General features: G+C 41.8%; 7 protein-coding genes and 1 long non-coding RNA gene across 12 annotated transcripts; 6 read left to right on the top strand and 2 right to left on the bottom strand.

The window, feature by feature from the left end:
* The first annotated feature begins 35,907 nt into the window (after positions 1 to 35,907).
* On the top strand, positions 35,908 to 45,768 carry TSEN2 (tRNA splicing endonuclease subunit 2). The gene is made up of 12 exons (XM_084269680.1): positions 35,908 to 35,960; positions 36,837 to 37,032; positions 37,718 to 37,799; positions 38,504 to 38,540; positions 40,207 to 40,729; positions 40,849 to 40,926; positions 41,471 to 41,521; positions 41,951 to 42,089; positions 43,479 to 43,515; positions 44,164 to 44,275; positions 44,866 to 44,955; positions 45,416 to 45,768. The coding sequence occupies exons 2-12, from the start codon at positions 36,859 to 36,861 to the stop codon at positions 45,473 to 45,475; spliced, it is 1,383 nt and encodes a 460-aa protein (XP_084125806.1). The 5' UTR covers positions 35,908 to 35,960; positions 36,837 to 36,858; the 3' UTR covers positions 45,476 to 45,768.
* A 2,448-nt stretch (positions 45,769 to 48,216) lies between these two features.
* MKRN2OS (MKRN2 opposite strand) lies at positions 48,217 to 53,126 on the bottom strand. The gene is made up of 4 exons (XM_084269786.1): positions 52,844 to 53,126; positions 52,554 to 52,603; positions 51,608 to 51,770; positions 48,217 to 48,561 (listed from the first exon to the last, which is right to left on the bottom strand). The coding sequence occupies exons 1-4, from the start codon at positions 53,047 to 53,049 to the stop codon at positions 48,342 to 48,344; spliced, it is 639 nt and encodes a 212-aa protein (XP_084125912.1). The 5' UTR covers positions 53,050 to 53,126; the 3' UTR covers positions 48,217 to 48,341.
* Positions 53,127 to 53,815: 689 nt separating this feature from the next.
* On the top strand, positions 53,816 to 64,044 carry MKRN2 (makorin ring finger protein 2; the record flags this gene model as incomplete). Its single annotated transcript, XM_084269663.1, has 7 exons — positions 53,816 to 53,937; positions 57,436 to 57,617; positions 58,100 to 58,404; positions 59,838 to 60,052; positions 61,464 to 61,574; positions 63,143 to 63,287; positions 63,885 to 64,044. 7 exons carry the CDS (start codon positions 53,816 to 53,818, stop codon positions 64,026 to 64,028), a joined length of 1,224 nt encoding a protein of 407 aa, XP_084125789.1. The 3' UTR covers positions 64,029 to 64,044.
* A 3,280-nt stretch (positions 64,045 to 67,324) lies between these two features.
* RAF1 (Raf-1 proto-oncogene, serine/threonine kinase) lies at positions 67,325 to 110,174 on the bottom strand. 2 transcript variants are annotated; one of them, XM_084269508.1, is made up of 18 exons: positions 110,063 to 110,174; positions 91,709 to 91,924; positions 90,768 to 90,880; positions 89,614 to 89,716; positions 87,929 to 88,086; positions 87,477 to 87,575; positions 85,936 to 86,089; positions 84,720 to 84,779; positions 82,912 to 82,939; positions 82,697 to 82,824; positions 81,493 to 81,610; positions 77,197 to 77,281; positions 76,065 to 76,241; positions 75,116 to 75,162; positions 73,606 to 73,724; positions 71,219 to 71,350; positions 69,434 to 69,568; positions 67,325 to 68,476 (listed from the first exon to the last, which is right to left on the bottom strand). In XM_084269508.1, the coding sequence occupies exons 2-18, from the start codon at positions 91,913 to 91,915 to the stop codon at positions 68,336 to 68,338; spliced, it is 2,004 nt and encodes a 667-aa protein (XP_084125634.1). In that variant the 5' UTR covers positions 91,916 to 91,924; positions 110,063 to 110,174; the 3' UTR covers positions 67,325 to 68,335. The 2 variants fall into 2 exon arrangements, with proteins under 2 accessions (XP_084125634.1, XP_084125635.1); XM_084269509.1 differs by lacking the exon at positions 87,477 to 87,575.
* A 4,009-nt stretch (positions 110,175 to 114,183) lies between these two features.
* LOC311196319 lies at positions 114,184 to 147,013 on the top strand. Its single transcript, XR_014617571.1, has 3 exons — positions 114,184 to 114,279; positions 117,517 to 117,600; positions 146,991 to 147,013. It is a non-coding gene; the product is annotated as an uncharacterized lncRNA (long non-coding RNA).
* Positions 147,014 to 177,900: 30,887 nt separating this feature from the next.
* CNBP (CCHC-type zinc finger nucleic acid binding protein) lies at positions 177,901 to 187,083 on the top strand. Of its 4 annotated transcripts, none has more exons than XM_084269634.1 (5): positions 177,901 to 178,030; positions 184,328 to 184,443; positions 184,711 to 184,803; positions 184,992 to 185,190; positions 186,095 to 187,083. In XM_084269634.1, the coding sequence occupies exons 2-5, from the start codon at positions 184,341 to 184,343 to the stop codon at positions 186,210 to 186,212; spliced, it is 513 nt and encodes a 170-aa protein (XP_084125760.1). In that variant the 5' UTR covers positions 177,901 to 178,030; positions 184,328 to 184,340; the 3' UTR covers positions 186,213 to 187,083. The 4 variants fall into 4 exon arrangements, with proteins under 4 accessions (XP_084125760.1, XP_084125758.1, XP_084125759.1 ...); XM_084269632.1 differs by having other exon boundaries at positions 184,989 to 185,190; XM_084269633.1 differs by having other exon boundaries at positions 184,708 to 184,803.
* A 2,304-nt stretch (positions 187,084 to 189,387) lies between these two features.
* On the top strand, positions 189,388 to 200,401 carry ISY1 (ISY1 splicing factor homolog). Its single transcript, XM_084269659.1, has 11 exons — positions 189,388 to 189,433; positions 189,660 to 189,682; positions 191,399 to 191,450; positions 192,038 to 192,103; positions 192,680 to 192,722; positions 192,890 to 193,002; positions 193,696 to 193,813; positions 195,175 to 195,297; positions 197,466 to 197,575; positions 198,130 to 198,216; positions 199,620 to 200,401. Exons 1-11 carry the CDS (start codon positions 189,431 to 189,433, stop codon positions 199,725 to 199,727), a joined length of 846 nt encoding a protein of 281 aa, XP_084125785.1. The 5' UTR covers positions 189,388 to 189,430; the 3' UTR covers positions 199,728 to 200,401.
* Positions 200,402 to 203,447: 3,046 nt separating this feature from the next.
* On the top strand, positions 203,448 to 214,635 carry LOC311196073 (haloacid dehalogenase-like hydrolase domain-containing 5; the record flags this gene model as incomplete). Its single annotated transcript, XM_084269568.1, has 8 exons — positions 203,448 to 203,576; positions 205,732 to 205,941; positions 207,019 to 207,131; positions 208,729 to 208,822; positions 210,045 to 210,078; positions 210,969 to 211,143; positions 213,265 to 213,453; positions 214,239 to 214,635. 8 exons carry the CDS (start codon positions 203,448 to 203,450, stop codon positions 214,633 to 214,635), a joined length of 1,341 nt encoding a protein of 446 aa, XP_084125694.1.
* Positions 214,636 to 226,240: the final 11,605 nt, after the last annotated feature.

The raw sequence follows: 226,240 nt of genomic DNA, 5'->3' as shown, positions 1-226,240 counted from the left end.
TGTGACTCAAAGGCAGGTGGAGCAGCAGCCTGTCCCGTGGGGCTGCCCTGGCAAGGCATGTGCCGTGGCGCCGAGTCCTCACGCAGCTCTCAGTCACTGTTGCATCTGTAGTTGGAATAGGTGTGTACAAAGCACTTGCCCCAAGACCTTCCCAAATATTTGACGAACTATCACTGAACAACAGAAATGTCACAGACAATTGGAATAGCACGACTCCTCCTGAATAAAAGCAAGGTTTGAATTAAAACAGAAGCCAGCAATGGAAAGCCTACTGCGTTACTTTGGCTTGGGCTATCACTGTTAATCACTGGAAACAAGAACGCTTTGAGGTATTTGCTGCTGTTAAGGTTGTTAATTTCCTTATATTTGTTGCCCTATAATGTCACCGAAGATTTTCATTGGAAGCTAGGCACAGGAGACTGAACAGGTTCACCAGAAGGTAGATTTAGATACACTAGCTCCCTTTGGTATTCTCACTACAGATGTGATTCCCTTTGACTCACATTTAGCCCGCCTGCATTGGCTGTGAAGGTGACCCTGGTGTGATCCACATGGGTGGACCAGGAGAGGGAATGTTGGGGAAGGAAACACTAATTGTAACATATGGAGAGAAGTAAGGAGCAGGCCTCAATTGAATATCCTGAGTTTCCTCATTGTGTCCACATTTTATTTATGTCACAAAAAGTGTTCCTTAAACTTAGTGAGCCAAGTTCAGCAGAGATACGTGAGTGGACAGTCTAAGTGTGTATATGAGTAGGATAGATTTTGAGGGAGTGTAACTTGGCCTCACTCCCAACACAGACCTTGAAAATCTAAGCTGGTGCAAATTGTGCAATAAAGAGGCTGAGGCAAATATTAAAATAAATCCTTATGCTCATTCATGCCTTTCACACCTGAAAATGTTTCCTACTACTAATTCCAGATAACTTCTGGGCCTGTGGTCAGTAGAAAGCATTATGCCCAGCAGGAAGTTGGGGAACTGGATCATTCAGCCTCAAGGTTGAAAACCCACAGATGAAGTAGCACTGAGATGGAGTCAGTACGAGGCTAACGTGAACTGCTTTGATCTCGCTAAGTTTGCAATGAGATCATTTCAGGTAACTTAGAAGTGATTGCCCTAAAGCAAACAGAGTATTGCATGTTAATGCTCAAGATTGCATGTTTCCTGCACGTGTCAAGATAGGCACATTGTGCGAGTTGAGCATCAGATCCCGACACGCTATTTCTGGTTGTTACAATTCAAGAGAAAATATTCTCTCTCTCCCTGCTTTGTTTTCCACTGGCCACTGGCCACTTGAAACTCTGCCATCTATCACTTAGTGGGAGAACCTCTATTTAATTGCACAGTTCATCCCCCCCCACAGGAGGACATATCAAAGATTAACTGGCACCGAGAGCGACCACAGCTCCAACACTCAATTCCTATAATAGTAACACACAGCACCAGCTATCATTCTGAGCCTGCATTTCTTACACAATCAGTTTTACATTGGCTCCACTAGAAACAAGAGATCAAAATTAGCTTTCTATAAAGGAGGATTCTAGGGCATCGTCTTGTGTAAGTAGTATTAAAATAATTTGAAAAGGACAGTGGAAGAGATGGACTGGCAATGAAATGAAGTTCATGACTTCGTTACAGGGAAGAACTTCTGGGTAACCAAGAAGGACATTAACTCAAAAAGTTTAATTCTATTTCATTGCACATGGTGATATTTTTGAAAGCAGCAGTTCAGCAGTGAGGGTGTTTAAGCCATTCAGTCCCATACAGACATATGCAATCCATACATTTTGAGAGTGGTGGTGCAAGGGTAGTCACAATGGTCTAAGGATAAAAGAGAAGACAGTTTTGCAGGAACAGGTGTTATCCTTTATTAGGATGAAGGAACTGACTGCCCCAAAACTGATACTTTTCTTTCAACTGCATAGGCTGCTCTAATAAAATATAGTTTGCCCTACATCCTGTCTTCTCTTACATTTTGATAGCTAGTCATCATGTTTTCCTCAAGCCTCAGAAAATGTTAATATTTATGTGAATTACTAATCACAGAAATGTTCTGATTCTAAGTGGTTACATCATGGTTAGGAAGTTTTGCCTAAAATACTTTTCTACAGGAATAGGTCTTAAGGGAAAAATGTTCACTTAATGGACAATTGCTATGTACTAATTTAGAACAAATGACTGTTATGAGGATATGAAAACATTTTTTCAAAAAATAGTATTTTCTCTTGTGAATTATATTCAGAATTTTGATCTAATTGTAAATGCTTTCTGTTTCTATGGGACTTTATTTATTAAAAACAAAAAAAACTTGCTAATGGGAGTTTGTAATTAGGTTGTAATATTTTCAGACTCTCTGGAGTTTTGGTTAGAAGGGACTATGCCATAAATGAACAATTTGGGTTTTGATCTTCAGTGTTACTAAAAACATTTAACAACTCAAAAATAGAAACAGTCAGATGGTATGTGCCTTCCTTTGAAGAACTTCATTTTGTTTGTGTTTTACTGCCCTTCCTTAGCCATCTGCTTACTGTATCGATTCATATTCAGAGGTGATGTGCTGAGTGGGATACTGCAATGTTCCCACAGGTTTTAAATCCTCGGGGTTGTTGTTCTGTCTTGTATTTTACACTTACCAGCTTTTTCAGTAGAAAAATGCTGGAGATGAGCTAGACCAGGTCCACAGAAAGTCAGCTGGTCTACCTATGCCTTTCCAGCACCTATCTGCCTATTTCCCTCACCATATCAAGCATCAATTAGACAACAAAATGTTTCTTCCAGAAGCTCAGAGGCCTCTATTTAACAGGGGAAAACGGCCTTCTCCAGACATAGTCCATTGGTGGCCATTTCTATAGTAAAAATTGCTGTGAGTGGCCTCAAATGAAAATTTAGGTGAGAAGCAAACATTTCCAGCATCACCATGACTATAGCAAAGGCAGCTGAGACCATTTAAATCACTGTTTCTGTAGCAGCGATGAAAAGGTGTTTATCCTACTAATGTGGGTAACTAACTACCTTTAAGTGCTGGATGAAAGGTGGCAGCCACACTGTGCGTTCCTGACATAAACTTCTCCTAACAGAGACAGCCCTTCAGCAGCCTCCAATCCCGAAGCCTGGGAATTGGACTTCCTGATGATTGTTGTCACGACTTGCATTACAAAGCTGTAGAAGTGCCACAGGCCTGCCCTGCCCTGCCCTTTTTACCTCAGCGTACATGCTCTGGGTTTCTATTCACCACTGGTACAGTTAAGCCCTGGGGGGATCAGGATTTAATGTTTGATTTGCAATTGCAAACTCTGTCTTGAAGTTGAGTATATTTTAATGGGAGTTTTTCCTTTTAAATAAGAGGTAATGGTTCTCCCTCAAACACACATAACATCACCTTTGTAAACATGAGCAATACTAAACTGCAGTTGAAGATTTATAGAAGGAGGAAAACAGAAATTGGGGGAGGGAACTGTCCCAAACAAACTAGCCTCCTGGGTCAGCAACTCAGCCACACACCTGTCAAATGCTTCAGGTTTTCATTCAAGCATTGGGAAAAATAAAATAATTGTGTGCCTCATCTTAAATCCCTTTCCAACTCCTTTGCCTACGGTGGTTAAAATCAGCTGCCTGGGTGTGTCTCCAACAACACGAATACAGCAATATCCGTACACACTTACCAGCACTGCCTAGCCCTGAAAACATTGATACTTGTAGGAAAAACAATTTCTGATTTTTCTTTTGATATGCAGGACATAAATATGAAATTAGAGTGGGGAAGCTACACATCTTAACTACTGCTTCCTGGCTTTAATCTGGAGCCCATGCCTGACCCAAAACCAAAAGGAAGTAAAAGAAAGATTCCAGGACTTCAGGTGCAATATAATGTTATTATAGGTGTGTGCATAAGCACATAAACAAGAACATGCATGACAACCATTTAGAGCACAGTTCCTAACCAGAAACCATTACTAGTAATCTGTGGATGGAAGAAATCCAGGCAGTAAAAAAATAACTGCTACTTGTTACCTTTCTGTTCATACATTCTGGGAGTTACCTCAAAATAAATACCACTCATTTTCCAGTATAAAAAAAAATATTTAGATGAAAGTGTTTTTGCTTCTGATTAAGCTACATTCCCATCTGGCCTTCTGCTTCATCAGTCCTCTTCTGCAGGAACCTTACTTTCCAGACTTATCTTCAGCTGGATTTCCCCTCAGCTGGCAAGCTGCTTGATAGTGTTGGTCTGGAGACAGATATGAGCAAATATAACTCAGGAGCTAGTGTAGTTTCTCCATGTCTGCTCTTCCTGAGACCTGGCAAACACATACTCTGTTTCAAGGATTATACAGGGTATCCCTGTTCGTGGCTCCCTTGTCTCTGGACCTTTGTGTTCTGTGTAAAAGCTGCACACTTGCAAAGACACCTACTCTTCCCAACGTGCACAGGATGTAATTGTGGAAATGTATCCTAATCATCCTTATTTGTATACAAGGCACCTACAGTTCCTAAATGAGATTAGAGAGTGCTGCTACACTTGGTTTTACAGGCACCAGGGCTATTCCAAGTCACGTACACACCAAGACAAGGCAGTCAAAGGGAAGGAGCAAGTGGAGTTTATGCTGTCCTAGTCAGGACTCTCAGCTCTGTACCCAGCCTGACTGCTTAGGCAGCCCCTCAGAGTATTTACATCCACGCTTCACTACAGCCAATTCCCTTACAGGACTTTGTGTTTACAAGAAGTTTTAGTGCCACAGAGCCAGTAAACAGCGTCGACACACTCCAAAAATATGAATGGCTACTTCTATTCACAGGCTCTTTCATGACACAGGTCTTTATTATTTGATCTATTAAATCCTCTGCTAAATTCCTGCAAGAACACAGTGTTTACACGGTGGCGTATCTAGAATGTATAGTAGGAATTCTCACAGCAAGCCTTACTCTGGGCCTGTTAGATCTTCCCTTAGTCAAGAGGCTAAGTTTTAGATCTTCTGGGTTCATTTCTTCAAGACTTCTTTTAAATGTAAAAGTGATTTACTTCAGTAGGTTTTTGTAAATGGCTAAAATCAGTTCTCAGCTCTCCAATGGGACAAGTTTCTAATTACAATCTTGCTAAGGGAGTAGAACTTTCAGCTCTGCATTAGAAAAGTTCATACAGGGCAAAGCAGAAGAAGCTTTTGCTGCACATGAGAATAGGCCTTCTTTTGAGACATATTTTTAAGGACTTTCTTTTTAATTATTAAGCTTCCTTATTGTGTTGGAAATGGGCAGCATTTTCATAACAGCATTGGCCAAGAGGACTATCCATTGCTCATTATATTATATGCTGTTACCCAACAAGGCTTTTTTAGTTCAGTGGAAACAACAAGGGAAAACTGTACTCTCTAGAGGCAGGGGAGGGAAGGAGAAATACGCAGCACCATTGGTTCTCACACTGGGAAGAGCTGGCAGTGCAGGAGAAGATCTTGTCTTGCTTGCTGCAATGATGATTAAAGCATTCTGTTGTGTCAGCATATCCTCAGTTTGTTAGTGCTAACTCTCAGCTGGCCATATCCTGCCAGATTTGCAAGCAAAGCCTGCCAAGCCATCTCAACAAAAATGTAGCTTTAAATATTATAAATGATGCTGCATTTTGCTGTGGAAATGTTTCCTGAAAAGGCTGTTCCAAAACATCCTTTATTGTTGGGGGAGGGGAGCAAAAGGGGCCTGGGAGAGGGAGGAGGGAGGAAAAAGAGCTACTTTTAATAGACTTTTTTTTTTTTCTTTTGAGGCCAGAGATTCATTTCACATCATTCTGCAAGACCAAATGGGTATTTTTTTTCCCAGTGACTATAAAACATTACAGTAATAATTTTGTATGTAAGTTTTGGCAACTAAGCTTGGGGTGGGAGGAAGGACAGAGGGCATCTTATTTTATAAAAGATTGCAGTGAGGGATTTTGCAATTGATCAGTTAGTAAAATCTTTTTGGTGGATGTCTGCTTGCTGGCAAAGGAGATATCTCTTCTTCCTGTTGTTACATTAAATAAAAAACATCCAACAGAGCAAAGAAGGTGGTTGTCATAGCAAGGACAAGGTTTGGGTTCTAGACCAAGGATTTGATTCTGTTAGCAGGATAGTACCACAGCCAGTTCAATGACATTTCTACAAATCTGCTGTTCTTACGAAACTTTGGCTGCTAGTTTCCTTCTTTTTATGTGTATGACCCAGAACCAAAGCCACGGGAGCTTATCTACATGTAGAGTTCCATACATTTGTCCAGACAAAGGCTGTTCAAATTCAGAATTCCCATTTTAACCTATTTGTATGGGGAGGTCCTTTCAGAAAGAGCATTCTCACAAAATTCCTTTGTAGTTCAGCCTCAAACCAGAACAAATCAAAACAAAATCTGCCTGAACCCAGGTTACACTTGCTCTTCGCCAAACTTCAATCAAAAGGTCTGGTAGCTATTTAGCTGTACATTTTTAGACATCTCTTACACCTTCTCTTCCTTTAGTTTTCACATTTTTCTGCATTTTACAAGAGCATTTTCTTGTCTCTTAAATTCTGTAGCTGCTAAGCAGTCAAACCTGGGCTCTTACAGGCAAGAAACCATGTCACACAGGCTCTTTTGCATCATGACTCTGCCCATACAGTTTGAGGTACAAATATTTGGTATTCGTAATCGATGCATTTTTACAATAAAATGTAAACAAGGGTAATAAAACCAGCTTCAAGGAAAATTTTACTTTGCTTTCCTTTGCCTTTGCAAGCTCAATTTATGGAATAAAATTCCTGGAGTGTTATTATTAAGCTCACACTTACAGTCCAGTGGAAAACGATACTGTAAATGACTATCAGAAACAGAGGGGGTTTAATTATTAAAATTAAAATATATTAAGTGCTTTGTAAATTAATATCTCCTTTATTTTTCAGATGTTATTGAGAAAAGTTAAAATGCACAAAGACAAGGGGAAATTAAATCACTGGGAGTTTTTTAACCTTTATTTCTGGGTGAAATCTACAAGAAGTGATTGCTGTATTTACCATTGTAATGCAGAGCTCCAGAGTCTGCTTGCAACTATAACTGAAATCTGGTATAACACTGTTAAAGGCAATGGCATTACACCACAATTAAATCATATTAAAAAGTGGATTTTAAAACATGACAGAGTTGTGAAGGTAGTTATATATGAGTTTAAATAGTCTAAGTCCTGATAGGGTATTTTGGCACCCAGCAGTAAAAACCCTGTACTCATAACGTGGGTATTTTCTGTTGTAAACTATTTTTGGATCCCCATAACCATTACCTTAATTTGCCCTTTGTAGAAGATTGTGAGACACTTACTGCAAGATACAAGTGCTACCGTAATATATTGTCATTATTGGACATTATACAACTTAATACATATGAGGAAGGAAACAATGGGCTGTAAAGCATCCACTTATGATGTTTATAGGTAATCATTCGTTGATGTTTGCTCTGCACTGCACTTCCGTTTGTACACAGTAAAGCTGTATACATTAACTAATCCCAGGCCTGGAATGTCATTAACCAACTTACGTGGAGTTTGACTGAAGGCCTTCTGAATCTGAGGGAAATCTCCAAATCTGGGGTCAAGCCTATAATGTGGTAGCAGTTTATGTTTAGAGAAAAAACACATTTCTGTTAGACACAGCATGACCTAAGTGCTCATGGTTTGGATTCTGGCAGCTCTGACCAGGCAAGATTTAGAGTTTAGTGGAATGGACATGGGCTGTTCTATGCCAGTTGGCTTCAAGGCTCGAGAGTTGGGCACGTTCAGTTTACTAGCACAAACACAGCTTCACTCTCGGTTGGATGGTTCCTTATCTCACATGCCATTTTGCATTTCCATCCAGATCAACTCTCCTGAGTGTTGGAAAAGACCTTCTAGCAAAGGAGAAGTGACAATACATAGGAACTCCAGGTATAACCCTCTTTAAAATACTCCTGTACTCAGTTCTCCTGCTTCTGTTCACAAAAGTGCTTCTGCCAGTGCACAGTCTCAATGCAAATCACCTTCAAACCAGGACTACTCTTAGAACTGGCCACCAGAGGATGAAATGTAATAATGAGTTTCAGCCCCTTGAACATTACCACTCACTCTTCTGTCATGTATAAGGAGGAAATATTTCCTGTGCAAGCAGGACATAGAACATTTGGTTTGGACTGGAAACCTCCATTTGATTTGTGTCAGAAGCATTCTTTAATGTGCATGTTGGTTTTGGGAATGTGCAATGCCTCCCAGACTGCACCACAGCCCACTGCAGACAGACAGATTGCTCACAAGTGGTACACCCCACTACATGGTTAGAGTGGGGAGTTTGGGTTTGATCACAAATGGAACACTGGGGATACCTGAGCCAAATATGCAGAAAAGACAGTAAATGCAAAGTATTTTTTTAAAGAAATTACACATAAAAAAGAATGCAAACAGATTGTCAAGTGCCATTGCCGCCCACTTAGAAGCGATACTCCATGCTCAATGTCAAGCAACAGTGTGAATCTCTGGTCAGCACTCTGCTGTCTCTGGACTAGGCTGAAGCCTGACTGATATTCAGTGGCTTCTGTACCAGCAAGAATCCCCTAACTTCCACTTGGAGGAACATTAATATTTGGTTGTGGGCATTTTTCAAACAAGAGGGAGAGAGAAGACTGTTGTAGAAAGGAGTGTGTCTGCCTAGTTTTACTAGTTTGTATCTTTCATAAAGAAGTCAGGAGCTGAGTCTCAGTGCTAACTAGAGGATAGTTTGTGGCTGCTGCTGCACCCCAGATTCTTCCCATTGTCCCCAGTTCCTGTTCCCTGCATCCGGCCGGTGCCCTTGCTGGATGTGAGTATCTGTCTTGCTCAGAGTTATGATAGTTTGGTTAGAAGCCAAGGGGCTGAGGATACAAATTATAATAGCATTTCCTTCCCCAGAAACCATTGTGCCAGGGGATGGGAGCTATGCAGACCCAGCTGTTCCTGCCTTCTGCAGCTATCCTGAGGTCAATCAATGGCAACCTTAAGGAGCATCTTGCCAATTCCAGCAGGCAGCAAAACTCCTCACCAACAGCTCTAGTTGTGGGATTACTGAGACCTTCCAGGCAGCTTTCCTGCTCAGCACGACTCCATGATCAAGATTTTTTAAAACCATTGCAGTGGGGCTTGGAACAAGAGGAATGCACTTCTGCAGAAGCAAATACAACTGTAATCCACAAAATGAGTTTCTAGTGTGCACTGGGACAACATGAGACAGTTCAAGACTTCCATGACCGTATGAAGAAAAGCCCTTATGAAAACCTAGGATCAGATTCTTCTTCTTGAGCCATAGTACTGGAATCTAGTTTTCCTCAGGTCTAGCAGGTACCTCAGCCATTGCAGTTGGTTTATCTTCCAGGTTTTTTCTTCTATTTTGCCTAAATAAGTAGGCACTGAAAGTTGCAGTACTCATCTGGAGAGCAGCACAGGGACTTGAAACCTCTGTCCCTCACATTACAGGGGAGTGCTTTTACTCGTTGGCCTTTCCTTGTCCCTTGATTGAGCTTTCTCTGATCTGATTCATTTAGTCAAGTGAATACAAGGTCTGGTATTCAGAAGTGCTGAGCAACAAGCAGCTGGACTCAGAATAATTAAATATAGATTTAAGAGCCTAACTTTAGGCACCGGTTTTGAAACTCTTGTGCAATTCACATTGTAAGATAGTGTAGGGACAGTAGGGTGTCTAGGAGACACTTACAACAAACATTCTCCTTTACATTATAAACAAGGCTTAAATAAATAGTGGATGGAGTTGTTACCAAATCTGTTGTGGTGTTCAGTGTGGTGTTTTTTTTAAAAGACATTCCAAAGTACCCTACAGATTTTTGGAAAGATGTCTTGTGCACATTTTATTTCTTTTCAGTAAAATGACAACAACAACAAAATGAATGGGTCCCATGTTACAGATCAGACAATGTTTCTTAACAGGGTTTTAAAGCTTGTTGTTACAGAAATGCAATTCCTGCTGCCAAGAGTAAGCTAATATATTCTTGGCATGCCTGGTAAGTCTTAAATCACAGGCAGTGGGTACATTCTGCCTGACATCCAGAGGAACAAAATTTCATTTTGATAGTGGCATGGTAAAGAACCTCTTATTCAAAATAAAGCCTATTCTACTATACTTAGCCACACAAGACCTCCTCAAGCATATGTTAGGACTGCAGGGCACAAGAATGTTGTCATACAATTATATCTCCTGATTTTCTTAGAAATTACCCCAGCTGCGTTTCAATGCTGCTGATATCATTTGAAATGGGCTCAATGGATTAAGAATCCAACATGTTTTATTGGGCATTTTAACACATCTTTCAAATGTGGTTTCAAAGATACAATCTCAGGCTCCCAATTGCACCTTTACCAAAGAAAACATGCTGCTCAACTCAGACCATTCTCAACTCTGGTTTTACACCACCACACATACCCAACCCAATGGAGATGGTTAGTTCAGGAGTGATTTTTCAGCAAATAGCTCAAAATGCTTTATAATAATCAGTACCAGCTAGATTCATTTCACTGATGGGGGAAGCTGGAGCATTGGGGTTGCAGGTGATTAACCTGAGATCATCCAGAAAGCCAGCTGCATACTAAGCCTCATTCTTAATCCCTCTGTCACAGTTATCTTCTGCAGTATTCCTACAAATGTTTGTTTTTCCAAAGAAAAATCCACTGGTTGTTGTATAAAACAGCACCAGAAAGATTTTAATTTACAAAAAAGAAAGCTAATCTGGGACTGTTACTTTAAAATTTCATTTCCCTAATTGTGTGTTTGCTTACAAGTGAGCAACTCCCTCTCCACACCCAATGGTTTTATGTGCTACTTTCTCAGGTCTCCTAGAAGAGCAGGGGTGTCTGGATAACACGTGGAGAAGCACTACTAAGGTCAGTGTAGCTATGTAATGAACAGTAAACCAAAATGAAACTATCTAATGATATATTCTCTAAATGGCACTGCATCAAGTTACTGGGCTAGAGTGTAGCACTGGAGCTGACTTTGATAGAACAGCTTTTTTCTACCATACACTGACTCTAAAATTGTTTCTTTTCTGTTGGTGCAGACTTCTTGAAACCACCCACAATGGGAAATAGCCACTGGTGTTATAATATTAAAGTAGGAAACTACAGTTTGCAAGAGGCATTAAAGGAGATGAGAAAAGATTTGGTACATTAAAATAAAAATAACAGAGAGACAGAAATCTCAGGGGTCCAGGACTATCAAGGGAAGATGAAGAAATAATAGAAGACAAAGTAAAGATTAATTGTTCAATGTCTTCTTTGCTTAAGTCTTCACAGTAAAAGGTCAATTCCTACCAGATGCTTAGAATAATTAAAATTAGCAACAAACTGGAGTATAGAGTAGGAAAAGAATAGGTTAAATATGTTCAGCTGGGCTAGATATATTCAAATTAGCAAGCTGTAAGGAAATTTACCCTGGAGTATTTAAGGAAATAGCTGAAACAATCTGAACCATTACATGATTATCTTTAAGAACTCATGGATCATGGAGAAGTGAGGTCTCAAAGGACTCAAGAAGGACAATTTTTTTTTCTTCTCCCCTTCCTAAGGGAAAAAGAAAGAACCAGGAGAATTACAGGTTAGTCTAGCTTCAAATATCCATTTGGTTACTGATTTGTCATGTAACTATCCATCTGAGAATATCCAGCCAATAGCAAGACAATAAGCAGTCCACATATTTTTGTCAAGAGTAAAATCATGCCACGTTAATTTAATTTCCTTTTTTTGACAGAATAATTGGTCTTGTGAGTAAGGAGGAAGTAGCAGATACGCTATGACGTGACTTTGCACAACTGAATGCAACATGCATATAAACACACTAGTGAGGCATTGAAAGGTGAAGCTGTTACGGGTGCAAAAATGGATGAAAAAGTATTTCTTAGTAGTTGGGTGAGGAATCATCCCAGCAGGGATGCACAGGAATGTTTCTGGGTACACTTGGCTTTGAACTTTTGCTTACTGACTCAGATAACAAAATATACAGTGTACTTAAAACATTTCTAAATCACATTACAGAGACATTCTGGAGCATAAGATTTTAATTCAACCCAGTCTTGAGATTTTGGAAGTGTCTGGAACCAATACAATAAGGTTCAGCAAACATAAATCTGAGGCTTTACCTGCACAAGAAAAAAAAATGATCTAGTAATCATTACAAACCCTAGAATAATTGGCAATGTAACACTGCTGCATGACATGAGTATCTGGGTAAAGCAAATCATGATCCCAATACACAACAGTATTATGTTGCTGTTGCTAAAAAAGGCAGGAACTACTTGGTAGCCAAAACATCTGTTTGGCTGACAACTGACTCTTGCCATCACTATTCCAAGATTGTTCTGTCCTTGCCTTGAGTTTGATGGCACAGTCCTAAGATGCCTGAAAGGGAGACAGGGAAGGAGAACTGGAGGGGGGGGGGGGGAAGAAAAAAAAAAATGGCACCTTTATTTCATTTCTCATGTAGGATGTGGGTTTCTTTGCCCAGGAAGATCCTGTTTCTTGGTGAGAGAGCCATCCCCCCAAGCCAGTAGTAAACCTGCCCTTAATATATTCACTATAAACTGTTCTTGATGGCCTTTCAAATATGTCAATGTCAACACTGGCTGACAATGCAAGCATCAAATCCAGGGTATCCTTCAGAGACAGCAGCACTCTTTCAAAGACATTTTGAAAACAGACGAGTGTATTAATCTGTCTCTCCCGGTCTAACAGCCTTACACTAACCAGTCTCTCATGCATAGCCTACTGTTCCCACGAATTGCTGGAGAGTGAGGACTTGATGTTCTCCAGTTCAAGAAAAAGCCTCAGGAAATTGCAAAAAGTCCTAAAAAGCCGCAGTTTGTTTTCATAACATTCTTTTCCTTTTAGAGAAGTAATAGATTTTTTTTTTTTAACATTCTCTCTGATATTTCAGGAGTTAATGTACAATAATGATCTTCAAATTGCAGAAAAATCCCTATGGCACAAAACATGGGAAAGGGAGCTTGGTTAATTATCAGGGCTTCATTTATGTAGGAAAAAAGGGGTGTTACGTTACACCCAAGAGTTTCAGATTTTAATTTTTATTTTTGTCAGCATCTGTAGCTGAATAGATTTCTAGGTTCCATCTAGATCCTCTCATCTAGCTGTTTTACTACAGACAAGGCAAAAATGTGCATGTATGCTATGGCTTGATTTGTCTGTCTAAAAGCCACACATCTAAATCTCATTCTACAAGGGGAAGAGGAGTTCAGTGTGGCATTAATCTCCTGCAAGATCGATGTTTCAGGCTGTGATATGGCTTGCACTCTGGAGGTGCTGCTCCTTCTACAGGCTATGGATGTGAATGTTAGATGACTAAAAAAATGAGTCAAAGCATAGAATATAATACACCCCACAATAATGTGACACCCTATATCTTCTTTCCAGTCATATACAGAAGGTTTCTCTCACATAATCTATGAAATTTTATAGAAGTCTGCTACTGTAGCTGAATAATATCCTATATCCACGGAACCCAGCAAGCTAATGTCAGTAGTTTACTCCTTCTCTTCCTCTTCTTGCTCAGGTCTCCTCTTTTCCTTCTCACCTTTACTTTAATGAGATTTGAAAAATAGCCAGAGCACAATTATTTCATGTCAAGCAAAGGCAACCTGAGGCATGAGAAATTTTGAGCCCATTTCAAATTGCACCATGCATGTTACTGGACCTCACAAAATGTTGGGTGCTCAGAACTGGCTGTTCAGGGTGACTGTTCTCCTCTTTGTTTTCAGCTGTGCCATGTACTATTAGAGGACAAGCAACAATACGTTAAAAGCTTTCTTAATATTTGTTTCTATTAGGCAATTGCATTTGCCATGGGGATAAGATGCAATCAGGGCTGGAAGCAGCAGCAACATTTGCAAACTGGGTGGGTGAAAATTTTTAGTGTGTGCATCCAAGAGCAGAAGGAGAAGGGTCTATAAGACAGATTTTTCATTTTGTGTGGTCCAAGTATTCAAATGTGGGGAACTGCTCCTTCAGCAGAAAGTATAAAACGCTTTTAGCAGGTTGAATTGAGCAACAGATATCACCATATGATCAGCTGCTGCAGTGCTACTATGCTTATCCCAAGAAATGAGCTAGTTAGTTATTACTTTTGAAAGACAGAAATGCTTATTCCATACATATGTCCATACTGTTCTCATTAGCAAAGTTTTATCCACTGAAGGAAACAGCTTGCTGTGTAAATGTCCTCACCAATGCCCTATGATAAAAGGAGCTGCAGGTTAATTGTGTTTCATCAAAGTGTTTCCTTTATTTCACTTGAACATGTTGGGTTTTTTCCATTTCACCGGTAAGAGCATTTTCAGATCTGGAGCTGCCCACAAAAACCCCACCTTTGAGACAACAAACAGTCTAACTGTATGTTTAACTACCTGTGTGAATGTGCAATTCACAGATTTGCTCATAAAAGCAAGAGATTTTGAAGGAGCACAGGATACACCTGCTATTGTACAACAGCATCTGGTTACACAAAGTTTTGTACATTTGGCCTCAAACAAACCTAATTCAGAAAAAGGGAAACTATACATGAATACAGCAGTTCTGTTTCAGATACATCTACCACCAGCTTCTAGTTTTTCCCCTTCACTCTATCAGGAATAGTTCAAGACTCTCAGCTCCTTTCTTGGAACAGGAGAATGTTTTAGAAGATCTTGTGGCCCTTTCTAGAGCTACTCTTCTATTTCTCTGTTTCAAACTCATATTCAGGTCTTTCTCCAAGCCCTTCACTTCATTTTCCTTAAATGGCAACATCTCACCTGAAGATCCCAAGTGTTCTTTAGTGCTTCTTTGAATTCCCCCTTTTCCCAGCTGAGAACAACTTCATTTTTCATTTAATCTGGAGTAAAAGTGGATACTGTAAAATACATACTTGCCCCACTGGACTAGTTTAGCAGAAGCTGAAGGTTTCAGCCTACTAATCACCACAGATGTTCTTTTATTTAGATGATAGATTTAAACACGTAAGAGAAGAAAGAACATACAGCTAGAAGAAAAAAAAAAATCATTATTCTGACTAGATGTTCTTGGAAACCTGTTCCTGAAGCAAATCAAAGGAATCAGTGTTTATCTGTTTTTCAGCATAGCTATTTTCCCTGTTATCAGCTGGCTGAAATATGTGTGCAATAATCTACAGCTAAAGTGAGCCTCCCAATTTACCAGCAGCTTTTGCAGTTGCTCACAGAAAATACAATGCTGTTTCATTATTGCTCCCACATTGCCCTGAGGTCTGTGCTGGAATGTACTAAGACTGTACACCGTTGGCCAAGGTATAATAGAAAGAAGCAGGTGGAAAAATAAAATATGATTTTAATTTCCTGCCATATACTAACTTTTTACTATACCCAAAGCAAAGGAGGATTATAAATAAGATCTTACTTTTTGTTTGTCACTTGATTGATGAGCTGTTTAAGTAATTCTCACTAAATGTATTTAAAACATATTTTTCCCTGCCACAACGTGCTCTTGGATTTCTTCTCTGGGAACTTGTGTTTACAGAGCTTTGCAAAGCATAAGTGCTGTAGCTGAGTTAGCAGAATTCCTTGGCTTGCTTTTGTAGGATTGGGCATATAGACAAAATACTGGAGTGACAATCTGTAAGCAGAATACCAGTGTTTTGATTTCTGCCAAATTGATAGCAGTGGTTCACTGCCAGATGATAAAGAAATGACGAAATTATCAGCAAGAGAACTTTGTGACTTACAGACTGTACTCTGATGTCTGGTTATTACTCCAGTAGGGGAATACAGAACTGGGTAAATGTGTAACTACAGCAGAATCAAACCAAACCACTTGGCGCTAGCTAGGAGAAGCTGGCCATCTCGAAGGAGTCAGTGACTAATTAACTGAAGAGCAAATGCTGTGCTACAGCAGAGACACGGAGAGAATGGAGTGACCTCTTTCTATGTTTTTGACTGCACTGTGCAGCTCTGTATTTAACAAAGGTCAGCCACAGTCCCTATTCTGAAATAAGCAGTGCACAAATGGACATTAAAAAAAAATTAGAAACAGCAACAAAAACTAAACAAATTAAAAACACACACACACAAACACAATCTGATGGCCATTTCCAATGGTTGATCCACTGTTGATCCACTGTGTGCACACACTTGTTACCTACATGGCAACATACCTTCCTTTTCTACAGAAAACAAGGTGAACACTCAGAGCAAAATCCTGCTTGGACCTTGTATCCACACACGAGCATTTCATCTCTGGTTAACCGACTGACAGTTAACGCAGAGTAGATAATCCCCTTATAAAATCTGGTTTGGATACTCCCCAAACATTTGTTCCAGACTACAAAGACATAGATTTTTCTCCTCATTTAGGCCCTGCTTGGCAGTGTAATATCAGCCCAGTACATATCTACTGTAAAGAATCTCAATCTGATGGTTTGCTTTGCTTTGTTTGGAAGTGCAAGGTGCAGGCTGCTTTTTGCAGGCACGACCAACCTTCTCACGTCATGTTCATTCAGAACATGTGTTGTTTCACAGACTGCTTCCCTAAGCTAAACACACGACAGAGAATTGCTCTCCATCAAAACACGAGGGTCAGTAGCCACTAGTGAAACAGAAGCACTATTAATAAAAACAAATGCTGCTTTTATTCCCTGTTAGAAAATGTTCTGCTCCTTAAAGGATGGAGTATTGTGTGACAAATGTTCTCATTCCTCTCTTATTTTTAATCCAAATTCCCAGCTGTAATTGGCCTCGGGTCACATGCTATTTGTTCTGCCTGACCATCCTCAGATGATAGCAGAAGTCATTGTGAGTCATTTTCTCAGAAAGAGAGGCTACGCTGCACATTCTCTCTGAAAGCCAGACAGAGGGGGGAAAAATGCTCTCAAATGCAGAAATACGAGATAATTCCTTTTATGCCCTATGTGTAGAGAGAGGTAATTTGTGCACCTCTTCCCCACACATTAGGCAGCACAGATTAATGGGGCAATGGCCTTGCCTGGTTGTTCGTGGTGGGAGAAAAGTCTGTTCTGACATCAGAGGAAGATATAGAAGAACCTGAGCTTGCATACAGGAGAGGCCAGATGCCAGCTGTCAGTGAGAAAGAGTATACAACCAAAGGGGTATGTGATAGATCTATAAGCAGGATCACAGGGTGTAGAATTATTGCCACCCCTCTGAAATCTCAGCAATATTCAGATAAAGTGATCGGATAAGTGTTTCGACTCACACTTCTGACCAGCTCTCTGCAGCTAACTGTTCTGACTTTTGACTGTTCTTTCAGTTGTTTCAACGAGCAGCTAGATGACACTAAACATCTCAAGTGGGCTAAGTTGCTGTCTTCCCTGGACTTGTACTCCTGCCTCCGTGTCTAGGAGGCCTATGAATGTTTGGTGGCTGCTCATTTAGGTCTCACTTTGTTTTATGGCTGCCTCCAAACACACAAAGTCTCTCCAGATATTGAAGAGTACCATTGCATTTATGGCTATATGCCACTGTTCTGTTCATGAGAATGAGAACACTATCATTTATTTCACAAAATATTTGCTATTTTTCCTAATTTGACAAAAATATGACTCGTTTGAAACTTCTTGTCATCCATACTGCCTCTGAGCCAGCACCCTTTCCCGCATTCGGCGCTCCAGGGTAGGGGAATACAAGGTTCTTCATGCTAAAGAACGTGTCTTTCAGCCCTTAGTCTGAGCCAGCATTGATAAGCACGCTGTCTGAAATGATAGGCGAGGCATGGAGGATATTTTCAACCTAGTCCTGGAAACAGCTGTACATACACCACAGCATATATGCAGAGTTCTCGTGTTTTTCTTTTGTGACTGGCAGCCACATCTTTGATGGGGAGATTCTAGCTAGCTAATATACTGGATTTAATGCCCTGATTCTACCACAGAGTTGCCCAGTAGCTTGGGATATTTGACCGAAAGAATTTCTATTTTATTTTCACTAGTAGTTGCATGAAATGTAATAGGTGGAATAGGCAGCCTGCATCACGTGCTGCTACTGTCACATTCTTCCAAGGTTTCAAAAAGAATGGCTGGATTTATGGAATTCTGCTAGGGTTTTGTTTTACCCATTTATTTCCTATTCTGTTTATACATACAAGATAAATCAAACTTCTAGAGAATGAAGTGTTTACCTACAAAACAGTACGATTCTGTCAGTAAGATTATAAACAAGTAGCTGTTTGTGAAGTCACTCATGGCTACAGACACTAGTGTGGAAAAGCCATCTCTAGGGGGGTGTTGATTTAGCATTTGTAGTTATTCATTCCTTATCTTTGCTGAGATACTGGACAACAGGGCTTACTAGCTAACTGGGTCCTCTTCTAAATGAACAGGACTAAACCCAATTGGCTTTCTGTACAGTGCTATGCAATGCATACAGCTTCAGTCCATGTTTCATTACCTTGGCGCTAGTCAATAGTTTTGCTGATGTACAGGGAAGTTATTTTGGTTTCTGTTCAATACAGAATATTTTTCAAGGAATGTAACTTTTCTATAAAGCAAAAACAACGCCTGCTTCACGATGCTTGCAAGGTTCAACAGTGGTAGCATTACCATATTTTCTAACATTGGGATTAAGTTCTGGAATTACTGTAATTTAACACAGTACTATGTCTTTTTGTAAATGAACACAGCCAGTATTGCATTTACCAGCTTACCAGACTCTCAGGGGAGCCATAGACATTTGCACTAGCACCAAATTTGGATCCTGAAATTTTGTATACTAGAAGCTGTAGATAATACCATAGCTGAGCTGCTGCTGATTATAGATAATCATATATTGGCCAGATAATTTCTATAGCAATTTTAAAGCTTTCACAGGAGAAGAAATGGAATAATTTCTTGTCTAAGCAAATGATATCTATTTGTATGCAACTGTGTTAATGGTAGCTTTGCATCCAAATTAGTAACTTGAATACAGCCTGAACTATGAGGCAATGTGTGGGGATGGCAGGATGGCAGGGAATGAAAAGACAAATCTCTTTCCTTTACATTTTCCCAGCAGCTTAAATACAGAGAATATAAATCATTCTTCTGAACAATACAGGCAAAGAAACTGCTGTATTCTGACTAGCCATACAAGGGGATTATGTTCTGCACCTGTCCATGTCGAGTAGCCTACCTAGAACTTAAAATTAATCTTTTACAAGCACTTATGGAAGTCAAACCTGTTTACTAACAATATGCTGTGTCTTGTCACCACATGGGCGACTTGGGATGGAGTCACCCCATTGCGTCAGTATGTGAAAAGAGGAAGTGACAGGGGGCAAAAAGTAGAGATGTCAGATGACATCCTACTGTAAAGACATTTGCTTTTGATCACACAAAATGTGTGGGTTGGCATGTGCATAAACATTCATGGCAAAAGAATGCTTCTGGTATGCTAATTTTTTCAGTGACATAATTTACTCCAAAATATGATACAGACTCTGTATGAATGTAGTATCGTCCTGGATGAGCTGAAGATTTTGCACAGGAAAATTTTACAATATCCAGTACTGTTTTGAAAGATGACTCAGCTTCAAAAGAGATTGTGCATGAAATAATGCCCAGGTTGTATCTTATCTGCTTATGCCAAAGTGGAAAAAAACTCATGGCAGAATGCTTTTAGCCTTCCTTCTGTGCTCCCTCAGGAGAATGGGGCAAAACCGGACAGCAGGCTATGCTGGGAATGACAGAGGTGAGCAGGGGATCATGAGCTCCTGCTACATCTAGTGTTAGAAGATCCAGAAGCCCCAGTGTGTGTCATTTAGAAAGGTCTGACTTTTGCTGAAGCCTTTAATTCAAATTCTTGGTGAATCCTGATCTCAGTAGCCAAAAAACTCTAGGGACACTCTTGGAATACTCAGGCTGTAGAAAACTAAAGGATAATTCTTGGCAGTGTGCTACTGTATTTTTAGAGAGCCTTTCCAATATGTGTGGTTTATTAAAGACAGTGAAACTGCTATATATTCCTCTTCCTCCAAATAATATACCTCCACATCTCTCTATAACAACTCCTTTATTCCCGCAATGATGAGGATGTCACATAAATCACACACGTACAACAAGCAGGATTAATTATAGCTTCAGAAATATGCTTGCCCACATTCCCACCCCTCCACAGCCCACAAAACCCTGTGGCAATTAAAATATGTGGATTATGGGTTGTTTCCTTAGGGTCACTGAAAAGCTAAGGACAGATGCTTGGAATCCTCTTGCTGTCAGTAATGCTGCTGCTCTCTTAGTACCAAATAAATAAATAATCTAGGGCCAAGTCAGTTTTACTATATTTTGAAACCTCATGTTGATGCAACAGGACCTTGCAGTGCTGCAATAAGCCTGAGTTTGAAAAAGGCAACAGAAGTTTCACATCTCAGTACCAGACAAAGGCACACGAAGTTCATAAAGAGCAGGCATTTGGTGCGGCTCCAAAATGGGAGACATGCTTGTGGTAGACTTGCCCTAGGTGCCCTTCAGAGGCTTTCAAAGTTATAGGAGTGAAGTACAGTGACCAAATGTTCTATGTTAAGATGTTAGAGAGCATTCGTATGGGGAGAGATACAAGGCAGTGTGTCTGCAAGTGCACCTGAAAATCATGGAACACAAGAAGTACAACTTTGGTTAAAAAATTAAGGAATACTGAAAAAGCATAAATGACGATTATTTCCCCTATCCTGGGATCTTAAAAGCAAATTTACCCTAGTATTTAGGGTCAACATTAGCACCTTTGTCTTCTTGAGTTGTGTCTCACTCTCACTTCTCAAAACTCAGGAAGCCCCCAGTGGCAGAGTAAGAACTGTATCCTGTACTTATGTGGTAAATTGCAGGGTACCTGTGATGTTTGTCTTTCCTCTTTCCCCCATTTTTCTCTACCCATTTCTCTTTCCTTTCTGGCAGCCGTGTGAAGAGTGAATCTACATCTCTGAGCCAGGAAGGGTAAAGGAAACCAAAGGCTGTGAGCTTAGACAATAGCTGTGACTCTGCCTGGGTCACATTGTCACAGGAAACAAGGGAACAAATTCTAAAATTCTTGAGAAACACCAAATTGTTGAGTTATTTTACAGGTTATCGTTCTTGCTTCATGGGAAGTTCAGTAATTCAGATCAAGGAAATACGCAGTTGCAGACTTTCTAGTCATGAAGGAAGTATTAAAACATTGCCTGAAGGCAGATGGGGAGATGGTTTGTTTAGGGTTTGCTATCAAACCCAAAGTTCTCTGTGATTCTCTCAATGTTAACAGAACAGAGGAACTTACTTAAGGATGATCAGAATGTTTAGGTTGAGGACTTGCTTAATATTATGATCAGTACTGACCTAAAGACAGAGTTAATAAAATGCTAGCAGTTTTACTGCAGAAAATAATTCTGTGTGGGCTAACAGCCATTTTACCCCTTTCGTCTCTTTTTATGGTTGTAAATAGACACTGTAGCCCTGGTTTCATAAAAAGAAGGTTCAGACCATCTGTGTGAAAAGACACTCCTAGAATTAATGACATTAACATTGTTTTCAGCCAGTTTTAGAATAATCATTCTACTGCATCTGCCTTAATTTTCCACTGCAGTGAACCTTCATCAACTTTGTTTTGTTTTATTGCCAATATGAACTGACTGACACTGGAAAATTGGCTGCAATCAGGTAGTAAATTATGAACCCCCCTGGGATTCCATAGAGTTACATGTCCTGATAATGTCACCAAAATATTGTACAGCACAGTCAGACCCAAGTGGCATTGGATCCTTCTGTTCAATGACGCTAGACAGATAGTGGAGTATCTCTGAAGAAAGCTAGTACTTTGGCAACTCCTTTTTGTTTTGGCTATACAGTGATAAGATACAGCAGACTCCTGGATTTCTTATGAAGTAAGTTGATATCTGCTACCTCCTTTCTTCACTGATAGTTAGAATCTGCTAATTCTGAATGCATACTGCCTCACAGACATCTAATACATCAGACCCCTAATTCTTATTTTCAAATAGCAGTTAGCAGCCTGAATTGAGGTATCCTGTGGTGCAAATAGACGTGACTATACTGCAGGTAGTAACGTACCTATATTTGAGTTATTTATGTACATTGACGTTATTTGCCTTTGCAGCAACGTGACAGAGACTAAACAGTTGAGTTTGCCTTGAAATTCTGATACATGAAGAAATGCTGGTGAGATTATCTACATGGATATTCTATGCAGACATCTAAATTACAATGATGAGCTCCAGAGCCTTCTCCTAATCCTCACCCTCTTATTTAAAAAACAAGAGATAGAAATAACCTGAATAACACTGAGCCTTTCAGCAGCTGTCATGCCTGTGGTTATTTTGCACACATCTGAAAAGTTTGCCTGTGTGTAAGTAGCAGAGAAGCAGGGCTGGCACTGGGGCTCTGGGACCGCAGTTCCCAAGCCTCTCTGTGTGTATGACACAGTCAGAAATGGGGACCCCCGTGCTGCTGTACCCACAGCTTCAGAGCTTCCGTCAAGGGGAGGATATAATTCCTCTGAAACCTAATGTCACCTATTTCAGCTGCGCATTGAGAAAGGGATTACCTCTTGAGCATGAGCTCAAAACCAATTAAGTTTAGGTCTTTACTCTGTGTACCACACATATTTTTTCCATGATCGTGGTTATCATTTCAGCAAAGACAGTAGCTTTTGCAGAAATGCAATGTTTCACATTCTTTTTTCTCACCTTCCTATGAAGGAGGAGGAAAGGTCATGCTGAAATACATGCTACCAGATTAGAAAGACCAGGAGTCTGATACAGTTAGGAATTCCTAACTGTTTTTCTGGCTTATTAGAGGATACTAGTACATAAATTTGTTGTCCCTAAAAATATGTGCTCTTACATTGAAATATTTTGATTACCACAGCATAGTTTCATTTCATCTCTCTGTTCTGATCCAATGCCACTTGTAAAGCAGAAACTACAGAAGTCATAAGTGAGGAATTAACTTTGTGTGAACAGCTGTCCTGTTTGCTCAGACCCTCTAGAATTGATGTTACATGGACAAATACAAGACTCTCATTTATCAGATCTCATGCAGCAAGGTTTTCTACAGTTCAGAATCTGAACTTCTGCCATTAGTGCTGGTTTGGAGCTGCAGAGGTGAATGAACAGTTAAATTCTGTCCTCAAGAGCAGTGTTACTTTAATCCACATTTTCTGGGTCTTTCCAAGTTGCTGCAGCCTGCACACAGACTATGAGCATGCATTAGAAAGCCTTTATGAATTCCTGCTGCTTACCTGTAAGACCAGAATATTCCTTATGGAGTGAGGAGGTTTATGGAGATTTTAAATATGCATTATAGATTCTTAATAGGATGAAGGAATAAATTTGCATTTAGATAGATGCAACTGTTCCTATGAATATGTAATAATTTTAAAATTATTTTTTGTAAAATAATGACTTTTAAAGGATTTTTAAAGGAATTATAAAAATAATAAGTCTTAAATAACAGTACCATTCTCTATTAACATCAAAGTGGTATGTAAGTGGCTTCATTCTGTTTTGCAAATAAGGATACTGAGTAAGTGAGGTATTATTTGCCAAGTACATGTCAGGATGGGGAACGGGACCCAGTGTTCATACTTTTAGTCTAGCATCCTGTCTGCCTGGGCCATGGTGCCTCTAAATAGCTGCTGGAAAGGTGTCAGAAATGTGGCATTTTTGTGAAAGTCTATGGGGAAAGTATATAGACCTTGCATAATAGTCAGTTGCTGTGTTACTTATTCCAAGTATTCAAATCCAACCACGAGTCATTTTTAATCAGACAGTGTTGACTCAAGGGATTCATACACCCATTGCAAGAATTGATGCAATCATGCTATGTCTTGCAACGAGTTGTGTTAATAGGTTGTGGTTCCAAGACTGTCCATTAATATACCTTACTGACATAAGGCTGCCACTGGATCACCGTGCCATGAATACACCCAGCACTCTCAAATCCTAAGATTTCTGCAAGGATCTATGGGTATTTATTTTGTACAATTTCTGTGGCAGGGACTGATAGGTGGATATGACTTTTCCATGTGTTTGAGGACAAAAAGCATATAGATTTATGTGTTTAAGAAGTTTTACTGACTATAGCTGTTTCAGAAACTTTATTTCTCTGCCAACCAACCTGGCAAATAAGAGTCTCTCAGGTTCCTTGCATGTGTCCAAATGTATAAAGTTTTAGAGGTCAGATTTGGCCCTTCAAATCATCCTTGCTATACCTGGTATCAGCAAAGCATGTCCTCAGTGACCCACCTGTTGCTTACAATGACTTTGTATAGGTGTAATTGATTGAAACTCAGTAAACAACACTGTTTGAAGTTTCAGGAGATGAACTGTATTCAGCAGTTCACTCACTTGGAGTTTGTGTTAACTCTACAGTATGAGGAAAACCACAGGTTTTAACTGGTCGGCTGATAGGAGCAAAGTACAACTTTACTGAAGAAGCAGTAAAGTACCTGAGATTATGTATGGATATCAGAGAACTTCTCAAGAATTAACCAATTTAGTCTTTTCAACAGTCTGAAAGACAGATGACATGACAGAGAATGTACTGTTCCCTAATAAGGTAATGAACACTTTTTGCTGACTATATCAGAACTACTTTCTCTACTCACATGTTGATTCAACAAGATGAAAACAGGAGGGAAAAGTAGCTCAGCATAAACTATAATTTGGTAAACTACACTGGTGGACACAAATCGCTCTAAAAGCAAAAGAAAATTGTTTTTTTAAACGCTGGGTCTCTCAATCTAGAATAAGGTGATAACCTGCTCAGAAAAACTGCACAAACAGCCCAGCAGGCTTCTTTTACCAGCTGGTTTCCAGGTTATCATCTGGTGGTGGTAAACATTTGGTGAGAGACTTGTTTTGAACAATGTGTGAACCTATCACACATCAAAACTGATATTGTTTTCAAAGGGCAGCCACCCTTTGAAAAGGGTGCCACCCTTTCACTGCCCACCACTCGTCAGACTTCCAAAGGGAGTAATACTACTTGCCAAGCAGTTCTGCTGGGACTTTGACAGACAAGTTCATAGACAAGAAGATGACATTTCAGCTCCACTGTGAGTCTCAAAGTACTGTGAAATTCAACCCTACTAAAATCAAAGGCATGAAGCTTAAAATCTGAAAGATGCTTTCAGAAAAATAAGAAAAGGGACTCCGGTAAAGCAGCTTTACAGCCTTGGCAGGTGGCTCCTGAAAGTTGTTTCTAACAGAAAGTCAAGCTGAACCACAGTGAGATGAATGACTTGACACCAAGAGTTCAAGTGTATGGCAGTTTATTTAGCATGCAGACGCCTTGATTTTCAAACTGCTGTCTTAATCTATACTGTTCTTGTGACTAAAAATAAACCTCCACCCACAGTAAAGAAAGTAATTTACTGGCAGTTGGGCCTGATTTAAGAATTAAAAAAGAAGGAAACATTAGTTGCGCTTCTGTAGAAAGTACTTAATCAGCAAACCAGAGTTCCTTTAAAACCTCAACATGTTGAATTCTCCTATAATTTGTTTCCCAACAATTTGTTGGGAAATAAATAATTTGTTTCCCAACAAAAGACAGAAATAGTTTTAGAACAGCTTTTACTAATGTTTACTGTGGCGTATCATGCTTATAAAAATCTTTTTAATATGTAACCATTTAACTTCTCTTGGCAAGATAAATTCACGGTGATACAGATATTTTGTGCATACCATAGTAACAGCATCTGAGTCAGAACAGATTGTAAAAGAAAATGGCATTTGAAACAGACTCGGGTTTGCAATGTAGAGAGGTATACTGGGCAAAAATTTTAGGATGAACTACAGTTGAGGGTTCAGTATGTTCTTTATGGTACAGATGGCAACGATGTACCCAGAACTTCTGTGAGGGTATTTCTGAGGTCATCTGCTGTCCCATGGGGGAAATGAGTCAGCAACAGCGTAAGTGATTTCAACACCTTTGTTATAAATTCCATAGATTAATAATAGGAACTTTACAAAGGTTTTGCTAATTTGGGACCTGTGAGACTTTCCACTGAGTAACTTTAGCTTTAAAAATCATATGTACTGCCACAAGATTTGCATTAAAGCAATGCTAAGGACTCAAGCAGGAGCAAGCTTTTACTTTGCTGCTCTAAGACTGCATTTGAAAACAGTACGTGCCCTAGAAAAGGTTAAGGCAAGGCACAAGTATCTATTATAAACTAAGTGAATGAAGAACATTAAGAATGAGAACCCTTACATTACTGAGACAGACATACATAGGTATTTATACAACAATTCAAAAGTTACAGAAAAACATTTATTACAAAGTCAGCTATATCTAAAATGCTTGTATCAGTACCAATTGGAAAACTTATACCTTAGGTGAAAAGAAAGTTAAGAAGCAGTTTTCAGGAAAACGATATTGCAGACTTCTAGGATCTGGTACAAGAGTAAGGAAAACATGCATGGTTTAAACTGAGGCATTAGAAATTCATATCTGAAGGCTAAAGATTGTTTTCTGCCATCAGTAATACAGGAAGTGAACTTCAGATGCCACTATCTGATTGCTGTCTGTTAAATGTAAGGAATGTCTCTCTGTGTGACTGCAGAATTAGGATCCAAAATTGCAGCTACCCCCTGACAGCAACTTGCATCTAATGTGCAAAATGCAAATATGAACTACATGTGTCTTGGAAACTGTCTGCTCACAATATTATTCTATTATCCTTCTCCAGATGATTAAGTTCTATGTATTAGCACACAATGATTCTCTGTTCACCCTGGGTGGACAATGATGTGATAAACCAGGAAGTTTTATCCCATTGTTCTAGGCACCCTATATATTCAACTCACACAATTCTATCTAGAACAAATTGAGTATGTGTAAGTTGTTCCAGACCTTAAACACTTTAAAAACCATACATGTGAACCTGCTTAGAGGTGTATTCATCAGAGTGCTCTCTGGTTACAAGCAATTTTCCCAATCCAAGATCCAAATACATGATCCAGTGCCCTAAAGGCATTTAGTGGAGTTGTGGTTCTCCTACGGGACTTGGTGGGTGTAATACAATGAATGGAACATATTTAGCTATAGATGGAATTTTCCATCTGTGACAGGTTGAAGGTGTTAAACAATTCAAATATCCCACATTTTTCTTTAATGTTTCAGGACAGAACAGAATGGAAATCACTTATATGAAATATGTTGAAAGCCAATACAACTTAGATCAGTAAAATGTGTGTGTAATTTTTATCTGCTATGGTCCAGGAAAGGATATGAGAAATGGGGTGTTTATGTATAATTTCACTGGGACATTCATGTATATGTGTATGATTTGCATGTTTGCATGTATTGTTTTACAAATCTGAATACCAAAATCTAGTCATCATGTGAGGGTTAATCAGCTTCTTCCTGTGCGATACGAAACCCAATAATGTCATAAATTGCCCAGTAGGTTTCATAGCACACTACAGTGCGATGACAAGATTGTTCATATTCAAATGCAGCCACCCATATTGCTGGGCCACATGCCTCTCTTCTGGACTTCTACAAGGAGCAAAAGAATTGTAGCTTGTTGTAAGTTTTATCATGTGTGAAAATAACCTCACAGAAACACACAGAATGGCCTCAACTTGGCTGCTAAAAAAGCTATGGTTTTTACTTTGCGGCAACTAACGTGCAGAACTGATGCTGAGGTAAAAGCATAGCAAATACCAAGCACTCCGGTTTAGCCTTGAGTTAAACACATCAAGGTCAGCTCCAAGTGTGGGCTTGGATAATAGCACAGTTACATCATGATAAAAACAACGTGCTTAGTCTTCTCTTTCTACTTCAGAATAGGTCCGACAGTTATTTATCCCTAGGAGTAAAAGCCTGCATTTTGAGCAATGAAAACAAAGCCGCCTGTAACGTGGTAGCATCTGTATTAGTTCATCCATTTCCAATGCAAGTGCCACATAAAATCCCACACTTCCAAGAGGTTAACAGAGGGCATTTTCAAACTACAATGCATCCTGAGATTGGAAACACCATTGACTGATTGTGCTCCTCTGAAAAGTTCTGACCAACCAGTTCTGTCTTGTGCCAACCTCTTTAGTTTGCTCATGTTGTTAATATCTCATTAATAGGTTCATACTAACACAGTGATTTCTTTCAGTTCCCTTGCTTATGATCAGGATTACTATGCTTATGTTTTTCAATTCTTAGCATAATGTAGAAAATCTTCCTGGGCCACCTCCTCTTTTTGCTTCCAAATTTCTAAATCATATCTTGCTTACAGAGTCCTCACTACTAAATAATGTTTACATTCCACTTGATAGACTTCACATAAAGACCACTTTTCAGCACACCTGTATTAGCGTGCAGTTTTAAAAGGCCATGCTTGACATACCCATTTTAGTGATAACTGGTCAGACTCATCTGCGTTACGAAAGGTGTTCCTAAGTAAACTAACTATCTCAGAACAGCAGCATTGGGCTTTTGCTCAATGGATAGGAGTCCAGTAATTTCTAAAGGGGTGGTAATGATCCTAGTTTTCTGCTGAACGTCATTTTAATGACAATAATCGGGGCATAGATATGATTAATGAAGCTTGGGTCTCTGAGCCCAATGTTTACCTCTGAAACATTGGTGTCTGTGACAGAGATCTGTTGTGTAGCTAAGTCAGTGACGGTGCAGAACAACAAGGCAAAGATCATACATCCTCCCACAATTAGTTCAATTCTATTAGAAATTCAAGCACCAGTAGCCTCCAAAAATCTAACCATTCTTTCCAGTATGACTGTCCTTTACACAGTCTGACAGATGAAAAAAAGGTTCCCTCCTGTTTGCATTTCCTTTATGAGGTATTTTCTTTTTTTCCCCTCTTTTTTTTTTTTTTTTTTTTTTTTTAGCCTGGATTTCAACCACTGCTGTGCCCACAGTTATAATCCTAGGGAATCCAGTTGCTAGCTGTTTGTACCTTACTCACTGTTTAAACAAGCCCACGTCACGTTAGAACTATGTGAAGAGAACTAGCCTACTTGATAGAGTTTGGTCTGACAGTGGCGGAACTATCCTACTTTTTTATCATGCTGAAGCGAAAATTTGCTGTAGTTACTGCAGTTGTCACAATAAAACGAGCAAAGCCAAAATAGGTTAAAGTACTTGTGTAAGAAGTCTAATGATCTTTGAAAGCTATTTGTTATTCATTCTTTCAGAGTCTAGTCTAAGGGCCATGTACTTAAAAAGCAGCCCTTCAGGTTTAGGATTCATTTCTTCATGCTAGTGACAATCCCTGTTGTCCTGTGGACCCCGTAACAGATGTATGATAAACTTTTAGCCCGATGTTTGTTACAGCTGAGACACCAAAAGAAGCAGTGCCCAGCAGGTAATGGGGAAATGAAAAAAAGAATTTAATCTACAGTGGAGTTCAAAAGGTACAGCAAGAGGTAATGAACAGAACACAGGAAGGGCAGGGACAAATGAGCCAAGGAACTATATAAAGAAGTACAGATGAGACACCAAGCCATTTTAAGTTGCTCCCTTGGTTTATGATAGGTAATTGTTTGCCTTTGTGTGCTCATAAATGCATTTAAAATAAACAGAACATTTCCTAGTATAGGCCATGGCACTGTTTTTTTTCCTGGTAGAAGTTTTAAGAATACCATAGGAATATTAAGATGCTGACATGTAAAACTCAACAAAAGAGCTACAAACCTTTTCCTGTTATTAAACAAACGGAAAGTAAATATTCAAGATTGGGATATATTCCATAAGAGGATGTTCTGGGGTTTTGTTGTATTTAAAAGCATATATACTTTTGGCAACAAATAGATTTGTTTGGTTTATTTCAGTTCTTAGAATGTGATGATTTAGGGATTTATCTTGATTTGCTTGTTATTTTGTCCTTTTGTCAGTTATGACACATGAACCTAGGCAGCATTTAGGATGAGCTCTGAGACACATTTCAGAAAACATCTGGATCCAGTAGGATTGTTTATGTGCTTAAAAGCAGAAAGCCATGTGAAGGTACATTCCTGGATCAGGCATGGTCAGGATTAAACAGTGACACCAAAATTTCATTTTTTTATATAATAAAAATAACCTATTCGGTTTCCTTAATATTTTACATGAGGTAAAAAGTACTGGAGACAAATTCAGTTATAGATGTTATACTCGCATCTATGAGAATTATAAACCACTAGTGCCTAGTTTGCATCTGGTCCTGGAAGCTGCCTTAAAACGGTCTGGTACATAGCATTCTCTAAAATCTGTTCCATCCTTACATTCAGCAAAACTGAAAATGCCTGGGAAACCAGAAGATAAACAGTGAAAGGAGTCTCCTTTCTGGGTTATTCCTAGAATGGTATTCAGTAATCTTAAATAAGACCTTCGTTTCATCTCCTTGGAATTCCCTGGTATTTGAGTTAAATCGCTGGTGTCTGGCCTATTATTAATGGCTGGGTATGCAAATCACAAAACCATCAGAGGACACACTGCTACCTCTGCCATGACAGGTAATCAAGGAAGTCAGTAAGGATGTCACCATTTGGCAAGACAAAGATGACTCTAGATTTGCTGTGGCAAATGAGCAGTGTGATGACAGAGATGCTCTTCTGCCAGCGCAGACAAATGGATGTTTGGAAATGTAGCCTGGCACTCTCCGTGCCGCGACACTCACCACTTCAGCAGAAGGTGAGCAGACACTTAAAACAGAGTGCAAACCTTGCTTTCACAGTTGCCATAAGGAGCAAAGCAGTGAAAAGCATCTTTAGTACATGAATACCAAGGCCAGCAGGCTGCCTACATACAGTTTGTTTAAAACTGTGAGCATAAGAAAGAACATGTGCTGAGTTCCCATACTTACGTGCACACGAGCATAACTGTACTTTCCAACACCCATTAGATACCCAGAAAAAGTAGGTAAATATTAGACATCAATATTTGAAGAGAAATGTAATAAGGAAAACAATTGGTTTACAATTAGTCAGTGTATCAAAAAACCTGAGCTGATGGTTTTGGAATGTGCATGTCTGAATGAAATGAAGAACTGTGCATAGGAAAACTAGAAGCCAAAATGAAAAAAACCCACCAAAACCCCACTAAAAATCTTGAAAGTTTTCCCAAATATTTATTGCTGTAAGTTACTAGAATGCAAATAAAAATTTGAAAAATACTAAGAAAGGCAAGGTTGTAAATAACCAGAGAGGTAACAGCCAGTATCTGAAAAGTCTGACAGCCTTAAAGCCTTTTTGTGAGAGTATAAAATGTACCCAAGTGAAAGGTGTTTTCTGCGTAGGTTCAGTGCCTTTTAGACAAAAAGCCAGGTGCACAACTTCACTGAGATGAAAATCTGTCTTGTACTTACATCCTTCAATGGAGCATAGCAGCTTTATGCATTTTGCACAGGGCAGCTACAGTCTACATTTCGAATTGAAAATTGCTGAAATATGGACATCTAGTGGACACAGCTAATTATTACAGCTTGCTTTCCGACAGAAAAACAAAAAGATGAAGCGGATTTTTACTGATTGTCTTGCTGGAGCCCAGAGTTCTGTCCCTGCTTTTCCTTGCCTGGCCCATTGCATGAGGTGAAGGTGACAGAGTCAGAATTCGGCAAAACAGAAGCTGTGCGTCATTTACCAACTTACCTAGGTGATTGATGAAGCAGAAAAACTAATGACCCATGAAGGAACAAATGTTTCTTCAACAAAAGGTAAATACATCTGATATGGGAGCTCAAGGGATGGGCAAAAATCAGGGACTGCAAGTGGGCCGAACTTCCCCTGAAACTGCAAGCTCAGACCTTTTTAATTCGTTTCCATGAGGACAAAGAAAGCGATGATTTGGGGGTTTTTGAAGGCTTTGATGCAGTGAAAGTTAATGTGTAGATTTTCAAATGCATGTAGTTTGTACTACAAATTGAGAGCTGGCTCAAAAAGGGACAGTGTGCCCTGCAGTATCTGCAGAGACACTGATGTGATGGGATGTCAGCTGGATCAAGCCGTTCTATATGAAGTCCTCATCACAGTGGGATTAATCTCTGAGAACGCAAAACCATTTTCCATGTCTGAAGTAAATATGCTAACTGCATACTCATTTTCAATGTGCTTTTTTCTCATGGTATTCCTTTATTGCCATCCACCTCGGGATTTCTGCTATTATGGGATTTCTTACTGGGTTGATGTTTGGCCAATATTTGTCTGACTTCTCTTTTTCTGTCTCCTGTGAAAACCATCTGAAACTAAGCAGAAACTAACCTTGATTTATTTCTTTAATAAACAAAATGAAGATACTGCATATTAATAAAAATGAAAACTATTCCCTAGTTGTGTTTTTTTAAAGTTTCCAAAAACAGTCCCGTATCTCTGTCAAAGTTAATGTAACCAGAATTTCCATGGGAATTTCTGTCAGTCTGGGGAAACTGGAACTGGATAATGTAAATAACTACAGCCCATCCTCCAACTACTGTTCAGATCACCTTGTGAGAAAGGAATGAGCTTTACTGAAAAGAAAGTGCCATCATATTTCTTTTGCGGAGTACAAGTAGTAGGGCACAAGAAAACTTCATAGGAACATTCTGTGGAAACCAGAGACAGAAATGAACCTCATGACAAATCGTGACTTGAATTAAATGGGGTTCTATGCAAAGCCTTTTTCTTTTTTCTGGTATGCAATCCAAAATGACCTACAGAATATTTACCACAAGAACAGGTCATTCTTTTACAATTTCATGACTAACTTCCTTGAGAGCACTACACAGGCAAATAGTTTTACAGGCAGACATTTCTGGTTTTTTTCATAAGCTTAAGGATGTAAAATATGTACTTAAACAGTACCTGGGCTGTATATTTCGGCTGAGATAGGACTGGGAATTAACATCCCAAGTCCCTATAAAAGTGGCCAAATATCCAGAAAACAACTACCTTGGATAACAAAACTCCCTAGTGCTTTCCTGCTTATGGCAACTTAATTTTACTGTAGTAGAATCTTCATAGCATGAAAATCAGTTAATATTAGCTGTTAAATATTAATTAATATAATATTCAGTGAGCTCTTACTGTATAGAACATTTCATCTAAATTATTCCAGTGGACCTTTGTGATACCGCTATTATTGCAGGACACAATTACCCACAGGAAGACTAGGAGTACCTGATTGCAAACACTTATGCTTAGATTTTAAAGGATATTACATTGTACGTGCTGTTAGAAAGAGTTTAAAAAGCCTGATGGTGAGAGCATGTCTTCCTGTTGTAACTGTACTTCAGTTCTACTCTACCACTGACTGAGAAATCCTGTGACAACTCAGAGAAGAAGCTACCAACTTCCCCCTGGAAAGACATATTGCTAGTTCAGAGGGACTACTGTGTGCACACCAGTGCTCCCAAATGGGACAGTGCCACAGGAGATTCTGGGTACAGCAATGTAAATATTAGGACATCGAGAATTAGGGACCATATAACTGAAAAGTATTCAGCAAAGGCAACTGTGTCAAAGTTTAAGGCAATGTAGAACCGAAGGGTTACAACCAAGTTCTCATCATGATTTGAAAAAGAGGGTCGTATTAGTCTTTTCAGAAAGCTGACATTGGTTTGGAGCTTAGTCTAACAAAGAGCAACAAAACAATTCACCTGAGTATCAAGAAATAGTAAGCAATTTAGTACTCTGCATTAGAAGCAATGAATCAGTCAGAGACAACATGAAATGGTCTGTTCTCATAACAACATTCCCAAACCGAAAGTCTGCAAAGCAGAAATGGAAATCTGAACGATGATTTAACAAAAGCTGCAGGCTTTCAGCCTCTGCAGGGCAGTATAGAGCATTGCGTTTTCTGCCGCACTGCAGAGATCAGAAAGCTGCTGGAAGGATAAACCTGAAAAGTCCCCTGAAAGGGACCTTCAGCAGTTTTAGTGCAGCACCTTGTCTCAAGGCAGGGTCAGCTGTATTGGAACTGTTCCTGGAAGGCATTTGTCTAACCTGCTCTTAACATTTCCAGTGATGGATATAATGCAACCCTCCTAGTAATGACAGTGTTGTCCTTACCTCAAGGTACATTGTTTTGCAATATTATCTCCTCGCTCCTTCTATTGTTTTGCAGTAGTCGTGCAGAGCAACGTATGTCCCCTTCATTGCAATGGCCTGTTTTGTTCATTTTACTTTTTCTAGACTGATTTACTTCAGTCTCTACTCATAGGTCACCCTTGTCAGTCTCTTCTTGACTCTTGACTGCAGCATGACACTTCTGACTCATCCCTGACTTGTGATTCACTCTAATCTTGAGGGTTCTCTTTTTGGAGCTATGGCCTAGTCATTTAGCTGCCGCCTTGTCATTTGCTGTCGCATCACGAAAAGGGAGATCCAGATATTTATGAAAGCGTCTGTAATATTATTGATAATAATTTTAAAAATTGACATGAGTCATCATACAGCAAACTTGTCCTTCTGATAGCAAAGTTTTTGGCTGAAGTGCAGTCTGGGCTCACAGTCCGAAATGGTTGAAGGAATGTGCGTGTGATTCAGTTAATCAACTGAATGGCGTATGCTGCGGTTTCCCTCTCAAGGCTGTATGAAGATAATGAGTTGCAAAACAACTGACCTAGAGCTTTTTTGTATTTTGTCTGCTTCTTGCTGCAATGTCCATCTCATAGTAATGTGTCTGCACAATGAGAAAATAAAGATGTACCTCGCATAGATAAACTAGGAGGACTTTTGAAACAGAGTGACATCTCTGATACTGAGTGCCCTGCTTTCATGTTGTTACCTAGAACAATTTAGCTCCCTGGTATTTTAATCATAGAGCTTTAAGAACGAACCAGAAGCTTTCGGAGCACTGCTGGGTACTTTGGTGACAGGAACACAGCATCACCCTCTGATGGTTAGCTTCGCCACTTTGTGTGCTATTTGATATTCAACATACATAGCACTCATGTGCTTGTATATAAAGCAGAGCTCTGTTGGAATTAACTGTTAATACTACTGGATTGGCATTCCCATGTTTTGTTCTACATTTCCTCCTAAGAATGATGTATTTTTACAACTTTTCATCAGTGACTTCACTGATCTCTGCTGAAAATCAGACGTAATTCTCTGCTGAGGAAGCCAAAACACCTCAATCGTCTCTTTGACAATGGTCCTTCACAATACAACCTCAAAATAAGGAAAGACGGTAGCATGCCTGATGAATTTGATGAGCAGGGCTCAAAACAGTAACAAGTTCACTGTGAATCACAACAGAATAGGGATGTTTGCTCCTCACTAGCTGGTGAAAATGCTTTGCATTTTATTCAGGTGCTTTTTTCTTTTTAAATTGCACTACCATGTCCTCCTGAATTCAGCTCCAGCAACAAGCTGCACAATCACAACCACTTCTGTTAGCAGGTTGTGTAAGCAGCATCACATTAGCACACCGCATGACAAGTCCTGACCACGTCAAAGGTTTGTTACAAAGCCAGAAACGATTGTTCCAAGCTGAAAAGGGTCTCTCTGCCTCACCTCCCACAGTTACAGTATTTCATCCACCCATGTATCTCAAATGCCCCTCGTTATGAAGCTTGTCGTTCATTTCAGGATGAGTGTTCCACATAAGATGAAATTTTTCTGTCACTTTATCACTTTTAAACCGACAGTCGGTTTGCAGGCAGGGGACATTACCGCAGCATGACGGCCGGCAGCAACTAGAAACGCAGCTCTGCGGTGTAGAGGCCCCCTGGGAGCCCAGTCTTCCCCTTTCTCGCACGGAAGCATTCTCCGCGTCTTTCCCCGGAGGCTCGGCTCATCTCCCCACACACTATCGGGCCGCCTCCGCCTGTATCTCGGGGCGAGGCGCCACGTCCCCCCAACACCAAAACCCCTCACCCGACCCTATCTGCCTCACGAGCCCCTCACGGCGCTGAGGAAACGCCGGAAAGAGGGCGGGGCCTGCCGCGCGCTGGCCCCGTGCGCACGCGCGGTCGCCCGCTCAGAGCGCGGGGCGGGATTTTTTGGCGCTCTCTGTTGGCGCGCGGCCTCCTCGTGCGGCGGTGAGGGGTGCGTGAGGCGCGCGGTCGTGACGGCGATGGGCGAGAGGCCCTGCCCGCCCTGTGGCCGCCCGGTAGCCGCGGCGGGCCGCTTCCCGCAGGGCTGCTCCGATCCTCGCCCCAGGCGGGGGCTGCGGGCGCCGGGGCAGGGCCTTGCGTGGGTGGCCGCCCAGGCCTGCGGCGCTGCTCGGCCGACCCCGGCCCTAGCCCTGTCCCCGGAGGCGGTCATCGTCCTCCTTCCGCGGCCGCAGCGTTGCGCAGGGGTCCGGGCGGGCGGAGCTGCGCGTTGCGATTTTCCTGGCGGGAAGAGGCCCGGCCCTGTGTAGAGGCGGCCCCTGCGCCGGGGCGCCGGCAGGACTTGTCCCCCCTCTGCCGGTCGGCGGGGCTGTAGCGGCTGCGCGGAGCCCCCTCCGCGTCGGCTCTGCCTGGCGGGTAACCTTCCCGGTTACCTATCGCTGGCGTCTCCAAAGAGCCTCGGGAGGAAGCGCTTCCCGGTTGCAGCTGCTGCTTCTACCGTGTATTCCGTGATGCGTTAAAACAGCTTATATGTAGGCACCGGTGTGCCGTGGTTTGTGTGACTCCGCTCATCCCTCTGCTCTGCTCTTGAAACGTTTTCAGCACTTGCCTTTCATCTGAAGTTTACGCTATAAACTCTTGGCTGGGAACTACCCCTACCCTGGTCTGCAGGGGGTACTGCAATGCCCAGGAGAAGAAGATTAACAGATCACAGTAGCAAATTACACCTGTCTGGCATCATAGTTAAGAGTTAAACTTGGGTTATGCTGTAGGATTTATTGCAGATTTGCTTTTGGGAATGTAGCCGAAGTGTGTAAAAACGGGTGAACTTTAACTCGTTATCAGTGTATGTTTTGTTTCCACTATTTAGGCAGGAACATTAATACTAGGAAATGGCAGAAGCAGTTTTTCATCCCCCAAGAAGGAAAAGAAGAGTTTTTGAGTCGTATGAGTCTCCCTTTCCTGTGGACGTGGGTGGGAAGGATTTCAGAATATGTCAGGCTGAAATCATTAACAACAATGTTATTGTGAGGAACCCTGAAGACATTGAGCAGCTTTATAACAAGGTGGTGTACCCTGTTTGCACAGTATTTTTAGTGTTTCAAACATAGGTGAAGCATAATACTTTTTAAAATCTGCCTGCATTTATGCATTCTTTCTGCTTTTGCCTCTGGTAGTTCTCCACATCTCCCTCATCTCCTGAAATCGGTATGAAACATGTATTCTGTATCAAATATGAGAGGTATTTCATTCTTATCCCAGCAAATGAATTTTGGAATGAAGTGAAATTGTGAACTAAGAAACAGCTGTAAACACCTTATACTTTTTATTTCTCCTTTGAATATTTTATGCAACCTTGCAAAAGCATTTTCTTGTTTTTATAGCTCAGGAGATTGTAATATTAATGTTTTACAAATGTTTGTAGAATTCTTGTAGCTTCAGTGCGATTTCTTCCTGAGTAAAACAAGCTACATTGAGCCTCTTATGCTCGAGTACCATTTCCTCCCCATTCCTACCCATCTCTTTTTTTTCTCTGTTATGTGTTGTCACAGCATTAATATGCAGGTGTTTTCTTCTGCATCTGCTTGGAGATGCTGACTGATAAATATTTAGAATTGAGGAAAAAGACCCAACACCTTCCACCAGTTAAATCTTTTGAGTGCAGGTGGTCAAAACATTGAACTAGTTTTATTAGAAAAGAAGTTTGGTTTTGTCTGATGACATAATAAGGATTTTTCCTTTTCTTCAAAGGGCTATTTTGGAAAAGGTATCCTTTCAAGAAGTCGACCAGAGTACAGCATTTCAGACCCTTCACTGGTTACTAAGTGGCAAGGTAAATTGTGTCAGTTTGTACTTCCATAGCTGTCCTAATAGTGCTCTTCACAGCAGTCATTGAAATTACATGTTTATCAGTTACACGCAGAAGAATAATATCTCTATTTTATCAGATCAGGGATCTCACTCCCCCATGCCTTGTCTCTGATGATGGCCAGTACCAGATGCCTAAGAAAAATACAAGAACAGGAAACATGTTGATACCTCCTCAGTCCCTTTTAGCCTTTACTGGATTGTTGCTTAGGAAGCGAAGGTGTCATTTTGGACTTTTCTTCCTGCAACTGTCAATTTTTTCTTGGGTTTAATCTGTAGATTTTAGTGTCCATTAAGGAAGGATATGTAAAATTTTTCATTTGGTTATGGCCTGTTACATCTGGTCTGGTCATGATTATGGTTCTTTACAGAAAGACTGTCATTCTTTATTCATCCTTTCCATGACAATTAAGTCTCAATAGACATCACTAGATTTTATCATATCTTTTTTATGGGCTGGGAAAAATTGAGGATTTAGTTGCTGCTCTTGTGCAGGCTGTTACCTCTGCACCTCTTTAATTCTGCTGCGTCTCTGAGTGCAGATGGGACCAAAATGGCATAGTGTAATGAAAACAGGGCTAATTGCTAGGCTGCAGATTACCTCAATGATCAAAATTACATTAAAACATTTTTATATTGATGAAGAAATGTATATTTTTCTTTATACAGGTGGTAACATAAACATGCCTATAATTACATCCAGAAAGTAAGTTAATTTACATGAACTTATTCTTGGGGTTTTTATGAAACATTATTTTGTATTTTTTTTTACTGTTTTTCAATGCTGATGACTTGCTTCTATTTCTTCTGTTTAGTTCATAAATCACACTAGAAAAACTAGAAATTGAGTAGGTGATGTTATATTCAGCGTGTTTTTCATGTAAGCTTGCAGGTGTTAATCGCTGAATAAAAGCCAAGATGGAGTGCATGCTTAGGGGTGTGGGTAATTAATTCATAATAATATCAAGCATAATAAACTTGTTTCTCAGCTGAGCAGGAGAAAGAAAAGTTTCTGGGGCAGACAGTTTAAAATAACTCTCCCATTTCAATAGTATAATGTGGGCTGAGGCAGCTCTTGAAATTACATATGTATGTATTACATAAAGGGTTTATATTTTTCCCTATAATCATAGAATCTCACAAATTGGAAGAGACCCATAAGGGTCATCAAGTCTCAACTTCTGCCATAGTCTCCATTAATGTTTCTAGCTAGTACATTTAGCAAAACAGAATGTTGGATCACATTTATTTTGTTCCACTGAAATAGTGTGTGAACTAACTGTAAGAGTGTGCAAGGTAGTTGTTGTGATTTAATCCTATAGCTCTAAAAATGTATTTAAATTTAAAAGCTACACTCCTCCAGTCCTCAACTTTAGATGACCCAAACAGCTTGTCTTACAAACTACTACTACAGTTCCTACATCTAGCAGAAACACCTGCAGCACTGAATTATATAGTTTTACCTTGAGACTTCAAGGGGACTTAGATTTTGTGTTGACAGATAACATTGGCATTTGATTGTCTCTTTAGTTCTTCATCACTTGGTCAGTAGTTGCTGTGTGAGGATTTTATTTTGGGAAATAAAGAATATGAGAGTTGCTCAAGTTTGAGTAAGGATAGCAGCAATCAGCCTTAACTTTCACAGAATTAATATCTCCAACTGCGTATTGATGATATCTCCTGAGGAGAAATAATTGAAGGATCACCGAAACTCTGTTGTAATTAAAAAAATATTTACAGCTTTCAGCTACTAACCAGATCATTGTTATTTCTCAGGGATGTGTGGGTTTTGGTTAAGAGTGAAGGTTGCTTCTGCTTAAGACTCTTTCGCTGGTGTTTTTGCTATGCCATTGCTGTTCCAAAGATAGAAGAGAGTTTTTAAAGCTGCTGTTCTCAGTAGTTAGCTGTGTGATAGATGAAGTGTGTGAGAGCTCTATATGCAAAATCTTCTTGTATATTTGAATCATGCAAGCTCTGACAGAGAGATGTTTTGGCAGGGAATTCAGGCTTAAGGCATCACTGGGAGAAGGAAGCTTTTACCTGGTGAAGTCCTTGCTTCTTGAAACTGTATAGCAGTACTCCTTGCACAACATTCAGTAATGGTGTTTGTTTCCAGAGAAATTTAAAGGGCAGAACAAGGCCAAAAAATGTAGAAGAATCTTGATGTTCAGTGATGTTTTCAGCAGCTTCCTGCAGACTGGGCTCCCATGACATCATGTGTGTTGTATTTTGCACAGCAGTTACTGGGGGGTGGTGGGCAGGTGGGGTCAGATTTGTTTTGTGAGTGGTGCTGAATCTTTTTTTTTTTTGAGATGCTTTGTTAAATAAAGGATGTATCCCAGAACTTCTCATTTACTTTACTTGTTTACTAGGTACCAGTATCGTGTCCAGTGGGCTAAAAGTGTTTTGCGAGAGCAAGGATTTGATGAGCGCTCAGTTGCCAGAATTCTTGAAAATTACACTAAGCCTCTTGAGCTGCCGCTTTTGGAAGAAAACAGGGCTGAAAAGAACAGTAACAGCTGCAACAGAACGGGCCCAAGTACAGAAAATACAGAACTTTCCAGTCAGTCTTCTACAGATACTGGGAATGTAGAAGCCCAAAGCCCCGAGAATCAGAAAGAAGGCCACAAGAAGGCCTGTTTGGAAGGAGATCCAGCATTTGATCCTGTGGCCGTATGTGGCTCTAAGGAACAGGAAGAAGGTGACTTGAAAGAAGTAGCTGAAGTGTCTTGCCCGCAGCATGGTTTTCTCGTGCACTGTGGCTGCAAGGAGAGCACTGAGCAAAGATCCGGTGAGACGGGCAAGTCAAGAGAGTGTGCTCCAGAATATGTATTGGTGCAAGAGGAAGAAGGGAGCTTATGTCCTGAAGATGACTCTTCTCATGCACAAGAAAATGTAAGGATAAAGAGTATCCTTATGTTCTAGAAAAATTCTATTTTCGCTGCTATTTTCAAAACTCTGTATTTTTTACAGTTTAAAGTTTAATAATGCAGTGTGGGGCTTTTTTCTTGTAGGTTGTCAAGAAGGAAAAATTAGTATGCAGAAGAAATCCATTTAGGATTTTTGAATATTTACAACTCAGCTTGGAAGAGGTATTTTTCAAATACAGTACAAGTTCGTTGAGTTTTACTTTAAAAAGTAAAATTGACTACCTGTTTCTGAAGTACAGGCTCCTCCTTTGTCTCCTAAATATTTGGATTGTCCTAGTCATTAAGAGTACTTTTAATAACCTGCAATAATTATATGGTTAAAAAAATGCAGGGTGAAATCCCATTTGATTTATATGAATTATCTCACTGACAAAGAGACCAGGGATAGAATTTAAATATAGAAATACCAGGAATATAACATGTATTTAAATCCTGCTTCTATTGGGCTGCTGTAAATGTATTCCTGTGTGTTGGTTTTAACACAGTGCTTGTGGGATTCTATAGCACATGCATAGATTTTTTTTTTTTTGTAGTGCTGTGTGTTGAAATACAAAAGTCGCGAAGACAAATCTCAAAGGAAACTTTCAGGCAACTTGTTTGTCTTGACATTAGGATTCTTGTATAAAATTAATTTGCCCAGTGTTCTTGCATGGAACAAACTACAGATAGAGTTTATCAGTTAAAATGATTCTGTTTCTTTTCTCAGGCATTTTTCTTGGTGTATGCTCTGGGATGTTTAAGTATTTATTATGGTGAGGTAAGAGATTGGTTTAATTTTGGATTACTGGGGATATGATTAATTTGGATATGTTTCAGTCTGAAATTTTTACCGACTGTGGCAGTATTTTATAGTTAATTCTGAAGGAAGAAATACCAAACAGAGTAATTAGGGATTTTTTTACTACAAGTATTGATATTTTTAAATGAAATTTATATTTATCAAGGCAAATGTAGCTAAGCAGTTTTTCTGTAGACAAAGGTTTTTGTTGTAACTTAGGAAAAATGGGAAAAATAAGCATGTGAAGAACAATGTGGTGAATACTTTCCTGGAAAAGGGGAATTCCATATTTTATTGCCTGAAGTTCACGCTCTTCACAGAGGACTTGGTATTTGGCTGTTATGCTCTACTACACACAGTGTTCTGTAATGTTATAGTCACATTAATGCCTTAGGTTGTGATTTTTAGGAGCCCCTGACTATTCTGAAGCTATGGGAATTTTTCAACGATGTGAAGCCCAACTTCAAAACTACCTACATGGCGTATCACTACTTCCGCAGTAAGGGCTGGGTGCCCAAAGTCGGACTCAAGTATGGAACTGATCTCTGTGAGTAGCTTCCTTACATGAATGATACAAAAATGATTCTATTTTTTATTCTCATTTAATGGAAGATGGACTTACTGCTAAGACTGTTTCTCTGTACGTTTTTGGTGAGGGAGGGAGAGTTGTAGGGAGGAAGGGGAAGAGACTTGTTTATTAATGGTATGGGTTTTAATCCTGCAGGAATAATCAGTAATGTCCATACATCCTTTGCTGAATAGCTCAGACACGGCCTTCAGCTCATGTTTACATTGAAAGTACAGTAATGTATGTTGTTACAGGAAAATGTGTGTAAAGGGAGATACTTTTTAGTGCATGCATACAAACCAGCAGATGTTTTATTACTGCTGAAGCAGGTTTATAATTTGGGGGGTTGTGTTTTTGAGGGTGTCAAGGTTGTGCTGAGCTTTTAGACCAGTGTGTAGGTTTGCCTGAATTCAGCATCACTGTTCTTAGTACCCTGGGCTACAGATGGGGTTTTACTATTGATCATCTGATCTATATGTGAAATTGGTATTAGTTTGTTCACAACTCATTTGTGCTCTGGCCTTAATTTGTTGTTAAGTATATCATTGCCTTTGGATTTGTGTCAGGCAATGGAAGTGGGTTAGTTAAGGTGAGCAGGAGTTCTGCCTGTACTCCTGAGCTCCTCTACCTTCTTGGTTCTGGCAATGCCTTCTTAGAATTTATATTACTACAAGTGCTTGCAGTGGATAATTTGCAAGTTGTGGTTGTCACTGGAATGAAGTGCTGCTTGTTTTCTTCCTGATAAGGTCTGTGCTAGGCAGCTGTGTAAGAGAACCTGTGCTAGTTAAAGACAGCCCTCTCCTACAAGCTCATGACAAAGGGTAGAGAGAAAACATAACCATTTAGCTCAGTTAAAGCTGCAATGAGTCTTGTGTACTCTTGAAAAAGAGAAGGAATGTTTAGTGCACCTGGTGGGCAGTGTGTAAGAACTTGTGCCCTTTGCCTCTCCTAAACTGTGTGGAAAATGCTTGCCTGTAACAGAAACTCAATGGCTTATTGTGATCCTTTATTTGCACTCCAGTCACTCAACTTCTGTTGCAAATACAGTGTTACAAGCATGAGTCTGTTGCAGAAAAATTCCATCCTAAACTTCTTCCCCCAGCAATTGCTGACTGTCCTTTGACTCTTCTACTTTATCCTTTACCTGCCACTGCCCTGCCCTGCATCACCCTGATGGCTTTTTTGTCTCTTTCCTCACTCTCCACTTGCTGGGACAACTTAATTCTGAGCAGAATTCTAAAGTATTGGGAGTTTTGCCTTGTATAACTAAACCCCTACAAAACATTTGAAAATATCTGTGGTCCCAGGTATTAAACCCAGAGGGGAAGGAACTCTGCGATGATCTAAGGTGTTTCTCTTTCCTTTCAGTGCTGTATCGAAAAGGGCCGCCCTTCTATCATGCAAGGTTTGAAGCTTGTGTTTCTGTCTAACTTCTCATTAATTATTAATTTTTTAATTAATCTTATTAATTTTTTCTCTCACAAATTCAGCATCTTCACTGGTTAAGTACATACTCTTCACACAAAATACTTTGCCAGATGCATTCACATTGGGAATGCAAAAGTCCTTTTAGCAGAGGTACCAAATAACACAATTTGATTGAATTCATGTAACAGTAGTAAGACTTTAAAAGTTTCAGTGAGCATATTTAGCACTCATATGATGAATGCACTCAGGAAAGTAATGTGATTAATGTGATTTAGTAATACAAACTTTTAAATATAAATGCCATGCATAATTTAACTTGGGAGAGAAAACTTCTAAGGGATGATTATTATCTTTATTCATTAGCTAGTCAAGTTAAACTCCTAAATAATCTGATTATAAATGTCAAATTTGCATTCATAAGAGAATGCTACCAGTCAGTAGAAGGGTGAGGGGGGAAAGTGCCAGTAAGCATATTCCCAACTTAATTTTTTCCTCCTCTCTGCCCAGTAGAAAGACTTAAGTTTCATGACTTGCTTACTCTGCATGATGGCAAACTGGTTAACACCAATTTTAGGCTGTAATTCTTAGGTTTTGTTTTCTTTCTATGAATTGCTTGGTTTTCCAGTTACTCTGTCCTTGCTGAATTAGTTGATGACAATTTTGAAGGTTCTCTTCGCAGACCACTCAGCTGGAAGTCCTTGTCTGGGTTGAACAGAACAACTGTTAATGCTTCTAAGGTAAGGTGCTAGTTTTAAACTAGCTTTAAAAATATAAATGTGCAGCCAAAGAAGGGGGTATTGGAGTAGGACTGGAAAGAGATTCCTTCTAGTCTGGTGAAGAACATATTGAGTTGCTAGTAGGTAAACAAGAGTCTCCTTTGTCAATATCTGGATGAATTCTGGAAAGAATTTTATGGAAATAAATTTATGAAAGTTCTGTTACCTGTAGGAACATTAAAAATTGTGTGAGGAGCAGAAGACAGACCCCAGGGACATGTCTATCTTGCTTGACACTTCGGTCTTTAAATCCCTCTCCATCTATCATTTAAAACCAGTGAAAATGGAAGATTCCAAAAGGTTTTCTCTGTGGTAAAGCTTCAGACATAGCGCTTCCATAGTCACAACTATGCTGCTCAGGTGTTGTGATATAATTCTAGTTTATCTTACAGGAGTACTATGCTTTGATAAAATGAGATAAACAGCTTTCCCAACTTGCTTTGCAAAAGACATCTTGTAGGAAACTTGATATCTGCATTGCTAATAAATCTAAAGCTTGTATAGAAAGAAATCAGTTGAAACTCATGTATTTGTGTTTTGTTTACCAACAGGAACTTATGTTATGCTATTTGATTAGACCATCTGACATGACTGAAAAAGAGATGTCAACACCAGAATGTATGAGAAGAATTAAGGTCCAAGTGAGTAATTACTTCTCTGCCTATATAGCTTTGCTGAGGGGCAGCTGGGCATCTCCCTGCAAGACCCCCTCTCCTTGAACTGCTGCTTGCTCTTTAGCATGCTTTGGGTTTTGCATGTGTGGCCACAGTAAAAGAAACTAGATTCCCCTGCGCCCCAAGGCATGAGGAGTGCATCACCAGCTGCTTACAGACATAGGATCTTATAAGTTTTAATGTTGCTGCTACAGTGAACGTAAACATTTGCATGGGGAAACAGGGATACCTATGGAGACTGTAAGGTTAGGTTGTATTTAAAAATGGAGAAAAATGTGTGATAGACCAGGAATAGATGTACTCATCTACCAGAATTTCTCAGTGGATCCATAATATACGTTGATTTGCTGATGGCTTCATCCCCACCCCTCTCTGCCTGTAGCTTTCCCCCCAGCCCTTCCTTAATAGCTGCTGGTTTTTATTTCAGGAACTGATTGTATCTCGTTGGGTTTCTTCCCGTGAGCGCAGTGAGCAAGATGAGCTTTAACTGACTCCATAGGAAGAACCTTTTTTTTCCAAACCGTGTCATCTTGTTTTTTACCTCATCTTCTCATGATGAGCTGTTGCCTCAGAACAGTTTCTATTAACATACTGAGTTGATACGTATAAATGCTATTTAAAATTAAGTGTCCTGTTTACTGGTGAGAATGTTGAATTGCAAAACATAACTAACTATAATACTGCATATTGGGGGGAATAAAGCTGTGTCCCAACTCAAAATACTTGTTTCTCTAAACTTAGAAATGTGTCTCTTTGGTGGTGAGGCTGCTGTGTTTAGTAAGGGTCCTGGCAGATCCAGGCATTAGTGCTAAATTGGCACTACAGCCTGCAGAGCCACTGAAGTCCAAAACGTGAATGTCAGCCTGAAAGCTGAAGCAGTGAGGGATCGAAGAGTTTTTCTAGGAATACCTCACAGATTCAGAAATGAGGACTTAAAACTTGATGGTCTTCAAGTTTGCTTCTGGTTTTTAACTAGTTAATACCTAGCAGTAATGATAGCAAGCCAAATAACCTCTTGGGATACCTCGAGTACCATTCTTCTTCAACCAAAACCTGATTTTGTAGCTGTGATGAATTTGCACAAACTTGTATTTGGAAAGGGACTTGGTTGTTGCAATATTGAGTATTGTAACCTGTTGCTGTTAGGTGCCTAGACCCTAGGAATTCAGTGGTGCCAACTAGAAGTGCTTATTTTCACAAGCACTGTTCAAAATCAAGGAACTTTTCCTAGAATGTGCAAGAATTTAAATTAATTCTGGAGTCTGAGCACCTAATAGCAATGTTAGGTTTCATCAGTGGGTTTCTTCCCTCTTTTAACCAGCATTGATTTCACGGTACACTTGTGGCTCTCTGTCCTGTGCTGTCCTGTGTGGTAGAACAGACCGGGAAACAGTGCTGCATTTTGGATATTGTGAGGTGTAGGACAGTGCTGAGCAGTTCTGCCTTGCTATACTAGGTTCCTGCTATTTTCTCACTTTTTTGTGAGATTTCATCATCTAGATTGCAGGTTCCTAAACATGGTGTTTATTAATGCTAAGCCACATTTGGAAAACAAACTAACCAGCCCAGCAGGTATTCAGCTGCCTTTCACGTCAAGCTAGGCTGTTTGTCTCAGCTGTTAAGCACTGCTGCTTTAGATTCAGGCATTTGAATTGTATCTTAGTGCTTGGACAACAGGTTCCTTGCTTCACCACACTATTAAGATTTTATTTTTTCCCCCTGTGTTGTGAGAGATTTGCTGCAGCAGTAAGGAGATGTTATAGTTGGTGACAGGACACTGGGTTTGGATTTTCTTTGTGCTCTTTTCATTCACTGTAACAGGGGGTTGCCTTCTGGTTTCAGGAAGCTTTCCAGGAGCTGGTAAAAATTCTGTCAGCTCTGATCCCACCAAACACAAAACCTTGTTTGCTTAGGCAGTTTAGATTGCAAAGCCAGGTCACAAATGCAGGAAATAATAGGACTTCTCCTGGGAACATGTAAAATGAATGTTAACTGCAATAGCTTTTTCCAAGCCAAACAAGTATGTGTTGTGGTTTATTTCTAGGAACAATGACTGTACTTCAGGTTTCAGTGCTGTATCAAGTAGCTTACATGAGATACCATAGCAGTGATATTTGCCACTGTATTTATATTTACCAACTGAATTGCAGTACTCAAATGAAGTATGGATTCCAATTTGCTCAGAAACAGCCTACCATAGTTTCTTTGTGCAAGCCAAATCCTGGCTGAAGAATCCTGGCTTGCAGCAGGAGTGGGTGGATAGGTCTCAAGCAGCAGCAGAGTTGCATGTTTCAAGCTCATCATCTTTACTGTGTTGTTTTTTTGTTAATATGCTTTTAATACACTGTAACTGAAGAACCTGGAGGGAGGCAAGCACATGAAGTGTGTATGCAGCTACAGTACTGGGGCAGGCTTGATGCAGCCTGTGTGTGCAAAAGTGTAAGCTAAGCAGACAAAAGCCCAGTTGTTTATGATTACTCTCCATCTTTGAGAAAATGGGGCTTGCATCTAGACCAACTTTGCAGAAAGTAGTAGAAAAAAAAAAAACTTAAATAATTTTCTTAAAATAGAAATAGTGAAATTGCACAAAACTATCGCTGACCTCTGCATACACTCCTGTGTAGTGTGTAATAGGGAAAAGTGCTGGGTTGTTTTTTTTAATTAAAATGATTTTTGTTACTTTCTGAAGTATCTCTTCTGAGATAAATCCTGAGTCTGTTGCTTATTGCAGATGCTGAGATACAGACACTATGTTATTATAATACTAAGCACCTGTCTTGGTTTTAGGAATAAAGGTGCAAAAGATTAAGAAGAATTAGAAAATAAATACATCAGGCAAAGAGGTTGGATTTATTTGTTGTTTTAAGTAATTAAAGGAAAATGACTTTGCATGTAGTGCATCTGCGTTAAGTCCTGCACTTTGGATTTCAGCAGCATGCAAACACAAGTTCCCTTTTTTTTTTCCCCCCCACTCATCAGTAAACACACACGACAGGAAAAAAAACCTTTTTGGTCTGCTGCAGCTTCAGTTACCACAGCTCATTTGTTAAAACCCTTAATTACACAGCAGTTACGATGTCTGGGATCAAGTGTCCTGGCAGAATAGAGCATATATGAGTGCAAATAGGAAAACATTTTTCCATATGAACAGGTCCCACAGAAATCTTCTGTAGTGTACACATTGTATTTCATAAAATGCACAAGTTCAGTTTCATGAGCATTCCAAGGTGTGCAGCTTATCCTGTAAAGCTAATTGTGGTTTTAAATTAAGCAGATCATGCATCTTAAACCCTGAGATTTGGAGTTAAGACTTCCTGTTGCATGTTGTGTTTTAATAGAAAGACTTCTCACTTTCAGCACTGCTTTTCTTGACCAGGAAGGGGTACAATGTAGAAATCATTAGCTGTTAGCTCCTGATGCAGAGTCATGTATCTGGAAGCTTTCTTTGTCTGTGGGATCACGAATTTCTCCGTAAATTCAAGTTTACTCATTTGCTGTTTTCCTTGTGCAGTCAGTACACTGTTAATGAATGCCAGTGCATACGTGTAGCAGTTGTGGTCATGTTCTTCATACCTAGTAAAAATACCTCATTAGTAAGAGTTAGCATTAATACACTGGTAATTGTGCATGGAAGAGTATTTTACTGAGTGAAATAAGGCAGCACACAGTCCCCAAGAACTATTGCCACCTTCCTTTAATGCTGGTGCTTAAATATATTTTGTTCAAGGATATCTGTACTTCCCAGAGAGGGATACTAGAAACTAAACATAAAAAACAACCAAAAAGGGCTGCAGACTTGAGAATAATGAGTTCTTAATTTTTACTCTTACTTGGATTTTACCCTGTCAACCTTTGCTCTTCTGTGTATTGTTCCTGTTATCTTGAATCAGAGCACCAGGAGAAAGTTCTGATTTCTGCCACCACAAGCAGTTCTTTGTGTGACACCAACTTGGAAGCTTACTTAAAATGAGTAAGTTCTATCACTAATACATTGATTCCTTTGCTACACGATGTGCCAGCCAAACTCCCGCTGGCAGCACCTTGTGCCAACTGTGCAAGGACAGAAGTACCAGCTACGGCTACTCAGGAGCTGATGAGGACAGGTACCATCCTAGCTCTGTTGCTTGTGAACAGAGGTGGTCTCATGGGGGAAGTGGTGGTAGATGGCTGTCTTGGCCATAGTGACCATGAAGTAGTGTCAGAGTGTTTCTCAGATTCTCCCAGAGGTTTTATGTTACCCACTAACAACTTCAGTTATTTATTCCATTCCTGCAGCACATGGTGCTGCCTTTTCCACTGGCCCAGTAGAACTGCATTTAACACTGTTAAATGTTCAGACTCCTGTTTGCCATCTGCCTAATCATAGAGTCATAGAATCGTAGGGGTTGGAAGGGACCTCGAGAGATCATCGGGTCCAACCCCCCTGCCAAAGCAGCTCCCCAGCTCATTGCACAGGTCGCCGTCCAGACAGGTCTTGAATATCTCCAGAGAGGGAGACTCCATCACCTCCCTGGGCAGCCTGTCCCAGGGCTCTGTCACCCTCAGTGAAGTAGTTCTTCCCCATGTTGGTGCGGAACTTCCTGTTCTCTAATTTGCAGCCATTGCCCCTTGTCCTGTCTCCACAGACCACTGAAAAGGGGCTGGCCAATTCCCCCTGCATTCCATGCTTAAGATATTTATAAACATTAATTAGGTCCTCCCTTAGTCTTCTCAAGACTGAACAGTCCCAGCTCACTCAGCCTTTCTTCATAGGGGAGATGCTCCAGGCCCTTAATCATCTTCGTAGCCTTCCTCAAGCATCTTCTGTACTAGCTGCATCCTGCGTCATTTTTCCCTTGTTCTTTCCCTCCTTGTCTCTCACATCAGTGGTCCCACTTCATAACTAAGCAAATTCCTACAGTGTATGTGACCAAAACAATTATTAAGGAAAAAACCCTGAGTAAGTTTGAGTGGCCATCATCAGTGTGCAGTATGAGACATCTGGAAATTGCACTGAAAAGATAATGTTGGGTTACCCAGCTCAGGGCTGAGTGCTGCAGCATGTTGGGATAACTTGTGTCTATAGAAGTGCTTCGCTGAATCAGTGCCAAGACAGAGCACATAACTTCATTTTTCCATTTATAATGCAAAAGATTCTGTAATAGGCTTCTTAGTACTGCCTGTGTCTACCAGTTAGCATCTCATTTTTGGGAAGCACATCTTCATATCCTGACAGGCAAACCCAGTATCTCTTGGTAGCTTAAGATACTGTTGGTCATGGCTGTGGTCACTGTTCTTTGCTGCTGCTATGGACCATCCTTCCAGTAAATGAAAAGCAGTCGAGAAAATTAGAATCAGGCTTGGCCTGAACCCAGAGGAGTTACAGGATTAGTTTCTCCTGTTCATGTCCATTGAAAAAATAAACACAGGAGTCAACTTTTTAAAGCATTTACATTTCCAGTTTAGTGGTCACTGGTCTGCGTGTGGAAAAAGTAGATCACCTTGTCAGAGAGTGACAGAAAGAGGAAAACCAAAGAAAAGCTTGTGGAAGAGATGCACACATCTGTCCACCTTCTACCAATGTTTTTTTGACATTGAGCTAATTTTAGTAATAATGTTAAGGCACTGGGAACTGTAAAAGTATCGGAGACACCAATGCTGTTGGCTTTCGCGTTCTGTAGACACTTAAACCTTCTATTTTAGGTCAAATTCTTTAATTTTCTTTTACTAGGGAGATAATACATCATCTCTGATTCTTTATAGTCAAGCACATACAGAATTGCTAAAACCTGGTTTTGAATTGTGGGTGGGCTTTTTTCTTTTCTACAGGATGATGTCTAGGCTCTCACAAAGTTACTTCACAGAACTGTGGTGAGATAGGCTGCTGGTTAAGTGTACTGTCAGTGATGGGCAGGTCAAGAATGGGTGTTTCCTTGGAAAGCAGGCTGCTTTCTTGTCAGCAGGCGTGGTGATGCGGCAGTACATGTTTTAGCTGGGCTGCCTAACTTGCACTAACTTCAAGGAAAGCTAAGAAGAACTGAGCATTCCCATTGGAACATACTGGTTTAATTCAAAGTATGTGGAAGTCTTTCTGGGTTAAACTATGCAGAGCAATGTTAGAACCAGCTGGAATAGCTGGCAATGAACTTGACTGGGCTTCCTGTTTCTGATTGCTGGCAATAAAAAAGTCACCTGGATGTAGGACCTGGGTAAGAACCCCATTGGTGTGGTCGGCCTGTGAACACAAATACTCTCAAAGCTGTTGAAATGTAGAGGGAATAATTATGGAATTGCACCTAGACTTCTGTACTCAGCAGCATGCTCGTAAAGGTCACACTCACTGAACCAGCATTTTTCATGCAAAATTCTTTTGCTTCCCATTAAACCTTCCCTAAACTGATCTCTAGACCTACTGCATTCCAGCAGCTGAGCTTATGACATAAAAACACTCTTCTGCTTAGTAAGGCCACTATGTTTCAAGACAGCCTGACAGCGTTATTTCGACTGGTGTGTTAGCAACGTGTGCTGTAAAGGGACAAGGCTCTGAACAATGCCCAGGCCTCACAATCCACAATGGAATAGCTCAAGTTCTCATCCCAAACTAAAAGCACCTCCTGCATCCAGGTTTTGAACTACATACCTATGCGGAAGCCAGGCCTCTCCCACAGAAAACTCCTCTAGGAGCTGATCCCACTGCTGAAGAAGCCCAAACATGTCTGGCTGCACTAGTGGAATACTAAGGCACTGTTCCCAGCCTGTTTCAGCTCTCTGAACACCCTCTTCATTGTAGTTATATACAACACCTGAAAATAAAGAGCAACAGATTGTCAGGGGGCGCTGCAGAGTCAGATCCATCTCTCTAAGTGATGAAAGCTCCCAGTTTTCCATACTGCCGTTCTTTCTTGGACTAGCTATACCCTGCCTTCCTCTCCCTGGCCCTCTGTGGCTATGGAGTAGAAACTCTAGTGCTTGCTTTTATTGAAAAACCTGTTCTCGCTTTTATGACGTTCTTTTAGATGGCTTTTGGTAAGGAAAGCAGCTTAACGACAACCAGGCTTCTCACATTACACTGCTCTTTTGTATGAAGTGATTTTTGCAGGGTCAGCCTACTAGAAAGGCCCTGGTACGATTTTTAACACGGAGACTTTTAAATTTTATTTCAGTATTTTTCGAACTAGCCCAAACTGCTGTTTTACTGAACCAAAAGTAGGCTGCCAGGCTTTCCCTCTCCGCGGTCGGGAACAGAAGCCACGTCTCGGTTCTGTTCCTGGGCACTGAGGAGGGGACGCTTTCTCCTTGAGGCTGCGCGCTCGCTGCTGCGGGGCGAGATAACGCCCGGGGCCGCGGATGGGTGCGGGCTTTACGCGGCACTCGCGGCGGCAACAGCTCGGGGCCGCGGCCCGCAGCAAAGCACCGGGTCAGGGGCTGCTGCAGCCCCGTGTTTAAACGCTGCCGGGTGCTGCCGCGCCGGCCGCCGTGGCTCTGAAGTCACCCTCCGGCTGCTGCTGGGCCGGGCGGGCACGGGTGCGGGTAAGGGCACGGGAGGCGGGCAGCGGGCTGCAGGGCAGCTCCGGCGCGCTCGTTACCGTTACTGCTGGTGATTCCAACGTGGAGATCGGATTTCCCGTCGTATCCCCTGCAAGAAAAGCAAGCGGCGGGCTCCCGTTAGGCACGTCCCGACCGGTCCCTCTGCGAGCGGGGGACGCGGCTGGGGGGCAGAGCGGCTGCCGGCTGGGAGCCGGCGCTTCCCCTGCGCCGTGCGGAGGCAGCTCGCTACCCCTCTCCCGGCAGGGGGCCGAGGGGGGGCGGCGCAGGAGAGCGCGTGGGCCCGAGGCGGGCGCTGCCTCATGCCCGGGCTTCCCGCGCCGGGCCCTACCCGAGGAAGCTGCCGGCGGTGGGCCGGAGGAGGAAGGCGCGGGGCTGGCGGTGGCCGTGCCGGAAGGGGCTGGGGAGGCGGACGGGAGCGGCGGGCAGCCCGGCGTCGCGCAAGGGGCAGCCGCAGGCGGGACAGCGCGACGGCGCCCGGCGGCAGAAGATGTCGGCGCCGCAGTGCCGCACCCGTAGGATGGCGGCCTCCGCCATGGCCGCGCCCCGCCCCGCCCCGCCGCCCGCCTCTCCGTGGTGCCGCCGCGCCGCTCCCTGGCCTGTCTCGCCGGCCTCTGCGTGCCGGCGCGTCGGTGAATTGTGTCCGTGCGGGCCGCCGGCGGGGGGCGGGGCTGTGGGCCGGCCGCGCTCCGCCTTTTCTCCCAGCGGCGGAGCGTAACCCGGTGTGCGGCGCGGGAGGCCGGCCGGGTGGGCCAGAGCGGAGTGAGGATGAGCACGAAGCAGGTGACCTGCAGGTGAGCGCTGCGGCTCGGCCCGGGGCTCTGCCCTCCTCCGCCCGCGGCTCAGCCTCTCTCGGCCTGGCCCGCGGCTCTCGGGACGGGCCTGGCCCCGCGGAGCCGTTCGGGGCCTGCTCGCGGCGAGGCCAAGGTCGCGGAGGCCTCTCCCGCCCCGGCCTCTGTTCCGACCCTGGGCCCGCCGGACCCTGGGCCCGGCCCGGCCTCGGCCCCGGCTCGTGGCGCCTTTTCCTCTGCCGGGGGAAGCGCGGGGTCGGTCAGCGCCGGTCGCTGAGTCAGGCGCTGCCCGGGGATATCTCCCAGATGCAGCCCGGTGCCAGGCGCAGCCTGGGACGGGGAGCGGCCCAGGGGGGGCTGTGGGTGCAGGGGATCCCTCGGGCACGGCCTCTGTCGTGAGGAAGGAGCGCGGTCTGGTGGCGGCGGGAAAGCTTTTCCGGGGCTGTTCTGGGAAGTCGCCTCCCCGGCCCTTGCCCTGCCCTGACAGAAGCACTTCTCCCCCCAGGTACTACATGCAGGGAGTGTGCCGGGAGGGAAGTAAGTGTCTGTTCTCCCACGATTTATCTACAAGCAAATCCTCTACCATCTGCAAGTACTACCAGAAGGGGCAGTGCGCCTATGGAGCTCGGTGCAGGTAAAGACCTGGCGTGTTTTGGAGTAGTGAGTTCAGAAGAACTGGGCATGATGATCCCGTGTGGTCAGCTTTAAACCCCAGGGCGTCAAGGGTCAGAAAAAGATGAGATGATAAAGGTAATGTAGTAACATATGATGGCAAAGTGAGTGAAACAGTGCATTAAATATGAGCTTTTTCTATAGTACCAAGGCCAGCATTACCGTGTCACTCTGCCTTGGCTTCAGCAATTAGTTTATTCTGTAGAAACTAAACTTCAGGCTTCATGTATGTTTTTCATCAGGTTCTTAATATAGTAAGACCCATTAAGTGCAAAAACTGGAGCTTCATGTGAAATAGCACTTGATGGCATGGCTTGCTTTCCACGCTGCTGAGGCAGCAGGCAGCATTTTGGCAGCGCTTCCCTCCGCTCTCCTGTTGTAGCTCCTTCGTGCTGATTCAACGTGCAGCTTTGAGGACGCTCAGGTCTGTTGTGGAGCAAAGTGTTTCTCTCAGGCTCCCCTAGGTTTGGTGTGAAAGCTGAACAGTACCACACCTTTTCCAAAAGTCTTCTGGGTAAAACTCCTGGAGGAATGCTCTAGTAAACCCTGCACGTTAGCTAATGCTGTTACATCTCATCAAGGGTGTGCTGCAGGGCAACCTGTGGCTCCTTTGTGGAAGAAGTCTGGTCAGGGATGAGAAGCCCTGACTAGAACAGGGGATCTTCTGGTGTTGCTGTGATTGCAGTGGCTCAGTCACATTTCCTTCCCTTTGCTTAATTCACGGTACTGAACGTGGCTCAGATCAAACAGTAGTGATTTCTGCAGCTCCAGATTTAGCTGCTCTTGTTGAATTAGTAAGTGTGATGCTGCTGACAGCTGTGTTATTCACAGGAACCACGTGTTCCTCGCTGGGTGGGCTGTAACGATGGCTGCCAAGCTGGTTTACTCCAGCTGTTTTGCTGGAGTTTGGGGCACTCTGCACATAGGTGATCCTTGTGCAGGGCATCTGTGGGTGCACGCAGGTCCTACATATGGCATCAGAAACAGGGAGAATGTTTTTGTTCCCATCAAAATAGTCCAGCATTTGGGTACGTCCATGGCTTTACTGGACCAGTGCTGGTCCCTTCTGCTCGGCTGCTGGTGCATATTTCCCATCCTTTCCTATCCCGTGTGCAAGCACCGCATCTTTGCGGTGTGGGAGCACAGAGTCTGCCTGTGGCTCCCTGAGGGGGAAGCTGAGATGGTGAAACATCCCTTTGTCCTGCTCAGCGTTTTGATGTGGCTTCTCTGAGAAATGCCAGCAGACCTGTTTGTGTGAAGGCATGAGGAAGATCTAATTTACTATCCACATGAATTACGGTCTGTCAGCAGTGCTGGGCACGTGTCCTGGTTTTGGTCAGGATGGAGTTAATTTAATTTGTAGCAGCGGATGGAATGCTGTGTTTGAGAGTAAAAGGGGAGTAGTGCTGATAACACCCTGATGTTTCTAGTTGCTGTCAGACAGTCAATGACTTTCTCAGCTCTTCATGAGAATGGAGGGGCGAAGCCAGGACAGGTGACCCAACTGCCCAAAGAGAGTATTCCACGCCAGTTACGTCCTGCCCAGGATATCGGGGGGCTGACGGGAGGAAGGCCTGGGGCGGCTCCGGGACGCGCGGTTCTTGGGGGACGGTCGGGTTCTGGGACGGCTCTGGGTCGCACGGCCTGAGTTGTGTGGTTTGGTGAGAAACTGCATTGTGTATCAACAGCTTCAGATATTTTTGCTCTAAAGTCCTGTTAGCATTGTTATATTGTATCTTTCTGTTATCTTAGTAAACTATCCTTATCCCAACCCATGGGCCTCTTATTTCTTGGTTTTGGGGTTATTTGCCCCTTCCTCTTCCTTTTCCCTTCCCTTACCTCTTCCCCCCCACCCTTCCCTTTTCCCTGCTCTTTTCCTTTAAGGAGCAGGCAGCTGCGTGGATCTCGGCTCTCAGCTGGGGTGAAACCATGACAGTTTTTTTGGCGCCCAACGTGGGGCACGAAAGGTTGGGATAACGGTAGATCTGACCCTGACCCGATTGTAATTAAGACAAAGTTGTGATAAGCACTTTGATTTAAGCAGTCTCTGGTCACGATGCTCTGGTATTTATTCACAAGGCTGTGCTCACAGCTGTGGCAGCAAAAGCACTGTCTGTTGTATGCAATCCTAGCAGGATTTTTTAACATCTTGGGGCTGCGGCTCCTGCTTTCGTTCCCGTACCTCATTTTGGTGTCCTTTATGACAACAGTTTATGATACAGTGATATCGATGATCGTGAACTTGTTCTGGTATCTGTATGAGATTTTGCTGCCCTGTCCATTCTTTGGACAGGGAGGAGTTAATAACGGCAGCTGGTATGGTGGGAGTACAGAAAGAAATATCTATGCTGCTTTCTCTTCCTTTGGGCTAAATACAACAGCTCTGGGAACAGGTTTTGAAAATTTCCAATATCCCTGGGATATTCAAAGTAGCATTTTGCTGTTGTTATGTTTGGTGCAGATGGTTCAGCTTTTCTTAGATATTAAGCAAAGGTTTATGAATACCACTCAAGAGTGTTCTGCGAGGCCAGATAATCACGAGTGGCAGGGTACGTGGCAGAGTATGGGCAAATACCTAGGCACTTTCTCACGTCCAATGTTTTGGAGTTTCAACCCTGAACAGTTACAGGACCCTGATAAAGTGACTGCATATCTGAAAAGGAATTGCTGTAAGTTTCCCAGAGATGCACAGCTTACTGCACTGTGCTGGGCCCTGGACACTATTTACCAAACACTGCTTGATAGCAGGCAGCACTGTCAGTACTGTCAGCACTTGTCAGAGGGAAAGGAAGGAAAACAGACCAGCAGAAACTGCAGCTACTGTAACCACTGTGACTAGCACTGAGGCCACTGTAACTTCTGTGACTAGCACTGTGGCTACTGCAACCTGCCCAACCGATGCTGTAGCTGCTGCTACCCCTACAGCAGATACTGTCGGTAAAACAAAAAATCAACCCACAGCAGTGTCTGTTGCTCCCGTACGAAAGAGGAAATACACAAAGAGAGTTGTTCCTGTAGTGAAGGATGAGGATGGAACTGAATTGGGGTCATCTGATGAATGTCAGGATGAAGCAGGGCCATCCCAACCATCTCAGGATAAGGCAAAGCCATCCCAACCATCTCAGGATAAGGCAGGGCCATCTCAACCATCTCAGGATGAGGTTGTTGTCACATGATCCCTGTCCCTGAGTGAGCTGCGTGGATCTTGGCCCTCAGCTGGGGTGAAACCACAACAGCACGCTTTACAGGTGTGCTTTCAGACGCATCCATTTGTTGAGACTGAGAAACCCTCTAATCTGGCTTTGAAAGACACCAATCAGCTCAGTAAACTGGGCAGAACAGACCTTTAAACAAAGATAAAATAGCTGCTCAGTTTTGTTTTGTTCAAGTGTCCATCAGCACGGTGTCCTGCCACTGTGCCAAGTTCAACCTTTCTTGTTATGTCTTTTTCCTTTTGTAGGTATGACCACACCAGGCTTCCTGCATCAGGGGCAGCAGCAGCCCCTGCACCGCCTCCCCTCTCCTCCTCAGCGCTGCACAACCCTCGCCACCCTCCTAAGCACAGCACAGCGCCGATAATCAGGAGCAAACTGCACGAGACTGGCAAACGGGAGAAGAAGACGCTAGTGCTCAGGGACAGAAGTGAGTGGGAGTGGTGCAGTGCTCATCCTTGATGTGGGGCAGGAGTTGGGTAGCATTCCTCCTTTTCCCTGCTGGAGTTTCCTAGATGGCTGGAGAGGTGCAGTCTGGCTTCTTGAATTTGCGGAGAGCCATCCGCGCCTGACAGGCAGGGGGAAGGAGCTGAGCCCTGCTGCTGCCTGTGCCCTGTTCCCACCTGCTCTTGCTGTTGCCCCTGTGCAAAGTGGGAGGATTGCTTTTATCCTAGTTTTAAACAGAAGACAGCTGAAGACACCTTGGAGTTTTCAGGGGGCAATTTGAAAAAATAAGTGTGATTTGTCAGCTAAAGGAGCTCAGAAATGAGGTTTCATTGAGAAGAAAATTTATTTTTCAGACAAAAGCCCAGCAATCATTGGAAAGAAAATAATAAAGAGAATATACAGAGCTTCTTGGGTGGGTTTTGTGCAGTGTCCTGTTTGGCTCATATCTTGTTCTTGTTTCCTCAGATCTGTGTGGTTCCAGTGAAGAAAAGCAGAAACCCAGTGCCGCAAGCGATGGGGTGTGTTGCAGCGACCAAAACTATAGTCTGGAAACGAAGCCCCATTCGTATTTGGAAGCTATTTGCAGTGGACTGGAAGATCCAGTGGCTGGAAGCTCCAGTGCTGAAGGAGAGCAGCTCTGTCCTTATGCTGCAGCAGGAGCGTGCCACTTTGGAGACCGCTGCCCTTACCTCCATGGAGACGTGTGTGAGATCTGTGGATTGCAAGTTCTCCACCCTTTCGACCAAGAGCAGAGGAAGGCTCATGAGATGGTAACCTGAACGTGAAATCCATGTACCATTTGCTTTGCTTGGAGCAAGATCTGCTTTGTTTGCCCTGAAATCCAAAGAGGTGTTGTGTGGGAGAGCTGCTTGTTCCAAAGAGCTTTTGTTTTATCATTTCCCTAGTTGTAAAATGATTCTCAGAGTGGCTGTTCAGGCATCTGAGCCTTAATTGTTAATGGTGGTGTAGATACCCTTGTACAGCAGCTTTTTTTCTCCCATTTCATCCTTACCCAAAACTTGCCTGCAGCCTTTTCCCAGAACATCCTAAAGCTACTAGGAAAATGTCTTCTGTAGCTCATTTGACATCTGAGTGGTGTGTTTTGTACAGTGGCTGCTGGTGTGTTACAGAGATGGCCCAGCCCCTCTGCTGAGGCACCTTTTTGCGTGTCCTCCTGGCTGATCTGACTTCAGGGCAGGGCCCAGTAGGGACAGACGGAACAGAGTACAAAGGTTTTGGAGCTGAACATGGGGGAGACTGGCTGGAGGGACCGGCTGAGGAACTGCTTGGATTAAGATGGATTTAGGGGGCTGCTTTTTCTCTGCCTGGCTGCCAGGTTTAGGTCAGGGCTGGTCAGGAAGAGGAGTTCTTAAGGTTGAGGAGAAGGACTGGCAGCATCAGTTTTCCTGAATCTTAAGTCTCTGGAGCCTGGAGTAGAACCCAAGGGGCGAAAGCCCTCTGGTTTTGTGTAGTTGGCATAAGTGTGCAAAACGTGCTGGTGTAGTTCTCCCTTCTCCTGGGAGGGAGCTTGGTGATGCCTGGCAAGGTGTCCTGTTGCTGCTGCTGTCAGGCCCTCAGCTCCAGAAGCAGAGGGGGCTGTTGGATGAGAAGGTGTACTGGTCAAAATGCTGCTACCAGTGTGGAATATTTACTTGTCAAGTCCTGAGAACTTTGAAAAGTGAGAGGTCAAACTACCCAAGTATGAGCACCAGCTCACCTCGCAATGGTGATGGAGTGGGAACTGGTTATTGGTTGTTGCTGCTGGGATACTGTGATAAATGCTGCAGGGAAGCTGGCAGTGAGACTGACTCCTCAGCTTGGGGGAAGCTTCGTATCCTGTGAATGAGTGTGGCCTTAATGATTGGCAGAGTAACGTCCTGATCGTGGCACCCGTTGTGAACTGATGGGTGCTGGGGGCATCCGCAGCACCTCCTTGTGCGGGTATCGTACATCTCTGGTCCATGACAGGGGTCTGCAAGGGGGTAAATGAGGAGTATTCGGGCAGCTGCACTGAGGGGCTGAAAGACCTGATGGAATTTAATGGTCCTAATTAACTGATGACAGTGACGGGTAGGAGCGATGCCCTTCATCAGTGTGCCTTGTCTTTCCTGTAATAGGTCCCCGTGTAATAGGACCCTTTTGCTTTATAAGGAACAGGCTGATGTACAGGCTGTGATAACTAATGACATCTCTCCTGTGACAGATGTGCATGGCGACGTTTGAACATGACATGGAGAAGGCCTTTGCCTTTCAGGCCAGTCAGGACAAGGTGTGTGGTATCTGCATGGAAGTGGTGTACGAGAAGCCATCGGCCTCCGAGAGGAGGTTTGGGATCCTCTCCAACTGCAACCACACGTACTGCTTGTCTTGCATCCGGCAGTGGAGATGTATCAAGCAGTTCGAGAATCCAATTATAAAGTAAGTTGATGTTAACTAAAGTCTTCTCCATGGCCTGTGTTGGTGACATGGGCTCTCTGGCGTTCTTTGACTTGGTATAGGCATAAAACTGTAGATAATAACATAGACATTAATAGGATCTGAGCTCAGAAAATCCTGGCCCAAATTCTGGCAGATTGCAGGGCCATGAGAAGGATCTTCAAGACCTTTGGGAAAGGTAGGCAGCTTGCCTACCTGCTGTGGCCCTGAGGGAAAGAGCTTAGCCCTTTGTGGTTTCTCCCCCTCTCATTGCAGAGTGCACACGTGAGCTGTGGAAGAGCAGGGACTTTGTTCCCCTGTGCCCTTCACAGTCACCTGAAACTTTCCTCTGTGTGTGTGCTTCATTACTGGATTTTTCTCTACATTACAGCTTGCTTGGGTTAAATGTCCCACTAGCCACACCTTTGTATCTGAGCAGGTGCCTTCTAGCTGTATAAGGGATGTGTTCTGAACACACCTGTCCTCAGGTCAGAGAATTTAATACATCTGATGGGCGGTTTTTGTTGTTTGAGCATCTCTCTGAAAACTCTCAAGTGACAAGTGTGCTGAGGAAAGAGTGGGAAATATTTTCAGTCTCCTGACAAAATTGACTTTTCTGCATAATTTCCACTGTGAATTGAATTGAAGCTCATAGATGTAACCTGTATCAGAGGTATTTCTGCCTACAGTCGGGACCAGGGGCTGTTGATTTTTTTCCAGGAACAGCACTCGGGAATCTGTTTTGAGGGCAGATTAAACCTAATACGGATTCTTCAAATGTGTTTTTTACATTTCTCCATCCCAGGGAGCATACACATCTCTACAGAGCTGATCTAAAGGAGGGCTTAGTCCTAAGGGCACTGGCTGCTAGAAGAGAAGGTGTTTGGGACTTGGGGAGGGGTAGTAAAGCCTTTCCTAGGCTTGTTCAGTGTCTGAACTTACAAAATCGATTCTTGGTCTTAGTTACACCTCTTAAAGCCACTAGGTGAGCAATGCCTCGCCGCTGGTAGAAGTCAGAGCACATTTCAAAAGCTGAGAGTCAACCTCTGTTTTCAGCGTTTTCAGCTTCCCTCTGCAGGGGAGCTGCACTACTCACATAGTAGTCAGGGTTTACACCTTCGTGTTGAGATCAACAAATGCTGTTTCCCCCTGTGTATTGAGGAAACGCCTGCTACTTCTGTTCAGCACTAGGAACAAACACAGGGTAGCACAAGCCCCGGCTGTGCTGAACAGGCTTTTTCAGTAGAAACTGATAACCAGTGTGTGCTGTACAGCCGGTGCGTGGGGAGGTGTCCACTGCGTCCCTGGGTCAAACTGTCTCCCCTCCCCTTGGGCCCAGCCATGTCTGGCAAATGTATGGAGGGCACTGTGCTCAGAAAGTAACGGCACCCCTGTTGTCTCTCCATCCCTTCAGGTCCTGCCCGGAGTGCCGTGTGATATCCGAGTTTGTCATCCCCAGCGCATATTGGGTGGAAGACCAGGAGAAGAAGAACGAGCTGATTGAAGCATTCAAGCAGGGAGTGGGGTAAGTTCAGTAACCACGCTCACTGTTTACATTGTCCTTACAACAGATACACCAAGACTTAGTCGATCAAATGCTGGTATTTTTTAAACATTATGGAATTAGAAACCATTCTGCAGCCAGCTCCTGATCTCTGTCAACACTTGTATTTAACTTTGTGACTGCCATGAAAGGGTCTGGCATGTAATTATAGATCAGAAATTGTTCGAACTCACTGTGCTCTGCAGTGTTGAAGCTATTTCAGTTCACTTGCCAAAACTGGCTTCATGCACATTTTCTGTTGATCCCTTGAACACGATTGCCTGGGAGGTCGTCAGTTACGGGGAAAAAAATACAATAGTTTTTGAAATATGGGCTAAAAATTCATTGGGCTTTTGTAATGTCTCCTGGAAATGGAAAACAGGATGTGACTGTGTTCCTTTCACAGTCAAGTGAGGACTGTGCCATTGGCAGAACAGTCACATCCACTGTGTACCTCCTCGTTCACCCTTTTTAAGTAGGCAGGCAGGGGTGTGCTGACCCAGGGGAGTTGGTGACTTCTGCTGAAGGTTGTGCAGCTTTGTGTGATGCACTCCGAGCTTTAAACATGCCCTTCGGAGGGCAGGAAGAATCAAGCCTGTGCATAGCTGTTGCTTTTTCAGCTGCTCGGGGAGCTTTAAGTCTCTGAAGTTATAACACAGCAGAAGACTTGCTGAAAGCAGGACTCCTCCATTGTATGTTTAACCAGCATCTTACAGTCAGGCCACGTTTGAGTGAAATAGATCACTTCAGACAGGTCCTTGAGCTACGGTTTGTTCTCAAAACCCTGTTGCTGGTTGGGTGGTTCATTTTGGTTCATATGGACTTTGAGGTGAGGGTAGCACAATGCTAATAAAGCAGAGCCTAAGCTAAAGGCAGGGGCCATGCCAGCACAACTCCATTCTGATCTGTACAGCAGCACAGGAGGAAAAAGGCTGGACCCAGACCCCTGGAAGGTACCGATCACTTGAGCTGCAAACCAGGATGGATGAATTCACTGTTAGTGACCACCTGGTTTAGGGGTGTTGGTAGCTGGGAGGGGGTTGTTACAGTTGAGCTTTCTTCTCAGTTGCATTGCAATCTGATGGGCTGTAGCTCTTTCTTAGGAACCGGTTTCATCAGTGTTTGCATATGAAGCTTACATGTGGAATTGATGGTGGAAACTTAACAAAGTCTTATCACAGAAATTCCACAGGAGCTGATGAGAGGACGGCTCATAAAAATGTAGTGGTAGAAAAACCAGGAGTGTTGTGAGAAAAATAGCAACGGGTTTGTTCCCATGTATGGTCAGTGATGAGGAGGGTCACTTTCCAGTCTTTAACTCTTTTATTTAGGATGCTGTTCCTTTTCTGTAGTTCTTTTGTTCATGTCTAATAAGCTTTCCTATCCATTTTGACTGCTGTCCAGTAGGGAGTGGGAGACTGAAACTTGCTGTGTTAACAGAGCAGTACTCTGCATTGCTGGTGAAGGATGAGAGAAGCAGCAATAGAGAATCAACTGTTTCTGCTTCCTTAGTAGCTGAAGGCAATAACTCTCTCTTCTAATTGCACCAGGAAAAAGCCCTGCAAGTACTTTGAGCAAGGGAAAGGAACCTGCCCGTTTGGAGGGAAGTGTCTTTACCTTCATGCTTACCCAGATGGGACGCGAGCTGAACCTGAAAAGCCACGGAAGCAGCTCAGCTCTGAGGGGACTGTGCGGGTAAGGGAATGCTCTCGTCCAGTTAACTAGTTTCAATTGTAAAGTGCACTACTTAGATCTGCTTCATGCTGTGTGTGGTCTTGTCGAACTGAGGTGAGCATCCCTTGGTTCTCCTTGAGGCACAGATTTGTTAGGGAAAGGAGAAGGCCCTTTCTACTTAATAGCAAAAATATGTTTTTGTTTCATTTTTTCAACCAGTCCTTCTCCCAGCAACCCTTTCCCCAGAGGAGTTCTGCCATTAAAGCAGCTCCCACCTGCAGCACTGAGCCCTCACCTTGCATGCCCATGTGTAGCAGTAAGACCAGGTAAAAAGGTGAAAGCCTTCTCCAAACTTGCTGAGGGCCAGTCAAGGCCGGGCCCCTCTCATAACGTGGGTGCAGGTCTGCAGTCCTGGCTCTCTTGACCTCACAGGATTTAACATGGAAGAGAGCGATTGGCACCTGGAATTTAACAGCAGATGGTGCTGAGAGCGTTACAAGTCCTAGATTTACTAGCATCTCAACTCTTTTTTTTAAATGAAGAGCTAAGACTGATGAGGGAAAACAGGCTGACAGGCTGTGGTGAGTTCATGCTCAGTCTGCCTTTCTCCTGTTCCAGTTCTTCAATTCTGTTCGTCTGTGGGACTTTATCGAAGACAGAGAAAGCAGGACTGTGACCAGCGCAGAAGACCAAGTAACAGAACTCGGAGACCTTTTCATGCAGCTTTCTGTGCCTGAGGAGGATCCTGCTACTTCTCAATAAAGAGACTTCAAGGTGCTTTTGTCTGCAGCGATTCAGCTATTTATTTAGCGCTGCTTTGACTCTCCCCAGCAGAGTTAGAATTGGTGTGCCCTGTGGTTTCCTTGTGCAGTCCTGGTAACGTTTTTCAGATCGTTTTTGTACAGCAATAATACCAAAATATTTTGGAAAAGTTACATTGATTGGATGGAAAAATCCCTTAATCCCTAAAGGGTTTTCTCCCTCTTTGGCCTGACATGTGCTGTCTTGTGAGCCGAGTGGTAGTGTAAATACAGCTCCTCTCTTACCATTTGCAGCTGGTTACAACTATTGCTATATCTGTTTTGAGTGTTGGCTTGTTGGGGTTTTTTTGCCTTTTTTTTTTCCCCCGCTTTCACTAAACTAACTATGTTTCTGTCTCTAAAAACCCACCGGGAGTTAAAACTCGGTGTAGCGTTTTCTTCCTTAAAAAGGAGATTTAAGAACTAACTTGTTATACCTCAGAGCAGTACGTAGTTCTCAGCAACTGTGAGTGACATTCCTGCCCTTGTTTTAAAACGCCCATGGTGTGAGGTGGCAGGAGGCGGCTCTTGGAAGGAGCCCCTGTCCTAACGCAGATGCAACTGGGCTGATGCAGGCAGACATTGAGGCAGAGCAACACCGGGGTTGCTGCAGACTGCTAAATTAAATTTACAGCACAAACTGTGTTTTGGAAACTGTATATTGGAGTCAGTTGGTACTTCCAATGGTCACTGCAACAGTTATTGTTACATTTTTGTTCAGTTTATTAGTTTGAATGTAGTTAACTGGAAGGGAAACCTTGCTTCAGTTAAATGAAGTAGCCAAAATCAAGTGAAGTAACTAGAGATTTTCTGATCTCAAATCAGTAATCCCATAGTCTGCAACTGTGCAACAGAAATAATTTCAGTTACAAAAGAAAAAATTTGGTTTAATTGCTGTTTTTCTTAACTAGACCATTGCTGACAGCTCCTGTACCTCTAGCAGCAGTGAGATCACTCCCTTCCTGAAGCGGCACTGCAGCCTTGGAACAGCCCTTGCCGCATGCTCTTCTCCCTCCTGCGGCTGGCAGAGTCCCTCCCTACCCGTGCAGGCAGCAGTCCGGAGGTTTTGCAATCTGATTGTGCAGTTTGATCTGAGCAGTTAATTCTGCCAGGGCTTTTGTATTAACTTTGCCATTGAACTAAATTCAGCCGGGACACAATGGAAATGGCTACTGAGTAACAGCATCGAGAGGCTCACAAGCAGCACTCGCGCATGGTCAGCCCCTGAGCTTAACGTAAGTAAAGGGCCGATGGAACCGATGGCTGGAGGGCAAGACTCTGTCCCCTTCAAAGGCTGCTTGTCTGTAAAGACTCCAGCATTTTGGAAAGCTCGACAGTTGAGACAACAGGAATTATTTGGATTGTGAAGCAAAGTATATTTGGAGACACTTGTGCAAAGCCCTTACGTCAGCAGGGCAAACAGGGCGCTGCTGCTTTGATAGTTAAAAACTGGGCTCTGGGTCATGGCTGTAAAGCCACTGGTAGGAGCTTCGCCTTTTGTAAATGGCACCAAATTAGCAACTCCAGGATCATCCACTTCAGCTGCTGGTTGGCACTTTTGGGTCAGAGCTGAAGGAAAGGTTCTGGTTGTTAAATACTGCGCTTCTGTGAAGGTTCCAACAGAAGGGTGAGAACTCCTCCTCCATTGCTGCTGGCCCACACCTCCCTCAGATGAACAGGCATGTTTTGTGCTCTGTTCTGACACAGAAAATGCAACTTTTGCACACTTATTTCCCTAACTTATTGCTTACTGCAAAGCGAGGCCTTAATCTGTCAGGATCCATAGCCACCTACCTGTCAGCATCGTCTTGAATTGAGCCTGTGATTAGCTTATACTGGAGTCCTATTAGAGTCATTCTTTGCTGCTAGTTACAAAGGTGAAGGGAAACAAAGTATCGCTAACAGAGATGTGGCATTCCAGGGTGAATACTACAGAAGGTTTTCCCAGGCATGTGCTCTACCCCAAAACACTTAAAGCAGCCTTTAGTCTCCCTGCTCAAGCTTGTTTCTAGCTGGTCTTAACAATTTGTTTTCTTTTTTTCCAGAAAGAAAGTTTTTCAGTAATAAAATATACCCAAAAAAAGGCACTGGGGAGGATGTTCCTTACCTTAAAACAAGATGTTCCTGATTTACATTGCTCCAAGAAGGCATAAACCAGGTGACACTGGTCTGAAAAAGATCACTTTTCTCAAAGCTACAGAGGGACATCAACAGAAGTTTTCACTTAAGAGCAGATTTCCTAAATTCTTCACCTAGCAGCTTTCATCTAATTTGACACTGCATGCTGGTCTGGAGGAGCCTAGTGATCCAGAATAATTTTGCAGGAGACACTGTCTGTTCTAAACCCAGAAGTTAGTTCATAGTTTCTTTCTGGAAATCAGAGCTAAAGCAAAAGCAGCTTGCAATTTTATTTTTCTTCCTTAAGCTTATTCTAATGAAGGCAAAAGGAGAGAGAAATGACCTTTACAGATGGCTGCAGTTAAAATACCAAGCATGTTACTAAAAATCAGGCAGAATTGCATAGAACAGTTTCCTTCAACCTTCAATTTGCCTTTTTTTTTAGCAAGCCAAGTTTATGTGCAATTCCCACCTCAGGATTAATATCCTACCCTTCTTATGTCTGAGGAGAAACACTCTGGGTCTTACTATGGAAGTATTTATATGACTTACCTACTTCAGGCTCCTCCCTTCCCTCCAAGGGCTTCGCGGGAGGTTTCCTTGCAGCAAGTAATGAGCCAAAATGGCTGCTTGGACATTACAGGCAGTGGAGTTGCTCGTGGGCTGTCAAAATTCACAGCAAAGCGTTCTGCGTACCGAATTTCAGGCTGCTCTTTAGTGAGGTGGTACCAGTGGTGACAGACCCCTCGCCTCTCACTGGGCACCGTGCTCGTACTGATCTGAATGCACAGAGAAGGACTCCAACACCCAGGCTTCCCTTCCCGGAACAGAAACTTGGCTTCTCTTCTTTCCCCTCACCGTATTTAAATGGAACACTATATAAAAATAGTTTCTTAGATTAAACCACATCAGTGTAGGTGTCTTGCAAAGTAGATGCTGCAGCTGAATAAAAACATTATGAAAAATGTGATGGGAAGGTCTAGGTTGCCACAGCAAGTGTGTTTTTACTTTAACCGCTCTTATCTATCCCAGCAATGGTTTTGAAGTGATTCAGAATGTAATTTCCTGAATATTTCAAATCTAAGATGTACATGTCAGAATTGGATTACTACATTAAATGACAACATTGAATCTTAAACCTAAAATTTAATTTATTTTATTAAAATAAGATAATCAGAGGAACCTTGGCTTACAATAAATGCATTTTCTCAGGAGCAATAAAAACAAAATTAAAACCCAAATCAGCAAGAAAAACTGTATATGCTCAGTTTCCTCTTGATAGTGCATCTCTTGGACGACAGCTTCAGATGGGACGAAGACTATGCTCATTCTGCAGAAGTATAGGATAATGTTAATTAGCCTCTCAGCCACAAAAGCCCGTCTTTCCGCACTTACCACCTCGCTGGGCTGCAAGAAACAAGTCAATAGTACCAAAGTAAGCTGCTTAAGTTACTGAAGATGACAATAGCAAGACTGGCTAGCTTCCTTCTCTGAGCAGTACGATTCAGAAGATATTCCATTCTTTTGCAAGAGTTTTTCTTCTATGTGCAAAACTATTGCAAACCTATTTTGTGTTGAATTAGCATTGTAACTTAGTTCATTGGCTTGATGAAAGCTCTCGGGCAGGAGCTGATTTCCAGAAGGTTTTTTTTCCTTCTTCCCTCAGTCTTGGTTGCAGATGCCCGTTTCAGGGAAAACCCCCTCCCCCAGCTGGAAGTGGCATATGGCACAGGGCACTCAGGAGCACCATAATGCGTTGTCTTTCCTCTACCGCTGAGGCAAGCCATCCTTGCGTAAAAAGTAGCAGTTTATCAACAGATCCCAATCAATCCAGAAACACTGCCAAAGAAACATCCACCGCTTCTCTATAGGGGAAGAATAAGGCTCAAGTGCATCTATTAAAAAAATAGTAATAGATCTCTTGATTTATAGTCTGTTAACTGTCCCAGTAAAAGAAACCGTAGAAAAAGGCGATGTGGAGCTGTGTCCCTGCAGGGTGAGGACTGCAGAAATCCTTAGCAGCTTGTTCTTAAAACTGGGATGCAGATAATCCTGCTGGCACTGATCCTGTACACTGAGGCATTAAAAGCACAACTTCGGTTACTTCTGTTCCTTTCCCATCGCTGGAGACAAGGGAAGGGGAGCAGGATCCTAAAACACAGGTAGTCTTGTGGATGTTAATGTGCATGAGTTTATGTCCTCTGTGTGGGCGGCGCGATGCAGAGACGGTTCAGAAGCGCTCCGGTTGATTTTGGGTAGAGAATGTTGCAACAGCTCAATGGATGACAGTATCTGAGGGGAACACAGCAAATCAAAGAGGTGTCTTGAACAAGCAGTTCTTTCTGTTTAAGCCTTAAACCTTTTTTAATAGCTTTAAGCACATCTTTAAGAGCAACAATATACTGGGTGGAGACACTGAAAACACCACTCTGGGAATATTCAGGTTTGAGTATTCAAACTGCTGTACAGTTCCCTTGCTGTGAGAGTCTCACTGAGGATGAGAGGACGCTTTTCATTAGTTCACAAATGCTGCAATCAATTAACAAACACCTACAGAATTCTCTGGCAGGAACAGGGAAGGAATTGCATCTTCTGCAGGTTTTCTAAATGGGACCACATTTAGAAAGAACTTTTGGAACAACCAAAGTTATACTTGATTCTAACAGCAAGAAGTTACTTTTCCAGAGTTTTGCTGACACTTACTGCCAGCTGTTTAATAAGAAAGAACCTTCAGCATCTGCACAGCGACAGGAAGAGGCAAAGTGGCCTATGGAAACATACCAAAAATTGCTACATGGATGTATATCCCCCATGGATTGATTCTGTGTGCTTGTTCCCAGTTGTGAGGAAGGAAAAAAGGAACGGTCTCTCATTTCCCTCAAACCTCCCCTAAAATGAAATGTAACTACAAAGATAGATGTGGTTTCTATTAGGGTGTTAGGGTTGGGTTTTTTGCTTATGCCTAAAACGGGTTCACTGTTGAAAGTAAAGTGCTGTAGTGCTGAGTCCAACACTGCTGCAGTCGCCTTGCATAATATTGTTAATGACCTTCACAGGAACTGTGTACGATCGTTATTACAAACTGCCTGAGGGAGCTGGGCTATGAAAAATGCACACACTAATAAAGACAAAAATAGGAAGCAGGCTGCACTCTCTATAAACCAAAACTCCTACCTGTGTGGAATGCTTTGTGTGCTAATGGCTATTTTTAAAAATACTCTGCAGCTTACAGGCAGAAAACACACTTACTTGTGGAAACAGAGGTCGTTCTTCCCTAACTTTCTTCAAACAATCTGCTACGAGCCTCTTCATTGCTTTGGGGCAATTCTTGTACAGTTTGCTGAGGTCTGGAGAAGCATACCCTCGGCCCACCATGAAAATAATCTGGAAAAGAACAAGCAAGTAGCAGAAGACCAAAGTTGTAGGAGCCGTTTCACTGGGTGATAGCTTTAGTGTCCCTGGGTGAATAAACACGAGTACCAAAGGCACACACACCAGCAGAGCCCTCTAGATGTGTTCTCATTAGTGAACAGAGACAGCGGTTGTCCTGTTGCTGTGTAATGTTGGGCATGATCACATCAGAGTGACACTGCTTGTAATGCTCTGCAAGCAAAGGAACAGAACAGGATGTGTGACATGACATGGACATGACATCATGAGCCTCTATTTGAGCAGTTAGAAGCAGCCAGCCAGCCTCAGCACAACTGGATCTGCAGGTATCGCTGGAAAACATGCTGCAAAAGGAGAGGCACCACTAGCAAGCTGTAAGAGATCATCACAACCAAGGCAGCAAAAAAGGAAACGGGGTTTGGTTTGTTTCAAGACAAACAATGAAAGACATAATTAGTGCTGGGAAATACGTTTTCTGGTTTAGTCCAAGTTAAAACAGTCATTGTTTAGATTTTCATCAGCCTTCCAGTAACCTTAATAGCTGACTGCATAGTACTGGTAAGACAATTATCTGGTGAAGTGGTAGGTTTGGCTGGCTGAGGGTTTCACTGGGGGAGGAAGGGTACACAGAACTAACTGTGCTACTGGTTCTTTTCCAGCTCATCTCCTCTTAATTAAGGTGGGGGTCAATATAACATTGCTAAAATAACGTCCTAGCGATGTTCTCCGGGAAATAATCCATCCCTTCCCGCTAAACTCCCCTGAAGGTCAAGTGTCACATGTTTTCCAGCAGTAACCATTATCAAAGCTTACATGTAGTATTAATATTATCAATTAAAATTCATTCCAATGTCCCAATTTGTAGACAAGCTTAAAAGTAAGAAACAACTTCCTTAACAGAACTTGCCTCTTCTACTGTGTAACATACCTGGGGCTAAAATCCAACAGCTTGTCCCCATACAAACACTTTCCTCATTGTAAGATCTTAATTTTTAAAAAGCCAAAACAAACCCAACAAAACCCAGAAACCACAACTGAGCATCAGCAAAACAGAGATCACAAAGATCTAACAGTCTGAAGTTCATGCCCTACAGAAAGAGCGATCTCCACACTCACTAAGCCAGAAGAAACATTAATGTATAGAGGACAGTGGAGGTTTCTGTCCTTAATGTGCTGCTTTAGAATTGCTGGTTAACCAGCTGGTAAGAACACAGCTCACTAATGGCTTAATCACACAAACATTCAACGCCAAAAGGCTCAATGATACCTCCCCCAACACTTAGCCCAGAATCTAACCAGAATCTAATCTTGCTGATAGCAAAGCAGCACACAACTTCAAAGGGAAATGTCACATCCCTGCAATTATATAACCCAAGATTTTACTGATGTAGCAAAAGCTTCACCCAATGAATAAATTAACAGGGTGCTTAAAATGTTTACAACAAGAATTTTTTTCCTCTGAGTAACTGCACTGTCAATATTTAAGTAAACATTCAATTAAACAGTTGAACTGCTAAAACAAATAGTACTGCAAGCCAACATTTTGATTCTTGCTTTGCATTTGTCTTTACCTTATGTTTCTTGAGGGAAACAAAATGTACGATGCCCAGAAATAAAATGGAGTGTTCAAAGATGGTTTCTTACCTGATCTCGGTTGTTTATGTGGGAGTATGGCAACTCTCCTGTCATTAGTTCGTATAATACTATTCCATAGGAGTAGACATCTGACTGGAAACTAAACGGGTTACTATCCTGCATCCGTATCACTTCTGGTGCCTGGCAAAGGGGGGAAAAAGGAACAACTTAGGAGCAATATTAATAGAAATTTGCAATGGAAAGGACAAGAGAATGGGAAATACTTGGAAAACTGAGAATGAGTTCAACCAGAAATTAGTGAACAAAAAATACCTCAAAACCTTTGAAGAGTTTTACTTAACCCTCTTGAAAAGTTCAGTCAGCACTACTCCACATCTTTGTAAAGAAATCAATACAATTGGGAATAAACAAAAAAGCAAAAGGTCCTTAATTGAAGGAGCATTTTATCATTAGAGAAGTGATTGCTGTTCTGAATTGCAACAGTTACTGACTTCTGTTATGTTCTACATAAAACCGAGTCCGAGCCTTCAATACTGGCTTCCCTTCTTGTACTACTGGTATCAAAACATCTATGTGACCTGTGAAAGCCACTATGGAACTGCACATACTGAAGGTCGGGGGAGAAGCACAGGAGCATCCTCACATCTTTGCAAAGCACAGCAAAATCACAAAGCTAAAGAGCTTAACAGGAACAAAGTTGAATGGTTTCATAAAACAAGATATAAACCATCAGAATACCTTCCTGTTGACTAAGACTCACTCCCCCTAAAGAAGTCCCTCAGAATTACCAAGGGAAGTTTAGTTTAAAGTACAACAAAAAACCCAGCCAGAGATTGTATCAACTTTCAAGGAAACAGAATCAAGCTCTGCTTCCACATAATGACAGCTCAGCAAAGATGGTCTATAAATGATTAAATGACAAGACAGTGCAAACAGCAAGAGCGCAAGGCTTTTTCCAAGCTGTTTCACATACACAGGCATGCCATCAGGCCAACTCCTTTTAAACCCTTTTAGGGAAAGCTGTGCAAAGCTTTGGCTTTTCACCTTTTGGGGGTTTGGGGTTTTTTTAAAGGAAAAATCAGGTTTTGCTTTTGTGATTTTGTGTCGGGTAATCCGTGTCTTTTATAGGTCACAAACAAATCAGGATGCTTGGCCACTTCCTGACTTTGCTCCAACCACAAATAATTCAATAATTTAATAATAACAATAATGATCTAATAATAACAAAGAATTTTAAAAAGTAAAACTCATTTCAAGCATCACCTGCAGCTCATTCAGTGCTAAGTATTGAAAGATTTAAATATACACTAATATGTGGCATTCAGCAAGTCATTTTACCTGGCTACACTTCCCTGGAGCACACACCACAAAGTTGTTGTGTGCCCTATCCTGAGAGCTATAAAATACTGTCGATTGGGCTGCATACTGAATTGAAGTAAACTGCAGAGTGTTAACAAAAATGGGTCAAGTGAAACATTAATGAAGTATTTTGAGTGCTAAATAAGATAATATTGTATAATTGTAATCATGCTTTTTAACCTGGTATCAGACACTGTTCCACTTCTTCCATTTACTTTATAAAGTCCCCAATTATTTATTTGAAAAGTTAGTAATTATTTTCTCTGGGTGATTTTTGGCAGAAAAGAACTGCAAACTGCTTTTTAAGACCTGTCAGAAGTTAAACATAAAGGCAGTTGGTGTTGGGACTGTCCTCAGACAATGGCTGGGCAGTACCCTTCCTGAAAGAAACTCCACACACTTCCCAGTAGAACTTGAGAACTTCCATACTTGAGCTGACCTCCATCTGCTACGGGGGTCTGAGCTGCCTCAAAACCCAGGTCTCTGGGCGCCACAGCAATGTCTCGGTGCACATGAAACACCCTAGCACAGTGCCAAGGGTGAACCACGCTCCTTCCCCTACTTGTCCCAGAAGCATTCCCTATCCTTCCATCAGTCCCCTGCCAAGGCTGCCAAACGTGCCATCCACAAGTGCGTGTGAGAAGGGACAGTGCCAAGTCTGAGCAGGGGGGGAGAGGTGGCAATGCAGAACATAGAAAAAGCCAGGGTCTCACTGATCCCACAAAGCCAGCACTAATGGATTAAAGCCTGCTCACCCATTTGGGGAAAGGAGGGATCATGGCAGAAGGACTCTCTGCTGCCCCAGAGCAACTCCCTGCACTTCACTGACAGCCCTGTCTCTGAAACTAACTCCAAAAATCAGACAGAGAATCCTTAGGTGAATGAACGGTGCCCACTTTGGACAATTAAGCGCTCCAGCACCTTGCTCTTCAATTATAAGTTCTCCTACAACTGGAATAAAGGTCTGCACAGTTCTCACAGCATGTATTGACTCATTTAGATCTAAAGCTTTAGAATGGTGCTCAGCTGACAGAATGCAAGGCAGCTGCTTAAGAGCAGCAAAACATTTTGCTCACCATCCACAAGATCGAACCAGTGGGCTGCTCCACCTGTTGAGATCCACTCCACCTGGATTTTACAGTTGCCAGACCGAAGTCTCCTATTTTCACTGTGAGGCCTTCATGAAGAAATATATCTGAACATTTGTTAAAGAAATTCTGTAGAAAAGTTTAAGCAATTTTGAAATTTCTGATGTGATTACAAAAGGTTATCACAGATGCAACCAACTATCCAAGAACATTGCTGATTATTTTTTTTAACCTACTAGAAGTTGTACCTTAAACAGAGGCAAAGTAATTTTATGGCACCCGTGTTTACAGAGTCAAAATTTAAGACTAAACACGACCAGATGTTTCAGCATTAGTTGTGTATTTATGGTGAATTCAGACAGAAATCAACTGTGTTTATAAACACTGACAACTCAGGTACCTACATACTGGTGTCAAGAGACACAAGAAAAAACAATTACAAGGAGAAACAAACACCAAGATAAAATCTCTTCAGATAATGCTCTCTGGCAGATGTTCTGAGATTTAACTAGAATTTAACTACTTCAAGTGGAAATACACACATCTGCACTATTTGTCATCTATCTACTTAACAGACCTGTCTGTTAAATTAAGGCTAGTGCTTTCTTTGCTGGGGTTATTTTAAGAAGACATCATTTTACAATTTAAGAATGTTTTAAGTTCAAAAAGATGATTCAGAAATACAAATGTGACAGATTCCTAGTTCTCATTTCCATGTCAGGAGAAAAGTTAGTTTATTTCACAGAAATGGTCAATCATCATCCAGAATCGTGACCTCCTGAACTCCTATACATGAAAACTATTATTCTTCTAGCTTAACTGGAAATGGGAATCCCCTTACATTACAGGACTCAGGTGTATTTCTTACAATGACTTTTACAAAACCTTCTGTTCATGTTTTATGAAAGGAAGCTATAATTTATGCTGCTAGCTCAATAGATGCTCTTCTCTGCAATTTCAAGGGCAAAAGACATGACTTCACAACATTTTTATTCGATATGAATCACTGAATTTATTATTTTGCAAGAAATGAAGTTGTAAAAGGATGCCTTTTCTTGAGTTGAAAGCAGATTTTTGGCTTCGTTTCTGCCAGTCACATGAAGATGTTTTTAGATTTATTACAAATAGATGGAAAACTAACAAAACCCACATGTGCACACATACACAGCATGCACTGTACATTTCTCTGGTAAAGAGTGCAGCTTCTCTCCAACACAGCATTTGGCTAACACAGAATTGCAGAAGCATCATTTAAGTAAAATAGGAGACTCCTGGAGCACAACTGTTGCATATCTTTTTTTCATCTTTATCCCAACTGTTTGGTAAGTAAGCTCATGCTTGTCCTTGCTAAAAAGTAACTTTCTTCTCATCATTAGCAATTACTTATTAGTCCTTATATACATTTGAAAAGGCTATTTCACCCCCCCAAAAAAAGCTCTGTGTTAACAAGAAATCACTTACCCCTTAAATGAAGTATGATTGTATTAGGAAAGGATACTATTGGATTTCATGTCTCTGTGGATGATATTCTTTGCATGTAAATAGCTGTGAAAGAAAGAGCAGAAAGGTACCACTGTGAAGGCTGTTCATGTAAGCTGAGCCTTTCTATTTGCTGGCAGACACTGTGACTGTTTATTACACACTCAACCATTTCACAGAGGTCTTGCTTTAGCCAACTTGTACAGGATGCATCCACTTTGGGAGAAATGTAGCAAGAGCTAGCTGAGGGCTACTGCCTGATGCATGACTGAAAGTGGAGACAACACAGTAACTAAATCTCAGGAAGAGTGGCATCACTGTTAGGGAACTGCCCTAGAAAGCTACGTGCTGTCCTTATATGCTGTGCTAAAGTTTGCTCTTCAAAAACTGCTTGACTTTGCAGCCACAGCACATACGTGTCTCCAGTTTTCTGGGTGTCTGACTGGAAAGCCAGGTCCTCACTACAGAATGGCTGAGCACTGATGGGATCAGCCAGTGTTGGCATCTTCTATAGCAAGAAGTAGTGAGGTGGTGGTTGTACCACCTCAGACATCTGTGGGCGAGTCCTGCAGGTGTAGGATAGCACCAGCCACCCCCTCATCTTGCAGAGGTACCAGGAGTATAAAGGAGTGTTTGCCAGACACTGCGGGTGTTACAGTAACACATGGATGGGGAAAAAAAAGCTGTATTTAGACCAGGATCTCAGGTAGCGCATTACAGCAAGAGCTCAAGCTACAAAAGAAAGTAAAATCCAGAAATGCTGACTGTCACATGGCTTATGTGAGTAGTGCTCCAACACTCACAGGGAGGGAAAACCTACTGAGCAAATGTCAGAACACATACGACAGTGCGGAGTTACAACTGCCCAAAGCCTTTGCTGGGGATACCACTGTGACCCATTACTACAGGTAGAGAAGGGAAACACCATTCCAAGAACAAAAACAGCCAGCAGGGTTTATCCTACTCACTCCATTCCCTGTGCGGTCTGCCGAGCAATATCAATGAGCTGGAACATTTGGAACTTGGTCTCTTGAACATGTAGGTGTTTATACAGGCTGCTTCCTTCACACCACTGGGTAACAATGGCCAGATTATCTTTAGTCATGTAGCCCATGAAGAGCAAAATGTTAACATGCCGAGTCTTCCTAATAGAAAGTAACAGAAAGAGAAATTAGTGTCTTTATGAAAAATAGTCTTGAATTCTTTTAAGAGTGCATTCCTGGCTGAAGGAACATATTTCAGCTACTGAGTCCAAACCCAGGAGTTTCCTGCAACCGTTTTCCTGTGTGCAAAATTGGCTTTTAAAAATAAGAAAAAACATGCCACAGTTGCCAATTTATCGTTTTTAAATATCAGCTAATTTTCTGCTTTATAGTTAAAATACTTCCTTTTAGTTCCAAGTAAGTTTTTTTAAAATCAACCTTTAAGAAAAAGATGTAATGAAAACAAAATGGGTTTGGAATAAATAACTGATGCTCATGTTTGCAAGTGGCATTCGAAAAGTTACTGGAAAACGGTGAAGAAGTGACAACTCAAGCCAGACTAACTGAATCCCAACAGGAAACTGAAGGGTCATTATGAACTGCGAAGGAATTAACAGATGAGAAGATAGTCCTTGTGTATTCCAACTGGTTCAGTTTCAGGATTAAGATTGAAGATAGTTACTTGGACAATACAAAAACAGTACTTGAAAGCAGATCTGAGCATACTTCTAAAACAGAAGTAATTACACTGCTATTTTAGAAGGTACAGCGCAAGTCTGGTGATGAGAATTATATCCCCACCTTTTGCTGGATGCCAAATGTGATCTGAACAATTCTGCATGTATTATTTATCTGAAAAGACAACTTTCAGAAACGTGAAGAACCACTGAAATACTCTGAATTCTGACTGCTGGTTCACAAATGATTTCTGATCGTTGTCCACAACAACACTCAGAAGTATTACTGTACACTCTTTTTTCTTTATTCTTCTCTACTGGAGACCTGGGTTTTCTGTTGACCAGATGTGTAACATCGGGCAAAACAGCTTAAAGGAGGGGTAGTAGTCAAATACAGTGCCCTGGAATAACAGGATTTAGCAGTGAAACTACCAACTCACCTTAATACAGCCACTTCATTTCTGAAAGCCTGGAACTGTTCTGGGGTTGGATCTACAACCTTTAGTATCTTCACCGCTACATCCCCTGAAAATACATTTACCATAAAAGTTATTAAAAATGCAGGTTTTTTCTCTCCAAAATAACATTAATATACACTATAATTAAAAATACCCAATTTGTGTACAGTACACCTCTACTTAATTGTATACAGGCCAAGATTTTCCTGCAGGCATATAAGCTCCCATAATATCTAGTAATCCATTTACCTGAATTTCAGTCTAATAGAAAAAGTCCTTAATTGTTTGCATGCTTCCCATATATTTTCTAACAGCTATGGCTGGCTAGAACTACACATGTGCTTTCTGTCCAATATGAAGCTAGCAGGATCTCAAATAGTTGTTGAAAAGGAGGGCATTCTATAGTAAGTACATTATGCTTGAAATAACATGCTGGCAGTCACCTCAGATTCTCTTGGCTTCCAAACAGTATCCAAAGTTTCATCACTTGCCCTTGTCTATCCAGTTTAAGCACACATACACCACACCCCTTTGTCTTTTTACATAATTAAGTTTAGATATTAAATGTTTTACATATATAGAAACTGTATGTATACATACATACATACTTTTAAAATGTTAACTTTATTTTAGAAACAAACTTTCTAGATTTAAATAGTGTTAAATTTCAGAAATTGGAGAGAGAAATCTTCTGCCCAGGAATCGCAGAAAAACTGTGAACGATGTACCTGATGTTTGTATTTCAATACCAAGTCTGGGGACTATGGAAAGCAGGATATTTTACTGTTCTTTAAGCTGACACATTACAAAACTTTACTCAAAAGTTTTTTAAAAGAAAAGTTTACTTAAAAGCCCTTGGTTGTAACAAAAGTAAAAGCATTACCAGCAAGAGCTCAGTGCAAGACATAAGCACCACGTTAACTATGGATGGATGGCATTTTAGAATTCAAGAGGGGGGAAAGCTTCTCTTGACACTGTCACAGAAAGATCAAAGCAGTTTAGGGAAACTGAAACTTTGGTCTTAGTCCACTTGCGGTAAAGATCTGAGAAGTGCTACACTCCAACACAGACTTATCCCAGAGTTTAAAGGCTGCTGCCACTTGGCATTACATGATCATCACCTACATTAAAACCCTGGAGCAAGAGTTTTCTCTGCTATCATGATCAATTTATTTTCTTCTTGATATGGTCTCTCTTCCAAGGTGTGTGTGGAAAATGTCAGCCCATCTCTAGAACATAATGATCAACTGACTGCATTAGGAAAACTGCTCAAAAAACCGAATAAAGCAGCCAGTGAAGCATGAAAAGGATATGCACATGGTTACTTGAGTGTTTCAGTGACCTGTGGTAGTTACCACTGTATTTACCAGCTGCTTAATTTGCTCTGTAATTTGAAGTTACAAACATGCACAAATATTGAACACAGTATTATACATGTACAGCTTCAGTCTTTAACTTCAGTAAATGCAACAGAATTCCTACTTCGCCCTCCAGCACCTTCGCAAAGACAACCATCTCGCATTTGCAGTATGCACAGTGCTCTCCAACTTACAGAGCTCTCCTCTTACAGACCAGAACAGAAGACAACTTGTAGAAAGATGACACTTTCATGAGACTACCAAAATCACAGGCTTTGAAGTAGCCAGTTTGTAGTCCTGCTGAGGTACAATGCGACACCAATGGATGCTCTACTGATAGCTGAAGTTCACTGCTAGGAGCTGAGCCAAAGCAAGGATGCAGCATCTGCTCATCACAGCCCAAATGTTTTGAGATTCCCTTCCAATATATCATGATCCTTGCTCCAAGGATGAAGAGTTGTCTTTAACCATGTACTGTTCTTACTGAATCAGGTGCAACTTTTTTTAGGCTTGATAGCATTACCCAAGCAGTTTTCTTTACAGAAACAAATACATAAGAGCACTCGTTTTGTTTAGCAGCAATGTGAAGACAAATCCGCTTCCGCGACCCCCCCAACCACCAGAACCCTAGAACTGATTACCAGGGCCAAAGGGGAAATGTGTTTATGATAGGTAGTCTTCCAACCCATTTAAACTGCCTTGGTTCTCTTTCCGCCTTTTAAATTTAGAAGCATGCTACAGGACACTACGGGATCCAAATGGGGTCTGTAACAGAAGTGGTGCAAATAGGAAAATTAGTACTTAACCATCAGAACAATCTGGAAAAATATGGAAGTGCATGATACCTGTTCGGTGGGACCTGCACTCCTTGGAGCAAGAATGTCCTTGACACTGTGGTTTTATTTTGGAAGGCCAGGCTTATTGGAAACCTAATACAGTTTGCATATAGCTGCACGCAGTCCTCTACAGGTGCCCACCAAAGGGGCCCTGCAAACAGCTCTTAATAGATGGCCATGTTAGGAAACCCAACATGTCTAACTTAATCTTGAATTTCTACTTAAGTCTGCAGCTATCTGCCCACTTCTATCAGTTTCATTTAGCTCCACCAAGACATTTTATTGCTGCATTTATACTATCAGAAGAGGCTACTACAATCTCTGCAGTTTCACTGATGTGTGCAGTGAACTCACAGTTTCTTCAGTTCTAAGCAGAAATTACTTGCAAGGACTATAAACCTTTAAACCTTTTAAGACTACATTGCAAATGAAGATTACAAAGAAAAAAAATCGTAATTTAACCTTGACTTTTGCAAGAAATCCAGAAAACTATGAATAGTGGCCACAGACAAGATATTGAATCTTATGGGGTATCAAGTTAGGGGACAGCTCTACAGCCACCTCGCGCACACAACTCAGGACTCTTTCTAAATAGGAAGCTCCATGCGCTTCCTGTTCAACACACCCAAGTTCTGGATAAGCCACAGTTGTTAATATTTATTTTAATAAAACATCTGCAAGGAATTCTCATTTGTTCCCTTTTCCAGTGCAATCAAACTATTTTTCATCAGGATTACTGTGCTCCCTTTCAACTATATAATAAAAATCAGTTTAGCCCTTCACATAGTACTTTTTGCAGCATTAGCCCTTCCAGTGATGTTGACAATAATTTAGGTTCAAGACATGCAAGTATTTATTCTCTAGAAACAGAAGGGTCCAGATGCTTCCAGATGTTTATTGACAGCTTATTTTATGACAATAATGTTCTTTAAATCAGGGCCTGGAGGGTTTTGTGTGTGTTTCTTTTTAACTCACAAGCCCTGAACTTGGAAACTAATTGTGTAGTTCTGCGATGTGCCTCTATTCTTAGTATCCCAGCTAACTTTATATCAGAAATTGTCACAACAACCACTTTTTTCTTAGAAAAACTACACAGTAAAAACAATTTATGCCTATTTCCTTTCCATGCTACCTTGAATACAAGACTGTTAACTAAACCACAGAGGTATTAAAATAAAGGTAAAATACAATTTAACATCAGGCCATGAAATTTCCCAGATAATTCTGCTAAGTGAAAGCTTTTGTGCACACCAGCTGTTGTTGACTGTGGTAATGAAGAAAATGCTGGCTCCAATACAATGAACTTGTAGATGGCAGCTGTGAGGTTCAGATTTTGGGCTTCAGTTCTTCACCAGCTGGCCCAACATGGGTCTCTCTCATGGGGTGCAGACCTTCAGAACTGGACTGCTCCAGCCTGGTCCCCCTTGGGATCACAAGTGCCCCCCAGAAAACATGCTCTGGAATGGGCCTCTCTCTCCCCGGGCTGCCGATCCTGCCAGGAGCTTGCTCCAGCGTGAGCTTCCCACCGGGTCAAAGAGTCCTTCAGGTGTCTCCACCTGCTCCAGTGTGGGGTCCTCCACAGGCTGCAGGGGAATCTCTACTCCCTATCAACTTCATCCATGGGCTGCAGGGTGACAGCCTGCCTCATCATGTCTCCTCCATGGGCTGCAGGGGAATGTCTGCTTTGGTGCCTGGAGCACCTCCTGCCCCTCCTTCTGCACTGACCTTGGGGTCTGAAAAGTTTATCACATCTTCTCACTCCCTTCTCTGGCGGCAAAAAGCTGCTGCTTGTATTTTGAGGTGTTTTTTTTTCCTTCTTGAATATGTTATCACAGAGGAACTACCACTGTCACTGATGGGCTCGGCCTTGGTCAACAGTGGGTTCACCCTTGGCTCTGTCGGGCCTGGGGGAACCTTCTAGGGGCTTCTCACAGAAATCATCCCTGCAGCACCCCCTCCCCACACTAGCAAAACCTTGCCATGCAAACCCAAAACACACCATTAAAACAACTTTATCTTTTTCTTGATTGCTGTTCCACCATAATCAACATTTGAGAAAATGGTAACACTTGTCAAGAACTTACCATGCCATTTGCCTTTGTAAACTGTTCCAAAAGAACCTGACCCTATTCTGGTAGAAAGCATGACTTCACTTGCTTCTATTTCCCAGTAATAACTGGAATCTCTCTGTCCACGAGGCCTCTGTAACAAAAAGTGACATGGCTTTTACTCTCAAGTATTTAATCAAGTATCTTATATATACACACGCACCAAGGATTAAATAACTGCCTTCATACAAGTTTAAGAGGCACTGAAAGCTTGATGGTTTTGTCTTGCAGTTTGGACTTTTGCTTTTCTCCTCAATTTGCAAGAGGTGGCAGGTTGTTTTGGATGGCTTGAACTGCTTAAGCAGCTCTCGCTAAGTTCTGTCCTAGAAATTTAAACCCTGATCTTAGATCAATGAAAAACAAATATTTTATAATGAACTGTTTAAAAACATCTGAAATACTTAAGAAACTGACTTGTTCACAATCACAGTTATGAACGTATTTAAAAAGAATAAACCATAAAGATGAAAGCAGAATTCTCAAATGTCTAAATGATTAACAACTGAGTCCCACTAATGAGTTCTACTTTCACTTTTACATCTTATAAGCCTTCAAAAAATTTGAGATGTTATCCATTATTATTCTAACTTTTCTTGTGTCTCCCCTGCCCCCATGTTTAAATCAAGACTTTGAAGGAAAAGTTCAAATAGTGATAATATGGCTAACTTTAAACATATTTAAAAAGATTAAGTAAGATGCAGGTCCTAAAGATTTAGAAAGGTAATCCTTGAATCTGTACTGAAAAATACTGGCACAATACTCTCTGAAATTTATTTTCAATTTTCAATAAGGCAAGCAACAGTGCTATCTTTCCCAAGTTAGTTAAAAGGATGATCTACCCAAGCCCCTTCTAGCCCCTAACATTCTGTGATTCTGTGAGTACTGCTATTATATTGAATCACAGAATCATTTAGGTTGGAAAAGACCTTTAAGATCATCAAGTCCAACCATTAACCTAGTACTTCCAACTCCACCACTAAACCATGTCCCTAAGCGCCACATCTACACGTCTTGTAAAATGCCTCCAGGGATGGTGACTCAACCACCTCCCTGTGCACACACACAGCAGTGCAATCCGAGATTACCATCAGCTTTTATTGCCTTTCAAGTACAGAAATTATCTCCACACACCACTACTCCCAGGTAAAAATAATAATTAATCAAATATTACCATACTTACAATTTTGTTTTTTTCTTGTGTGTTAGATCCAGGGGCTCTCTCTCTTTGGGCTGGGACTGGGGTTTTGGGCTGAGACCAGCCAGTTGGGCTCATATTATTAGGACTTCCAGACAGAGCAGAGGGTGAGGCTTAAATACAAGAAGAAAAACTATTTATTAAAACAGACACACACCCCCAAATTAGTATTATAAGTTATTTCATTTTTGCAATCATACCTGATTCACTATGGCTTCGAATTGCATCCTGTAACAGAGAAGATAGATAATAATATTAATAAATATATGAGGGAGCATATAAAGGAACAAGCAGGAATAGTGTTGAAATAGCTCCTGACAGTTCTGGTCAAGTGCAATACTGCATTGACCAACACCCTCCAAAAAGATGACAGCATGGTTATTCTCTAGTTATAATAATCCTGTATGCTAACGTCATGCAATTTGTGAACTCTTACGAAACATTAAGAAGATTCACAGCATATTAAAAGGTATTACTACCAAAAAAAGACAGAAGAAGAAAAAGAAAAAAAAATACACAGAACAAGAAGAAACACCAGAAATACTGTCTGCATTCCCACCACTGGATTTTTGTGCATGCTGGTATGTCAGATCTGGACATAGTTCCTGTGATGGTCCTGTATCTCTAGGGGGCAAGTTCTCAAAAAAAGTTTGGGGTTACAAGTAGGAAAGCTTTTAAGAGCCTGGAAAACATTCCACGTCAATATGCATTTTGAAATATCTCTACTGTACTATTTCAACCCAAAAAAGGCTATATCTACTGCCCTAATAGAAAACCATCATGTTTTCAAAACATTTTCCCACAGATTCAAGTTTGATGTTCAAAAAGCATTTCTTACACAGTTCACTAGTTGGTACTACAGTGCGACAGCTCTCACCTCATGCCACAGGCACTTTACAACACAATTCTACAGCCATGCACAAGATCAACTAAGCTCTGACAAACATGACTTTACAACTTTTCTCACCTGCTATGTATTATCCCAAAGTACATACAGGAAAGGTAAAATATCCAGGTACTGTATAAGTACAAAGCAAGAACATGCACTACAGAAATGTTAAATACTGTCAAGGTTAATAGAAGTCAATTCAAACTTTCTAACTAATTAGTAGAAAAATAAATATAAGATTTCACAGGAGGACAGAAAAAGGCTACATTCCATTATACAATTTTCAAATTATCTCAGATAACTCTCAGTGAAGACTTGTTTGTGAAATACATCATTTTAGCTAGCTAGTTGCATTCTCCCAGGCTTGACTCTCTATACCATATTCATGCAGACGACCTCCACTCTGTGCCTGAGTGGATTAAAATCTGCATAAGTGACCAATGAAGAACTCTTGCAAGTTACTGCTTGTGTCCATTTTGAGGACAATAAAAATCCTTCAGAACCTGATTTAATAACAAGTGATGGCTTTTGTACATCAGCCTGAGAATGTAACTGCTGCCAAGTAAACCAGCAACGGATAACAAAGGAATTAAAAACTGTTCTCCTATGTTTATGTATGTAATTCTCATTCAAGAAAAAAGTATTTCTCAACTTCTATCCTATTGTATTTTCTTTTTTGCTTATGAACCCTATGGGAAGTGAACTAAAATCAGTGTTGCTTTAGAGTTGTTCTTACAACACAAATACCATACACAGTGCTGCAGTCTACCACCTTTACTGTGTGAAATAAAAGTAGTAAGGAAAAAAAGCCATACAATAGATGTATTTGAGAAGGTTTTGCTTTAAAAACTGTGTGACTAAATGTATCTCTAATCCAAGCCTATTCAAATTCAATTAATTTCATAGTAGCATGGATTCATCCAGGTAAACAGCAAATGAAGCACTTTATCAATTTGCCTCTTCCAATTAGTGTCCTCAATATTTAAGTATAAACATGCCATAAAGATTTGCATCAAATCAACTCCAGATCAAACATTTCATGTGGACACTGCCATAGCTTACAAGTTATAGCAATCCTGTTAATCACAAGAAAACAAAAGGCACCAAGAAAATACCTACTCTTCCCCTCAAACAAAATCGTCTGCACCAGGAACTGGGAGAAGCATTCAGGCTGTTATTCTAGGCCAACACAGTAAGAGATAAAAGAAAAGAACAGAGGAAGTATAAAAAAAAAATTTTTTTAAAAAGTTAGGGTAAATGAAAAAAAGTAACCTAGTTTGTTTGATATATGGTAATTAAGTACAGTAAAAACTTTTAAGGAAGCACTCTTGTTCAAACCCAAACATTCAGTTCAGTGCAGTGCACGCTTCAGTTCCAAAGGTCCAGAAAACTTCTCTAGCACATTCCAGAGTTTCTTCACTTTCCACAGAAGGCTATAAACTACCAGCTGAAGATGCAAGTAAACTCAGCAGTCAAAGGCTTTTTCTTGGCCTACAGTTTTTAAGTGATTCCAGAGCAAAAACCCAACAGTTAGCTCTCTGAAGTCCTGCAGTTCAGCACTTGCTTTCTGCAGGCCTTTCCTGCACACCACTCCCTTATTTTGTTAAGGTTATCGCAAAGCAAAATAAACAAAAAAACACTTTTGGCCTGTCTTCAGAGAGTTCTCTCTTACTTCTGCCAGCTTAAGGTAGGCAAAAAAAACCCCCAAAACAAAACAAACCCCCCACCAAAAAAAAAAAAAAAACACAAAAAAAGCAAACCCACACCCAAAAGTATCCAAAACAACAACAACAACAAAAAGGAAAAGGTGCTTCAGAGCAAGTAACAGCAGAAATAGAGATGGCTTTAACAGAAAAGCCCAGAACTGCTGTTAATTCCATACAGGTGTAACACAAAACATATTGCCAATAAGCTTTCACTTCAGCATTCCAACTTGGAAAACTACATGCACACCTACAGGACCTGTAGTTGGATATAAAATAAGTACCAGCCCCACAACAAATCCAGATTTTTAAGTTTGAAATAACATCTTTAGTATTTCTTCAGCAAAGCAGTATTTTCTTTTCAGATCTGCGAAAACCTCATTGCTAAGCTCTCCCCCATCTTTACAGACACCCAAAATCTACCCAGATTTCAGCAAAGTCGACACAGACTGCAAGAATGACCTGGAAACTTTCTATTCAAATATGTCACCTGTACTCTTCATCACTCAGCAAACTGAGGCAAACAGTAAGGAAATGACAGAAAGCCAAGAAGAAAAACCAACTGGTGACTATGAGTTGACCAGTCACAATTTTAGTTTAACTTTGTACTATTCCCCCCCTACCAAAATTACCTCAATTATCCGGCTGTCTACAGGCATTGTAGTGCTAACCATATGGACATTTGGTGTGGATGTAGATCGTTGTCTTTGGGAAAGAGAGCCCTCAGAGGAAGGATTTGATGTGTTGAATGTGAAGGCATGAGGTGTAGAATACCTGTGCTGGGAACTGAGAAGAAAAGAAAGAGAGAGAGAGAAAGTGAAAGTTGTGGTTATTTTATCCTCTCTAGCAAATGAAAAAATACAGTTTGATGTAACCTGTCCAAAAGCAACATGCACAGAATTACAAGCAGAGAAGAGATTGGGACTTACACACTAACTAAACTATCTGGTCACCTGAATGACTCATTCCCAGCTTAACTTAGGAAATGAATTAAGCCTGGAAGAACTTGTCAGATCACATACTTAACCCAAGTCTCTTTCTGCCACAGTTCAGCTCAACCCCCATCAAATCACATTTCATATACTGATAAAATTCTGGCTGTGCTGGATCAATTCAGATCTGTGAAATTCAAACAAACTGCTCATCTCCAGCCTGTTAAATGCATAACCAACGAGCCACTTTTACTGCTAAGCACAGAATTTGTAAAGCTTTGCAAGGCTGTTCAATGGTTTGCACAGAACAGCCAGTGAGGAGTCATGAAACCCAATACCAGTTAAAAGGAGGCCAACACTAAAATCCCGTTCAACAAAGAGTTATAAATCATGGCTAAGGTCACTCAAACTTTATCCCAAATCACACAAGTATCCTAACTGAAAACAGCCAATCTTCAGAAAAAGCTTAAAAACCTAACAACATGATCAATTCCTGATACAGTTGCCACTAAAATAAATAAATAAATGACAAAATAGAACCATTTGCAAGTCAGCTACATGTTCTGTGCCTCATTCCTGAATAGGCCAAGACTTTTTCAAAGGAATATAGAAAAAACAAAAGGTGGCCTGCCCTCTAGCATTTTTTCAAGGAAAAGAATACAAACACAAGCACAAATTAGGATCAGAAGACAGGCCCCTTGACAAGGAAAGCCTTTTATTCTAGTCTTTAAATCTATAGGAATGTTCTCTTTAGGTCTCACAATATTCCTTAACAGAAGCATCTTTCCAGTTTCCACTGTTATCTCCTTAAACTCTGTCATCGTAACATTAGAATGTTACTTTAAGTTACGCAAAACACATCACAAACTCTTACATGTATACTACCTGGTCAGATAAAATAAGATTAATTCACAAAAATACCAAATGGAGCCTTGAATTTTCTTATGTAGGAAAACAAAGGTCTCCAGAAAACCTTTAATACCCTCCCTTAAAATCTTAAGATTAAAAATTAAAAATATAAAAATACAAAATGCCAAATTGATGTTTTGCTTGCATCTAAGAACAAGAAAGGACTCTACATATTATCATTGATGTAGTGGTGTTGCCTTCTTGCACGTGTATCCCAACCTTCAATAAGATCATTCTATTTTTGAGGAGTTGGGGGGTGTTCTGGGTTGGGTTTTTTTGTTTTTAAACAACTGTATTTCCCAAAACAGAAACGACAGGAAATACTAGCTTACCTAACAGGTATCCGGGAGACAGACTCCCGCATCCGTCTCATTGTCAAGGGAGGTAGTGCAGGGACACCACTGTCACTGATATTTGAATTTGGGAACAATCTGAAATATCAACAAAAACAATTACAATTTCAACTGCTACACTACCTCCTGTACAATGCTCTTTAATGCTGAAAATTTCAAGGGCTGTTTCTTTCCAGCATAATTAACTTAATGAATACATTCCTATCTTTACATAGTATTTTTCTTCTGTGTATGGCACAAAAACTGTCTTCAGACCACCAAAGAAAATTTCCACGTGTTCTTTCTGAATTTAACATACAAATCCCTTCACACCAGACTTGATGAAAACAACCACACTTCCCAACAATCCAAATTTATCTCTATGATAAGAGAGTAAAAAACCCCAACGCTTGTCTGTCACACTACTGCTATGAAAAAGGAACAGTCCTTACAAGAGTTGCCTGATATTGCTCCAGTCGACACACATGGTTGGAACTTTAGTGCTGCAGTGTTCGTGGAATTTATAACCACATGTCTGACACCGAAACCCATTTAGCAGGAACTTCTGGCAGATGTCACAGAAAGCAAGCTTTAGAAATGTCTTCCGAGCCTAGAGAACACATTAAACAGTTAATCCAAGCTACTAGATTCTCTTTGTTAGCTGAGATGAACATCTTCAGAGCCTGACATAAAAAAATACCACATATTAAAGCATTATCAATGCTTTAATGCTACTGAACTTAAAACCATTTGGGTATGTATTTCCATTTTGGTTGCAAACCTGAAAGCTTACAAGCATTTAGGGCTTTGTTTACCTGATTATTTAAAAAGGAGAAAAAATAAGTGTTCCCTCAAATTTAAAAGCACCATTTTGTGCTCATGAACGTGACAGAGGTGGATGGGCCAAGAATTGGGGTTTTGGTTTGTTTCTAGTATCACCAAGGAAGTGAAGGAGGATCAGATTATAAGAACCACCTCAGGATTTTTTTTATTAGTCAAAATGCTTACTGTATGTTTACAAGGAAGCAATAGCCCTTGTATAAGAAAGAAATTCTAAATAAATAAAATAGTTTAGGGAAATTCTACTTTCTTAAATGGCATTAAACATTTTTTAAAGCTTTGGAAATACATAAGACAATTAAAATGAACCAAAGGGTTTCCTCCTCCAGAGCACAGCTCAAAGGAAGGCTCCAAGTTTGAGCTCCTTCCAAATCTGGAGACAAACACTAATTTTCTGGTGATCAACTGCAGACAATTCGACTTGTAGTTTTCTAAAAATGTAAAGTAGAAGCAAAGCTACTTTCAGTTTTTGTAAATCAATTCTAGTCTAATGGATGGAAGTGATAATTGTTTAGTTTTGCCACTTGGCACAATATAGTCCTGGGACAAAACAACAAAAAGGCTAGAATACAGCCATAGAGTTCCTTTGCAGGGAGCAAAGGATAATGCAAGGGAAAACTGTTAAGAGTTTAAAAATACCTCCTTGTAAAAAACCCAACAAACAAAAAACCCAAAAGCCAAAGCCCAACCACTCAACCCTCTATTTGCTCTATACTGAGCAAATAATCAATTTTTGAGAAGGAACTACAAATCTGAAGTCTTTCCGCCCCCCAAAAACGCGCTCTCTCAAATTACAAACCAGCATCAGCTCACATAACATCACGACCTCGCACAATTAACAGCACCCCTGTACATCCAGTACAGTTAGCAACTGTCCAATAAAACTGCTTAATTATTTAGGGTTTTTTGACTGATGAGCCAGAGACTGAAAATGCAGGTTACCTCCCAGCTTGGACTTTAAAGACACAATGTCTTAATATGGAAATTACAGAAACATGCATTTGTATAAAATAAAAGTAGCAATCATCACGTTTGAAGAACATGCACTATGTGAGCTTTTAAAGTCTCTGACACCTGGGAGTCACTGAACGTAAATAGAATTCTGGCATCTCATTGCAAATGGATATTTAGCCAATGTAATTTGTGGGGAGCAAGGGTGAAGGAATCAAGTAATCACTTCTGAAATGCCTCTGTGTTTATAAAGCCAAAAGTTACCTAATGCCTGAAACATTTTTTGACAGAATGTGATGTTCAAGTGGCACAATTTACATCAAAATACAGAGAGGAAAAAGCTTACAAAATTGTGTGTAGTTAGCGGAACATGATCAAGAAAGTCCACTTGTAGTTCCTCTCCAATCAAGGAGGCTGCATCTGTATTCCAATCCAAACGCACTTTTTTTCTGTAAGAAAGAGAAAACAGGAACAAAAAAAATCACTTAGGAGATAAGAAGTCTGGCCTAATCAATGATCTATGTTGTGTGAGTTTCCTTGAGTAAACTGAAAACAAACACGAAAAAGTGTGGCTAACTCCTTACAGAGAGCTGTATTTCAGTGTCTTTCACGTAAAAATTTAGAAGCAGGCTTGAAAACATGGTGATTCACCTCTTTTCCTTGATTTTTTAAAGTGTAAGTCATTGAGATATATAGATTATTTGAAATAAGAAACCTAGAAGTTGTAATGAAGTCATACAAATATCCTTATAAACAAAACATAAAAAAATTATGAATGGCAGACTTAGTGACATGAAAACTGTATTATGTGTTTCAGCACTAAAGTTACTGGTGACCCCAGAATGGACTCAGTTACAGAGAGATGCAAACCCACGAATGACCACCTCATGACTGAGGCTTAATAGAGCATTAAGCTCAAGCCTTACGAGGTGTGAAGTTAAATGTATTAACTCCATGAGATACCTTCACTCCCTCAGCTTGTAAAAGAATCATTTGGTATTTAATAGCAGCATCCCCGGTCCTACAAAAAATAAGGAATATCTGAAGTGAGATTTAAATCCAAACATTGAAAAGTTGCAGAGGAACGTAGAGCCTTAAAACCAAGCACAAGGAGGAGATGTTCATTTAAGTTGGCTAAGAATCACTAGCACTCAAATTTACCAACTACAAATGCAGAGGAGAAATGCACCTCAAATATGAAGGCATATCACATCTTCTCATCTAGAGGATGACAAAAACCTCTGTAAGATGCTACAAGGACTTAAGTGTACACCCCTCAAATTAGCTGTGAAAACAAACTGAATCTTCTAATAGGCAGGAAGCTGAAGGAGTTGCCCTAGAGGAAGGTAAAGAAAGTGACATGGAAGTGTTCACGAGCAAATTGTGCTTTTCAAAGAAACTAGCGAGACAGAGGAAGAGAGAGCTATTGCTGCTATTCTAAACCCCAGATTTTTATATTCTCTGGTTCAAAGTTTCACATATAACATTCCAAACTCTTACCCTTTTGGTTCATTAAGAAGTCGAAAAACCGCACAGCATTCTGGCTGCAGACCTCTTACTTTAAGTGCCTTCATAAGACAATCATGTAAGGTCATCCCATTTCGCACATTTACCTGTGACCGAAGGGGAAAAAAAATCATGACAGTGATTGCAGAATTTATTTTGGAATTTCGAAGGAGGGGGGGAAGAGGAGGCGTAATTTTTTTCCTCCTGTTATTTAGAAGTTCCAGTAGAACTGCACAGCTGTTCACTTCTGAAATCAATAAATAAATACAAATTGTTTGTTTGATGGAATGACAGACTGCCACATGTTCAGCCAATGTGTCAGGCAGACGCATTTCCTCCCACATAAATACCTATTGTGTACTTATGCAAAGGAAGTTTTTAAGCCATTTTACAGCTTTTTGATTTCTTACAATTCTTCTGCAAAACAGCATTTTACACAGCATTCACACCAGTAGGTAGCTTGTAAAAGTATCAGAAACACAGCGAAATGAAGTACTGAAAAAGGCTTAATGTAAACTTCAGGCAACTTTGTGTAAGGTTATGATTAGCACTGAGTGTTTCACTTCGGCTTTAGCTACCATACCTCACTGTTGGCACCCAAATGAAGAAACTGGTGACAGAAACAACTATGTCATTTTATTTTGTACAGGCATCATTGTTTAAGTCAGCCAACAACTGTGTTTTAACGTTAAATAGGTAAGCAAGGTATCTTGCTCATGTATAATGGAAAAACACAGCACCGAGGTAGAGAAATACAGGTTCTCAAAATACAGACACTCTGCTTTCCAAGTATGTCCTCTAGAATTAACAAACTGATGACAACACAGTTAATCATAGTAAGACCTTTGTGAAGGTTGGCATTTCTCTGGCCAGACTCATAGCGTTAGCAGTGGGAACGGTACAGCATTTCTCATGCAAAGGTAATGCAGACTTACCACTGTGCGCTGCTTGTTGGGCAAGAAAACACGAATAGTATTACTGGTTTTGGAAGTATCTGATATTTTGCCATCATCAGATGCTCGGCGTTGATAACCAAACTGCTGGACAATAGTAGGCGAAACACAGTTTGGGCCATCAAAGACAGAATCCTTGAGTCCAAAACCGTTACTGATAGTCTTCCAAGCACCCTGAATGTGCTCCATTGATGCGGTCTAAGAAAGAAAAACAGAGAGAGTCAGGGAAAATTACAATATCCTTCGCTATAAAGTAGTATCTTTCTTCCTGAGACAACAGACCTCACAGCCACTTTTGAAAGCATCTGAAAACTGCACTGCCTTCTCCCTCGTGACACGATCATCCTACACATACATGGTACAGTTCACCCACATCTGCAAGATTAGCCTCAGTCTTGAAAGCATTTGACTTTCTGCACATAAACAGATCATCAGTAATATATGTGTAATTCCTCTCACTGCATCTCTGGTTTCACAGGAGCAGTTAACCATCATGTTAATTTAGATAATCAATGTCTGAAGGGTCTTCAGAAACACGGCTAGATGCTATCTGTAGGCCAGAAGTGCAGTCCTGTAAGCCACACATGGCATGCAAGCACTAGCACAGAATGCACTGTTACGGAAAAGAGATCCAACAGGAATTACAATAAAAAGCATTCACTGAATAAATTCTATTTTTATCAGTAATTTTAGGGCTTTGGTTTGTGGGATTTTTGTTTGGTGGGGTTTTTTTGTTTTGTTTGTTTTCTGTAGGGGTGGTGTGGTGAGATTCTTCATTTTGTTTTTTAAAAAGTAGCAAGTTTAAGACCATCAGTACGCAAAAAAAAATACACAGCATTTTATTAGTACCACAATTTACATAGTACAAAACAGCAAAAGGAAACTTCTAAAGCCACACACCCACTATGCTCAGTGACATTCCAGCATAAACCTCTCCCGGTGCAGGGACATGAACAACCCACTGCATACTTCCAAATCAGCATATAGTACTATTTTTGCATGCTCAAGGACAAAGATAAAGGTATCAGTGTATTTTTTTTCCCCAGCTATCACAACTTCATTGCATTTTGAGCTCCAAACTATACTCCAAACATATCTTACTCAAAACTAAGCAAAAAAGTTTGAAATAGTTTTCAAGAGTGAAATGTACTACGGGCTCAATTTCCAAGCAGACAGGTTTAGTACCAAGCTTTTGAAAAGAAAATTTAAAAAGAAGAGTGAAAATAAGCACGGGAATTTATTTCCTCCAAAAAACTACATCCTTCTGTATGTATCTGAGAAACTGATGTTCAGAATGACACAGTGCGAGCATCTATCTTTTGCCATGTTAAAAGACTGTTTCCAAATTAATCTTCAGTGGTTGTGTCCACCACCTTTACTCCTGACCACCTCTACAAAAGGTGAGGAAAGTTGTATTAAAGCTGCAAAGCCAATAAGCAAATCAGTTAGGAAATTCCAAAATAAAGGTCTAATCAATCCTAAATCCATCCCCTTATGGCACAGAGAAGATTTCCACTGAAAGACCTACATCGTTCCCCTGAATCTTCTAACAACTTCATTCAGTACGTAATACCAAACACTCCTTTACTGGCCATCAGTATCTATTAAAGTCTCATCTCATGTGTGATCCCTGTACCCCTTTGTTGCAAATTATGTGAGCTCTCCAATTCATTTTCTTGTGCCCTTTTGTGTAGCACCCATGCCAAAATAACCCAAAACAAACAAAAACAAACAAAAAAGGCTCTTATCCACATTCACATGCTTATGTCAGTAAAAACACAAGGATGTTCTTTACAACTGAAGAGCTGAAGTAATGGAAATCAAGGGCAAAAAGATCTCCACTACTGTTAGATGTCCATTTTGGGATGCCCAGATGGATAAACTTTCAGAGTGTTTTCACTCACAGCACAACTCCAAAAAGCCTTAGCTAAATTTTAAGTATTTAGCACAGCTACAGACCTAAACCCAGACCTGAGCAGTAGCTGGAAAGGAAACATGGAATGACCAACTTACAGCAAAAGGTTTGGTTTACATGACACACCAACCACCGCACGCAGCCTCCGCAGCAGCAGGTCTGCAGGCCTTACACTCTGCTACAAAGGGATCGTCTGGTCAGTTCCTGAACACTTCTTTCACTGACAATACACAGTGACAACATGCATACCCTTCTCCTTCCCTCCTGCCAATTACTGCCATTGTCACATCAATGCCATCAGTTATGCGGCTCCAGTTGCTCAAAGGTTCAAAATATCTAAACATTGGTAAGATTTAAAACTCAATACCCAATCAAAATCTAATAGGATTTAGATACTTGGGTTATTTTTTTTTTTTTAAATCTACAGCACCTAAACGACAACTCTTTCATTTGACATAAAACCAGAAAGAGGAATGGGAAAACACAGAGACACTTGGAACAAAGGAAAGAGAAGGGGAGATAATACTCAAGGAGTAAACAGAGTTCAGCATGCACAAGCAACCACAACAATCTCACAATTCACATGCACTGCCCCGCTGTCAGGAATCACAAAGGTGATTCTCTTCTAGAAGTAGAGTTGCAACAACCATATTACACACATGACCAGCTAAAAGAGCAACCAGTTAGACAGTAATAATAAAACCAGGGAGGAGTTAGGTAAGAGAGGTAAACCCAGACAGCTTGTTCTCTTCCTCCTCATAACTTGCCTACTCTGGGGAACCTGAATTTATTTTACTCCTCTAGGTAATACATGAGACAAAACAAGAAGGGGAGCTCAGATGGAGTTCTCTAGGTTATTACAAGGAATAGTGGAGCAGCCTTCAAAACCTCCTTGTTGCTATTGCTGGTAACATTACAGCCTCCACATTTGACATTTTAACATGCTGACATTTCCTGAACAATTTGAGAGGAAACAGGTAATGGCAGAAAATTCAAGCTGGCACCTTGACAAAAGCCATGTTTCGTACCAAAAAGGTGACACCGCTAGAGCAGGGAAGTATCTCACCTGAAGAGGAAGGACCTATGGCATGTTGTAGAAAAGCCTGCTAGAGAAGATCACAAAAACACATTTCCAGGGTTGTTTTATGCATAGTCAGAAAACAAAATAAAGACAGCGATCGCTGTACAATACAAATAGTTGTATCTTTGACTATGCATTTTCATCTCTCTCCTAGGATCTTTACCACAATAAGGAAGTGGTGGATATTCTCAGGACTATGTACGTTTGGCATAACCCTCTGTTCCAGCTATGCCCTGCTCTCTTGCCACCATGCTTCACCAGTGCATTTTTGCCATCTTTTTGGCCACAGCTGATGAAGGTGGCCCTGGCAGCCTGGGTTTGCTCACAAATGTTCGAAGTTCTTTTTCTAGAAAATGAAAGTAGCTGCTCACCTCAGCAGGCAAATTTAAAACATACCATCTGTAGCTCTCCTTCCTGCCGAGACTGAAGGCTACGGGTTCAGCTCACACATTTCAAGGAGCCACCACTGAAAGAAGATGAGAGCTTGGCTCCCATCTGGCCTGGAGTGGAGACAGACCTGCAAGTGGCCTGAGGGTGGAGGGCTAGGGGAGAAGAAAGGCAACTAAAAAACATTCAGAGTTTCCTGGGAAGAGACATAGGGAATCCATGAGGAAAAGCTGCTAAACCTGCTCTTGGTATCCATGGTACAAGTGCATGCAGCTGGTGAGGTGGGGCTTGTTGAAGAAACAGCAGTTATCAACTGTCAGGCTGCCAGCTCTTGCAACTGTTCAGAGACAACCCTAGTGTGGGATTATCATGGAAGAACAGACAGTCATAAAAACTGCTTCTTAAAGAGTAAGCTAGGAATGATTTACACTTTTGCCCTGCACTCTAAAAGAAAGCTAGCTTAAGAAGAATTGTATGAATATACACAAAAACATCCACTTGGAACACAAACAGCTCACTGAATAAATAGATAAGAGGTAAGGAGATAATTAGCACGGTAACTACTTGACCAACTTTGAACTGACCAAAAAAAGTAATCTGAATACATAATATTGCACGTGCAACTTCTAGTTGGTCCAATGAACACAGAAGCAAGCGTAACAGCAGAAGACAACAGAAACACTATTTCAAAGAATATGGTTTGGGTTGAGAGGGACCTCAAAGCCCCTCCAGTGCCACTCCTGCCATGGGCAGGGATACCCTCAAACAGCCCAGGGTGCTCACAGCCCTGTCCAACCTGGCCTTGAACCTTGCCAGGGATCCAGGGGCAGACACAGCTTCTCTGGGTAGCCTGTGCCAGGGCCTCCCACCCTCACAGGGAAGGATTTCTTCCCAATATCTAATCTAAATTTGACCAGAAAATATCAAAATAATATATATAAAAAAAATCTCATACTCTTCCTCCATCTCCCACAGGTATACTGCACACTGTGACCAAGGCTGCACTTCTAACAGGTACTTTTTGCCTAGATTACAAATTTTGATAGTCAGTCATTTGACCAAGCATTAACATCATATGCACCACATCACTATGAGTGTGTACACCTGACACATTCCTAGACATCATTCACTCACATGCAATCTGATCATACACTCTTATCATTCATTCACACCCAGAAGATACCAGTAGTTACTTAAATGTGACTAGCAAAAAGTGTTTAGTCTGAGCTATTAAAAAATCCCATTTATCTCCATAACGAATGCTGAAACTGGTAATGACAAAGCCTGAAAGTTTGCAGGATACAAAGCTAAACTCTCAGTACAGCTTTTTAGGTGGTGCCTTGCCCTTTCCTTTATTTCTGAAACAAACACCATAAGCTTTTAAAGAAAATATAAATACAGTTCCCCTCCCAATGCACACATGCTGCCATTTCTATCCACGTGACCAATTAATAGTCACACTCCTGTTCTGTTAAATACATACACAAGGCAAAACACCACAGAACAAAACCCAGAATGCATTTCATCTGGGGAAATAAAAGAAACCCACACCAAACAAGTATCTATTGTGATACATAGCAGTATTTTTAAAGTAGCTTTTCATAGCAGCAGGAGACAAATATGGACCCATTCCTGTATCAACAAATAAAGCTGTGATCAATGTAAACATAAATGCAGGGCATGAGTCAGGATCTGTGTAACAACCCAAGCAGACTTCTCATACATCTACAAGACTGGGGTTTTTCCTTTGAATGTCCTTCAATTTAAGAGATCAATGCAAAAAAAAAACCCAAAACAAACCAACAAAAAACCTCCCCCCTTATAGAACTAAGAAAAAAAAATTGACAAGGAAATGTTATGGTTCAGGAGAACAAACAAACACAGAGACCACTAAAGACAAAACACAATCCTGAAAGATTTAATTTCTGCATCAGTTCTTCGACCTCAGAAGCATCTTTTCTCATTTATTTCTCTATTTCTCTGAGCCATTCATTTCTAGTTACTAGTTCAGGCATTATGCTGCTAATCTAACTTTAAAGTACTCAAGAAAAAAATAACATTGGCTTTCCAACAGTTGAGCTCTACATTAAGGAGAGCACAAGGAATACAACTCTCAGTCTGACACACATTCAGATTGATTAATACTCTGCAAGATTCTGTATTTAAAAGTAACTTTCAGAGTCAAACTTTGGTTAGTAGGCATAAGTGAAGTCACGCTGCTTGGCTGCACTTTGGGCTCTAGGTATTTGTCACCTAAACTATCTGCACCTTTGGGTGCTCTGTACCTGGTCTCCCCTGTTGATGAGAAGAGAGGCTACTCTCCCTAACCAACTTTTAGGAAGATCTGTTTGGGTTGTCCTTTCTGCACAGATCATTCAGTCATCCGTTTCTTTCCACACGAAAATTCTATCAAGTTCAAACACAGAGTTCTTTTAAGTTTCCCTACAAAACCTGAATTCCTTCATTACAGAAACAGATGCACTAACATTCCACTTCTAAGACAGCACATAGGGACATAGAATTCAAATCTTCCTTCTCCCAAAGCAAAGAAGCAATCTCAGGTAAAAGGAAAAATGCAGTAAGGACTCTATCAGAACCTTTTCAAATTTCAGTGAAGTACTGCTGATTAACTTGCATAGAAACACAAAAAAAGGCTATGAAAGGAAAAGGCAAGCAAGGAAAGCACACCAATTTTGCATATGCATTTTGTATGATCTTTGCTAACAAAGCACCAGATGTCATGGAGTAAAACCTCCTAAAAACCTCCCTTTTTTTTTAGTATAAGAATTTATAATTTTTATCTTATAATCAACTGATAAACACTGAGATAGTCACTCAGTATTTTAAATGTGTTCTCTTAACATTATGAAGACTATTAAAGCTGAAGCAGTGTTTGGGACATCTTCATTTTTTAATTTGGTACATTCCAATGCATTACTAGAAATAAGCACACTTCTGCTTCCTTATATCTGATTGCATCAGAATTGCACTGCATGACACTTGTCATGCTTAGACTTCTTGTTTCTTCACCATCATATTAAATTCCTCACAGCAGAATCCTCCAAAGAAAGACATGGAAAGACAGATCTCTAAACTGGCCCTCGTGCTGCAGAAGTGTGGCTATGAGTTCACACGTGTATTGTCATTACACAGGCAGGACATTTTGGACAAGCATTTTCTCCTGAAGTCTTTCTATCAACTGCACATACATTCTCAGACATGTGTCTATTTGCATCCTGAACTTGCTCATTCTTTAATTGTTTCAAGTATGGATGAAAGCCCCAAACTGTGTTTACAGTTGCCTGGAACTCATCCACTTTACAGCAAGGATAAAAAAGTTACTCAAATGTCAGCAATCCACTAAATGGCCTTCCCACTCAAGTTTTCATGGATTAAACAAAAGTGACTGGGAATCTCAGCACAAAGAATCACTGGCTCTATCCTCCCTCTGTTGTGCAGAGTAAATGAAGTAGCACTGAGGGCAGCACCGCTGAGAACATACCAGTCTTCAAACCAAGCTCAGCTTTGCTGAAAAGGAACACAGCCCAAGATTAGGCTATTCAAGTAACTCCTGGGAGCTGCTGGTTATGCAGGCTAACCATACAGTTCAGGCACACCACGGTTGCTGTTAAAATACCACTGCAAAGTACCAGACAGCCTAGATCATCTATACTGTTGGAAGAGAATGCAGTGACCCAGCTAATTCAAGAGTATTCTGTATTCACTTGAGACAGCTTTAACCTGATAGATGCAGTTTACTACATGTGGGCTCCATGCCAGGACCAGCAGTGCCCAGGGAGGTCAGTTCTACGATTCAAAAGCCTGAGAACAGAAACAAGGTAGACACTGGGTCAGGGAATAGGGGCAACTGCACCAAGACAGGTTTGGAAGGAGCCTTGAGATATTCTGCTGTGAGAAGATGGAACTGACAATTCTTGCTTATAGTTGAACATATGTTTCTGCACTACGAACCAAATCCAACATGATACTACTTGAGTATTTTAGTTACGATCTGACTGGACAGCTCTAACAACTTATTGTTTCTTACACACCAGTATTTGTAAGGAAGCCTGCATAGAAAGGCAAATAAAAACTGTGTCTGCTTAGAAATTACAGACTGACTAGAGAGGTGAAGTTAAACATACATTTCTGGTAAAGCAAACACCAAAACAGCTGTGGGCATCACATTGATTTTGTGAAATTTCTCAAAAAATAAAAAGCAAATTTTAGCAACAGCAAAGGAATTGAAGCACAGAGCTCAGTCGCTGGAACTTTCCCTCCCCCCAGGAAAGGCCCAGGAACCTTGGAAGGGGAAGGAAGAGAAAACTAGAGAAACTTAGTTATACCTTGAGTTTTCTTTTAAGTGAATGAACTCCTATGACAAAAGAACAAAGTACATCATTTGTGGAAGGTAACACAAAATTAAAAGGTATTTACAGAAGTTATAGAATCATACATGCTTACAGAAGATATGACAAACACATGCAACAACATAGCAAATTAGTAACAAAAATTATTTTGTGTATTACACCAACGGTAGAGTTGACTTTTTCTTCTACTGCTACAAGTTCCCAAGGAATTCATTGCAATGTGGCACACTGTGTGCAGCCAGACTGCACGACAACAAAATGCTACCCCAACTCAACATAATCTCCTTCTTAATTAACAACATCACACATATCTCTTACAACTCAAAATTCACTACAGTAAAATTTAACTAGGAGTTGAATAATTTCTTCTCAGACTTATACACAGACACACCTTGCTGATTCACAAATGGTTTATAAATCTGAAACAAAAAAGAAGAGAAAGCAATAAGCAGCTAAGCCTCTGAAGGCTATTTGTGTATCTTGCAGATAAGCATCAACTGCAAGAACAAGAACTCCTAGGGAAGCTTAGGAAGTCTTCATGAAAAGACTGGAAGCTAAGAGTAGTCAAAGAAGTGTAAGTCAAATGCACCAAAATATTGACCAGATAGTAAATGGTAAAATGCTTTCTTACTCAAAGTTCCATCCTAATTAGCAATTCCTCAACCAATCCCACATCAAGATGATTAGAGAAGGCAAAGATGCAACACAATCGGAGTGTCATTGAGGCTGGAAGGGACAGATAAAACAGGCTGCCCAGGACCACCTCGGTTGGAGTTTGAGCATCTCTCATATTCCCACTCCACAGCCTCTCTGTGCAACATCTTCCAGTGTTTGACCACCCACACAGTTAAAAAAAAAAAGTAAGTTTTCTTGTGTTCAGATGGAGAGTCCTGTGTTTTAATTTGTGCTCATCATTCCTGTGCTGTCACTGGGTACTGGCACGATGTCTGGTGTCCTCCTCTTCATTTCCTCCCATGAGCATGTTTATATACATTGCTAAGATCCCCCCAAGCTTTCTCTTCTGACTGAACAGTCACAACTTCATCAAGTCTCTTTTATACGAAATATAAGAAAGCACACACAAAATAATTCAAGAAGAGATCTTATGTTGCTAGCTCTCTTTTGGTTAGAAGTATCTTCTCTCCTGGATACAACAGGTAAGGAAGAAACAATTTTAGCCAAGACAGCAAACTCACAAAGACCAAGAAGAAATGACAAGACTCTTTTGGTATCTCCACCCTGAGCCACTTAGTAACTAAAACTAAAACCTACTTCCAGTCTGAATGGTACATTTACCCTGCTTACCTCTCTAAAGCAAACCTTTAGGAATGTAACATACAAAAAATTGTGAATATGGTTTCCATCATGGAAAAAGATGAGTAGGAAGACTGGGGAGAAGGGAAGAAGGAAGGAATGCTGTCTTTTGCACACCAGAGCAAAAGCAGAGATCTTTAGTTCTAACAGAAGACAACCAGTCAGCAATAATGACATATTTAAGAAATATCTACACTAAATCAAAGTGGAGGTGTTTGTTTATTTTTAACAGATTACACTACTGAGGAATATGGTGTAGAAAGTGATATGAACACAGTAAGTATGAGAAGCAGAGAAGAACAGGGAAGATCAAAACCACTGTAAGAATCATAAAAAGGATAAGAGAAAGGTATCCTCATAGCACCTGATATGGGCATGGGGTGTTAAGGGGGAAGTGTTGGGATTTTGTTAAAAGTAGCTAGGTTGATCAAAGTGATAAAAACAAAGATACAGTTATGATTCTCATATAGCTTGAAGCAGAACAGATTTCTAAAGACCAGTTGTTGAGGAAAAGAGCTGAAAAAAAATCTAGGACAAACTTTCAGAAAATTAATCCAGTTAGTATGATGGATAATATCAGATGAGGACAGAAAATTGATGGTGATGGGTAGAGGTTTTACAGACTGAAAACCTAAAGCCTTTTTCTTGTAAAATCAGCCAGAATGTAAAGAAATCACATACAAAAATCAAGAAGACATAATATAAAACAAGTGTGACAGGTTAAAGAGGAGGCAAGTACAGTATTTCTGGCTGCAACCAAATAACTGTAAGGCAGTAAAAATCATTTATCTTTCTTGGTTGTTAAGAGATACATGAAAAGCAAAAATCCCTAAGAACATCTGCTAACAGAACTGGCAACAAGGAGGATTTAAGAAGCAAGTGACTTGACAAAAATACCAGCTGTTACTGCAGATGTGACTCAATTAAACCTGAGAAGTGGAATTGTTCACCTAAGACAATGGCAAAGCCAAGGGAGAAGAAAGCGCCTCTGGGCTGGAGGAAGTTTGCCTGCTTGCAGGATTTCCACCTGAGACCCTCCACAGTGCAAGGAGGAGCAAGGGAAGCGGGTGTGCTGCACCGGGAACACAGAGCTCGCACAAACCGATCACTGGTCACACTTGAGTGTCAAACCACCACTTTGGAAAGATTAAAAGCACCGCTATGAATATATGGCTAATTGCACACACAGAGCAAGAGTCTGAAACAGAGTTTTAAAATGAGAGGCTTGTGCTTCAGTGATGTCAAGTCACTTCTGAAGGAGATGCTGACAGGCTTACGATATTGTCACAGTGTATTTTCTATTTAAGATTTGGTAGCCACAAGACATTTCAGCACTACGACTCAGATCGTCATACTTCCACATATGTGACATCCTATACGGGACACTTCTGCAGCTCAACCCCAGTGTTACGCTGTTATGACGCTCTTGCCATTTCCTCCGGTTTTCACTACAATCAGTTTGGTAGATGCAGCACTTTGACTGGCAGTGCTGAAAATCTATTCCCAGAAAAAAAAAACAAAAAACAACCCACCAAACTAAATTCATTTTCTATTGTGTAAAGGACTAATCAGCTTAAAATTTAATCAAAGCCAGCCAGGCTTTTTAGAAGTTATGACCAAAAAAAGCCCCTCCTCCTACACTTATTCTTGGACTGTAGTGTTAATTCCCCATCTTTATTGCCTAGTTAAAGTCTCCTCATGAGAAACTCGGAAAGACAAAACACTCAGTATACAAAGGAAACCCAAAATTTTTAAAAACCCTCTGTCAGGCATAAAATATGCAAACAAAAGTGAAAGAATATCTTAGTCACAGCAGCAGGATTACTTGTGGTGACTGAGAAAAAAATATTTTCAAATGTAATACAAGTTTAGTCTCTGCCTGCCTGATGTTATTGAAAATTTTCTTCAGAGCATACAGCACTTCTGTAAAACAAAATAATTCCAGGTACTGTCCTGTAATTTAACATCACAAGGGCAGATCTTACTGCAATAGGTAAAAATAGCATTGGCGAACATGCCAAAGGAGAGTCTTTCCACTATATGGCCAGCGCTTAGATTGCAACATCAGCTGGCTCTCTTTTTATAACCTCTTGATTGCCAGTGAGCAAGTTACACAGTCAACCTAAAAGCTTTGAGAAATCTAAGAGTAAGCTCTGGAACTCGCTTTCAGCTGAAATCAATCCACTGTATCACTCTGACACGAACGCTTTGTTTCAGCACGCTATTATTGCCTGTGTAAGCTCTATACTTGCTTCTAAAGCATTTAAGACAGATAAATGATGTAACTCAGAATACAGGGGGTTTTTTTGGTAAATGTCAGCATAAAATTGGAGGCTTGCATGCTTTGTTGCTATAACACACTCTGGAAACTCCTTAAGTTACTATGTTCTCTCACAGCCACACACGTGCCATCCTCCAATGAACCTGTTTTGGCCCATTTCTGCAATCGCACTCCCAACCACCCTGAAAGAACCACTCCCCATCACCTGAACCCCAGATGGGCTTTTTTCCATGTTCCCATAAAAAAAAAAAGGAGAGATAATCATCACAATATGAGCATTTAAAACTCCTAGACCAGAGATGAAACTGAGACAGTGATGTTTTTTCGCTAGAAGAAATTCGTGCTCCTCAGCCTGCAGATTGACAGACAGATGACTGAAATTGCCTACCTTTCTAATTAGGTGCAAGGGAAACCAGTATCCTCCCATCCTTCGCACCACAAACAGGTTTCTGCCTGCTCATGCCTACAGATCAGTATTGATTGGACACGGCTTTCAAAGTTATTGGAGACAGAGATAGGGAGGGAAAGAAAGCTATAGAAAAGCAGGATGTTTAGCTTGCACAGTTACTATTACATTTTCCCCTCCTGGTCTAAGAAAAACTGAATGATTGTCAACATTTAACTCTACTTAAGTTTGAAAAGTGCTGCCATCAGCAAAAATTTGTTTCTTATTTGCACACAGTGGCCCCAGTACCCTGTGTCTATATGAAGAAACACACACAGGTGTCATGCAAAGTCAAACACAGAGATTAGATACCTTTGCTGTGCTTAGTCCATGAGTTTTTACAACACAGGTTTTACAAAAACACTGATAAAATTACAACAAAGATGTGTCCAAATAAAGAAATGATAAAGGAAGAGAAAGGTATTTTAATGGGCTTATGTAATAGATTAGATATGAAGGAATTCAAATTCTGTCAGAAAATACCAAAATAAGGGAAATATTTACCAACATTAATCTTGGATTACCAATTGGTAAATTCTGAACTTCTGGAACTCTAAAATAAGGTTTTACAGAATATGAAGTTGGAGTCACATCCTATGCCATAAACATGGCCAATTTTTACTGAAGCTTAGAACAATGTTTTTAAAACATTAAAAAAAAACCCAAATCAAGTTCTTACTAATTATCAAATACACATTATCAACTGTAAACTAGAGAAGCAATTATGGGTTCTCTCACCTAAAATCTACCTTCCTTTTACAAGAAAGTGATAAAAATATTTTCTTTTCTATGATAGTCATTTGGCAATAACGTAACCAGTGTATTTTTCATAGCAGTAGAGTAGGATTTTTTTTTTTTTTATCTTGACAGTATTTTCAAACATTTTTTCTTCCCAGGAACACTGTCATCATTGAAGCTTCTGGTCTGATCCCGCCCCCCCCCCCCCACCACACACACACACATTTGCTCTATTACCGTGCAGGACCATCGTTCTGTGTTCCTACATTTCTGTAACAATGCCATGCAAACAAGTGGGAGCAAATGCATCTCCACCTGCTGGCTACTGTTCCTTCAGTTCACCAAGAAACTTATGTAAAAGTCTCAATGGCAGGTTCATCTCCACAAGGAAAATATTAGAATAAAGCAAAAAATATGATAATTTATTTGCTTGTCCAACAAGTGGTTAGTGGGGGAGACACACTTCATCTCTTCCACAGGTACAAAGAGAGTAGAGAGAGAGCAGTGCCTTTTGTGGTATAGTATGAGACCAAAAAGGCCACTCTAGGAAATACTGAAAACATGACCAGACTTTGAGCAAACACTGTTAAATGTTTGTGAATCGAACAAGAAAGTGGAATATGCAAAAATTAGCTCAAATTACTGACAGAGGTGACAGGAACATATACCGGAAGCAAATGGCTAGCAAAATAAAAGACATTACAGAAAAATAAAAAAGGAAGATTAGTTTTATATTAAAGTTTCTCAATATATACCTAAATTTTAGCCCTACAAAGGTACAAAGGCACTGAAGGCATCTTTCTTCTATTTTCGCTGTACCTCACATCTCCCTCTTGCTAGTCTCTCTACCTAGCTGTTCCCAAACCACTCCTTTTCAAACCTACCTTGTTCTATTATGTAACAGAAGACTAGAATGGGGGCTCTGAGCCATTTCTTAAAGTCTAAACCTTTGAGCCAGCTTTAATTAATACGGTTAACCCCATGCCACACCCAGCTGCAAGTTAGTGAAGCAACCTCCTTAGCTTGTGAACTAAAAATACACAAGATGTCTCAACTGCTCCTAACCGATACTACGTATTTCAATTGGAAGGTGATAGTAATTAACACCCTTTTGTCAGCTGTTCGTCAGAAATGAAATATTTTAGGGTCAGACCAATAACAAGCATGCAAGGTAAGCTCAAGTCTGAGATACGGCAACGCAATGCAGTAGGAAGAGCAAGCAGCACTACCGTAATCACCTCCACATCTGCAGAGCGCCACAACACAGCAAGTGAAACGATTCCACGGAGCAATAAAACCAACAACAACAACAACAACATAAAAAGGGGCTTGTATCAGAAGAGCTAGAGATACAGGTCCCATTTGCAGATTTTCAGATAGTGCAAGGAAAACAAGGCAAGAGTCACCTGCACACTCACCACACGCACGGGTGATTGGCAAGGCAACCCTAGAACTCCTTTGCCTGAAGTTAAAACCTTTAACTGTGCTGCTCCGTTCGTGCAAGCAGGCAGGATGTGTCTGGGACGTACAGGAGGAACAGCAGAACACAGACACACCACACCTCCCACTGCAAACAAATCCTATGGCCTGCACTTGCCATCACACTGTCCTGTACAAGTCCAGAGGTTTTGTGTATTAAAGTCTCAGCTCTAAGCTCTTGTCATTCCCCATAAGCAAGCAAAAACCTCTGCAGAAATACATCATTCAATCACAGTGACTATGTCACTTAAAACCTTGGAAAAAATTATATTCATCTATGTAAACTTTATTATCAGTGATAACTCCCAGCTCTGCAGTCAACCAAAAAACTCATTTACAAATGACTCCTGAACAGTGTTTTGTTTACCCTCATCTACTGTATGCATTGCAGCACTTCAGGACACAAGATGACGATATTCTATTAAACTGTAAAAGGTCAGTATACACGGCTGCAGTAAAATCATCTTCGTGTGAAACAGATGACATTTATAGTTCAAACACAATATTCAAGTCACTAAGGGAATAAACGTGCACCAGCTGCTTTTCAAAGCAAAACTGTTGTTTACAAAAAATAGCAGACGTAGCAAGAGCAAACACAGCACTGAGAATTATTCACAGATCGGTGTCCAAAACAGACTTTCTTTTTAGAAAAAACAGGGGCATCATTAAATAAATATCTGGATTACCCTACAGAATACCATACAGCGTAAGCGCTTCAGGCTGTCTCAAAACTGATGAGCTAATGCATGCTCACTGCTAAAACACCTTGTGAATCTGACATAAAGCTAAATTTTTTACCTGATTTCCTAGCTTTACATCAGCATCTCTTTCAGTTTATTTCTAGAGCTAACAAACTGTTTCCACAACCTTATTCAATACACAATGGTTATATTTCATACTGGAAAATACTGAAGGGTTTTGCATAAGCCATTACACAAAATCAATCAAAATTGTTACAATGCAGATGTAAATGAGCACACTTTTTTTCAAATTAATTAAACTTCTGTGAAACTTACTGAAACCGTGTTTAGATTAGCATGCTTGAAATTTTGGTTGAATCATAAATTTTAATCTTGCATTGACTGTTTTGACTATTGTTACTTCTCCAAAGAGAAGTAATTTTGACTGATGCAATTTGGTGTTTTGATGAGAATTAAATGCTCACCTCTATGTCTCTTCACACAGCTACAGAGCTCTTAGATTTCTGTTTAAGTTAGAAGATGGATGGAACTTCTTTACAAAACAATCATCCTTTTCAATTATTCATTTGTTTCAAGCTGAATTTGCATGGGAGTTTTGGAAATTCAACCAAAACACATTACCCTTGTTTCCTAGGCAACTGGCCTGGCTGTGTGTGATCATGCCACCCAGCTGTCCCTCTGCAACTCCTTCAGAAACATTTGGACAGCCTAGATTATTTCAGCTCAGCAGCTAGGTAGAGGCACAGAGAATACAAAACTCCCACAGGCTATGGAAATAGGAAGCCAAAGTAGGGAAGAATCCTTCGCTCTCCTGGCCTCTTCTTCAGTCTGGGCACCGCAGCACACAACAAAATCAAACCAAGGAAAAAAACCTCCCTCTTGCCTAGCTGGTAGGCCAAGGAGGTAGACTAGCAACACCAAAGGAGGGAGAGGAGGAAAAAAGAATCTAGAGGGTGTTTTAGTCAGGCAGTATCAAAGATGGGGAAGCAAGAGGTGCTGGGGTATTACAAAAGCATGGCAAAGGGAATGACTGAAGGTGTCAGGGAAGAGAAAGACAGTATGTTCGCAGCCGAGATCTCCAGAGACGCACAGACAAATCCATATTGAACTAGACTTTGGTTATTTTATTTGCTCTCCTAACTGTATTAGGAATAGAAGGATAATTTAAACATTCTGCATCTGTAATGCAAAAATTAATTTATCAGCACGGGTCCTGCATTTGAAACTGACTGGGGTTTAGACTTATTTATACATTCAAACTAACAGCTTTTGGTTTCCATCTCCTACAGAAGTTTTAGAACCAACAGCTCTCATCATCTCAATATAATTTGTTTTCAAAGACAGAAAACAAGGAAAACTTGTTTTTTCCTCAACTCCTGGTTTCCCAACAGCAAAGGAGCCAAATAAACAAACTGGGGGGGGGGGGGGAAGGAGAGTATATGTCCCAGAAGAAACTAGTGCTGATTTAGCACACCAAGAAGTGCTGAACAATGATTTCCATGGGTCATGTTTGTGGTTTATAAAATATGAGTTATTTTAATAAGTTGTAGTAAGTTAAGGCCCTGAGACAGAAGTAACTTCATGGGTAATTTAAATAGACTTTGCTGTTGGTTAAACAATAAAAACCTGAAAATTTAATGTATGCAAAGGCATTCAACTAGAAATAGTTTTATACCTTCCTTAGGAAAAAAAAGATATTTTCTCTGCTACTTCCAGATTTTCTTTCAAAGCAGGTTAGTCACCAGTGTTGCACAATAAGTTGTCCAGTCCTGAAGATATTAAGTATGGCAACAAACCGAATGAAAAACACATTCCAGATTTGTGAAAGCACCATTGCTCTAACCCAAGTCAGCTAGTTCACATCTGATTTAATAATCTAAAATAGAACTGCTTACCAATCATCCATTTCATGACCATACATACAGATCCATACCTTCTTATGATTAATTGTAGCCTTGGGGCTCAGCTACAAAAAATACTCATTAAGACTAACTAAATTAAAGCCACTTCCATTTTGAACGGGTGTACACAGAATAGATTAGTTGAATTGCCTTAAATTAACTCTCACATTCACCAACTTAATCTTTTCTTCGGCACCAACACTGCAGACGTGTCCTAAAGGATAAACACATCCATTCAAATGATCTCATAGTTTTTGCAGTGATCCTTTATGCAGTATTTGGAGCTGAGCTTTTCGGCAACGTTTAAATAAAAAGCATTTTAAAAGCCTTTTGTACAAAACCGTTGTTGGCTTTGTCTTTTAAAGAATCCTAGTTTTACTCCACTATGGACCCTTTTTGTTTTGCACACCTACAACAACCTACAGTTGCACCTGGAACGCAGGCTGTGCTGGAGCAATTGCCCTACAACTGGTTTCAAGGTTTCCTTGTCCCACATAAGGTCTATCTATTTGTAGTTGTCACTTAAAGGTGAAGAAGGAAAAAAAAAAACCACTCTACACTAATTATGTAGCCTGACGTAGGCAAGATGAACAATGGACAAGAGACGTGCTGCTGTTAGCACAGGCAGGTTATTTGCACGTACATTTAGACTGTAGATAAAAAGAGCCCAGAAGCCCTGGCTCCGGAGTAACACCGTTTATACGTAGCAAAGTTGTGTCCCTTTCACATAAATTGAGAAACTGGAGAATCTTACTCCAGTTTCCAAACGTCTTTGTTTTAAACTGAATCTAAGTCGAAACAAAATCAAGCCGGCAGCTTGATCGAAGAAGGCCAAAGCTGACCGCGCTCGGTTACGCCAATACAACTTCGGCGCATTTTCCATTCCCCGTTCAGAGGAGCAGAAGGCGAGGGAGTCCCGCGGCAAGCACGGCAGGGACAAAGCCGCCAGCAGCGAAGCCGAGACCCGAGGAGGCCGGCCAGGCGGAGCCACCGCTGGGCATCCCCCTCCCCCGACCAGGGCACCATTCCAGGTGCCTGCTCCTGGATGCCCGTTGCTCATCCCGCCCGCCGCCCGCCCCAGCGCCGGGGCACACCCGCCTCGGCCGCGCATCTCCCCCGGGGGGCGGCTCCGGTCTCGGGGTACCGCGCTGGCGCTGACAGCCGGCGGCCACGACACACCTCCCCTCCCACCTGACCCGCCGCCACGACGGGCCACAGATACCCCCTACACCCCCCCACCCAGCACCCTCCTGCTTCCCCCGGGCTTTTTGGCACCTTCCCCGCTCGCCGGGCCGGGCCGCCGCGCAAGCTCTCCTCTCGGGGCGGTAGCCCCCGCCCGGGCCCCGCGGCGGACAGGGCGGCCCCGCGGCAGGAACGCTGGCCCCGGCTGCGGGGGGCAGGCGGCGTGCACTAGACGATCCGACCTCAAAGGGCTCCGCGGTGAGCCGCGACCCGCAGGTACCGAGACGGCCGATCTCCTTTCCTCCCTCCCTCCCCCGATCCCTGTCAGGGGGCGAGGGGCCGCCCTTCCCCGCGCTCGTTTCCTTCGCGGCCGAGGCTGCGGCTGGGTCGATGTGCCCGGGGCTGAGCCGCCGCTGGGAGCTGCCGGCGCCGCTCCAAGCGCCAGCACCGGAGATCCGAAGAGAAAGGCGAGAAGTGGAAGCCCTCCCCACCTCGTTCCCTGCCTTGTCCTCTGCCGCTCACTAGCCCGACGCCGCTCCTACCTATGTCACTCCCTCCCGGCAGCTCCCTACGGGCTCTTGTCCCACTCGCCGCCGTTCGTTTCGTTCCTCATCTAAAATGGCGGCCTCACACTCAGCGAGACATTTATCCTCCGCCCATCGACCTCTCGGTACTCGGCTCCTTCCCTTTCGCCTGTCTCTCCTTTTTCCCGTCCTCTTCCTCCCCGCCTCTCGGCCTGACCGCCGAGCGCCCGCTCCTCCCCGCGCTCCCGCCCCCTCAGCGTGCCGCCATTTGGGAGCGGCTGAGCTGCTGCGGCCTGCCCCCGCCCGGCTGCGGCGGGAGGCGAGGCCTCTTCTTTTCTTTCTCCCCCACTTTGTCAGGAACCGATCCGGACCTGGGGGCTGAGCTCTGCCGCCGCGCCGGGGGAGCTGGAGCGGGCCTTGCCTAGAACGGGCCTCGCCGGGACGACCGAGCGGCCTCCCCTCAGTCAGTCAGTCCGTCCTCCAGAGGCGCCTGCCGCGTTGCTGCCAGCTTGGCGTTACAGTCACCTCACTGCACTCGGCTAAATTTCTTGCTTGGTTGACAGTGAACTAAGCGGGACTCACCGGCAGCGAGCTGGCTCCCGGGGATGTGCGCAGCGGCGGGGCCCTGCGGGCAGGGCCACCCCCCCTCCCCGGGCCGCCACCTGCCTCAGCCGCGCTTCCAGAGAGGAGCCAGTAAGTCTTACCTGTTCAAAAGCAAAGCCTGTTTCTGAAGGGGGCAGGCAAAAAATTCCCGAGGGGCAGTACGTGCTGAGAGGGGTAGGGTGTGAACTGCTGGGAAAGGTAGCTGGGGAGAAATTTAAAACAAAAATAGCTTACAACCTCTTCTTCTGGAGAAGACAAGGAACAGCTGTCAGACAGCAATGCCCTGTGTGCAACAGCACAGCCTCCCTGTCAAAGGAAAGGGCGCTGCTGTCTGAGGTAGTGCCAGTGCACCACACTAACCTATTTTAGGTCAGGCTTTGAAATGTACAGCACTGCACATTAAATGGTAAGCAAGTAATTTATCATCCCAAAACAAAACTTCTAAGGATAGCTACTGCACAGTAAAACGCTTCTCCCAGAACTGTTCTTAAAGAGCATACGTGTTTGCATTTACAGTCATGTAAGTTACATTAATTGTTAATTAAATAAGCATTTCTCTAAAAAGAGCCTCCAGCAAAATTCTCTCAGCCTTATTTAGGATTTCTCTACAGAAGGTGGTTTATTCTGTTACAAACCAATGCTTGAGTTCAGCTAAAGTCACATTAACCTCACGAAGGCATAGCAAGGGCAAGAAAAAAGCAGCACTGTTAGGCTTGCCTCTCCTAAACACAAAATAAGAAAAAAGTACACACAAAGTCTTTAGCTACTGGTGCCTCCAGGAAGAGGTGTGGTTGCCAAGTAATAGGAGATTGAAATGGAGATGGCAACTAGGAGCTCCAGAATGCTGAAACAAATTTCCACATCTCTAGAATACTGTAGTCGATTCCTGTATTTCTAGGTCGCCCACTTATTCCATGGTAATACTACCTTCAGTTTAGATGCTATTACTAAAATAAAGATCTAGCTAGACTTTTGTAGTACTCTAAAACACAAACCATGTGGAGATTTCAACCTTCCTATTAGGAAAGGTGCTTTTTCTCTTCCCCATTGCCATGGGCTCAGACCTACCAAAAAAAAAAAAAAACAACCACCCACAGAAAACCAAATCCAGACCAATAAGGTATCAACCAAGGACAAAGTTTATGAATGTGAATCATTCTTTTCAAGGGAAAAGCTACTGTCTAAGAATGTGTATATCCATCACTGGACTCCTTCAGTTTAAGTATGACTGTTTATCTGACTTTAAGAGGAATCATATCCATTTATCTGTGCATGTTGGCATGGAGAAGCAGGGTGTACCATAGATGTTCAAATGGCTTAAGACTAAGTATATCCATGTAATGCTGTAGACAGTAATACAGATTTTGCAAATACGCAAAAGGAGCTTCAAAAAAATTGTAATGTAGAATATAGATAAGAACGTGCCGTGAGAAGCTTAAAAAGGGAATGAAAAGAAGGGTAATCACCTCAAGATGAGGTGGTTTTGACAGAAGACCATAAAGTTTTAAATGAGTAGAAGGATCAAGGACTGTAGTCATGGAACAAACAAACAGCTATGGAGGAAAGTGAGACAAATTTCAGATAGTTAAACAATGTAGCACATGCAAAGAAATACAATAATTGCAGGGAAACAATAAAGCAAACAAGGAAATCAAAACTCAAACATTGCAGCATGAAAAATAGAAGGGAAACAAAAACTGATCAAACTTTCCAAAATAAAGTTATGAGCATTCTTCCTAAGGTTGATCTGCCTTACATTTGTGTTCAGTGGTGGGGTTTGCAGTGTTTAACCCATGAGTGCCCATGGGTTATTAGACTTTAATTTGTCCAGGCACATAATCAAATATTTTGTGTTCACCATCTGAAGTGTTTTCTATAAAGTGCAGCCTGAGGAGTGATTAGAAAGAGAATGAGTGCCACTAGGGTTTACAGGGGGTTGGTGACAGCAACTATGATCTTGAGATACTAGCCAAATCTGTCTAGTCGTGGTAGACTTGGGAACTCCCTTTCATCCGGTGGGCATATCAGGCACAGCCATCTCATCCTCACAGACTTCAGTTTCCTCACAGTTAAAGATAGGATCGATGATACTGAGTGACCATCTTTGAGAAGACTGACTGCTGAAAAGCAGCATGTAAAAGTTAAACCTAGGATTTGTTGTGGTTCAGTTTGCTATGTGCAATATTCACATAGTCACAGTCTACTTAACTGTGATTACTTGGGGAGTTTCAAAGAGTATAAATTGTTCTAAGTAGCATCACATGACCTTAATTGTATCTTTACTACATGAAATACCTCTAAGCCTCAGAAGAATGAGTAGCAAGAATTGGGAGAGTAATGCTAGCTGGGAAAAAGAAGAGATGTGTATTTAATCTTTATTATGGAATTTTGGGTATCAAACCTTACTTCCCTAGCCAAAGATTGCTGCAGACAAACTTTGCCACTTTAACCATCCAGGGTTATTCACTCTGAGCCACATTCAAAGCATTGTGCTTCTGCATGTAATTTTGATATATGCTATTAATTATTCTCTTATTCCCCAATAAGAATATTTTTTAAAATAAGATAATATTGCTTAGGAAGAGTTTAAGTCAAGTTAGATACAAAAGAAGTGTAGTGTACAAAGGCCATGAAGAAAGGGGCCTTGAACAAATCAAGCAATAGCAACTTAAAAGGGAAGTACTCCAAATAAGGAGTATCTTATTTGTGCGATGGTGCCTAAACCATTTAAGTTTTATAGTTCAGCTGAAAGACTTCATTATTTCCCTGTGTCACTGAAGTGATCACAGAGGAGGGGTTGGAATGTAATTTATAGCCTGTTTGGGTTTTTTCATGCACTGAAGAATTTAAATTGCACACATTACAACAGGATATCTTACATATGAAGCAGTTAAAGCAGTGAAGTTGTTTTTCTGGAATGGGAGCCATAGCACAGTCTGTTCACATTAATTATTTTTGTTGATTTATCCTGGACAAACTCTTTAACCTTTTATTTTACCCATATCCAATTAAGCGTGGTTGCTATTGGGCTGTCTACAGTGCATACCTTTCTCCACTCTGTTCAGCTTCTCTTCAGCCAAATAGTGAGGCTAAATCATGGGAGCTTTTCTTTTCCTGACTAAAACACCACCTGACTTCCCATGAGCACCATGAAAACAAAAACAAACAATAAAAAACCAGAACCAAAACCCAAACCACCGAAAGCTTGTCTTTATCATCAGTCATAGATTAGGCATATAGTGACTTCATTACTTCTCTGGAAAGGCTGGATTCTAAAAGCAGGTCATTTGAGCAATTGTGCACCCAGACACCACCAAGGAAGTCACTTAGGCTATGAGCTTGGGTCACAAGGCTTGTGTAACTGCAGGTTATAACCCCCAAGGATTTCCTTCAGCAAACCTTTGCCTTGGTGTGAAGTCATGTACTTTATGACACAGAATGGACTGCCTGATTCTAACCTGATACACATTGCTGCTATTTCATGCTTCAGTAACTATTTTTAAATTCACTTCAGTTTATTTACTTCCAGGGTCAAGCTGATTTCAGTGCTTTAAGACAGTTACCAAGAGATGTCATGCAAAGTTTCTTTTGTCATGTTTTACATGTACAAACTGGGAGACACGCTGCCTAAGGTAAATATCTTGTGCCATAGTTACCTTGCAAACCAGTTTGCCTTAGCTGTTGACCACTTCATTCTATATATACATTTAACAATGTCTTTATTTTCCCATTCCTTTCTTCTTTTTTACTGCTTTAACACTTTAAACATGTTTATCTAAAAAAACACGTGTAATTCCTTGTAATGTTGAGGACTATAATCCTCTACAGATTTGTTTATTCTTCCAAAATACATTCTCTCTCTCATACTATAATCCTCCTACTAGGTATTCATACTTATCTGGTTCTTGGGTTGTCCTTGTATAAACTTAACAATAAAAATATTTGATGAAAATGTAAATTGCAATAGATTTTCAGTACAAGTTTGTGTGGGAATGCCTCAGAGTAAAATTGAAACAGATTTTCATTAAGCCTTACAGTAATAAATAAGTTATTTTGAGAGAGAAACTCTATAAACAATAAGCAGTAATCTCTTACGGGAAAAAAGACATTAGTTGTCTTTCATCACTGATAATCTTATATGAAACATTCCTAAAATTTTCAACAAACGCTCTACCAGTTTTTAGTCCTCCATATGCTCCCTGTAATTTATGGTATTATAGATATCCAATGTCTCTGGGCTTGTTATATGCAGTGCAGCAGAGAATTTCTGCTTCTCCAATTTCAGTGCAATGCAGTTTGCTTCTAGGAAAATTCAGAGGCACTGCACTACCCCATCCAGTTCTCTCAGACTCTTCTCCAGATAGGAGGCATTCAGTTGCTTTCCTGAATTTTAGATACTCATTTGAAGTACTTATTAGCAAGGTTTATTTTTCTTCTAGTGCAAAAAGAAGTTGTGACACATAAGAATGCTGGTCATAACTATGAAACCTGAGATTTAAAGCACAGGTCCTGCTTACAGACAGTTGTTCGTGCTGCATGACTCAGCCTATGGCAATCCACTCGTTTGCTGTTAGGACTTTACCCATTTGTTTGCAAATTTGACTGCAAAACTCAAAAAAACCCCGAAATTTAAAAATATATCACTAAAGCCATGTGGTTTCCAAGTGATCTCTGTTAAATTGCACCTGACAGGCACAGTTATATTTTATGAGGTAACCATAGATGTGGGTTTTCCCTGTAGTTGGAAACGTATTGGAGGGATAGCAGTTAGATTCCTAATAGAAGGATGGAGAATTTGGACAGCATTCCTTTGAAGCTTCAAAGAGGAGCACAAGACAAACATACTAAGTCAGCTGATATACCACCATCTACTGAGAATATCAAAGGATGAAAAGACATTTAACAATAATGTATAAATTTAATGGGGAGATGCTGAACTAATGGGTGCCACCTGCACAACGAATAAATACTCAGTCTGAATAAGGACTGTCGGAGTTCCAACGGAGGCGGGGGAAATCTAGGCTTTAATTTGTTACTATTTGAGTAGTCATTCCTTCTTCATAGACAATAAATACTGCACTTTGATTTATATGTGTTCTGTTTTTGAAACCTAACCAAACTGGTTTATTTGGTTTATTTTGACTTTCTGAAAAAGGCTAACCACAATAAAATCTATTCAGAGCTGGGTACTGCAGTTTAAAAATAACAAAGCATAAATAACTTTCCTGACAAACATTTTTAGAATGTAGCCTGAATATAATTGCTCAGCTGCAGAAGACTTTTTTACTATACCTGATACAGAGCTACACAAAGAGTCTGATCAACTGGTTTGGCATGACTTCCAGCTATATGTTATATATCCTGTGCGTGGACAGTTTCTAGAGTGTGGTAACTGAACTGCATTCAATACTGAGGTTCTCTAGAAGTTATTCATTGCAGTCATGTACTTTAGGATGACGGCAAAATTCTAGTTTTCTATGAACGATCACAAGTACTGAATCGGTAGCGATAGAGTAAAATAGATATTCACACAAGAAGATACATATATACTATCAGAAACACATTCAAAACACATGGAGGGATGATAGACAAGAAAAAATATACATGTCCCTCTATCTTTTCATAAATCCTATTTGTTGTGATTCTTCATTAAAAAGCTACACTTATTTGTAGTTTTGATGAGAATCATAGAATCATGGAATGGTCTGGGTTGGAAGGGACCCCAAGGATGATAGAGCTCCAACCCCCCTGCCACAGGCAGGGACACCAACCTCCAGGCCTGGATCTACACAAGGCTGCCCAGGGCCCCATCCAACCTGGCCTTGAACACCTCCAGGGATGGGGCATCCACCCCCTCTCTGGGCAGCCTGTTCCATAACCTTACCACTCTTTCTGTAAAGAACTTCCCCCTAATATCCAATCTAAACCTTCCCTCCTTTAGCTTTAGTCCATTCCCCCTTGTCCTGCCATTATCTGCTCTTTTAAAAAGTTGAATCCCCTCCTGCTTATAAGCTCCCTTCAGGTACTGGAAGGCTGCAATGAGGTCCCCCCGTAGCCTTTTCTTCTCCAAAGAGGAGAACCTATTCTTGTCGTGTGTTTATACGGCATACAGAAACACCCACACTCCTTTTGACACCACGCTCTGCTTTTATCAGAGGTAGATTCTGAGAGACAAGGGAATCAAAAGCTGTCTAGCCAGCGTTTCTATCCAAGCTGCACTCCAGCACTGCTGTTCCCAGATAAAGGCAGACTAATTAGAATATAGGTGTAAGGTCATAAATAGCTGACATCATTCAAAGGTTCAATGCATCTAGCAAGACAACAAATTAAAAGCCTATTTTAGCCACACACATATATTTGAGTACTAAGAGAAACAGAACTCTCATTTGCTGGATTCTGTTTTGAAAAGTTGTGCAAAGTATGAAAAAAAAAAAAAGAGTATTTGGCTTTCAGCACAAGCCTATTTATCCATTGTCTTTCAAGTTCATCTCAAACATTCAGATAAACAAAGATAGATGATCAAAGGCATACATTACCTTTGGCAATATACCCATGCTTTAGCTAGTCTTTGATACTTCAATACACCTTTTCAATATGTGCTTTAGCTAGCCTTTGATACCCAAGTGTCATATATAGCAAATTGTGCTTAGAAAGGTATGACAAAAGTTACTTTGTAAGCACATATGAAACAGCATACTAATGAAAATATGACAGCAGTGAAAGATTTCTATTATTAAGCTGATTAAGCTTGATAGTTGTACAAGTTCAAGTTCCTAGCAAGCCTGTCTATAGCATGCTGGTATGTAGTGTTTCAGAGCTAGACTAAGGTGCAGTGGTTAAAACACTAATGGACCACATATCTATTACAGGTATCAGCATTACTCTTGTCAGCAGCAGAACACATTGGTAGATTTCCCCATGTGAAGCTCTGTAGGGATGATACACCAGTGTAGGTATGCTATTTAAAACAAAATAAATTGTATGAGTATATGGCAAATTTAGTCTGTGATTATAAAGGTGGGATGTTCTTGTCAGAAGTTTCATGGGACTTCCTAAGACTTTTTTTGTTGTTACGAAGTACTTTCTCTGAGACTGACAGTGATAATCAGAGTGATTCTATCTATACATTAGGATATGCTTTTCCTCCAATGGAAAAGTCAATTTCACCATGTTTAAAACTTCTGATACAAGATGATGTTCATTTTGGATTTACTTTTGTAAGAATTTTTTTAATTACTTTTTGCAAGATAATAAAAATCCAAAACAATGCTATGAGCAAAACAACTAAATTACCTGAACAGTAATTAGAGAAGACATCAGGTAAAAGGAATGCAAACATACAAGTCTATTGCTATACCTCACTCCAAAGCTCTAGTATGCTGTGTTAGTAGATTTGTTCAATCTTTCAGCAATTGCAGAGAAATGAGTATCGACATGCCTGGTTGTACCTGAGTATTTTTGATACTTGCAAGATGTGTATCTAATACTCAGATGTATTCAGATTAAATTATCCAGACATTCAACCAGAAATAAGTTTGAAGTTTAGTAGACAGAAGCTTTGTATTAGCAACATCGAAGTCTTTCTTCTGCATTTCAACTAAACAAAATAGTGACATGAGAGTTTATGGAAGTGCTAAAACATTACTGCTGAGACATCAGTTCATTTGATAGCCAGGCTGAACGAAACACACCACAAAACCTTTTTTGGGACTAAAGCACGGGGTTGGTTTTGTTGGTTGGGTTTTTTTTATAAAGTAATTGCTGCTAACATCTTTGGGTGGAATTAACCTAATTCTGTGCTCACACACCAGCTTTTGGTGTGTGTGGGGGAAAGTATTATTTTTCCCTAATATATATAAAGTCGACAGAGGGAAAGTAACAGCAATTTCTTGTTGCCAGTGTCTAATACATATTTATTTATAATTCCAACTTGGGGTTTGATGACTTCAACACACCACCATGTTAATCCTTTCATATATGCCATGCTATCACCTTCATTCCAAACAGAGTATTGCTTGCAGTGTCACAGGGTCAGTGGTGCTTTATGATGGTTCCGTAATTGCAGTTAATCTTTCCTGAGGCTGGTAGGGTGAAACTCAAAGCATTACTTCTATCTGAGGAGGATCAATTGCTGAAATATCTCCCCAGGACATTCTTGACAGTCTTAAAATAATTGTATCTCTCTTTTGAAAATAAACTGAAGTGGATTTGTGCTCTTCTTGAAGTTCATAAGGCAAATAAGAACCAAGTATGACCAAAGATCTCTTATGTTGGTCCATGCAGTCTTCACATGCTTTGAGCCAGCACTCTCTGGGTAAATTAATTGACTTTTTGTAGCTTTCAGAACCACAGACTTCAAAATTAGCTATTTTAACTAAATATTTTGGTAAAACATTCAGTAGAAAGCAACAAAATTATTTCCCTAAGCGATGGATTTTGATTTATCAGGTTTTCAAGTAGGGTCATGCTCTTAGCTGAGAAAAACGCAAGAAAAATTATTTGCAATTCTCCCTCACCCCTGGCTTCATTTAATGTTTCACAACATATAGTCAACTGTGATTATTCTTACCTACATATTAGTGATTATAGACAGAGTTTTGTTCAAGATGAACACATTTTTATAAGCAAGTTTCCAGAATATTTGAAATACAGGGCACCCTATATTTCATTCATAACAATTATATAAATTAATATTTTACATCTGCTTTTTTAGTATCTAGGAGAGTTCAGGATATTTCCATTAAAACCAAAGGTCTAAGCTCAGATTTTTAATGTGATCATGGAGAAGGATATTACTGAGATTATTTAGGTTTACAACTTTATGCGTAATCACCACACTTCACCCTTTAAACTTCTATAATTGTGCTTTGCTACCCATAATCATATAGCTCAGGGGGACCCAGGAAGGCAAGATTTAACACAGAATTTTGAGATGGAGTTTAAAGAAGCCAACAACACAACAAAAGAAAAAACCCAAAAGCAAACCCAACCCAACCTTAGAACGTGTAAGGATTAAAAAAAATAAATAAATTGCTACCTGTCAGCATCAGAGGACAGGATTTACTAAATCTGTTAAATTGACTGTAAGAAAGAAAAATCATCTCTTCCAAGGCAGGCCATTATTTTCAAATGCACAAATACATAACGGTATGTGCCAAGCCTTAGTTCTATTATATTTTCATTTCAACATACCTTAGAGCAGTCTACAGTATCTAAATATTCTCAATGCAAAGCTTTAGCATCATGGACTACTGTAAGCATAACAGTTTGCTTCTGCAATGTTCAAAGTGGTGAGGTGCTATTACAATGTATCCCAACTCCTCTGGCGTCTGGAAGACAGTAGTGACTGTCACCACAGTAAACACTAAGTTAAAGACTCTGAGTTAGCCAGTATTTTATATTTAAAATGTGGCATTTAAATCTCACATTTAAGTGGTTAAAAGATAAAGCAGACCTATATAAGAAGAATTTCCATTCTGTAGCAATCCTAGGAAGTCTTTGAATGTGGGTAAGAAACAGCATCAGTTCTCATATTTGATACAATATAGTTCATAAACAATAGATTTATTTAATACAGGGCATGTAATTCACTTGAGTATTCCACATAAGCGTGTGGAAAATCCTAGTTTCTCTTAGGGATAGGAAATAGATTCAAGTGATTAAAAGTCTTCTGGTTACTTTTCCTGGTAGCTTTTTGTTGCTTGTTTTTGTAGGAAGTTAAGAATTCTCTGAGGAAAGCTCCAAGATGTTTGTGTGGCTTTGTGAGTAATGGAAAGAATTTACAGCTAAATGCGCTACTGCTGCATAGTGATATGGAGCAATAAATAATAAAGTAGTCAAGAAGTGAGGATCACTAAGACTCCCTTTCTATAAAACAGCTTTTCCTAGAGGAAAGTAGACATGCTGTAGAACAACTTTGAAACATTTGAGATGATGCTTGCCAAGGAAGCCTACCTTGGAATTTGGCAAAAGGCCAGCATGTTCCAACTGCTTTGCAGTTTGAGTTCTTCGTAAGAAAGTGCTACTTGGAAGGAGCTAGTACTGTGGAATTTGATAATCCTGAGTAAGTTTAATTGTTTTGCTGGGCTAGAAATCTAAGCAGTCTTTCAAAAAAGAAAACAACAACTAACAAACAAACCAAACCCAAAACCCCACAAAACCAAAGAGCCAAGACCCTACTGAAAATAAAAGTTTTATAGAAGAGGACTTGACAAGGATATAAAATGCTGGGTAGCCAAAGTTGAGCAGTATTATAAATAATCAGTTGTATAGGTTTTACAAATAACAGTTGTTTTCTTGTGAGAATATGTTGTTTTCATATTGAATACTGCATCCTCATTTAAGCGAAAGAGGATAGCAGTGTTGAGAAAGCTTATAAAAGGAGAGACTATAGTCTCTCATGATAACTTTCAAAGCAATAAGCCTTATAAATGCAATTCTTACCACAACTGGTTTACTGCAAGGCATAACACCCTTGGTCTTCATTAGCATTTTGGAATAAGTGAACATCATAATGAATGTCAGTATGTTATACTGAAACAACTGTTGATATGCCTATACAGTTGCTTTCAGTTACATTAGCATCCATCTTCAAACAGTCTAAGCAGCTTTATTTTTAAGCTTAACCTGAACTTGTTATTCTGATTTCCCATTGATATTACAAGAATAAACAAAGAGCAAAAAGCCTGTTACCAGGCAACTTTAATCACTATCTGCCTTCATACATTTCTTTCTTCCCCCGCCTTCACTGCTGCCACCAGTTCCAAAGTTGTTGCATCACCGGCACTGCATTAGATGTATGCCACCCAGTAGGCTTTCCCAGTGAGAATGCCAACTGCACTTATCTATTTGTAATTAAGAGGTAGCAGAGGGCTTTTCCACTCACAGAAGTTATAAAATTAGACTAAAACAGTTTTGCAAGCTATTCTGACTAGAATTAGACACTATCCAAGAGGTTCAACTGAATCAGTCTACATTTCATTGGAGAGCTTTTAATTTTTTGTTGTAATTTCCTGACACAAGATTTCACTTCCAGCATAAGCACTAACCCTCAATATCATAGATTATGTGCTCAGAAAAAGTCACAGGTCTAAGAACACGGACAAGCAGTTAATGATTTTTGTCTAGGATTAAAGCTTCACAATGCATCAGAGCATCTGGACTATGTTCTTGGTCATCACATGAAGGAAAAGTGTGGATTTGGTTCTCCATACCTCAGGTTTCCTTTCTGGAAAGAGAAAGTAGGAGCACTGCTGTGATTTAGGGGTTAGGTGACATGTCACAGTCTAGTTCTATACAGCTGCAAAGGGACAGTCTCTTTCCTTCTCCCCCCCAGCCCCAGCTGCACATTTCTGCCACTTCTCTCAAACCAGACGTAGCAGTCGTGACGCTGCACCGTGAGTCAGGTTTTTTGTGTTTTCATGACTAATCTCAAATCCCAGCACTTCTTGCTCAATACAAAGGAAAGGACAAGTGATGGATGAGGTGTGCAGAGCCTGAAGTCTCCCCGTTTGGCAAGGGCATACCAATCCAGTTATTTGCTTCTAACTACTCGGGCTGCAGTTCATGAAACTTATCTCAGACAGAGTATCTTTTTGCGTGTGCAAAGTGTATCTCAGAGGTTAGACCTTCTTACTCATCTGTTTATCACGCTGACATAAGCATTATTATTATTCACTATCAGAGCTAAATTATTCTTTTACCCCCTATGGTACATAAATGCCATATGTTGCAATTAATTCCTCTAACGCTATAGGTATTGGCTGGTTTGAAAAAAGCCCATATGACTTCTTCAGAAAGTTATAAAAATGAACAGTAAGAGGAAATAGGAAGGCAAGAAAATTTATGTTTATCAGCAAACTTTCAAGAGAGCCGAGAGTCAAAGATATACAATGAAAAAGCACAGCATTAGATGATGAAGTAGTAGATTAAATCTCATGCAAATTATTGCAAAGGAACAGTCTAGGAAGAGGCAGCCTGCATCATATATAAACAGTAACGAGTTCTGGTTTAGGTCATGTCAACCAGATAGAGAGATGTGGGGTTTACTGTGAACAGCTCCCTGAAAATGCCAGCTCAGCGCTCAGTAATGGTTAAGACAAGAAACAATGCTAGGAATTTAGGATGAGGGCTGAGAACAAAACAGAAGAGAGTTCTTACTGCATTGTATAAGTCAGGGATGTACCCACATCTGTTCCTGTGCCAGAATGTTTAATAAAATTAAAACTTGAACAGAAAAGGGCAGCAGGGATTTTGAGAGATACAAAATGTCTTCTACACAATAAGGAACTAAGTAGATTTGGACTCTGGCTGGGGAAATAAAAGGATAACAGAGTAATGTACAGTTATAAGACAAGTGCCTCTCACATGCTTATATAGTCATTTCACACGGACAAAAAAGAATTTGGCAAACTCAGAAAGTACACTCTGGTATTTTTGACAAATGACTTGTTGCACCTAATAGTGGTCTCCCGTCCTGCTGTGTATCTTTCTTAGCTTTGGAGGGACAGGTCTTTCAGACCTTTTTTTTTTTTTAAATAAAGTCAGTAGATTAAAGATGCTTTTCTAGAGGTTCAACCTAAACTCTAAACTACCTGCAAGCATTTCACCCTTTTAGCTTTTACTTCAGAATGAAAGCAGAGGTTGATTTGCCTGAGGGCACGTGGTGAATTAATGAGGGAGAACGGGAACAAAATTGAGGGCTAATTGGTTGTTTCAGTATCCAACTATATAATAAGAATTACAGGGGTAAGTTGTATAACAACAATAATCTTCATTTCTTGGCAACAGTTATCCTGCAGTTTTATTATGCTGCCAAACACTTCCAGCTACGTGAGATATGCTAGAGTTGAACAACTGTGACATATTCTTACACATAAAAATTTTGAGTTTGCATTAGCTCAATACAGACCAGAATTACAGCAGAACACATACCCTATTGACAAGGGACAGCCACACAGTTCTACAACTACTTACAAAGCAGGTGCCTTCCATTTGTGTAATGGGACTACCATGTTTAGAGACATCTGTGAACTGAGTTACTGATTTCAATTTACGTGTGCCTGAAATATTGAAACACAGATCTTAGTGGTTTACTACATATAGCAAGTACAGGAAGTGTGATGGGATTACACCAAAAGGTATTTCAATCAACTGTATATATTATTTTCTACTTTTACAAAATGCAGCCACTATGACAAAAATATTATCAGTTTGTCACTTCTAAGTGACAGCAGCTCAGTTAAGTAACTCCAAGGCCTTGTCATTCCTTTCTTGTTTCTGATCGGTGCTGATCTGATTATGCTGCTGAGTGGCTACTCAATTACTTTCCTTTTAGTCCAATTCCTGAAATACCAAATGGGCAGATTCTCTGTCTCCAAAATGTGCCTAAAGTACAGCATTCTGACTAACCCAAGTCTGACCAAGAAGAACAAGTAATTAATCTATTGATGTATATTAAGTTTAAAAAGTTTAATAATGCAAGCTTAAAACATACACATCTCAGTCTGAAAAGGATTTAGGACACAAGATTTAGATCCAGATCTATTCTTTGCAAACTCCATAAATGTTAGAATTTTTAATCTGTTAATCCAGGACTGCATAGGGTTTTTAGAAAAAATACAGCTCAGATTTAGTGATGCTCTCATTCCTTCACAAAATGCTCACAAAGTTCTGGAGGGTGCATGTTTTGCCCTGCTTGACCTTTGTTTAATTAAGTACAATAAATACACAGTTGGTTCTCCAACACCCAGAAACCAGAGGGGAAAAAAATAGCAACGTGGCATAAAAATACTTGGAAAAGTTTTTACAGCGAAGCATAAACACCATCCAGTTTAATTTACAGGATTAAAAAGTTGTTCTGTGTTTGCAAACATTTTACAGATAACTTGAAAATCTTTGACAGGAGTATCCCAAAGAAACATCTGGGCTGTCAAGTTCTGGAATAGAGATACACAGCGTATATAAAAAGCTGGTGGTCTCAGAGGTTTTGTTTATACACAGCACTTTCCTTGGCAACACAGAACAGCAAAGTGTGCAGCATATTTTAAAAGACCAAGTTCACAGCACACAGAACTGTCATCTGAGACTGCTCACAAAAAAAACACCCCAACATGGAGTGAAGGAGAAGAAAGAGAACTAGCACTTGCCATGCAGGTATTCTGGAAAGTATAGCAGACTCCACCTAACATAGTAAACAGGCAGTATACAGAAAAGCCAAGCTCGAAAGAGAAGTAAAATGAGGAACTCTACAGTCAACAAATACAGAAACTTACTAACTAAATAAACGTTCAGTGTTAAAATTTATCATCCTGATTCTAGGAACTAAGCGATATGACCACAGGCTACAAAAATAGCCACAGAAGGAGTCACATGGAGTGATGTAATGTGAACGTGGAATAAATCCTTGCTTTTTTTAAACTGAAAAATTTATATTTAGTGAAACTCTAGGAAAAACAGAAACCAACAAAGAGGTTAGCCCTAGCACCCTGAATCAGGTCAAGGGCAGTATTCATCCATATGCCTTTGATACTTACATTAGTCTCCCACGATAGAAAAATCTTACACTAACCTTGGCATAACAGTGTCAAGCACTGCACAGAGGTAATGGATAAGACCTTTCTTTCTGGAAAAGTTGCTCTGTATTAAGTTTATCGTCGTGTAGCCACTTAATGCCTTCTGTTCAAGGACAGTGCTGCATATGGGAGAGTTAGGCAACCCCATTATGAGGTTCTGTCCTAAAGGAGGTTCATGACACCTGAAATAAGAAGAATTTTTGGTCTGTTGCTTTTCTACCAAACATCATTGTGAATAAAGATACCCAGGAAATCCAAGATGCAGAGGGCAGTGGATTGTGTTGCAGTTTTGCCAGTCTGCTCTCCCACTGCTATAGTAATGTCCTCCAGGAAAAAGTTTTCCAAAATCTGAACCATTTAGAAGAGATCTTATTAAAAATGTAATCCTAAAACATTTCTATGGCAGACAGAAGGAAAAAAATAAACCAGCTTTCAACATTTCCATTGGAATATTTTGTAAAACACTCACCACAGTGCTGAGCTGTGAATGGTTAAAGAAAATTAATAGCTGCATGCAGTGTGCTAATACACTAATGCAAGCAAAGAGCGTCATTCCATATGCCCTGGTGCATGAGATCATTGGCCAAGTGGCTGCATATTTCAAGCCACATGAGAGGAGCATTGCTCCTTCCAGCATGGAATATGGCCAGAAAAGAAAGAGCTTTAGAATCCTCTTTAAGAAAAAAGAAGACAAAAAAGCAGCCCTGCTGTGAGCTGTATGTGACTTACCAGGTCTACCTTTTAGAACTGGTTTTGAATTTAAGTTAGCCCGTTAATAGATTCTGTGTTATCTTCTCTTTCTACCACATCACAACACCGTTGAGGAGTTCACCAACAGACTCATTTGGCTTTAGAGTCTGTCATAGCTCCTGGTTGTTGAAGTTACTCTTACTATCCAGCTCCATTAATTCCAGGGGTTTTTTTTTCCTTCCAGAGTACTTGAATATTCAAGCGTGATGCTTTATGCCATTTAATTCTCTTGATAGAACTAGAAGTTAGTAAAGAAATAATGTGGCTTTAAGATAAAATGCACAATAATATATATACACACACAACAATATTGTAGCAAATTTTAGATTATAATGAGCAACAACTACAAAGGCATTGGATTTAAAGCAGTGAAGGGCTCCAATTGTGGCTTTACCAGAAACTACTTAGTCAAGTCACTTAGGTGAGTAATTGAAATATGCTTAAGCAGATGTTAAGTGTTTACTGGCTCTGAGACTAAGCTAAGCACAAGAGAGATTTTTCAAGAATGCCATAATTACTTTGTTAGTGAAAGTGCATCAGTTGGGAAAAATTGTAAAGTAGCAAGGCAGTAACAGAGCACATCCATTGTTAGCCACAGCTGTAGCTTCAAAATCTGAGATTACACCAAAAGAAGAGAAATAGCCTGTTTAAGGATTAGTTCTGTCCCTTGAGGGGGTTTCTTTATTTTTACTCCCTCAGCTACCCCCAAAGATAAGGGGATGGAGTATGTCATAATACCACCATTCTCAAGTTTACTTGACCTTAGATTCAAGGGCTCTTTCACACCCCCACATTCACTTCTCTCTAACAGGGAGTAAGTTCTGCTTCCTGTCAGAGCCTTACTGTTGCTGCTGCTTCTAGCAGTACAGAAAGAAAGCAACCAGCTTTTCAGGAGAGTTCTGCCCTGTGGTGGGTGGAAATCCACAGTGGGGCTGGAACTTCTTCTATCCTCACAAGGCTGATACCAGTCCTCACATGATTCCAGGGATTCACCGGACGTGGTGACACTGAATGACAAAGACTGAGGTGAAACAGTCAGCTCTGCTGTGTGTTTTGCATACATCATGTTCTTGGACTATGTCTAAAGGGCTCCAACTGAGCCATCTCCAGAGCAGCTGTAACATGACCCACCTGAGCACCCATACGTACTGCCCTTCTGCAGGCTGCTAACCCACTACATGTTCACCAGAATGTTCCACCTATGCCCAAAGCAGTACTAAGAGGTTCAAAGCCTCTGGAATGTGGATCACACTTAAAAGACAATCACAGAGGTCATCTCTGCAAGGTAGAGGAGGCAGTCTCCAATCTTAAGTCTTGCTCTTTGTCCTTACCTTCCACTTCCATGCCTCAGTGAGGATGGATGAAGCAAAGGTAAGCTAGACATCACCAGACTCCTAGCTATTACTGTAATGAGGACTCAGTTCTAATATTTTGGAACATATTTGGAAACTCTTTCGGTCAGTAAGGGTCCATAGCCTCCTGATGCCTCAGTTTTCTGTCCTTGAAATGGAAACAGGCATGCTTCCCTTCTTTCACCACTTTCAACTGTTTGAAGCACCAACATGGGTTATACAAGGGGCTTACTCATTCATAAGCCAGAATTCCTGCTAACATTGGATGTAACTGGAATATCAACAAGGATAGTATCTCTGATGTCCATGCCCAATAAATTTCACACCTGTAAGAGAAAGTCCCACCTGCAAATAACATTCTCCTCCTTCAACTGATGCGTTTGTCTTCCTTCTTTGCTATAGGACATGGGGAGCAAAGAGGGAAAATGACTCTTAGTAACCAGGAGAGAAACTCATCATAGAAGGCCATGCTTTCCAAAAGCATATACATGCATATTCTTTTCCACAGGTAAAAATTGCTTCTGATCTAAGTTGGGTTTGGGGTTTTTTTGTTCTTACCACTCATAGAATTTGTACATTTATTACAGACATTTGTAAAATCTGTGTCTACCTTGGAAGTTTCACTAGCATATTTGCAGCATAAACAGTCTGCTTTTGCTGTCTAAAACATAATCAAAATTGAGACTTACTTCTCAGCATAGTGAGATGACTTTATAATACTGTGAACATTGCACTTTTTTGGCTAGCAGCCATTTTCCCTATGGCCTGGAAGAGAAGGAAGAAAATTACACACAGCTCATGTTGCAGTAGTTGCAGAGATCCTCAAAATTCCCCTCTGACATTATTTTGTAGAGGTTACTTGGTCCAAAACTGTCAGTGTCTAAGAAGTAACAAGTTCAAAAGCAATCATGAATCAGCAAGTTCCCTAAAGGTGAGGACCACTGTTTCCAAGCTGTCCTGTGACATGCAGCTTTCTCTTTGACTCACCTAATCTTTAATGGGAAGGGCAACTGAACTCTGTTGAGATAGAACATGCCAGCAGCTCTGGAGAACAGCTTACAGGTTTTTTTTAAACGTACTAAGACTACCAGTGGGAAGTTTAAAATAAAGAGCTATGTGGCAACAACCTGAATTCTCTGGCCACAAACAAGTTTTTGTTTGCATTAAGCTCTGATGTCCTGAAGCCAGTCGCGTAACTCTGTGTTTAATTCTGCAAAGGGAAATTCTTCCACATATCATTAGAGGTATGGCTCATCCCTGATACAATCTTGGTCTGGCTTGAGGAACAGACTAGAGTCCCTGGCCAATTCCTTTGAACTTTGACAGCAGAGTGTTGTTAATTCTCACAATTCTACCAAGAGTACAGTGATTCTGCCCTGTGATCCAGCCAGTCATTTGGAAATCCAGCAACTCCAGCTCTCACATAATAGTCATCCCAGTCTGTGGAAATCTCCTTTGAGTATCTGCTATTCACATCTCCTGGGGCAGAGCATCTAGGTCATCACTTCAAGGCAGACAGGCCTTTCTTTCTCTCCTGCAGTACTCGATATGATTTTTCCCAGCTGAGGTTAGGTGGGAAGCAGAATCATACATCTAGCCCTCATAGGGAGAGAGAAAACTCAGGCCAGCCCTCATCCCTGCTCCCCACGGCTCCTGCAAACAGTGCCTCATTTCAGCTTTCTCTCCCTGTCAGCCTGGAGGTGAACTGAAGAACATTTAGGTTTGACTGGAGGACTCCAGTCAGAGCCTAGAAGCTCTCTCAAGCCTACGGTAAAAGTAGGTACACACTGCAACTCACAAGAAACAGGAATGTAAATAAGGGCACCACGTATGTAAGGACATGAAAACCATGATTACATGAAAGCTGGCTGCTTTCATCAGGTGGATCACTAACTGATTTAAGCAGATAGCTGGTGGAGCAGAATGTGGGGCATTACTGGAAGCCTTAGTTATCAGGCAGTTTCAAGAGTTCCTGGAGCCCAAAGACAAATCACATTCTGTATATTTGGGAGAACTGTCGACATTACCAACCCCAGTTCAGAGTACTCTGATAGTCAAATAAATAGACGTACACACAGAGTCCATGTGCTCTTCTTGGGCTTGTTGTTGCTGTTGTGGAAGTTTGGGATATTTTAGGTTGCAGCATATGCTTTTTTTTAAGGTTAATTCTGTAATACTGGTACCAATTTGATAGCTGAAGATACTGTCTAGCTATTCAAAACCAAGAGCATATCCATAGCTAGCATAAAGAGTGCTAGCTGTAGGTTAAGGAATTGAGATACAGAAAGTGTCATGAAGTCAGAGACATAGAATTCAGTCATTAAGTTATAGGAAAAGAATTCAGGAAACAATATACACATTGGAATTTTTTTTCCGTATTTTGTTTTTGACCATGAGGGGAGAAAGAAAAACTAATCATGATCCATTTGTTTTCCCACCATAAAGCACACTGAAAAGGGAGGAATCTGGTCTTTGAGATTCTGAGGTGCTAGGGGAGGGAGAGTTAGTTGAAAACCCTTGAAAAATGAGGGTTGCTATGGTGTTGGATACAGAAGGCTCAAGTAGGATGCTTCTGCTTTAAAGAAAGTTCTCTCCTCCTTAAGCTTACTGAATAAGTCAACTACATAAACCTATTCACAGAGTGAGCTGCAAGTTCTATATATACGTGTATAAGCCTTCTTCAAGGGCAGAACCCAGGCTTATTTACACAGGAACGATTGCACATCTATTTCCTAGCTTGAGTCCTGTAACAGTGCAACAGTTCCTTCTGGATTAGAAGTTACTTAATCATGGACTAGAATTGTTTTGGGAAGAGCCTCATAAGAAGTTTTAGAGGGTAAAGCCAAGGCTATTTTTGAAGCTTGTCAATAAACCAGAACAAACATATCTACATGCTAGGTTCTGCCATAACCAAAGTGGATACCCAAACCCAGCTCTGGGGGCTAGTTTTCATCATCTTTCAGTCTCTCCTGATGGAACTGGTTTACTTTGTATAAATATACATGAATAGGAGCAAAATCCTGGAACTTATTTTGTTCCAAGCAGTTGGCCTACATTATTTGATAATTTGGAATGAAGGGATGTCTCATCTAAACCAGAAACTTTGTCTCAGAACATTGAAACCTTTCCTGACAAAAGCTTCACCAAAATAAGTTCATTTCCATGCAAAACTTTTGGCTTTGAATCTCTTTTTCCAATGAAAAAGCATTTTGTTGAAAGATTCTTGATGAGTTCTCTTTCTGAACAGATAGAGTTTTGAGTAATCACCATGTAGGACAAGGAAATACTTGAAGATCACGAGCTTCATCAATGTCATCCAACAGATGCATTTTTGCATAAGCAATTAACTTGAAAGAAATACACATAAACATTCTCTACTGGTTTGCAGTTATTTTCAAGGGTATAGCGAGTAATCTAACACTGCATCTGAAAGCAGCTGCAGTTTATAGATGAGTAATCTTTGCATATGAATAGATTTTGATCTGTGTATGACTAATTTCTACTTATTCTGAAACAGATTAAGCATCTTTTGCTTCCTGTTCGAAAGCAATTACAATTTACGTGGACAATTGCACTCTTTTTTCCCCTTGGAAGAAATATTGCATTTGTCCGTATTGAACACTACAGTCAGACCAGAAGCTGTATCTCATTCTTAACTTGTTCAGTTGCTTTTGATTTCACCCAACAAATTCCACTGGAGCAGAATCTTAAGGCTCATCAAGTGATAATTTATGGGACTTTAAGCAGTTAAATTATATGACCACAAGAGAATCTGAACGTTTCAAATTATCTTTGTGCTTACTTCAAACCAGATACATAGAAAGTCTTTTTTTTTTTTTCATTCAAGTACTTTCAATATATACTACACTGCAAGAGAAAATGTGATTGCAGTATATCCATGACAGTTTTAGTATAGGTAGAACAAGTGAAAATAGCAGTGAAGATAAGTTATTACAGATGTCAGCCTAGAAAGCAACTGCAACATATACAGTAGCTCCCAGGGAACAGGTAAGTATTTATGCTTATGATGACTCCAGTCAGGTTTATTGGCCTTTAGGCATGTAACGATGTTAAAGAAACACCTGCCAGTCCTCTAGCACAACCTGCACTGGACATGTTGATCCACTAATGGAAGACTGACATAAATATTACAGGTCTTACCACTGCAGTATAGAAGAGGGACCACCAAAGCTCTGTTAACATGACCTGTATGTTTTTAAAAAAGGCCAGATAGGAAACAAAAACCAGCACAACATGCGTGGAACAGCTATGGATAACTGCTTTAAGATTTCTGCAACTGTGTTGGAAAGAGCTATGAAAAATCACTTTAATCCACTGACAGTTGGAGACAATCAATGAGATCATATCCTTGTAGCATCACAGAATTTAGTGTGCTGTTGAAACTAAGAGAATAAAAACCTGTATTTTGATGATGAAATGTCTCTATTGACTATGCATCGACTCACACTTGGAGATACAGGACACAGAAAGGTGGGACTTGGTTTTCATAACCCAAGGGCCAGAGTGCAGTAGCATAAGTGACATTTTTCATATAAATTGACAGTTAATAATATAGAGGCGTGGTGGGTGTGGAAAACAGGGAGGGAGGCAAACACTGGATAAGTATTAGCATGAAGGCAGCACCGGTACTTCAAGCACAAACCATTCCTTTCACCAAACTCTACAAAGAATGGTGGTCCCACTGACTCTATGGTTCATCTTCAGTATCTTTGTTCACAGATGAACACTTCAGTCAATAATCTCTTTCACTTACAATACTCCTGAGGAGAGTATGAGTGCCCATTACGTACCATGGCATCCAATTAGACCTAAGCAGTATACCAACCAACTTTAGGAATCTGGACAGTTACATAAATAATATTACACAAGTTTCTGATTAAGACCTAAATGCGTAAAACTTGGCTCTGGTTTCTGTAACAGTTCTTCGTTAGCTCACACTCAAGAATTGCAGTAATTCTTTGGTGAAAGAGCAAGTTTTCCACAAGCCCTTGTTAGCAAATAGACTTTGAATAGAAGCAACACATGCGAGTCAGAAATGCAGAGATTCACCAGGTCTTTAACCAATATTAATCGCTTGCCTACTCCTGAAAGAAATTAGGCTGTCATGGCATTCTTTCAGCTTTGTGTCTGTAAGAATGGTATCCAGAAAAGAACCAGAAAAAGGTAAGCAAAGCATTTATTTCAGGTTTTGAGACTCCTCAAAAGCTTTAAGGACGGCGAGCTTTTGGCAATATGTGAAGGAATCCAAATGCAAAGGCTGTGAAAGAAACCAGATTCAGAAAGGTGCTGGAAAGCACTTTGTGGGAGGCACTCACGCACACAATCCCAGAGAGCAATTAAATGCAGGAAGCTGGCAGGGAGACCGAGGTGGGTGGGTTAGGTGGAATTGAATCAGGTTTTGGTTTGTTTTTCACAGCACTGCGCTAAGCTAGTTCTTACAGCTTCAGTCTGGCAGAGGGATATGTCATTAATCAGCAAGACAGGATAGTATAAACTTGATTTTGAAATTGAGGGCTACCTATCTGCAAAAAGATAGCGATTATCATCCCCCACTTTTGTAGCCAGAGGAAACAGTTCCCTTACATTGCAGCCACTTTCCACTATAGATGCTCAAGTCGCATCAGGTTTAGTTGCTCTCTTACATCCCTCAGCTACTATTTCCTTCAGTACAGTACAAAGTCTCAGCAATGTGACAAACAAAACATATGAGTAGGACATATTTAACTATCCTAATGTGATCTCAGAGATCTGTGTATTTGAATCTGCTCAGAGAAAGGCTTTTACTGATAGAGAAGTGATATGGAAGCAATTTCCCATGCACTCACTCACATACACACAACTACAGTAGTCTGGGTTCCAGACAGATTTGAACTCCTCTTAAAAATTCAATTCTTGTATAAATCTAAAACCAATAATTTAATACTAACAGAGTAGTGTATCATTAATTAGAGTATTCTTACTAGTCTTTCAGATACAGGTTCTTTCAATTACATTAGGAGAAAAGAATGATTATCAAATCTGGTTTTGGGGCAGGTTTTCTTTTGTTGGGGTTTTTTAATTTATATCTCAGTACGTAGGACGATCGGCTTCTGTAATGAGATGTACCAGTATCTTCTCAGTAATAAAGTTGCTAGAAAAATTCCCCTCTTCGACATGCGCCTACACTCCCAAAGCATCACCTACTACTTACAGTGCAGGGGCAGAAGCTTTGATGAGGGAGAGTCAATCTCAGTAGAGGAAAATAAAATAGCCAGTTAGGCTACACATCCACTTGTTTGTAAACTAACTGCAGGGATTGTGTAAATTCCCAAGTGTTGCTACATCAGCTTTGAGATCTGCTTACCTACAAAATATTTCTAAACAGTATTTCTTTACTATATGACATGAATACACTTAAACAGGACACAAAGCTGACACAAGGGTCTCTTATGTACCTTGTGGAAACAAAGAGCTGTCTCCAGTATCTATGTAAAATTAGTGAAAAGCATTTCAATACTGTAACAACTAACATACATTTATCATACATTAAATGCTTAGCTCTCTCAGGATAGTAACCATATATTTTTGTATTTAGCAGGCAATATAGTATATACTGCTCAAAGTAAAACCATATCTACAGTTTGAAACCCTTGCTCATGACAAAACAGGATTTATAAATGTATAGGCAACTTTAATATACTATCTGAAGAAGACCAGAGCTGCTCCTGCACCTTGAAAACATTGTCTTTGATTAAATAGCGATTACAATCTTCCCTCAGATAAAAAGAAAATAATATATGTGTATATATATATATATATTTATGTATATAATTTCAAAATCAAAGCCTTGTACTTACTGCATCTTCTTCTGCATGTCATCTGATGGCATTGGGAACAGATCCCAACATCCCAGAATGCAGCTTGGCAGGTACTAGCCTCCTGCTTATAATGGGCTCTCTAATTGCAATGCATTTTTTTCCCTTTTGAACTAGCTAACTAACCTGTAATTTTTCTTGGTATCTGCCCAAAGGTAAATGAAGTATCTGATACACCCAAGGAATTCCTCATCTGCTACAGGTGACTTCAGATTGGGAGTTGCCATCACCAAATAAGAATGAATCTACATGTAACCAGGTTTCAATAACATCCCCAGGCAAGACAGATCGCTCGTGCTTCCATTTTTATGCTGTTTATTGTTTCTTATAAGAGTGAAGCCCGTATGCAAGTCTCCTCCCCTGAGCTCCAACACAAGGTTGAAGCTGAGATTCTGATCATTGAGCAAGTATTGACTTGATTTAATAAGGCAAGAAGAACCTCAACAAGCAATTGCAATTCCTGCTGATACTCACTGGCTTCAGGTGCTTAGCAATTCAGCAGATCAGCAATGAGCACGCTTAAGCTTGACCCACTTTTCCCTCCCCATTTTGCAAAATCAGGGTTATTCCTGTTATCTCACATTTGGCACTTTGCACTTAGGCAAATGCATTGCAATAGATTATCTTCCACTGTTCACAATTTGAAAAGATTTGGCTATTAATATGTCTGTTAAAAGCCAATGCATATGTAAAAGTGAGGAGGAGGCTGCAGTATTAAATGCAAATTCACATGCATTTCCTATGGCATGAAAAAAAAAAGAAGGGCTTGAACTAACATACTGCCTCTTCTTCCTTTTCCCTCATTTTAAGAAACACTGACTTTCTCCTGCCTTCTGTTATTTCAGCTGTTCCCATAGCCTCTTCTTCCTGCTGGCATCCTGAGTAGCAGATAAAAGAGATACTGTCATTACCAGGTGTCTCTCTTCTCCAGATTAAGACAATTGCTGGGCAGCCCACTTGTCTGTCAGGATAAAAGTTTGCCCTCCCACTTAGAGGGTAAATGTCTAGTTTCTCCAAGAGTGGAACCACTGTGACCAGTATAGTAATTTTTCACCAGCTGTTTTCTCTGTTGAAGATCAATGTTCTGCAGTGCAGCAACTCCAAGGTCTTCCCCTTGCATAGAGGGGAGGCAAAGAGCTTCCTGTCTTACTTTCTTTTATCATTACCATGCCCATTCTTTCATTGTGGCCTCTGCCTTGTTTCACATGTGGGAAAGTAGACAAGAATCCTGAGAACAGTGTAGGGCAAAGACAAACCAGGCTTCTCACTCAGCATGTGTGAGCTTTGGCTAGAAAGAGTCAATTCTCTTGTGGGGACATGAAATGTTTCCCTGAAGTGTTACCCACCTGGTCTGTAGGCAAGATAACATGGCAGTAGAAATGCAGTCTTCACACAGAAAATTAGTTCCCTTTATTTGTAGCCAGTTATTAGATAGGTTCCCTGCATGCCACGGGGTAGCATTGTTCTGCTTCTGGACAATCCTTTTTTTGTACTACTGGCAAAGCTCCACTTACCACTTCAGATATATAACCATGCAGATTCTCATTAAAACTAACAGACTGTGTGTAAGCCAAATGCAAAATCCTGTAGCAAAGGAACTCTTCAGAAATCACACACACGGTCTAGACAGTGTGGACTGAACGTTGCAAAACACTAAGACACTGTCTGCCAATATCCTCGCCTTCCTCTGAAGCACAAAGTCATTTCAGCACACAGGTAAACTTAATGAAGTTCTTCTTTTCTATTTCTGGGAAGTCATTCACCTTCCCAACTATGATTCATCAAGAGATCAATGCCTTTTTACTTATGTCACAGAAGCATAGAATACCAGGTTGGAAGGGACCTCAAGGATCACCTGGTCCAACCTTTCTTGGCAAATGCTCCAGGCAGACAAAAGCATAGTCTAGACAAGATGGCCCAGCACCTTGTCCAGACAAATCTTAAAAGTGTCCAGCACTGGGGGAGCCACTGCTTCCCTGGGGAGATCATTCCAAGGGCCGATTGTTGTCAGTGTGAAAAATTTTCCTCTAGAGTCCAGTCAGAATCTCCCCAGGAGTAACTTGCACCCATTACCCCTCAACTTCTCCATGTGACTCCTTGTCAAAAGGGAATCTCCATCTGCTTTGTGGCCACCCTTTAAGTACTGGAACATGGTGATGAGTTCTCCTCTAAGCTTTCTTTTCTCAAGGCTGAACAAACCCAGTTCTCCTAGCCTTTCCTCATACAGCAGCCTTCCCAGTCCTTGGATCATCCTGGTGACCCTTCTCAGGACCCTCTCCAGCCTGTCCATGTCTTTTGAGGGGGACCAAAACTGAATGCAGAACTCCAGGTGTTCACTCTGTTTGCTCATATTGAGCTTCTTGTCCATCAGAGGACCCCAGGTCCCTCTCCACAGAGCTCCTTTCCAGCCAGGTGGATCCCAGTCTGTGCTGCACTCCTAGACTATGTTTCCCAGCTCTAAGACCTCACATTTACCCTTGTTGAACTTCATAAGGTTCTTGTTAGTCCACTCTTCCAGCCTATCTAAGTCTTCCAGGAGGGTGTCTTTCTCTTCTGGAGATAGCCTTTACTTTAGCCAGCAGCATTTCTTTCTCTGCTGAAATTTCAAGCTTCTGTATCTAAGCTGTTTTATGTCATTTAGGTTTCATATCTACAAGGTTTATTTCCAATCCACTACAGATTTTGTAACAAAAAAGACTGAATAATTTTCCATATGAAAGCTGGGGAAAGATAATCAGTTTTAGCCATCTGGTTTAGGTACCAGGGAATCGGTAAACAGATTAAATTCTAGTTTCCTAGTAAAAATAATAACATTATTCCCATGTTAGTGATAATAAGTAAAGTAACTCAAGTAAAAGTAAGAAAAAAATAACCTGGTGGTTGGAAAGTCTTAATTTCCATTCAGCTTAAGAAAATACTGTCCTTGTGAAGAAATTCATGGGTTTAGTTTGGGTGATTTTACTCCACAGAATCATAGAATGGTCTGGGTTGGAAGGGACCCCAAGGATGATAGAGCTCCAACCCCCCTGCCACAGGCAGGGTCACCAACCACCAGGCCTGGATCTATACAAGGTTGTCCAGGGCCCCATCCAACCTGGCCTCCACTTCAGTTCACACTTGGATGATAAATGGTACAGCACATGTGAACTGTGAGAAGTGGGCTGTGGTTCTGTACCAGTCTCTGACACAACATGCCAGGCCTGGAAGAACTTTCAATGCTAGTTGACATGTTTTGACCCTCTGCTTAGAAACAGCTTAAGTTCTGCATTGTCCACCTGCAGGTTCCCCATTTTGAGAAAGAGAAAAGGATATTGTAAATCTTATGGATATTATAAAGCAGAATCATCTGTTTCAGATAGTTTGTTGGCAGGGATCTCTATGAGGTGATTCCTGATGTGTGTGGCCCTGCTTTAATTACCATGTGGATACAGTGGGAAGGTTTAAAAGATTGTAGGTGTGTGTGCAGACATTTTACAAAAGCAAAACCAACCTACAGGTGGAGGTAAAAATACCTCTGCATAAAATTCAGTCAACTAGTTTAAAACACTAGTTAAGTCCCAGTGTCAGAGGATGTGACTGTCATCATTTATCAAAAATATTTATTCACTTTTTTCCTTTAATACAGTTACTTTACAGTAATCACTACTTCAATAATGATATACTGCAAAAGATGGAGATTTGTGTCTTGGCTTCTGTAGTGTTGTATGGCTTTTAGATTTTTTCTCCAGACTTCTGTGTACACAGTTTTATTTGTATGCAAACAGTATTTGTGCAGGTGTCTACCTGGTGTTTGGGGCATGCAAAACTAGGGCCTGCCAAAGCTTTTATTTATTTTTTGTTTCTTTTCCTAGCCAGACAATCATTTCACATACCAGAGTGTCTGGCACCCAAGGGATGTGTTCTTCCATTTCAATAAAAGTCCACATTCTTTATGGAACTATTTATGCTTTCTTCTTGCACAGCAAATGAGTATGAGTACAAGATAGAGCAGAATTCTGGAATCCTTCTCCTCCAAAGTCAGAAGGTTTCTGTCTTAACACACATGCACACACACAGACACTTCACTGCTACCTGATACATTCCAGGGTATCAAAGGCTGATTCTCACCAAATTTGGGGCAGGGGAAAAGAGTGATCCCTTGCTGGAAATATTCAAAGGAGAGAACAAGCTAAGGATCCTCAGATATGGGCTTCTCTAAGCAGGGACTTCTGTACAACTTCTGGAATCAAAATAAGCAAGTATTAGATTTGAGTGTCAAGCTGAATCTCCTTGTTTTCAGTTGATTGTAAAAGGAACAGGTACTCAACTAAACTTCTCGTGCAGTGTGATTAAAAATGAATTAAGACCAAACAGATCTTCAGTGGGAGAACTGTGTAAATATAACAGGGCTCTGTGCAAGGATCAGTTCTGTGGCAAAGGGAACACAGTTCATTTTCTTGAAAATGCTGGTCCATCCATTGGCTTTGCATGCAGCTACTGCTCTTATTTAAAGCTATGGCACTACCACCCTCATTTGGCTTGCCCCAGAGGAGTGATATAGTGTCTTTGTGCTTAGGAGGAAAAGTACAGTCAATATTTTCATGTTCCCCTCCTAGGGAGAGGTACTGGAAGAAGCACAAAGCACTCCAGCACACAGCACAATCCATACTATGGGAACATGCAAAAACCATAAAGAAGATAGCATTTAGGCTTCAAAAATTAAGTCGGTAGCAAACACATCAATTACAAGAACAGAATCCAGAATAAGTCAGCATCCAGGGACCGCTAATCGTGGTATGCAGAGCAGGTAGCCAACAGTATTAATCTAACATACTGTGAATGCCCAGAATACTCATCCCAATCTTTTTGCTTCAGATTGTGAAGCATGGGGTATCTGCCATTGAAATGAAATGCAGAATAGCTTTGAAGCTTAGAGGGAAAAACACAGCAACTTAATATTATGGGGCAAAAAGCCTTGTTACATTTCCATTTTGTTATTCTTTCTCCTACAGCTGGATTAATGGCAATCTAGTAATGGTTTGGATTCCACTGAATTGCAGTTGGGAATGTAACTTAACAATACTATTAACTTGTAAAGTCCTTCTTCAAAGCAGATGACAAACAATATGTGCTTGATTATCAAACGCAAGCATGTATCACTGCCAAGGAAAAGGCCACCGGGCAAAGGGGTTCTGATGGCTATCGTTTGGCAGAGTTCTATGTTTGTAAAAAACCTGCACTTCCAGGCATTTGGGTGTGGGGCTTTTTATGGAACAATCTTGATTAGCTTGCTTTCCTAAGGAGAGGAAGCTTATGTAATGGTTCAGTCTATCTCTTGCTCCAAATTTCAAACATATTTGGTACGTGAGCCAAGGTTTCAAAAATAATTAAATTTCTAACGTTTCTTGGAAGTCAGCAGCTGAAGTCAGAGAAAGGAACCATATTCATGCCCCAGATGAAGGGAAGAAAGAACTCAGAAACCAGCTATCGTGCATTGTACTGTTACTGTAGCAGGCTGCCCAGCCACCGCTTACTAAAAGCTGCATTAGCCACACTCTGTGAGGTTCTGCCCTATGGGGGTGACACTGAAACGAGAAACACAGCTAAGATATCCTTATTTATATAATGGGGAGCACAAGTGAAGCCGCTTCAGTTTTGCTGCTCACAATCTGGTTTTCTCTGTGAAATGTATTCTAACTTTCAAAACACAATAAGCATCATCATCTTGTTCTTAAAGCAGCATGTAACGATACTCAGCAAATTGTACCATAGCTGAGGCACCAATTAATTAAAATGTTGGGTGGGAGTATACACAGCATTTTGGGTCCTTGGCTAGAGGACAAATGCGAAGGCAAGGGTGGGTAATAAGTTTTGATCTGTCTCTCATAAGATTATTTTGATTTATCCAGGGTTCCACAGAATGAGAATCTGAATGCAGATGCTGAAGTGGCAGTACATTGTCTCAGGTTTTTCTGAGGAATAAAAGCAATTCAGTGATACAACCATGCAGGACACTTTGTCCAAAATCACAAAATGCTTAACTTTCTTCCTTATAGCAAAGCCCTATCTGTGTCATTCCTTTTTCATTTGTTGTACTCAGCCTGGATTCCTTAGATAACTTTGCTAGAAACTTGAGTTTTATTGTAGATAGGGAAAACTGCCTGGAAGTTTTGCTCCTTGATTGTTCTGGCTGCTTTCCAGCTTCAATAATACTCAAGACGCAACACATTCAACTTGCTCCAGCAATCATTCTTTATAACAAAGCAAAGCATAAAGGACACCATGCAAAAGTAACTCTGCTGTTACCTTAGTTAATGACTTCAGACACCAGTAAAAGTGAGCTGTGACCCAGATCTTTGGAGGACTGGTTTTAACTCCACTGTACTGGTTATGTGAGCCTAAAATACAGCCACAGGTGAAGGTGGCAGGGTCAGTATAGAAGTCAATAAACACTACTCAACGCTGCAGATCATGAGTTACTTATGTTTCTATGACCATCCAATGCCAAAAGAATGTGTAGCATGATGCAGTCTGTGCACACATGTGAATTGTTCTCACTGCCAGGCTGGCTAGCACCAGCTGCTGACAATAGGGAAAATGCCTGTGGAGACACCTGGCTTATATTAGACAGTGCTGTTAACAAAACCCTCGCTGACTTCCGTGAAACTTTATGGCTACATGCAACCTAGAGAAAAAGTACAGACTAACAGATGGACTTCCATGAAGCATATAAAGGCAGTAAGCTAAATTTTAAACCTTTCTGAAAAAACTACACATAATAATACACACTATTAATCCCAGTGGTATAGATGACTATGCCATCTTGTCATTTCCAAGCATAAAATCCTGGTTTCTGTTGCTTATTAAGTTTGCCAGCAGAGTATTTGGACTGTGAATGTTCATGCTGGGTCTCTGCCCTAAGGTGATTTTTTTGTGTTTGTGTGTCCCCATCCATCCTGTCTGTGTCATTCTCCCCTCACCCCCCATATGTATAAAATAGCAACAATCAATTGCTCAAGAAGGAAAACTAGTAAACTTTACTCTGTTAAGCATTTTCCAACCATTCCTTTGAAGCTGTACTGTGCCCAGCCTTTCAAGCAAGTGCTTCAAATTTGGTGCGTTAGTTTCTTTGGTTAAGGATGTGTCTACTGATATCTTGTAGACTGATAGAGTTCCCTTTGCTGGACATCCATTGGGTTTATTTACAGGCTGAATCACTTGTTCATTAACAATCCCTAGCAAACATAATTAACAGTATGGGCTTCTACATGGCCTGCAAGGGGCCAAGACTGCACCCATTATCTTTTCTCATGGTGGAGAGACAATTTAAACATTGAAGCCCTGAAAGTTCAAACATCTGTGTGAAACCTCTCAAGAAACCTTTTCACGTTCCACAAAGCATCCCCCTGATCACTGTGCTTTCAGAGGCCCAATAAAGGCAGAACACAATCTAGACTTTGTGTGAGACTTTTAACACATTTACTCTTTACTTAGAAAGTACATCAGAAAGAAGATAAGATGAAGAAAGTAGATAAATGATGTTCCTGTCACTTGGTTTCTTCACTATGCTGAAACAGATCTGGGACTTCAGGTTTCTACAAATCTTCGTTGCTACTCTTGACCTTCCTTAAGAACTTTCTCCTCCTACTCCTCCTAAACATCAGTTTATTTTGATATCATTCTGTTCTACATTTATGCTGGATCTTTCTGGTATGAAAACCTGCTTGTCTCTTCCTCTACATTACTCATAGCTTCCTGTGAGTGTCACAGAGTCTGGTTGGGTTCCCTCACCACTCATGGAAACTGTGTGTCCTTCAGCAACTTGGTTAGCTTCTGCCTCACTTTTGGAAAAGAGGAATTGCTATTTCACGTCCCCTACCTTTTGTCTTGACCTCTGTTTCAGTTGTAAGGAAAGGTAGGGTGGGGTTTCATACAACACGTGTAATAACTTGCTTTTACTGAGTGGTCAGAGGAAGGATTTCACAAGAGTGCGGACACACCGAGGGAGGGTCACACACAAGGCAGAGGGAGTTAAGAGAAGTTGTGATTCCGAGGCAACTGAAGAATTTAAGAGTCAGGCAGGGACTGCAGACCTTCCTGTGTGCTGAATGTCCTGGCTGACATAAGCTTTGATAAAGGAGGATAATATTGCTTTTCTTGCAACTTCTGACCTGCTGCCAGATACTGTCCAATTATGGACAGTCTTCAAAAAGCTTGTGATTACTTTTTTCTGTCAGAAGATAATAAACAACTGTTATTTCTTTGAAATGAATTCCTAATAAATAGCTGGAAAGGATTAAACCTTAGACTATCTAGGAAAAAACCCATAAAGCTCAATCTTTGGTCACTGAGTTTGACAGTTTTGTCTTGTACTGAGAAATGCAGCCTGTTCCCTCATCTTTATTAAAGAGAGGTTTCAAAGGATTTGTTCTGTAACTGAAACAATCATTGGGTGAGGTATCAGAGGAGCCCAGCGGGGCTGTACAGCAAGGAGGTGAACCTCTGCTGTACGGGAACACTGCCTAGCTGAGCAAGGCTCAGATCCTGCTTAGCCCCTGGCCTTCTCTGAACCACCGAGTCCTCGCACAAACCCTGCCTTGAGTTACACCACATCAGGCTCACCCACTTGGTGAGCTGCATGGGGTAATGAGCAGAGTGTTTAGTTCCTTTGTACTCTCAGGATCTCTCACTGTAAGGTGCTCTTAATCACATATTAAGTTGCAAACATGATGTGCTGCAAAACTGTAAAGGAATCCACCACGTTCATATACAAAAGTAACAGGCATTTTGCATATTTATTTTCAGGTGGTTTTGTCTGGAACACACAGCCTGAGACATGATGGAACAGCTTCAAATGCCCGTCTCTGTTCCATTAGCTTTTTCTTTGCTGTAAATTAAAATATATATGTCCAAATTTCTTCTACCAAAGTTGATGAGGGAAATGAAAAAAGTAAATTAGGGGTACAGGGTTTAGAATATTTGGACTGGTATGCTTAAATTGTTTTATGTTATTGTAACATTTCCTTTTAGCTATACTATTAAAAAAACCCCTAACCCTTACCTGCCTAAACGCAGCATGTGAAGTATTTTCAAGGTCACACAGTTGGGACAACAGAAGTTTAGTCTCAGCATATTAGAAGGAGCTCCAACAAAACCACCCAGGGATCTTGAAACATCTACTTATCATGGCAGGAGATCACTTCCAGGTTTCTTTAGAAAGCACAGTACGAGCTGCTGTGCTGAAGATGGAGAACCAAAGCAAACCTAAAAATTGCATAACACACAGGGCCAAGGAAGTAAGGTATTGAGTCCTGTTGCTTCATCCACTGCAATAGCCACCGTTGCAGCAGTGCATTAAGAAACCGAGGTACGAGGCAAGATGAGACATTGCAGTATCAGCCACATGGAACAGGGCTGGTTCAGGTACAGGGAGCTGGACTTTCAGTTTAGAGTGAAGGAGCAGAACTTCACAGCTCTTACGAATGCTCCCGAGTCCCATGACTAAACTGTGGCATACTTGGAAAATGCAATCCGTAATACATACAATCTCAATCATCATTTGGAAACCTCTGACCTATATGCAAACTTCCAAGGAGCTACCACTGCAGATACCCTATCACTGCAGTTACGGGTAGCCATGGAGCTGGAGTATTGTGTATATGTAATACATTGTTATGCAAACACACATCTACTTTTAAACCCCAGTTTCACAGTCATCGTGGTTTAAATTTCAAAGCATCAAAAGAAGGCAGAAATAAAGTCTGCTGCAAATAGACCTCGATTAAATCTAGGAAGAATTTTTACAAACAACACAAACACAGGCAGTTTGAACCCTAAAATGGAACAGTTCTGGTCAGGAAAGGCCAGCCACAACAAATCTCGCACTTAAAAATGCAACTTCGTACTTGGTAAAAGTTTATTCTTCTGCTGGTTTAATATTTAAATAGGAAAAGATGGTTTCAAAGACTAGGAGACTTTTCCTCAGCAAATGAGGAAATTCCCACCAAATTCCTTACCTGAGATTCATAAAAGGCCCCTTAGAAATAGCACTTGGGCTTTTCCAGCTGATCTCCGGCTAATTAATTGAACCTTGTGAAGCAGGTCCAGCAAGTATTTAATCCTGACCCTTTAGCCTGGATTCACAGAATCACTAATGTTCCCTATGTCATTGTACAATTAAAAGCACTGCGAAAGCTGCAAAAAAACATATTCCTCCCCCCAAATCCCTTCTGGGACTCACCAGATCCTGAAACCTCTTCCCACACCCAGCTAGCCCGCTGGCACCATCAGCAGCAGTTTTGATCCGAAGGAGAAATCCAGCGTCTGAGACGGCCCCTGGCCGGGAGGATGTGTGCAAACAGAAACCAAGTGCACCTGGGGTTAACAGTTCTTGGGGGAGCGAAGGCGAGGAGCTGAGACAGTCAGAATGATTCCCCTTTCCAAAAGGCTCTAAGGCATTCTTTGTGTTCGCCGAAATACCTGGACCCACAGGCTGAACTCTCCAGCCTGTCACATGGGTGACAGAGCTAAAAAAGGCAAACGCATCGGCTTAATCCAAACTCCCCCAATACGTTACTGGTTTCCCCTGGGTCTGCTTACGTGCCTCTTCCAAACTCCTCTGCAGTTTTCCTGTGATTTTAATATCCCACTCTACTTTGATTTAGTACTTTTTCTCTCTTTTATTTTTAGATTCAGTATTTCACAGTGGTCTGTAGAGTCTGCTTGACGCCAGCAAATGTAACTGGATCCCAAATCCCTGCAAGCCAGGAATTGCAGCCATGATCAGCACGCTGCCGAGAGCGCAAACCTTGGCACTGGTCAAAACCAAATAGTCTGAATCCTTTATTTATCTTATGGCAGGGCTTGGGAAAGGAGGCAGGAAGAGTTCATCAAAATGTAAGGAATAGCTGGGAAAGGTTGGGGGTAAGCAAATAGAAATCAAAGATGCAAATGGGTCTGTTCTACAACAGATTTGTGTGACCAGACTTCCAAAAGCACGAACAGGGATTTACAAAAAAACCCGGAGATATTTCATTCTTTAGTAACCTAGTAACAGGACAGGCATGCACAGAGCAGAATGCCTTTAAAAAGGCTTGTGTCAGCAAGGTTGACTTTAGTGGAATAAATAGGAATAGGCTGCTTGGCAGCAGGTCACTGCTGACAATAATCTCACAGGTCAGATTTTCCAAGTTTGATACACATGTAACTGCAACTTCCAGTGCTGTTTAGGTTTAAATTTGGGCCACCATCTTCCACCCAGCCTTTGGTGAGTAGGTGCCAAGGTCTTGCCTTACTCTGCTATAGTATGCAACTGGAATAAATCTGGTCTCTGACAACTAAGGATCTGAATTACCTTGCTTCAACTTACTTTTTAAATTTTCTATCACTTCTGGCCCTTTCTTCCCGCAGCAGTGAACAAAATGAATGTTTTAGAGTTTATCTGATTAAAAAATTGCTCCTCCTAACTCTTCTAGTATCTGTAACTAAGTGTCTACAACAGAGTGTGACTGCTTCACAGAAGAAAAAACAAGTGTATCAAGGCAGTTATTTCCCAAAGGTGATGCGATGAGTCAGCAGCAGAGCTCAGATTAGAAAACCGTTCAGACTGCCCATCCCATATGCAGCTCACTAAACCACTGCTCCTCCTGCAGCCTTCAGGGAATAAAGTTCATTTCACTAGGTGGTAAATGCTCAACTTCTGCCCTTGCACTTCACCTTGTTATTTATCTAAGTTTTGGCAGGCTTAATTGTTTGTTGCCAAGATAGAGTGCAAATCAAGACAAACAGAAAAAGCATTGGTCTGCCACGGACCAAAGGACACTGCAACAGCAATTCCACCCGGGGAGAACGAGAACACTGGCCTGCTGATACACTGAATATATAGATTGCATGGAACACTGAAATTGCTTGAAAAATCAGTTTTTACAAGGTACCTCTCTGTCTCTTCATCAGTAACAAAGGCAGAGTGACAAAACTGTAGAGCAGAGATCTTGAACAGAGCAACTAATGTTATCTATCAGTTTTCTCCATTGCATATTATAACTTCTTATTCCTGGCATACTTAACACTGGTTTGGTCAAGTTACATAACCTTAGCAAGTCTCCTGGGCATAGATGGTATTCAGCATTCATATTTGTTCAACTAGTTTGAAACTCCAACAGCCAGTTGGAAGTAGTTCTGCCAGCCATAGGTGATGCCACTTTACGTACACACAGGACGTATTCTGCCTTCACTGCTCTGCTGTGGCATGAACTGGGAAGAGATTGTGAAAACATGCCCTGTGTCATCTCCTGCTGGATTCTCCTGTAATTTTTCAGTTACCCTCTGTATCACAGTTCCTCTTGGTTCTCCATGATCCTCCTGGTTCATCATTAGCCCTTCATTTTCATTGTCCCAATTAGCAAACACTTATACACCACAAAACTGATATTGTTTACGCCTGACATTGAATGTCACACTTTAGAACTGCTGTTTCTACAGTGATGCTTCAGCGTCTCGTCATGTCAAGCACCACTAAAGTGGAAAACTTGCTAGTCTCCCATGTTGATGCAACTTTTCCATAAAGTTGGTGTTCTCATCAAGATTTTTCCCTAAAGGACCGAAAGCTTTAACTTTCTCTTCCTCCTGCTGGCTAGCAGCCTGATGTATGTACTTGAAAGCGCTTTAGATTGTGGCTTAATGATGAGTCAGAGTTTCTTGCAATTTGCCCATTGGCAATTTACCTTTTTTTTTTTTCTTTTAACAATAGTGTTGATTTGTTAAGGGAGTTTCTGATCTGTTTGGTTTTTTTTTTTTTCTGTTTTCTAACTTTCAGGATGTACACAGATGATGTCAGACAGTGTGGTCAGAGAGCTCAGAGACATTAAGACTGTCTCAGAATGCTCTATGCTTGGACCACAGGGCTTGGAGAAGGCCCTCAAGGCAGACAGTCCAGTGAATGCTGCAGGTGCGCTGGTCTCTGGGGAACTGGAAAAGCTATGCACTGCCTACCACCAAGGAGCCTTTTGAGGTCAGTCCAACCCAAGACAGCATTAACATTAAAAGCAGGTGTGACCCCCAGGATAGTGAATGTGTGACTTGGTTCTGTTAGTGGGGCTCTCAACCCTTATGTTGACACCCGAAGCACAATTTTGGGGTATATATTACATCCTGTTTAATAAATTTCCTCGCCAAAAGTGATATAAACATGGTATGTGTTTGAATACAGCTTTGCATGTACATGGCAGTGCTTTTCTATGATGGAGGGTGCAGAAGTGTTCTGGGCAGGAAATGCAGAGAGATATTCTAGGAAGCAGACATACATGGTAGCCTATGGCAGTTATAAAAAGAAAATGGGGTGCTGCTTAGATGACATAACAGTAGGGACTGAGTTACCACTACCGGTCGTGATTCATCGACTTGTTGCATTTCTGTCACCAAGAAATACAGAGGAGCAAGTCCATGAGAGCAGGACACACAAGGAGCCTTAAGCTCTTAGCATGCAAATATTTGTACAGCAGACAGTGAGTCCTGTGCAGTAGAGTAAACATTAATTCTTCTGTTTTATTCTCAAATGCAAGTGTATTTTATTCAAACCCTAATCTATGTGCTGTGTAGCCACCACTAATAAACAATTTCTTTTCAGCTAATCTCTAGAGAAAGATTGCTTCCTACGTACCCTGACATGTTTCTTGCAGGCATGTTGCTCATTGACTTACTCTTTCTTTTTTTTGGACATGGTAAAACCCGTTAATCTAGGAATCTGCATTGTGGAGAGAGATTTAAAAAACCAGTCATACAGAGATAATTGTGGAAGGCATAGATAAATTAAGTTCAAATCCAACAGCAACCTTAATTAAGTTTTTGAGAAGGAATAAGAGTATACATGCAGTTTAACTTGTATTATCTAAATTTGGAGTGTAGGGAAAGAAGTGGACTCTCATTTTTTATTTGAGTTAGTTTCTGGCAGATCTTGTCTCTCTCTTTGGAATACAGAATGTGCCAGGATTAGCAGAGCCAAACCATTCTACATTAATTCCTTCAATGTGAGGATCGTGCTTTCGACTGAGAAGAATGTGATCTCCTCTCTCTGGTTTCAGTGGGAGTGAAAAATTACACATCTGTCAAATGTTAGCCAGATTCAGTCTCTAAACTAGAGTTATAGAGTTTTCATTGAGACATTTTAAAATTGCAGTTCCAAATTGCAGCTGACTGTGCCTGTTACATGTGCCATCAGCCGGAAAGCTTAAATATCGATTTTTATAAGTATTTCCTTCATATATGGAAATAAGTACACCCCTCATTTCTTACATATCATCATCTGAATTTATCAGTAGATTGAAGAGTCACTTACCATTTTTACTTTTTACTTCCTTTGACCTGATTGTTCATGTGCAAGGAAACTCTCTGAATGAACTTTAACAAGATCAGTGATTAAAAAACATTATCCATGCAAAGAACATTTTGAAGGAGCTCCATTTCCTAGCACTACCATTCTGGTATTGACTTGGACTTGCTTCTTGAGTGTTAGAGTAATTTCACGTGGTTTCTTCGTCACTGTTTTTGGATGTGATTTATGATTGCTTGTCCAGCCCAAAGGAGGCAAGTGCTTTCAAAACTGCAGGTACACAGACCTGGGCAGGGCAGGCAAGCAGATGCCTGGATGTCTGTAGCAAATAAGAATCCTGGCTACAGTTAAACACATCACTATTAAAATGAGCAAATATGTTATTCCAAATAAATTAATTTTTAGATTATACATCTTATTAATGCATTTAAAAATTTTTCCCCAGAATCAAAGTATCCAGTCTCCTTTTACATCACTTTTCTCTCCTGACAGACTTAACTGAATTCTCCCTACTGACTAAAATACACCTTATGCCTTCATTCTCAACAAAATTAAAACCAAAATAACATTAACAGAATCCCAGATTTCTTAGAGGAATTTCTGTACCTGGCCACTTTGATATTCTAAGATGATATATTAGTTAACATTTTGTTTGACTTTCTTGCACAAGCTCTCAATGCCCTTGAAATCTCCATGTGATATATTTTGCTTTACAGATGGAGACATTGAAAACCAGGAACCAAATCTGAGCAGGGGAGTGAATTCCCATATGACTATTACAACATTTAGGAGTATCAGCAGCCTCTGTCTTTCTTAGAAGAAAACAGTCACCATATTACTAAATAGTAAACTAGGGGTTTTGTACATCTGGGAAAGGGCTGAGTCCAAAAATGATAGGCTAAGATAATGCAGAAGTTATATCATTTTGGAGAAAACAAACTGTCATTTTGTTGACCTCATAAAACTGATAAACAGAATAATTCTGACGATTCTGATAATTCTGGGTGATCTAGGGTGTTGTGAGTTTATTTATGAATGCAGCAGGAAGAACTAAATTGTTTGGCTTCATAAACTGCTGTAAGAGCAGTTCAGCATCTCAAGAGAGGTAAAATCAGGGAGAGAATGCCAGAGTCCTCCAAGTCAACAGTTAAAAGGGAGTTACAATAAGGACTCATGGGAGACAATGCTGGGTTTTAATCTTAGACCTCCACCATCATGTAACTGTGGATGAATTCTCACTGATGCCATTAATAACATAATCAAATAATATTTGACAATTGGATGTTGTATTATCAACACTGCATGGAGCAGCAGTAAATCTGCACAGATAATTGGGATTTTGAATAAATGTGTGTTTGCTGATTATGTGTGGTAGATGTAAAATACTGCCACTACAGGGCCTGTTAAGTAAGCAGAAGTTTCATTAATGCCAGTGTTGCATAAAGAGTGGAATACATATTTAGACCAGGCCAGGATTTTGACTGAAATTGTTGGAACAAGGTATTTAGACTTTCATGGCTGTTCCTTCTTGCTTATCCCATGCAATAGACATACTTTGGAAAAGCAACCATAAAGCATATTTCCCTTCATGATATGGGTCAAGAGCCAGGATGAGAAGAAGGACACTCCTTGGTGCTGATAACGACTGTGGTGGTTGAAACTGGATCCTTGATGTTCTGTGCCTGGTTTTATGTGGTGGGGTGGGAGGAGTCCCTGGGCTCCACTCTTGAGTTTCTCTCCTAGTGGAGACTGACTCCTGATGGGGCTCTCTCTAATTTGTACAGAGGGCAAAAATGATTCTTCAGGAAGTTTACTTTGTCAGGGAGCTGGGATTCAGTGTCCTAATTTTAGGAAGAAGGAAAAACAACAATAAAAAGTCAAAAAAAGAGCTTTTTGGTTATAGATACATATCCAAACATGTACACACACACACACACACACACATCCTACATAATTTGCAAACCAAACAGCACTTGCCAAGGTGTCAGTGAAACTCGGCAGATAGAAGTTCTGATAATCAATCCAGTTTGCCTCTGGAAAGTGGGATTATGGAAAGCCTAGTCCAAAATAAAATAGCAGTCAACTTTCCAATCTAATCATTTAACTACTTAGTGTCAATAAGAATTTTATTTTTGGGAACTGTATATTTAACTATAAAGCCACAGACAGCCCCTTGTTTACATAGTGAGACAAACAGGGCCACCACTGATGTCTCAGGGCAGTGCTTCTTGCCCAGATTCAAAGCCAGCAGATTTGATACAAAGCCACAGACCCCTTTATTTTTTAGTGTGACTTTAACAAAGTTCTGTGTCTTGCCTAGTACTTTTCTTAAAGACATAGGTGGGATGACAAGCCTTTCAGTGATGAAAAATTTTGGGGACGGGTAGGTTGTACAGCTACTGCATGAGGAGTAGTCAGACGAGAAAAGGAACATTCTGCAGCTTTTGAGTTCAGATGAGCAGCAGCCTGAACTCTCTCTGGTCAGCCCTTGTTGTCTACCATATAAAAAGTAGAAGATCCTGAAAAATAATGTAAGAAATGAGCTTTCTCTAAGCTCTAAGAAGATGAGAGCAGAAAAACAACTCATGTTATGAAAAGGCCCTGATCATTTTTAATGTTTAGATGATTTCATGCTAATGACTGCGTGATATTTCTAATGATGACTGTAACTGTAAAACACGTCTTCTGCTGTGATTGTGATAGTTTGAGTCTCTGTGCAGGACTTCAGCTAAGTCATCTCAAGCCATTCCTGAAGCTGCTCAGATAGATGCAGGGTACCTAGGCAACAGCTGCACGTGTGTTCAGCCATGCCTGTGACTTTCTAGTAAGAAAAGTACAGCTGAGCTAATAGTTTCCGTCACGGGTAGGGTTAAATGAGTTTCACTTACACATCATCGCTTGCTGTCTATGAAGCATGAGTCAGGAGGAACCCTGCTTGACTTCAGCCTCTCTGGGGAAAAGGCAGACTTGGCAGTTCAAGGAAAAACTTGTTTATAAAATGAACAAAAGACAGACAGATTGAAGCAGTCCTCTGCAATGTCACTTTTAAGATTAGAAATGCACTTTAGCTCAGCCTGTCACCTGCTCTCCAGTCTGTTTACTGTACACATTACTAAGTACAGTTGTTATTGCTTGCTTTCTTTCTCAGATCTGGGTGTACCTTTTCAAAAGACCTTGTGTAAAATGCCTAATGTAAACCTAGCTTGCTTCTCTGAAGGTCTGTCGGCTCTCTATCTATTGTTCAGCAGAGCACTGGTTATCTGACACTGCATACCAGGGAGGTTAAGTGAATGTCAGCTCCTTTAAAGGCACAGGTACCTGAAGCATTGAAGACTGAGTCTGCCCTTCATGTGTGGTTACATGAGGTCTCTTTCAAAGTCATTACCCATGACTCATTATATTGCATAAACGGTTTTGGCTATTTCAGGCTGGGTCTAAATTCCAAATGACACCTACCCCTAAGGCTTTTTATATAAAAGCCACCGGGCTCTTGCATACACAGTAAAACACGCTGATCCGCTCTGCAGATTTTTTCTGCTCTTCAGCCAGTCTGTGTAACGAGGCCAAAGGCATGCTGCTGACTCAGCCCAGCATCTCTTACAATTTGTAGGAGTTCTGTGTCTTCAGCCAAATATCCAGAGGAGACACTGTGTAATTCATTGCTGAAAGAGTCACTGTGAAGTACTGAGGGCAACTACCAAGCCAGAAGTGAAATTTTAACTTTCATTCTGTATTAAATCAGAAAACTCTTTAACTTGGAGGTGTTCCTGCATCTCTGAATCTTCCACCTTTCATATCCTGTATACTTTATGGTGTATGCAAAGAGCAAATAACAGTGACAGTTGAGGTTTACCTTGCAAAGGAAAATGCAGACCCAGAGCCAAGTTAGCATGAGAGCAACGTGACCTTTACAAATTCACCAGTTTTTGCACATTTGGTCTTTTTGGTTTAAGGGGCATTCATAATTCTCCCATACCATCTTCACACTGCTGTAGAGATACTCAGATGTGAGAGCTTTTGCACCATCTTGAGGAAGGAGCTGTTTGGTTTATATATCCGGATTCTCTTTTGTGCAGATAAGTCAGGAGTGCTGACTGTGCGAAATCTGACCCCCCATTCTTCCTGGCCCATTTGCACCACCCCACTGAAGCTAGGAGAATCATAGAATGCTTTGGGTTGGAATGTCCCAAGAGAATGTCTCCCAAAGCAACCTTGTAAAGGCAAAATAAGAGTCACAGAGAACTGATTCTCCTCAGCCCAAACAGACTTTTGAAAAGACAGCTGAGGTTGATGAGGTTTTTTGTAACCAGAGGACAACATTTTAATCACAACATCCAAGTCTCTTTCCTTCCAACTCCCACTTTTAAATAACACACAGATGAAAACTCATTTCACTTGATCTTTCAAACATGAAAGTTGGCCTTTTTTTATCTAGAACTAAGCGTGGAGAGCTTTGACCCAAGAAGAATGTATTTATTAAAGCTAGAAACAATAGAAGCAAGGGTGTTAAACTGACTACCAACACTGCGCTTTTAAACGCTACTGCCCAATTTTACTGAGGTTGTGTATAAAACTTCAAGTATAATGTAGTGTATTTATTAGTAGTACTTCTGCTGTACAGTCCTTCCCAAAATCAAAAGGTTATCTGTGGTGGTTTAGCCCTGGCTGGAGGCCAGACACCCACCAAAGTCAGTCCATCACTCCCCCTTTGTAGTTGGACAGGGGAGAACATATATATTGAGAGGCTTAGGAATCTGTGTAAGGACAGGGAGAGATCATCCTGTCATTAACGACATGGGCAAAACAGACTCAACACAGAGTGAAGGAAAGAAAACTCTCTAATTTATTATACTACACTACACACACAGTGAAACCAGAGTTCGGAGCACGACCAGATCTTAAACCAACATGACCAGATCTTAAAACAATTGCGCCCCCCCCCCCCCTTAGCAGACTTTAGTCAGGCTTTTTTGCTCCCTTCTTCCCTCCCATTGTGGCACGGGGTGGGGGACAGGGACTGGGGAAATGGAGTTCTCAGTCACTTCTTCGTGAGCTGTTTTCCAGATCTTAAAACACCTCTACCTCCTGCCCCGCTCCCTTCTTAGCAGACTTCACTCTAGTCATGATTTCACTCCCTTCTTCCCCCCGATCATGGCACGGGGTGGGGGAGTGAGGCAGGGACTGGGAGATGGGGGCTTCAGTCAGTTCCTTGCAAGTTGGTTTCCTTCTGAGCCAGGGCAGGGGGCATTCATTCCACACCCTCCCCCTGCTGCACCATGGGGTCTCACCCACAGAGGACAGTCCTCCACAAACTTCTCCAACATGAGTTCTTTCCCACAGGGCTTTATGTCTTCATCAGCTGCCCCACTGTGGGTGACTGCCATGGCAGGCAGTAATAAATCACAATGTCTCTCCAGTCCTCCATGGGGTCACAAGCCTCCCCCCCAGCAAACCTGTTCTGGCGCAAATCTCTTTCTTGCTCATCTCTGTGTCCCTGTCTCTCTCCATAGGCTGCAAGTGCTGCAGGGGCTTGCTCCAACACGGGTCACAGCATCTCCTCTATGTCTCCACCTGCTCCATCCAGCATGGAGCCTCTCCACAGGCTACAGGTGGGGTCTTGTCCTTTTCTATGGACAGCGGGGGGACACCCGATCCACCATGGGTTTCTCCACGGGCTGCAGGGGCATTTTTCTCTCTGGCACCTGGGGGCGCCTCCTCCCCCTGCTCTTCCCGGCCTTGGTGTCTGCACAGCTCGTTACATCTTCCCCCTCCCTTCTCTGGGGACAAAAGGCAGCTGCTTCCGTTGTTTTTTTCTCCTATATGTGATTCACAGAGACTCTGTGACCATCGCCAATTGGCTCAGCCCTGGTCAGCAGCAACTTTGGCCTTGAATTGGCCACTGTTTACAGTCTGGGGCCTGCAGAGAATTGCAGCAGCTCCTTACAGCAGCCATTATCTGCAGCCCCTGTTCTCTCCCAGCACCCAGCTATGCAAAACTGCGACAGTATCCTAATCACTTTCATTTATTGACAGCCTTTGAGCCCTTTGCTTCCCTTGCCAGTGGAGGCTCAGTAGCTGGCTAAGAAGTGTCCTGGGATGTAGGCAGCCAAGGTCAGAAACTGAGGCAGCTTCAGCCCCTGCAGTAGTAGTCACCTTTGAAGTCTTTCCCAGAAGACAGGTGATCCTGTTCAGAGGGAGATGCTGAAAAGCTTCAAGGGAATGGTTTGAAATACAGATGTGCAGAGCATTGTCCCTACATCATTAAACTCTACTGAAGATTCTGTGCTGGGAATGTACAGAGACAATGTGGCTCGACCACTGTTTCATCCTAGGGCCGCAGTCAAGTGCATTTACCTGTGGGCTTCCTTCTGAACTGAAGGGAAACCAGGGCACACGTTCAACATTGAGAGATGCACATCAACTGCACCGACTTTGTTCTAGTGCTGCTCTAGTAGTTCTTACATCTTCAGGACCATATAGGCAGGAGATCTGTACCTTTGGTGTCATCCTATAAGACACAGCTGTGGTAGCCTGCAACACAGCCAACTATTATTTCAGGCATTTCCAGCTGAGGGGAAAAAATGAAACAACAGTAACGATAATCTCGAGACAACCACAGAGGCCCCAGAGCTACTAAGTGCAGACTTGAACCAGCCTGCACCAGTTGGTTAAGGAACTGGATTCTTTTCCTGGTATGGTACATAGAGGCATCATCTCCCCCAGCTGGAAGCAGTCTGGTACAGTGTGTCAAAGCTTCTATGCTACCAGCAGAGCCATTCCTCTCTTCCTGCCCAGAATGCAGAGCAGCACAGTACACAGAGCTGTTCTGGGCAGGAAGCCGGCTAAGGGAGGTTTTGTGTTGCTCAGTTTTACGGTCCCATGTGAAACTGGTGTCTCGGTATCACTCTTTTTGTTGTTGTTGATTGGTGATTTGTGTCCATCACACATGCTGTGTGAGTGTTCAGAGAGCCAGGAAGGTCAGCAATAGGCTCCCTGAAAGAACAGAGTTCCTGAAGTTGTAGTGTCCCTTTTCCAAATAGACTCAGCTGTCCCCCTTATTTCTAGTGCTTATGTAGAACGTCATAAACAGTCACCAAGCATAGGACAGTGCTGCACAGAGTGAGACAAAATTAAACTGACTTGTAAAGATGTACTTGTTCAGCCTTAGAATTTCAGTGGAAATATTTTTTTTGGCTAAGGTTTTGAAAGAGCTTCCAGTTCCCTGTCTGTCAAGCCTGACATATGGCCAAACTCTGAGGCCCAAATATGCAGCTTCTTAAGTTTTTAAGTCAAAGAATCCTTCTATGTATGCCTTACTCTGACAAAGCAGCACAATGACAAACATTGGAAACACTGCTTTCCCAAAGTTTTGCAAGGAAGATTACAGAGGAGATTGCTTATGGCAAGGCCAGCACACTAACAAAACACAGCTGCTGAGCCCATCATGCTCATACCTCCAGTTACCCCCACTGCTGGGCAGCAGCCAGCGCATTTCCTAACCACCACCAAGTGACTCTGGGCATATGACAGCAGTTCTGTTGAGCATACTTTCCCTAATGACACAGGACAAGTGATGTGAGCCTACAGATACAGCATATGGGACTTTACAATGCTGCACAGTTGAGTATGACTCATGGGGTATCCCAAGAAAGAGGAAGGAGTCTCTCTGAAAAAGGCTGGGGGGCATATACTCCATGGCAGTAATAAGGGGAGTCACCCACACTCTCTTCAGCTTCCTTCTTACTTTGCCTGTTGGCCATAATAAAACAATCAGATGTCTTTAACAGGTAAATTATGCATTTGGGGACACCAGCCTACTTCCATTTAGGTAGAATTGGGGGCAACAGCTTTGTGTTATTTGTTGTTGTTTAATAAAAGGTTTGAAGCCTATGTATGGTAAAGTGCTTAGCAGCGATACTCACAGTTAGCATTAGAAATCGGAAATAGTAACTGAAAACGGCTTTCCAATCACAAGGATCCAATATGGATAAACTTGAGGTATTTTTAGAGAGTCATTGCTAAGGCAGAGAAACATACATCTGTAAGAGCAGATGACTTTAATGAGGCTGAACAGCTAATAATAGATTGCCTTCTACTAATTGCAAAGCTATAATAAAACTAAAATACAAACGCTTCTACTTTCTTGTCCAATGAAAGATCTAGGATGCTGTAGTGATATGTCAGTACCACCCAATATACTCAAATTCCCTCCAAGGTTATTTTTATATATCTATATCTCTGACTCCCTGGGGAACAGACTCTGGAAGTTTCCTTCTCTTGGGAAGTCTGAACAAGGCTTTAATTTCTGCTGAAAACAGAACAAGACAGTCTGGGATCTTGCATCCTATTCTCCTTGTTGCCATATGTCCTTATTCCTATCAGTAGCAATTTGAAAATATTAGTTGAAATGTCCACAGCTTGCACAGGGAATGCTGCACTCCACAAACAAACTCACAGGAGGCTGACGAGACTTTGATCCCTTTATGCTGTCTGCAGTGCAAGCTGATGAACCCAGCTCCACCACACCAGATACTGGGATGCAGCAGAGGCTGATGATCAAATGAATGGGGACTATATGCTATTCTGAGTGTATCTTGTATCCTTTTGGACATTGTATTCCTTGTCTGACTTAAAACATTTCATTCTGCATGGACATTTATTCCAGTTGCACAGGTTCAGCCTTGAGCTCAACAAGAGAACCAGTGAGGCTAAAGACTGCCCTCTCTCCTCATGACTCAGAGCAAATAGCAACTTCCCATGTATTCTTACATTGAACTTTCAGACCTGTTGAAGATTAAAATAGTTCATTATACAATGTTAGAATTAATTGTGTGATTGCTTAAAATTAGGTTGACTTGAAACCTGAGTGGCTTTGCTTGGCATGAGTGATTTTGCTTGGCATGAGTGACTGGAGCGCAGCAGCCTTGGACCACAAGTAGTAACTGAACGCTAGTTGAACCTTTGTGAAAAGGAAAAGTACTGGGAGACTTGCACAACAAGATAAACTGGACCAAGCCTATAATTCAAGGGAAAGACCTTCAAAGAAAGAGAGAAACTGTTCCATCTTCAGTCAACAGAAGACAGACGAGACGCAAGTGCAGATAAGATGGGAGGATGATGAGACTGCATGAGTAGATTAAATTCAAAAGATGTTACTCCAATCATCATCAAGGAAAAGCAGTTATTAAATAATTGATTAGACAAAAAGTCCATGCATGTCATGTGGACAGGTGCATGAAAACCTTGTGTAGTAATTGTGTCACGTTAAAAGGCACAAGAAAACAACCAAGGGAGTCTCTCTTCGGAGATACCCAGCTTGAGCTACAATAAACTGATTCTATGGCAGAACAAAGGGTCCAAACTCTTCTTTAGAGTCAGAGGCTAAGACTGGACCCAGTCACACCTGACTCCTCTCTGAGGAAGAATTTAGAAAGCAAGGATGTCCAGTCTGAACCTCTCTGATGCTTTTTGATTGTCAAGAGCTCCTAAACAAAACCCTGACATTCTTGTATTAATCCAAGTTTTCTGGGTCACTTTTAGACTACAGGCTGGCCTGGAAAGAGTAAACAATAACTTTCTTGCTGCCCTACAGCAATTTCTCCTGCAAATTATTTGTAGGTAGCTAGCAAGAAATACCAAGGTACAGGAGCATGGGGGCATCTGAAAACTTCCGCAACTAGTAGACAAACAGTGGACAAGTACCTCTTCTGATGGCTCTCTGAAAAGGTGGTAATGGTTGTGGCACTGTTGGATGAAGGAAAGAGGTTAAGGGCTTGAAGATCTGAAGCCACTCTTTCAGATTGCATTACTCAAATCCTGTAGCACAAAGTTCTGTTAACACTTAAGTCTTTCTCAGAATATTTTTTTAAAAGTCAAACTAATACTGGAGTCTCAGTCCTGTTTTCTCTGGTAGTTTGAGGGTGCTGGAGCTGGCATGTTGTGGCCCTAGAAGAAGAAATTCCAGCTACAAGAATATGAAGAACATGTGGAAGTGTCTGCAGCCAAGCACTAGCAATCCATAAGCCTCAAACCGTATCTGGGCTTGTGCGGCTCATTAGTGAGCAAAGCTGCACACGTAGGCAGAGGACTCTGTATTTGAAGATGTTTTTAGGGCCTGCATGAGTGTATCACCCATGAGGCACTGCCATGGCACAACTGGCTGAGCTGTTTGGAAGGACACAGATGCTGTTCAAAGACTTCCCATAGTTGTGCTCACTGACTGTGGAGTCCGTGATCCAGTGTGTGTTTGTAACAAACTGGGAGATGAGGCCCGGAAGGCAAGCACAAAGGTTTACACCTTCAGACCTATACCTCAGCCACTGGAAAGAAGTGCAAAAGAAAGTCGCTATGAAGAATGGAGCTGCATTGCTCACTGTGCTTCTCAGCTCCAGGGAGTCAGGCCTGACAGAGCAGCTGGCTGCCAAACAGCCTGACAAAAGAAATTCCTGGTCAAATCAGAAGTACTACCAGGAAGCAGTTAATGTCTAATGCGAAATCAGAGCTTCACTTCTTGGAAGTCATGTGTGAACTGTCCCCTCAACAGAAGGTTACAGTGTGCCTGCGTGTGATGTAATTGTTCTGGCACTAATAACCTGCTGTGAACTAAGGCTGCTGGGATTATTTCATTCACAATAACCCAGCTACTGAAATAATCTATAGCGTTGTCCAAATTAGGGCACAGAACTGGGAAGAAATTCCGTGTACCTTCTCCTGTAATAGAGAAAACCACTTGTTATCAATTGCTCAGTGACCTGTCATCTGAAATTCATTCTTTGCTGAATCCTGTCTGACTCAGTGGGGAAGCCTGAAGGACAACCAAGGACTAGTTGTATGAACAAGGCTATCACCATTGTCACTGGTCAGCTGATAAAAATTTTTTTGTTCGTGAATATCATCCAGTTGAAAATACAAAATTTGACTCATTCAGGGTTTTTTTTTTTCCTTTTTTAGGCTGTCCTCTTTAATATTCCTGTGGACACAGATGCCTTCAGGTGGCGACGGGTGAAACAAGATAGTGAATACGCAGACTATAACCAAGCTGCAGTGACTTTGAATTGCACAAGTGGGGGTAAGCATTTGACTGCAAAATGTTGACGTCCTTTTGTAAGGGGACCCTCCATGAAGTACACACTGAAGGGAATAATTGTAATACCTACACCTCTGCAGTTTTGTCCGTTTACATTTTCTGTCATTTGGTCTGTTCCAGTGAGTCACGCAGCATAATCGTATTTAGAATTATAATGCACTTGAAAAGCCAGCAATCATGAGCACTTGGTATTTATAGAATGGAGAAGTGATAACTAGTACTTTCAGTGTAACAATTTAAGCTTGCTGAAATTTTTCCAGCCAGGACAGTTTTCCATCAGAAAATGTTGATTCAGTGGAAACTTATTGGGCTATTTCTGGTCGATCTTTAATCTCAGAATCTCTCTTTATGCTGATGTTGAAATGTATCTTGCTTAATTGATACCATGGATGAGTCCTTGCTCGTTTTCTCCTTCAGCTCAGACCCAGTAAAGCTGTGGGTCCATCTTTGACACTCTGGTGCCATGCTGGTGAACAGGTAGGTACAACTTATTTTTAACTGCAGTTGCAAGTACTGAAGCTATTTACTCAAGAAGTAACTTACAGATATGAATACATGGTTGTCACTGCTACATCCCTTCCCAGCCCAGGTTATTCTCCTCCATTTACTGTCAGCTGACATGCACCACAGTGTATAAATTGGATGATTGCCTCTTCTGTCACTAGAGTGTCTTGCTGCCAAGTGGCTCCTGTGCACATCCTGGGAATACCACTGTCTATGCTTTCACTTCCAGGACAACCTCCCTCTGTACTTTGCATTTCTGAATGACTCCTAAACATGGTGAATGCTTCTGCCTGACTTCTTGTGAATCTGAGCAAGGTCAGGTCACTCTTGTCTTCGGACTTCACTAGCTTCTGTGTCTGTTTAATGCTGGTGTCAAAACTTCCCTTCTTAGTTTTAAAACTATCCCTCTTGCTTCAGACTGTCCTGTGCCCTTCTGCTGCAGTGCTAGTCGATTTTGCCTCTTTATAATCACATCGCCTTGGATACAATAGCTGCCTCCTGCACAGCTTTCCTGGGCCTCATTAACTCGTGCTGAAGTCTCATATTTCAGATGCCAGTTTAAGGCTTTGGTCATAATCTTCAAAGTAATTAATGGATCAAGCCTTAGCTACATTAAAGGCTGAATTTTGATCTGTGAACCATCACGACAGCTGCTTTTCCTTGGGGCAATGTAGATTACAAAGCCTAGGAGGAAGTGTATGAAAGGGAGGAACAAGGCAATCATCTTAACTGAGAGAAGCAAGTGATGGAAAAAACATTCTGAAGATACTCTACAGATCCAGACCTTTCAAAACCGAATCACTCTGAACATTGATTTTGCTCTGGATTCTAGCAAAGAAAGCAGCAAACCTCAGCACCAGCATTAAAACAAACTGAGGAATTATTATTTTCTAGATCTACCAGAAAGTCTTCTTCAAATTGTGCTTTAAATGCAAAGTTCTCAAATAGCCAAGAGAGCTAGAACATATTTTCTCCCTTGTCTTCAATTGTGTGGCTGCACTCACAGAATGCCTGTTCAGAGGTGGTTCGTAAGAAGCAGAGTCAACAACAAAAATTAATGAAAAGTATTCACAGAAACAATCAAATACAGATGAGCAGTCGCTTCAGGAGGGACTTTCTGTGAAGCTGATGATGAATATAGCACATAGTTTACTTCTGAAGTGAAACCAGACTTTTTTCATTCCTATTCTAAGCTAAATTAGTGTATTTCAAGCTTAGTGTTTATCCAAACACAAAAGTCCCACTGGTTAATCTCCCATGGAGGTTTCAACCAATGCATTTCAACTGGCATAAACACTCCTGGAGAGTCTGAGTTTAGTTTATGTCAATTTGGAATCTGTTTATGGCAACCCAAAATAAGCTATTCTTAAACTTGACTACAAATGTCAGCCAACTTCTTGCACCGATTTTGACGAAACTGATTTAAAATAGAATATTAACGTAAACTAGTGTGACTTTCCTGGAAACTGGGAACTTCTTTGGTAAACTGGGACCTCCAGTGTAGTGCATGGCACGTCTTCCCTCTTGTGGCTGCCGTGGAGATTCACAGCCCTGCAATGCCTTGGGCTGTCCTTAGACATCACCCGGCAGCAGGAGCAGGGAGCTGGCAGTTATTTTGGTCATCAAAAATCTATAGGCACAGCTTGAACAAAAGAGAATACAACATACTTGATGTTGTTAATTTGAAAAACTGAATTTATATTTAGCTTGGAATAATGTAAATGCTTCCATTAGTTACTACACTGATAGCAATATACTATAACATTAGTGTGGTATCCTAATGTAGTATATTGCTATTAGTATGCAACTAAGGCTTTTGCTCTGGGAGGGTACAAGAAAAGGAGAGTTGGCAAGGATGGATAACCAGGAATTGGGGGTGGCTCGCTCAAGGCAGGGACAAGGAGAGAAGCTCTGGAGGACAGCCAAGAGGAATAAGGCTTGCAGAGTTGAGAGATGGTCCAGAAAGTACCTTTGTAAATGGAGTTCCCCTTCTCATCCTCTGGTGGTAGCCGTGGCTGAACAGCTGGATGTGAAGGAGATAGTGAGCCAGAGCAGCGCTGTGGCATCGGATGGTAGCGGTGGCCATGCCGGCCTCCCGACCCCACGCTTCCCGTTCAGATACGGACGATGGAAGCACAAAGCAGTGTGGCTGGTGAGTGGGGTGAGCTCTGCTTCTCACAGATAAGAAATAGCTGCCTAAGGCTTCAATGGAAGCATAGCTAAATGATATACAATAGATCCCTGCCTTTATTTGGTCCTTGCCTGATTGATTCCCTGACATAACTAAGCAAACATTAGGTGATTCTCAACATGCTTAGAAGAGGTCTGAAGTGGCCGTAAGGTTCTCAGTCCTTCATAGAATCATAGAATATACTAAGTTAGAAGGCACCCATAAGGATCATCAAGTCCAACTCATTCCCAGACTAATGTAATCCTTGTGATTATTTTATTGACACTATTGCAAGGTTTTCTCATTTGAAATTTTGCCTAAAAAGGTTTGGTGCCTGATGGGTCCTCTGCTCTCCTGCACTGCCCCGCCAGGCTAAAGGTGTCTCTGACATTCAGGCACATTGTACACGTTGTGCTGGCACCTCTCAGTTTCTTCTCATCAGAAATCCAACAGTCCCATGTTGTCAGCATCCACCTCTTCTGTGACAGCACCAGGACTGAGGAATGTAATAAAGTCTATCTGGAGGCATGGAGGTTCAGGACATGGGAAGAGAACAAGCACCATGTTAACTCCAGTGCAGAGGGAGGAAGTCCTCCTGTGTCCCTGACTCTGGGGTTAGTGCCTCAGGTCATCTACAAAGAGGCATTTAAGAAAAAAATCAAAAGTGGCGGCACAGGAAGCAGTTCTCCAGGAGAGGATGGGACTGACCTATAACATTCCCTGCCTTGATCTGCCAGTGCTGTACACTAGGAACTCATCCGCCTTGTCTGTCCTACATGTAGTGGGGCAACTTGTGGCAGAGGAAGAAGCTGTATGAGGAGGGGGACACCTGGAGTAGCTGGGAACTCCTGTGCCAAACCAGAGGCATCCCGTGCCCATGAGGGCAACATGGGCATTGACAGGAGGGTCTATAATATGAGCTATGCTATAAGTCATCAGTTACCTGTACTTTATTCCTATGCTGCTAAAATCTGATGTAGATTAGAAATAAACACTCAGTGAAGAGCAGCCTGGATATTCTTCAGTTGCTTGGTTCTCAAAATGCTGACCAACTCTGGTCAATACTAAGGCCTTGAAGGTCATTGATGCTCTTTAGAAACATCACCAGACCGGGCTGAACAGTGTATTGCACAGGTCAGGAGTAGAGTAAAAGCGGAGTCATCAAGCTGAGCGTTGCATGGGTTAATGCCCAGTAATCCACATGGAATAAAGTCCTTCTGTTTTGCAGCAGTGTTGCTGGGAGAATCAGAGTTCTGAAATCATTATTGCTCAAGACTTTTTCCAAGTATATTTTCAGTTATGTTGCCACCAAATTCTGGATTTTCTGGTTTTTGGGGGATCTACAAACAACTTCAGTTTAACAAGGCTGCACCCATTGCCAGGGAGTGGCAAGTGCCAGCTGCTTCCCAGAGGGATGGGCACCAGAAGCAAAGTGCACTAACACAGCCAAGGTCCAGCCCCATGGTAACCAACCCAGGCGAGCAGGTCAGACCCAGAGAGAGTAGCTAGGTTCAGCCACAAGTCCAGATCATCCCACAAAGTCACAGTAATGAGGCAGGTGAGTCCACAGGCCAGGGCCAGGATGAGGTCATGTGAGAGTATAGTCAGTGATCACTAGGCAGGTCTGTGATCAAAATACAGATCCAAGACCAAGATGGGAGGCCAGTCCAGAGGTTGTTATCAATGGGGTCCATGGCCAGACTGAGCAGTACTCCTGCAGCAGAGCTTGGGCCAGGAATGAAGGCCCAGGCCTATACTTCAGCGGAGCTCCTGGGCCCATGGGTGAGACTGTGGGGTGGAAGCACCAGGCAAAGCTGGTCAAGGCCAGAAAGACCTATTAGTATCCTCAGGGTCCCCAAGACCCAGTGTGAAGAGTGTAAGTGACTTCTGGCAATGCCCTCAAATAAAATGCATGGAGAAGAATTAAGAATCCAAAAGGAGAAGGTAACTGGCTGGGACCCCAAGGAGTCTGGAAAGATAAAGTGTATGTAGGCAGAACTTTCCATAGCACATTTTGAAGAATCATGGTCACAAGAGAGAGTTCATACTTGCTAAATATGTCAGGAGTCAGTTTGGCTGCAATCTGCTCAGGTTTCTGAAAACACTGAGCAGAACCAGTATTTCCCTGGTCACCCAGTGGTGACTCATTGTAGGATTCAACCCTGAGAGGAGGAGAGAGGGAGACTGAATTCAAAGAGATCGAGTTCCCTTTGTCACAGTTATTCCCATTGCTTATTAAAGTGAAACATAGGGTGGGAAAGGACTTTAAGAGAACAACTAGGCAAAGGATGAAACATCTCTTCCATACTGAAGGCCAAATTAGGTCTTTGATGGTCCACAGTAACAAATTCTTACTGTCGTTTGGTAACAAGATGGAAAAAAAATCATGTGGTTCTTTAGCTTTATGCTGGGGTTGTACATCTGGCTTCACAGTTTAGGCTTCTCCTCTCTGATCTTGGTTATTCCTTTGTGTTCAGAAACAGCAAAATGATGAGTGTCAGCCAAGGAAGGGTAACAATGGCAGAAGTTCTCCTTGGTGAGCAGCAGTGGTATAAGGTAATCATTCCTGGACATCGTGAACACTGCACAAAACTTTTTCAAATTCATCTTTTGTAGATGTATTAATTCAGCCCACTGACAGACGTTTTGGACATCCTGCTCACATGGTTTGCATTAAAGCATTATGAAATCCCAAATTCTGGTGCCAGATGGTTTTGGATTACTTGTATAAAGGGTTTAATTTGGGTGCATGGAAAATGTAAAATATTCTGGTAATAGCTTTAGCAGGACTTCAGAGTCTGCATTTGCTTTATGTGCTATCTGCCTTCTGCACATTATATTCCGAGTCGTGATAAAACTTGGAAACACGAATTCAAATTTCCTGACTCCCCAGAACAGAGTTTGCTCTGTAAAATGCTTACAGGGACTTCCTACAGACCCACCATGCTGAGAAACCACACGGTGAATAAAAATAGCCCTCTCTTTCCAAATACATGGCTCCTAAGAATGCACTGAGCCTGGGCCTGAATGCGAAGCTAGAGAAGAGAGAATGGGTAAAGGTCAAGCATCCAGCTGTTGTTCCTGCCCGTAAGGATTTTGCCTGCTTTACTGGGTGAGCTGAATGAGGTTTTTAGCTACTATTAACAGGGATCACAGTTTTTCAGACGATCTTTTCTTGGTGCAACAGATGAGCGTCAGGAATATGAATACGGAGTTCACTTGAAATTAGATCTGTTGGAATTCACACATCCTGTTCTACATGGCATGAAGAGGGTGAAGTGGCCCTTGCACTTTCTGAGTTTCATCCCGCACGCCCCCCCCCCCCCCCCCCCCCGTCACATCACGTACCCTGGGGCTTCTGCCTTGTCATTATTCAAATATAGAATCCCCTGATCCAGTCGCACTCCCAAACGCAACTGCAAAATGTTGACCTGGTTAAACCAGTAGCTTTCTAGGATATAGTAATGAAAATGAGCTGGATTGTAGGAGAAGACTTTATAAAGTTATTTAACTGGATGGGATTTTAGTTAGTTTGTTTAAACTTACTCTGGGAAGCCAGTGACTGGCTAGAGACAGTCAGCTTCTCAGTATCCTCTTTTCTAGTTTTTCAGAAATAAATTGGTTATTTGCAGCAGCAGCACAGAAGTAGGGGCATGACACATGGGCAGTGATCTTGTTCTCAGAGACATGGAGAAAGGTGGGCTGGTTTGTACAGAGGGATTCCCCTGGCTCTGCAGTTTTCATTTCCCCATTTTCCACAAGGATTGTTTTCCTGAGTTTTGGTGTAAAGTCCAGAAAGAGAGGCATCAAATAGCAAAACAAAACAGGAGCTCCAGGTTTGATTTTGTCAAGTTTAGTATTGCCAGAGAGTCCATGTGTTCCAGTTGTACTGCAATAAGCAGACAGAAAATCACTGACCTGCTTTACATTTGGTGAGTCTCCAGATATTCTAGAATAACTTCTTGGGAGTAATTTTTCTATCAAGTAATCCTCTAAAAAGAAAGTGAAACAAAGCAAACCATAAAGAGTCTCAAAGCCTGTGAGCTCCACATGAGATCTGCACTGAACAGTGGACAATTACAAGATTATAGGGTATTTGGGACTCTGTGAATGCTAATCTCTATTCCAGAGTCCCAGGTGAGTTTCCTCAGCTGTGTCACCTTCCCAAGGCAACTGAAAGTAGCTGCTGATGTCAGCTAAGACCATACTGAGACCTAGAGTTTTTTAGAGAGGTGGAGGTGAGGAGGAGTAAGAATAATATCAACAAGTACGTCAGGCAGTAACAAGGTACCACGATCTTGCTGAGGTCAGCATCACACCCAAGACTCAGAAAGGCTGACTGCGATGGATTAAGTCATAACCTTAGAGCTGAGTATGTGCTGACTGTTTGCACAACTCCTCTCTAAGCTGCAGGGTGGGGTACATTGCAGAGAGCAGTTTTTTGAATTAGAGAGTGAGAAGACTTAGATGTAACGGTAGGATGGGGAAGTGTATGAAGCAGACACAGGGCCTAACATTGCCTGTGCATGCAGGCAATGCATCTCAAAGTTTTTTAGGATCTGTATTAGTCATTAATGCACTTCAGCAGCCTCTGTTTCAGCCGCATGATTAGCATGGAGACACCTGTGTGCACAGTTTGTTACACTCATTAACCTCTTGTTGTTTAGCCTATGCTGTACCAAGGATACACTTTTAAAAACTGGAGAGACAGAAATTTCCCAATCTTCCTCACGTTGTCACCTCTCCCAGTGGCTTCCCGACCTATCTCGAGGAGTCCAAAAAGGGACAGAGTGCCACGTATTATGTACATGGCAGAGTTTTCCCCTGGAAGACTCTATGCTGGGTTGCTTGCAACTCTACTAAATTTTAATCATTTTTATACATTTTTCAAGATGAATGTCTACCCCACCTGGTTAGGCACACACTCAAGTTGCATTGGGGCAACTTACTAAAACTCAGTAATTTCCAAGGGTGATCCTCGCCTTAGAAGTTCGGGTGACCTCTTTCCTGGTAACTCCAGTGCTCCCAGCTTTAGGGTTAACATTTGCCTACAGAGAAGTTTAATTTATGTGACCTGTCTGGTATCCCACAGGTGATCTGTGGCTCAAGCGTGGATGGAATGCAGTTACTCAAGACAATGCTCAGTTCTCTGAGCCCTGAAACAGTCTTTTCCCTTTCATGTAGCCTCCTGTCCCGTTGTGCATCTCCCAGCTTTCCCAGCAAGGTAAACAATCTGTTAGTATGCAACCCCAATTCATTACAAGGAAGCTGGGAAAAAATAGCATAATTCTGTCCCCAAGGTTGTATAAATGAACTTGACTCTTGCACGTGCCAATTTTGGACTGCCCAGCCTGGAATATTTGCATGTATTCTAGTAACTGGGCTTGTTTTCTGCATGAATTTTGTCTAGAAGTTTACTCCCATGCATCATCAACACTCCTCAGTTACTGTTTGCAGCAATCTCAGTGCTCAGAGATGCAGGCCTGAAGAATAAGCTATATTCACCAATACTAATGGACTGGCCAAAAGGCACTTTCCTGTCCTAGAAAAGGGAGGTTTCATTTCATTAAATGAAGATTCAATGGAAGAGTCCCCACTCAGACCTTCCCTTTAGAGATGTACAAGAGGAAGAGATTTCTGTGTCCAGCAGAGAGGCAGGATGAGCTGTTTGATTAACATGCCTCCCTGTTCTTCCTTCAAAATGAAAACCTGTCCGGACTTGCTGGAATCATCATCACCTTTAGGGAGCACACAGGCTCAGCTCCATGCAGAAAGAGTCTGGCCAGCAGACATGGTCCTGCTAAGGGATTTCAGGCATCAAGACCATCTACCACACAGCTCGCAGATGTACAAAGAGTAAATTACAGTCAGGAGTACAAAGGAGGTCCTGCATTTCAGGTCTCTGTTTCAAATGAAATGCATGGAACTTTTAATTACTCGTGTAGGCTGGCAGCAGTTTCATGACCACAAACCTGTTCATCAAGTTGACTAATTAACGTATTTCTTTCTGAACGTTCCAGTGTCAGTGTTAGTCACTGCGTGAATGTTTGTAACAATAGAAGGATCGGGCAACACCCAAGGTCATTCCCAGCTGCCAATATGAAAATACATTCTTGGTGTACTTTCCATTTGCTAGGGCTTTTATCGCTTTTCCCACTTTGAAGCTGATGGAGAGCTGCTTCCAGGAAAATTACCAGATAATGTGTTTCATCCCAGTACACACTAAACAGAAAAACATGGTAATTTTTGAAAAATAGTGTCTCCTTTCTTCAAGGCAGAAATAAGTTAATTCTATCTGTTCTCCAGTTTTCAGGGGTATCTGATTTTTCTCTAATGTCACATACAACCTCCTTTTCCTTGTCTTTTGCTGAGTACCAGTATTGTGTCTTTTTCTGGCTCACATGGCTAACACATCCTTCTAGATGACTCCTTTTATGAGTATGACCAACCCTGGGGATGGGTGTTTATGATACAATTGTGCCTGGACTTTCAGATGCCTGAATTTTAATGGAAGAACTTTTTTTAAAGATGACTTTAGTATGAAGTGTACCTACTAAAGCTGGTGACTATACCAATGATCTGAAGCTAAGATGAGTTCTTGCATGTTTAATTACTATAATATGATATTATCAAATAGGATGCCAGGGAGGAAGAACAAATGATACTTTTGACCAGAAAGAAGCTTTTTACTCCATTTTATTGAATAACAAATGCTGTGAACAAATACCATTTCTGCATCATTTTCTGAGGTGACTCTATCTACTTTTATAACATTTATATAAATCATGAAACAGTCATCATAGTATATGTTGTGGCATCAACTTGGAATTAGAGGTGCCTTGAAAAGCAAAGTGTCTGCAGTTCTGAAATCCATACACACCATTAGATACAATTTGCCAAGTCAAATCACTTTGACGCTTCAATCACTCAGGTAGTTGATTGGGAATCCCCTTTTGGGGTGTAAATAACACTTCATTGCACCCATCTGTATCTGACACTGGAAAAGAAACTTTCCTGACAGCTCTCTTAAAAAATTCCATCACAGGTGATGTTTTCCTGCATTTTACCAGTCTTGTAAGCTCTTCCAAATCAAAATCCTTGTCACATCTAATTAACAGAGCTTTTAAGCAGATCCTGTTTTCTGCTCAAAAGACTACACCTCAGTAGTGATCCTGTTTATCTTCTTACATTCCTAAGATGTTATAAATTTGGGCTAAAAGTCCTGAAGAACTGGGGGGAAAAATGTCTTGAAAGTGTGAAGTCTCATTGCTCGTGCAGAGGGTAAGGGATTCAAACAGCATTTCTACATGTTCCAAAAGACTTGAATTAATTATCACTCCTCCATCAGTCTTAACACTAAGATCTTAAAAAATCACAATTATACATTAAAAAGTCATCTAGTATTTAACCCATACTTGTTCCTGCTCTCTTCCAAATGGGTACTAATTTGTGCCCTTTTTCTCAGGCACTACTTTCATCCCCTTGCTATGACTGAGCTCTCCTTGAGCAGTAGGCTGGGCAGTGACTCTTCACTTCTGGTCCTTATAATGCAGCTTGGTCAAGCTACAGAACATGCTAGAAGGAATATCTTTCATTTTAATTGTTTGTTTCAGTCAAGGAGTGTTTTTCAATTCTGAGCCACAGAAGCCACTATTAAAGGGCAAGAGTTTGTCCTGTTGCAGTACTAAGAAAGCAAGATGGGAGTTTAATTCAGATCACAACCTTCATACAATGCTTGGGACAAGAATCTTCAGTAGTACACATAATTCTCAAGTCATATGAAAAGTGTAAGTGGGTTTTCAGCCACTCCAGAGAAACCACATGGGAAGGAAAAGCATCAGGGGAAACAGAATGTCACTGCACACAATGTTACCAGATAGACATAACCACCTTCTCTCCAGGCCCAGTACCTCAGTTTTCACTGGATACAGGTTTAAGGAATTCAGTGCTAGGTGTGTCTAGATTTCTTTGCGACACACTAGTACATCTCCAGCAACCCCCTGCACCCATATCCCCACACGCACCTCTGACGCCTACCTGTGATTCCAAACATTTTGCCAGTTGAGTAGAAGTTAATCTATTTAGTGTGAGAAGGAAAGTTTTTTAAGAATAAAGTGCACTGGCAAACATATTTTGGAAGGTCAAAGGTTAAATAGAAGCCCCTTCCGTGTTAAACCAGAGACAAGTTTACGTACAAGTATAAAGGTGAACTGTGTGTTCCAGAGAGAGCTATTTCTAGGTTCCCTAAGACTAACAATCCACAAGATTTTATGAATATTCAATTAAAAAAGCTGGGAAAAAAGGAGGAAAATTATTTATACAGCACAGATGACACCTATTGTGAATTATGAACTATGATGCATATAGCAGAGCATATGTGCGTGAGCAAATCCTTTTCCAAAACTCAAGTCTGAGGTAGCTGTCCACTGAGCTAAATCCTGCACACTAAGGAGAGGCCTAAGAAATTAAGATGGTTCCTTCCTAAGTTAAAGCCTCACTTAGAACAGTGAAATGCACTCACAGGGAACAAAACCAGCTTGGAGCTCAGTGCCGAATTAGTGCTGAGCACATCCTGAGCTGAACCTTCAGAAGCAGCTTCCACCTGGCATCACGCTGTGACTGGAGGGGTGCAGGGCTATGCGCCCACGCTCTGACAGCCAGCACAACCTAGGACCTCTGTCTGGTTTTGCATGTCCGGGACCAAAATCCTCAAAACTACTTGAGAATATCCCAATGGGAGCAGAGCAGAACCTGCCTTACTCACTGAGAAGAAAAAGATGCTTCATGGGTGTAGGATGATGTCACTTAACTAAAAGCTTGCATCGCAGCTGATGTGTTTTTCTGTTTGGTTGGAGCAATTAGATCTGTAAACTTTGTTACAAACAGCTGGAAGGTTATATTATTATACAGTTATGAGGAGAGTACTGCTTCGCTTCTATCTAATTTGTATGGAATTGACATGAAAAGAGGGGAAGTCAGGGCGACCTACAGGAGCTTTAACTTGTAAGTCTTTCCCGTTACAATTCCAACCCCCATATGCTTGCACTGCTGGTGAACCTCAGGATCTGGGCTTTCCCTAACCTTTAATGTTGCCTCGCCTGTATTATTGCTCTTTTGGTATCATTAAGGCAACTCTGTTAACTCAGCCCTGCAGAATACCTACCATGCACTTCTTTATCACAACTTTTAATTCTGATATGTCTGCTCTGAAGTGTTTTTCTACCTTCAAGCCAAGCACCTTTTTATGACCTTTTACTCATCTCAGCCTGCAGTTTCTCATGCAGTTAAAGTGAGGCATGCCTATTTTTAGCATATCCAAATATTCTAGGAACTACAGAAGTGTTTGCCATCTCTGTTGGTAGAGCCTGACTGTTTTCATTTGTTAGCTGGTTGAAATTACCATGGAATTCAGCTATCTTTTCTGTTGTTGACAATGTTTACATTTGTTAGATAATTTCTGCCCTGGCTGTGAGTTATTTACACAGCTCCTTCCCAACAAACATACCCCCTGCCCTGGCTTTGCAGAGCATTAAGTGAATATCTTTTTCTAATCACCTTTTGGTTACCAGAAAAGTATTTGTGAGAATTCAGTCTGTACTTCTACTTCATATTTAATAAAGCTGAAAGGATGCCCTCATTTTTATATCCACATTTCCATAAGAGGTGGGGTAACTTCACTTAGCTCACTTTCATGTATACTCTGCATTATTTCAGGTAAAATACCACACTGGAAAAAAACCCCAAACAATAAAGCAGATAAATTGCCATAATATTAAAGACAAACTTTTTTCCCATTAGATGTCTATCTTTCTATGTAGAATTTATGTCTGAAAGGAATGCTTCTATAGTATTTTCCATTAAATTATCACTCTGCTAAATCTTTATTGGCAAAGATTGTGGTAAGGTGAAACAACTCAATTGCTTGCATGACAGATTATTCCAGTAATAATGTGGTGGGGGGGGAAAATTCTACTCATTATTTCAGTAATGAGATGTTGGGGGGGGAAGGTTTCCATCCCTTTTGCTTTGGCAGGCTGCAAACAGGACACCAAATGGGATATATTTAATAAATAAACACTGCAAAGTCTCTGATCCACCTCCAGCCAAGTCCTTACTCAGCCTCCTCTTACTGAAATCATTTGGAGTCCTGTCAAGTGCAGATAAAGAGCTCAGCTCATTTTTGCATCCAAGCTGAGTATTGCTGCATCCAAACTAGGTTGGGAACCTGATACGGGGGAGAGGTGGGAGTACGAAAGGACAAAGCAGCTTTGCTTTTGTACTTCTGTTCCAGGCTCTCACTGTCTTGCAGTCCAGTCTGAACACTATTTTCTCGACTTACAGTTGCCTCTTGAAAACTCAAAAAACCTGTTTTAGCACCAGGGTATCTCCAGGCTGTCACTGTACTCTTGACATTTTATTTCTCTCTTCCCCCAAGTTAACCGGACTGGCTGGGCAGGGATGCCGCCTAAAGCAGGTACATCTCTGGTGCCCAGTTACAGCTGCCTGATAGCAAATGTGTGCTGACACAAGATGGGTTAATTATGAATCTCAAATGCAGACTTCTTAATCCATTCCATACAGTTCAGTATAATTGCCCAGCAAAGACAGGTTTTAGGGATTGGATCTGATACTCCTCTGGAGTCAGAGAACAGGAGGCACCTTCTTGAAGTTAGCAGAATTGCACAAGCACTCAGCTGACACACCATGGAGGATTTGGGCTCATACAGGTCCATCATGTTAAATTAATAATTAATATTTTAGTTGTATTTGGGATAAAACACTTCTACTCACTGCCTCATCAGCAGAACTTGAATGTTGGAATCACTTGTGTAAATCACCAGAAGCAGCAAGAAAAGCATTGAAAGCAAGTGAGCAAGCAGCTCGGGCTGCAGATTGACTGCAGCAGATGCCCGAGGATCAGACAGCTGAGAATACACTTCAGCGCATTCCCTCATACAATCAAGGGAACCTCCTGACCTTGGCTTTACGTTGTTACGCTTTAACCTTGGGGCATGGCACAAAAATAGAAGCAGCAGCATTACAAAATCTGACCCTTTAGCTGAATATCCCATTTTAGAGGGATACCAGAACTTCTTCACGACTGTGCACATGTAAACATCTACTGTTACCATCATGGCACAGCGCCTAAGCTACTTCACACGGTGGGTTGAATAGGTTATTCTCCAGTCTTCTTTATGTGTGTGGTCTTACAGCCAGCCCTCAGCGAGCACTGCTCCACTGCACAGTTCTTCTACCATCAAATATTGGCGGTGTTCTTAACAGCACAGCCAGCTTAGCAGACGTAATAGTTGGCTGAATGGTACATTGCTGGTGTGATAAAAGGAAATGATAGCTTAAAGGTGGAACTAACACAAGATGTTAAAATATAATGAGCAGCTGGGAGCCAACATGTTACTCTATAGGTTGTTTTAAAGTAAGAGAACAGCAAAAAGCCCCTGCCCACCCCTGGGCTCCAGCTCTGCGTTCTGCTGGGCATGGCCATGTCTGTGCCCAGCCCTGGACCTCCTTGACTCGAGCTCGGTCATCCTGCCAGGGTCTGGGCTCTGCCTTGTCGCCGCAGAGTTGCCTCCCCTGGGCTTGCCCTGCCTGGGCTAGGCCCTGCCACCTTGCTGGCACAGTTGGGTCCTGCCTCCTTGCTCTCTGGGGAGCAGATGGACCCCCTGGATCATGCCAAGTAAATCTGCACTGCTGCATAGGTTTATACATCACTAAAGGGTATTTAGAGAGCATACAGTAGTTTTTCAGACATACTTAAGAGCTTCATTCTCTTTAGAGATGCAGGAGATTGATTGTGTGTCTGGACCCTTAGTTAGCAAGTGAAGTCCTTTTTGCCCAACTCGAAATCTGGGTATCTGTGCAACAGTCATGAGCTGACTAATCGTTCTTGTATTATTATGTACATTAAATAATTATTTCAAATCTCATCACCTAATTATGATAAATGAAAATGAACCAAGCATCTGGAATCAGTCAGTGTGATTGCTTCTCTCCAACCAGAATAATTTTACCCCAGAAGACTGTATGTAGCTAATTTAGAATAGGCACACTCCCCAAAGAAAAGGATTTATGAGCTTGTGAAGTAATTCAGCCATGAAGCTTGGGTATGAAATATGAATATTTTATAAAAGCAGCAGACCTTTCCTGTTGCATCATCCAGGGGATCATGCCTTCCATGTTTCAGGGGTCTCCACTGAAGGTCCCTCAATTGTCCTTTACAGGGACAGTCAGCCGTTCTTTTCTCAGTATACCAACTGATTTTACTGGTGCTTTATCCAGCCTCTTTTCTGAACCATTGACCATGACTTTTAAAAGAAGTAAGTATAGAAAGCTGACCAAAGAGTCACTGTGCAGTTGGATGCATATGGTGTGCTGTCAGGGGAAGGAACGGACGACAGCTACCACTTGTTCCGAAACTGCTGCTGACAAGTTGTTTCCAACTAAATCATACTCCAAAAGCAGCTTCTCTTTTGCATACTTAGAATCCATGGTGATTCATTTAAGTCTCCTTGGTTTTGGAAAGACCCACATAAAAAAATGACGACTTACTTTGACACTAGTAATAGGTGGCTGAGAAACGACAACTGCCCAGCAACTCCAACAGTTTTCTGCCCACATGTCCAACTGCTCAGAGGAAAAGAGTACAAGAGCATTGGTTGCAGAACATGATTTGTTTTATTTGGTCTTAAAGTGATCTGGCTCTTCACCCAACACTTCTAAGAACTGTCTGCATTGGGAAAGATGTATTGCTGAAACAAATTACCTTTGGCTATTACTATAGCTGAGCTCCTTCGAGCCCAGGCAGTCAGAAAGTGTCCTTGAGGCTTGGAATCTTGGGGGCAGAGCTAACACAAGGGAGCAGTCTGGAACTGACAGAAAATGGTCTTTTCTTTGCACCTAAGAGTCTGAAAGACTTTGTACTTCTGCCTTGCTTTCTGTCCACCTTGTTTCCTACAGGAAGTGCTCACTGAGCCAGGAACATGTCATGCCTCTCGCTTTTGTTCTTTAACTGCAAGACTATCCTTTGTCTACCTATCAAAGAGAAACCTGCAAAACAAGAATCACAAACTTTACTAAGATACCACAAGCCAAACTAATTATTGAGCCAGGTACAGAAACCAAATGCTGTTAGAAGGCTCTCTTCTTATCTGCTGGGGGAAAATGTCACCCATTGTAATGAAACTAAAAATATCCTGTATTATAAGAACAGTGGAACTGTGTTTGAGGCAGTACACTTGGGATGATTAATTGATTTGTTACCAACAGCAACACTTCTTGTGTAATGCACTGTCACTTGCAGTTGCACCTTATTTCCATTTCAGCTGAGGGAGAGTCCAGGGTGTGATTAGAAGTTCCTTCAAATAAACCAAACCGTTTTGATTTGTTCAGGGCAATTTACTGGCTGCATCAGTCACAAAAGCTTTCAAGGACAGCAAGTCTCTGGATTGCCACCAGATTAAGCTTGGAGTTTCCCAGCCTCGTGGACAGTACCAGAAGTACAACCATCAAAACACAAGAAAAAGAAAACTTGTATTACAATTGTTTTGTCAGTCAGTGTGAAATTCCTGAGTCCCACCACAAGGACTCATACGGAAGGTTCTAGTACTTTCAAAAAAGAAAATATTTGATGAAAAAAATGTGGATATATAATTTTCTCTCAGCACTCTCAGTGTCATGGCCCTGTTGTTTGTTTGGAGTTTTAATGCAATGTAGGCACAATTGGGGTTTAGAAGCTCTGAGCACTATTTTTCTTCTCTTTATCTCCTGAAAAGAGTAGTAATTAAAAGCATAAGTATTGTGAATAGGATTGTAATGTATCCAAGGCAACCAAATGTCATTAAAATAACGCTGAACTATGACAGTAGAGATGAAAAAAGTAATTAATGGGAAGAAACATTATTATGAGTTCAAAGCTTGTCAGCAAAGCTGATTTTTTCACATTACAGTAAACCAAATACCAGCACGAGAGGTGACAGAAGTTTGGGTAAAGCACCGTAGGGCAAGATGCAGAGATAGGCCTGAAAGGCATGTTCCCTTTTCGCACCACCTTGATGCTGATGCAATCCAGCCTGAGTGGATTTCATTTAGTCCTGTGGAAAATATGGCATTGTTACAAACCACGCAACACAGACATGCAAGCACGGCACCCAAAATACAAATAAAACAAGTCAAGCCCATCTTAAATGAACTGCGCTTAACAACCCGGAGAAAAAGATGTGTTGTTACTCATATTCTAATAAAAGAAACCGAGCTATAGTGCTGTAACATTTGGTTTACAGCTTGAGGAAAGGTCAGGCCAAACCGAGTCCTGGGGCCCACTGGGGATTTCTCACTCTTGTGACCAACACAGGAAAGATGTTTCAAAGGGAAGTGGAAGCAGCAGAATTTCAAACAAAACGATTATGACCAAATGAGCAGAGCAATTGTGATACTGCTGGCGTGGGGTCCTTGCCAGGCATTCGCAGTGAAGTGGGCTTAGTGCAATACTTGGTCCCTAACTCATTTAGAGTTCCTAGGCAAGGACTAGAGGGCTTATATAAAAACCTCAGCTGAGCGCTAAGCAGCAGTGCCACTTCTGCGGTCTGTGTAAGGTTCATAGTCTGTCCAGAAATTCAAAGAACTCGTTCCTTGTGCACGTGCAAAGCACCACAAGCCCCGTCAGCCGGTGTCCTCACAGACACTGATGAGGCTGCAGAGTCCGATGAAACCGGCTGGTGCCTCCGTGACCGACCCCGCGTCCACCATTTCCTCACGCCGCGGGCAGGACGCCGCCAGGCCGCCCCGTCAAGATGGCGGCCGCCGCCCCCCGGCCCGCCCGCCCGCCGGGAAGGAAGCAGGGGAAGACCCGGCGTGGCGGAGCAAGAAGGCTGCTCGGGGACGGGGGGCGGCGCTATGTCCGGCGCTGGGCTGGCCGGTCGGTGCGGAGGCAAGCGGGTTACCGGAGGCAAAGCCCGAGCCAGCGGTTGTGCGGGGTACCCGGCTCGGGGCGGGGAGCAAAGGCAGGACGGGGAAGCAGGGGGAGGCCTCATGCCCTCGCACTAAAATGGAAGCGGCTGCGCGGGAGCGAGCAGGGCAGGAGAAGACGCAGTTCCCGCCGGCCGACCGGCAGCGGGGCGCGCCAGTCCCTGCGGTGTTGCCAGCCGCTGCTCTCAAGGCGGCAGATCCGCAGCAGGAACCGTCCCGCGTCTCATCCACCGCGGGGCTTTAACCCCGGTCACGGGGCGGGGGAGATGACACCCTGGGCACGCCGTTTCACGGCGCTGTCCGTCCCCTGCTGCAGCACTAGGCCTGCCTGGCGCTCCCTCTTGCTGAGGCGTCACGGGGTGGGGGGAGGCGCGGGCAGGAAGCCGGAGCGGTGAGTCACGGCGCGGAGGGCAGGGAGGTGCCGCAGAACACGACCGGCGGCCCCTGCTCCATCCTGCAGCGCGCTACGACCAGCCGCCCGCTCCGACGCGGTGGGCGGGCTCCTCCCACCTTTCGGCGGTGATGGTTGGGTGGTCCCGTCTACGGCTCTCATTGGCTAGCCAGAAAACAGGTTCGCGCCCATTGGCTGAGAGGTGGACTCCAGTGAGCCGTGCGCAGAGTAGTAGGGAGGGGCGGGGTGATCTGGGGGGAGAGCGCGTGGGGCCGTGTGCAAACCGCGTGTGGCGCAGCCAGAAGGGACCCGGGAGCAGGCGGGCAGGGCCGGAGGGAGCGCGGCCTACTGTCGTCCGGGTGGGCTACTGCCGCAGCGGGGTCGAGAGGCCGCAGGTAATCGCCGGGTAGGCCTCGGCAGCGAGGGCCAGGGCTAAGGGTGGGCAGCGAAGGCAGAGCGTGGAGGGATGATGGCGCTGGCGCACTCTGGCCTAGTGCGCGGGAAAGTGGCGCCGACCGGTCCTCTCGGGCTCAGGCGCTATTCCCTGGTCCCGGTGTTGGCGGGAGGGCAGCGGGTGGTGGATGGGGATCGCTGAGGGGGGAGTGAGGCGCCGCAGGCCTTGCGAGGGCGGGCGGTGGCAACGGGTGAGTCAGGCTCTGGCGGGTTCCGGGAGGCGCTGAGGGAGCTTGCGCTGCTCTGGGGGAAGGGAGGCCGGAGGGTGGGGGGGCCAGCCGGGTCTGCTCAGAGGTTAGCCCGGTTCCCTGGGGCAGGGCGGGCGCTACCCGGGAGCGGTTTCCTGCCGAGCCCGCGGGCCGGTGGCGGCGCTCGGCCTGTTGGCCTGGGTTCGACGGCGGCGGCTGCGACGACGTGTCCTGCCGGCTCGGCCCGCAGCGCGGGGGCGGAGGGCGGTGTGATAGTCGGGGGGTAACGCTTCACGGGGCCGGCCTGGCGGCGTGGGGAGGGGGAAACCGCCCGGGTCGGCCCGCAGGCGCGGGTTGGGGTGTGTGACTAACTTCCCTGTGGGTGAGCGGCTGCAGCAAGTTCTGGGAGGAGAAGCTCTTGTCAGACGGGGGCAGGGCGGAAGGTGGCTGAAATAAAATTGTTTGTTCTTCTTTTCTTTTCATTTCACTTATTTTTTTCTTACATTTCCGCTAAGCTCCGGTGTGCCGTGGCGGAGCACTGGCGGCGGGGCCCGGGTCTGGCGCACCACGTGGCTCCCCACGTGTGAGGCGCTGCCGGAGACCGGAGGGTCGAGGTGTTGCAACTATTTCTCTCCGACCACAAGCACGGGTGGTGGCCTGCTCCGAATCCAAATATGACCTATAAATGGATAGGAAAAACAGCCTATGACATCTACAGACCATGGACTAGTGGAGGAGCCTTTTATTTAAGTTCCTGTCAGACATAGCTCTCGAATAACTCCTGTTAATCATTTAGTATCTGGAATTCTCATAAGGCATTATTAAACTTAATAGTGGGCTACATCTTCATTTCAGCGCTTAATAAGATCCCCATTGCCACGCAGTGTTAGGGTAGCCTGTTTTCTTCTTCAATGCAAGCCTGCTTAGAGAAGCAATTCATCTGTCCTCTTAAGCGAAGAGTTTAAATATGTTCACCAAGGCAGTGCAACAACCTTGCCAGTTACAGGCTTAACTTATCTTATTTCTTTTTTAAACTGATACTAAAAGCCTGGTCTGAATTTTATGTTAAAGCTTGTGGAGTGCTAATGTTGTTAACGCTTAAAGCGTTAAGTGGAAGATGGTAGAATGTGCGTATTTGGTAGGTAATCTTTAGTTTCTCTGTTTCTATATTAACTAGGATGAATAGATGGAAAGTGCTTACAGAGTCACTGTTTTGATGAACTTTTGCTCTACTGATCTGTATCAACAAAGCTACCCAAGAATTACTAATCAAAGTTGTCATGTCTTTTTGACCTGGCTTCTGGTCCCTCAGTAGGGATCCAAGTTCTTAAGTTTTAGTTAATGTTCAGAATTCTTGGGTCAGATTGACAGTGGTAGGTATCAAGGGGAGCCATATGCAGCATGGGACTTTACACTTCTACAAGTTTTCTTGAAGTTTCAAGCTACTTCTTTTCTGAATGGGGGTAGCGTTACCTAGTGGTCAAAATACCTAATCCTGTATATTATTCTGATGAGGACAAAAGCCAGAGATGGAAACATCACTAACTGTAGCATATTTTCAGGTTACAGATGTGGACATCTAGTCAGCTGAATACTGAGTAGCTTTGGTGACTTACGTGTCTTATGTTCAAGAATTCAAAAATCGTGCTTTTTTTGGGAAGTAAAAACCCCATATGATCAGTATTTCACTTAAATTAGTACTACCTTGACTTCTTTTTTGAAACTAAATGCTAGCACTTCTGTTGCCAGTCCCTTCTGACTTACCATGTCTTTATCTTACAGGAGGGCGAAGCTGTGCTTATTACATAGGGGTTTTGCCATGTTCAGGCTGGCTGTGGGCTGGCTTGTCAGGTACAGGTGCAGTATTGTAGGTTGCTCACCAACAGCCTTGAAAGGAACTGCTCGTTTCCCAACATTGGCCTCTGATACAGCTGACTTGCCAAAGCACTTTTAAGTATGCTGGCTTCAGTGGTGGCCTTTATCTAGTATGTCCTTTGACTGAAAGAGTGAAGTCCTAATAATATGGAATGGATGTGATACTTGTAGATCAGAAGAAGCACCTGGTGAGTATAATGAGGATAATTGCCCCTGTTACGTTGGGCTGGTGAATTCTAAGGAACTGCTGATATCTGGAAGAACAGTGAGTATTCTTAAAGGTGAAGTTCAGCTTCTTTTCTGCTATGAGCAGCCCAAGTCATTTGCCTCGGGTTCAGCAAACTTCGTTGTCAGAGTGCATCCTGGCTAAAAAAGCTGTAAAATATGGAGCATTACAAAGGAGCTCAGTGGTAGTTCCTGCTGTCATGGGGTCTAAATGGGCTCCTAACCCAGACTTTTGGGTTTTACTGACACTTGTGCCTGGATGCTAATAACACCCTCGCTTGTTTTAAAAGCTTTGAATTTGTATAAACTGTAAAAACATCATTTTCCTCTCCAAATTTTGATATAAGAAACTTCAAAGTTTCTCATACCAGTAGAAAAGTCACAAAGAAACTACATCTAATGTAGGAGACCACTGTGCTGGCACCTCTCATTTGGAACTTGGAGCATAATCATCAGCAGTGGGGTGATGATACAGAACAAAGATTAAAATTCTTAATATTTTGCTGAACAGCTTCAAGGTGATTGATTTCAGCTTCAAATACAATTAGGGAGCTGTGTAAGAGGGTCAGGTAAATTCCTTTAGTAGAAAGGTAAGTTTTGAGGCAGCTAGACTTTTGTTTCTTTGCAAGTTTTGGAATCGCATCTGAGGCAGTGGCTCAGTATGTCTTTCAGAACGACCTGGCTTAGAAATGTTAGATGAAGCTGTAGTTCTAATTTATTTTCCATCCCTACTTTTCCTGTCCCAGTGAGGTAAGAAGCTAGTTCTGGGATGTGAAGGGGTGAGTGTGAGCAGGCTGCTTTGTGTAACATATTTGAGCTGCAGGAGGCACTGATAGATGTGACCAAGTGAAAAACTTTCCAAGGAGACTTAAACATGTTATTGCCTTGGTTAAAGTGGCCTTGATAGATAACAGCAACTCCTGTGAACTGGCCTGCGGTGACAAAATGGAGGAGTACTGACGATAGAGCAGACCTTGAACTCGTCGGGTTTACTGTACCTTTTTTTCCTTAATTTTCTTTGGAAGTAACTGAAAAATGCAATGGTGTCCAAACTGCTTGGAGGTTATCCATTTAAGGACTTGTCTTCTGAACCAGCCTTTTCTGGGTATTACTCCTTAAAGGTGGTGGCTTGCTTTATCTGAACTTAAATGTATTAAAAACTGATAGAAGGATTTTACACCAGTGGGGAATTTTGTACTGTGTGAGGCTTCTTGGAATGTGGGGCAAGTCAGACTAGTGTCAGCTGCATCCACCTCTATCTGGTGAACTTGTATTCAGTTTCAGATCCTTTATAAGAAGAATGTAGAAGTTAAACATTAAAATACTGGTGAAGAGAAATTCCAGATAAACTGTTTTAAAACTTTTGTATGCTTAAGGTATCTAAAGATGGAGCAGTGTGCTTTGTAACTGTATTCTGTGGCAGCTGTAACCCTCAAATACCTCCCAAGTTGAGGGGAAAAAGGGGCCTCTGAAGATAAAGGTTCTTAAATATTCTCAAATAGTCTTGAAGGATAGTTTTGCAGAGACCATTGTCTGACCAGATTTTTTTTTACTCAGCTGTTGTAGTCTTACTTTGCCACTTTGCTGTATACAAGAGGAAAAGAAACTAGAGGTTTTCCTCTTGAAGGAGTGGTTAAAACAGAACCAACTTTGAATCAGATGTGAAACTTCACTTTACAGATTCCTTTGTGTAACTTGTCTGTTACACAGATTGTGACTGGCAGATTAATTTCAGTATAAAAACAGTGCTGTGCATGTAAAGCTGACATAGCCCAGCTATTAAAGATTTGTCTTTCACTGTATGTTAACTTAGCGGGTTGTATTGGGTTCTTTTCTGCCAATATTCAATCCTGTCACTTCATGCTGTAGTCTCAAATTCTTGGTTTGGAATGGGAATCTGGTACTTGTTAGTATCTGTAAACATGTATTGTAAGTCTGTTAACAGCTGTTGGTTGTACTCTTTTCAACAGGCCTGATGTTGCTCTTCTATAATGTTTTAACATAAAGAATTTTTTACAAGTTGCAGGTTGAGTGAAGAATGTCTTGGTATATGATTCAGAGACCCTATCTTGAAATCAAAGGCAGCAACAGCTATTGTGCCTGAGCCCAGCTCCTGCAGTTGGCTTTGCTTGTGTTTCTCCTGCTGTGCAGTGTCAACATAGTTGCTATGAAAACAGGCATCAACAATAGCACACTGAGTGCCAGCTGCTGCCGCCATAGTAGATCGTTCTTCACCCTTGGGTGTCCTAATAAGATAATTTGAAATCCTGAATGCTGAGATGAAGTAGAGAAGACTTTTTGTGTAAAAATCCTAGCATCTCTCAACTCCTAAGGCAACCAGCTGTTGCATCCTTAATGCCTGTTTAGGATCTTTTATTCTTTCACTGCAGAACTTCATTTTAAGAGCAAATAGTATCTTCTGGTCCAGCTGGTAGGTAATTCTGGGATTACAAAAGCTAGTGTATTACAAGTTTCTCTCTTGTACTCTGAATTCTCAGACTTCTCCTGTGGTTGGAAGGATAGATGGTGACTTCTGCGCGTAAGATTTGAAGAGACAGGAACTGTTTTGAGGGAGGGGTGGCTAAGAAGTCACTGTCAATTTTTTCAACGGAGTACTTTAAAAACAGCTAAATAAAAAGATCATGTTTAGATATAAGCTCTCCATTTAAGAGCTAAATGTCGGGATGCTAATTCTGGTTACTACTTGAGGTCATGTGATGTTCTTGCCTCTGTAGTGGCTTTTTGCAAGAGACAACCTAGGAATGTTCCTAGTAACCTGCATTCTGTAACAGAAATGGTAGGGGTACTGGAAGATTATCTTGATGGATGATGGTGTGAACTGACCAAATATACCAGATAATGACTAATGACTCTCATGACTAATGTGTTGGGCAAAAGCACGTGAAGCATTTAAATTTGAAAATGTTGTCAAAACAAAGCTTGATATGTGTAAACTATTACTTCAAACTTGTCTTCAGGCACAGTTAAATCTGAATATTTTTTAAAACTTCCTTGTTCTTGTATTTCTTGTTCTAGAGGTCTTGTGTAACTCTGGCGGCTGTGGGGAGTTACAGTACTGTGACCACAGTCTGTTTAACCTACCCCATCGCAACCACTGCTTCAGTGGCCTTCAGGTTGGCTTTGCAGCTCAATGAAATGCATACCTCAGTTCCCCAATATGGATGAGAAGTGGCTTGTGTTGTCTCTGACAGGCATGCCGATCTGATGTTTCCCTAGCATTCTGGGGATGTTTTCCAAGTTAGCCTTGTAGATATCTGGCAAGTGTCTGTTGTCTTTTAAGGAAGCCAAATGTCTTACACATTTTCTTCCACGTAAAACTGGGAGTGAAGTATGTATCCTGAGCTGTAGGTTAATACATTGAGGTTGTAATTCTTGTTTCTCGAACTTTTAACTATTTAGGTCATAAGAGAATGTAAGTCTTCAAATGTGTAGCAAATATGCTCTTTATGGCTTTAGATTCAATACTTCATTCTTGCAATTAGCTTCCAGAATGAAGCTTGATGAGTCAATAAATGCAGAAGCTGCCAGCCTGGCACTTCAAGAGAGTGTAACTACTACTTGGTAGAAATAATTGTAGAGATAAGTAGCTGGCTTTGAGTGTAACTCCAAGGAAGAAGGTATGTTACTGAGAGATCAACAGGTGGTCTTGTAAGGTCTTGTAAAGGGGTCTGCTACTTTTTTCCCTGACTCCTAAGAATTTTATAAGATTTTTGAAGTGAAGATGGGCTAGAAACAGATTAGAGGATGTGCTTAGTACACTGTTGCTTTGGCTGTTCAAAACTGCCTTTCTCCAAGCAAAGCAGAAACAGCCAGAAGTCTTGCTTGGTTTTCATTGCCTTGTGGGAGACCTCTAAATCTTCTACTTTAATGTAGCATTTGGTTGGAGGAAGAGAAGGTATTGTTCTAAAAAGGTCTTTCTTCCTCTGGCAGGTAATCTGCAGCCATGAGCAGCAACGAATGTTTCAAGTGTGGACGTACTGGCCACTGGGCTCGGGAGTGCCCTACTGGGATTGGCCGTGGTCGTGGGATGAGAAGCCGTGGCAGAGGTGATTGATTACTGTGGTTCTCAGTACTTGTACAGTAAGATCTTTGACTGTTATGAGGAGTGTGTAAAACTGGCTTTGTTAGTCTGAAGAAGTTGGGACACAAATTGGCGGTAATTCTGCTGGTTCTTTGCCCTGCCTAAGAATTTTGCCAAGGGCCTAAGTGAAGTTAACATGTCAGTTCATCTGGTAGTGGTTGTAGTTAAATTTTAAGAATATTTTTAACTTAATCCTTAAGACTGTCTTTCTCATGTTGCCCATTCCAAGCAGGCTTCCAGTTCATGTCTTCATCTCTCCCTGACATCTGTTACCGCTGTGGTGAGTCTGGCCATCTTGCCAAGGACTGTGATCTTCAGGAGGATGGTAAGTATCACTAAATATTCTAGCTCTTCAATCACACAGACAAGGTCTGTGGTTGAAGAGAAGTGTGCAATAAACAGGTAATAATTCAGTGGAAGCAAGCTGTACATGTCCCTCAAATAGAGGCATGCTACATCTCACTCTACCAAGGTTTTATAGTCTTGTTTGGTATGCTTTTCTTATTGTGGAAGCCTGCTATAACTGCGGTAGAGGTGGCCACATTGCGAAGGACTGCAAGGAGCCGAAGAGGGAGAGAGAGCAGTGCTGCTACAACTGTGGCAAACCTGGCCACCTGGCTCGTGACTGTGACCATGCAGATGAGCAGAAGTGCTATTCTTGTGGGGAGTTCGGGCACATTCAAAAAGACTGCACCAAAGTGAAATGCTATAGGTAAGAACTGATGAGAGGCAACTGCAAAATGTACCCCGAGTTAGGTGTTCTATATTGAAATTTGATTATGAAATGAAGCCTAAACTATGACCAGTTAAGCTTAAAAAATGTAGCTTTTTTTCTTTAAACAGTTACCTAGTGGTGGTCAAAATTTAAGACTTCAATGCCTGTTATCAGACTCAAGCAATACATTGTGATGTGCATCTCTAGGTGGCCAGAACAGTGTAGGTGTGAAGTCACTTAAACGTATGGGGGAGAGAGGGCTGTAGGCAGAAGGTAACAGGAAGCACTTGCTTAAACTCAAGATGGTTACCTTGTGTCTTGTGCTGGAACTGATAGGCTCCAGCAGGAGTGTACTTGGGACATCTTGGTTATAGGAACTGTACATAAAAGTGGATTTAAATCAGTTTGCAATGCTGGTTTCAGAATGCTGTCTGGTCTTCAGAAGTGATCCTGTACAAGAAACAATGTGTACTTGAGGGCAGTATTCACCCCTGCCATGGTTCCCTCCCAAGGGGGGAGGGAGAAAGCATTGCATTTGAGTTAAAATGCTTAATTATTCTCAAAACAAGGCTAAACTGCAGACAGAAGCATTGGTGCAGGCAAAACCTGACAAACAGCAAAAAAAAAATGCCAAAGCCAACCACAGCAAAAACTCAACTGTATTTGTCTGGTGGTTTTGGCATATACTGCTGCTAATGTCAGGTGATCGATTGGGGAACAGTTCCTGGCTCTGGTGGAGACAAACTTTCACATCAGAAAATTCTGGAGCACAGAAACAGAAGTTTTGAATGTGGAACCAGTGTTGAGTGAGACTTAAGTAGATAGTGCACTTGGCAGAGCTGGGTTGCTTTTCTGAGTACCTGCTTGGGATAGGTTTGATTAAATTGCTTGTCTCTTCCAGGTGTGGTGAAACTGGCCACGTAGCCATCAACTGCAGCAAGACCAGTGAAGTCAACTGCTATCGCTGCGGCGAGTCAGGGCACCTTGCACGGGAATGCACAATTGAAGCTACAGCCTAATTATTTTCCTTTGTCGCCCCTCCTTTTTCTGATTGATGGTTGTATTATTTTTCTCTGAATCCTCTTCACTGGCCAAAGGTTGGCAGATAGAGGCTACTCCCAGGCCAGTGAGCTTTACTTGCCGTGTAAAAGGAGGAAAGGGGTGGAAAAATCAACTTTCTGCATTTAACTACAAAAAAAATGTTTATGTTTAGTTTGGTAGAGGTGTTATGTATAATGCTTTGTTAAAGAACCCCCTTTCCGTGCCACTGGTGAATAGGGATTGATGAGTGGGAAGAGTTGAGTCAGACCAGCAAACCCTCTCTGGGTTACATGGAAGCGATCCTATGCAGGAGGAAAGAAATTCTGGAAGTGTCTGTACTTCCTGGTAACTTTAATTTTATTACAATGGCCTTGGATTGTCTGACCTCAGTAGCTGTTAACACCAAGTAACATCTGTATCAGGCCCTACCTAGAGCATATAGCTGTGTGGGAGTAAATAAACAAGATGCACATGCCTGTTAATGGCCATGAGAGAGAGAGAGAAATCAGGAATAAACTTAAAGTAACATAATTCAGTCAACGAATGTTCATGTTGGAGATGCAGAACGTAATGGGAAGCTTTTGAGAAAAACTTCAAAGTAAATCTGGAACCCAGACATCAGTGCTCATAGCATATACAATTTGGAGCTATTCAGGAGTTGCAAATAAATGCATTTTCACAGAAATCAAGATGTTATTTTTGTATACTATATCACTTAGGCAACTGAGTTTCATTTGCTTGTAATCAGTTTTTAAAGCAAGATGGTAAAAGCAATTGAAGTCCTAGAACATAGAAAATGTAATTTTAAACTATCAATAAAGCTGGAGGAGGAAGGGGAGTTTGGCTAAAGTTCCTTTTGTTTATTTTTGGTTTTCATGTACACAGTGCAAAATAACATATTAAAAAGGGGAATGTGGAGGTGTAAAACATTTAGTTTGGACTATTCTTTTGTACTGTCTTATGTTAAGTTTCCATTTGGCAGAGCAAGCTGTAAATATGACCACATGGTCCTTCCAGACCACTGCCTAGCTGCATGTGTTCATGTGTGAGTGGATTGTGCTCTCAGGAGCAGGCTTGTACCATCTGTGCCAGCATAGGTTTTCTTTGAAAATTGCTGGAGAGGGCATAGGTGTGACTGATGCTGTGACAGACTCCAAAATCCTGAGTAGTTTGGTGTCTTAGCAGTTCTTCAGCTTTCACAGGTGCTGTTTGCACCAAGAACTATTGCTTAAAGAATCTGGCACTTCAGGCACTTCCTGTACCTTGTTCTGTGTGGATTGACTCAGGGCAGTAAACCATGCCAAAGTTCTGCTCTGTGTCAGCTCCCTTTAATCTGTGCAGCTTGAGCACATCCACTCAACACCAAGGGAGCTTGATTAGCGCCTTGCTGGGGGGTCAAAGGCTATTTAAGAGCAGCTTCAGCTGGAGGACTGCTGGAGCTCCAGCAGATGCAGGGAATCTTGTCCAGTTACCAACTGAGGATGGTGTACAGGAGTCACTTTGTCTTTTCATACAAAAGGTTTTCCTCCCAAGTCCAAAGTGTTTTTCACTGGTGTGTATGCTACCCTGATGGGAAAAAAACCCTGCCTTTGGTGACTTGCAGTGGGCTGCCCTAGAAGTCCTAGACCTTAACAATTAATAAGGATTTGTAGTTCTTTAACTATGGTTCTCAGCTTGGGTTTGCTGTCAAAAGCCAGTGGAAAATGTTGAGCAGTGGTAGTTCAGGAAGCAAAGACTCTTTGAGTGTGAATGAGGTGGTGGGAGCCCAGATACGTCTGCAGCAGCCAGCCTGGAAAGATGGGGTTGGCGCTGCTGCAGCAGAGAAGTTGCTTTAATTGCAGCAGTAAAAGAGGATGGGTGCCGGTACTGCTTTGCCTAAGGAGAAAAGGATGGGAAGTGTTTGCTTCTGCCTGTTAGTGTGGTAGTTGTAGAAGGCAGGTTCTAGAGCGTACACCCAGGAGGAGGTGGTGGTGACTGCTGTTGGAGCTGGCCATGTTCTCTTGTCAGGATGCCTCTTGTCCAGCCTGCTGGTTGAAGAATGAAGCCTGGCAGCTCCTGGGGAGCCAAGGAGTGGGCAAGAGTTACATGTGTTTAAGTGGGGTGTGTTCTTGGGTCACCTTGTTTGGGTTTTTTAATAGCTGCTATTGGAGCATGAATGTACTTCTGAGTCCAGTGTGGTTGCCAAATGCCTGGTAAAATGACAATGAGGTGGCTGGCTGGGATAGTCCAGGTCACCTACACCATAACGTATTGTTCAGCCTTGTGGTGGCCTGGTACAAATTGGCTGTGTCTTTACATACAGTTAATTGAGTTAAACTGTAACAAAGCTTGACGCTCCTATTACAGTGACCTGGGAGACTTTGGGACTTAACCTGTTGCTGAGAAAATGCTGGCCTGAGCACCTGCCCTGCTCACTGTGCTCAGCTTTGCCCTTCCTCTGGACCTTGGCAAGGGTGAAGCTCAGCTGCCGAGTTCCTGCAGCTCCTGCAGCTTTGTGCCCTGTTGTGGGCACGCAGTAGCTCACGTGGGGCTGGGAAGCAGTCTTGTCCTCAGAGACAAATCCCTCTGCTGAGGTGTCTCTTCCTGGTCGCCTTTCTCTGCAGAGCAGCTGAGAAAGACTGATGATGCTCTTCTGAGGGTCCCCTGTCTCAAGGCTGACAAGATGATGAAGCCCATGGGGCCTGGGAAGATAAAGCTGCTCCCGCGTGTGGCGGCTTCCAGGGGTCTGGCGCGTTACCTCTGTCGGGGGCGCAGAGGTCCGTGTACCGGAGGGGAGTTACGGGAGCCGGGGCTCCGTGGGGGAGGCTGGTGGCTTCAGGCAAGGGGAGGTTCAATTCGCTGAGACCTACGGCGACGCGAAGCTGCAGCTCGGTGGCCGGGCCGAGGCCGGACCGATCGCTCCGTGGCCGAGGAGGGGTCTGTGCGGGGCGGGAGGCGCGGGCCCGGCCGCCGCAGATCGCAAAGCCGGCGGCGCGCGAAAGGACTGTGGCGCGGCTCCGCGAGGCAGCGGCGCCTCTAGAGGCAGGCGGCAGCTCCGCGCATGCGCAGCCGGGCAGTGAGTGCCGCTCTCGGCGAGGCGGGTGGAGCGCGCGCAGTGGGGGCGGATTCCAGTTCCGGGCCACGGCGCGTCTTCTTCCGGGGCCTCTCCTGGCGGCGGTGGCGGGCTGCGGGGAGGGAACGCGACTCGACCGGCGCCATGGTGAGTGGGGGCCTCGGCCGGCCGCCCGCGCTTCCCACTGGCCCGTGTACCCGGCGGCGGGAGCTGTGTGGAGAGCGCGGCTGCAGGCAGCCGCTCGCTCGCTGGCTCCTGCGCCGGGCGCCCCGCTGGCGACTGGGGCTGCGAGGATGAGGAGCGAGGCGAGGGCCTGGCGGCCGCTCCCTCCCTCCCGCCCCGCGGGTAACGGTGTCTGTTTTCTCTCTTTCAGGCTCGCAACGCGGAGAAGGCCATGTAAGTACGGGCGCTCCGGGCCCTGGGCAGTGTCCGTCCCGGCCGGCGCTGCTCCCGGGAGGCTTCCCGTGACCAGCTGTTGCGGCCCGTGTCCTGGCGGGGCTTGCGCGGCCAGCCACAGCAGGAGAGATGCTGCAGCAGGGGCCGGGTGGGAACGTGGTGAAACGCGTTCTCCTGGCTCCTTACGGTTCTAGGCAGCCCCCGGGCTTGGAGTAGAGGTGCCAGGCTCCATAGGGATCTGTCAGTGCTGGCTTAAGTACAGTTCTTGCTTGGGAGTGCCTTGGGCTGAACCTAGGGGCTTCAACATATTTATTTTGGTATTGATTTTCCCGAGTGCCTTTCAGAAATGTTGCAAACTGCATACTAAGAGCTACCAGTTTAGAGTCTCTTCAACATATTTGTCTCATAGGATCATAGAATGGAAGAGACCTTTAGAGGCAATCTAGGCCACCCCCCCCTGCAGTGAGCAGGGACACCTTTCACTAGATCCAGTTGCTCAGAGCCCCATCAAGCCTGACCTTGAATGTCTCCAGGGATGGGGCCTCCACCACCTCTCTGGGCAATCTGTTCTAGTGAGCTACTACCCTCACACTGAAGGACTTTTTCCTAACATTCAACCTAAATTTCCCCTTTCGAAGTTTAAAACTGTTACCCCTTGGCCTACTGCTCCATGCCCTCATGAGCAGTTCTTTTCCAGCTTTATTATAGGCACCTCTCAGGTATTGGAAGGCTGCTATAAGGTCCCCTTGCAGCCTTCTCTTCTCCAAGCCAAACTCTCTCAGCCTGTCCTCATAGGAGAGGTGTTCCAGCCTTTTGATGATTTTTGTGGCCCTCCTCTGGACCTGCTCTGACAGGTCCATGTCCTTGCATTAAGATTACAGAAGGACAGGTCCATGTCCTTGTCTTTCTCTGTCCAAAGCTGGATGCAGTACTGTAGGTGAGGTCTCACCAGAGCAGAGGGACGGAATCATGTCTCTATTTGTTCATTTCCCTAACACTTTCTGAGCTTCTGTCAGTAACTCTGAGGGAGGCTGCAGAGACTACAGCTGTCCAATGCCTTGTGAGGTGGTGATCCCATTCTGTGCAGGGGACACTGGTTGGGTGGTGTGACTTTTCATTCATTTAATTCCCCCTAGCAGCAGGTGGAGCCTAGATAATTGCCTTAGATGCAGAGTATAGGTATGTCATTAGAAGGTATTAAATAATTTGCTTTGTAATGTAACTACTATGTGACTAGTAAATAAAACTGCATTAAAAAGCTGTAGTTGGTAGGCTCTGCTCAGTTGTGAGACATTCAGGGTATTTAAGTAATCTTAAGAAACTCAGTTGCAAACTGCTGCCTTCCTTGCAGAGGTTTCCCCCCCCCCTCCCCTTGAGTTTTTTGTTTGCTTTTTGGTGAATGCCCTGCTAAGATATGTAAACTTTATGTTTCAGCTTATAACTTGTTGATATCCTTTTGCTGTTAGTACCTAACGTGCTGGCATAAGCTAAGCAGACAAAATAACTAGCTGCTTACCAGGATTTATACGTATCTAAAGAATTCACCCCTGAGGATTTCTTGTGTGGAAGAAGTTGCTAGCTAGATGAGTTAGTCAATGAATATGTTGAAGCCTTTGTTTTCTACAGACTGTAATTAAGCTAGTAATAAACATCCAGGGCAAAACATGTTCCTGTTGGAATGTAGATAAGTAAATCTGTTCCCTTTCTTCTCTTTAGGACGGCCTTGGCAAGGTTTCGTCAGGCTCAGCTTGAGGAAGGAAAAGTAAAGGTATGACGTAAAAATCCTAGAGCTTTGTTAGCTGGGGTCAGGGGTGGAATGGAAGCCACACGCAGACCTGCCTGGCAGCCCTCAAAAGGGTGGTGTGCCAGCTGCAGGTGTCCTGTAGGAGCGTGATGAGAGAAAGAGAAAAGTTTCTCTTACAAGAGAAAATAATCTTGGGGGAAAAAAAGAAATCCCAGTGTTTAGGTAGTGGCAGTTGAGAACATAAGGCCTACACTTGTTAGCTGCTTGGAAAACAGCAGAGTGTATTTATATGCCAGTATCCCAGCATATTGATGTAATTCAGCTGTCTTGAATGGAACATTATTTGTATTGGGGGGGATTGCGGGGTGATTGGAAGAACAACAGGTGGCAGATTTTGTTTGGAATAATGTGGACTTAGCAGGTTGTTATATTCTGTGCTCCTTGAGTTTGGCAGGGCTGTGATTCATCGGTTTTCACTTAAAAACTGTGGGAGCAGAAGGCACTGGTGCTTGGTAGTGTAGTTTGGGATTAATCAAGCAATAAAGTGTGTGTGAAATGTGTGAATATATTTGTGCTGCATTAACACTTTGGTGTGTGGTTCTGTCAAACAGGAACGAAGGCCTTTCCTTGCCTCAGAGTGTAATGAATTGCCGAAGGCTGAGAAATGGCGCCGGCAGGTAATGGCACGGTACAGGTGTTCCAGTCTGTAGTAGGTGGAACTTTAGCACTTCCTGTTCAGACAGCCTGCTTACAGCTTTTGTTCAGGCTTACTCAGTATAACAGTTAGACCCCAGAATAATTTAGATTGGAAGATCGTACAGTTCACAACTGTTCACAGCAGGTCCTGCCAAATCAAGTTGCCCTGGGCCACGTCCAGGTTTTGAGTATCATCAGGAACTTGGATTCCACAACTTTTTGGGGTCCCTGTTCCAGTGTTCAACCATCTTAATGATATTTTTGCCCTTAAATGTAGTTAGGATTTTCCCCCCTTCCGACTTGTTTATTGCTACTTGTCCCATTGTCATCACCTCAGTCAGCCTGGCTCTGTCTTCTCTATATGCTCCAGGCAATAGCTTATTCCCTTCTCGTCTCGAAAGCCAGATGAAACCCTGTTCTTGCTCAGCCTTTCTCTGCTTCACATGCTCCTGCCTTCACCTCACATAAAAATGCTTCCTTGTTTATGAACCTTCTGAGGTACTGTATTTGTGTCTGAATAAAACCTATATTCACTTTCTGTATTCTTATTTAACTAGATCATTGGGGAAATTTCCAAGAAAGTGGCACAGATTCAAAATGGTAAGATTCTTCTGTTTATGTTTTATCTCTTTGAATCTCTACTCCTAAGCAGTTACCATAAAAATCCCATTTCATCTGAACTGTGATGTTTCCATTGCACGTGTTCTGAAATTGCTCTGGTGTTTCAGGAGGCTGCTTAACATGTTGCTTTTCCCCCCTCCTAATAGCTGGATTAGGTGAATTCAGAATTCGGGACCTGAATGATGAAATAAACAAACTTCTGAGGGAGAAGGGACACTGGGAATTCAGAATAAAGGAGCTGGGAGGTCCTGATTATGCTGTAAGTGTAGAATACTTTGTTACTCTGTGGTTGTTCCGCTTACAAGTGACTAATGAGAAAAAAATCTGTAATGGTGAACCATGTATTACTTGGCCAGTGTCTATTAGAGAGAAACTTCTATCAGCCCTTAAAAAGTTAGGTTGTCTTAAAAATAAATACTTGTTTCCTTGATGAGCAAATCAGGCTTTGTCATTTGGCACACCTCTTCGAGGGGTTAAGAGTTTGCTGCAGTGGTCTGATGTTACCCATCAGTGGGTGTTGTTTTTCCATACTGTCTCAGTCTGTAGAAGGGTTCTCACTCAGATCACCTGGTTACTGCTGAAAATGAAGTAATGGGACTGGCTGTCACTTCCCAAAACACTGAACGTGCTTATTGTCAGATTTAGTAGTGCCCCTTTAGCTGATGCCTGGATATGCTACTGCACAGTACGACAGGTTGGGATGTTTTGTGGAGGTGAATCAGGTACGAGCCCTCTGTGGTTTGCATCATCATTTTAACTGTGATCTTGTTGTTATAAAGAGAGAATGTGTGTAAAAACAGGCTCTGAGGTTGTTTTACTTGTGAGGTTGGTTAAACTGGTATGGTGTATCTCCTTTCTCCATCCTCTAATCTATTAAAATGCCCAGGCATACAGGGAATGCAAGATGTAAGAGGAATAACATTTAAAACAATCAACTCTGCTAATTTTTCAGCGGATTGGACCAAAAATGCTAGATCATGAAGGGAAAGAAGTTCCAGGAAACAGAGGTTACAAATATTTTGGAGCTGCAAAGGATTTACCAGGAGTTAGAGAACTTTTTGAAAAGGAACGTAAGTAAATAGCAAATGTTCCCACATGTGAAACTACAATCCTGAGTAAAATGCCCACTCTAGTAGGTAGGGAGTGCTGCTAACAGCATGTCCTGGCCTGTGCCTTAGCCCAGCTACATGAAATGCTGAATGCAAGTAATTATTAAATGCTGTTTGTTTGGGAAAATACCACCTTTAAGGAAATGTAGAAAAGAGTGAACTCCCCACAGAAATCTGAGTTTAAAGTAAAGAACTGATGTCCTATGGAAACTTTCCAGCTTAATGGGTTAACTAACTGCTGAGTTCCAATTAGTACTCTGAGTTCAGGGGAAAAAAAAGGAAGTTGCTTTGCATATAATTTTAGAAGCAGGAATTGGCTTTCATAATAGGAAAAACTAGATGTAAGTGGATAAATTTGTATGTATTGATTTATTATAGAATAAGTGGGAACTCCTTGGACCTGAAGGTGAGGGAGGCCCATTGAATCAGCTCTGTCTTATCTACCACCTGCAAAGAAAAACTACGGGAAGTACTGTGTGATCTGGGGGAGCTTTAGTTCCTTTCATTTCTGGCCTTGCTCAGTACTGGGACTCCAGTACAAGGGGAAAGACAACCATGTGTATGACTGTGTAGGACTGCCATAGGGTGGGAACAGGGCAATATGAAGCATCAGGTCATAGAACCACAGAATAGTCTGGGTTGGAAGGGACCCCAAGGATCACAGAGTTCCAAGCCCCTGCCACAGGCAGGGACACCAACCTCCAGGCCTGGAGCTACACAACATTGCCCAGGGCCCCATCCAGCCTGGCCTTGAACACCTCTGGGGATGGGGCATCCACAGCCTCTCTGGGCAGCCTGTTCCAGCACCTCACCACTCTGTGTAAAGAACTCCCCCCCAATATCTAATCTAACCCTTCTGTCCTTTAGCTTCAATCCATCCCCCTTGTCCTGCCATTGTCTGCCCTTTTAAAAAGCTGATTCCCCTCCTGTTTCTTTTCTCCCTTCAGGTACTGGAAGGCTGCAATGAGGTCCCCCCACAGCCTTCTCTTCTCTAGGCTGAACAAGCCTAGCTCCCTCAGCCTCTCTTTGTAGGGGAGGTGCTCCAGCCCTCTGATCATCTTTGTGGCCTCCTCTGAACCCTCTCCAGAGGAGGGCTGCGAAGATGATTAGAGGGCTGGAGCATGAATTCAAACAGTTTTGAACAGACAGAGCAAAATCAGTATTTTACATATAAAGATAATATAGTCTCAGTATACGCCTGATAGTGGCAGTGGTTCAGATCACCCATTGGTAGCTGTACCTGCTGTGAGGTCGATAGGAGCTAGGAACATGCAGCAAGCCATTGAGATGGGTGTGGATGAATGAGTCGTGTGTTCTTTCAGCCCTCCCACCACCTCGGAAGACTCGAGCTGAGCTTATGAAATCCATTGATGCAGAGTACTATGGCTACAGGGATGAAGATGATGGTATTCTGGAGCCGCTGGAGCAAGAACATGAGAAGAAAGGTATGTGAGATTCAAGCCCTGCCTGAGTCAGCCCCAGAACGTTGATGGTGAACTCTGAAGTTCAGATCTTTTTTTCCTCTGCTGGTGTTGTCTTGTGCTTACCTGTCAGATTTCATTTGCCATGTAGGTATCCATCTCACTGTTGTGTAAGGCATTGCAGATCTGGGGAGGGGGATGCTGTAGAGTGTCCTTTCATCTTTACTGCTTTAATGGTTTCATATTGTCAGCAAGTGATGTGCTCTTGAAGCAAAATCTCATTACTTTTTGTGCTCCAGAACATAAGAGAGTAGGTTACAGCTGGGAGATCTGTGGAACCTGAGCAGTTATCTCCCTCTTGATTGTACCATCTGTTGCCTGTCTCACCTCATTATTTAGCCAGAAACATCATGGTTTAGTTTTCCCCCTGAAACCCATACATTCTCAGTAGGCAATAATTACCCGTGTGTCTGCTCCTGTAGTTCCCTCACTTTGTTTCTGTTGACTTGCCCAATAAAGACACCAGAATTGAGTCTAATTCCTGAAACTCTGTAAAGAGTTTAGAGAGAACTCTGCATTCTTCTGGCATTTGTGTAGCTTTAAGCAAGAAGCTGCAAACCTCCTTGTCTGACCCTGGCAGTTTGTTGTGGTTTGTCCAGCGTGTCTTTTCTCCGATCTCTTCTGAAGCCTCAGCTGCAAGCAGACCTTCAGTGCTCTGTAGGAAAAGGTCCTGGCATCAAACCCTTGCAGGCACTTCCACAGAACACAGCAGGCAAACCAAGTTGCTCTTGCTTGAATGCTGCTGCTTTGTGTATACAGTTATGCCTTTGGAATTGGAGAGAAAAGCATTCCTCAAACCTGCAGGAAGTGACTTGCGGAAACGATTGCAAGGTGTTGAGCTTCAAACTGTTACCAGTACTTAGTATCTCCTAGTGTGGCCATCCACTTCTTACTTATCCTTCTCTGTGTGTGAGATCTTCACAGTATTGCACATTGGATGTCATGCCTTAGCAGTTAGGTTGTAAGATGGGGAGGAAGAGTGGAATGAAGGAAATACTTCAATTAAATGTCACCCATAGCATAGCCTAGAGCTTCGTGCCGAGTGACTGGTGGCTGGCTGGCAGGCAGGCAATCAGTTGATGGCACAAAGGCGGAAGTTGTGTGGTGCAGGGCTGCCAAACAGCCTCCCACTCAGTCTTTGTCTGGCACTATTTGCAGACTGGAGATGTTGCTTGTCTAGATTTGTGTGGTTAGTGACAAAAAATACCTTTGGTGATTGTGCCCCTTGAAATAACAAGGCTAGGGATGCTAACAGAGCCAGTGGGTGTACTGTTAACTTACAGTTAATGTACTATTAATGCACAAAAGCTAAGATTCTCTTAAAAGCACAAACAAGTGGTTGTGGTTTTTACCTTATCAGAAGAGTTAAATTTTTGTGAACCGAAGTATTATAAAAACTTATTTTGGGGTACTTTTCCTGTTACCAAACTACACAGAGGCAGCCATGCACCATGGGTTAGTTACATCTTGCTTTCTCAGAGAGAATGTTTGAATGCTTAATGTTTCAGAGCTAGGGGAAGGACTGCTGACATGTGGTGTGGCAGGCATTTCATGCTGCCTGGTTGGATTAATCATGCACTTCCCTAGGATTTCTGTACACTGGCCCTGTCACTGATTGAGCTTCTTACAACTTGTTCCAGCACTCTTACTTAGCACCCTGCTAGCAGCGAGTTACAGAATTGGAATCATGCTACCAACCAAGAGAAATACACTACGAGATGAAAAGAGAAAAACTTACATGGGTGGTCACTATAAGGAGTGTAATTATGTTTAATTAACTTCGTGGTGATCAATGTTCCTGTATCTGTTGATGTGCTACAGAGCTGGAAGAGCCACTTAGCCTGGTTATGTGAGCTTGTTCATCAGGTCAGAAAAGTAGGTTGATAGTTATCCAGGACATTTTGAGTCTGAAACATGCACAGATGAGGGCACTGGCAAGTACCACACTAACACTGGGTTTTGCTCAGACTATGCTGGTATGTTTTATTAGATACTGCATCAAGGTTCTACAGTAAGTGTGTGTTACCACACAGAAGATTTAGTAAGAAGTTTAAGTTTGTTGGGAAAGCTTTGGAAATGGGGCTATGCAGCTTTCACTACTTCTCAGATACACTTTTTCCTTTGCTAACCAGTTATAGCAGAAGCAGTAGAAAAATGGAAAATGGAGAGAGAAGCGCGACTTGCAAGAGGTGAGGAGGAAGAGGAGGAGGAAGTAAATATCTATGCTGTCAACGATGACGAGGTATGTGATGGTTCAGGTGATCTAACATTTCATGTGCTGATCTAACATTTCATTTAGTCTAATGTTTCCATGCTGCTAAAAACCTGTTTGCTGCTGCGTTCTGCCCTTCTCTGGTGGTTTCTTCAGTTTTGTTTTATATAAACTATCCCGATTCATAAGCCCAGCTCTCAGCTGTGCACATGAGGCAGTACAGAGCTGTACACGAAGTGGTATACAGATTTTTAAAGCACTTGCTTCTAGGATAGCTGGCTCCTCTCTTGTTTATAGCTTTGTTGTGGAACCAGAGAGATACAGAAGAGGAGGGAACATAGCCATGTCTCTGTCACAGCAGATGAAAACCCATATGAAAAGTTAAAGCAGTAATTCTGAAAATGTGGAGGAGTGGGATGTGAATGTCACACTTGTATTCCTTTGTTGTTTGGTCCTGTTCACCTACTTCTTGCCTTTGTAGTGTTGATAGTGCTCTTTCTGACTGCTCTTAGCAAAGCAAACTAAAAAGGTGGGTTTGACCCCTTCAGAAAATAAGATGTGGCTTAATGTATTTTTTTTTCCAGTCTGATGAGGAAGGTGGCAGGGAAAAAGAAGGTGAAGAAGGCCAACAGAAATTCATCGCACATGTTCCAGTGCCATCTCAGCAAGAGGTAAGGGCGTAAGGCAGCTGAGTTGCAGAGATGTACCGTGGCTGTTGCAATACAGACTTCTGAACTTGTGGCAGGTCATCAGTAAAAGTGCCCTCGATTTGTTATTTCTGTGGATCTGCAGCTGTTTAATCCCCTTGCAAATGCTGTGGAACTGGCCAGAATTATGGTACCATTGCTGTAACCCTTTTCATCTGAGAATTTCCAAGCCTTCATAAGTATTGCATAAATTGAAGAGTTTTGTGGAGATATGATCAAGATAACCCTGATTAGCTGCTAAATTTTTACTGTACTTTTCTGCTGCTGTTTAAGTGGGGTTTTTTCATTTAATGGGATGATTTCTGAACTGCAGGCTTTGCCCTCATAGGTTTTCTGAAGTTATTTTGGTGTCATGACTTTGAATTGGCTGTTAGAAACTGCTCTAGGATGTATGTTGCCTTACAATTGACAGGTTGCTTGAAGTAGAGCTCAGGCAAGAAAGTCCCTGTCTTTTGTTAGGAATGTCTTTACATGGTGGTTTGTCCCCTGATGTCATCTTGTCAGACAAACAACGTACTCTGCTGTGAAGTAGTCATGCTGCACATGTGATGGCTTGTCAAAGCCACAGGAGAGAAATAAGGATTAAAACCGATGCTTTCTGGCTGATGGTGTTCTCTTCATGAAGAGAGCATCACTGAGTATCAAAACTTGCTTTCTAATGCATAACCACTGATCCACAAAGAAATCTCTTCTAATTAGATGTAGCCAGTGTAATATTTTCTCTTTTTTTAGTGGCAAATGACCCCATACCTTATGTCTATGGGATCACACCTTCCAGATTCAGAATTACAAAAAGCTGTGGTTCAGAATGTTTATTTTTGAGAGATACCATGTGCGATTTGAACAAATACAAAGTTACCACTAAGAATGAAACAAGCCTTGCGGGTTGCTGGCTATTGGATCATTAAAGTACACGCTTGTTAAAGCATTCTGTGCTGCTGGCACTTTCTGACAGAGTTTAGCTGTTCCTAGTGTGGAAGCCACGCTCACTAAACTTCAGGGGCACAGACTAGCGTGGTTAACTCTACCTGCTCTCCATTTGTTAGTGCTGGATGTGAGGCACTTGTTTGAAATCAAATTCTGGCAAGTGTAATGAGAGTAAAATAAAATTGCTGCTCGTGTCCTGATTAAAAAGGGTGGGAGTGTAGATCTGAAATGGAGGCATTGCTTTTACTGCTTCTTCTGGATTCCATGAGTTTCAGATTATATTAAAAAGATACTCCCGATTTATCTTAATTCAGCTTTTTACACTGATATATGCCTTTAACTTTCACTGTTTCCTGCTTTTAATTCCTCCTGTCTCAGTAGCTCAGTGCAGCAGGTTTTGGCAGCTCAAGCTGAATGCCATCCTGTTTTTCTGTTTGCAGATTGAGGAAGCCCTTGTACGTAGAAAGAAGATGGAACTTCTTCAGAAGTATGCCAGCGAAACCCTCATGGCACAGAGCGAAGAAGCAAAAACACTTTTAGGACTGTAACATTGCACCAGAATGTTCTATAACCCACCTGAAAGTAGCAGGTTCATACGTTCTGGTAGCGACCACTTTTAGCTCTGCAAGTGCTTTGGGTGTTCAGGGCAGAGGAGGCTGCAGGGTGTTCTGTAGGAGGAAAACCTCATTTTGGTTTCTCTGCTGAGGTGACTCGCACGTCAGTGCTGACAAAGAGCAAACCTGGGCTAACTTGTCTCTGCATCTTCAGCAGCTGTGTCCACCCCGTCACTTCGTAAAAGGGTCTGTGCAGCGGGGCCTCTCTGGTAGACCTGCAAACCCAGGGACTCCTTAGACCCTGAAGGGAAGCTGGCTGACCCCCACCATTCTGCCTGCTGTATCCTAGCTGTAAGTGTGCGCATCGTCCTCGTGTTGATCTTTGCTGACCTGACTGCAGAAGCCCCTTACTCTGTGATGCTGGGGTAGTTTACTAGAGTGACCTGGAACCTGTTTGGAGGTACCTCAGTGGCAGATCTCGGGAGTGACTTGGAAGCTGATTTGGTTCTTTATGTAACTCATGCAGCATGTGGAAAACCTGTAACCCATTTTGTGGTTTGTAACCGTGCCTGGGTGAGCTGCTTAAACGCTGGATATTTCAGCAGCTATTGTAAATACTTCCAACTTTGCTACACCCTGTTCAAAGATTTTTAGTAAAACTTACTACAACCCAATGCCTTGTTTCATTCTAGCTCAAAGAATTGTGTTGTTTCATTGGTTGTAGCCAAAGAATGGGACCATAAACAGATGTCTGTGTAGGGATTCGAAGCTGTGCATCCCCTGCTGCTCTTGGCTTGTGGATCCTGTGAGAAGAGGCGGACTACAGCAGAGGCTGTTTAGAGTCTTACAGGTGACTATCATTGTTATACAGGCCTGAACAAATGAAACCTTAAATCAGACATCTGCAGGCATGGAGTAGAATTGCTGTTCAAGGAATTTAACATTTCATAACCAAGTAACCTGTCTGGGGCTGTTCAGAGGTTCTAGATGCTCTTAGTATCCAGTTCTGTTGATTGTAAATAATCCACTTCAGAATACTCAGATCTCCAAATGGTGGAGGCATGCTTTGTCTTACTTGATGGAAATGATTAAACAAAAAAAGCCTTGGGAAAGTGGGCAACAGAGCTGTGATATTTAATCTTAATACATCAAAAACTCAAGTATCGATAGCATGCAGACAACTAAAGTAAAAACACATTCTTCCTGTCAGCAGCGTGGCTTTCCTGCTTTGTAATTGAGCAGCAAATTAGTATGTTCATTGACTCACAGTGTTTGTGTGCTCTGCCGTGCAAGCGCCTGTCTAAAGATGTGTTTAGTTTTTGCTGTTGCTCCTTCAGTGTTTCCTGTTCTTGGGTTTGGAGAGGGTGCTGTGCTTCTATCCGTGTGCTGCTTGCATTGGTGTCAAAGACAACGCTGTTCCCTGACAGCCCTGGCCATCAAGAATTAAAAAGTAGGCTCCTTTCATGTTGGGTGTGCGAACGGGTTTGTAGTGTAGCAGTACCCCATCAGACTGGTGTGCTTCACCTGGAAGGCATTAGTACATTAAGAGTAAAGGCCTTGTTGCCTGGCACTAACTGAGTTGCAGGAGCTTAATAAATTGCCAGGCAGTCTAAGTCTGTATCACACAGGAGGACTGATCACCAAACCATGCCATGACTGGGTGGGGGGATACGACACCGCAAAACCCCTTAGAGCAGCCACATGGGCTTGCCAAAAAGGCGTTTGGAGCTAAAGCTCTGCTGTCACCAGCCCCATCCAACCCTGTGCCTGCTAGATGGTACATACATCTTTTTGTTTGTTCAGTACAACTGTTCTTCTCTAGGGGAACAGTGCTTGGAAGAAGAATGCCAGTCCTGCTGCAGATTTGCTGAACTGTATGCTGGAGGGGACCCCATTAGATTTAGGGGGGGAACCCAACTATTTTGCATACTGTCTGTGAGTTTGATAATGCTGAGGTTAATCCTTACTGTCACTATGACTCTGTAGCATATAAGACAGAAAACAAGGTTAAAGACAGATCAGAGGTAGTGATAATTACAGAAGGCATAAAAAAAGACCCCAAATACTAAAACCTGGAAAGAATGGGAAAATTGAGACAGGATAGTAATTGCATTTGTGTTCAAAGGAGTAGCTACCAGCCCTGAGCAAGACCAATAAGTGAGGTCGATAGAGAAGTCCTCAGGGCCGTGCTGAGCTCTGCTGGGCAGTGCTGAGCTCTGCTGGGCAGCACAGAAAGGGAATAGATGTACAAAGCTGCAGTACAGAGCTGTGTGATGGGGGGCTGCAACCCACTGCACTCAGCACCCACTCTTGCTCTGAGGGTGAAGTGTTTTTGAGCTGAATGCTCTTTCTGACTGTGCCTGAGCCAACAAATTGCCAAGTGATTGTTTGCCAGCAGCAGCCGGTAGCAGAGTGACTTGTTCTGCTTGCTGCACAGGCTGTTAAACTGCAGGGGAGCTGGGAGGCTCCCCTAGCCAAAGCTGGTGGTGTAGTTTGTCCTGGAGAACAACCGGATGCACAGGCTTTGCCTTAACTCATCATGTGAGTGTGCAGCTTCAATGTGTGTGTGTTGTCAGGCTGATAGCTGCTGCAGTCTGTGTAACGCCTCAGCCTTGAACTTGTTTGTGCTACAAAATAAACATCACAGTGTAGATGCTGAAGTGTAGCTTGTTCTCTGCTGTGTGTGATCCTGGTTTGAGCATGAGGGGATAACCTCCCTAACAGTTTTGTTCTGTGCATCAGTTTGGCTTGCTTTTGAGTTTCAGGAATGTGTTTGATTCTGTTTGATTTAGTGCCATGGAACTGGCACAGAATGCAGGGCTGGTGTCTCGGTGAGTACGGTGCAATCACTGGAGCATCAGCTTCTCCCTGGGCGCAGGGAGGGTGGTGAGGAGCATTTGTTGGGAGTTCTAGGAAATAAGTGGATTTACTTAATCTGCATGAGCAGATGAACAAGATAACCGGGGATGTCTTTGCAGAGTATCCATTAACTAATATTTGTGTTGGTTTTCTCACTCCTGAGTCTTGTTGCTGGGAATTACCTTTGCAAAGCAGATCCCACATCTAAGCTACCCAGTGTTTGTGTGTATACACAATGTGCTTTTCTCAAAAAAGGCTTGATCCCTGAAGAACTGGGAACAATGTCTGGTTGGCTATTAAAGATAAAATTGTGGTTTCCTTGGTAGAAACGTTGTGCCCCTCCCTTTTCCTTTGCTGCTACCGTGGTGCCACTTCCTGTTCAGTTTGAGATGTTCAGAGCTGAGCTTGCCGGGTGTCTCTTAGGCTTGCTGCCCAGCCCCAGCCCTCTCCCTCCCACAGTAGAACTTGGAGCCGACCTTGGCTGCTCCCCAAACGTTAGCTGGGTGCCACGGTGTAAAATTTGGCACAAAGGCTGGGTGTGCCCGTGTCGGTGGAAGGTGCTCTATGTTTCGTGCCGCCAGGCTCTTTGCAGCGCGGCTGATGTTGGCTTTGCGGGGGTGGGGATGTTTGCTTCTGCCCTTACCGCTCATGACTCGGCGTTTGACGGCGCTTGATGACCTAATAGCTGAGCACAGCGGCCGGGCAGGCGGGGCCGGGGTCTCCCCGTGGCACGTCAGGGGCGGGGCGGCGGTTTGAAGCCGCGGCAGCGGCGCGGAGTGCCGGTCGTTCGCCGGGGAAGGCCGGTCGCTCAGCGCTGCTGCTGCTACCCCCGCTCCTCCTCGCCCCGCGGCCGTTATGCGGCGGGTGCCGCCGCTCCGGGCTGTACTCGGGGGCGGCGCCGCGGGACGGCCGCCCCGGCTCCCGGCGCTCAGCGGGCTCTGCGGCGGGACGGCCGGCACCCCGGCGGCTGAGGGCGGCAGCAAGGTAAGCGAGGGGCCCGCGGGGCGGGCAGCCCCCCGGCCGGCCGCCGTGTCCCGGGACGGGAGATGCCGGCGGCTTCCAGGCGCGCGGAGCGAAAGCGAAACGGCCGCGGCGGGGCGCGGCCTCCCGGCGCCCGAGGGTGTGGCGGGGCACGGCCGGGCCTCCGCGGGCTCGGGGGGGCTTCTGCCCGCGCGAACGGTAGCTCCGGCTCCCAGGGGTGTCCCGCCCGGAGGGCCCGCCTTGCCCGCCTCTGCGGGCCCTGGCAGGCCCTTACCGGGGTCTTCCCGCCGGCGCCAACCCTTGCTTTGTGTCAGGCGGAGGAACCAGGACAGGCCGTCAGGGGCTTCGTCCCGGCTTCTTTGTTGTGGCCGCGCTCCACATCGCTCCTCACTACCGGTGTGTTCGGAATGGCTGGTGGTTCCGTGATTCCGCCGTTGGGTGCACGCTCGGCTCTCAGAGAGCTGCTTTCCTCTGCGTGCTCGGCAAAAGACTTTTCGTGGTCCTGCTACGGCATCGTTCGCTGTGCAATTCAAATCTGTGATCTGTGTTACTTACAGACAGCAAAACAAACACGAAGAACCGCCTTACTACAGAACTGCAGGATCCGCTCAGTAGTTTCACATACCAGCTTGCAAAGCCTGAGATGGCTACTGCGTGTTTACCAGCAAGCCTGACAGTCCTTTGTGTGGCACTTGGGTCCTTCTGATGTAGCAGATGTAGCCAGTGAAACAGGCTGGTGGCTTGGACAGGTTGTCCATGGGGGTTGTTTTTAAATCAAGGGCTGATGATTGTACAAGGGAGAGAGGAGAAGGCCTTAGGGGAGAACCTGCATATAAAACTGAACAAAACCCAACTGCCTCATTAAAACCTGTGATATTGCAACATGTTTGAAGTGTTAACTTTATTAAACTGGGTTCTGTTGGGGAATGTACCCACCTTGTGGGTTTTCAAATGTTGTTTGTGTGTCACTGTTTTGGGAAAGGCAGCAGTGAGACCCAGCACGGTGAGCGTGTCCGTGGCTACGTCACCCTACATAGCGGTGGCAATGTCTGTCTCTGCTGTACCCAACTGCAGGAAAATAGATCAGGTGAATAATTGATGAGGAACAAAGTGATGCTTTTATAGGCAAAAGGCCCTTCTCTCTGCCTGGGCAGACCAGTATGCTGGCTGCTGTCAGTACGTGCCCTGGGACAGCTCAGATAGCAAAGGCTGCCCCACCTTCACTGGCTGGAGTAATTTCTGCATCTATTCTCCTCATTGCATTCGATGTTTAATCTCCCACTTCTTTGTCTTTGGATGACAGAAGAGGGGAGGATAAAACCTAAGTGTACTGGATTCCATTTTAGACTTGAGAAAAAAATGTATAGATTATAGACCCATTTTTGGTCCATCCGCTTCCAACCTGATTCAGTAACTGTTTCATTGCTCAACTGTCCCCTCTGTATCTCCACTCTGTAGGCTGATTGCACAGCTCATCTCTTGCTTCCATTGGTCTCACTCTCCTCTGGTCTCATGAAGTCCAGCTCTTTTCCACAGGCAGGCAATTTAGTAACTCAAACAGCATCTTTGTTGAAGGTGGTGTTAGCTTTACAATGGACTAATGGTTTATAAAATGAACCAATTGAAGCAACGTGTAAGGAGACTACAGATGTCTGGCTGTAGTTGAACCAGTTGTGGAACAGGTACAAGTGACAGCAGGAACAGTTTTAGTATCTAAATGTCTTGTAAACAAGGAGCCAAGTATGATACTTTCAAGATGTACCTGCTGTTTAAAAACTTACTTTTTGTTACTTTGTTAGTAGTTTAGTATTCTGTGTGTTGAAATTACCTGTGAAATAGACTGGGAATCAATCCTTAAAAAGCCTGTATTTTGTACCTCTCTCTATCAGTTTAACTTCATGTCCCAATCTTCTGAAACCTGGATAAGGCAAGATAGAGCTCATAGGCTGCATGCAGAAGGAAAAGGGAGTTGTAGCAATCCTTTTCTCTCCACAGCTATTTTAGTTTTATGTGCCTTGTAGGCACACTAGAATGTACAGAGTTAAAGATCCATTCCTTCTCCATGGAAGCTTTTGTTTTCATTGCATTTAACAATTGTAACCTTTATCAAATGGGTGTAAGGGCATAACTAACATATTCTTTCAATTCCTTCTTACAGCTCAACGTACTGCCATCTTTTGGTTTTCTTTTTGACATTGATGGTGTACTGGTTCGAGGAAAGACTCCAATTCCTGCTGCAAAAACAGCCTTTCAGAAGCTAGTTAATTCTCAGGGACAGTTTGTGGTGCCTGTAGTATTTGTCACCAATGCAGGGAATTGCCTTCGCCAGAAAAAAGCTGATCAGTTGTCTCATCTACTGGGAGTTCCAGTGAGTAGCTTAAACCTTATTTATTTAGTTATTTACTTACAGTGGATGTGTCAAATATATTACCTTCCATTAAATGCTGCTCAGTTAATCAGTTTTGTTTTTCCCTTAAGCCCTCTGAAGTGCTTTGCTGGAGGTATTATAAAAGTAAAATATACTGTCCAAAGCTAATTCTATTTCCATTGGTAAAGGGACTGATAGGTAAAACTGATGGTAATAGTATTTCTTTGCAAGGTTATTATCCTGGGAATAGATCTTGCCCTCTCCTGAAAAAAAAAGTGTGTCTGTGCCAGTGATCACTCTGCTCTAACAAGCTGGATGTCCTGTGATACTGTGCAAAGCACAAGGGAGCTTCCTGCCTCCTCTGATACAAGCAGTTACACTGTATTGCCCCCTGATCTGTGGGTGCTGCAGGCAGTTAAACTTCTCCGTTGTTGGAGACCGTGTTTGAGCATTATGAAGATAAAGTCATAAAGCCAATTCTGTGGTGCTTCTTGTTTCACTAAGGGCCAGCAGCCGTGGGCTGCATCAATAAAATCCTCTGTCTCGTGGATAAAAAGGCATCTTGGTTATTTTGGGGGTTGGTTGGGTTTTCTTAGATCTGTCAAGGTGCTAAGTAATGATTGATAGAAGCATCCTTCCAGGATAATGGTGCTACTGGTTTTATGCCTATGGAAGGAATGGGGCTCTGTAAACCAAAAGGTGAAGGTGTTGTGGTAGAGTTAAATCAGTGGTGCAGTCTAGCAAAGGGGCTGTTAATTGGAATAAGGGCAGTTCTGATTCTTCTTCCCTGTTTGTTTTGTAAATTAATTTGGTGATGCTAAAACTAGGAGAGACAACCTTGTGTTGACGTTGAATTGAGTAACTCTGGAAGCTGAAAGCATGTGTATGGCAGTTTCACCAATGTATTTCTTTCCTGGTGTGTTATTAATAAATTGTCTGTGAAACAGGGAAATTATATGTTTTATATATGTTATCATTTTGTGATTCATAGAACTTGTCACACCTGTAAATTAAATCTAAGTATAGATAACTCACCTGACAAACAGCAGACTCATTTTGGTTCTAAATGCCAAACAGGTTTCACAGGATCAAGTGATGATGTCACACAGTCCTCTGCGGATGTTCAAGCGTTACCATGAAAAATGTGTTCTTGTATCTGGACAAGGACCACTTCTTGACATTGCTCAAGAGTATCTTTTAAGAAAAAACAAACCCAAGTGACTGTCTGTTTAAGTGTTTTCCTTTTTCAAGTTCAGGGGATCCTGTGGCTCAAGCAAAGACCAAATATTTCCACACTACAAATCCAGCAGTAAGCAATGGTAGTTCTTGCCATGATGTCAAGTTTATGTTTTGAAAGTGGTTGCTGTGTTCCTAAGTGCTATGTAGGGAAGGAAAAAAAGGGAAAAACATCTTTTTTTGTTTTACTTGTATGTAGATGAGAGTTTAGCACAAAGGGTTTGTGGTTTAGCACAAAGGATAAGAGCATGACATTCTATCTGGTATTAATCACATCTGACTTTGAGCTCAGTGACTCGAAATCTGCTTGTAAGCATGTGGCCAGGCCAGGTCATGCTGGGTTTGCAGCCATTTCTAGACTAGAACTATACTGGAAAATATTTTGCAGCTTCTGTACTAACTTCCCAAAAGATCTACAATTACGTTGATACATAACAACAGTGGTATGAAAGCCTCAAGCTGAATTTCAGTTTGGCTGCAACTTTTGCATAATCTTTGCTCTTGCTTCCAGTAACTTTCTACTGCACTTCTTCTTCTATTGGGATTTTAATGAAAGTTGGCGTAAATAATACATTGTAAAAAAAGTTACTCTATGAACATTCCAATTAGCTGTCAAAGCATGTTAGAGGTGGCCAAGAGAAAAGTGTGTTATGAGACTGAACGCCAGATAGAAAGAACATGTTTCTGTTGGATAGCATTTTCCTAGGGGATAATGTTTGTCTTTCAAACAACTGTACGAATGGCCAGTGGTGTCAGTTCCAATACAATTAGTTTGTATAACTAATATATATAAATAGTTCTTATTTTCATTTGCACTGTAAGAAGTTGTCTTAGTATTAAGAGTATCATGGCAACTGCTTTTTACATAAATGAGCAGGTTTAGTTTGATTACCTCTTGCTAAATAAGATTAAATTAATGATATATATGTCAGCATTTAAGAGCAGTACCCTGCAAATCAGGAGGTTATCTTTTTCCTTTTGCTCTGCTCCTCTTCTATTTTTGGATGTATTTGTGCATTTATCTTGATTACTTGGGGAGCATAATTAAACCTGAGTGGTCACTCTGCCATTTCACAAGAGATTGAGCTTTGCAGCTCTGGTGGCTTAGGGAAAGCACTGTTTGTGCAGACAGGAGTTTGTCCTCAACTAGCTTGTGTTTCTTTCCCATGATAATTACACAAGATGTGTAGCTGCCAGATAAACTTCTTTCTGTGCTTATGTAAAGATGATCTTGGAGCACTGCAGGTATAGAGTGGCTTCTTGCTTTTCATCTCGTATTTTGAGCAGTAGTTATGAATCACTTCTGTCCTAAGATTTCAGAGACACAGATATATGATTCAGACTGCACAGGTGTGTTTCTGAATAATGGGCTGATCACCTTTTTCTCTCACGAAAGAAAGAGTCAGTCCTTGATATGTTGCTTTCATTCCTAAGTAAGTTGCTTTGCCAGATAAACTGCATATGTTTAAAATGGCTAAAATGGAATTTTAAAAGATTTTAAAAATCTTTTAATATATAAGCAGTTCCATATCCTTAACTGGTATTTCCCAGCCTTGGTTTTTGTCAGCCTATTACCATTGAAACACTGCGGGAGAAACACCCTTTGCTAGATGCAGTGGACCATGAGAGAAGACCTAACATTCTGGTGAGTGGGTGGTTTTGGTTTAAAATTCTTTGCTTGTTAGATGACTTTTGGTAATAGTGGTCAGAATTCAAACCACTGAGCTGGTGCTGCTGTTCTAATGTTGAATTTTTTGTATGTTGTATTTTGTTGTATGTACTTATGTTGTGTTATTTTGTTTTACGTATTTTTCTGTTTTATTTATATTGTTACAGCATTTTCAAAGCTAGCTGTATAGACTTTTTTCTGTCAGTGGTAATTCTTTAACATAATCTTTTATCTTGTAACTTAACTGTTGTGGGAAAAACTACTTGGATGTAGTAGAGATACCTAATTCAAAATCTGGCTTGGAAAGCTTGTTGGCTTCCTTGGGTGTGTGGAAGCTAAAATAAGCATTTCCTTCAGAACTGGTATGTATTGTTTCTAGGCAGTGAGGTTACTTTGTAAATCAATGCTTTGCAGATAACTTTTTTTTCTCCAGAGGACTCCCTTTCTTATTTATACTATTACTTAAATGTTAATAGTACGTGCAGTGTGATTTCAGCTGAATTGTTTAGACTTTCAAAAATAAACAAATAGATACACAGTAAATACCTGTGTATATTGTACGTATTCAGGGCCAGGCTGTAGAGTGGATTTTTCCCATGTGATGTCAAGAAATTCTTTGTGGCTGATAGAATCTGTAACTGGGTGATGCACCTTTTGTCTTGCTTCTCATACATGTAGCTGCAGAAGTTCAAGAAACTCTTAATGTATTTGTCACTGCAGGGAGTAAATAATGATGTACAAACTTCACTTGTTTAGCAAATATATTATGTGTTATACAATGTATTTTTCTTTCTTAGCAGTGTTAAAGAACTGGATGTCAACAACTATTTTTCAAATGTCTCGTCAATACCAGAGGCCTCTGTTAGTTCTGTGGAAAAATAAACATCCATACTTTCATGCACAAGTAAATTAACTGACTGCAGCTTTGTAGTGTGCCAGAGGAAGTTAAACAGATGTAGGAGGCCAGTGAATGTAGAACGTGCTAACCTGTCTGCTCTCCATTTGCCACAAGAGTTCACTTCAGAGTTGAAATACAAGTTTCAAAGTAAACTGCTGTCAGATACATACCAAAATAGAGAGTGCCTTTCCTGTTGGTGTTGCAGAAGGCAACTGTGGGACCTATACTTGAATTTAGTCTTTTAAAAATAGTAGTAGATGTTTAATCTTGTAGAAAACTTTCACTTTTTTCTTATTGCAGTACCCCTCTGCTGTGGAGCTTCCCAAGATTGAGGGTCAGTTATCTTTATTTAACTTGCAACTATCCATTAATATATGAAATATTTTAATTGTACTTTATAATCAGCATTTATTTTTAGATTGTTGGGCACTTCAGAAAGTTGACTGAGAGGATTCTAAAATTCCCTGATTAATGACATCTGTCATTAATTTGGAATGCATCACATCTGGTAAAGCTGTTTTGTTTTTTTCAATGTGTTCAGTTTTCAGCTGTGTATTTTTGAAGTTTCAGAAGGTAGGTGAGGTCTGCTTTCCTTTTTGTCTTCCCTTAACAGGCTATTGTTGCCTGCCTTTTAAAAAGGAAGAATGAGTTGACACATATTCAGAAATATTCAGTCTTGTTCTTAGGGTAGTCAGGACAGTCACTTCAGAGTTGCAGCACGAGGAGCATCTTGTTTTGGCACACTCGGATTTACTCTCATCTCATCTGAAGTAAGGAAAGTGGAAACTGAACTGTAGGATTTTAAAAAATCCACCACAGATTATTGCTGGAGACCAGAAAAATGGCTTAAAACAACATTCAAATTTTGTTTTAAGATGAACAAAATAAGACTGGTGACATTTTTTTAAATACGGGGTGTAAACATAGACTTCACAAAGTATGGAAGACTTAGAAATACAATTTAGAAGTTAATATTTTGTGGTGCTATGGAGAAAGCCATAAAATGCTTAACCTGTAGATTTTGCATTGGGGTCTTGTCACTTCTCAGATTTTCTGTGGACAAAGGGGTATGTGATAGATTAAAACACTATGTTAAAATCAGTGTGGCTGTTTCATCAGGTCACGGTTAAATTACCTGTTCAGCCTCTTTAGACCAGGTGTTCACCTCAGAGGTCTGGTGCCCTGTTAACTAATTCCGTGACTCTCTAATTCTTGTCCTCGTAGCTGTTGTTTTGTTTGGGGAGCCGGTCAGATGGGAAACCAACCTCCAGTTGATCATTGATGTTTTGCTGACAAGTGGCTACCCTGGAAACCCGTATCACCACCAGAGTTACCCTCACATTCCTGTACTTGCTTGTAATATGGATCTGATGTGGGTAGCTGAAGCACAGTCCCCCAGGTAAGTCCAATTTAACACCTGTGTATATCACGATATATTTGGGGTTCCCTTATCCAGTAAAATTCAATGCTTTTATACAGAATGCTTGCTGTAGCTTCACAGTAGCTCTCAACATTGAATCAAACATCTCTAAAGCAATGGACTTTTAGCAGTGCTGCCTTACTGCTATCTAGGTTACTGCATTCAGGAACTCAGTTACTCAGGATAAAACCTGCTTTTAAGCCCTGATGATTTTTGTTTTCTTCTCCCAGAAGTCATTTTTGCCCGAGGGCCTCAAAGTCTCAGTTCAAAGGGAAAAAGAAAGAAAAAATTATTAAGGCCATTGTTTCATTTCATTAGGTCCTTTGGTATTTCTCTTTCCACCCTGCAGTTTTCTGGTAGGGGAAAGACTTGATCCTGCTAGTTGAGAGCAGTGAGTGGTTTTGAGCTGAGGATAGTACAGCAAGCACCTTAAGGAACATAAGAAAAACCAAGTAGAACGCACAGAACAATGTGGCATCATCTCTGATAGTGGGTTTGTTTGACTTTGAAGAACTACCTACTGTTGGAAACAATAGGTTTGCTTCCCCTCCCTTTGCTCACTGTACTTGAATGTACACTGAAACAGTGTGACTGGATTGCTGGCTTCATCTTGAATCAAAGATCTTGTCATATACCCTTACTTGGGTGCAAAGACCATCTGTAATTGGCACGTTGGCAAAATACATGTGTGTGACAGTTTCAGGCTAGAGTAAGGCAACCAACATGTCTGCAGTGAATAAGATGTGTAGTTTCAGTAGTGTCCTTTGGGAAAGAGCCAGTGTGAAGTTCATTTTTTTCCTTTGATAGTACAACAAGTGTGTGTCTGTCGGTGCTGTTACCTCCACTATTGCCTTGTAATGCCATGGCAAAGGTGTTTCAAACTGTTGCTGCTAATTGCCGGAAATAAATATTTGTTTATTGGGATTTCATAATATGGAGCAACAAACCGGTTAGAGAGAGGGCATGAAGGGTCACTTCAGAATTCAGAAAAGCTAATTCCATACTGCATGTCAGAGCGCTACAGCTGCTTCTGCCTTTGTCGTTTTTTTCCTTAAAAGACTATTTTGATTTCTGGGCTGCTACAGATTCAATACTTTATTAGTGCACCTCGTAGCCCAGGTGGCCAAGAAGGCTAAGGGCAGCCAGGCTGGGGAAGGGGGCTGGAGGGCAAACCTTAAGAGGAGTGGTTCAGGGAACTGGGGTTGTTTACCCTGGAGAAGAAGAGGCTGAGGGAGGACCTTATCACCACCTACAATTACCTGAAAGGAGGTTGTAGAGAGGTGTTGGTCTCCTTGCCCAAGGACAGGTGATAGGATGAGAGGGAACGGCCTCAAGCTGCACCAGGGCAGGTTTGGAATTAGACATTAGGAAAACATTATTCACGAAAAGGGTTATCGGGCACTGGAACAGGCTGCCCAGGCAGGGATTGAGTCACCAACCCTGGATGTATTTAAAAGATGGGTAGATGAGGTGCTCAGGGATATGGTTTAGGACAGGTATGGTTGGACTCAATGATCTCGAAGGTCTTTTCCAACATAGTGATTCTGTGATATCTCTGCTGGCTTCTGATGTACGTTATGTTGGTATTTGTTCTTTCATCATCCTTTGCATCTACTTTTTTTAAGAAACCCATGAAGTTTTTTTGTTTCCATGTTACAGGTAGGGTTTTGTATGCTCTTGTGCTTGAGAGATCAGTTTTCCTTCTGTCTGATTCTGTCTGATTCTCCTTGTTAATTTACCTGATTCTGTACATCACTGGCTAGGCATTATTTCAAGAAACATCACTTTTGTGACTAGGGTTTCTACTTAAAAGCAAGTAACACTAACACAAACCATTGCTACGTCTGTTGTGCTGTCCCAGTAATGTGTTTTTATTATGGTGTTTATTGTTCCACCTTTAATTTTCAGCTGTGGAAATTCTGCATGCAACCTGAGGGAAACCTGATAGTTCCAGGATACAGTTTATTCCTAAAAGATTATGAAATAAAAAATCCTTGGGTTTGTTTGGTTTTTTTTGGGATTTTTTGGGGTTTTTTTTGTTGTTCTGTTGGTTTTAAATCTGTACTTAATGTAATGGAATTTGTCTTTACATCTGTGTAGGTTTGGCCACGGAACGTTCATGGTTTGTTTGGAAAACATTTACAAGAAGATCACTGGCAAAGATCTGAAATATGAGGCCTTAATGGGCAAACCCAGTAAAGTGACCTACCAGTATGCAGAATACCTCATCAGGGCTCAGGCTGCAGAAAGGCAGTGGAAGCAACCCATCCAGACTCTTTATGCTGTTGGGTAAGGTAGCGTGAGTCTGACGAGTACAGCAGGAAATTAATTTGTGATATAAATCCCAGCAAAGACAAATGCACAACTCTTAATAGTTTTTCTCATGCCATTGGGACCACCTAATGTTCTTGGTGCTATGGAATAAAGGTTTTGAGCCTCATGGTTTCTATTCTTGAAAATTAATAATACTCTTTCTATGCATAATTTCTGTAGAAGCACGAAAAGTGTTTTATATGCAGCTAAGATTTCTCCTGATTTTATATATATGTATTTTATTTATGTAATAGACTGTAAATCTTAACAAGAAGGATTTGCATGGGTGTTTGTTTTATTCTATTTATTGGTCTGAGGCTTTGGGTAAATAACAGTTGTTAGAATGTAGAGCAAGAATTTGTTTGTGAGGTCATTACTCTTGGTCATATGCTACTGTGTGTGTTGTCACAGCATAGAATCCTTTTCATAGAAAGATAAAGCTGTATTGTTTTAAAGACTGTTCCAGAACCTCCAAGATATTGGAAATAAAATAAGCTCATTCATGGACTGTTAATACCTATCCTTGATTTCCCCTCCCCTGCTGTGGGAGAGTTATTCACTTTGATCATATGCCGTACTTCATGAAAATGGGGTAATAAAATAGCCATAGGATTGGATTTCTTCTGTCTGCATACTTCCATATAAAGTTATGCAAAGTAGAAAATACTCTGTTAAATCAAAACCCTGAAAATGTCTTTTTTACATCGGAATTTGACAACTAAGATGGTACTGCTGACTAAATTTTCTCCTTCTATTTCCAGAGATAATCTCATGACTGACATCTATGGTGCTAACCTTTACAACCGCTATCTCGAAGAGAGCTCCAGAAAAGGTTCCAAATCGCGGATTCAGGCCAAAGCTGCTGGTGGCAGAGGATCTGCCACTGTCTCTCAGGATGATGAAATAGATAACAGTTGGGAGAATGAGTTGGCATCTGCAGCTGCTGCACATTGTAGGTCTGTTCTTGTTTGTACTGGGGTTTACAACCCTCACACAGAGGTACCCTTGGATACCAGGGAGAGCATAACTGACACGGTGTTCCATGGCCACAGAGATTTTAGATTTGATCCTGGTTTAGTAGAACCAGATCATATTGTACCAGATGTAGATGCTGCTGTAGACCTGGTCTTCCAGCTGGAGAACTTTGCACCCAGCTGAGATGACTTGATTTCTTACAGACTGCTCAGTGCTATGCTTTTCTTCCCAAAAAAGAACTGTGCTTTAAAATCTTGCCACAAACTGCTGCTTTCTAAAATTTTTAACCTTTAAATTAATACAATCTTACATTAAATATACTTCGTAGTAGTATCTGGAGGTATATTAATATACTTAATATAAGTATATTAAATATCAATAATGCTTTAAAAACTACTTTGGAATGTGTAATTTTTTGCTTTTACTGTGCTTCTATTTTTATGTTAGTTGTTTTAATAGCTATTTTTTGTAGTAGCCTATGCACATTCCCACATGACATGACAGTACCTTCTTTTGCCAGCTGGAAAATCTAGCTTCTAGGCATTGGGGATCTCAAGGAAATCGGATTGTGGCCTTTGGGTCTTTCGCACAATTACAGACAGAGCACAAGATCTGCTACTGCTTGGTATTCTGCAAGTAATAAGTAGTAATAAGTGCTCTTTCCAATTCGAGTGAAGTTCAAGTCTGTTCTGCTACTTGGTACTTGCTCGCATATAACCCTGCAGCCTTTCTTTTTGTCCCTCTTCCCGTCAGTCTGGAGCTGCTATGGCTTCTCTCTCCTCTGACATGTAAAGCCTTAATAGCAATGCCCATGTAGGATGGAGAAACCTGACTGTTAACACCGTTTCTGGAACTCCAACTAAGCTGAACACGTTTGTAAGGAAAATGGCTGATGCTGGGTGTCCTGTGTGGCATAATGCCTGGCCTTTTTGACTTTGCCTTTTCACCTGCACTTTTTTTAGGAATTAAGAATCTTGGAAAGCTTTAGCAATTATGTTTTGGGCATTTCTGTCAGTTGGACTTTTCCACTGAATGAGTGACTACTGTTTGGGCAAAAAGTGCCTAGTAACTTACTTGAAGCTTCATACTACTGTGGTAATTAACCCTCCTTTAGTGTAATATAGTCCATCTCTTGTCAGTGTTGTATGTTGTTTGGCTCATGGATTTCGCAGCTGTTTGTTTAAAAGAAAGTAATTTATTTTATGTTATTTTTGTAAAATACTTTTAAACATTTCCATCCAGGAGATGTCTCTGGCAATATTTTTGTGTTTATTTGTTATAGTATATGGTGTACTTGTGACATAATCTTGGAAAATGTAAACCAATTAAGTGTGTTTAAAAACAAAGTCAGCTTACAAATATCACTTAGTACCACCTTGGGGCCTCGTGAGGTTTTTATGGTTGGGGTTTTGTTTGTGGGTTTGGTTTTGTTCTTACTGGGTTTTTTTCAAATTACAACTTGTACATACAAAACTCTGGTGGTCTCCAGTTTTCCCAAGTCCGTGCAGAACTAGCGGAACGTTACCTTAAAAGCGTTGATGGACAGATGGTGGCATAAAGTGAAATGATTTCCTGGCCAGCTTCTTCACTGCTTATTATCCTGAAATCAAAATCTGAAAACTCATGGCACGAAGAGAATGTTGCTGCTCTCAAGCCAGGTGGTATTTTTGTTGTGTCTTCTCCATTTTCAAAACACTGTAATCCCACTCTCTACCATCAGGATTGTCGATTCATTCACTCATAATGTTTCATAACTAGCTGTCAACACTTCTTGCTGGATCCAGATTAAGGACACTGTTCTAAACAGTGTGTTGCCTGTTTCTTCCCTGGGCACGTATTACAACAGCATGTTCTCACCTTCAATTGGTACAATAAACAGATACATGCCTATTTCTTTAGCACTTTCCTGTAATACACCAGTCATTTGCAAAGCATGCCAAATCTTTCTAAGTGAAGGTTGCTGCTTTGTAAAACATCAGGGTGACTGAAGTTGCATTGTTTCAGTACTGAAGCATGTTGCAGAGATCTTCAACTGTTACCAGAAGTGGTTTCAGGCTGTCAGAGAAAGCAAGGAATAAAAAGTGAAAGTTGGTCATGAACAGAAAATGCTCAATTTATTTCTTTTTTTTTTTCCACCAGAATATGCATGAACACTTGAAAAGGTTTGTGAAGGAACTGTGTATATACTTTTTAGACTTCATCCCTCATGGAAACATTAACTTACAGCATGTGTAGAAAAAAAAGTGCTGTTTGGCCTCTAATAGGGCTGTTCCAGTTGGTTAAGGGAGAGGTTTTTATTCTGTATCTTGGTCCATTTAAGCTATGTCTGCATTGCAGAGGTATGTGAATGTTGCTTGATGAGTCTGCTTGAGCTCTCATTAATGTGATTCTTTGTATGAATGTGTGATCTTGTCCCAGTAGCGGATGAGGATGCCACTAGAATTGGAGCTGTATTGGCACAAACCAAAAATTAGGCAGATGGTGGAGAGAAAGATGATTAATGTGGATGGTACTATAACACAAGAGAAATGTTTGTATAATAGACACTTGTCCTATATCAGCGAGCTAGGCAAATACTTTCTTGATATATCATAAAAAAAAAAAATGTTTGAGGAAGGATTTGAAAAAGTATAGTGTGTTACTGTTGATACTTACCTGGAGCTCCTGCAAAAGGTGAAGGACTTCACAGCATAGATGCTTCCACAACTTCATTGCAGCACCGAGCTGGGGACGTTGGAATTAAAGATTGTGTATTCCCTAATTAGAACTGCAACCATGCAGCATGTAACTAGTTCTAGAGCCTGAAAGAACAAACTGCTTCCTCAGTGATGCGTTCCAAGGTTACGTGCACCGAGTGCTTAAACTGCACTTGGAATTTTGAAATATTGCTGGTGTTAGGGGTAAAGCAAACTCCTTGCCAGAGGTCTTTTCTCTTTGCAAAATTAATGGAAAATCACGTGTTCCTTCCTTGGGGAGTCCCAGTTCAGTTTCCACTGTTACTTAAATTTCTGGTTAAAATACTTGCGCTGAATTCATACTGAATTCCAGCAAAAGACGTGTCATCTTTATCTTTTCATTAATGTCACTCATCCAAAAGTGCACATTGTTCTTTATATTATTATTTAATGTCTTGCAAGTGAAGATGCTACAGCAACAGATTTATAACTCTTGAAATTTTATGCCTCCTGTTCACTCAGGAAGTGCTACAGATGAGAACTTTTTTGAGAAGTGTGATAAAATATTGCATCAGTCAGCACTGTAATTTCTAAAATTTCCTGCTACAGTACTTTAAAATGAAATTAGATGATTGTTAGTAACAACCTAAGATGAGGAAATCCTTAGAAGAAATCCAATTTCTAGCACTAGAAAGGTGCTTTTCTTTCCAGAGTTCTTGAGGAAAATTGAGTTCAGTAAAATGTTCTAATTATTCAGCTAAAAGTGAGATGAATTAATATTATATTAGGTAAGAAAAAGACCAAGACCCTGTCTTAACTTTTGTTTTCCTTCCTTTGAATGTCCTCTTACCTGGATTTTCACTTACTGCTTTATTACATTTTCAGCTTTGGCATTTCTCTCTTTGAAGTTGTCCATGTTTCCGCCATGTTGTGTTCAGTTTATTTCAATCACAGCGTAGGTAAGGTATTGGATTTTAGAGTGGTGCTTTCAAGTTTAAAACCTAATGCAAGTGAACAGGATGTGCAGAAATAGATCACTGAAACCACTTTAAAAATACTTCTGCAGATCTTGCTGAATTTTATTCTAAGTCGAACTTTTGCCCTTTGTGTAGTATAGATTTTGCTCTTGAAACCTTTTGTTCTATTAAAAAACCTCTCAAAATAGCTGTTCAGAAATATATAGAAACATAAATTGCTATGTGCTTAGTTTTGCTAATACAAAATAGAATATTTTAAACTCCAATCATGTGCTGTCTTCAGTATCACCTGTTTTTCTTTAAAAGCATTTCTCAAAGTTAGAGTGTTTGAGGATTTTTAGAAAAACAGATTTATATCTATATTTGTAGTAGATCTTATTTTTTTGAAATTGGTGTACCATGCCTATTGACACTACTGGCCTGGGTTTGCTTCTCCACTTCTCCAGGGGTAGGTTTTGAAGAGGCTGTTTTGCTGTTTGAGTGAATGAATTTGGTTTTGGGCAGAAGAGAGTGACGTGCTTAAAGTAGAAGGTAATTCTCATTAATCTGCAAATTAATGCCTGGTTCTCTGGGAAGATATCAGTGGCTTGCATCCTAAAAAGCTTCAATAATGTAGAAGCTTTTTACACACTCCCATCAGCGTGAGCAGATCTTCATAGTTTTGGCTTTCACAGAAATAAACTGTTCTTCAAAGCGGCACATGCCTCTCGCTAACCACAAGCACAAGCCATAAGGGTTTCTCAAAGGGAAGTAGTTCAGTGAAGTCCTGGTGCAATCCCTGCCCAGGTGGGAGCTCCTTCTCCTCCGGGAGCTATTCCCGCCCCTGCCGTCTCTTCAGTAACTCTGCAGGCAGCAGAGTGGAGGCTCCCTGGTCTGAAATGCACACGTATGCAGCGTCTCTTACTGAATGTACGTGAGAAGAGAAGGGGTGGATGCCTCCCCCGATGGAGATTCCCGCCATTTCTTTCTGCGATTCCTCGGGTGCAGCTGAGGGCTGCTGGGTTCCCTCAGCTTCGCGGGCTCGCGGCGGGGGGCGCTCTCCGCCATTTTGGCTTTACCTCAGAGCTGCTGACCGCCGCGCTGCTCGGCTGTGGAGCGGTGCTGGGCTTGGCAAGGAAAGGCGACGTTCTCCTGTCTTTTTGTTCTTTTTCTTTTCTTATTTTTTTTTCCCTTCACCATCGCAGAAGTAGTAAAATGCAAACCCATTGCCCCCATGCACTTCTCCAAGGATCAGGGTATTTCGTGGTCTCCAGCTCCGTGGACGGAACTCCAGCTTGGTAAGTGGTATTGTGGGCTTGGCAGACACTTAAAAAGCCGAAATGCTTTAAAAATAGCAGATGAGGGTGTTCATTCATAACTTTAGCTTCCTCACTCCATGCCCTTTCTTGCTTTCAAGCATGTGCTTTTTCCTGCCGGCAACTGGGAAATTGTGCCCTAGGAGTTTAAGAGGAGCTCAGAGTTTGGTCCTCTTGAAACCTCTCCCAGCTGCTTAGAAAGATATCTTTACTTCCCTGTTTGGCTGTAAATGGATTTAAAATAATTAGAAATATGCAGTTTTAGTAAGACCTATGTTTTATGTTTAGGGTTTGCTTTATAAAATGTCAACTTCTTGGGTTCTCTTCATCAAGAAAGCAACTGTGGTAATGGAAGTGATTAAGTACTTGGATTTTGTTCCCTCAGCGGATGGATGGGCTGGCAGGGACGTAGCTGTTGTACCATGGCTGTGCTTTCTCAGCTCTAGATTTTCAGAATTCTTCAGCTCTTTGCCACCTTTTCCTTCTTTAGAAAAAATGATTCTGCGTGATGGAAGGAAGGGAGGAATATAAAAAAACTGATTCCCAGAAATATTGTGCTAAACTTTAACTTTTCCACTGTAATGTTATTTTTGTTCCTGACAGGTTTGAATCTCGGTTGAGTTAATTTTTTGGAGTGGAACTCCAAGCACAGTATGTGTGTGGTGGCACCAAGACATCCACCCTTGCAATGATTGAATGAATATAGTTTTGCATGAAGTGCAAATACATTTGAAATTAATGTACATGTTACTTTAATTTAAATTACAGTAATTGTCCAGGCAGCCAAAAGACCAGCCCAGACCTTTGGTTGACTTGGCTTTCCACATACCCTGTCTTTTGCATGCTAGTTAAGAGCAAGAATGCCTTGTTTTGATGTCAAGCACACTGTAGCTAGTTTGTGTGTCCCCCCCTGCCCCCTCAGGGATTAAAGTAAGATAGAAAAGGTGTCCCGAGTAACACAACACACAGGCGGCAGCTGATGAAAGGAGGTAGAAATCTCTCCTTCAGTGTCGTAGGCAAGAAGCCAGGATTAGTTTTTCAACAGTGTACTTGTATGTAACTGGAACAGAAATGGGTGCTAACAGTCTTTACTGTATGGTATCACTGCATATCTTGTACAGTCTGTACTGAAATCTCTTGTCTATATAAGGATGAATTCTTGAGTGATGAAATACATCCTGTTTTCAGTGTTCACTGGAACAGCCTGCACATGGAAAGTTTCAGAAAAGAGCAATTCTGTGGTCACTTCTGTGCATACAATAAATCAGTACATGCTCAGAATGGCACAGATGGGTATAACGTTGTGTAAAGACAGGAGGGGTTGACCTTGTGTAATTAAGACCACCTGAGACTCAGCTGGTCTTAATTAAAAGGTCTCCTTGCTTTGTGTGCTCCTGAGTCTGAGATCACGCTACACATGCCTTGAACACAGGTATGCCTTTAACACTCAGCTGGGTTTACTGCAGATGTATCTATACATCTTTCTGAAGCAGAAGCCTGTTGTATAGGTAAGAACAGGGAATGGATTTTCAATTGGATTGGGGTCTTGTGTCTTGTTTTATGGAAGTGTATGTAAACATGCTTTCTGGTAGCTTAACAGCTAAGGTCCTGACCATAGACAGGGAGAAAAAACATCAGTGAATTTAGAATGCTTTAAAAAAAAAAAGGGTATTTTATTTTCAGTTTGCCTCACTGACAAGAGAAGAAAAAAGGTTTTGAAGGTGTGTAGATCTCCTGTATCCAAACTATTCCACATTCCTAGAGAATTCAGGGAAGGATTCCTAGCAATGTGACTAACAAGTCCCTTTAAGCTGTTTTTCACATGCAGTTACAATAAAGCAACTAAACAGTTGTCACAATTTTTTTCCAAAATTAAAGTTATGGAAAGAGACTTGTTAAGAGTGGATATTTTAATTTGCTACATGCAAATGAACAGGCAGCAGAGATCAGAGCAGAGTTTCGGGGTAATTTCCCCCTCAACCTTTTATGACTGGTTTAGATGGTTCACATTTTCAAAGGTGCATAAGGGTGTCCTGGGGAGATTCTGGCTCCCTAACTTGGTCTGTTGTCAGCCAGGGTTATGTGTTCTGCTTCTCATACAGTGCTTTGGAAGGTGACCTGGGAAGCAGCTCTGAAACTAGTTAGTTCCATCAACACAGGTGTGGCCTTTCTGCTGGGAAAATGCTGTGACCCCTTATTGGCGTGGAGACAGGCAGGTTCCGAGGTCTGTATGGGGTCGTGTATGACAAGCTCATCATTGGCGTCTGCTGTGAGAGCACTGATGTGTGTTTAAGGCCAGGCATTTTACAGGCTTTAGAGAGAGGTCATTGTTATATTCCTGGACTGTATTATAATAGTAATACTACTTAAATGAAACCCAGCTTTCTATCTGCTGTTGCATTTTGTCTCATATCACAGCCTTGGATTTCACAACTTTTCCTTTTTTATTTTTGGCTAAGTTTTTCCCCCCCCCCCAGATTTAGAAACTATATTGTAGATGTGCACAACACATATAAAGTACATAAAAAAAAAATGAAGTTTAATACCTACAGAGGGTTAAGCATGATGACACTTGCATTATTTATCTCTTACACCGATTCTCTATAGGACTCTGCACACCAGTGACATCTATAGTGACATCCAGAATGTTTCAGTAGTAAAGAGTAAGAGGATTATGTAATGTATTCAGCCATGCACAGCACTCTAAGGAACCAGCTTTAGAGCAATACCATTTAATTGAGAACTACTGATTGCTGCTTTGGTATTTGAGGCTTTTACTGAAGTAGTAGACTGAATACAGGATCAAGTAACTCAGTATTTGGCTCCTGTTGATCAAAAGGGTCGGTTTAAAAACATGTTCAACTATCTACTGATGGTAAAATTGAAGAGCCAAGCAAAATGAAAGGGGTGTTGCTTTGTTTAATTTACAGCAATTAAATTAAATCAAAGATCTAAATGTTCTCTTGGGAAGATACAATTGAACTACATTGTTTACACTTAATTGTAAGCACTGGGAAAAAAAAGTTACTTGCATTTCTCCAACACTGGGGACTTCACTTTCATTCTTAATCTTCCATTGTGAATTGTGATGTTGGAGAGCTTACTAATTTGAAACAATTTAATATGCATGCATTGATGTAAGTGATGGGCAGTTGTATGGATAAGAGGAAGAGAATTATGTAATTTTTTTTTAATAAAGAGTACATTAGATTGTATCTTGTGTAAAAGCAGAGTACCATACAGCACTGGAGAACAGATATATAATTTCTTAAAATCTTGATTTTTGTTTCTGATAACAAGCCATATCAAGGTACATGCATAAAAGATAACAAAATAACAAAAAGAAGTATTGCTTGCCAAATATTTACTTTAATTAAACGTTTTTAATGATACACAGTACAATGTATCCACTACTTTGCTAAAATTCACAACAAAAGCAGGTTTCATATGTTTAAAAATATTTTTCATAATAAATCCATAAATAGATGAAAGTAAAGTATAAAAAATTCCTGTAGTATGCAAGCGTGCTCCCTTGTCTCCTCAAATTCCAAACGATCTAGTCAGTATTGTGAGAAGGAAGTTTAAAAGCAAAGTAGTAACAGATGATTAGAAATGTACAGCCTGCATCTCTTCAAGAAATCTTGAAAAACAGCAACAGATTTGTCTTAGAAAATGCAGAATAATTTTAACACTGTTATCATCCAAACCCCTCAAATAATTCTGGAATGCAGTGAATGAATTCAATGTGAATTATAGAGATTTTTATTTTCTCCCCGGCAGTGTCTGAGCCAGACTCGGTTCAGTTCTGTCTAGTCTGTGGAGTTCTGGGTTCTCTATGTCAGCTATCAGTGAGGGAGGCACAAAAGAGGGAAAAGCTGGGTGGGTGACAGCACTGAGCACAATCATAAATCTTACCATTTCTTACAGGCTTACAAAATAGGATTCTTAAGCCCATTACAAATAACTAAATTCACCTTCTGCTCAGTGTATCTGTGCCTATGTCTGGCAAGCAGGACAGTGTCTGATCTCATCCTTTGGCTTCCCTGATCTTGAAATGGTATGTGTACATAGCACCGTTCAATGCTTATCTCTACCTGGTGAATACCTTATATTACACCACCAAACTGTATTAGCAAAGTTATTCTCCTCATCCGTACTATCACTCTTCAGAAAATGTATATAGCTTTTTGTTAAGTATCAAACTACTTTTCACACTTACACCATTTATAGGGGGAAAATACTACTTCAGTACTTCACAGTATTGAAATAGTGAATGAACATGGAAAGTACATAATAATCAGATGCTTTACCTTTCACACCATTTTCTTTTTTTCTGATCTATTTCCCTTTAGTGCACAAGCAATTCTATACAAGTTTTGTGCTTTCCTGCAGTGGTAACTAGATGCTTTTGTAGACATTGGTAGGCATCTGTCTGCAGGTTTCACGTCTCAGAAAACTCAGCTGTTAACTCACTTTTCAAAAGTACCTTCAAACTGTGAAGACAAGTTTGCATGCTGTGTTCAAAGGACAATCTTTCATATACAGAAACTTTCATCTTCTCTTCACGTACAGGTGTTTAGATGCCCAAAATCGCTCTATTTAGCTCAGAATTTATTGCAGAAAAGCAGGGTGTTGATCCTGTGTTCTAGCTGATACTGAAAGACACTGGCTTTTGGAAGTATACAGATTGTCAGTCAGGTGCCTTAAAAATCCAATTTCTAAAGACATACACTCTTGTATTTAATGTCTTCCTCTGTTGATATCTGGATAAGATCATCCTTGTGCTTGTAAGGGTTTATTGTATTGAATGAACAATTAGAAATCATTGCTAGCTTGCCACAGTCTCAGTCATATGTAAGGTGGTTTCTCTAAAATACAATTTACAGAAGCCAGGATCCTTTTAGGAAGCTGTTCCACTTGAATAGTGTTTACTTCAAGACACCTGAGTGAGTTTATGGCGGAATTAAGGTGTAAAACCCTAGAGTAGTCAATGATAAGGTTTATGTTCTTATGAAAGCTTAAAATAGGTGACTGCTGTTTTTAGTGTCCTATTCTAGGCTTTAAAATTAAAAGAGCTAAGTGTTGATTTTTTTTTTTAATTTTATGTTTATGACTTAATGAAAATAGTTCACTTGTAGTAATTTGGCTGTAATAGCAAATTTTGGGTGGGCATGGTAAGCCCCAGAAGTGGCTGAACCAGAAGCAGCTTTGTGAAGGTGATGTACCGCCCTCATACCCTACCCTGTCTACTCAGATGAATGATCACAAAGCTGGACTCGCTTCATTTCAGAGTAACAGCCTGTTTCGTACACATATTGTGGATATTAAGTAACTGTCACAGAAGCAGGAGACTGGTAGGGAGACGTACAAAAACCTGCTGGTTATAGTCTGTGTGGTGACCCTTCAGTGCTTTGCAATAGGGTGATTAATCCTCTTTTCTGTTAATTTTGTGGCTGAAAGAAAGTAGAAATCACTGTCAGCAGTTCAGTTCAATAATCAAATTGGAAGTAACTCAAATGAAGTCTAAAAATATTTTGCAAAATAAACACAGAAAAGGACATTTTTTAATGATGAAGGGAGCATCAATTTTTTAATGACGAAGGGAGTGTACAATCTTGGATGTTTTGAAGGTTTTCAAATGGTGTCCTAGGGGAGACGTACTTTGTACCTCATAATGGAAAGAACAGGTTCTAAATACAGCTTTAAGCCAATTTAACAGCTTTCCAAATGTTAAACCATACATAACAGCTCTTTGAATGTTACCATACATTTAACTAGTTTAGCAGTCCGCTCTAGTTCAGTATTAGACAGCGGTAGAATTTCTGCTGTACAAAAACTGAACAGGAAAATGTGTAACTATTAGTGTTATGTATTGTTTGACATTTGGGAAGGAAAGTATGTTCTTTGAACTGAATAAGGATTGATTAAGCCTAATACATTTAATTGTACCAAACAGAAAATTTTCCCTGACTGTTACTCAGGCTTCACTTTCTCATTCTTGTGAAGTTACTCTATTCACTTGTTTTCCACTGGCTGCTGACTCATATGGAAAAACAAAGCAATTGTTGACATGGTCTGTCTTCAGTGATGCCTAAAGTTACAAATGAAATAGAGGTAACTGCTGTTATCAGAATTCAAGTAATAGAAAGCTGTGTTTAAAAAAACACAGAGTAAAAAAAATTACTACCTTTTTGTGCCCCAAAAAATTATTTTTAAAATGCACTTTAACAATTCTCAGTCATATTAAAAAAATGCTAAAATCAGGGTAGGAGAGTATGCTGGTTATTTTCATCTAACCTCTGGCAACAATTCTATGGACAGCAAACATACATTTGGGTTGGTTGGTTTGTTTTGATTTTGTAAGCCCACTCTTTTCCATGTAAACTAAAATTAAATGATAAAAAAGATGCAGAGGGCTAAACTGGGACTGGAAATCAGAACATCTGGTTGTGCAATAGTTTGGGTGTTGGGTTTTTTCCTAAAGTACACAGTGGGGATTGCAACTAAATGCTTCCATCTGAGATTTTTTTTCTGGCTTCCAATAGGTTCAACTGAATGCAGTTCAATAGAGTTCAATCTAATGTTACCTGGCTGGTAAAAACTAAGATGTCTAGGAGGCTGGGTCTCTAACTGAAATCTCAGTGGGATGATCAACACCAAATGATACTACAGAGACAGTATTGTGTACATCTATTAATTTTTTCTTACAGTTTGTGAAAGAATTGCCAAATCTGAGAAGAGCCAAATCAGAAAGGACTCTTCTCTGTGACTCTGAAGTCCCTGTACCTCATACAACTGTAATAAAATGTCATTGTTAATGTACATGGATTAACAATGAGGC

The sequence above is a fragment of the Gallinula chloropus genome, assembly GCF_964237585.1.
Source record: "Gallinula chloropus genome assembly, chromosome: 12".
Classification (NCBI taxonomy): domain Eukaryota; kingdom Metazoa; phylum Chordata; class Aves; order Gruiformes; family Rallidae; genus Gallinula; species Gallinula chloropus.
This window is presented reverse-complemented; position numbering and strand designations above follow the sequence as displayed.

Bases quoted from the DNA above. Each gene is read 5' to 3' on its own strand.
- ISY1 (XM_084269659.1), top strand. The intron at 192,723-192,889 runs GTAAGATTCTTC...CCCTCCTAATAG, and splicing joins AGTGGCACAGATTCAAAATG to CTGGATTAGGTGAATTCAGA. The intron at 198,217-199,619 runs GTAAGGGCGTAA...TTCTGTTTGCAG, and splicing joins CAGTGCCATCTCAGCAAGAG to ATTGAGGAAGCCCTTGTACG.
- TSEN2 (XM_084269680.1), top strand. From the start codon at position 36,859: ATGGCAGAAGCAGTTTTTCATCCCCCAAGAAGGAAAAGAAGAGTTTTT. The intron at 38,541-40,206 runs GTAAGTTAATTT...CTTGTTTACTAG, and splicing joins CCTATAATTACATCCAGAAA to GTACCAGTATCGTGTCCAGT. The intron at 41,522-41,950 runs GTAAGAGATTGG...TGTGATTTTTAG, and splicing joins TAAGTATTTATTATGGTGAG to GAGCCCCTGACTATTCTGAA.
- MKRN2OS (XM_084269786.1), bottom strand. From the start codon at position 53,049: ATGGCGGAGGCCGCCATCCTACGGGTGCGGCACTGCGGCGCCGACATC. The intron at 52,604-52,843 runs GTAGGGCCCGGC...CTTTTCTTGCAG, and splicing joins ACCGCCGGCAGCTTCCTCGG to GGGATACGACGGGAAATCCG. The intron at 48,562-51,607 runs GTATGTAGTTCA...TATTTTTACTAG, and splicing joins GAGGCCTGGCTTCCGCATAG to GTATGAAGAACATGACCACA.
- CNBP (XM_084269631.1), top strand. From the start codon at position 184,341: ATGAGCAGCAACGAATGTTTCAAGTGTGGACGTACTGGCCACTGGGCT. The intron at 184,804-184,988 runs GTAAGTATCACT...TTCTTATTGTGG, and splicing joins CTGTGATCTTCAGGAGGATG to AAGCCTGCTATAACTGCGGT. The intron at 185,191-186,094 runs GTAAGAACTGAT...TGTCTCTTCCAG, and splicing joins ACCAAAGTGAAATGCTATAG to GTGTGGTGAAACTGGCCACG.
- RAF1 (XM_084269508.1), bottom strand. From the start codon at position 91,915: ATGGAGCACATTCAGGGTGCTTGGAAGACTATCAGTAACGGTTTTGGA. The intron at 87,576-87,928 runs GTAAGGACTGTT...TTGATATTTCAG, and splicing joins AGCAATATCAGGCAACTCTT to ATTGTTCCCAAATTCAAATA. The intron at 69,569-71,218 runs GTAAGAAACCAT...GTTCTTTTCCAG, and splicing joins ACATAAACAACCGAGATCAG to ATTATTTTCATGGTGGGCCG.